This window comes from Mustela lutreola, chromosome 8, assembly GCF_030435805.1.
Source record: "Mustela lutreola isolate mMusLut2 chromosome 8, mMusLut2.pri, whole genome shotgun sequence".
NCBI classification, from domain to species: domain Eukaryota; kingdom Metazoa; phylum Chordata; class Mammalia; order Carnivora; family Mustelidae; genus Mustela; species Mustela lutreola.
The window spans coordinates 5696981-5947741 of NC_081297.1; the positions used below are offsets into that span (position 1 = coordinate 5696981).

Genomic DNA, 250761 nt, shown 5'->3' on the forward strand with positions numbered 1-250761 from the left:
CCACTGACACACTGTAGACATACACTGCACAGGAGGGGAAAGTGTCCCCCCTCCTTTCCCTGGAGGCCTGGAGACAAGGTAACGCTCAAACGACAGACCACGGCAGGCGGGGGGAGCTTGGTAGCGGCCCCTGCTGCTCCCCAGGGCTCTGGCCTATGAGGGCCTTCCCCTGGGGCTCAGGAAACACAGGGGCGCGTGAGTTCGAGTCCCTGCCCCTCTCAGCTCCTGCTACCTTCCTGGTTAACCCCCAGCTGACCTCCGGAGGCTGGGAACAAAACCCTGCAAGTTTCAGACGCCGTGCGCTGAGATGGCGACCGAGCTCCCCTGGGCGGGCCAGTGCGGGCCGGGTCACCATCATCAGAGCCTCCAAACCGCAAGGGGTCTGATGGATCTTCAAGGAACTTGCGATCAAGCAGGACTGGCAGGAAGCTTGGAGTCTGGTGTCATGCGGTTGCACAGATGGCTTGCAGACCCCCGGTGACGGGGAGCTCTCTACCTGGATTCGGGGGTGGTCCTGATCATCAGGAAGTCGTCCCTCATGGGGAGCCCAAACCCTCCTCCCAGCTCTGCACAAACCCTGGGACCTCAACTGGTCTCCCCGTGTGGGAGCGTCCGGTGGACCCAGGGATGTCCTTCTCCCCACACTGAGCCCAGACGTTTCACCGAGTGAAAAACTCCCATCTCGACTCCGAGAAAGCTCCCAGCGTTGCGAGGACCTCGGTGCCTTTCAGGCTGGCCATTTGCTCCGCGACCAGCCAGACCTTCCCCTGGGCTCCAGTCGGCCGAGTGTGTCATCGCCTCCCATGTCCTGTTGGCGGACCGGGGGAAGCTGCGGTCTGCGGCCGGACAATACATCAAAGGCAGAGCCTGTCTTGTTACTGTTCCAGAACAAATTCCACCTGGTGTTCCAGAAGGAAATCCCAGCCCAAAGGTTCCTCTTGCTCCCTGAGAGCTTATCACTGACCTCGGGGCGTCTCCGTGCACCATCCCTTTATCATATGCTCTTTTGGGAAATTCTGGGTGCACAGTGCATTTCTCCTCCTTTCCCTGGAGGGGGGGGGCAAGCGTTCACTGAGCTGTCCGGCTGAGCCCCGCCCCCCGAGACCCTCCCAGGGCGGCCCCTGCAGCTGAGCAGGGGTGGGGGTAGGGGGGGTGCGGGGGTAGGTGATGGGTGCCCACAGAGTCTCCTGGCGGGAGCAGGGGAACTGGCTCCCACGAGCCCAGCAGCACCCCGAGGAGACCAGAAACTGGCTGGAGAGGGAGTTGTCCATGTCAGGGCAGCTGCTGCACTAAGACGAGATGTGGGGGGGGGCTCCTCCAGAAAACAAATGCACCCCCTGGAGGTCATCAGTGGTGCCGGAACCCATAGTGCCTCGGCCCCTGCATGCCTCCTCTTGGTCCAAACTCCAGAGAAGCCTGGGGCCAGGGGCTTGGCTATGGCCCAGAAGCTGGGGGGGGGGGGGGGCGGTGGCGGCTGCAGAGCTGGACCCCCCTCCCACAATTCTCTCCACACGTGTACCATCCTCGACCACGGCCCAAGCCTCCTCCCCGGGAAGGAAGGGCACCCCCGTCCTGCACAGTCACCTCGAACACCATCTGTCTGCACCGTGGGCACCGTTCCTCAGGGGGGAACGTTCTCTTAGAGCTCTGACAACAGCAGGCTCCCCCCAGGGGCTGCCACGCTCATCTCTGAGTGTCCAGTTGCCCTGGATAGCACGCCCGGCACAAAGAAAGTGCTCCAACACACTTCCTGAACTGAGCCCGAAACAAGGAGCCCACTGTCTGGGGAACCTCTAGTACCGAGAAATCAACCAGCTCTGTCTCTTGTCCCTCCAAGCGATGAGGGCATCCTGTCTGAATTCCCTCTCTGGGAGGCCAGAGAGGCGTTGGGGAATATAGGTGTCATTCCAGCTCGAGATTATCTCAGGCCTCGGTGTCTTGGGGCCCAGAGAAATAACAGATGAGGCAATCCCCAGTTCTCTTCCAAGTGTTCCTTATATGGGAGACTCGTCGTCTTAGAGCCATAACTCAGCTTTATGTGAATGCAGTTTTTGTTTTTTTTTTAAGTGCACCAGCGTTTTTATGGTCTCCCCTTCCACAGAGGCATGCCTCCACAGAGCGCTTAATACATCGAGGATAATGCGTTAGCAAATATTTTAGTGTGTCAACCTTCCGGGCTGTTATACGCGGTCCCCCCGCCCCTGTGAACCTGTGATCTTTGATCACGTGGCTTGGGCATTTTTGTCCTAGTCCCCACCTCTGGGTAACCTGGACCATATAAATATTTAATCGAATTGTTCCACATGAGAATGTCAAGTATGAATGATGCAATCTCCCTCGTAAGAAAAACTCTCTTGACCTTGATCTTGAAGTTGTGCCTCCCCCCGTGTAGACCCCTGCACGCTACCCTCTTACCACACACACTCATACACACACACACACACACACACACACACACACACACACAGTCTGGAGAGAGCCAGGAGTCCTCTCGGGGAGGAAACTGTGAAGAAATTTAATGTCTAAATAACGTCAAGAGTTCTGGGAGCCGTTTTCTAAAGCGCACCTTCTCCAGTGACCGCAGAAACTCACAGGCAGCTACGCATACGCATCCATAAATATCTTGTCCTCAGGCCAGCTTCTAAATTAACTGCATTCTTGGGGGAAAAATGCAAGGAATTATTAACTTTAAACAATGACACAGACCCAAAAGTGACCGGCAGGGCTTAAAGGAATGAGTTGTGTTTTCTTCTAAAATTACATTTGGTGTTCTTGGCAAAACTCTAGCCCCTTCAGGTTCTTGCCTGAAATAGATTCAAGCCTTTGCCTCTTTCTCTTGATGCTCCTGCCTTTGTGTCCAGACAGTGTGTGTGAGACAGGAAAAGGTCTATGCAGGCGCCGGGGGCGGAGCGTGACCCCGTCCTCAGGGACTAATAGTTTGTTCTGGCCCAGAGAGTCTTTGAAAGCAAGATGGAAATGATGTCTAAGAGATGCTGAAGTCTTAAAAGAAGGAGCATCTATTTTATTTCAACCAGTCTTGCGGCCAAGCAATCAGTGGATTGCTGTTCATTGAGGAGAGCAGTAAGACGAGAACCCAGTATTGGCTCCTTGTCCCAGACTGCTTAGGCTGCCCTTCCTTTTTTTTTTTTTTTTTTTTTTTAAGATTTTATGTATTTATTTGGGGGGGGGAGGAGAGACCAAGAAACAGAGCACAGGCAGGTGGAGGGGTAGAGGAAGAGGGAGAAGCAGGCTCTCCGCCAAGCAGGGAACCCGACGTGGGACTCGACCCCAAGACCCCAGGATCATGACCGAAGGCAGCCGCTTAACTGACTGAGCCCCCCACGCGCCCCAAGGCTACGGTTTCTAGAGGCGAAGAGCCCGTTTACCTGGCCTACTTGCAGCCGGCGGCATCACTCTCGGCACCCGCAGCCTGATGTGCTCCTCTGTACAATGGGTATAACAGTCCCCAGTTCTGTGAGTCTGCGGAGGTGAGACCAGGAGGCACACACGCGAGGGGCCTGGCGCAGGCAGCCTCGCTAGGAAGCTGGGCTGCCCAGGGCTGCAAGTGTCAGAGCAGGCAAGCCCGCGGCCCTTGAATCCAGGGATGCTCGGGGGCACGGAGTCTCCTCTGGGCGGGGAGCAGGGCGGTGTAGAGACTGTGGAGGAAAATGTTGAGCAGTAACAACCCCGGTTAAGCTCTGGTCAAGAGCCGGGAGACTAACATACTCACCCACGACCCTCCCTCTTCCTACGGTTTGTTCTCTTCTCGGCCAGATAGGACTGACTGCTTGCTTGCAGAGCGTGGGGTTCGGGGCTGTCTGCTGCCCTTCCCATCCCGGACAAGACATCCCACTGAGTGACCCCTGCTAAGAGGGAGATGGTCGCAGGGCTGGGTGAGGCCGCAGGATATGGCCCAGGACCCGAGAGCGAGACAGCTTACGGTAAAGAGAACCGCCATGCTTCCTACCAGGCGGGGAGACTGGGAAGGCTAGGGGCAGAGTGGGGGACCCACAGGCCATGTCCTGCCGTCCGCATTCACTCAGCACACCATCCCTAGCACCTGGCTGGCCTTGGCCCAGACCGAGGGAAAGCATGCAAGCTGACTATTGTATAAACCAAGGTCAAGGTCACAAGCGTGTGTGGAGAGTCGGATGGAGGCTACGTTAGGATAATTCCTTCTGTGTCCTGTTTCTTGAACATCTGCCGATACAGACAGCGTGCCTAGTGAGAGATGTGAGAATTACTTAGGGGTCAGGCCTCTGGGTTCTTGGAGAATGTTACTCCCATCTCGTGGTGGCCCAGTCATCTCGCGCTCTCGCGGTCAATTCATTGCTTTCTCCACTGGACGGGCAGATGGGTCTGCGTCTTCCTCAAGTTGAATCCCCGCACCCGGCCCCAGGCCGAGCACGTGGCAGGCTCCAGCCAGTGTTTGTTGAGCTAAAAAATGCTAAGTCCACATCTCTGGGGCTTATGGTCCTACGCCACGGTCCACACCGGTCCTCAAAGGCTCACGGGCGGTGAAGAACGTCTCTGGGGGTCCAGGAGAGGAGTTTGCTCCCCAGAGAAGGGTTAGAAAAAGGATTGGCGCTTCAGAGGGCGGACAGGAGAATCCCAGGGCAAGGGAAGGACCCAGAAAGGGGTCCAAGCGCATATGGGAAGCAGGAAGCCAAGCTCTGGAGTGAGGTGGGAGGCTTGGAACGATGCAGGGGGTGCATCAGAGCAGGTGTGGGCCCCGGGGAGGTGCTGAGGGCAGTGGACCGTGTTTCCTGTCGCCCGACCTCATCATATCATCCCAGCAGTGATCCTCATAATAAGAGTAACAGTAACGATGCCTCTCATTGCCGGCGTGCTGAACACGTGCAAGGCACTGTTTGAAGCATTTGCACGGATCCTTCCGTCTTCACGCTATGGGGGGATGAGCCGACGGAAGCAGAGAACAGTTCGGGACGCTTCCCAGGAGCTCAGACCCGCAGAGTGAGGGTTCAGACCCAGACGTGCAGCTGCAGAGCCCACATCCTGCCTCTCTTGACCTTCTGCTCCCAAGTTCACGGTCGTCGCGTGCTCCCGCCCGTGGCCACGGCCCTGGACACTGGGTCCATTTCGAGCATAGCCAGCGCTCAGGGCTGGAGAGCAGCCTGGTGGCCACAGTCCCGTCTGGAAAGAGTGTCCTGTCCCTCTGGGACATCTTGTCTCCTCTCTCTACCTAGGGCATCAGCACCTTTGAGGTCTTGTTCCCAAAGCCCTCGGCTACGTCTGCTCACAGTCTTTCCAGCCTCTTCCCACAGCCGCTGCTACGGCGCCGAGTGCGAGGGTGAGCGTCGCTGCAGAGCACGGCCGCCCAGCGCTCCCAGAGCCCGAAGCCCGGGGGCTGCGCCGGACACGGGGCTCCTCTCCCCGCCCTCGCTGCCGGCCCACGCTGCGCACACACTGCGTACGCCTCTACCTAGCACTCCCCTGGGCTCAGAGGGCAATTTATGGGACCACTTGGAGGGCCAGTTCCCTGCTAGCCTCTGTCTCTGCCCTAGGAACCTCACTGCTCCCTGTGCCCCCTCAGGGCGAATTTTTCTTGTGCCCAGCCAGGCAGGAAGGGGGAGACACCCAAAGTCCCCGCAGATCCTCACGGGGACCACCCGGCCACCACTGAGACCCCTTTGTTATGGGCAGGTCTTCAACATGAATCCTCACTACTCCCGCCCCCGTTTTTATATAATGTTTAAGATTTTATTTATTTGAGAGAGAGTAAGTGAGAGAGAGAGAACATGCGCAGGAAGAGGGACAGAGGGAAAGTAGTCTCCCCGCCAGGGCAGGGCGCTGCGTCCCGGGACCCCGGGATCATGACATGAGCCGAAGGCAGACGTTCACTGACTGAGCCCCCCGCCCCCGCCCCCCCCCCCCCCCCCCCCCCCCGCGTCCTTCTGTCCTTTTGCCTTCTCTTCAGACCCGGCCAGACATAGTAAAAGGAACTTGAACGGCTTCATTTCCTTCCTACCTAGAAATCCTCATAAAAAGATTTGGTCGAGTTCCACACTGAAATGGTTTTAAACAAGGAATGACGCCTTGTCTAGATCGGCTCAGAAATAGTGTGGGGGTTCAGGGGACAGTCGGGGACACGAGGCCGGCTGTGAGCTGATCCTCGATGAGGCCGGTGGTCCCCACGGTGACTTTTGCAGTGTAGAAAATCGTGTTCCTATAAAATCCACCCACAGAGAGCAAAGGACAGGTAACGTTTTTCAGAGGTTGGCAGGACCACAGATTTAAAACTCATGGCAATAACATCATTTCGAAGCTTCCCTTGCTATTTCATTCCTCCACATAAAATCTGGGACCCCGTGAGCCAGGGATACGTGGACTTGGCCAGCTGTGGTTCCTAGCTCAGCAAACCAGACGGAGTCGGCCCTGAAGGTGGGCACGGGGCGCACCCCAGCCCCGCGGCCAGGAGGGCCCCACAGACCTGGCGTTAGCTGCTCCCTCACCAAGGCCTCGTTCCTGGTGCAGACACACATTTGCAGGGGCAAAGCTTCTTCTGAGTCAGCAAAACGCTGACATCGACAGTGAGCTCTGCGACACGTCCCCGAGGAGCCGCATCCTGGAGGTGGCCCCCAAGGGCAGATGCCAGAGACAGCAGCGTCCCGGAGAGCACAGGGAACTAATGGTGTGGGAGGGATTCTCCCGTGGGCCTTCCAAGGGTCCACCTCTGGACAGAGGTGCCAGAGAGAGGTCTCCGGAGGCTCCGGTCTGAAAGAATTTCAGGCCCCCCAGGGAAGCCGAGGCATCTTAATTCTGTAGCTTTCCGTGCTCCACGCCTGGCCGCTTGTCCGTGAATCTGGCAGCGTGACTCTCCAGAGACACACTGCTGGCCTTGGGGCGGCCTCGAGGTTGGCTCAAGCTTGTCTGAGAACGCAGTGGTCCCAGCCAGTTTCCACGGGGCAGCCTGTCTGTTGCGAGGACTCCCTCCCCCGGGCCCTGCCCCGAACCCCTCGGCCGTCCAGGAGGCTGGAGTCACGGGCCTGTGGGGCCAACGTGCAGCCTGGGCTAGAGCCCCCCCAGCTCCCGACATCTTGGGGTGTTCTCTGTGACTCTACATCACCCCGGGGCTGCCTTCCCTTTGGTTCTGAGGGAGTTTCAGGGACGTGACCTCCGTTTGCACTGACTTCCTTCTGAAGACCAGGGTCCAGGCTGTCCCCTTCCTTCCTTCTCACAGAGGCTGAGAGAGATTCGGAGTGGAGAGAGCAGTCCCGTGGGGCCCAAGCCCAGGCTGCACACAGCGGGTGCTTCCCAGCAAGGGTGCTGGCCGCCATGACTCAATTCCTCCTGCCGTCGGCTACCCTGGGATTGGCTACAGCAGCCTGTAAGGGTCTCCTCATGCCATGGTGACCGCTCTGTCCCATTCCCACAGAGCAGCCAGAGGGAGCTGTGGAGACCACAGGTCTGAGAACGTGGCGCCCCTGCTTCTGCCCTCCACTGATTTACCGCCGATGGCCCAGGCACCCTGACACAGCCCACCAGGCCTGCAGACTCACCGCCCCCGCCCGCTGCCCTCCACCCGGCACGCCGGCCTCTGCTCTGGCCCCCCTGGACCTGCTCTGCACTCTGTGCCCCTGACACCAACCCCCCATTCCGTCTCTGGGTCTTCCCGATGCTCAAGGCCGTTAACACCCTTCTTCGACAGCTCACCGCTGACCACACTGCTGGGCTCGCTGGTCTGCCTCCCCACTGCTGTGGTCCAAGTGTGTGCGCCCAACATGCTTCCATCGAAACCTAGCCCCTCGGGTGACGGCATGTGGTGGCGTCTCCGGGAGGTGATGAGGTCATGAGGTGCAGCCTTTTAAAAGAGCCGCAGAGAGCCCCCTCGCCCCTTCGTCCACATGAGGATGCAGCAAGAAGACCCCGTCTCTGAACCAGGACGCGAGATCTCACTGCACACCGGATCTTCTGGAGCCTTGATCACGGACTTCCAGCCTCCAGAACTGTGCAGAAATAAATGTTTGTTGTGGGTAAGTCCCCCAGTCAGTGGTGGTCTACTGTGTCCCTCAAACTAAACTTGGACGGCCAGAACTGCGTGACTCGCCCCTGTGTGTCCCAGCTCTATGTCGGGCACACAGTGCGTACTCCCACGTGGAGGGCGATGGTTTCGTGTTGTGGACCACATGCCCAGCTGCAAGTGCCAGCCCCGAAATGGCTTCTCAGTGATCCTTACCACACGCGAGGGACTGCGCCCAGATACCCTCTGCTCTCCCCATATCCCTGTTCCTCAGAGATGTGTATCCTCCAGACCACCCTCAAGCTTCCTCCTCATTTGGAGTTTTTTTATGAAGGAATGAGAATGCACTGGACAGATGATGACTCAACGTGGCAGCAGGAAGCCTTTGCCATTGCCACCTTCATGGCCCTGACCGCAGACGCTGACCCCACAGACTAAGGCTGAACCCCGGGAAGAGTGGGACTGGGACACTCTCTGTGTATCAGCATTTCCCTGTTCAGTGTAGATGAAATCTCGACGAAGCGAACATCAGAGGTCGTAGCCCAGAGTTCCTGAAAGAGGAAGGAATTCGGAGGTGGGCAGACTTGAGTTTAAGTGCTATTTTCTGCCATTTGCATCTGACATAAAATGTGTGTAATGCCTGCTGTATTAGCATAAGTCCAGCTGCTATAACAAAGAACCCCAAATCTTGTCCTGGAATGCAATACACTTCTCGAACAAAGCTGGGGGTACTTCTCCAAGCTGGGGATGCACATTTCTCCCACACAGAGCTCTGCCCCAAGGTCCTCCACCAGACCCTCTGCTCTCAGTCAGCCTACAGGCGAGGAGAGGGGACACAGAGGCTCAGGAGGTTTAGGCCAGGGAGGAAGTGACGTACATCTCGTGGCCCTGGGGCATCAGGAAACCAGGGCAGGTGGAGCAGGAAAAGTGGAAAATGCAATGTTTTGGAAAACACTTCCGGTTGCTTCTGCTACACCTACCTGACAGAGAACTGTTGTATTTAATGGAACAACACATAAAAGCGCTTAACAGGGTCATGGCCATGGTGGATGCCAAAATAATGAGCTTCCTTCTTTCTTTGCCTTGGGTGATGGTTGGGGCTAAGGTTTCTAGAATGATCTCTGAATGTAAACAAGCCTCAGGTCTGTTTGTCTTTCTTAACCACCTGCTCAAGAGGGTTTTTTGCACTAGCCTGTCATCAGAGGCCCAAGGGAGTCTGAGAGGTCACGCTGATTTGTCAGAACATTTGGAAATTTCTGCAGGAAGCACCATGACAGATGTGTGCCCCCCACACCCACACCCACACCCATCATCCACAAATACACATTCTGTTCTGCTCCAGAAGAAGACAGGTTCAGGATGACTGGATTCTGAATTTCCTCTGTGCACATTAAGGAGGCTTAAGGAGTCTTTGGGTACAAAGCCACAGAAGGGGGTGCCTCCGTCTGAGAAGTTGTGACTCAGGGAGGAGTCAGATGTTCCGACAGGCTTCTGAGAGTAGGTGAGATGAGACAAACGGGAGGCGAGAGGCACAGGCACAGGCACAGACTCTTTTCCCATCATCTCCCCATGCCCTCTTCCTGCCCTTACAGAGGCCCACTGATGGACCAGGGGTCGGGAGCAGAAGGAGGGGTTTTCGCTGATGACCCGCGTCTTGGGGGCAGAGTCAAGCTACTAGAGGGGTATGAGAATAAGGCAGGTATGCTTATACGGTTCAGACCACCCCCCAGGTGATATAGGAAACTCAACATATGCAGACAAATCAGCAGCACAGAAGGAAAGGTGAAGCAATGCAAGGTCACTTTGGGGAGCTCCCACCCCAACCACAGTGCAAGGTCATTTGAGGGGCTCCCACCCCAACCCTGGCTGGCGTTTAGTCTTCTCAGAGTTTTCCCTCAAGGATTGATAGACTCTCTGAGATCATGAGTTTCTGGCTCTGGTATCCAATAGGAGACCCAGTACTTTCTCATTTTGGTTTGGGAGATCCTCTTGCTAATGTTAATATTGTTTAAGACAGCGCCAGATTATAGCTGTTCAGTGGTGATGATCCTTCAGGATCAGGAAAGATCTCTCCTTCCCCCAGCCCCGGGCTCATCGATGCTCCATTAGGACACACCACTTGCTGATCTCTGGACCCCTGCACTCATCAGACCTCCAGAGGCCACAGATTCCTTCTTCTTACATCTGCTTCTCACTTCTCAGTCCTTCCAAAAGGTAGAAGAGCAAGGAAAACAATGCCATGAGAATCTGTTCTCCTTTGGGATGATTGCCTTCCCTTTATCTCTTATGATTTGGAAGGAGAGACGTCCCAGACGATCTTAAGCCTAAGAGAAGTCACAGAACATGACACCTCTGGTCATGAGAATCCAAGTGTAGGGAGAAGTAACTTCCCATGGGTGGTCTCTCCTTTCACAACCCCAGAAAAGCCATAAAATGGAAACACACACACGTTCACATCCAATCTGGACAAAATTGTCAAGGACTCTAACGCAGAAGTCAGGGATATGCCAACCAATTCCTCACCTAGCTTCAGGGCACCATCTTATTTTGACAGTCATTGCAACTGGCTGTGGTTTCTGGCCCATGGCCAACTAGCTCGAAGGCCAAGTTTCCATAACTGTGTGATAAGCACTCATCTGTAGCTCAGATACTCCCACTGCATTTCCTTCTCCCCTTCTCCCATATTCCCACCCTCTCCTTCGAGGACTCCTGTTTCACTGGAACCAAATTTCTCTCTCCTCCTTCATTCTGTTGACTGGCCACCATCATGGCAGCCTCCCTATGCCAACCTTCTCTTACGAATGGGCCCCCAGGAAGGAACTTATACTAGTCACCCTCGATTAGTCAAAGTGATGAACTCAACTTCCCTCCGTGGTCAGCATGAGTATCCTTCAATTTGTTTCTTCGTAGCTAGGACAACTCTCTGACTGGTGAGCTTTGGGTAGGGCAGGAAAGTCCTTCCCCGGGGGCAGGAAATGGGTTCTTTGACTTTGGAGTTAACTCCTCCTGTGATAAAATGGTGGGTGCTCAGGGTCCCTGCACAGCAAAAAAAAAACAAAAAAACCCTATAATGCAAGATCATAAACCATATACCTTTTTCTAAAAAAAAAAAAAGAAAGAAAAAAAATTACTGTATCCTACCTATAACAAAAACTGTTTTGAAGATTTTTCTCACGCTCATGATCGCCAACTGCTTTGGTGGGTGCCGTGGCTCAAAATTAAAGCATAGACCCAAAAAGCATAGGCATGAACGACAGCCTCTCGCAGACCTTGCAGTATCCTGTAGGAAACAAACACAGAGCACACGTTTGACTCCCCCAAATGTCATTGTAATACTTGCCAGCCAAAATTGCTAAGAAGGTGTCATTTTAAATAAATTCTGTTAAAGTAACCATCCATAACTATCCGCCTGGTGATAAGGAGAATACTACCTTGTCCGAAATTTGTATCCTTAAGTAGCAGTTTTGAAAGAATCAGCTAATTAAGTAACATCTATATTATTTTTTCATACGTATAAGGGAAGAACCCTCCTTTTCCAATATGTGTGCATGTGCACGTTTTGTTTTATGATAAGATATGAGTCATATATAAATCTGAAATCTCTCTTGAAAGGTGAGGTCATTTGTAATATCATTCGCCAGGCATAATGAGGGATGTGACTCATGATCGGAGAACTGTTCTAAACCTTGATCCAACGCTGATTCCACAGGTGTACGCTTCTGTAAAAATTTGTCAACCTGTATAACTTTGCATGCTTTTACCATGTTATGGAATATATAACATAAAAAAGAGAGTGAGTGAGGACACATCTGGTCGCTCAGTGGGTTAAGCGTCCAACTCTTGATTTCGGCTCAAGTCGTGATCTTGGGGTCATGAAATAGAGCCCCATGATGGGCTCCGTGCTCAGCATGAAGTCTGCTTGCGAGTCTCTCTCTCCCTCCGCCCCTCCCCCTGTTGGGTTCTCTCTTTCTCTCAAAATAAAAATATAAAGAAAATCTTTTAAAAAATAGAGTTCGTGATTACAGAGAGTGCAAAAGGTGAACGTCCAGTAGCATCTCCGTTTCTCTTGGCTTTGACATCAACGTATTAAAATGCCTCTTGGAAGTGGACAGGGAGGCTGGACAGGTGAGTCTGAAATGCCAGCGGCGTGTAAGGGCTGGGAGGTGGATTGCTAGGTAAAGAGTCCGTGAATGCTCGTTTGTCTCAGACCTCATAAGCGAATTTGCTTGATGCTTTTTGCATTCTCTTCATTTATTTCGCACAGTTCTCACTTGGTGCTAGACGAAGGACCATCAGTGTTGTCCGCAGTAGCTGTGTTCCTGAAAGCCCCCAGGATCACCAAAGTAGCAGGTTCTAGACCACTGCTCCTGGGGACACAGGGTTAGTGCCTGCATCCTCTGGTGGTCACAGCCTCACCAACCAGTTGACGCACAGCCTTGTTTCGTGTGTTTCTGGTGAAAGACCTCTTTGCTTGGTGTATACCCCTGAGTCATTAACATTGCGCTCACGGCCATCAACACTCTAGCTCAAGGCTTCTCTCACCCGTGGCTTTGCCCTGGAAGGCACATCACACCTTCTAGCACGGACTTAGCCCACACAATGCTTCAGCACTGCATTTGGGAGCCATTTTAATCCTTGAAATCACCAACAAAAAGCACAAAAGTGAGGGAAATGTGGCCATGGAGAGGACACTGTTGACCGTAGAGGAGCTGGAAACAAGGAGGCAGAGCGTCCGCTCCTCTGGCCTCGGCTGGGAACGTGTGCGTTGGGCAAGTTAAATTTTTGCAGCTCTTTGCGTGTTCACGTGAATGAGTTGGAAGGCGCTGTGAATGCTGATGTCAAGGCTGCCAATGAATGTGAGCGAGTGGGTGAGCTCACAAACACGGAATCCGTGAATAATGAGGAGCGAGAGGACGTTGAGAGCCTCAGCTCGGTTAGCTGTGGTAAGTGGACCTGAGGGAAGGAGCCACCATCTACACCAACTGTTTTTCAAACTTCACTCAAGGCTGGAAACTTCTGGGAGCTTTTAAAACCCTCGAGGCCTGGGCAGCACGCCTGACAAGGAAGAACCACTGGGATGCGAACCAGGCATCTGTTTCATTTTGGTTTTTAACTCCCTGGTGGGGGGGTAACAAAAAGGCAACGGTCTTTGCCCACAGGTCATGGTCTGTTCATGCCAGTGTGCCCATTCATCCCCCACGGAGGGGGATGCTACCATCCTTCTCAGTGCCCAGACTGTCCTTCTCAGTGGCCAAGACTGCCCACTGACCGCTCACTGTACTGCCCTGTGGATTGCCCTGCAGAAGGGAGCTAACCCACTGCTTAACTTTTCTAGAATCCATGAACATTCGTTCAGAGAGTAATGCCACTCTGCAAACTTCCATGCTGCCGCCCCCCCATCCTGGGAATACAGACTCTTGGCATCCATGGAGGTAAAATGACAGCCCTGGGAACAGAGGAGTATAACAACACTCAGGGGATCCACATGAGGCGTGGCAAGCGAGCCCCACAGGAGGAAACGTGAAGTGTCAAGAAACAGTGCAACAAGTCTTGCCCTAAAGAATGCCCCGGGGGCGCATGACCACCAGCTTCTGAATCTCCCACAAGGCGGGATGGTCGGGGACAGTGACCAGGGACTGCTGGAGTTGCGCCCCGATTTCTGATGCATCAGGAAGGGAAGTCTGGGAGCAGGAAGCACCCGAGGGCATCACCTGAGCGGTGGATGTGACTTATTGGCTGTATACATAATTGACTTACCCCTGGGTGCTGTCCACAGCTGACTAACCATTGTGCTACGGGATCTTTACAGGTCAGAGCAAATCAGTTCTGGAAGGAACCCAGACAAACCAAAAGACCCCTCATCCTGTGGAAAGTCAGGCTACACAGATTCCCTGTTTTAACAGTAATTCTAAAATGCCTTTTGCCTTTGACCTGGTCCTTTGACTTCTCAAACTATTCTCGGGAAATTGCCGGAAAGAAGGATAAAGTCACGTATGATGATATTCTTCGTGTTGTTCTACCAACCGCGTGTTGAAAGAATCAAATTTCCAACAGTGTGGTAATGGCTAAGTCAATTATGTATACAGCCAATAAAAACATCATCAGAACAAAGGGAGTGATCCAAAGGGGCATGTGCACCCGGATGTTCATAGCAGCAATGTCCACAACAGCCAAACTATGGAGAGAACATAGATGTCCATCAACAGATGAATGGATAAAGAAGATGTGGTATAGGGGCGCCTGCCTGGCTCAGTGGGTTAAAGCCTCTGCCTTCAGCTCAGGTCATGATCCCAGGGTTCTGGGATCAAGCCCTGCATCGGGCTCTCTGCTCGGCGGGGAACCTGCTTCCTCCTCTCTCTCTCTGCGTGCTTGTGATCTCTGTCTGTCACATAAATAAATAAATAAATCTTTAAAAAAAAAAAAAGAAGAAGAAGAAGAAGAAGTGGAAAACACACACACACACACACACACACACACACACACACACACAGGAATACTATGCAGCCATCAAAAAGGGAAACCTTGCCTTTTGCGACGACGTGGATGAAACTAGATGGTTTTATGCTGAGCGAAATAAGTCAATCAGAGAAAGACAATTATCATATGCTCTCCCTGATATGAGGAATTCAAGAGGCAGTGTTGGGGGTTTGGGGCGTAGGGAAGGAAAAAATGAAACAATATGGGATCGGGAGGAAGACAAAGCATAAGAGACTCTTAATCTCACAAAACAAACTGAGGGTTGCCAGGGGTTGGGGGTGGTTGGGTTATGGACACTGGGGAGGGCATGTGCTGTGGTGAGTGCTGTGGAGTGTGTAAACCTGATAACACACACCTGTACCCCTGGGGCAAATGATACATTATATGTTAATAAAAAACTACTAAAAAATCATCAGAAACCACCTTCAACGAATGCTCACGACGAAATGTTCATTTTTTTTTTTTAAAGGAGGATGTCAAAGCATGTATGTATGTATGTATGTAATCTCCCGTTTGTCGCGTGTATTCAGAGGGAAGAGCCTAAGGGGGCCGTGTGGGCCATCCCAGTATCGGACACCTGGGCGCTGAGAGGACTGGTGCCTACTGGGCGCTAAAGATTGGAGTTGTGTTTTCCACATCCTTGTATTCTCCTCTTCGCTAAGGCCTGTTTGAGAAAGCAGAGCCTAAGGCACAGGCCTAGGGGCAGGCGGTGTGTTTGGGGTGGGCTTCAGGGGGCAGGTGGTGCTGTGGGGGGACTTGGGGGCAGGAGCAGCACCAGGAGGGGCATGGGGCATGGTGGCAGAGGGGCTCAGGCTGCGAGTGTCCTGGGAGGGGAGAAAGAGAGGGAAAACAGAAAGGGCGAGGGGAGACCAAGCGAGGGGAAGGGAGAGGAAGGGGCAGGTGTCCAGGGGTCCGCCCAGCTGCATTTCCCCAGCTTTGCAGGCGTCCGCAGCACCCGCCCACCAGCTCAGACACTGCTTGCGCAGGAGGGACGTGCCTGTCGGTGTCCCAGGCCCCAAGCTGCAGAGAGAGCCTCCCAGTGGGCTCACACTTCCCACCAGCAGGTCGGCTGAGCTCCCGGCCGCCCCTAAAGGCAGGATGATGGGGACAGTTTCCCACAGTGCAGCACTTAGATCATCACCAAACTATCTCGGAAAGCCCTGCGTTTTATTCTTGCAACTACGTGTGACGCAGTCTTGCTGGGGCTTGTCATCTCTGTATGCAGCCAGGGAATGAGAGCCCCGAGAGGTGGAGGGTCCCTGAAGGTCACACAGCTCGCGAGGGGGCCGGCCGGTGAGCCCTGAGGTGCCGGGGCGGTGCGCGCTCTAGCGTGCCCCACTCCCCCGAACGCGGCCCCTCATTTAGCAATAAACTGACCATATAAATAGCTACTGTGTATCAAGACCTTGTTCCATAGCAGGTCATTCCCAGACATTTGCGCTCTTACCTCCTTATCTTGTGCCCCCTGGAGCACTCCGTTTGCCGGGGAGGAGGCGGGGCTCCGGAAAGGGAGAAAAGTGCCCCCACTCCGCCCCGGACATGCACGGTCAGGACATCCATCCTGACACTTGGGCTTGAGATGACCCCAGGTGGGATCTTCTGAGAGCCTTCGGCCGGTCTGAACGGGCTCTTTCGTGGGGCTAAGTGCCCCTCGCCCCTCTCTCCTGTCCTGAGCCGGGACCCCACTCCGCCTTCCGCACGCTCCCCCGCCAGGGCGCACCTGCACAGCCGTGGGTTTGAGCTCTGCCTTGCAGACGTCGGCACGCGCGGGAGATACTGAAGGCCAGGCTGTTGATCGCTGGGGTGGTCGAATGAATCACTGAGTTTGTGCTCTCCGAAGCCTACCTTCCCCAGATCTCTTCCCCACCCCTGCCAGGTCTGACATCCCCGAAGTGCAGATCACCTGTCAAAGCTTTCTGGAAACATGGTTATTTTCACTGGATCACAGAAGGAGCCTGTTAATGAGCTGATGCCCCCCACCCATCCCTTGCTCTGGGTCCCTCACCCCTTTCACGCTGGGGAGACCCGTGCACGATCAGGCCGGAGCGGATGGAAAATAGAGAAGTGGAACAGGTGTGGAGCAGAACTGCCCGTGTGCCATCGGGGAAGACCGCTCTGGAAAAGCTGCTGTGAACCCAGCTGCCCCCCGACGAGCTTGTTTCTTCCTATGTGAGCGATGGCCCTCTGCCGTGAAGTCCCACCACGTCCTCCCATTGTTACCTCGATCCCAAATCTCCCCAAAAGTAGGACTGCGTGGGAACCGGCTCACCCCAGAACCACAGCCGAGCGGAGCGCTCCCTGGAGCAGGCCCGTGCGAGACCTGCATCCTCCAACCCCGGGCCTCTGTGTTGCCGGGAGCCTGGATAGCTGGCCCGGGACCCACCCTCCTGCGGACACAACTTCCAGACCCCACCCTGAAGCTTTGGGAAGGGCCAGGGGCCGGGAGCAGGAAAGGGTGTTTTGTAGACGCCCACCAGGTGATCTGAAGATGCGTGTGCCCCTCTTGGCCAAGGGCCTGGGAGAGGGCCCGAAGGCCTAGGTGGAAAGAAGGGGGGAGGCTTGGCAGGCAGGGAGGCGGTTTTGTGAGCCCCTCTCCCTGCCTCGCCGACCACCCAGAGCAGCCCCCTGCCCTGCTTATTCGGGCACCCTGTGCCTCGAGTCAGCCCGGCCTGCAGAGAGTATGACATGCACAGTCGTTCTTCTCGGGTGGCCTCACGTCCCTCCAGGTCTCTCCTCGTGGGTTTCCAGTGCTTGGGGGTTCGCTGAGCGAGGGGCATGGTCCAGCCAGGACCCCGCACACAGGAAGCTAAGTGCTCTGTGGGAGCTGGACCTATGGGGTCCAGGTGGCCACAGCGGTCGCTATGGCCAAACCATCCGCCCTCCCCCTCCCCCCTTCTGCAACCTCTGCTTCCAGGAGGGGCAGGCAGAAAGCTCAGGGCTGTTCTTCAATCCCTCTGACCTGGGGAGGGGCGATGAGGCATGAGCTTGTCCCGGCTGTGTGATCTTGGACAAACTGGTCAGCCTCTCTGGACGACAAGGCCAGAGATTCAGCCAGGGTAAGAGCTGCACGTGGGACCCGTCACCCTGTAGATAAAGTGCTAGTTATGGTTTGCACACTGTTGAGCTTTTGTACATGCATTTGCACAAACATGCGTTTTGGGCTTGTTTGTTAGTGTGCGTGCTGGGTGCGAACGGATATCCTCAGGGCTTGCACACTCACACGGCTGCCCAGCCCCAGTACCGGGCCCCTCAAGAATGAAGGCCCCAGGGCTTCTCCGTGGGGACCCTGAGTCCCAGGCTCTGTTCTCCGGAGCCAAAGGGAAGAGTCCTCGGGGCACATTCCACAAATATCCGTGAAGCTCCTAGTGTGTGCCGTGCATGCCTCCTTCAGGTGACCGGGGACCAGCTCAGGGAGCCAAAGTTATTGATCCAGCGTCTTTTAACTAAATTTGAAGCTTATTTACATAAGGTGTCGATAGCTTGCCGTGTCTGGGAGTTTCAAAGCAGAGGAAGAGGAAACAGAGCTGCAGTCATGGTGGGGCCCCAGGTTTTACGAGCCCTGTGGGATCTGGGGGCAAAGGCGAGAGCGCGGCTGCTGTCCGCACACGGGTGTGGGCGCACCTGCGCACACCTGGCTCCAGGCGAAGGCCCAGGAGGAGCTTTAAAGTGTCCTGCAGGGGCACCGGGGTGGCTCAGTGGGTTAAAGCCTCTGCCTTTCGCTCAGGTCATGATCTCAGGGTCCTGGGATCGAGCCCCGCATCGGGCTCTCTGCTCGGCGGGGAGCCTGCTTCCCCCTCTCTCTCTGTCTGCCTCTCTGCCTACCTGTGATCTCTGTCTGTCAAATAAATAAACAAAATCTTAAAATAAATAAATAAATAAAGTGTCCTGCAGTGCGGTCGGAACAGTTGGTTCCGTTCTGGGCCCTGAAAGCAGGTCCTTGTGCGTGTGGGTTTCCTCCGTTTGGGGCCATGCCTTGGTGAGGAGAAGCACCGTTGCCTATCCCTGGGCTCCTGGTCCGGGCCAGCAGCTCCCCGCTTCCCTTGTCTTTCCTGGAATGGGACTGGGGCGGGGCAAGAGGTTCCTCAGAAGACAGCCAGCTCCTTCCGTCCGAGCAGGAGGACGGCAGGACTGCAGTGGCCTCGGCGAGAGCAAGGACCCCTCACAGGGATCCCGTGCCTGAGCCGCCAGCCTCCCGACCTCAGGAGGTGGCCCTGTCATTGTCAGCTGTGCGCCCAGGCCGGCCTCTGGGCAGGTCGCCCCAAACTCTATGGGTTGGGCTGGTCCTCCGACAGACCGGGACCTAGAGGCCACAAGCCCTTGCCAGCTTTGGCCCCAGGAAGTGTCCCTCTGGGCCTCCTTGCGGAGGTGGTGCTCCAGGCCCCGGGGAGACTCTCCCCACTTCCGTGCGTCCCTTCCCTGGGCAAACACGGAGGCTTCCCCGTGCCTTTCCCGGGATGTGATTCAGAGCACTTACTCCCACGGCCCCGCACGCCCACAGTCCGGACCTGATCGGTTTTGCCGCGCCGGCCTGCATTACCGCAGGAGGGACTGACGCCTCGGGGAGATCCTGGAGGCCGTGCAAATCACAGCCGCCCTGCACACGCGTGAGCAAAGAACCCGTGGCCAGCCCCCCCACCAAAAGGAGACCTAAGGAAAGAGATACTGCTCCGCGGATAGGCCAAGCTTGGCTGGAGGACAAACAGAGACAGGCAACACAGCCCTGGCTTCTGTCTAGCCTGGAGCGGTCTCTGCTCCCTGTGACTGGCCCCGCTTCTGCGTTGCCGGCGGCCTGGATAGCCGGCCCGGGACCCACCCTCCTGCGGACACAACTTCCAGACCCCACCCTCAAGCTTTGGGAATGGCCAGGGCCCGGGAGCAGGAAAGGGTCCGGTGCCCTGGACCCACCGCCACATGTGGCCGCCTGTGCCCCTCCCGGCTCAGAGGTCACCCCGGAGGAGGCTCCCGCAGCCCCAGGTGGCACGGCGTGTTCTGTGCCCGATCAACATATCAGGAATGTCCTTATCTGACGAGGAAAAGCTCCTGGGCTGCCCACACCTGCTGTGGGGCTGACCCAGGGAGCCAGGCAGGACGGAAGCCGCACCTCGGGGCAGAGAAGACACGCTGCACCCGTGTGGGTGTCGGCATCAGGGACCACCGGGGACCGTGAGGCACTCTGAGGCTCAGAGCGGCCATGGAGGGGTCGCCCCCTGCCTGGGCATCAAGACCGCAGCCTGCCAGTCTGAGTCTGGTAATAACCGCAACACCCAACGCCCAGAGAGAAGGTTCCAGGGGACTTGCACAGACACCGTCCAGCCTTCAGTCTCCTCAGCAGCCCTGCGAGGACAAAGAGGCTCCCGTCGCCGGCTCACACCCGGCAAACTGAGGCCCGGGCAGAGGCTTGGCCACAGTCCCACCAGGAGTTCAGCCTCTCCACCTCCCCGCGTGCCCCCAGAGCTCTACGGGGCCCCTGCAAGGCCTCAGCCTCTGCCTCCTGGAAGGCCACCCAGTAGACGACTAATGACTTCTCTAGGATCCAAAGTGCACAGTTGTGCACCCAGCCTTGGCGCACCCTTTTACGGCGGGGCCATAAACGTCCTGAGACCATGAAGACATGGGTTAGCGGGCTCAGAGGACACACGGCCAACCAGTGCGAATGCTCAGACACTTCCTCCTCACGTCCAAGCCTCGCCCCCACACGCCATCGCTGCCAGAAAGGAGGCACACGGTCCCCACCGCCCACACGTACTCGCCTTCTCCAGGAGAACGCACACCTGGGCCCTCCCCCTCAGAAAGCCACGGCCGTCCACTCCCCCGAGGCCGCAGTGGGCAGCCGTCAGGAACCTGCCTTGCCTTGAATCTGATGCACATGGGACTTTTGAGTTTCGGGACCAATTAAATTCTCCATGCCTCAGTTTCCCTATTCATAAAACTTGATGCCATAAGGCTAAATGCACGAGTGTGCGGGAAGCAGGTAGCAGGCCCAGGGTCAGTGCGATGCTCAGTCTCCCTGGGGTGCCCTCGGACCTGGCAACACAGCGCTGGTCCCTGTCCCTGCGCCCGGTGGACCCTGGGAGGCAGGGACCGCGTCTTCATCTCCCCAGCACCGCGCCCTGCGGAGGTGCCCGGGGAGCGAGGTCTCTTTTGGTAGAGAGAACAATCGTGAATACCATGGTAAGGGAGGGAGGGGAAGAGAAACAAGCCGGCGCGAAGACGCTCCTCCTGAATGACGTGACCAGGCCAAGTGGTCTCATCCCGACGCGCGGGGACGACCCCTTCACGCATCCCCACGCAGAGAAGCTTCCAGGCTCGTCCCGCTGAGGGGTCGCCCTTCCCAGGCTGTTCAAACTCCTCCCCCTCGTAAAGGTAGGGGCAGAGATGGGGCGCCTGGGTGGCTCAGTGGGTTGGGCCTCTGCCTTCAGCTCAGGTCATGATCCCAGGGGCCTGGGATCGAGTCCCCGCATCGGGCTCTCTGCTCAGCAGGGAGCCTGCTTCTCCTCATCTCTCTCTCTGTCTGTCTCTCTGCCTATTTGTGATCTTTCTCTCTGTCAAATAAATAAATAAAATATTTAAAATTAAAAAAAAATAAAAAATAAATAAAAAAAAAAAAAAAGTAGGGGCAGAGGATGCGCACGCTGGCCTCTGGGTGTCAGTCCCGCGAGGGGACCCAGCCCCCCGGGTCCCTCCTCTCGCTGCGTGTGGACCACCAGCAAGCAGGCTCTGCCCGGGCGCACGCAGGGCTGGGACCCCGGGGCACGGCCAGGCAGAGCGCCCGCCTTCGCAGCCACCACGGCAGCTCGGAGGGACTCACGGAGGTCTCCAGGCTGCGGGATGGGACCCGCCGGCACGGCCCGGTGAGGGAGGAAGGGCCGTGGAAAAGGAGCCGGTTACACGGGGGGGGGGGGGGGGGGGGGGGTGCGGAGGAGCGGCCGGGCTGCTCTGGACTTCTTCACACCGCGCCTGTCAGCACCAGCGCCCACCAGCTGCGCCCCTGGGGCCTGGTGTCTGAGCCCCGAGGGAGCCGTGTGCCCTCCCTGCTGAGGCTGTGGCCCGTGTCAGAGGAGACCGCTGTCTCTGTCTGCCACCCCCGACTCCCCAGCCAAGGTCCTGCTCTGCTGAATGGGCCTCCGGCCGCTCTGCTCAGAAATGAGCTTGGCCGGGTGGGGACAGGGTGGTCTGTCCCCCAGGGGCACGCAGGAGCCACTCAGGCCCAAGCCAGGCCCACCCCCCCCAACTCAGGCCTGTGGGGGTCTGTCTCCTTGCCCCACCTCCTCCTTCCCCTCCCCCCAAACCTCTCCCTCCCCCCTCCTCCTCTGGGTTTCTCCTCTGCAGAGGCCACGGCCTCCCCCAGACAAGGTGCTCTGCTCTTGGCCTCTCTCCAGACATTTGTTTCCGTGTCCCCTCAGGGGGACCAGGGGGTGGTCAGGGGGCTCAGAAGGGCTGAGGAGCCGAGGCCAGTCCCGCGGGTCTTCTTGGACGGGAATGTTTTTGGTGGCGTTTTGTGCAGCCTTTTCCCAAAGCCTGTTTCCTTCCTGCTCCAAGCCCAGGCCCCGAGGCGACCCCGAGGACCTGGAGCGCGGTGACCGGGAGGGTAACCCACACCAGCTTCTGCTGCTCTGCCTCCCCTGCACACGCCTCCTGCATGCGTGTATGCACACTCACAGATGCACACTCACGGGTGCACAGTCGCACGCTCGCCCACAAACACGCCCACACAGAGACACATGCGGACCTGCCCACACACACGCTCACTCTCAGGCACACGCTCACACGCTCACCCTCGAACACACACATAGCCACATGCTGACGTGCTCACACACATTTCCAGGGCATGAGCTGGCGTGCTGACACACGCACACACGCAGACACTGCTCCCGGCTCACACACGCACACACGCAGACACCTGCTGACGTGCTCACACATACACATCTACTCATGAGCCCAGAGATGCTCATAAACGATCACACACACGCTCGAGGAGCACCATGAAACTCCCACTCCCACTCACAGAGGCGCGCAGCAGCTCTCTTGTGTACACCTTCACACATGCGCTCACACACCTGTGCAAGGAGAGGCCTCTTCACCCCAGATGAGGCTCACCGAAAGCCTGCGTGCCCCGACTTCCTACAGAGACAGCAGAGTCCCCTCCGCACTGGTGCACACACCCCTCGTGTCTACACGGCCGGCTCTCAGCCGCTATCACCACCTCATCCCCACTGTCTCTCCTGCAGTCCCTTCTCCTCCATTCCTCTCCGGGTCTCTGTTGGTCTGACACACACACCCCGCACAATCACACATGTGCACACGTATGCACACACACGCACACTCCTCGGCATTTCTGTGGAGATCAGGGGTGTGCATACGAACCAAGCAAGCCGACCAAAACACTGCAAAACAGGCACAAAGCAACACCCCACGGAACACAACTTCTAGGAAGCCGAGAACCGTCCCCGTCCCAACAACTGCGGTGTGGGGCAGCAAGTGCCCTCCCCGGCTCTGCCAGTCCTCCAGGGTCCGAGCCCCTTCCTTGCAGTTCGCCGCACCCATCACCGTGAAGTCTGTGGCTCAGGCGGGATTTCTGCGTGAACCCGCCACGCGTGAGAACGGCTCCCCCACTGCACCCCCGGGCCCCACAGACCCTTCAGGGGGCTGCTCTCGGGGGGGTGACCAGCCACCGCCATGGACAGGGCGTGAGCGGGGACCTGCAGGTCCGTAGTATAAAGCCACCTCCTCTGGACTAGGAGTCTCGGTCTCTCCCAGAAGACCCCACTGCTGCTGCCGCTGCCACCCGGTGACCCAGAAACGAAAAGTCAAGGAAAGCAACATATTCCTTGGGCTCTGCCAGCTTCGGAGTCAGGGAGGCTTGGTGACACCCTGGAGGTCCAGTCGGATGGTAAGAGGGAAGAAGACACCAGGACCCTTGTTTCCTTGGTCTCTGGAACGGAAGCCACCTGCAGATGAGGCAGGGGTGGCCAGAGGTGACCTCGATGTGTCCCTGCCAATTCCTCCATTATGAGAAACAGAAAGCACGGGAGGTTGTTGGAGGGCCATGGGGAGAGCTGACAGAGGCCACCCTCTGTCTGGGAGGAAAATCAGAAAGACCCGAAGACGTGAGGAAGGGTCTCTGTAGGACGTCAAGATGGATGGACCCACCACGGTTTCAGCTCCAAGCAAGGAGGTGAGCATAGGAGATCGGGGCTCTTTCTCAAGGAGTTTGGCGCCTTAACTTGGCTCCAAACATCTTCCAGGAATTTAAGGTGGCTTTCCAAAAGACGTCTCTTTTTTGTCACTTTCCATTTTGATATAATTTCAAATTTATAGAAAACTTGCAAGAATAGTTCAAGAAGCTAGGAATACACACACACACACACGCTCCCAACCCCCGGTGTCTATATTTCTGTGTCTATAATGATATCCACATCCTACGCCCACATAAAAATAAAGACAGAAATGTTGAAAACTCTTGGGTTCGCACGGATGCCTCCAATCCAATCCCACAAAACTACATTCTACTTTGTCCTCTTTCCAAAATTTTCACTCCCTTCCCTTGTCTCTCATGATCATTAATATATTCTTCTTGTTTGCTCAAGCCTGCAGTAAACAGAGAGTGGTTTCAGAATCGTTAACCCAGACCATTAAAAGGAGCAAACCTACTACTAGCACCAATACCTGTGTGTAGTTCTTTTGGAGTAAAATTTACGTGCACTGGAAAGAACAAATCCTAAGTGTGCCTTCTGTGAGTTTTGACAGGTGTATCCCCACATGAGCCACACCCCTACCAAGATACATAGACGCTTTCTATGGCTCCAGAAGAGTTCCCTGTGGCCTGTCAAGCCCTCACCCAGAGCCAGTCACAGATGGGAGGTCACCAGCGTAGATTAGCTGTCTATAAAGGTCATCCAAATCACTACTTGTATCACTTGTTTATCCCTTTGTTATTGTGTAAAAAATCAATTTTATGGATATCCCACACTTTGCATATCCATTCCCTTTCTGATGGACATTTGTGTCACTTACAAGTTTTAGCTACCATAGATAAAGCTGCTATGAACGTCCTTGTACACCTATCATTGTAGATGTATGTTTTCATTTCCCTTGATGAGGATCTAGGTGTGGGATTTCTGGGTCATGGCGCACCTGTTTAACTGTATAGGAAATGCCCTTTGTCCAAAGGGCAGTGTGGTCATGATCTTGGCCATTTTGCACCTCCACCAACAATGTATGGAAGTTCTTGCCAACGCTTGAAGTTTTAAGTCTTCTTAATTTTAGCCGTTCTGGTAGATAAAGCAGTATCTCATCATGATTTTAATTTCATGAAGTTAATCAGCTTAATCCATTGAATTTCATGAAATTAAAACCATATTGAGTCATTATAATTGAGCACTTTTCCACACATTTATTGCCCAATTAAACTTATTCCCTCATGAAGACTTTGGCAAATCTTTTGCCCATTTCTTTAATTGGTATTTTTTATTAAATTGTGGGAATCTTTTATATATTCTCACTATAAGTCCTTTGTTAGATCATCTGTTTTGCAAGTATTCTCTCCCAGTCTGCGGCTTGTCTATTCTGAGGTTGGCTTTGATGAGCAGAAGTTCTTAATTTTCGTGAAGTCTAATTCATCGATTGTTTATTTTGTGGTTCTAGTCTCTGTGTTCTGGCAAAGACATCTTTCCCTACCCACAGATGAGACAGCTATTACCCTACATTTTCTGTGAGAAGTTTCATGGTTTTTGCTTTAATATTTTTGTTTATAATCCATCTTGAATTAATTTTTGAGTATGGTGAGGTAATGATCATGTTCGTTTTTCTCCTGTGATTTTCCACTTGGCAGGTTCCATTTGTTAAAAAGACCATCCTTTCTCCACAGTGGATTGTTCCGATGACTTTGTCAATGACCAGCTGTCCCTGTAAGTGTGGGTCTCTCCCTGGACTCTCTGTTCTGTCCCCTGGATCTATTCGTCTCTTCCCGTGTCAAAACCACACTGCTTTAATAAATAGCTTCCCAGTAAACCTTGATGTCAGTAGGATAAGCCCCCCAACTTCTTTCTCTAGATCGTCTTTGGCTATTTCCAGGTCTTTGGATTTCCAAATAAATTTAGAATCCAACTGTCAATTTCCATTTTTAAAAAGATGAAGGCCTGTAGGGATTAGGATTAGGATTGTGCCAAAGTTATACATCAGTTTAGGAGACTTGCCAGCTTCAAACTGAATCTTCCAGTCCATGAACATAGACTAGCTTTCTATATATTTGTGTCTTCTTTCATATCTCTCAGCAATGTCTACTCTTTTGAGCTTTGAACTTTTTCACATCTTTCCTTAAATTCCTTTCTAAGTATTTTATGTTTTCAAACAATATTGTAAATGACATTGGTCTTTTTAAATATCATGTCCTGGGGGCCTGGGTGGTTCAGTCAGTTAAGCATCTGCCTTCAGCTCTGGTCATGATCCCAGGGTCCTAGGATCAAGCCCTGCATGGGGGTGGGGGGGTCCCTGCTCAGTGGGAAGCCTGCTTCTCCCTCTCCCACTTCCCCGCTTGTGTTCTCTCTCTTGCTGTCTCTCTCTGTCACATAAATAAATAAAATCTTTAAAATAAATAAACGAGTAGGTAAATAAATATCATGTCCCAACTATTTAATGCTAACATACAGAAATATAATTGTTTTTTATATATTGACCTTTTTCAGAAATGCTTTAGTGGGACCAGAAAGAGGGACGCCTGGGTGACTCAATGGGTTAAGCCTCTTCCTTCAGCTCAGGTCATGATCTCTATGTCCTGGGATCGAGCCCCGCATCAGGCTCTCTGCTCAGCAGGGAGCCTGATTTCCCCTCTATCTCTGCCTGCTGCTCTGCCTACCTGTGATCTCTTTTTCTGTCAAATAAATATATCTTAAAAAAAAAAAAAAATACAGGGCACCTGGGTGGCTCAGGGATTACAAGTCTGTCTTCGGCTCAAGTCATGATCCCATGGTCCTGGGATCAAGACCACATTGGGCTCCCCACTTAGCGCAAAGCCTGCTTCTCCCTCTCCCAGCCCCCCTGCTTGTGTTCCCTCTCTCACTGTGTCTCTCTCTGTCAAATAGATAAATATAAATCTTTAAAATAAAAGAATAGGACCAGAAAGAAAGAGAAATGAGAGAGGTTTGGTCAACCAGACGATATGCGAACAGAAAGAGAAAAGAGAAACAGAAAGGGAGCCATTCTGTGTTGAGTGCTTGGTCTGCAAAGCACTCTGCTGCCCCTTCTACACACGTAATGTTCTCAGTAACCCTGTGAAGTTCATTGTATCATGTCCGACAGGTAAGGAAACTGAGTGCTCTGCGATCCCAGTAGTGAGCCGCGGCCTCCAGGACTGCCACGCAGAGCTACTGAGCACAGCCCTGCAGTACCGGGTGCTGGCACCGTACCGCAGCAAGACAGAATGTTCGAGTGTTGGCAGGGCAGATGCCCACGGTGGTGGCAGCTTGGGTCATGGGGTATCACCTCCTGTCCAGCTCCTGGAGCCAGGAGATGTGAGATACCCGATCGGCATGGCTAGGCTCCCACCCATTTCTTATGGGGCTCAAGCTGCTGCCAGCCCATGGGCACCGATGCATAACCACAGCACAGGGGCCCAGCAGCACCCAGATGACCCCCGGAATGACCAGCAGGAAGGGGCCAGCAGGAAGCTGAAGGTGGGCCCTAGGTCGGGCCATGCTCACCAGCACCACCTCCCCCAGGGCCTCCCCGGCGGGGACAGGGTGGGGCAGACCCGCCCAACTCCGCAGATGGCTCCCACCTTGCCCCTGAGAGGGTGCCCCTGAGGCCCAGAGGCAGTGATAAGGGGCTGCACCTGAGAAGAGAGACGCGACTTGGCCTGGGCTCCCCAGGCTTGCCCACATGTAAGCATCAATGAGGGCATTTGTCGGAGGCGGATTCCCAGGCAACCTTCCCCCAGCTGGGTTTTTGGGTTGGGGGGGAGGTTATGGGTAAGATTTTGTTTGTTTGTTTGTTTGTTTGTTTGGGGGGAGTAAGAGAGCCCGCGCACGTGCATGAGCGGGGGCGTAGGGGGTGAGTTGGGGGGTGCGGGAGGTGGGAGAGGGGCACGGGGAGAGGGACCAGCCGACTCCACACTGAGCACAGAGCCCCATGCGGGGCTGATCTCAGGACCCTGAGATCACAACCTGAGGCCAAATCCAGAGCCGGATGCCTGGCAGACCCAGCCACCCAGGCGCCCTTTTTCTTTCTTTATTTTTTTAGATTTCATCTATTTATTTAACCTTCCCAGAGGTTTTGATTCTGCAGATCTCACGTGAGGTTCAGGAGTCTGAATTCTAAACACACGCCCCTGAGTGATCCTTCTGATCGGGATATCCTGAGAAAGGCAGAGCTGACCAAAGCTGACCAAAGACACAGAGCCTGCGGGGTGGGGGGGGGGGGTAGTGAGCGGGGATGGTCTGAAGAAGAGAGGAATGGTCTGAGCCCGTGCTCGGACGGAGAAGTCCACTGAGAACCTAGAATCCGCAGGGTTTTCCTCTTCCAGAAGTGGGACTGGCGGGGGGCCGGGCACGCGGAGTGAAGGCTGGCTCCCGGGTGTGGCTGGGAAGAACAGGGAGCCGAGGACGGGGCTAGGCCAGTCTCTGGAAGTCTTCGAAGGAAAAAGCCACCTTGATTCCCCAGAGAGAAAACCATCATGGGGGGCGTCCCGGTGGTGTCTGGTGCGTGGATGACCTGGGCCGGTGGTTGCTGGGATAGGCCCTCCGGAGCTCCAGGTGTCCCCGTGTGGCCAGCACCCGTCCCTCCCAGGCCTTGTTTTTGTCTGGTTTTTCAGTCTTTGGGTGTTGTCATTCTCATACCTGGGAAAGGAGGGGCGGTGGGGGGCGCTGTCAGAGTCTCGAGAAAGGAATTGGGGAGGGGAGCAGGCTCTGACTCAGGCCTGGGCCGGCAGGAGGGCTGGGCGGGTAGACCCCTGACCAGGGAGGCGGTCCCTCAGGGGCACCTGTCAGCCAGTGGCCAGAGCAAGCAGGGGAGGGGGGAGGGGGATCCGCCATTGACGTTTGGAACAATTGCTTGAGAACACTGGACCTGGGCCCGACCCTTGGCCCTCCCCTCAACTCCTTGACCCCCAGAGGCTGAGGTACCGGGCTCTTTACTTTTCCTCTTTTCTGCCCCACCGGTTGCCTTGACGACCGCTCCTGCTGGCCCGGGGCCTCCCGAAGCACCAAGCTTAATGCAAATCCCAGGCAGGTTTGTTCTGCTCCGGTGGCTTTCAAGACAATAGAGGGAATGCTGACACACCGCTCTGGTTTCAGAACCTGTCCCCAAGGACACACCCCACCCCCACAGCAGGGGAGGGCACAGGATCCCAGGAAAGGTTAACAGGGCCGCAGAAGCCTGGAAGCTGGGCAGGCTGCCGCAGGGGTGTGGGGAGCGAGGAGCTTTCCAGAGTCACCGGGGACCCATCTGTAGTCGATTAAATGACAGTAAGCAAAGAACGTGTCTGTGCCCCGTCCAGTTCTTTCACTGTTTTATCAGTGGCTGCAGTGGACACAGGCCGATCAGACCCACAGATGACACAGAGCCGCCGGCAGAGCGAGCTTCAGATGACTGGAGAGTTACTCACAACAGAGATGTTATTAGATGAGGGGAATGGGCCCAAACCCGTAATTCTGAGAAATTCACTCCAGGGGAGGATCGGCTGCAGGGAAATTGTCTGGAGGGTTCTAATCACCCACAAACCCCATGGGGCCAATAGGAACCCCAGGGGTCTTAGAAGGCAGGCGGGGAGCCCCCCAGGATGCACCGGCTTATCACCTGCTCCCCTGCACTGGCCCAGGGCAGGGATGCCTGGAGGTCGTGCGTACAGGTCTTCAAAATTGGTGGCTGATGCGTTCGGAATCCGGGAATCCGGGCTGCAGGGCTGTATTTAGTTCGTAGGAATGTCATGGTGTGACTCTGGGGCTCTTGAATGTTGTGGTTAAGAGCAAGAATTCTGGAGCCGAAATGGCTGGGTTTGAATGCAGCTCTCATGTTTGTAAGCTGTGTGTCCTTGAACCAGTGACTTACCCTCTCTGTGTGTCCGTTGTCTCATCTATGGGATGGAGATAACGCTCCTAGGGTTGAGCACCAGGGCACGGTAAGCAAACGTTTATCCGTGGTTTTCACTACGGTCCATGGCTCACCTGTGCTTTTAGAAGCTTCAGGGGTCATTCTTGTTTGGAAGACCCTGGGCTCTGAACGCCTGGCCAGCCTCGATATGCTTGGAGAGCTCAACCTCCAAACTCCCAGCCGCCCTGACATCGTCGGGCTGTGCCCGTTAGGGGTAAGGTCCGCACCGTCCGCTAGAGGGACCAATGACTCTCTCGCAGCCCACATTACGGCCCTTGGTGGGACCCACTAACGAGAGGGCTGCCCCCTGTGTGTGGGTCACAGGGGCCCACTGTTCTGAGGTCTCATGGGTGCCAGGAAAGCATGTTTTCCACCCCAACTACGCACCCAGTCTGGGCTGGAGCAGTGGGGAAGTCGCGGTCTTTATCGTCCTGTTGTCACTCCACCCCTCCGTTGGTCTGAATCGGCCCCACATGCTCCCTCAGACGCCACCGTGCCCCGAGGCCTCTCTCAGCCCACACAGCGGCCCTGGTTCCCGGAGCCCCGGGAGCCCTCGCCGTCCACCCCGACGTGTCAGAGAAGTGAGTCGCACGATGCTTTGCCAGAAAGGGGCCGCTGTTCCTAGGAGCGCCGCGCCCACAACCCGGAACGGAGTCGGAGCCCCTGAAACTCGGCTGGAGAACAAAGCCCGTGCTGGAAAAACGCCAGACTTCACCTTAAAGACCACCCGTCTGTGCGGCCACAAGTTATTTCCCTTCCGTGTTATTTGCTTGCTTCTGCAAGGCCAGATGCGGTCCTGAGAGCTGTGCACAGTGACTCACTGGATCCCCGCAGCAGCTGTGTGAAGTGATGCCATAACTACCTTCACTCCCATTTTCAGAGGGGAAACTGAGGCACGGAGCAGGTTAGGAACCCGCCCAAGGTCTATCGCCCGTAAGTGGCTGTGTCGGGATCCACACCGGGGTGGGAGGCTCCAGGGTGCCTGTCCTTAGCCCACCGTGCTGCCTTTCATTCTGCCATGCAGGTCTGCATTTCCCGTACGTAGCCCAGCGTCTTCTAGAAAGTACAGTTAGCATCTTCACAAAAACATCTTACGGTGGGCACTGAAGGCTTGGAGGGCGTTGGTAGCCATGAACACTAGCGGCCACGACCACCCGGCATCACGGACCTCCACTCCCCGGCCCTGGGGAGCAGGAGAAACCAGCTCCTGCCGCTGGCCCAGGGGTCCGGGGAAGGGCTGGGCATGGTGCTGCCTGCTCCACAGGGAGGCCTTCCCCGTGCTCTCCCTGACCTTCCCGAGACCGGCAGCCACCCCGCCCCACCAGTTTCCCCGTCAGCGAAAACAGCATCTCCTTTCTCATTGTTCTTGGAGGAAGCTTGGCCCTGGCACCGGAGGCCTTCCTTCCAGGGCCCCGGGCTGGAGGTCTCCGCCAGTGCCTGCAGCCCTGGCCACCCTCTCTCCCCCCAGGTGAGCCTCCTCACTGGAGACGCTGCGCCAGGCAGGACAAGAGCCGACTCCCGATGACGGTCCCAGCAGCTTGCACGGCCGCGCCCTGGCGCTGGGTGCATCTTGGGGGCCTGCCAGCATCTTATGGGCTCCAGTGAGTGCCCTCAGATGTGGGTGCTCACAGATGCCTGCACAAGTAGGTAGGGCAGGGTTTTAAGGGTTTTCCTGCACCCATTTTACAGAAGAGAATTCTTGGGTTTGGGGACGTGATGTGGGGACAGTGCTGTGCAGACTCTAATTCCGGCACTTTCCATCTAGAACCTTGCTGGGGGCATGAGGGTGCCCCGAAGGGGACAGGGGAGCCAGGGGGGAATTGCTCATGGTTCAGAGGGAGCCCTTACACGTGGGGCCGGGGCATCCCCTTGCCTCACCTCGTCCCTGTGCCCTAGGACCCTTCTGGCAAGAGCCAAAGGCAGGCCTCACAGCCAGGACCCTGTGGTCCCCAGATCCAGTTATCCCCCTGTCCACTGCAAGGAGAGCCGCCAAAACCTAGCCCCCCAAAACCTCTCTCCAGGAGCCCTTCACCATGTCTTCCCCAGTATCTCCTCTGCTAGATTCCAGGATGCCCCTGGCCGGAGCCACTTTTCCTTAAGAAAAACCAAAGGCTGCTCAGCAGCTGTGGGTCTGAGAGGGAGGACCTGGGGACCTGGGGACCGTGGGGAGTGCCCCAGAGAGAGGCTGGCGTGCACTGGGAGCCACCTACCAATAGGCCTGCACTCCGGGCCTCCCCGTGGGCACAGCTGGGACCACGTGGCAGAGAAATGGGGGAGCAGGAGCCAGGGAGACTGTGTCCACAGGGGGCTTAGTGAAGCTACTTTGAAGCCAATTTATTGGGCTCCCTGCACTTCCTTGTGACCCTGAAGACATGGGGGGCAGGGAGATGAGAAGGGAGGACAGCTGGGGGGCGGGAGCCGGGTCAGCAAAAGGCAGAGGGAGGCTGCAGAGTCAGCGGACTCCAGGGGGCAGGGAAGGAGAGAGGCGAGCAGAAGGATGAGTCCAGTTTCCAGACGGGAAAGCCTCATCCAGGGTCACTAAGGAGCTGCCCTCGCAGAGGACTTGAGCTGCGTAATTAAATGGCACCTTTTTAAGCAGCTCCGTGAGGAGCAGGGCTGCTGCCGGGACTTCAGACAGCGGGTGCGCAGTTTGGGGGTGAATCGCCCTGTCTCGCTGCCCTCTTTCTGTGCAGACGCCTGGGTCCGGGGATTGCCATCTGGACGGCAGAGGCCACGGAGAAAAGGAGAAAACCCTCAGGGATGGAAGAAGAAAGCCTTCTCTTTCAACCAGCGGCCGACCCCGCCCCAGGATCCGCCCTCCGCGGCCCCTCCCGTTCCCGACTTTGGGGAGCCCTGGCTGCACCCCCTACCCCAGAAAGAGGCCTACTCGCGCCCGAAGCTGCCGGCGCCGGGCCTGTTTGCAAGGAGCATGAACGCTACTCGAGGTTTGATGGGACGCCGTGCCTGCGCCGCCCTCACCTCCTCGATTTCACACATTCTTCTGGAGATCTGGCCGCCCAGCCCCCGCCCCCAACGGCCTCCCTCCTCCACAGTCTCTTCCCAGCCTCCCCCCTCCCGAGACCTGCTTCTCCTGCTCACTGCCCGCCCCACCACCCAGCACAGGGCAGGAGAGCAACGGGGTGACAAAGGGGGGAAGGTTGAAAGCAGGAGAGCCGAGGAAGGGGGGCGGCGGCCAGGCTGCCCTCCGCAGGGAGTGAGACCAGACTGCCCACCCCCACCCCTGCGCCTCAGGGTCCGCTGCTGGTCGGGCTTTCTCCTCCTGCCGTGGCTGGCAAGCCTCACTCCGGAGGCCTTGAAGCACTCTCTCACAAGTCCCGAGGACGTCAGCAGGATGCTTCTGCCTTTGTTTCTCAAGGCTTGACACGGATGTATAAAGTGCCATCTAAGCCATTAGACATAAATTCAGAGGACGATGATATAGTTACCGCCCCCCAGTGGCCTGCTTGAAGGGGGGGGGGGGTACCGGGCCTGGAATGTGCTCTCTGACCGGCAGCCACCAGGGCCCCCCCGGCCGAGCTCCCCAGAGGTGAGCGGCACCTGTCCCTGCATGTCATGCGCTACCCGAGAGGCCCCAAGGCCCAGACATGGGGAACTTTCAAGGGCTGGGTCTGGACCGAGGCCTTTCCAGGTCACAGTGGTTGGGAGAGCGGGCCTCCCAGCATGAAACGCGGCACGCGGGAGGTCTGTGCGGCCTCGGAGGGGAACAATGAGCAGGCCTGCTTTCACCTGCTGTCCTCCGGCCCGACAGCTGCGGGAGATGAATGAGCTGCGAGCTGGGCCAGCAGCGGAGCTGGGAGGCTGGCTGCAGCCCGTGGGGCCGGGGCCGGCCCACACCGTGCCAGACAAATCCTCTGGAATGTGGCCGAGACTCAGGCCGGAGCCTTTGGGTGCAGGACCCACAGCATCCCAACGCCGATGCCCCACGACGGGGAGCTTTGGCTGACCCGCCCCTGAGGCTGTGCTTGTCCAGGGCCTGGTTCCCACAGGATGGACCTCCCGTTCTCTGTTCTCTCAGCGGTGTAAGTGGATCTCTAGGGACTGAGGTCTGTTCCAGGAGCCCCTCCAGGCCCCGAGGGCAACAGCTGCTCCCCGGCCACCCTGGAGGCAAATGCAAACAGATGACCTGTGACAAACGAGGCATCGAGGGGTCCGAGGCCGATCCCAGCGTATCTTGCCTCTCACGGGGTCACACCCCTGACGATCGGAGCTCTTCCTCTTCCTAGCGTTGCCAGACTGCATGGGGAATGTCTCGGAGTCCTCGTCGGATAGACTCAGCATTCGGGACCCTCCTCTCAGGGCTGCTCGGAAGCGAGTGCATTTTGCGCTTACCTCCGGATGCTTTTCATCACACGCACCGAGCTAGGCCATGAGAATTAACTTAAGCGCTAGAATGGTGTTCCAATGCAGACGTGGTTCTCCTGGACCCCTAGGCGAGGAAGACACACAAACTTGAGAAGCTTTCCAGATTTTTGGATGTGCTAACCCATCGTAGTCATTTTGCAATATGGACATCTATCTTGCAATATTTACACAGAGATACACACACATATATATATAACTGTGTTTTGTACACCTAAAATGTATACCACATTATACGACAATTCTATCTCCATAAAGCTGCTGGGGGGATGAGAGAAAGAGGAAAGAACTCAAGAGAAAAGGACGGAATCGCCCCTTTCGAACGGCTTGCTGTAGGATTTGGAGAGGCGCGCTGACGACGCGAGCTGACCTCCGGCGAGGCAGGCGCGGAGCCCCGCAGGAGTGAGACTCGGGAGGGAGAACGACCCCCCAGGCCTGGGCTCGCGGCAGTCTGAGCGTCACACAGGCACAGTCCTGTCATTCTGCATGACGTGCTGATATCAAAGCCAGGAGCCGGGAGGTAGGCGTCTGGGTTTGGGAAGAGGAGCGTGTAGAACCGCCCAGATCCCCGCCGGAGGAAGCGTGGGCACGGTTCTGTCCCCGGGGGCCCTAGGAAACCCATCCTGAGAACCAGCCCCCCCACCCCCCGCTGCTGTACCCCCGGCTCTATCGTTCCTAAATGACCCATTAAATGGGATTAACATCTTTTCCTCATTCCCGAGATAATTCATCCATATCTATGGTTGAAAATTTATAAACAACAAATGAGCAAGCGGAAGAAAATGCAAATCATGTATCTTGTCACCTGCGGCAACACGTGGTCCTTCCAGTCTTTTTTCTCTGCAAGAGCACCGTCTTGCTCAACTGCCCAGTGACAGTGAGGCCGTCTTTTTGTGCACCGGAGGCCTGGGAAGAGCCACCCTTTGGGAGGGAGGACCGTTCACTTGTCACACCGTCGCTTGGATTCACCTTGAACCTAGACATCTTCGCACAAAGTAAAGGCACCCCCCCACCACCCATTTCCTCGCCCCCGCACCGTCACGGACGTTCCCACCCATCTCCCCTTGGCTTTCCCTGCTGCGTGTCTGTGACCCTGTGTAGAAGGGGAGGCATCCCTATCAACCTCTCACTGAACCTATTCGGTTCAAGAGTAGTGAACCCAGAGGGGCAGGAAGACACAGAGAAATGGCCGTGTGTACCCAGATGTGGCCCCTGACCTCCAGAAAATGCCTGTCCTGGGAGAAGCAGCGCACAGATTAAACACAGATGTACATCGGGTGACCGAGTGTGCTCCTGGCCTTGCATAACACGAGTCGGAGAGGGACTGGGAAACACTCCGGTCCCTGTGCCCCAGGCACGTTTATGCCACTGATGAGAGGCCTGGTTTCAGAAATGGACTTGTCCAAAGGCCTCCTGCAAATCCCCGAGGTATTGGTCTCTGAGCCTCGTATGATGTCTTAGCCGTTTTTGTGCCTCAGACCATCAGACACATTCTTAGCAAGTTCATGGTAAATCACAGTGACTCACAGCATTTTCTCCAAGAGGCAAAACTGCCCAGAGCAAGTTAGAGGAGGCAGGACCTTCTCCTACCCACAAAGGGTTAAGTGGGGGCCAGTGATGTAAGCGCGATCCCACCAGCTTTGGACAGGAAAAGAACTCTGGGGCTGTTTTTCTTCTCTGAAAGCCAATCCCAGTGGAGTCGCTGGGGTTTTTTAAACCAAATGTCTCTGCAGCTTGAAATGAATAACCATGACCTCAGCCATCACACACGCAGCCTCCCGCTCCTATGCATTTAGCATTGCCTCGCTCCGGGCGTCCTGCAAATAACCCACGTCTGGGGAGCACATGTGGGGAGGGCTGGCCGCAGTCAGGAGCGGTTTTAGTGGGAGGGCCCGAGCCTCTAGCCCGGGAACACTGCAGTCATCTGCTTGCGATTTCCCGCTCCCATTAAAGCCAGACGCCGGGCCCGCCGCACTCTTGCAGGCCGTCATGAAGGACTCATTTTTATTGCTCCGACGCGGGTCGCTGAACCACATCAATTACAGCCCCTTGTGTTCCCCGATGGGGGTGTGAAATGAAATGATGACAGTCCCGTGGTGGTGGGACAGTCCCCAGACTGTACAGAGCGGGAGTCCTGCCTTCCCTGAGAAGAGAGGAGGGAGAAATCTGGAGTCTGGGCTCCAGAGACAAACCACCCTGCAGGGCTTGAACAGCCAAGTAACCCCCAGCCGTTCCCAGCCTCTGGAGCTGCCCTCACACACGGGCTCAGAGACCCACGTCCCAGAAGCGGCATAATGCTGTTAAGGGTTATTATTCCTCACAGCGTAGGAAAGGTGTAGTTGGATTAATGAGCCTCGTGGAGACCATGAAACACCCCTTGGACCCACCGGAGAGGTGCTTCCGTGAATTTGCTCCATGACCTTGGGCACGTCCCAGACATGGCATCTCCAGTTCCTCTGCTGTCAGATTATGGGTGTAGATGAGCTGAAGGTCCCTCGGTCCCTGACTCTCTGGGACTTGAAGCACCTTTATGTGATGCGGAAGTAAGATGATCAACCGATGAAGTCCCCGAGGCCACGCTGTGACCCCGCACGGCAGGAGCCCGGCCGCGGAGAAGCGCGGGGAGCGGAGGTCCCCTGCCGGCGGGGACCTGGCCCACCGCACCGTCGGGGTCTGACTCTGGGTCGGGGGTGGCCGGCACCCCCTCCCCAACCCCAGGAGCTTGCCGGCTGTCTTCTCGCGCTTTTGTCTCCTGCTAGGGACCAAAGGAGGCCTGGCGAGGAAGGGCAGGCTGGGGGTCACTTCCTCCTCGGCAAGCACTCGACTCACTTGTGATTCGCCTCCCGCGCGTCTGCTCGGAGCCAGACAGCCCGGCTCTTCCTGGGCTGGGATCTCGAGGGCTCCTGGACCGGCCCCCACAGGTCATGTCGCGAGTGCGGGGAGCCCGGGGCCGGGGGGCTCAGCCCAATCCCATTTCTCTGCTCCTACCTGGGGGGGGGGGTGCCTGGAATGGATCCCGCTCCGCTCTGGTTTCCGCTCGAGGAACAGGAGGCTAAGGCCGCCCAGCAGCCCGTGAGCAGGGTGTGCGGCCCGCAGGGCGCCGTCCGGACCTGACCCCTGACCCCTGACCCCCCCGCCGCGCATCCCAGAGGACATCAGCAGCCGCCCGCGCTGGGCTCGCTGCGCACCCAGCCAGGAGCCTCACGCCCTGAGAAAAATGCAAAGGGCATTTTCCACTTAAAAAAGCGCTCCAGGGTCCACCAACCACAGTCTTGCAGACTCACCTCCAAGGCCTGGTGGATGGAGGGGGTTGCAGCTGACAGCCTCGAGGAGAGACAGAAGGCCCCCGCATAGTGTGACTGTGGACGCACATCTCTCTCTCTCTCTCACACACACACACACCACTAGTCGTGACCAAGCCTTAGCAGCCCCATCAGGATGGGCAGCCGGAATGAGGACTGGAATGGGTCTGGGAGAAGACAGAAGCATCGTGAACTCCAGCCCCGCGAGGCGGGCGGGTGGCCGTTCCCCCCGCAGCCCACAGAGGACGCTGTCCGTCCGCACATAGAAGCGCGCGGCCCGTTCGCACCTGTTAGTCCATGACTCATTACTGACCGTCTACAAAACGGACCTGCTGTCCGTGGTCCGCCTGCCCACAGTGTGGCCTGAACTGGCCCGCGGCTCCCAGCAGACTGCTAGGGGACGCTTTCCACGACACGCTGAGCTCACAGCGAATGTCCCTGAAAAGTCCTGGCAGGTGGTTGCCTGGAGGAAAGAGGTCCTGAAGAGAAATGGGGGGGGGGGGTTCTCTGCGGATTTGCCCATCTCTGAAGGGGGCTCAGCAGAGCTATGTTGGGGGACCAGGGACTCTGCGGAACCTTCCAGAGCCCCCGCTGATTCTGACATTCCATGGTAATGACTCCCCACCACCTGCGCGTGGAGGAGCACACGTCTCTGTAAGTAAAAATGTGCTCTGACCCAAGAGAAAAGAGTGGCTAAGGAGGAAAGGGGGCCTGGGGGGGCTTCTCAGCCTTCCACTTGGCATCGAGAGGCAGCTAGAGAAGAGGGGACCATGTGTCATTGTCATGGGACAGGTGCGCATGTGAACTCCGGAGGGTTTCCCTTCCTGCGTTTTCCCGTTTCCCTATTCGAACGTTGTGCCTCCTTAGCTCTGAACAAAAGCAGCAAGACCATGAATAGTCACATACGTGTATCAAATCACGAGGTTGAATACCTTAAACTTACACAATGTCACATGTCAATTATATCCCAATGAAGCTAGAAGACTTTTCAAAGAATATTAATAGCAACACTTACAGGGTTCCTAGTGTGTGGCTGGCGTGTTTATTATTAACTTCTTTAATCCCAAGGAGAGGCCCAAGGCAGGGAGAGGAATCAGAAATAACCTGCACATTGTTCTGGCTTTTGTTGGGAGAAGTGGAGAACGTCTTGAAGAAACGTGCAGGGACGATTTCCCTTTGGCCAAGGACTCCGCTGGCCTGTAGGGGGGAAGCAGGGGGAGAGTGTAGGGGGGAGGGAGAAGATCTGTGATCTCTGGGGTGGGAGGGGACGGCGCCCACTTTCTCGCCTCTTCTGAGGGAGACAGATGGAAACGGCCAAGACCCTCTACCTCGCTCCTGACACGGGAGCCCGGGGCTGAAATGTCACTGGACGGGACGGTGAGCTCCAAGGGCCACAGTACTCCCTCCTAAGGCTTTTGCACTAAACAAGACCCCAGGAATATTCCACAGGTTTTGGATGAGCAAAGCCCAGGAAGGGCTGAGGTTGTTTCCCAGCAGCCTGGCAGAAGGTGGGAACGAAATCAGACAATACGTCGTTAAGAAAGACAAAGTCGGTTCTGTTTCTTTTGTGACTGAGTTTTTGGACCGAGATCGCATGTGAGGCCTTTGTCTTTAAGTTCCCAGCTTTTCACCTGTGAGTTCTTCACTGCGTGTTCTTTGAATGACTGAATGAGCCGCGGGAAAGCAGCTGTGTTAGGGATGAGGCCGGTGCAGAGATGGTATAGATCACGGGTTCTCAAAGTGTGGTACAGGGACCCCTGTGGGTGTCCAAGACATTTTCATAATAATCCAATGACATGAAGTTGCTTTTTTCAATCTCATGGAAAAAAGTGGGGTTTTCCAGAGGCAGCGTGACAGGTAATACTGCAACTGATCGAATGTGGACACGGATACAACAGTCCCACTATTCTTTAAGCCACACGCTAAAACCATTTGCAAAATGTCGAATAAGGCCACTCTTCTGGCTAAATTCTTTTGTTTTGGAAAACACAGCTATTAGTCATAAAATATTTTATGTTAGCATGCAATGGGTTTATTAAAATGTATTTTTAAGGAATGAATGATCCCATTTTTACAATTTCTCAGCTTTAATTTTTAACAGGGGCCGTATCGATAGACACAACACATGTAAACAAGGTCTTGGGGACCCTCAGTAACTTCTGAGAGTTCCTGGGTCAGAAGAACAAATGGTTTGGGAATTGCTGTAACAGACAAAGAGCAGGAGGAGGGGTGAGGTGAAAGAGACAGGAGGGCGGATTTGCACCCGCTGTTTGACCTTGAACAAGACATTCCGCCTCTGGGCTCATCGACCCAATGAAGCAGCAGACTAATGGACTCCAACATTCCAACCTTAACAATCTCTAACATCGCAGGCAGAAGAAGAGATGGGGGCTCCGTAAATTCAAAAGGGCCCTCTCTGGAAATTCTGACTCCCTTGAGTGCAGCACGGGAATGCCACAGGATGGGTTTTCTGGCTAAAAATAATTGCCCTAAGACCTAGGGGTCAGAGGGTTCCTCCCAGAGCCGGGAGTGGGGATGATGTCAGTGCCTGGGAGCTGTCAGCATTGCTGGAGGCTCAGGTCTGTGGCTGACTGCTCAGGAATCCACCATCCTTTTGTTCCTCGGGAAACGTCACCTCTAGTCTCTGCCTGAGCCCAGAGTGCGGTGTGTGTGTGTGTGTGTGTGTGTGTGTGTGTACATACTCCATCAAATGTTCCGAGTAATCCGATTTGTGCTCTGACGTCCTTTCTGGGAAGCCTCAGAAGAGAAACAAAGCTCAGGTAGCCCCCCCAGCTGTGGCCTCTGCAGGCAGAAGTGCTGCTGAGCGGGTCATGTCATGGTTCCTCGCAGGGACGGCATCCCTCCCTACCGCACCCCACCCCAGCCGGTGCTGGAGCCCACACTTCTTCATGGGGCTATTGGAAACCTGCTCTGAAACACTGTTATAAATACCCAATAATAAATAAACAGGAGTTATTTCTGAAATGTACCAGGAATAGCCAGCTACCCAAATAGCCAAGGTTGTTCTTCAGATCCTAGGAAAAACAGAAATGTGGGTATGGTTTATTTTTCCATTGCCCAGAGCAGAACCGTTAGTCACATAAGCCTAATTTTAGTTTTTCTCTTTCCATTTTTTAAAAATCTTATCATCTTGTAGCCTGAGGCAAGAGGGAAGGTGGGGGGGCGTGGGGGGACAGTGAGAGTTCAGAGAACATGGAGGCGGGGGTGAGGGGGACCTGTTTTTCCTCTCTGGCAATCGTGATGGCATGCAGAAAAACAACCTGGACTGGGCTTTCCTAGTCCCTCGGCGCCGGCAGACCCAAAGGAGAAATTCCCAAGATGGAGGGTGAGCCACAGAGCAATGTTATGAAGTGCCCAATCCCAAAAGAACCAGAAAAAAGAGGGAGAGAGAGAAAGCTGGAAAGAAAGAACGGACCCACTGAAGTCTGGAGAGACTCAAGGCACCAGGAAAGGAGCTTGGGGTGAGAAGGGCACTGGGGCTAAGACCCTTCTCACAAGAGCCCTGGGGCCACTGGAAATGGTTCTCTTTGCTGCATGTGTTGTCTGGGTGAGACGAACCCCATAAATATTGTTCTCATGCCCCTGTTTTCTCCTCCCACAAGAAGCAGGCTGTGTCAGCGCTCACCCTTCTCTCCCTTGGCTGGAAGACTCGGTAATTCAGCTCATTCGTGAGTGATTGCTGGGATGTCAGGCATGGGGTGAGCTCCCCATACTCTTCAGAAATCCTAGCGGAACAGAACTATGCCCTCCACAGCTAAAGCTCCTCCTGGGCTGGGTCCTCAGCCCAGGTCCTTGCACCACGCACCCAAGAAGCCGGACCTGGGCTCCTCAGAGCCATCCCAGGACCATCGGAAGCCCTCCTCGGCTCCTCATCTGCCCTCGCTCCAGATCCCACCCATCTTCCCCCAGCATACCTGGCCGTGTCGCCCTAACTTCAGCTGGGCGGCTGGCACTTTGCGGATTTGACCTTGGCTTTGGCTTCCTGGTTTCTGTGTTCCCCAAAGGATCTCACTGGCTTGACCTTCATTCTCTGCATTTCTCTGCACCCTGCATCCACCCTTGAGCAAACAAGCTCCCAAACCACCCCTGGCCCCTGAAAGAAAGGGGTTCATACATCAGTACTCAACTCTTCATGTGCTCCCTCATCCGCAAGCCGGACATCTCGGGGCTGACACGTGAGGTGCTCAGAGATGTCCATCCCCTTCCGGGCACTCTTAGCTCTGGAGCGACGACATAAACCCTTCGAGGGTCCCGAAAGACAGAAAACATTCTATGTCTTGCTGAGCTCCTTTCTGCAGAGCTGCTGTCGTGAATGACTCAGCCCGGAATGGCAGGTAACCCAGGAGACCCTGGCACCAGCATCCTCCCCAGGGGCTTGGAATGTGGGGGTCTGGCAGGCTAACATTTACGATACATCATCACGATGATGAGCTTGAATTCCCAAAAAAGGCGCTGAAGCTTTTGGTGGGAAAGACAGAGCCGAACTGTCGACCCCGATCTGGCCTTGAGCAAATCTCTGTGTTTGGGTCCTTATGTCAAAAAGATTCTTCGATGTGCCAACGCTATCGAACGGCCCTTGCTAACATTAACTAATCAGGGTGACACGTTCATTTGAGGGTCTCACAATCTGTTGAAGGCCTGAATAGAACAGAAGATTGATGTTCCCTGAGCAGGGGGGATTCTAGAGCAGAAGGTCTTCGCACTGGAACTGCAACCACTGGGGCGCCTGGGTGGCTCAGTGGGTTAAAGCCTCTGCCTCCAGCTCAGGTCATGATCCCAGAGTTCTGGGATCGAGCCGCACATCGGGCTCTCTGCTCAGCAGGGAGCCTGCTTCCTCCTCTCTCTCTGCCTGCCTCTCTGCCTTCTTGTGATCTCTGTCTGTCAAATAAATAAAATCTTTTAAAAAAAATATAGTGTCTTTGCTGGTGTAATCCGTTAAGATGAGGTCACACTGCAGGCAGGTGGTCCTAATCCAACGAGCCAATATGCTTATAAAAAGGGGGAATTTGGACCCAGTACTCACAGGAGGAACACCGTGTGACGATGAAGGCAGAGATCGGGGTGATGTCTCTACAGATCATGGAACGCTAGAGACGGCTCCTGAGCCCCAGAGGCAGGGGAGGGGCGTGAACAGCCTTGGAAGGTGCCCAACCACCCCTGGATCTCAGATTTCGGGTCTGAGGCAGGACTGTGAGGCAATCATTTTGCTGAAACAACCCCCGCCCCCAACCAGAGTGTGGGATTTTGTTCTAGAAGCCTAGCAAACTAATACAAAGAACCAAATCCTCGAAGGAGGTCCACAAGAGTGGGACAGAGCCTCGAACTGGGTCATTAATTGTCACATTCATTACCGAGAGTGTTCAGAAAGCCGTGACTCTGCTTCAGCTCCGGTTGGGGGAGAGGAAGGGGGTTGGGCAGCGGTAGGACGCTTCCCGGGGTCGGACAATGAGAACACCTGGAGGTGCTTCATGTGCCGAGGCTCCTGACACGCAGGTCCCGCCGTCTGTGGGATTGCTGAAGCCCGAAGGCGCTCCCGGGAGCATCTGCATGCACAGAGGTATTTTGCACAGGACGGGGGACCAGCGTGGCCCCAGGAGGACATACGCCCAGGAACTGTCCGTTCCTTATTTATTTCTGCGTCGACTAGGGTGAAGGGTAAAAATCTCCCTTTTGGGGGCGCCTGGGTGGCTTCATCAGCGAAGCGTCTGCTCTTGATGTCAGGGTCGTGAGTTCAAGCCCCGCATGGGGGCGCAGACCTGGTACGTGCTGCTGGCCAAGACCCTCCCTGCCAGCCTCAGAATGAGGCTCAGATCGAGGATCTTCTTTCATGAGATTCTTCTGAGGAAGACCTAGAAGGGGAGGTGTCTGCAGAGGCCTGAGGAGGACCGCCAACCCGTGTGGCATCCCAGCAACTGGCCTCAGGCAGCCGGACGCCCCGAACTCGGGTGAACAGACCACGTCAATTCCCAGAACAAGGTCAGCCCGCAGGAGTCCCATTCCCCGTAAAACCTATGGCATAACTTCTCTCTCCCCCGGAAAGCATCACCTGCCGAAGCCCACGGGCTTGCGGGAGGCACAGGGAGCAAGAACAATGGGAAGATGACACTCCCGCTGTCACAGGCAACAATTGTGCCGTGAGCGAGAGCGGATCTTGTCAGGGAGACCCTATGAAGACCCCCTGGTGCTTTCTCACCTCCTTCTGTGCCCACAGTGTCGCTGAAGAAAGTGCCACGGACACAGGATGCCTCCGGGAATACCTCACCGGCTCACGTTAAAGTCTTCCTTCAGCTCCCTCACACCTGTCAGACTTTCTCAAAGCATCTTAAGGGAAGACTCCCCCCGACCCCAAGACACAGACTGGGGAGCCACTCCCAAACCAGTGAGCCTCCTGGCCGGGGGCCTCTGTGTCTGGGGAGCACCTTTCCTGTGCGAGGGGAAGGCCATGGACAGTGACGTGATAACGCTCCCCGGGCTGCCTTGATGGCTGCCTTTAGGCCCAGTGTTGGAGCAATGAATTCTTTAAAACGTTCCGTGGGTCTGGGCACATGATGTATTTGTGACCACAAGCCCAGGAGTGGACATCAGGAGGCAATGGGTCTAAATCCATCACTGTCTGAATTAACTAGCCTGTCCCCCTCCCCAGGCCTCAGTATCTTTCTGCATCAGCTCACAGGAGGGAATCCAGCGACCTCGAGAGTCCCTCCTGGGTCGCCAGCATCTGATTCAACTCGCCCTGGGTTATCCTGTTTTGGCTTTCGGCCACCCTCGGCAACGGTGTCCTGTGGTGTCCAAGAGTCAGTCCTCTCGGGTCCCACAGCCACTGGCTCAAGGGATCTACCTGCTCTGAGACCTGAGGGCCACCAAACCCAGTGCCTCCCAGGGGCTACCATGTGACCCCCAGGGTGGTGGCTGCGAGGGTGTGCAGGAGCCCCCCAAAACAGCCACTCCTGAGCCCCACAGAACACAGCATCCCTCAGAGTCCAGGCACCATCCCGTTGCTACACGGATTAATGTGTTTTCCAGCGGAGGAAATGGTGTGCGTCTGGATGTGGAGTAAAGCAACGCGCCGCTCGCTGTTTCCTGCCTACAGGAAGCGAAGAATGGGGAGGTCACATGTCACACGAACGGGGTGGGCAGGGGCCTTTCCGGACTTTCTGCCAGAAAAGAAACAGAAAGCACGGATACCCCGTTCTGAGGAAATCACGTTACCAGTTTGTTCCTCAAGGTGAGGGCTGGTAATGAGGACCTTCTCCCTCCGGGCTTCTTGCCTGGGGAAACCGAGGTTCGCTGGAGGTTTTCACCGACTCTATGGCCTCCTTGAACCAGGTCTCAAGTGTCATGCAAAAAGCTGATTTTAAACGGCCATAGTGCCAAGAAAGAGGGGGAGGTGCAGTGTGTAATGACCGCAGCCCTGCCGGGCGGACATCACTAGGCGGGCTGTCCCGGGACGGGTGCACAAGAGAACCCGCATCCTATATCTCCCTCTTTTTCTTCCCATAGGCCTGATGTGCTCTCGGGAACCTGGCTTGTACTCAAGCCGAACTCCAAGAGGAGATCCTTCCAGAACCATCATTCCCCCTTTCCAAAGACTACGTGGTTCTTTCCGAGAGAACCCATCCACCCATCCCATTTCTCAAACGCCACCCTCTGTCTTGAACCAGCGCTGTCATGCCCAGAAGCCCAGCATTTGGGGGCCAGGCAGGCGGGAGGACTCTAGTGTCCCCACGCTCACACGGAATCCCCACCAACTGCCCTCACGCAAGCCACCCCTTGACCTGGCTCGTCCTCCATGCGGTGCCCACGTCTGCGGTTTGCATCAGACTGACACGGCCCCGAGCCCAGGAGGACATATGCCCAGGTACGCGGCCAGCAAGTCACAGCAGGTCACAAGGCTCTCTTGCCCCAGAAGCTCAGGGTGGATGCAAAAACTCAGCCCGTGTGTTCACAGAGGAATGCAGGGCTGCGTCCTCCTTTGGGAGAAGCGGCTCCTCTCCCTCCTCTGAGAGGCGAACAGGGAAGCCGGTGCCACCACCACGGGGAAACCAGCCTGAGGACGAGCGGCGCTGGGAAGAGACGGGGCTCGGAGAGTAACGGACCGATGCCCTGCGGAGCATCGATGAGACCGAGAGCCTCCAGAAAGAAGCTCCCCCACACCTGGGTATTCCTGTGCTGTGGCCGACAAGTGCCCCGTGCCACTGGATATAGATTGTCTTCACTGAGCCCTGATGCACTCTGCTAAAGCCATCTTTTGGAACCTTTCCTATCCGTAGGCATCGTCGTCCCGAAGAAGGAAACCCACGGTGCTTGCTGCAAAAAAGGAGCTCCAAGACATGTCCATACCCCTCCCTTCCCGCCAGACCGCCCCCGGCGCCCCCCACCCAGATATCCTGGAGCCTCCCCAAAAGGCGCATCCAACATCCCGACTTGCCTCCCACCCGGACGGTGCAGGTTCCTGAGCAGAAGGGACGGCGTGATGGACGAGGTGTTGGGTCTGGCGGAGCTGGGCAGGCCAGCAGCAGCCGGCGGGGATGGGGCCGAAGGCAGAGGAAGGAGGGAGGGTGCGGGACACCTAAAAGGAGCAACGGCCTGATGGAGTTAGAGAGACCCAGGGGCCAGCAGGGCGCCCAGCCTCAAAGCACACGGTGACGCCTCTCACGAAGGCAAAGTGGGTGGGGGGTGCACGCCAGGAAGACGGGTGTAGGGGTTTGGCTAAATGAACCCCAGTGCCCGCAGGAGTGGAGCCGAGGGAGGGTCTGTCTCGGTCTTAGACCATTTGCACTTTTGTCCAATTTGTTTGCGCTGAGCGCTGTTTAGTTTGGCAATGCGGCGTGGGAGCCAGCGGTTCCGCAGGAGATTTATGGGGCTGCGAGGGTGAGAAGTCACTCTTCTGCGGGAGGAAGCCGAGACGGAGGCGGGGAAGTAGCTCCTTGTATTTCACCACGAAGACCCAGACGGGTCTCAGGGCCCAGGAGCCGCCCTGCGGACGGACAGGCCTCGTGGCTCCTTGGAAGGTAAGCCCCGCTGGAAGGCCCGGCCGCCCAGGAGCTCTTCTAGGATGCGGGAAGCACCCGCGCCCCCTCCCCAGAAATGAGACAGACGAACTGTGCGGTCGCTGGCGTGTATTGAGGAACTAGAGGCAGCAACAGGTCACGTCAGAATAACACCCTCTGGCCACAGGGGGAGACAGGCCCAAGAAAGACCAGTGCGGGTCTCCTGCCCCTGCATGAGGGTCTGGGGTCCCTCTATGCCCGGCGTCATCACCGCAGACCCCCGTCACTACAGAGAGGGCCTGATGTGGACAGTAAGTGATTCGGCCCGTTACGTCCAAGGTTGCCAGTCTGGACACCCCGAGGACGTAGAATCACTGCGTCCTTCTGTGAGAGCCCAGAGGAGGGACTGGAGTCCAGTGAGTGTCAAACCCAGGGTCTTCTGCCTCGGGGGCCGGACGCAGGGCTGGGGAAGGGGCCCCCTCTCTCCTGGGGGTGATGGGTGAGTGACCCCAGACCTACCTTGCAATGCTCACCCACTCGGGACTCCCCTCGACAGCAGCTTCGGGGCTCACTGCCAAGCAGCTGGTCAGCGGGGCCCCGTCAGGACGGTGCACGCAGATGCAGGTGGGGCGTGTGGCTCGCCTCCCCACCGTCAACACACAATCCACACTTCCCACGCACTTGCAAACCCAAGTTCAACAGTCATGACATCACAAGTCTCTGGGGTCCTCAGAGCTGTGGGGTCCGGTGGGCAGGCCTGGGCCCGTGCCTGGCGCGTGGGCCACGACCGTCAGGCAAGTGTCCGGGCCTCCGGTGGCTGCTCAGGAATGCATGGCTGAGCAGGAGGGCAAGAGAGCAGCGGAAGGTTCTCACGGGGTCAACGTTTCTCACGGATGCGGCCGGAGGGCCTGGACCCCCAGTCACGTCTAGTCTCGTGTTCCTTCTGGGCAGCAGCTCAACTTGGTCATTTGCCTGTGGACAAGTTAGAGAAGGGACCGCAGCAAAGCTGCCAGGTCCTTTCTAAAGAGGACAAAATCCAGGCCCAGGAGAAGAAACCCAGTCCAACTTTTCCCGTGCCCGGACCCCCTCCACTGCCGTCCAGGGAGGCAGCAGGGCCAGGCTGTCCTCTGTGCCCCTGGTGACTGGATGACAGTGAGTCTTGGGTCCGTGGCACTCACCATGCTGGACAACAGGATGTACCCCGCTTTGCATGGAGGGCCTGACTTCTGTCTCCTCATCTCTGCACAGATACCCTTGCCCATGACCCGGGTCAGTGTAGAGCCAGGAGTCTAACAGTAAAGGGGCCATCGGTTATCTGAATGAGGACTCTAGGTTCGCCCTGAAATGCTTGCGCATCTCAGCAAACCTTGCCACCTGTTCTGTCCCCCGGGCGCCCGTGGTCCCGCTGAAGCAGGGTGCTCTAGAGGCCAGGTGGACCAGGTCTGCACATTGGAGTGTGCATGGTGTGTCTCTGCGTGCGTGTCCGATCCACGTCCTGGAAAGTGACAGGTGTAGCGTGGGGAATGAACGGCTCACCGGCCCCCAGCAGCCCTCGAGAGCGCACAGGCCAGGCGGGAGCGGTCCGGAGCCGGGGTCCCCAGAGCGAGCCAGGACCCGGTGGGAGGCTCACGACGGGCTGCCGCCTCTCTGACCACCCCCTCTCTCTCCGGCACCTGAAGTAAAAGTCCAGGAGAGAAGCAAAAGGCGAATCAGGCAGAGTCTCGGAGCACCAGAAGTCGGAGAGAAACACGAGTTCTTCACTGTACCCGTCCCATTCTCCCCGCCCCACTCCTCTGAACGGTGACTTCTCCGTTCCTCCCCATCACTCACCCAACGTATCTGGAACCTTCTCTGTGTGACACTGGGTGCTAGGCCCTGAGGATTCAAAGATGTCCCCTGTCTTGAGAGGACCAACTGAAGCCAGCCAGGAGAAAGCCCTGTGTCAGGCCGCGTGGGGGGTCGGGCCACAGGACAAGGAAAGCTGAATCCTAGAAAGGTTTCTTGAAACCTGGAAGGTTTCTTGCACCTGAGCAGCTCCAACAGGAACATCTTCTGTGCTTCGGGTCTCACCCAGAAAGCTGAAGGCCACGCTGGGGGCGAGGCGGCAGCGTTCCCGGACAGCTGTGCTGCGCTGGAATCAGGCTTGAGGCTCCTTTTCCTGACCTCACGCCCCCATCACCTAGAAGCGACTCTGCCGCAGAGAACCCACAGCCTCCCGCAGATGCTGAAACGCAGCCAGGCTTAGCCTGGAAAGATCTGCCGCCCTCACACAGAAACGTAGGAGAAAGGAGGGGACACCTAAACTTCTAGGGAAGTTTCAGAACCCAGGCCACCTTAGTCCTGGCCTTTTTGTCGGTTCCTTATCAAAGCCCACAAGCCAAACCATGTCACGGGATGACGTTTGTCATCAAGAAGCAGAGAGAAGGGGCGCCTGGGTGGCTCAGTGGGTTAAAGACTGTGCTTTCGGCTCAGGTCATGATCCCAGAGTCCTGGGATCGAGCCCCACATCGGGCTCTCTGCTCAGCGGGGAGCCTGCTTCCTCCTCTCTCTCTGCCTGCCTCTCTGCCGACTTGTGATCTGTCTGTCAGATAAATAAATAAAATCTGAAATCCACCCTGCCCGACCCCACCTGCACTCGGTACTTTGGTTAGTTGGTTCTGCACTATCTCATCACTAACCCGGTGGCTTTGCCATGCCTCCTGCCTGCCAGGTCCACGAGGTTCCTCTATCCCCAGGAGGGTCTGCTGCCCAGAGCAAAATAAACCCCGGAGTGGGAAAAGAGGGCTGAGAGCCGGGGGTCTCTCTCTCTGTGGGGTACACGCCATCGCCACCGGCATTTTCGCTTCAGGCCCTGGCCCGTTGCTAAGAAGACCCCTGGAGTCTCTACAGGTCAGCCGCAAGGGGACCGAGGCGCTGCTGCCCCACAAAGGACCCCTTTCCCCCAACCGTCCCTTACAGCCTCCAGCCCACTGACAAGTCCTTGGGACAGGCAGAGTGACCTTCCTCCAGGAACTCAGCTGCCTCAATGTTGATCCTTCGCTAAGCACAACAGGCAACCTTAGCTTGACATTCTCCTGAGCTCCAGCGTCCTGTGAGTCTTCCTTAACATATAAAAATTCCTTTGGAAACTTTATCTCTAACCTCCAAGATACATGTTAGAAATTCTCCTCCAACATTATGATACACATCTGAATGTTCTCTTGACGAAGGTTTTACTAGACAGTAGCAAATGACCTTTTCCGAACAACAGCTAGCCCGTCAAGGTCCTGGACACCTTGCGTCCAAAATCCTAAGGGACTTACACTCTCCTAAGCCCCTCCCAGTTTGAGAGCATATAATGGGCCATTCCTCATGCCCCCAGTGCAGCTCTCGCTGCGCCCTGGTCCGGTCCCCTGTGCTTTCATAAAACCACCTTTTTGTACAGAAGGCATCTCAAGAATTCTTTCTCGACTGTTCTCTCCCAACTGCCAACATTTTCTTACATCACTGGCACCGTGCTAAGGGCTGTGGAGGGGGTGTGCTCCCCAACTCCCCCGACCCTCGGCCACAGTTGTTAAGAAGACTGAGCAAGAAGGTGTATGGAGATCCCTTACACAGAGCTGGACAGACACCCCATACTTGGCCCCACCAAGCCCTACTGGAGCGTCCACAGCCACCCAACGTCTCTTCTTCTGGACACACTCTGACACTCATTTGATGCTCACCACGAGGAAACTGCTGAGAACCCCGCCCAATACGCTGGGTCCCATGCTCTTTCCTCCTGACAGTCAACCCCCTTGGCACAGAATGAGACAAGTCTCTTCTTTAAATAACTGCTTTTTCCCCAGTCATTGTTTTGTCCTGAGAGATTTCCAGTGTTTTCAAGGACGCGTGAAGCTTCGGGAAACTTCTGCTGTATCAGCACTCAGGGGAACCCTTGTGGTCCTCCCGCTGCCGCTGAGCAAACGTCAGATCCAGGCCTCTTCAGGGAAGTGAGTGGTTTGAGTTTTCTTTGGACGTGGGTCTGGGCAGAGACCCCCTGGTACTCCGGAGGCCGTCGGGGGAGGGGCAATGAGCTCATGTCTGCAGAGGCCCGAAGCCCCTTGGAAGGAGGAGATCCCTCTACAGTTTCTTGGAAAAGGCTTCTCCTTGCAGCCGTGTCTGCTCACACCCATTCAGTTTTCCGTGTCCGGCTGCCGCCCCGAATCGCAGCCCGTGTGTGGCTGCCAAGTTCCCATTTGCTCGCCTCTGCTCTCCTCATGCCTGGCTTTCTCCCCTCGGGACCAGGTGTGTGTCTAAGCACACGAGCCCGGGCTGAACACTGTGTGGTCTCCCCCAGTGACTTAATCCTTCAGCTAGCTCTAATAAAGGGTGGCTCGGGATTTGGGGGACATCTTTCTTTCTGTCTTTCTTTTTTTTTTTTTTTTTTTTTTTTTTTCATTTTTATGCATTCCCTCCCTCTATCTGGATATAGGATCCTGGGGAGGCAGGGAGAAGGTAGGTTTTCTTGGCGGGAGATGCCTGCCCATTGGAAGCATGGCCACTCGGCATTTGGGGACCCTCGATCAGCCCTCTGTGTGCTCCTTCTCAGTGCGCTGCTGTGGATACCAGGAGGGAGGCCTTCCTGCTTCCTAAACAGCTCCACCCGGGACACCGTGGGACTGGGCTTGCACTCTGGACTGCCCTGGAGATTTTCTTCGGGGTCGACAGAAAAATCCCTTCATGTCTTTACTTTGGATCCTCTCCTGCACGGCAGCTGTTGCTGTCGGCTTTCCGCAGTTTCCCAAGGGAACGTGAAGATGCTCAGGTGGGCGTCACCGCCGAAGGAGGCTCCCAGGACGGGGGGAGTGTGAGCTATCCGCTGGGGCAGGGGCAGACCCAGCCGTAAATGAGCTGGGCCCTCTGGGGAGGCAGCCAGGAAGACCCCCTGTGCTGGCTTCGCCACGCAGGTCGGCCGCAGGTGGCCGGGAAAGGGCAGGCTGGACAGGAAAGCCAGGGCCGGCGGCAGGACCTTGAACACCATGCTAAGGAGATTGGGTTTTACTCTGAGGACCAAAGATTCTGATTCTTAGAGCGTCCAGGGAGCCTGGCAGGACTAGAGGCAGAAGATTTGCCTAACCCATGTGGGACAGAGCAGCCTTCAGATAGAAGTCATAAGAAAAGGACCCCGTGGAAACCCAGCAGCTCTGAGACCTTGATGCAAGAAGGACCCTTGACACCTCAAGATGGGGCTGGAGTCAGAAGGAAATTTCCTGAAAGCACTCAGAGTGCCTTGCTCCAGAGCAAGATCCTTGGCCTCCCGTGGGGTAGTCGCCATGCGGTGCTTCGGCAACAGAACCTGCACGGGGTGACCCCATCATCACCCAAAGGCGGGAGGAGGAAGCTGGGGCAGGACTCAGCATCTGCTTTGAAGGAGAAGCCAAGGGGCTCTAAGAGCAAGGGGGCTCAGAGGCTTTTCCGCCCTGGGAAGTGGAACCAAGCAGTGGTTATAATGTAGGTTCTCGGGGTGTGCGCTGCTGATACAATGTTCTATCTCCGTAGGCTGCGGGTGATGGAACGATTGAGCTCTGCGTCCAACCTCCAGGTGGACTTGCAAACGTACCTCTGTTAGCTGTGTGACTTTGTGCACATTCCTGGCTTTCTCTGGGCCTCTGTTCCCTCCTTAGCAAACTAGGAATCCCAGTAACTTCTACCCCATAAGGACAGTCTGAGGTTTTCACGACATGGTAAGCACTTGGAACCATACCTTGTATAAGACTACAATAAAATGAAAATTGAATAATTTTGAGAATTTGGGAGGTAAGAGCAACAATTACCCTCATGCTCCTGGTGGGGACACGAACCTTGGGAGGTTCATGTGGAGACAGGCAGGGCCATTGAAGGGGCAACGCTCCATTTAGGAGGCTGCCCCCCTTCTCATCTTAGAGGCAGGAGGAGGGAGGTGCTGGTCTGAGCCTTACAAAGTGTGTAGTGTTTCAAGGCGGGGTGTGTGTGATGGTGGAGACAAGTATATGGATGGCCACGTCCTGGAGGCTGAGTTCCCCTAGGGATCAGGTGGACACAGTAGAGGGCTCGGGGCTGGCTCCGTCAAGCCGGACCACGGCTCTTCTCTACAGTTGCGGGAGGCCCTCGCCTGTCCTCCTGGGAGCACGGCCCCTGGACGCTGACGCCGGCCACAGCTGACGGGGATCTGGCGGCCTGACGGTCTTGCGCCCCGGGCGGAGGTGGAGCTCCGTCGGAGCCGCGGGGCCAGAGCGCAGAGCCCGAGCTTTCCCGGCCCTCGGCCGGACCTGCCAGTCTCCGCACGAGCCTGGAACAGAGTAGGTGCTCATGAAATGCTCACATGCTGGGTGCGTGAACGGGAGAGTGAGCGAACCCTTGCGGCTCTTCCGTGGGAAGGGTTCTCCTGCGGCAGCCACGGACCCCACCCCCGCTGTCTGCTGGGCGTCCCGCTCCGGCGGAGGAAGGGGCCTGCGGCGTCGGGGTCCCTCCGCTCAAGCTCCGAACGCGCGGCCGCAGCAGCCTGGCTGCCCGGGGACCACGCGGGCTCCACGTGCGCGCGGCCGCCTGCTGGACAGGCCGCCCTGCGGGGACCGGCCCTTCCGCGGCGCGCGTCCCCACGCTGGCCTCGCAGACCCCCTGCCCCGGCTCAGCCCGCCCTGCGCCGCCGCAGGTGTTCTGGGCTTTGGGGCCGAGATATATTTTGTGCCTTCCCTCTTGGTTTTGTGATGCTCTGAGGGCTGGTTTGGAGCCTGGCGTCTGGGGAGCAGGGGCGAGGGCGGCGGGCTGGAGGGGTGCGGTGTCGGAGCCGCCCGGAGAGCGGTGTGGGCTCCGCGAGGTCCCCCAGGTGAGTGGGACCGAGCCCTTCCCGCGAGTACTGGGCGTCTGGGTTCTAGAGCGACCCCCGGGGCCTGGGGCCGTGGAGGGGCAGGACGCAGGCCTCCGGGTCCGATCCGATGGGACTGGAGGGGGTCAGCGACGCGTGCACGACAGGCGGAGAGCCTGGGCCCCAGACTAAACACCAGACGACGGGAAAGGCTGGCTCCGAAAAAGGCTATTTTTACATCCTTCTTGCCAGGATTCCAAGGCACTGAGATATGATTTAAAACACAAAGAAACAGAAAAGAAAGGCGAGAAGAAAAATGGTACCCACTAATGCAAGTTGTTCTTTCAACATTTCTGTGGCCTGATTCCACCTGGCGGGCTGGGGAAGAGAAGGGCGATCTCTGGACCCACCCCAGCCCTGGGAGGTCCCGCTCAGCAACAGGGCCTGAATCTCCGTGTTTGTTTGTTTTTTTTTTTTTTTTTTTTTCCCCTAATGACTTTTCAAAAATTTTTTATTTTATTTTTTCAGTGTTCCAAGAGTCATTGTTTATGCACCACACCCAGTGCGGCATGCAACCCGTCCCCTCCTTAGTACCTACCATCGGGCTCACCCAACCCCCTATCCCCCTCCCCTCCAAAACCCTCAGTTTGTTTCTCAGAGTCCACTGTCTCTCCTGGTTCCTCTCCCCTTCCGATTTCCCTCAATTCACTTTTCCTTTCCTTCTCATAATGTCCTCCGTGTTATTCCTCATGTTGCACAAGTAAGTGAGACCATATAATTGACTCTCTCTGCTTGACTTATTTCACTCAGCATCATCTCTTCCAGTCCCGTCCATGTTGCTACGAAAGTTGGGTATTCGTCCTTTCTGATGGAGGCATCATACTCCATAGTGTACATGGACCACATCTTCCTGATCCATTCGTCCGTTGAAGGGCATCTTGGGTCTATCCACAGTTTGGCGACCGTGGCCATTGCTGCTATAAACATTGGGGTACAGATGGCCCTTCTTTTCACTGCATCTGTATCTTTGGGGTAAATACCCAGTAGTGCAATTGTGGGGTCATAGGGAAGCTCTATTTTTAATTTCTTAAGGAATCTCCACACTGTTCTCCAAAGTGGCTGCACCAACTTGCATTTCCACCAACAGTATAAGTGGGTTCCCCTTTCTCCACATCCTCTCCAACACATGTTGATTCCTGTCTTGCTAATTTTGGCCATTCTAGCCGGTGTAAAGTGGTATCTCAATGTGGTTTTGATTTGAGTTTCCCTGATGGTTAGTGATGATGAACATTTTTTCATGTGTCTGTTAGCCGTTTGTATGTCTTCACTGGAGAAGCGTCTGTTCATATCCTCTGCCCATTTTTTGAGGTGATTATCTGTTTTGTGTGTGTTGAGTTTGAGGAGTTCTTTATAGATCCTGGATATCAACCCTTGTCTGTACTGTCATTTGCGAATACCTTCTCCCATTCCATAGGCTGTCTCTTTGTTTTGTTAACTGTTTCCTCTGCTGTGCAGAAGCTTTTGATCTTGATAAAGTCCCAAAAGTTCATTTTCGCTTTTGTTTCCTTTGTCTTTGGAGACGGGGACCTCCGTCTTAATCAACCCCCCACCCCCGCACTGACTCTTGTGCACCATGGCGGGTGGGGGTACTGGAGACAGGGAGATGTTTGAATGCAGGAGAACCCCCCCCCCCCCCACACACACACACACTGCAGAGGCTTTTCAATGAAAAGGGAATAATCAGCATTACTCATTGGCACGGGCTCTGAGCAGAGCAAAGAGAGAGCTCTTGCTGGAAGATGTGTTGTTGGGTGGGACCCTGGAATATGTAAGTGGGGCTCAGTTCTCCTCCATTTTCCATACTCCCAAGCCTCCGCTGCAGGAAGGTGGAAGGTCCTGGTTTCCAGGTGCACGTGGCCTGCATGCAGCCAGCCCTGTTTCTCCGAGGGGCCCGGCTAACCCTGTCTCAGCCACGCTCTGGGAGGGAAGTGGGAGAAGGCCAAGGTCATTTGGGTGGGAAGATACCCCCTTAAAAGGCCTCTCTCTTACAGAGGAGGTGGGTGAGACCCACAGAGGGAAAGTGACTTGTCTAAGGTCACCCTTCCAAGGTAATGGCCAACGAGCCGCAGGAAAGCCGACCAAGGGCCTTGTGTGGTATATAAATCAGACACTCCAGCCCTGCGGTATTTCCAGCAGAATGACAGTCTGAGAGCAGAAGTGGCCTTAGAGATTGTCACAGTCCACCCTGGGGGTTTCAGAGAGGGAGCCGAGGCCCAGGGAGGTGACATCCCTTTCCCTGGGCCAAACCATGACACGGGAGGTGGCCGTCCAGCTCCCCTTTCTCTCAGTGTTTTCCCAGAACTGAGTGGCCTTCAGTGTCTCCAGAGTCCTGGAGGTGGCTGAGGGTGGCAGGGAGAGGGCCCTGCTCTGGCCCAGGCCTCAGGCAGTGGGGCAAACCCCGACCAGGCCTCTGGGGTCAGACTGACCTCCAGAGACCGGGATGGAACCAGGCCTGGGCAATGGCAGCTGCAGGCCGGCTCATTGATGCCCCCTTGTGGCCAAACGCTAAGACGCCAGGCTGAGGACCAATGTTGCGGGTAGGCTTTGCCCTAACCCTCCCGCACCCCTCACCCCTGCGGGGCACTGGCCTGTGAAGCTAAGAAGGTCTTAAATGAGAATGAGACTCAGGCTATAAATGTGTGCCCTGCCAGTGGCTGACCAGTATTTTGGGGTGAACCCTTGGCTCATTTATGAGAGCTAACGAATTGTGGAGGACCCCGAGCTTATAGGAGCATCTTGGTGACATTAAAAAGCTCACCTGCAGAACTCCCCCCTTGGTTCTGCCCTCAGCAGTGACCGCATCCCAGACAGCCCCCTCCCCTGGGGCAGCCCTTAGCCACCATCCCAGAGGCTAAATTCCTGCTCAGGGGTGAAGACCGTCAGGGTCCCTTGTCTCTGGGCACAGTGGGGACAGTGCCTCAGGCCCATAGTTAACTTTAAGCTCTTTTCAAATGAGAAGGAAATATGAATATATAATAATAATGAATCTAGCCTGGGTTAAGTTTGCCTTTGTGCCAACACAGTGGTTTAAATTTTCTTTTAAATTTTTACTAACCGGGGAGACCATGAGAGAAAATTATGTAGGACTCACAGCAGTCACAATGTGGACCCGAAGGCCTCCTGCCTCCAGGAAGCTCTCAGTAAAGTAAAACTGTGTCCAGAGATGAGGAACATGATTAGCCCATTCTCGGGTGTTGGCAAGATGGTGACGGGTTCATTTCTTTCTGAGACGGGGTAGACACCCGAAGGAGTGTGGTCAGACCAGGAAGGCGAAGTCCTATGACGCAGCCATGAGAGGCAGGGAGACGCGTAGCCCAGAAAGAGGAAAACTCAGAGAGCAAGAGACACAAACGCACATGTCTGCAGAGAAGACCTCCAGATGGCCAACAGACACGTGAAGATGTGTGTTTTCTCGACATCACTCATGATCACAGAAACACAACTCAACACCACAGTGAGAGACCACCTCACACCAGCCTGAATGACGAGACTCAGAAACACGAGAAACAGCAGTAAAATGTGTTGGCAAAAATGTGAAGAAAAAGGAACTTTGTGCCCTGTTGGTGGGAATGCCAACTGGTGCAGGCACGTGGGAGACAAAATTAATTTAAAAAAAAATTAGAAATAGAATTACCATATGATCCAGTAATTCCACTACTGGGTATTTGCCCAAAGAAAATGAAAACACTGATTTTGAAAAAGATACGTGCATCCCTGTTTACTGCAGCATTGTCTACAATAGCCAAATTATGAAAGCAGACCAAGTGTCCATTGATAAAGATGTCATGTGCACACACACACACACGCAGATACATACAACGGAATGTTACTCAGCCATCCAAAAGAATGAGATCTTTCCATTTGCAATGACATGGATGGGTCTAGAGGGTAGTATGATGGGTGAAATAAGCCAGTCCCAGAAAGACAGATGCCACATGATTTTACTCACATGTGGAATTTAAGAAAGAAAACAAAGAAAAAAGAACATTAAGAACATACTTATCACGAAGAGCAGAGTAAGGTGTAGAATTGGTGATGCAGGGTTTTATACACCTGAAACTCATAACACAGCATGTTAACTCTACGGGAATTTTAAGAATAAATACATTAAGGGCGCCTGAGTGGCTCAGTGGGTTAAGCCTCTGCCTTCGGCTCAGGTCATGATCTCAGGGTCCTGGGATCGAGCCCCGCATCGGGCTCTCTGCTCGGCAGGGAGCCTGCTTCCCTCTCTCTCTGCCTACCTCTCTGTCTGCTTGTGATCTCTGTCTGTCAAATAAATACATAAAATCTTTAAAAAAAAAAAAAAAAAAAAAAAGAAGAAATACATTTAAAAAAAAAAAGAGATGGAAGCTTCATAATAACAATGTTAGTGACTGAATGTGAGTGTCCCCTCAGATTCCTATGTTGAAGCCTAACCCCCCAGTGCCACCGTATATGGACGCGGGACCTTTGAGAGAGGATGAGGGTTAAATCAGGTCATGGCGGGAGGACGAGGAAGGGAGACCAGAGCTCGCTCTCGCCGCCATACGAGGACTCAGAGAGAAGGCTACCAGCTGTGTCCCAGAAAGAGAGCTCTCACTGGGAATCAAATCTGCGGGCACTTTGATCTCGGACGTCCAGCCTCCAGAAGTGTGAGACATGACTGCTGTTGAAGCCCCCCAGCCTGTGGTGTTTTGTGACGGCAGCCCAGGCTGGGGAAGACACATAACCACCATCGGTATTATTTGCCAGGCTGCCAAGTGGCAGAAAAAGTGGCCTTGTTTTCTTTAGCTCCAAGGATAGAGGAAAGGCTGATGATTCAAAAGCCTCCCTGTCCTCTTAAAGCAAACCCTGAGTTGGTCAAAGATGGGCCAGACGGCCTCTGGTGGTGGCCTGGGATGGCGGCGCTTGCGACGGGGAGGGGTGGGGGTGCAGAGCAGGGTCCCACATTGCCTGGGGAGGTACAGGGAGGAAGGAGGAGGACTTCTCTCCCTCGGAGAGAAAGGGGACTGGCCTTGGGGGAGATGCACAGAAGGTTCCAGAAAAACAGCTAGATGACCCCCTCCATGATCCTCCTGGAGCAGGCCCACCCCTGACCACCCAGTGTGGCAGGACGGATCTCTGCCACAGGAGTCACCCTGCTCGGTCTCTAGTTTTTGCTGAGCGTGGCTTGAGGGCGAGGTTCTGCAGCTGGTCACGAGCCCAGGACATCCTGGACACTGCCGGTTCGAAGGTTAGAGAGCCCAGAGGGTAACTACTGAGCTTCTGGCTACTGTGGGAACGAAGCTGGTGTTGACCAGCACCTGGGCCAGATTCTGGCAGGTTCTGGAGATCTTCACGGAGAGCTTACGGCCTTGTCCAGGGAACCAGCTCAGGCCGGGGACCGCTTCACCCATCCACCCCACGCTGCAACTAAAATCCAAACCCCAGGCTTCAAAGTTGAGCCACTGGCTGCTCTGGGACCTTGTAACATCTCCGCGGGACGCGGTCTGCAGTCCTGTCGCTCACGGCTCTGCCTGCCTGGGATGAGAACAAGCTGCTGAGACGCTCAGGCTCCTGGCTCAGCGCCGAGCATACAACGGAGTGACGGGAAGGGAGCAGCAGACCTCCGACCCGCATGCCCTGGGTCCCAGGGCCGGGATACCCACACTCCTGCACAACCTCAGTCTTCTGCTCAGCGCACACACGGGAGCTGCTTCTCTGACCCAGGCCGGGTGCTGGCACCGGGGTCACGGGTAGGAGGAACAGGAGGGGCTCGCCATCCTCAAGGCACCTGTGGTTTGGGGGAAACCCCGCAAGCTTGTCAGTGAATTACTAGAATGGCGTGTGATCAGACTGTCACCGAGGTAGAGGTGCTTTGGGCGAGGTATAAGCCAAGCCACACGTGGAAACCCAGCAAAGGAGTGAATTTATGGAGATGCTGAAAGGGTCCCAAATGAGCTGAAAGATGAAAAGGATTTTAGCTGCCAACTGTAAAGCCTTCTCCAGGGCCTTGGATGGGCTTCCCGACTCGGGGAGTGGTGAAGGGCGCCTCCTGGCGTCCGAAGGCAGCAGGACGCCTCCCTGTGCTCCCAGGGATGTCTGCGGGGAGGGGGTGTGTCCCCTGGGCTCTCTAACCTTCCAGAGGGTGACTGCGACAGGTACAGAGGCCAGTCCCAGAGCCCCAGATCTCCAGCACCAGTCTGCTCCCGCCAGAACTGCCAGCTGCACGGGCGCTGTCTCTGTCGGCTCCGGCTGTTGGAGCAGAAGCCCACAGCCCCGGCCTTACCCCACAGGCCACTCGTTTCACCATGTGGTTCTGGAGGCTGGAAGTCCCAGAGCTGCTTCCCGGGGAGGGGGAGGGCTGGGTTCCTGTTGGGCAGATGCTGCATCCTCGCTTCTCCCCTGCAGAGCAGAGCTCTTCCCTGGGGCGGCGCCGCAGCAGCCTCCGTGAGCTCATTCTGCCCTCCCCTCCTCCCCAGCAGCCCATCAGTACAGCCCCATGAGAGAGGGGGGCTCCGGCCGATGCCTCTGGGGGGACGCAATTCCGTGTGCAGCCGTCAGGCCCAGCAATGCAGCCAGAGAGGGTGGGAGGCAGGGGCGGGAAGGCTGGAGAGAAAAGAGCCAGAGGGAAGGGGCCGAGACGGCTGTCCGGCTGTCCGAGACTGTATGTGAGACCTTCTGGCGCCGCCCCTACATCAGCGGGACAGGCTCAGTGGGGGCACAACAGTCTCCGCCTCGTCTGTGCCAGCTCCCCCGGGTTCTAATGCTAACGTCTCATCCTGTCCTTGTCCCCAGACTCTAAAAACAAAACAAAAAACACTCATTCTGGGAAGGAGAGAAGAATGACAGCAAAGAGAACAGAGAGACTATGACGCTTGGGGTCCTGGACGACTCGGTCTCCCCGAGTCTGCACATTCTCTGTGCTGCAGTTGGGAAAGATCTGAGGCTCAAGAACTCCTGCCTGGTCATAAAATGCTTTTGGAAGAGGGAGGCTTCAAGTGGTGACCAAGAGACGTCATGGAACCTGCTTCCCCGGACCCCCAAGCAAGCGGGACAGAGTGCCAGGTGCCCGCGGCGCATCTGCAGTCCTGCTGGAGGCCGGGAGCCTCCGTCTGTCCCCACAGGCTGCTCCCGGCCCCACACCACGTCCTTGCTCCCCTGCCCCTGCCTGTCTTGTTCCCCAACCTGGAAACCGATGAAGCCTAAAAGGAGCCGTTGAGTTGGGTGGGGTTTCATGGTGGTTGTTTCCAGCAAGGATCAGAAAATTCTAGTCTTCCTGCAGCATTAGACTGTGAAGATTGTCCTCTCCTCTCAGGATTTCGGCACGGAGCGAAGTCAGAGGTGACCAGAAACGAGAAAACAGAGGATTTCCTGATGGATTCCATGGAAAGCTTTTTGTAAAAGAAAAGAAAAAAAGAAAAGAAAAGAAAAGAAAAGCAGTGGTGGTAGGGGTTGCTAGGTGCTACTTACTTTTCTTCTTAGGTTTTATTTATTTAAGTAATCGTTACCTATCCTTCCTTTCTTCCATAATAACAGAAAACGTATGTTGTTTGGGATGACAATGAGCCCAAACTAGAAGCCACCGTTTGTCCCAGCCATCTCTGCAGAAGGGGGAGGCCGGTGCGACAGAAGCTGCTGGGCGGGGCCTCCCAGAAACAAGGCTTACTTAGCAGCCGACAGTCTTTGTCCCTGATCCCTCCTTCTTCTTCCTGCTTGGAGCAAGGACGTGATGGCTGGAGCTGTGGCAGCTCCACATGTGGAAAAAGTCAAGAAAATTGTAACAACTTTGACTCTGGCATGTTTCAGCTTTGACACTAGGGGTTGGCAAACTGTGGCCCGTGAGTTGAACTCTGGCCCCTCACCACCGACAGAAATTCTAGGAGGAGGTCGCATGTGGCGTGCTTCCGTACACGTGGGTTTCTGTTTGCCAGGCCGGTGGCGCTCAGCCTAGCGATTCCCGGGTATCTGCGCCTTCAGCTCCCCGCTCCCCCATGGCGATGTTACCTTCTCAGCATCCCTCCGACTGGGTGGAACCTGTTCTCCCCAATAGACTGTAAGTGGCCGCGATGGGTGTCCCCTCCAGGCTGAGGCAGGGGAGCACCACGTGTTTTTTTCTTCCCTTATCTGTGCGAAGAGATTCAGAGGAGAATCCCAAGGCCCCACATGATAGTGAACCCTGGGTCCTAATGACCACAAGGAGCCACGTGGCCATTTCCTCCATGCCATGGGGGAAATAGAAACTGTACCGTGTTATGCCCCTGGGATTTGGCGCTATTTGTTACAGCTGCTGGCTCTCCTGACTCCTAGAGAGACTGAAGAACGGAGCCTCAGAGGAGGTTCAAAGTGGAACTCAGGCTTTCAAGAGGTCACGGGGCTGACAAGACTGGACAGCAAAGTTTCTACAGGAGAGAATGAAGACCCAGGCTGAGCTTGCTGCTAGAAACACGCAGAAACCATGGGGTCACTTTCAGGGGGCCGATGTCCCCAAGTAAAGCTTACAGGACTCTCTTCCTGTCCTTATTTGGATTGCATATAAGTAGAGAGCAAGTTCCCCGTTTGGCGATAGAGAACAAAGACGCATCCAGCTGCTGAATGCCAGCGGGGACAAGCGATCCTGAGCCCCCGTGGGGAGACTGGAAACTCTTTAACCCGGGAATCTGAGCTCTGTTAATGCTGCGGTCTGAGGACAGGGCGAACCAGTTAGCTCAGGGCCAGGATCAAGGCTCGCCAGCACTCATTTCCTCCAGCTCTGAAGTCCGTGTGTCACCTGCCCATTTTCAACGTAGCTGTCTCACAGCCTCTGCCTCCTTGCGCTGACCAGCAAGGTCCGATGCACGATCTCAGAGCACCCCGGTCAGGCGACTGGCACCTGTTTGCAGAGCGGGAACCGGGGTCCTAACCTGAGTGAGGTGGGGTGTGGGGGGAGGTGGGCACTGCTGGGCAACCAGCCCCACCCTCCATCCCTTTATATTATTAGTTTTTTAGTATTTTATTTAATTATTTGACAGAGAGAGAGATCACAAGTAGGCAGAGAGGCAGGTGGGGCCAGGGAAGCAGGCTTCCTGCCGAGCAGAGAGCCCAATGTGGGGCTCGATCCCAGGACCCTGAGATCATGACCTGAGCTGAAGGCAGAGGCTTAATCCACTGAGCCACCCAGGTGCCCCAATGTTATTTTATTTTCCCAAAAGAACCTGTCACAGACCCCGGGCCCCCCGGAACATGCACACACGCTTCTGTTCCTATCGCTCCCTGTCTCCCCGGCCTCCTCACCCTGGCAAGTACAGCCTGGTCTTCTTTTCCATCTTGTTTGCTGATCAGATGCCTGGTGTCACAGTGGGTGGTCTTTGCTCTGTGCCCCAGTCCCTGTGCACCCCGACACCCACACTCCCCCCGGCAGGAATTAGTCTGAATGAGTCTCTGTGACTGCTTGTCAGCGACTGGCTCAGGACTGGACTCGAGTTCAGATCTACCCTGGGTCTGCTGAGTGGGGCAGGGAGCGGGGTGTCGGACTGTAGAGAGATACGGGACGTTGTCTGCGGAGATTTTAGGAATGTCCACCCCCCCCCCCCACCCAAGAGAACAACAGAAAAGAGATGACATCAGTTCTTCCTCTGGACATTGTCCTGTGGGGATGTCAATGCCCTCCTATGCCTGGAGGACAAGCTGGGATGGGCTAGGGCGGGGGGCTTCATGACCCATCCTGGAGCCTGCCCACAGCTAAGTCCCTGAGAGACTCTGAGAGAACACATTCCTCTTTGATTCTGGGGGTCCCTCGCAGGCGAATACATCCTAAATCATCCTAAAAACCTAAGCTTTCCTGTCCCCCACCTCCATCTGCCTGTTCAATTCTCTCGCGTTCCCTCTCCCTACTTGCATTTTATCCAATTTTCAAAGTTCCAAGTTCCCTCCTTCGTGAAGCTTCTCCAGGTATATACTTTTTTGTTTCTTTTTCTTTTAAGAGCTGTCGAGCACTTTGTCCTCTTGGGAGGCGTTTACTCTCTCCGGCTTCCACGGCCATGGATGTTGCTTCTGCTTCTGTGGCTTCTCAGCCCTCCTAAATGGGAAGATCCTAGAGGGGAGCTAAGACTTCACGTTCCCCTTCCCGATGCCTGGCTCCAAGTCACGTACTGCGCAGTCAGTAATGTCTACTAAATAACGCACAGACCGACCGACCGGCAAGGGTGGGAACAGCCACCATCTCCGGCCTCAGAGGGGATGCCGCGGAAGCCGTGTTTGAGGTCCTGGCTGCATGGGGCCGGGGATGGGTCCCTACTCTGGCCGCAGCTTCCTAAGCGCTGTAAGAACCAATTCTGACCGCAGGCCCCTGCCATGCCCCGTGCTCCCCTGGGAACAGATTACAAGCCCAGATGAGCATTCTGTTGTTCCCGGGGGACCAGATGTCCCAGTCTGGGCAAAAGGGCCTCCTGCAGAAATAGGGTACGGCCGAGTGGTCACCCCCCAATGTGAGCAGGAGACACATGGAGAGGCCTTGCCTCAAGGTGACCTTCTGCTGGACAGGGATGCCCCGTCCCCCACAGGCTACGTCTTTATTCGCGGTGTTTCCGTATGGAAAGAGGGCCAGACTTTACGAAGGGCTTTGATTTGCTTGGAAATAGAAACACACGGGAAACTGCCCTCCCCCAGCGGCGTGTGCTTATTCATGGCCGAGTCAGAGATGGATCTGACGTGGCGGGATTTCCTCCAGCGGCCAGAACAGCCGAGGAGGACAGTTTGCTCCTGGCCGGAGGTGACGTGCTGTCGCCTGTGGGCGCCGTGTGCTGGGCTGCAGCCGGTCGTGCGAACACACAGCGAACACACAGGAAGACAGCGGCGCAATCCTCCTAGCCCAGGCCCGCAGGGCACGTCTCCGGGGACTCTGGGGACTCGGCCTCCGAGACCTTGGTCCCCGAGGGCCTCCCGTAGGAGGCATGGATCGGGTTCCACAGGTCTCCCTCAAGCGCTGGCTCCAAGGACGTGCCCCGCGGCTGGAAGCTAAAACGAGAGCCTAGTGAGGAGGGAAGGCAGTCGTCTCAAGACCGGGCTTCTCCCTGTCCCAGCAGCTGGAGCCGCCCCGAGCTTCCCTCCGTCCCCACCCCAGAGCCGAGAGGCAGGGGCTCAGGGTGGGGAAGCAGGGCTCCAAAGTCCCTAACAAGCCGGTTTAGCCCTCCGGGGGGCTGATGGCGCTGAAGGCTCGGGGCTGCAAACCCGCCTCCACTCGCTGGGAGATCGGGGCTGGATCTGCTGCTTCAGCTCCCTCGGACCCTGAGCTCTTCCCAACCTCACTGCGTTCCTGCGTCACAGCTGACAAAAGGCGATGCCTTGTAGGTGACAGACTTAACCTACCAAAGACAAGACCTACCTAAAAGCCAGGTCTTCACCGCGCTGTTGGCAAGTGCTGGTCTTGGTATCGCGTCCGACAGGACTCGCCGTGTTGAGTGAGGACGCAGAGGTCTGCCGAGCACTGGCTCGTGGCAGCCAGCGTTCTCCGGGGACAGAACTCACAGGACGGAGAGCGAGAAAGATCGAGGGAAGCGTTCACTGTACGAGTTCCATAATCCCATGGTCGTGGAGCCGGAGAAGGGAGTGAGCTGTGGGGTTGGTCTGGTCCGAGAGCAGGAGAAACGGGATGTCCCCAGCTCAGGTGGAGAGAGCGGCCTCTGTCTCCCTCCAGCTCTCCGGTCATGCTGGCCCGCAGCGGAGGGGACCGCGCCTGCCCTGCGGACGGCTGCCCGCTTGACTCGGTCCCACAACCCACATGCCCATCTCCGGTGAAGGCTCCTCACAAAGGCACTGGAAATCACGTTCTGCCCACTCCTGGGGCATCCTTTGCCCTGGTCAGCGTAACCCTCACCTCCCTTGCAGAACCCGTGTCTCTCCAGTCCCCCAGAATGTTACTCCGGATGGTGATTCAGCTGCTGGGCGGGATTTCCAGCATCTCTAACCCCTACCTTGTTGCTTCTCAACCAACTTTTGCCCCCTAGCTTGAGAAACATACTATTGTTTTTAAATCTCTCTTAGTCTTATCCCCTTGTTGGCTCAGACTGGCCTCTCCGGTGATGCGCAGTAGTTCAGGAAGTGCACTTTCCAGGAGGACAAGGAAAGCCACCCATGTGACAAACTTCCCGAACCCTTCCAAGTCCCCCAAAGTGCCTCCCTTCCACCTCTTCCGGCGGTTTCTCACACTCCATATGAACCAGCGACCTCACTCTGCAATCGTATCTCATTGCATTCCGTCTTAAGTAGGCCCAGTCGTGTTTCTTGACCGTCCACCCTCTGGACCCCATCGTGCTCCCAAATGGGACGGGATTGCTCATTCCTGAGACTCTTCCCCGCAGCCCCGAGCAGAGCCCTGTGCTTGCAACTGGCTGCCTTCCTCTGGGTTGTCTTCCTCTGTGACCGGGGCAGAGTCCCACAGAACATCCTGACCATCATAAGCAATTAGGTCAATTAAATGTTTCTAGAATGAAAAGGAATACTGCCGGCTTGCGAACGTGGGATCTTTGTGTCCAAAATAGGAACCAAAGCCTCCCGTCTTGGGTGACAGTTTTCTTGTCATCAGAGATGGCATTTGGTTTTATTGAGTCTTCACCACTCCGCTGCCCCAATGCAGGGACGGGGTCCACTCATGGACTAGGTCATGGCCTCCGGCGAGTTTCAGGTGCGGCTCCCAGGTCACAGGAGTCACCACTTGGCGGAAGAGCTAGGGCAGGGAGAGGCAGATGTGGGCATCGGGGTTTGATGTCATCCAGGCGTTCAGATAGGATTGCTCTGGCCAGTGCCGTGTTCATCCAAAGCTGTACCTAAATGTCAGCCTGCCTGAGTGGGAAGCCCCCATTCCTCCAGAGCTCTGGCTGGTGTCCCCTCAGAGGAGGCTGCGAAGGGCAGCTGAGAAACGTGGCATCCCCCAGCATGGCTTGGCATCCCACCACCAGCTCGACGGGTCTCTTCCTTCCCCCTCCACCATGCCTCAGCCTTCACCCGCCCCCCGTAGCTACCCTTCTTATCCCATTTCCAGTTGTCTAGAAGACGGGGCTGAAGCATATATTTGCTATGTGTCTTGAATAAAATTTTATACTTTTTTAAAAGAAAAAAGGGACCAAAAAAATAAATAAAAGAAAAAGGGACCTCTCAGACCCCTACCCCAAAAGACGAGAAAAAAAAAAAGCACTAAAGATCAGACACATTGAAAGTAGCTTGTGGGGGGCGCCTGGGTGGCTCAGTGGGTTAAGCCGCTGCCTTCGGCTCAGGTCATGATCTCAGGGTCCTGGGATCAAGCCCTACATCAGGCTCTCTGCTCAGCAGGGAGCCTGCTTCCCTTCCTCTCTCTCTGCCTGCCTCTCTGCCTACTTGTGATCTCTCTCTCTGTCAAATAAATAAATAAATCTTTAAAAAAAAAAAAAAAAGTAGCTTGTGATGGATTTCTCTTTCATGGCTCCGTTTATTTCAGTTTTTGTTTTTTTTAATGATCCACACACGTTCTACAAAGCGTACATTCCCACAGGTTCATGGCAAAGTCTTCCTGCTCCCTGGGTGCCTGGTCTGGCCTTGTGGAAAAGTCTGGTCCATGTCTTGGAAACCATAAACACAAGTAAGGATTACTGTAAACTCTCCACTCGTAAAATTCCACAGGACTGAATTTCATTCTCTGGCTTCTGTGCTTGGGAGAAAAGGCACAAACCAAATGAATCGTTCACTCTAGAAAAATAGTGCCAATTATGGACATTTAATAAAGCTTTGTAGGGGCACCTGGGGTCTCCGTTGAAGCCTCAGCCTTTGGCTCAGGTCAGTATCTCAGGGTCCTGGAATCGAGCCCCACGTCAGGCTCCTTGCTCAGGGGGGAGCCTGCCTCTCTCTCTCCCTCTGTCCCATCCCCCACTCATGCTCTCTCTCTCTCTCTTCATCAAATAAAATATTTTTTAAAAAAAATAAAGCTTTGTAAGCTACACAGAACCAGGAATACAAAAAGGAATGCAATTGCATTTATTAACCCAAGACCTGAGAACCGCATCTGGGGGCGTCTCTCTCCTCCCGCCTGCCAAGAGCAGAGCTGGCTCTTCTGTCCTGTTTGAGGCTCGTGCCCTTTAACCGCTACATTTCTGACTCAGCACCTGCTCCCAAGTCTGCACCCTGAGAAATGGTCTTTGAAATCCTTCCGGGCTGAGGTTTGTTCTCATGGATCTTTTAAAATCCTTAGTGACCAGCAGAGAACTTAAAATAGAATAACTTTGAAAATACATATATAAGGGGCGCCTGGCTGGCTCGGTGGGTTAGCCGCTGCCTTTGGCTCAGGTCATGATCCCAGGGTCCTGGGATCGAGTCCCACATCGGGCTCTCTGCTTGGCAGGGAGCCTGCTTCCTCCTCTCTCTCTGCCTGCCTCTCTGCCTACTTGTGATCTCTGTCTGTCAAATAAATAAAATCTTTTTTAAAAAATACATATATAAATAAAAATAAAAGAAAACAGGATGAGAGTATGGATGGAGGGAGGGAAGGAGGAAGGAATGACTGAGTGGACGGGGGGGGGGGGTACCTGCACGGGGGGAGTAGGGAGGGCTGGATGCATGGAAGGGGGGTTGGTTGTAAGGCTGGCTGGCTGGATGGATGGATGGATGGACAGACGGATGGACAGATGGATGGACAGACGGATGGAAGGGACAGAGGGATGGTTGGAGGGACGCTAGGCTGGCTGGCGGGTGGGTGTAGAAAGTGAACCATGGCTTGAGTAAAGGTTCCTGACGCTTGTCCCATCTAATGCTCTGTCTTTAACACCGCAGAATATGCCTTGGGATTTGGAGTAACAAGAAGCAGCAATGGGAGTTTTCTGTATTGGTCACACGGAAAGCAGAGAGCTGAACTCACTGTACCTCCTGGCTCTGCGTTCAATTGCAACCTCTCCGCTCTGAAGTCTGGTTCACAAGAACCGCACACCTGGAGACCAGCTGCTGGAAAGAAAAACGTTAAATAAAGAAGTAAGTGTGTGGGGCCGGGGGCGGGAGGCCTATCGTGAGTCTTCTCTCCCTTCTCTTGTGGTTGTGAGGCACTGGGCTTGTAGGAGGCACCTTGTTTAGATTGGACAACTTAAGACATATTTTCGTTCGGAGTGGCAGAGATCACAAGACTTTCACGCCAACACGCCTGGGGCTCAGCTGCCAAAGCCATGTGGTACCAACACCGAGAAAAGGAAAAAGCAAAGACTCCAGGGTCTGGAAATACTTTCCAGGCTGTTACAGGGAGAACTGTAAATGCTAGAGCTGCCCAGAGGGCGGGCACACAGCCAGCCTGCTCACACCCTCGCGAGCCCTCTGACGAGTGTGAGACAGCACAGCTGCTCACAAGAGCCCGCAGCCGAGCTGCGTGCAGAGCTGGTTTGCAGACGGTTTTCTTGAATAAAGAACTCCACTGCTTACAAGTCAGGGTGGTTGCCCCCTGGAAAGAAAGCACGACCAGCTCTACCAGAGCAACCCCGGGGAGGGGACGGATGTGCCAAGGCATTCTTTTGGTCCCAAACAACTTCAAAGCTTTGCACAGACTCATCCCAAGTACAGATGGGTACCACGCGCAGCATCTCTGGACGCGCAGTCATCAGGAAGGGAAGGAGGAGACTCCACTTCCTTCCCTGGCGATGGGAAGGGACCCCGAGGGGCAGAAGAGTGAAGGGTGTTAGGAGACCCCTTCTTTCCCTGTGCCTGCCCCCTCTGACCTGTGGGGGGTGGGCAGCACCTCAAAGCCAGACAAGGGGTCTTCCTACTGAACCAGTTCTTCAGGCTCCCATGTCTCCAAAGGGTAGGATTTGAGGCAGGGAACTTTGCACAGAGCCACATTTAGAAGGTTCACAATCACCTAGTGGGTCGGCCATCCCAGAGCAGGTGAAGCTAAGCAGGAAAGGGAATTTAGCCAATACTGCCCTTTGGACGAGAGGCAGGGGGTTTCTGGAAGTCACAACGGCACTCAGGGCTTTCAAAATCTACCCTAAGAAAGTAGCTGCGACCTGTTTCCTCAGCCCAAAAACAAGGATGGAGGGAACACAGTGTCAGGTCCTGCTGCAAAAGACAAGGTCTCATCACCGAAACAGGTGCTCCTTGCCAGTGAGAGGCGGAAAGATATTCTGAAACAGAATCTTGTTATAACAGCGTCAGGGATCTCTTCCTCTTTTTTAAAAAAGACATTTCTGGGGCGCCTGGGTGGCTCAGTGGGTTAAGCCGCTGCCTTCGGCTCAGGTCATGATCTCAGGGTCCTGGGATCGAGCCCTGCATCGGGCTTTCTGCTCAGCAGGGAGCCTGCTTCCCTCTCTCTCTCTCTCTGCCTACCTCTCTGTCTACTTGTGATTTCTCTCTGTCAAATAAATAAATAAAATCTTTTTAAAAAAAAAAAGACATTTCTGCCTTTGTTCCTCCTCTGTGCCTTAAATTGTTACTCTGAAAACAGTAAACTCCCACACACAGCACAGAGGCAGGTGTCTGTTGGCTGCCGAGCCTGAAAGAGTGGCCTTCTGTATTTGCTTCGTAACTTGGTTTCAAGAAACAAAATAGCACATAGTTGAAGTTTCCTTGGTGTCTCTCCTGGAGTCACACACCCACTTCCTGGCCCAGAGGGGACCTGAGCACCACATAGGTTCCATCATTCCGTGTATTTCTTATTCACTCGGCACCCTTAGACACTCAGACTGTTCTGTATTTCAGTCTATACAGATGGAGTCGTATCATACATACATAAAGGCTGACAACTTTTTTCTGTCTGCCATAAGAAGTTTTAGACCGATTACTGTGAAAGCATTGGGCTCAAATCCACTTTAAGCTTAATAGAGAACAGGCTGTCTATGACTATATTCTCCAACTTATCCCGACTAATGGGGCCTTTCATGGTTACCAACACTGTGGCCCTAACCTCCTCACGGAGTCTCCTTGTGATACGCCTGAGTGTCTTTAAAGCAAGTTTATAAAAGGAGAAATTCTGGGTACATGTGGTACGTACTTCTAATGGTCACAGACATCATCTCCTGCCTTCCAAAATACACCTCTCAATCTGTACCCCACGAGTAGCCCCTGCCCTATACACCCATAAGACCCAACAACATTACTGTCAAACCTGTCGATTTCCCTCAAGATGACACTACATACTGGTATCTTTTTGTTGAATTGAACAGCCCCTAATTCGCATTTCCCTGATCATTACTAACTACCCTTTACTCTCAGGGGGCAGTTGAGGTTTCTCTTTTATAAAATTTCTTGTCCAGAGTCTTTGCCTGTTTTCTTTCTTCTGTCAGGTTATCAATCTCGTTTTTTTTTTTTTTTTAAGATTTTATTTGTCAGAGAGAGAGAGCATGAGCAAGGGGAGGGGCAGAGGGAGAAGCAGGCTCCCCACTGAACAGGGATCCCAATGCAGGACTCGATCCCAGGAGCCTGGTTTCAGGACCTGATCCAATAAGAGACTCAACCAACTGAGCCACCCAGGTGCCCTAAACTTTCCTTACGATTTCTAGATCTTTCTGTATTTTCATGACCAGTCCGTTGTTATCTGTGCCACAAGGGTCTCCTGATTTGTCAGCTGCATGTCGAGTTCTAAAATGCCAACAGAGAGGTCTTCTGATGTTTCTCCTGAAATAAGTGGGACTGTCCCAAAGTCAGAAAAGAATCACTGACACAGCTATAAGCTGTACAAACACCCGTAAAGCTATAGTACACACATACCCACCTAACTGTGATGTGTGGGGAGCACTTTATGTTTTTCAAGGCCTCTGTTAATCACCTAACTTCAGACTCACAAAAACACAGGCTATCAGGGCCTTATGGTCTCATTCGTACAATTCAGGACTTGATTATTAATGTCCTTTAAATGATCAGATCAGAATCTTTCCTCCCGGCACAGTGGCTGGGAAGATCTGGGCTCAGAGGAGCAGAGAAACGTATCTACAGTCAGGCTGTAGGTGGGTTCCACGTCGGTTACAGCTCGGTAAGGCTGACAGAGAAAAGCTACAGGAGGCCCTAAAGTCCTAGTCACTGACATCAGCACCAGGACACAGAGAGGCAGGAAGACAGGAATCTGGGAGAAGGCCAGGCCCCATCAGTGCGTCTGCTTCCAACAAAAGGGCTGTGTGAACGTCAGGATGGACTCTATGAAACAATTTTTATTGAGCAGTGAGTGTGGGGACGGACTCTGCACTCTAGTCCACGGGAGAAAGCGCATCAGCATTCGTGGCTAGAGGCCAGTTTCTGTTACACAGGTGGATGGGCAGAACCCAGAGATTTTTTCATTGTTGTTGTTAGTACGTGCAAAACCATCTGCCCCAAACTCGGATCTCACATGGCACTGGAAGGGGAGTGACCCATTCCCGGCACTCAGCGAGGCACCACCTTGACAATGCATCAATGTCATTTTCAAGCCAGAAAATGCCCACTGGCCACCACCATGAAACTCTCCCCAGATCTGCGGCCCCACCAAGGAACCCCGAGGAGACGAGACGCGCCCACGCCTGGCTTCCCCAGTGCAGCCTCTTTCTGCCCCACACACTCCCCTGAGAGCAGGTCGGGACATTGGCCTTCGGGCACAACTCCCAGCCTCGTTTCCCAGTGGTGCCTTCCCTGTGTCCCCAGAAACCAAATACTCCTGCACGAATTATGCAAACGTCCTCTAGTTGAACTGCCTGGTTTTTGTGTTTTTAAATCAGGAGAGAGAATCTGACACAGAGGCCATGTAACTGTACCACTGAAGGGTTCGTCTCATGGCCGAGAGTGTAGAGCTCATGTCTCTGTTACTACAGGAACAGACCGGAAAAACGTTTTCTTCCCCTGCCTTGGGGAAAGAGTCTGATTCCTACGCAGCTCAGCACTCGGACAGTTCCCAGCATCACAGACGTCCCGGAAGTCCCTACTAAAGGCACGAGTCAGCAGCTGCTCATCCCGGGAGCCAGCAATCTCCCTGACCTAACAATTTCAGAGCTTCGGGGAGTGAGCACACTCTAGGGTAAGGAGAGAATCCATTCATCCAGAGGAGCGGTCCTCCCTAGAGGGGCTCCTAACGGTCCTTCATGTTGGAAGCTTCTCCCGGAATACATGCGGACACTCCTGCACATCCTCTGGGGTTCTGCAGACCTGTAAACAAAACCTCAGCGCGGCAGCCTGTGTCTGCTCTAATTCAAGATTGTATCCCCAACATAAACTTCTGCAGAGCTGAGGCATGGAGAGTCCCTGTGCTAGGTGTGGGGAGTAATCTGCCCAAGGCTTCCCCCACCAACACCCCTGCAAACCCCCCTGAGTGTCAGGTCTGCCTGGGCACAGGGGGACCTTGTAGAGTGCCGAGCACAGCTCCAGAAAAAAGCGTCCAAGTAGCAGGATGTCATCAAAGCAGCTGTCCCCAACCACACGGTCAGGACCTGACCTCTGCAGCACAGGGTCCTTCCCCCTTCGGACACCCAGGACCGCGCTAGTGCCGAAGGTGCCCCGGGCTCTGGGGCAGCAGGGCCCTGGACCCTCAGCCCCGCGTGGCCTTCTCCTGTGCTCCCAGAAGAGTCCTCCCTGAGAGTCCCCCTGAGGAAGGTCAGTGAAAGGACACCGGATGGCTGGGCCCGAGGAGAGAGCAGAATTCCAGGCGAGGCAGCACGGGGCCATGCTCCCTGCAGAAGCTGAGGCCGGGCCTTCCCAGGGCCTTGGAAGTATCCCCCGCAGGTCTGCAGAGGAGACAGAGCAGGGCAGGCAGCCGGGACGCAGGGAACGTGTTCTGGCTCCAGCAGTCGGGCGGCTGCAGACAAGGCCAGTCCTTGCGGCCCAGCCGCTAGGCTCGGCAAGGCCGGCAGCCAGGGGACCCCCACCCCCGGCGCCCTGGCCACCTCCTGCCTCCCAGGCTTGCGGCTCAGTTGTAGGAAAGATAGTCGATGAGCCGGGGAGGGATGTTCAACTTGGTGATCTTCTCCAGGCCTCGGACGCCAGTAGCCCTCCTCAGGCTCACCCGGCAGAGCTGCGACAGGGTCAGAGGTGTTTCTGGAAGAGACGGAACAGGAATCCCGTGCGGTGAGCGGGAGGAAGGAGCACACCATCCTCCCCATCAGGAAACGCCACGGCAGACCTGGAAACGCTTCCCCGCGGGCTAGGACGGGGCCTGCGTGCCTTCCGGGAAGGCTACCAGGAGGGGCGCCAAGGAGCCGGGAAGGAAGACCAGGAAATGGAATCGGGTAGCGTCCACTGGGACTTCATTCTGTGGGGTTCTGGGGAGGCTTTTCTTTACCCCTTTCCTGTAATGTTAGAGCTTGGCACACAGATTCGCCAGCAAAGGACTGCTCTGTGGCTAGCAGGCTCATTTCTCAAACTTCCAGACTGCTCTGTGGCTGGCAGGCTCATTTCTCAAACTTCCAGACTACTCTGTGGCTGGCAGGCTCATTTCTCAAACTTCCAGACAGATGAGGGCCGGGGTGAGGGCCGGCGCCGGGCAGGTCCCAGGCCACAGGCCCTGCTCTCACCGCCCGAGCCGCGGGGCAGAGAGGGACCCGGGCACAACACGCACACACCACAGAACGGCTCTGACAGACACAGCTTGGCTCGCAGGCTGAGGGTCAGGACCTCGGGAGGAAAGGAGAAGCCTGCAGCCGTGGCTCGGGAGGGCGAGCACACCAGGGCCAACAATGGAAGGTCCCTGGGGCCCCTGGCCACCAAGGCACCTGCGTAACAGAGTCGGCTTTTACAATGATTCGATTCTTTAAAAACCCACATACGCTGCAAACATCTGCTTGATAAAAATACAAATTCGCCAAACACAGTATTCTCGACTGATGAAGAGTAATGAAATAAAAAAATTCTTTGAGAGGAAAAGAAGAAAAAATAAAAGAAATCCTGGAGAAATTCATTTTCCCCCATTACTTCATGCTGCCAGTTATTTGGAACAAGAAAAGAAATACCCTCCAGGACATGTTGGACACACATGGATGGCATCTGCCTCGAAGTTCAGACGGATTTCGGTGGGGTGGGGCCAGCAAACATGTGACTAAATTGTTTTTTTTCTCCCCCAACTGAGAGGCATCTGTAAGCCTCTTGTGGTGGTAAGGCAGTATAAAATCATTTGAAAATCTGTACCCTTGGGGCGCCTGGGTGGCTCAGTGGGTTAAAGCCTCTGCCTTTGTCTCAGGTCATGATCTCAGGGTCCTGGGATCAAGCCCTGCATCGGGCTCTGTGCTCAGCAGGGAGCCTGCTTCCTCCTCTCTCTCTGCCTGCCTCTCTGCTACTTGTGATCTCTGCCTGTCAAATGAATAAATAAAATCTTAAAAAAAAAATCTGTACCCGGGGGCGCCTGGGTGGCTCAGTCCGTTAAGTGTCTGCCTTTGGCTCGGGTCATGGTCCCAGGGGCCTGGGATCAAGCCCCACTTCGGGTTCCTCTTCTCCCTCTCCCTCTGCCTGCCACTCCCCCTGCTTGGGCACTCCCTCTCTCTTTCTCAAATAAATGAATAAAATCTTTTAAAAAAGAATCTGCACCCAAAGAAGTGTGGTCCTCAGCCAGATCCTTTGTCCTTGTCTCCTGGAGGGTGGGGGTGGCTCACAGGGGCCCAGGACGGCCGGCTAGCTCGGACATGACTGACAGACTGTCGGAGCATCCGCAGGCTACCCCGTGCCGTGCGAACCCAACCAAGCACATCCGCGCGACAGGGACGGCAGGGCCTCACTTTCGTAGAACTCCAGGCACTTGGCCGGCGCGCTGCTGCTCCACGTGTAGTCGGACGGCTTCTTCCCCCGGTTGTCCCGCGCGTAGATGTTGCCTCCAAACTCAACGAGCATCTCGATGAGGTCAACGTTCTTCACCTTGGCTGCGTGATGCAGGGCGGTCTCGTGAAGCTTCGCCGCGTTCACATTGGCCCCTGCCGGTCCAGAGAGGAGAACGATTATCACAAGCAGAGGCCGAGAAGCCAGCAGAAAGGTCAGGTGGCACTTTCTCGCTCCGCACAGTGTCCAAAAGCAATGCCCCAGCCGGGAAAAGAAAGTCAAGACAGATTCTCTACGGCCTTTTCAGGATCTTTTTCAAGATCCCAAAGCAGTAATTACTTTTTTTTTTTTTTTTGATGGTAGGAGAGCTACAGACCAACAGCTGTAGGAAAGTGAGAGAACTGGAAATGGAACCAGAAAGAAGAAAAAGAAAACAGAAAACTTCCCTGTGAGTTAACAGGCAGTTCTAAGACCTCATACAGGCTGTGCCCGTGGATCCTGAGGCTCTGAGAGCTCGGGGGAAGCTACAGAAACTCCCCTGCTGTTCCCGCTCCTGTGCACACTGTCCCTGCTTGCGCGAGCACATGCACGGCAGGTGCAGGACAGAGGCTCTGGAAAGCTGTGCTGCAGGAAGGACGGAATACTTCCTAGTAATTATGCTTTCAGAAAAGAGAAGCCCCAAGGAAACACAGGTCATGTTCCCCAAACATCTTCCACAGTTCAGGTAAGAGATGAGGTGTTTCGTAAGCTCTGCCACCCACCTGCTCTCAGGATAGTGGTAGACATTCAGAGGGGCGCCTGGGGGGCTCAGGCGGTTAAGTGTCCACCTCCACCTCAGGCCATGATCTCGGGGTCTGGGGATCACATTGGGGGGGGGGGGTCCTTGCTCAGTAGGGAGCCTGCTTCTCTCTCTGCCACTGCCCTTTGCCCTGTCTATGCTCTTTCTTTCTCTCTTTCAAATAAAATCTTTTAAAAAAACAGTAGACTTTCAGAAAGAGATGAATAAGTACTAATTATAACATTTTACATGCATCAAAAATATTTTGATAAAATAGGATTTGTGTAAAACATCATTCCTAGGGCATGGCCATCACCAATTCTACGCAAGGGGATCTCCTGGACCCTCAGGATTTTTTTTTAACCAGCTTCTTTGAAGTCTGCTCCTAGTGGATAAGGAAGTTATAAGAGAAACAGGATAGGAGAAAAGTATCTTAAAGAAGCCAAGCAAATAGCCCAGCATTAGTGAAGTTATGTCCCCCAAAAGAGACTCCCATCACAGTCATAAAATATCAGCCACGTGGGGTTAGAGGAGGTCAGGTCACCAACATGTCTCCATGTGATAAATTTAGAAGAAATAAGGGATGTAAGGCTATTAGATTTCCTGTCCCACTGCTCAAAAATATTTGGAAATTCTGGTTTCTGACTTAAAAGGGTTTCTTTTTAAAGATTTTATTTATTTATTTGAGGCAGAGAGAGAACTCAAGGCTGCACAAGTTGGGGGAGGGGAAGAGGGACAAACAGGCTCCCCACTAAGCTCAACAGGGGCTCACTCCTAGGACCCGGGGGACCATGACCTGGGCTGAAGACCAATGCTTAACCAACTGGGCCACCCAGGAACCCATGACTTAGAACAGTTCTAATCCCCTAGTAGAACCTAAAAACTACATCCATAACAGCCATCACTGCCTGATCCTAAGAACTCAGCAAGCACCCCAACAAGATAATACAAGCCCAGAAAAGTTCTCTGCCCAACTCCCAAGTCAGGTCAAGGCAAAAAAAAAAAAAAAAAAAAAATCCCTTAGGAAGAAAGCTACATTACCTAAGTATTTAATTCCGCAGATACGCACTGCAAAAATAATGCTGAAAGGCAATCGTTGAAGAACCATCCCCCCATAACCCTCCTGCACTGTTGAGGGGCATGCAAGCTGGCACAGCCACTCTGGAAAACAGCATGGAGTTTCCTCAGAAAGTTGAAAATAGAGCTACTCTATGACCCAGCAATGGCACTACTGGGTATTTACCTGAAAGATACAAATGTAGTGATCCGAAGGGGCACGTGCACCTCAATGTTTATAGCAGCAATGTCCACAGTAGCCAAACTATGGAAAGAACCTCGACGTCCATCAACAGATGAATGGATAAAGAAGATACAGTTCATATATACAATGGAATACTATGCAGCCGTCAAAAGAAGTGGAAACTTGCCATTTGCGACAACGTGGATGGAACTAGAGTGTATTATGTTTAGCGAACTAAGTCAATCGGAGAAAGACAACTATCATATGATCTCTCTGATATGAGGAAGTGGAGATGCAACGTGGGGAGGGGGGGTTGGAGGTAGGAGAAGAATAAATGAAACAAGACGGGATTGGGAGGGAGACAAACCATAAGTGACTCTTAATCTCACAAAACAAACTGAGGGTTGCTGGGGGGAGGGGGTTTGGGAGAGGGTGGTGGGGTTATGGACACTGGGGAGGGTATGTGCTTTGGTGAGTGCGGTGAAGTGTATAAACCTGGCGATTCACAGACCTGTACCCCTGGGGCTAATAATATATGTTAATTAAAAAATAAAATAAATTTTAAAAAAGAACCTCCCCCCATGAAACCCCTACAGGCTGGGGGGTGCTCTTCCAATAGCCGCCTGGAAGAATAAAGAATTCTATAGTTGCAGTCATAAAGCAAATAGGAGTATGAATGCTAGACGCAAACTGGTGATGAAAAATAAACTGTAAAGTGTACAGACTGTGAAATGCAGAAGCTGCCTCAGGTCATTAATTGTGGCAACGATCTTGCCAAGCGGGACAGAAAGAGACTGTCTCTGTTTAGCAAGAAAGACGGGGCCACAGGCGGTCAAGGAGAAAACCAGCGGTAGGAAGAGCTCTCGGACTCACACCGCCTTGCTTCTCAGGCTCCAAAACCACCGCACAGTGATTCTTTCCACAAGGTGGCATCCCAAGGTACAAAGCAGGCTGTTTGTCCTGCTCCGGGCTCCTGTGGACTGGGGGTGACGCAGGAGGGGGATCGGGAGGGGGCACTGGCAGGCGCTGCAGCTCGGCGAACCACGGACCTGGGCACACACGGTACAAACAGCACCGAAGGCGGAGTCAGGAACACAGCACCGTCTGCCCGTGACAAGTACGTGACTCAACCCTCCGGGTGTAGCTTACAAAACACAGAGAAAGGAAGCGAACACACCGTAAAATGGGGGCTGGGGGGCAGGGACAGAGGAAAGAAAAAGGGGGAGAAGGTGGTTTTGTGGGGGCTGATGATGATGTGCCTGCAACTGGGGTGCGGAGAGAAGGAGGGGCTGTAGGGGAGAGGAAGGAAGAGATGGAGGGGGCAGGGGCAAAGGAAGGAGAGAAGGGGAGAGGGAGGAGGGAGAGAGCGGGGGGGGGGGGGGGGGGGGAGGGAGAGGAAGCCAAGCAAAACAACCTCAGGCATCGGGGCATTAAAAATTCTCAACCTCAGTCTTCAGGGAAAAAGGTGTCAAAGTCTGATTTCTGATTTCAAAGCACGGCCGGACCAAAGTGGACTCGGAGTAAAGCCTTATGTGCACGCGCAGACCAGGGCCGGCCACCAGGATGTGGGACCCCCCCCTCCCCGCCCTCCCCCTCCAGCACCCGCCCCCGCCAGAGAAGGTGCGCAGCACCGTCCCCGCTCCGCTGCGGTCCCCGCTCCTCTGCGCGCTCCCAGCGGCGGCTCCAGTCTCAGCGGCTCCACACCAGACCCGCCGCCTCCGTGCCCACCCCGGTGTCTGAGGCTTCCCATGGATCTTCCAAGGGCTCTGCGACCCACCCCACCACGTGAAGAATCACTAGTCCGTTGGAGCCCGCATGCTGCCCGCTCTCTCCTTTCCGGGGTGCCCTCGCTGGCAGCTGGAAACCATGCCTCTGCTCTAGGAAGGAGGAGCTGTGAAAGGCGACCATCTAAACCTACAGCGACAGTCAAGTCCACGGCCACGGGCCTGGTGGTGGCGGCCACCACAGCTGTGCGGGGGAGCCTTCCCCAGGGCACTCCATTCTGTCCCTCACTCCATGCCCCAGGTGTTGGAAAGGCCCCTGCCTTGCCTTCCCAGACTGACCAGCCCGCCCCACTGAGCCCACACCTTGGAACTTGCGGGACAGTGGCTGCTAGGGCAGGGGGACCGCCTGGCCTCTATCCCCGGGAATGGGCCCTGATTGGTGAATCCCTCTCTCCCCACCCCCAGGAATTGGTTCAAATAACCTGGGCCTGAGCCAGTCAGAATGTGCCAAGCCCAGACCAAGAGACTAGGTTGGGTTCGGAACCAGGACCCAATGTGGCTCCTGAGATTTAAGGGGAAATGTGCGGGAGACAGCTGGAGAAGCTGTTTCTCAGTCTTAGAGAAAACTACCCGAAGCCTCGGGAAGAAAAGTGGATTTGATCCCGACCCTGATGCTGTCATTTTCAGCCCATTAGGGACGCCAGGCATAGGATCAAGCCCGCAGAGTGGACAGCAGACCTGCAAGATTCGGAGACATGCCAGCTTCAGAATGCAGACAACCCCTGGGGCAAAGTGACCCTGACACCTGCCTCCTTCTGATCCTTTCATTCTCCTGGACCAGGACTTCCCTTCGGCCCCCTGCACGTGGCTGCTTACAGGAGTAACTGGATCCGTAAAGTCCTAACTGATACAGACGGGTGCTGGGGTTCAGGGCCCTGACTCGATGCTCTCCCCTCCAGCCACCACTAAAGGAACTAAAGAAGAAAGGGCACCAGGTGTCCTGAGCGCATGCACAGCAGGCGCTCTAGGGACAGCTGTTGACGGTAACGTGGCCATTTCAGCTCAGCAGTCACGGCAGCTGATGACCCTCAGGTGACCGCAAAGCGGAGTGATTGCTGGAAGGCCTCAGACTACTCCTCGTCCGGACGGTTTAGCGTTGTGTAAGAAGGAAAACCACCCCAATGGCTAACCTGACACAAAATAAGTCTTTTTCACTAAAAACACGTAAAAGTGGCTCATGAAAGCGAACCAGACTCCCGAACAGAAAAGCACATGTAACTTACGCTCAAATGACTGCCGTCCGGGGAGAGCACGTCATCGTTCTATTTCTGACCAGTTTTGTTTTTTATCCTAAGTTGCACCCAGAATGGCTGAGCTACAATTTTCCAACAAAATATTTACACTGGGTTCATAATGAAAACTCCCTGCCAGCACCCACTTTGGCTATGTTTCAACAACCGCCATCGGAAACAGGTCCTGAATCCAACCTTCTTCACTGGACCGGGCTGTGCTTTATTTCGTTTTTTGTTTTTCGCCTTGAGAAACCCCTATCCTGAGCCTGAACAAGGACCCAGATTCCAGACGTGCTGCCGGCTCCTTTCCCACAAAGCCCCCCACCTCTTTCTGATGTAGATGCAAACCCATCAGGCAGGCAGGGTGGCTGGTCCCCGTGCCCACTCGAAATAACGACTGGCCTTTATCGAGCAGCAGATCCTGCGGAAACGTGAGTACAAGTCCTTCCAGCAACCCCGCAAAACGGGGTTTATTCTTCCCAACTTTAGAGATACAGACACGGAGGCCCACGGTCTCAGCTGTGCGGGTGGGAGAGCCACTTTCCAAGCTGGTCTGTCTGATTGCACTGCCCCGCTCGTGGCCGGGACATGGACAGGTAACCAAAACCCCTGCATCAAGTCACGCGGGTATAAACACCAGCACACCTGCCCCAGCGGCGCAGGGAGAAACAGGACACACCTGCCTTCAGCCACGCGGGTATGAACACCAGCACGCCTGCCCCGAGAAGCGCAGGGAGAATCAGGACACACTCACCCTGGGCAGCGCAGGAGAAAGGCCGGCCTACCTGCATTAAGCAGCATTTTGACGCAGTCCAGATGCTCCCGGGCACAGGCCACGTGAAGAGGGGTCCCGAAATGGCAGTCATGCGCCTCCAGGTTGGCCCCGACGTCAATAAGCAGCCTCACGCACTCAGAGCTTCCTTCAAACGCATGGGAAAGGACGGGAACCATGAATGAACGTGTGCATTTGCCATCAGCCCAAGGCAGCCGCAGCCGGACAGGTGAGCCCCGAGCCTGGCGACGGGGGACGAAGGGGGCACCAGGGCTGTGGCTCAACCAAACACCATTCACAATCCCGTGTGGCCCCGGGAAGCCAAAGAAGGTCCCTTCAGGGCCTGCAGGGTTTACCGAGCCTGCCAGGCAGCGGACCCTCTTGGGGGAGAGCAGAAGGTCTGGGATACCACCCTGAACCGCCGGACTCGGCTCCACGGCAGCTAGGGAAAAGCTCCCCATCTCCGGGCTGCCTCCTGAGCTGTGTGCGGGCGGCGAGCCTGGGCGTGAGCTTCTGAAGCTGCCAGCCCGAGGCCACGGCTCCTGGATGAACCTCCCTAAGCCTCCCCACCTCGTAGGCCCCCTGCTCTTGTCCCTGCCGGGGCTTCTCCTGCCTCTTTCCCGGCATCTCCAACTCGGTCTGCGCGGAGGTCCATTCTGCCCCAGGCTGCATCCTCCCTCCTCACGGACTCCCGCTCCGTCACTGGCAGCTCCAGCCCTCTGCCGGCCATGCTCCTGGGGATGTCCTGACGTGGCACAGGCCTCTCCCTCCCCTCCTGGGGGTCCCTGTGCCTGGCCGGTCTGTCTCGTCATCGGCATCGCTCCTGAGTCGGCTCTGACTCTGTGCCCTGCTCTCCCTCGTACTATAAACCCTGCCGAGCCTTCTCCCAAGCCTTCTAAGTGAATCCGTCCCCCTCGGGCTCCCAGGGCCTTGCACTCCTGGCTCCCATGTCAGGACACACCCACCCCTTCATGCCTCTACTGAGGAGCAGCAGATGTGCCTCCCCAAACTACGCTACTTTAGCAGAAGGATCATTCTGAGTTTGAGGCAATTAAGCAGATACAAGACCAGCTCTCCCCCTTCCCCCGTCTGCCCAAGAGCGGGACACAAATTTATAAAGGTGTCCCTACTGCTCTCCACGCGGAAGGACAAATCAATGACCAGAGACAATGCAGACACACATCAGCCCGGCGAGAGCCCCAGAGAGCGCATAGGACAGTGGGTAGGTAACGCCGAAGCAGGAGATGGCTCATGTCCCAGCCGTCATTCTGCCAAGTGGGGATTTCAGGCCACACGCAGAGAGACGCAGGTGTGGAATGGCAGGGGGCACTGCGCAGCTCTAGGTGGGACTGGGGGACGCGGTGGTGGGGGGCAGCGGTGGGAGAGGGTTCGGAGAGCTTCTGAGTGAGACCCAGGCTGCCAACGCCTCACAGGCCGGGCCGAAGACTCTGGCTTCGACCCTCTGGCCATGGGGGGTCCCCCAAGGACCTCGAGGAGTGACTGGACCAAGGACACGATCACACGTGGTGTTGCAGGTTTCGTAAAGTGTCCTTGGAACTGTACGATGCTCCTTTGACCTGGATGGCGGTGGTACGGTCTCAGCACGAGGTCCGGGTGACCAAAGCCGACCTCACTGGGCAGCGGGGCGGGAGGCCACAGAGGACGGCGGCTCCGTGAAGAGCCGTGGAAGAGCACGCCCCACCCCCACAGCCACCCCCCACCCCCCCACCCTCTCCACCCCCCGCCAACCAAGCCCGGCAGGGTGCCCGCCAACCCAAATACCGGCCAGGAGCGTGCAACCTTCACTCGGAAGAGTAGAATCCAGACTCCGTCGTCTGTCATTTAACGATCTCCCACCCGCCAGTGTGCCCTAAATTTCCAGTCTTCTCTGTTGACCCTCCACTGGGAACTTCGGGCCCAGTAAGCCTGGATGAGCCACCTTCTCTGTGCACGGAGTGGCCTTCCTCTTCCCCTCCACGGAAACCTATCCATTCCCGCGGGGCAGATGAAATCCCACCTGTTCCGAGCCTCCAGGGTGCACCTCCTCCCCCTGCCAGCACCTGTCCTCGGGCATATGTTGGGTCTCATCTCCCAACCAGAACAGGGAGCCACAGGGCAAAAGGCTGGGGAGACAGAGGAGCCACGGCAGGGGGAGGGTCTTGCAGTGTTAACATCTGAAAGGCACTGGAGGGCACCCTGAGAAACAGATCCCCGCCCTGGAAACCACGGCCCCCCCGACTCCTGGGTGAAAACCATCTTGCACCCCTGGACGGGAAAAAAGGAGAAAAGGCGGAGGTGCTGACAGCTGGGCAACCCCCGACCAGGAGCCAGAAGCAGTCTGGCACCCTCCTTACCAACCTGTGGCTTCCTGTCTACACCGCCTGCTCACGTGGACTCACCGCTCATGCAGGCCTCGTGCAGCGGGGATGCCGTGTACAGGGGCGGGTTGACCTTGGCCCCGTAGGCGAGCAGGAGCTTCACGCACTCGATGCTGCCTGAGGCACAGGCATCGCACAGGGGTGTGCTGCCATCGATGTTGCGGGCGTCCACCTGGTGGCAGGGAGAAAGGAGCGGGGAGCGTCAGGGCGGGCATCAGGGCCGAGGGGAAGCCCAAGGGACCCGCTCTCCCCCGATGCACATTCATCTTTGCAAAGGCCCTTGTTGGGAGCACCAGTGTCCAAGTGTGTGCCAAGGAACTGCGCCAGACAAGGGTGTTCAAAGACAAAGGAACGGGGGTCGGGAGTGCCAGTCAGCTTGCAAGTGTGGGAGGCGTCCTCTTTGGGGCTCTTCTCTCGGGACAGGCTCAATTCTGCTTCCCTCTTGCCACCTGCCCCCTGCCCCAGACTGCAAGCTAAGGACGCAGGAGGAGAGTGAGTCCGAACTCCTGCTCAGAGTGCTGGTGGCTTCACGCGGCCCCTCCGGCCGGAACACCCCCGGGAAGGAAGAAGGCGACTCCATCAGCCGGCAGGGTCTGTCTAGAACTCCGCTGTTATTCGGGGACACACTACACTGTGTTCTGGTTCCTCGGGGGCCACCATCAGAGGCGAGGCTCTGGGGAGCTGGCGTGGCGGTGGGACCGGTGCAGCTCAGGACGCACACTGGGGCCCAGGTTCCAGCGGCCGCGGGTTGTGGGTGTCCATTCGGCTCCTCCCAGTGCCCCACAACCGGCTGCGGCACGCCCTGGCAGGCACCGGGGAAACAAACCCGAGCCTTGTGTTTTGGGCCAGCCCGCCCCTACCTTCCATCGAGAGCGGCAACCGGCTCAGTCCTCTGGGACCACAACCTTCCCCCGGACCAAGCATCAGCTCCTGGGCCTGTGTGATGTGCAGGCCTGCTCCTGCCCCTGCATCCATGCAGAACGCTCCCCCTGCCTCTCCCTGCCGACGACGGCCTCTCTCTGGCCACCAGTACGCTCCTGATAGCCGAGCCATGACCACACTGGGCCTCAGTGTGCCGCCGACCTAGAGAAGGCCCCCGCTGGCTTCCTCCTTCCCGTCCAGGGCTTTCTCTCCTTCCCGTGCATTTGCACAGCACAAGGCTAATCCCGGGCTCGAATCTCTTTTCTCTCCCTCCCTAGGTCCTGGGGAGCAGGTGGCATCCCTCCCCTCTCGGGCTCCATCCCACAGGGCCCCTCACCTGGGCCCCGGCTGCCAGCAGCAGCTGCACACACTGCGCCTGGCCCTGCAGACTGGCCGCGTGCAGGGGCGTGATGGAGTCCACCGTGACCTGGTTGACACACGCGCCGCTCTCGATCAGCCGCTGCAGCTGGAGGGTCTCGCCGCGCTGGGCCGCCTCGTGCACGGGGGTGCGCTCCACCCAGAAACCTGCGCGGGAGAGCACACGAGCGCTGGGGCCGCGCCGCCGCCTCCAGGGCCAGAGAACCCCATGCAACCCCAAGGACCCTTACGAAACCCAAGACCCCACGTGTGATCACGGAGTTGGTCCAAACAGCCCCAGACTCCCTGGGGGATGGGCGCCGGGGCGGTTCAGCCGGTTGAGTGTCCGACTCACCCCGCGAGTGATCTAAGCCAATCCCAGGAAGCCTTGTCCCTGCTGCACAGCCGACCCAACTGTGGCTCCCAGGAAGGGAGGGGGAGACTGGCAGTGGTTTCACAGCTTCAAAACTCCCCTCTCTCCCACGGACTTCCAGAAGACCTTCTCTCCTTCACCTCCACGCGGCCTGGACCCGAGCACAGCCGTGCTGGAGCCATCCCGCTGCCTCCTGAGCACGGAGCCTGCACGAGCGGTGGGACGGAGCGCCGAAGCCTTGACCGTGGTGAGTCTGGGGTCACCGGGAGCCTGGTGCTCTGCTGCCCACTGGGCTCCCTACTAGGTGGGAATGAGGGTGCCCGTCTGGGCCAAGTGCAGACAAAAAGGCACGAACTAGCTGAGACCGTGAACTACCTGAAAGCACCCACTGTAGCTGTGTTTACTCGGTGTCCATAACCCAGGGTACAGTGGTGTCTTCCAGACACTCAGCTTTAAAAAAAAAAAGTGCTAAATGACCATGCTGGGTTAATACCGACCTATCCTTACCGTCACAGCACTTCAAAAGACGAGATCACGTCACATACCTCTTCATGATAGCAGCTCTCTCTCCTTAAAATGCACATCTTATTACTACATCCCCCTAGAACAGCTTTTTTTTTTAATTTAATTTTTTTCAGTGTCCAAGATTCATTGTTTATGCACCACACCTAGTGCTCCTAGTGCCCTCCATAATACCCACCACCAGACTCTCCCAACCCCCCACCCCCACCCCCCTCCCTTCCAAAACCCTCAGTTTGTTTCTCAGAGTCCACAGTCTCTCATGGTTCGTCTCCCCCTCCGAATTCCCCCATCTCACTTCTCCTCTCCTTCTCCCCATGTCACAAAATAGACAAGCCAAGCTTGTAGGACTTTCTACTCCTTCTCTTGAGGGGACCCCAGGATGTTTGCTCCCCCGTGGTAATGACCAGTCACCGGCACGCCTGTCTTGGGGGCTAGTAAAAAGCAGCTACCACCGTAAAGTCGGTCTGGAAGAAGCCAAACCCGCGGGCAGGGTGAGGGGTTGCAACCCCACGAAGGGGAAAGCAGCGTGGGGCCCCCAGTGTCGCAGCAGGACGGGGCTGCAGCTCAGGAAGGCGAGGGGGCGCCTTCGATTTCTTGCACTTCGCAGGTAATTTGGGTTTTTTGCTTTTTTAATTTTTTAATTTTTTTTACACATTGAAGGCCTGTGGCAATCCTGTGTTGCAAATTTTCCAACGGTTTTTACCTCACTTTGTGCCTGTCACACTTCGGTCATTGCTGCAGTATTTCACACTTGATTACCTTTGTTGTCGTGACCTGCGATCCATAACCTTTGGTGTTACTTACCTGTCTGGGGAGGCCCCAAACCATGCTCCTAGGAGACGGGGAGCTTAATCGACAAATGCGGGTGTCCCGACTTCCTCAGCCAACTGTTCCCCCGCCTCCCTCTTGTCAGGCCTCCCGATTCCCTAAGACCACACAGTGAAATTAAGACCAACTAATAACCCCACGCCGGCCTCTCTGTTCAAGTGAAAGGAAGGGTCCCGTGTCTCTCGCTTTAAATCAAAAGCTAGAAATGAGGGGCCCCTGGGGGGCTCAGGCAGTTAAACTCCTGACTCTTAATTTCAGCTCAGGCCATGCATGGTCTCAGGGTCATGAGACGGAGCCCCACGTTGGGCTCTGCACCCCGCAGGGAGGCTGCTTGAGATTCTCTCCCGTCCCCCTCCCCCCCAACTCGAACACATGCGCTGTCACTCTCTCTAAAATAAATCTTTAAAAAAATGTTTTTAAAAACAACGAGAAATGATTAAGCTCAGGAACGGGGGCATGTGGAAGGGCTAAGACAGGCTGAAAGCCAAGTCTCTTGCTCCAAACAGCCAAGTTGTGGGTGCAAAGAAAAAGTTCTTGAAGGAAATGAGAAGTGCTACTCCAGTGAACACACGAATGCTAAGACAATGAAACAGCCTTACTGCTGATGCGGAGAAGGTGTAGGTGGTTTGAACAGAAGATCAAACCAGCCACATCATCGCCTTGAGCCAAAACCCAATCTAGGGCAAGGCCCTACCTCTCTTCAGTTCCATAGAAGGTGAGAGGCGAGGAAGCTGTAAAAGAAAGACAGAAGCTAGAAGCCTGGTTTGTGAGGTTTAAGGAAAGAAGCCGTCTCCAAATCATAAACTGCCAAGTGAAGCGGCATGTGGTCCAGAAGATCTAGCTAAGAAAACGAACCAGGGTGGCTACAGCAAACATTATCAATGCAGATGAAACGGGTTTCTAAGGGGCGAAGATCTCATCTAGGACTTTCATAGCTAGAGAGGAGAAGTCAGAGCATGGCTTCAGGGGACAGACGGGCTCTCTGGTGAGGGGTTAATAATTCTGGGGACTTTAAGTTGAAGCCAGTGGTCACTGAACATTTCAAAAATCCTAAACCCTTAGGAATTCTGCTAAATCAGTTCTTCCCATGCTCTATAAATGGAACGACAAAGCCTAGGTGAGAAAGTATATGTTTACAACACAGTTTATGGAGTATTTTAAGTCCAGTCTTGAGACTTACTGCTGGGAGTGGTGGGGGCGGGAGGGAAGCACTCAAGTGACCCTACAAATTGATTAGAGATGAAGTGATTTGATGGGAGGGGTGTGAGTCTTTGAGCATAAAACAAGGAACCCAGAAAAAATCCTCCTGGGTTTAACTTCAGCCTTGCTTCTTTCTCGTTGTGTGAACTCAGTTGTACCTTTAAATCATCAGATATGGGGACCGACTGCAGCTCCCCCAGGACAGGTGACGAATGCTGGCACATAACCTAGCAGATCCAGGCTCTTACGGTGGTCCCAGAAACTCTCCTTTCCCTCTCCATCAGACCTTCTGATTACCCCAGACAGTAGTGAGCTATGTTTGGAGTTCTTGGCCAAGAATGACTGAGAAAATTGGTTCATCTGGCTTAGAGCCCCCAAATCCTTAAGGAACCCTTTTGTCGTCTTCTGGCAGCCTCTTGAGTACAGCTCTTGAGTACAGATCCTGAATATAGGATCACTTTTTCAACTTTGCAAATGGACACTTACATTGGGTCCATAACATCTTGTATTATGTTTGCAAAGTTATGAATACTGGATTCACTTAGGAGATGACTTGCCCTAAATTCTCTGCAGAGCCTTACAATATGGCCTCAATAAGTACAGTCTTTACCTCTCTGAGGTGTTCTATTAAAAAATGGAAAATGTAAGTATACTATGCATCTAGAATTTCAGATCAGAATGTTAAAATGGGTTGCAGTTCCTACAGTGGGCCTCTGCTTCTGCTGGGATAGCAGGTCCCCAGATCCAATACATTCAGCTGATTCATTAGCATTGAGAATGAAAGTGTCAGGGCATATTTTTTTAAGGGAAATAAAACAATGACAGTCAAAAATATCCATGAAACTCAGAAGCCATAAATCCATTGTTGGAGTATGCTTTTCTCTTCAAGATTCCTTAAACTACACAAAAAGAAAACAAAAGCACTCAGAAGTAAATGCTCTGTTACTAAGCACTCTACATGAACAAAAATATGCCAACTAGTTTGGGCTGCCCTGGTTAGCTGTTCGTTGCTTATTTAACTGAACCAAACACGGATCATGCTGGTGGGGTCAAAGTCTTGTGCCTGCCTGGGGTGGAATGCCAGGTCAAACCAGATGCTTATTAAATGCCTTTGATCTGGTTGAAGGTGGCTGTTTTGCAAGACCAAACACCTGCCTTGCTAGGGCTGTTAACTCCTCACTCTGGAAACTGACTCTTATGACTTCCCACCTTTATTGGCAATGCTGTTTTTACTAAGGTAAAGGTATTTTAGACAATTTTTTCTCTTTTATTTTATTTTATTTTATTTTTTTGGCTTCTAGGTTTTCAAAGTGTGTTCTGGGCACATTTCATCAGCTGTAGTATTACTTCATTGGCAAAGATGTTTGCTTCCCCCAGGGAATATCCCTTTGCCCTCGAATTCATTTTATTCTTCCGTAACCCGGATGGTAAGCGAGATTCGGGGAAGAACCGCGATGTTTTTTTTTCTATTTCTTTTTCTTTTCTTTTCTTTCTCTTTCTTTCTTTCTTTCTAAACACAGGGTGACCTGTCGCAAGGGCATCTCCTCCTCCCGGAGCAGATGCCTTCTATGACAACTGGGTGTACCTGTAGGATGCTAATGACAGTGCGCCACGACCTTCTCACACCAGGCACCTCCCGGGTGCTCTGAGCTTGGCCATGACGATGCCCACCCCCTCCCCGCGCCTGGCCCAAGGTGCGCGGCGCGCCGGTGGGTCTGCAGGCGGGAAGTCCCACGACTGACGCGTCACGACCATGACTGGCTCCGCGACGCGCTGGCCGGGGTCGAGGAGCCGGACGCAGAGCGCGCCGGAGATGCTCGGGGATCCCCGAGGCTGCTCGGGAAAGGGAACCGCGGCGCTCCAGCCCCGGCCCACCCAAGCGCCCCGCCGGCGCCCCGGAGGCAGCGCGCGTCACGATCGCCGGGCGCGCGTCCTCGGACGCACCTGTCCCGCCCGAGAGCAGCCCGGCGGCCCCTGCTTCCGGGCCCGATCCGCGCCCGCAGTCCCCGCACCCGCGCCCGCACCTACCCACGTCGCCCAGGAAGCAGCCGTCCGGCCCGCGGGCCTCCATGCCGCCCGCCCGCTCGCCGCCGCGCGCCCGCACTCCCGGCGACTCCGGCGCCCGCGACCTGGGCGGGGCTCCGCGGGCTGGGCGGGCCGATGGGGGCGCGGCGCGGCCGCCCGAGGGGCCGCGGGAGTTGTAGTTCGGCCGCGGCCCGGCGCCCGGGACTCGTCCCGGAGCTCGGGGCCCAGCGCAGAGCGCGGGCGGCGGGGCTCCCGGCGGTGCCTCGCGCTGCTGGCTGGGCGGCGCTGCGGAGCTGCTCTGCTCTGGGTCCGGGAAGACCCGCCCGCACTTTCCCCGCGCGCCCTTCGGGGGGCGAGGGCAGAGCAGACGCGCCCTCCCCGGGCCCGCGGCGGGACGCAGGCACCGGTTTCCGCCTGAGTCCGGTGGACGGCCGCGTAGTGAGGTGCGCTTTGCTCTGCTTGCGCAAAGCGGGTTGCACGGTTCGGCAGGTCTCACTCCGTCCACGTTCCTTGTCGCCTCGGCACGAGATCCCTCTCCCACCCCGACCTGGACGGAGCCTACGCGGAGACGTTAGTTTTGGGCTGGAAAGCAGCAATATCAGGACGTACCCGGTGCGGAAATACACGAGGACCCGTGGAGAGCAGAAGGGTTCTCTCTCCCCTGGACAACTCCCGTCCAGACCGCGGGCTTTGCATGGAAAGGGAGTTTGAAGCTGGTCTGACCAAAGCCCCTGGGGAGTCCCAGCCCCGGACCTGGAAAGGGCACTTCAAGCCTGTTTGCCGTGTGTTCGCACCCTCACTGCCACTTGTTCAACAAAACTAGGATCCTGCATTTTTCTTGTGAGTTTCTTGCATTCTGTATTCAATGTACATTTTTAAAATCTAGTTGCTGTGGGATGTTATTTTTTTCTATAACAATGCCTTGAATCATAGTTCGTATTTTCTTTTTTTCTTGATTAAAGCATCATCTAGATCTTAGTACAGACTGTATATTTGTATATACCATATATATTTATAAACCACATACATTTATACTGTATTTATGTGTCTACATAGACACGTATGTATTTCTTAAATATATTAGCAGATATTTCCTAATTAGCTTATTTTGTAAATTTTTCTCCATTCTGTTGCTTGATTGCAATATTGCAGAAAAGTTTTAGCTTTTCATATATATTCAGAAATATATACTTCTTTCTCCAACGGTCAGAATGTATTTCCCCACCAAGAGCCAGAACATGTATATAATTATTTTGTTCTGTTCTGCTGTTAAGTCTTTAAGTCTGGAATTTGTTTTAATCTATAGGATGTAATTTAATTTTTGTCCAAGTTGAAATAAAGTTGTTCTGAAAATATTAACTAGTAATTTATTTTGCGTTAATTTCCTTTTTTGCATTTCACTTGATTTTACTTTGCAGATTTTTTTTTTTTTTAAACAAATTGAAGGCTTGTGTGTTGAGCCTTTTTTCCAACAGCATTTGCTCATTGTGTGTCTTGGTGTCACTTTTTGGCAATTTTTGCAGTTTTTCAAAGTTTTTCCATTATTTATGGTGATCTGGGGTCAATAGTCTTCGATGTTACTGTGGTAACTGTTTGGGGGCACCATGAACCATACCCACATAAGACCTCAAACTTACTTGATAAATACTGCGTGTGCTTGAGCGCTCCCCGCACCAGCCATTCCCATCACTCGTCCTGTCCTCAGGCCTCTCTCTTCCCTGCGGGAACAATGTTGAAATCAGGCCAATCAATAACCCTACAATGGCATCTGTGTGTACAAGTGAAAGGAAGAGTCACCCACATCTCGCTTTAAATCTAAAGCTGGGGCGCCTGGGTTGCTCAGTTGGTTAAGGTCTGCCTTTGGCTCGGGTCATGATCTCAGGGTCCTGGGATCGAGCCCCACATCTGGCTCCCTGCTCAGCAGGGAGTTTTCTTCTCCCTCTCCCTCTGCCCCTCCAACCTGCTTGCGCTTACGCTGTCTCGCTCTCTCAAATAAAATTAAAAACAAAAACCTAGACAGGCTGAAAGCTAGACCTCTTGTACAAAACAAATAGCCAAGTGTGAATGCAGAGGCAAAGTTCTTGAAGAAAACTGAAAGTGCTAGTCCAGCAAACACACAAATGATAAGAAAGCAAACAGCCTTAATGTTGATCGTGAGGCTGTAGGAGTCTACATGAAGAGCAAACCAGCCACACCACTCCCAGAAGCCCAAATGTCCTCCAGAGCAAGACTCCCGACTCTGCAATTCCACGGAGACTGACAAGTGAGGACGCTGCAGAAGAAAAACGGGCAGAGGTTTAAGGAAAGAACCTACTTCCCAAGCCTAAAGGTGCCCCAGGGAAGCAACAAGCAGATGCTACAGCGAGTTCTCCGGAAGATCTAGCTAAGAAGATCAAGGGGTCTACCCAGGTTACCCATGTCGATGGAGCAGCCTTATATTGGAAGAAAATACCACATCGAGTTACCGTTTTCGTGTTCTTCACATAAATACCCAGAAGTGGAGCTGGTGGATCATATGGTAGTTCTATTTTTTATGCTTTGAGGAACCTCCCTACTCTTTCGCAGAGTGGCTGATCCAGTAGTGCACAAGGATTCCCTTTCTCTACATCCTCACCAACGCTTGTTACTTCTTGTCTTTGATAAGAGCTATTCTAACAGGCATGAAGTGCAATTTCATTGTGGTTTTGATTTGCATTTCTCTGATGATTAATGATGTCAAACACCTTTCCATGCACATATTGGCCGTCGGTATGCCATCTTTGGAAAAAGGACTATTCAGGACCTCAGCCACTTTCATCACCTTATTTGTTTCCTATTGAATTGTAGGAGTTCTTTATATATTTTGGATATTAACCCCTTATCAGGTCTATGATCTACAAATATTTTATTCTCATCCAATACGCTGCCTTTTTGTTTTGCTGATGGTTTCCCTTGCAGTGCAGAAGTTTTTCATTTTGGAGTCATTCCAAAATTATTTATTAATTATTTATTAGTTATTTATTTTTGCCTCTTAAATACCATAGATGAGTGAAATCATATGATATTTGCCTTTCTCTGGCTTATATCACGTAGCACTGTACTATCTAGCTCCACCCATGTTGTTGTAAATGGCAAGATTTCATTTGTTTTATGGCTGAATAATATTCCATCGTGCATATACAGCACGATGTTTATACAGCACAATCTTTATCAATTCATCTATTTATGGACACTTGGGCTGCGTCCATAACTTGACTATTTTAAATAATGCTGCTATAAAAATAGCATATATCCCTTTGAATTAGTAGTTTTGTATTTTCTGGGTAAATATCTAGTAGTGCATTTGTTGGACCATAGGGTAGTTCTATTTTTACCTTTTTAACTTTTTGAGGAATCCCCAGACTGTCTCCCACAGTAGCTGCACCAGCTTGCATTCTCACCAACAGTGCCCGAGAGTTCCTATTTCTCCACATCCTCACAAACATTTGTTATTTCTTGTGCTTTTGCTTTTAGCCATTCTGATAGGTATGAGATGATATCTCATTGTAGTTTTGATTTTCATTTCCTTGGTGATGAGTGATATTGGACATCTTTTCATATATCTGTTGGCCATCTGGATGTAGTCTTTGGGGAAAAATATTTTTTAATACTTCTGCCCATTTTTTAATTGTTTTGGGGGTATTGAGTTGTATTCTTTCTTCATAGATTTGTGGATACTTACCCTTTATCAAATATGTCATTTGCAAATATCTTCTCTCATTCTGTAGGCTGCCTTTTAGTTTTATTGAACAAAAAGCTGTGCAAAAGCATTTTATTTTCATGTGGTCCCAATAATTTATTTTTGCTTTTAGTTTTCTTGCCTCAGGAGATGTATCCGGAAAAATGTTGCTTCAGCCATTGTCAGAGACATTACTGCCTCTGCTCTCTTCTGCGATTTTTATGGTTTCATGTCTCACATTTAGGTCTTTAATCTATGTTGAATCCATTTTTGTGTCTGATGTAAGAAAGTAGTTGAGTTCATTTTTCTGCTTGTGACTGTCCAGTTTTCCCAACATCATTTGATGAAGAGGCTGTCTTTTTCCCACTGTCTCTTCTTTTCTGCTTTGTCAAAGATTAGTCGACCATACAGTTATGGGTTAATTTCTGGGTTTTTTGTTCTGTTCTGTCTGATCTACGTGTATATTTTTATGCCAGTATCATACTGTATCATATTGTTTTGATTACTATAGCTTTGTAATATGACTTGAAGTCTGGAATTGTGATACCTCTAGCTTTGCTTTTTCTTTTTCAAGATTGCTTTGGCAATTTGACATCTTCTTTGGGTCCATACAAACTTTAGGATTGTTTGTTCTAACAATCTAATTGTGCAAAATGCTGCTGGGTTTTGTTTGTTTGTTTGTTTTAATAGGGATTGCATTGAATCTGTAGATTGCTTTGGGTAGCAGTTTAACAATATTCATTAAAATGTTGTTGGCCCAATCCACGAGCATGAATATCTTACCATATTTTTCTGTCATCTTCAATTTTCTTCATCAATATTTGTAGCTTTCAGAGTATAGCTTTTTCACCTGTTTGGATAAGTTTATTTCTAGGTGTTTCATTATTTTTTTAAAGATGCATTTCTTTATTATTTATTTATTTTAAAGAATGATTGATTGATTGGTTTGAGAGAGAGAGAGAAAGAGAGAGAGCACTAGCAGGGAGGAGGGGCAGAGGGACAGGGAGAAGCAGACCCCTACTGAGCAGGAAGCCTAATAATGCAGGGCTTGATTCTAGGACCCTGGAATCATAACCCAAGCCAAAGGCAGAGGCTTAACTGACTAAACCACCCATGTGCCCCAATGTTTTATTATTTTTGGTTCAATTGTAAATTGATTGGGTTCTTAATTTCTCTTTCTGCTGCTTCATTATGTAGTGTACAGAAATGCAACAGACTTCTGTATATTGAGAGACACTTAGGTGACTCAGTCAATTAAGCATTTTGCTTTTTCCTTATCATTTTGGATACATTTTATTTCTTTTTCTTGTCTGATTGCTGTGGCTAGGACTTCCAGTGCCATGGTCAATAAAAGTGTCAAGAGTGGGCGTCCTTGTAGTAGCATTCCCCTGTACAGCTATCTGGTCCTAGAATTTGTTTGTTGGGAGTTTTTTTAATTACTAATTCAATTTCCTTGCTAATAATTGGTCTGTTCCAATTTTCTGTTTCTTCCTATTTCCGTTTTGGAAGGTTATATATTTTTAGGAATTTATCTATTTCTTCTAGGTTGTCCAATTTGTTGGCATGTAATTTTCCATAATTTTATTTTATAATTCCTTGTATTTCTGTAACATTGTTTGTTATTTCTCCTCTCATTTGTGATTTTGTTTATTTGAGCCCTTTTCCTTTTTTTCTTAATGAGTATAGCTAGGTTTATCAATCCTGTTGATTTTTTCTGTTTTTTCAAACAACCAACTCCTGGTTTCTTGATCTGTTCTCTTATGTTTTTTCTTAGTTTTTATTTCATTTATTTGTACTGTAATCTTTATTATTTCCTTCTGCTGGTTTTGGGTTTCATTGCTCTTTTTCTAGCTCCTTTAGGCAAAAGGTTAGATTGTTTGAGAGTTTTCTTGCTTCGTGAGGTAGGCCTGTATTGCTATAAACTTTCCTCTTAGAAACACTGTTGCTGTATCCCAAAAATTTTGGACCACTATGTTTTCATTTTAATTGTTTCCATGTAATTTTTCATTTATTCTTTGCTTTCAGGTTGACCTATTTGTTGTTTAGTAGCATGTTATTTAACCTCTGTGTATTTGTGGTCTTTCCAGTTTTTTTCTTGTGGTTGATTTCTAGTTGTATAGCATTATGGTCAGAAAAGATGCATGGTATGGTTTCAATCTTTTTTAACTTGTGGAGACTTGTGACCTAATATGTGTTTTATCTAAACAATGTTTCATGTGCTCTTGAAAAGAATGTTTATTCTGTTTTAGGGTGGAAGTTCTTGAACGTATCTGTTAAATCCATCTGGTGCAATGTGTCATTCAATCCTTTTGATTTTCTGTTTGAATGATCTATCCATTGATGTAAATGGGGTGTTAAAATCCCCTACTATTAATGTATTACTATCAGTTAGTTATTTTATGTTTTTTAGGAACTGTTTTTATGTATTTGGTGCTCCTATGTTGGGTGCATAAATATTTACAATTGTTATATCTTCTTATTGGATTGTCCCCTTCATTATTAAATAAAGTCCATCTTTGTCTCTTGTTACAGTCTTTGTTTTGAAGTCTAGTTTCTTCAACGTAAGTATTGTTATTTTGGCTTTCTTTTGACACCGATGTGCATGATAAATATATCTCTATCCCCTTGCTTTCAATCTGCAGATGTCTTTAGGTCTGAAATGAGTTTTTTATAGATGGCACATAAATGGGTCTCATGGGGGTTTTTAGGTTTTGGGCTTTTTTTTTTTTTTTTTATACTTTATTTGTTTATTTTAGAGAGAGATAACATGCACGAGCCGGGAAGAAGTAGAGGGAGAGGGAGACAATCTCCAGCAGACTCTGCACTGAGAACAGAACCCAATATGGGGCTCAACCCCACAAACCCAAGACTATGACCTGAGTTGAAACCAAGAGCCAGACACTCAATGGACTGAGCCCCCTAGATGCCCTGGGTCTTGGTTTTATTGTTTGTTTGTTTATTTGTTTGTTTTTAATCTGCTCTGTCACCCTATATCTTTTGAAGCATTTAGTCCATTTACTTTCAAAGTAATTATTTTTTTTAAGATTTTATTTATTTATTTAAAAGACAGAGGTCGCAAGTAGGCAGAGAGCTAGGCAGAGAGAGAGGGGGAAGCAGGCTCCCCACTGAACAGGTAGCCCAATGTGGGCCTCGACCCCAGGACCCCAAGATAATGACTGAAGCCAAAGGCAGAGGCTTAACCCACCGAGCCACCCAGGTGCCCCTCAAAGTAATTATTGATGAGTATGTATTTATTGCTATTTTGTTACTTGTTTTGTAGTTGTTTCTGTAGTTTTTCCCTGATCCCTCTCTTGCTGTCTTTTATGGCTTGCTGTTTTTTATCCCCCTAGGTTTTTTTTAATGATATACTTTAATTCTTTTTATTCTTTGTTTATCTATGACTGGTTTTTTAATGTGTAGTTACCATTAGGTTTGTGTAAAATATTCTCTGTATAGCAGTCTTCATTAAGTTGATGGTCACTTAAATTTGAACCCATTCTTTTCTCCTCTCCCTCTCCCCCATGTTTTGGGTATTTAGTGTCATATTTTGCATCTTTTTATTTTGCTATTCCCTTGACTGATTTTCACAGATACACTTATTTTTCATACTCTCATTTATGGCCTTTCCTTTCCACCTGGAGTCCGCTTTAGTATTTCTTGGAGGGCTGGTTTAGTGGTCATGAACTCTTTTATCTTTTGTTTTTCTGAAAAAAAACTCTCTTCCTTCTATTCTGAATGGTAACTTTGCTGGATCAAGTATTCTTGGCTGTACATTTTTCTTGTTCAGTACTTTGGGTATATCTTGCCACCTCTTCTCGCCTGCAAAATTTCTGCTGAAAAATCTACTGATAGCCTTGTGGGGGTTTCCCTTGTATGTAACTGTCATCTTTTCTCTTGCAGCTTTTAATATTTTCTTTATAACTACTTTTTACTATATAACTACTTTTAACTTTATAACTACTTTTTATCTGCCATTTTAATTACTGTGTCCTGATGTGGACTTCCTTGGGTTGATGGTTGGGTGGGGGACAATCTCTGCCACCTAGATCTGGATTTCTGTTCTTCCCCCAGATTAGGGAAGTTTTCAGCTATTATTTCTTCAAATAAATTTTCTACCAGCTTTTCTCTCTTCTTCTGGGATCCTATAATACAAATGTTATTACGCTCGACGGAGTCACTGAGTTCCCTAATACTATTCTCAAATCGCATAATTTTTTTCCCTCTCATATGTTCAGCTTGGTTACTTTCTGTTACTCTCTGTCTTCTAGGTCACTAATTCATTCCTCTGTTTCATTCAGTCTGCTGCTTATTCCATCAAGTGTATTTTTAATTCCATTTATTGAGTTCTTCATCTCTGATTGGTTCTTTATTATCTCTTTGTTAAGGGTCTCACTGATGTCCTCCAATCTTTTCTCAACTCATTATGATTAACATTTTAAATTCTCTATCAGGCATATCACTAACATTCATTTCACTTAGGTCTCTTGCTGCCATTTGGGACACATTTTTCTGTCTCCTCGTTTTGTCTCTTTATGTCTGTTTCTGTTAGAAAAGTCAGTATGTCTCCTGCTCTTGAAGGTAATGGCCTAATGAAGAAGAGGTCCTGAAATTCCCTGCTGTGCTGTGTCCCTTGTTCCCCAGGACCTGGCACTTCATCAAGTGACTCCTGTGTGTGTTGCATGTGCCCTGTTGTGTTCTTGCCTCTTTTCAGTTCAGTTATCTCAAGTGGCTCTCTCTGCCTCTTGTGAGCAGTGTTTGGTCCCTGAGGAATGGGGGGGGGGTGTGTTTTAACAAGGTACAGTCTGATCTGCTTGCTAATTGACACCTGGAGCCGCAGCTGCTGTACCAGTCAGCCTAAGCAGCTCTGCAAAGGGCATGTGGGTGGATCCCAAATTTTTAACAAGGTGTGTTTCAGGCTTCTGAATCACCAGCCTCTGAGGGCCTGCAAAAGGTGCCAGTGGGGAGACACAGTGCTGCTGAGGTTTGCCTTAATCTTTGTGGGGAGGGGCCCACTGTGCTGGACGGAGGCATATGTGACTGGAAAGGGTGAATCCACCAAAGTGGGGGAGAGCATCATGTAAGCAAGTGTAGCTTGGCATTAGTTCCCACAGGTGGCCTTGTGTTTATGCGGGGGGGGGGGGCAGGGGAGGGAAATGGCATTTGCCAGCTCCCTTCTTCATGGAGAGGTCTTTCGGAGATCCCTAGCTCTCTGGGACACCTCTCTGATGAGTAAACCACTCTCCCTCCCATCTGCCCCTGGCATTTTCCCAACTTCTGGTTCTACACTGTATCTGCTCAGGCTGCTTGTCCTGCCCCCTCTTTAAGGGTGAGGACTCTGCTTCCTAATACCTTCAGAGCTCTGCCAGAGCTGAGCACACTGATTTTAAGAATTCCAGGCTTTAAATCCTGTTGGTTGTAAGAACTTGTGAAATTCAGCTCCTCTTGCTCTTAAAGCCAAATGTTATAGGGGTTTGTCTTCCCTGTTCAGGGTCCCCAGTAGGATCATCTGTTTCCTGCCCTTCACCACTCTCCCTTCTCCTTCCCATCTGCAGACAGCCACAGTCCCTTTAGGTCTCCAGTCCTGTCTCCACATTTCCTACTTTCTTCTGTGTGGCCTCTTCTCTACCTTTGGGTGTAGAGTTCATTCTGCCAGTCTTTGATTGCTTCTGCATTATGTAAGCTGATGTGAGTGATATCTTGTTGTATCAATGGGACAAGATGAGCTAGGGTACTCCTATTCCACCATCTTCCTAGCAATCTCCCTGTGCAGAAGCTTTTTTTTTTTTTTTTTTACATAGCCCCAATAGTTACTTTTGCTTTTGTTTCCCTTGCCAAAGGAGACATATCTAGAAAAATGTTGTTATGGCCAATGTAAGAGAAATTACTGCCTGTGATTTCTCCTAGGATTTTTATGGTTTCAGGTCTCACATTTAGGTACTTAATCCATGTTGAGTTTGTATATGGTGTAAGAAAGTGGTCTATATTCATTCTTTTACATGTCACTCTCCAGTTTTCCCAACACCATTTTTTTGAAAAGACTCTCTTTTTCCTATTGCACAGTCTTACCTCATTTCTGGGCTTTCTATTCTATTCTATTGATCCATGTGTCTATTTTTGTGTCAGTCCCATACTGTTTAGTTATAACAGCTTTGTAGTATATCTTGAAATCTGGAATTGTGATACCTCCACCTTTGTTTTTCTTTTTCAAAATTGCTTTGGCTATTCAGGGTCTTTTGTGGTTCCAGAAAATTTTCTGGATTATTTGTTCTAGTTCTGTGAGAAATGCTGTTGGTATTTTGATAAAGATTACATTGAATCTGTAGATTTCTTTGGGTGGGATGGACATTTTAACAATATCTGTTCTCCCAACACATGAACATGGAATGTGTTTCCATTTCTTTGTGTCATCTTCAATTTCTTTCATCAGTGTTTTATAGTTTTCAGAGTACAGGTCTTTCACTTCTTGGGTCAAGTTTATTTCTAGGTATTTCATTATTTGGGGTGCAGTAATACATTGGATTATTTTCTTAATTTTTTCCTTGCAGCTTCATTATTAGTGTATAGAAATACAACAAATTTCTGTACATGATTTTATATCCTGAGACTTCACTGGATTCACTGACCAGTTCTAGCAGTTTTTTGGTGGAGTATTTAAAATTTCCTATACATAGTAGTGCCTGGGTGGCTCAGTCAGTTAAGTGACTGCCTTAAGCTCAGGTCATGATCCCAGGGTCCTGGGATCAAGCGCTGCATAGGGCTCCCTGTTCAGGGGGAAGCCAGCTTCTCCCTCTCCCACTCGCTCTGCTTGTGTTCCCTCTCTCTCTCTCTCTCTCTCTGTCAAATAAATAAATAATCTATTAAAAAATTCCTACGCATAGTATCCTGCCATCTGCAGATAGTGCAAAATTTACTCCTTCCTTACCAATTATTATACTCCCCCCCCTTTTTTTTTGTCTGATTGCTGTGACTAGAACCTCCAATACTATGGGGAATAAAAGTGTTAAGAGTGGCCATCCTCCACCTGATAGAGGAAAAGCTCTCAGTTTTTCTCCATTGAGTATGATGTTAGCTGTGGGTTTTCATACATGGCCTTAATGTCGAAGTATGTGCCCTCTAAGCCTACTTTGTTGAGGGTTTTTGTTTTGTTTAAAGATTTTATTTATTTATTTGACAGAGATCACAAGTAGGCAGAGTGGCAGGCAGAGAGAGAGGGGGAAGCAGGCTCCCCGCTGAGCAGAAAGCCCAATGCGGGACTTGATCCCAGGACCCTGAGATCATGACCTGAGCTGAAGGCAGAGGTTTAACCCACTGAGCCATCCAGGCATGCCTCATTGAGGGTTTTTATCATGAATGGGTGTTGTGTGTTTTTTGCATCTATTGAAATATTCATGTGGTTCTTATCCTTCTCATTGGTGTGATGTAGTATGTTGATCAACTTGTGAATATTGAGCCACCTTGCATCTGGGAATAAATGTCACCCAATTGTAGTGAATGTTGTTTTTTTTTTTAATTGTTGGATTCATTTTGCTAGTATTTTGTTCAGGATTTTTGCATCTATATTCATCAGGGATAATGGCCTGTACTTCTCTTTTATGGTTGGTGTTTTTATCTGGTTTTGGTATCAGGATAATCCTGGCCTCAGAATAAATTCGGAAGTTTTCCTACCTCTTCAATTTTTCAGAATAGTTTAAGAAGAATATGTGTTAACTCTTCTTTAAATGTTTGGTAGAACTCAACTGTGAAGCTGTCTCCTCCTGGACTTTTGTTTGTTAGGAGTTTTTTCATTACTGATTCCACGTCATTGCTGATCATCGGTCCGTTCAAACTGTATTCCTGTTTCAGCTTTGGTAGGTTATGTTTCTAGGAATTTATCCATTTCATCGAGGTTGTGCAACTTGTTGGCATGTAGTTTTTCATGATACTCTTATAATCCTTTATATTTCTGTGGTGTTTATTGTTATTTCTCCTCTTCCATCTTTGATACTGTATATTTGAGTAGTTGAGTCTTCTTTCCTTTTTTTTTTTATCAGTCTGGTGAAAATTTTATCAATTTTGTTTTGATCTTTTCAAAGAACCAGCTTATGGTTTCATTGATCTGTTCTGCCTTTTTAGTTTCCACTTCATTTATGTCTGCTCTAATCCTTAGTATTTTCTTCTTCCTGTCAGTTTTGCATTTTGTTCTTTTTCTAGTTCTTTTAGGTGTAAGGTTAAGTTGTTTGTGTAGGCCTGTATTGCTATAAACTTCCCTCTTAGAAACACTTTTGCTGCATCCCAAAAGTTTTGGCCTGTTGTGTTTTCATTTTCATTTGTTTCCAGGTATTTTGAAATTTCCTCTTTGATTTTTGTTTGCTCACTTGTTTAGTATTGTTTAGTAGCATGGTGTTTAATATCCATGTATTTGTGCTCTTTCCAGATTTTTTCCTTCTATTTGATTTCTAGTTTCATAGCATTGTGGTCAGAAAAGATGCATCATATGACTTTGGACTTTTTTAATTTGTTGAGGCTTGTTTGGTGGCCTAACACGTGATCTACTCTGGAGAATGTTCACGTGCACTTGGAAAGAATGCATATTCTGCTGTTTTGGGATGGCATGTTCTGAATATATCTGTTAGATCCATCTGATGCCATGTGTCCTCCAGAGCCACTGCTTCCTGGTTGATTTTCTGTTTGAGTGATCTGTTCATTGATGTAAGGAGGGGTTAGCAGTCTCCTACTATTATTGTATTACTATTGATTAGTTCCTTTATGTTTGTTATTAGCTGCTTTATGTATTTGGGTGCTCTCATGTTGGGTGCATAAATATTTATAATATTTATAATTTTATTTTTTATTTATAATTGTTTATTTTTTATTTATAATTTTTATATCTTCTTCTTGGGTTTTTCCTTTATGATTATAAAGTGTCCCTTTTTGTTTCTTGCAATAGTCTTTGTTTTATTTTATTTCTTTTTTATAAAGTTTTTAAAATTTAAATTCAATTAATTAACATATAATGTATTATTGGTTTCAGAGGGACAGGTCTTGTGATTCAACATCTGTATTGGGTCTTAGATAACACCCAGTGCTCATTAGAGCAAGTGTCCTCCTCAGTGCCTGTCACGCAATTACCCCATCCCCCACCCACCGCCCCTCCAGCAACCTTCAGTTTGTTTCTTATGTTTGAGAGTCTCTTATGGTTTGTCACCTTCTCTGGTTTCATTTTGGTGGGTTTTTTTTCCTCTCTTCTCCTATGATCCTCTGTTTGGTTTCTTAAATTCCACACATCAGTGAGATCATATGACAATTGTCTTTCTCTGTTTTAAAGTCTATTTTGTCTGATATAAGTATTGTTACCTCGTATTTCTTTTCACATCTATTTACATGATAAACACTTCTGCATCCCTTCCCTTTCAATCTGCACGTGTCTTTAGGTCTGAAATGAGTCTCTCGTAGGCAGCATAAAAATGGGTCTTGCTTTTTATCTATTCCATTGCCTCATGTCTTTTGATTGGAGCATTTAATCCATTTACATTCAAAATAATTATTGACAGGTATGTATTTATTGCCATCTTGTTATTTTTTTAAAAGATTTTATTAATTTATTTGACAGAGACACAGCAGGTGAGGGAACACAGTAGGGGAAGTGGGCAGGGGGAGTGGGAGAAGCAGGCTCTCCGCTGAGCAGGGAGCCGGATGCAGACCTCCATCCTAGGACCCTGGGACCATGACTTGAGCTGGAGACAGGACTGAGCCACCCAGGTGCCCCATCCATTTTGTTACTTGTTTTATGGTTGTTTTTGTAATTCTTCTCTGTTCCTTTCTTCCCTTACTCTCTTTTTTCATGATAGATTGGCTTTCTTTAGTGATGTAATTGGATTCTTTTCTCTTCATTTCATATTTTTTTTTCTGGTTTTTGATTTGTGGATACCACTAAGTATGTATTTAGCATCTTCTGCATAGCAGTCTGTATTAAGTCAATAGTCACTGGAGTTTGAACCCATTCTTCCCAAATTACTTTATTTAATGGAGCAGTACAAATGAAACAAGTTAAGTGGATGTTTTGGTACAACTGATAGAAAAGAGAACCCATTCTTTTCTCCTCTCCCTGCCACCCCCCCCAACCATGTTTTAGGTATGGAGTGTCATACTTGACATCCTTTTATGTTGTGAGTCTCTGACTGATGTTTACAGATACACTTATTTTTCCTGCCTTTATCCTTCCTACTTTCCTTACTCCCACTTATGCTCTTTCCTTTCCACTCAAAGAGTCCCCTTTAACATTTCTTGCAGAGCAGGTTTAGTGGTGATGAATTCCTTCAAACTTTTCTGTGGGAAAATCTTTCTCTCTTCCTTTATTCTGAATGATAGCCTTTAGATACATCATTCTTGGCTGCAGATTTTCCTTTTCAGTGCTTTGACTATATCATGCCACTCACGTCTGGCCTGCAAAGTTTCTGCTGAAAGAGTCCACTGAGAGATTACGGGGCTTCCCTTGTATGTACTGTCATCTGGATTTCTGTTTCACTCCCCAGATTAGGAAAGTTTTCAGCTATTGTCTCATCAAATACATTTTCTGCCCCCTTTTCCCTCTCTTTTCCTTCTGGGATCCTTATTATGTGAATCATGTTTGATGGCGTCACTGAGCTCCCTAAATCTGTTGTCATTTTGCCTATTTTTTTTTTTATCTCACCTGCTCAGCTTCATTACTCTCCATTACTCTGTCCATGAGGTCACTGATTCACTCTTCTGTTTCCTCGAGGCTATTTATTCTCTCTAGTGTATTTTAATTTCACCTGTTGTGTTCTTCATCTCTAAGATGTACCATCTCTTTGCCAAAGGTCTTATTTGATGACCTCCGCTCTTTTCTCAAGTCCAGTGACTATCTTTCTGACCATTCCTTCAAATTCTCTATCAGGCATCTTACTCGTCTCCATTTCACTTAAATCTCTTGCTTAAATTTTTGCCTTCTTCTTTCATTTGGGGCATATTCCTCTGTCTCTCTACCTCTCTGTCTGCTTCTGTGTGTGAGGAAATTCAGTTACCTCTGAATTTTTGTAAGTAACGGCCTTAGGAGAAAGAGGTCCTATAGTGCCCTGCAGTGCAGTGTCCCCCATCCCCAGAGCCTGGCGCTTCACACACCACTCCTGTGTGTGTTGTGTGCACCCTGCTGCTATCGGCAGTGGCTCTCTTTGCCTGTCGTGAGCAGGGTTTGGTCCCTGTGGTGTTACAGAGCCAGTCTGAGGCTCCCTTGGGCTTGAGCTGAGTCTAACCAGGCATTTGCCAGAGCTGCCAAGGCATTAAACTGCAGGGTGTGTTTCCCCAGGGAAGCTTCTGCTGGAGTGCAGGGCCTGCTGTCAGACCAGTGGTCTGCCATGATTCCATTGCCGGCCCCAGTCTGACTGTTGTGTGTGGTTATCTTTCCCTCTCCCTAGGGCAGGAACCACTGTGCAGTGGCACTGGCCCATGTGGGGGCCACTTGCCTGTGGCACCACCCTGGACGGGCTCTGGCCAAGAGTGTTTTGGAGCCACAGGTCATCAATAGGCATGGGCTGGCTAGGCAGCCTGGTTGGGGGGTGGGGAGGTGTTGTTTGCAGCTGGTCCCCTGTGGGAGAGGCCCCACAGCAGCAGGACTGAGGCCAACCTGGCTGGGGGCGGGGGAGGAGGGAGGGTTGGATCTGCCAAAGCATGCACTGGGGACACTGTGAACAAGTTAGGTGGTGAGCGTCAGGTGCTACTGGTTCCCACGGGTGCTGTGTATTTATGGTGGGAGGTGGGGGAGTTCTGCCAGCTCCTTTGTTCCTGAAGAAGCCTCCCAGGATCTGTGCCTCTCTGGGACCTGCTCTGAGATTAGTAAGTAGCTCTTCCTCCTGTGGGCCCCAGGCATTTTTCCAAAGGCTGCAGCTCTGTGGGTGTTCCCCCGTGCTGTCTCTTTAAGGGCAGGGACTCAGTTGCTTCTTCCCTTCTGGGCTCACCTTAAGTTTTGTTTTGTTTTGTTTTAAATTCAAGGTTTTTTAAGCCCTCTAGGTGTTAAGAACTCATGAAATTCAGCCCATCTGTTTTTTAAACTCAGATGTGATGGGGATTCATCTTCCCCGTGATCATGTATTTCTCTCCCCTCCTCGCACCTGCAGGTCCCTCCCTCCCACGGATAGTCCCCTCAGATCTGTTTAGCTGCCCACTGTGTCCCAGCCCTTCCCACCCTCTTTGATGTGGCCTCTTCTCTACATTTCGTTGTGGAGTTAGTTTTGCTGGCCTGCAGGTCATTGTCTGGGTTATAAACACTAGTGTGAGTGTTGTCTAGTTGTATCCCTGAAACAAGGTGAGCTTAGGGTCCTCCTGCTCTGCTGGCTTCCCTGCAATCCTTCTACATGTCTGTTTTCATGCTAATGCCATCGTGTTTTAATTACCATGGCCTTGTAATAGCGTTTGAAATCAAGAAGTGTGAGATCTCCAGCTTTGTAACTGTTTCTCGAGATTGCATTGGCTATTCAGGGTCTTTTTTGGTTTCACACAAATTTTAGACTTGTTCTATTTCTGTGAAACAATGCCATTGGAATTTTGATAGGAATTGCATTGAAGCTATAGACTGCATTTGCATTTATTGATATTAATTCTTCAATCCATGAGTGTGAAATGCCTCTTCAATTTATTCGTTGGCATTTTATTCTTTTTGATGGGGTTGAAAATGGAATTGTTTTCTTACATTCTTTTTTCTGATAGTTTGTTATTAGTGCAGAGAAATGCAATAGATCCTTGTGTATTGATTTTGTATCTTGTAACTCCACTGGATTTATTCTGACTGGTATTTATTTATTTATTTATTTATTTATTTGACAGAGAGAAATCACAAGTAGTTGGAGAGGCAGGCAGAGAGAGAGAGAGAGGGAAGCAGGCTCCCCGCTGAGCAGAGAGCCCGATGCGGGACTCGATCCCAGGACCCTGAGATCATGACCTGAGCTGAAGGCAGCGGCTTAACCCACTGAGCCACCCAGGCGCCCCATTCTGACTGGTTTTTTGTTTGTTTGTTTGCTTGGGTTTTTTTGGTGGAATATTTAGGATATGTCATCTGCAAATAGTGACAGTTTTCTCTCCTTCTTTCCAATTTGGATACCTTTTATTTTTCTTGCCTAATTGTTCTGGCTAGAACTTTCAATACTATGCTGAATAAAAGTGGCAAGAGTAGACATCCTTATGTTGTTTCTCATCTTAGAGAAAAAGCTTTCAGCTTTTCACTGTTGGGTGTGATGTTGGCTGTAGGCTTGTCACATATGGCCTTCATCATGCTGATGTATGTTCCCTCTACACCCACTCCATTACAAGTTTACAACGATCATTCAAATCCATTTTAAGACTTATTTATGATATTAATTAAAAGTTCTATTTAGTGAATAGTTACTGATTACCTAATTTAAGGTAGGCAATTTTTAACCTGTTACATTTTAAAAGTAAATGTCATTTTATAAGATCATAACTTTATTTTTTTTAATCTGATAAGACAGCTATTTGGAAAACAGTGTATTCAGGACTCCCACAAATCATGAACTGAGAGGTCTTAAGGAGTTAGACTGTCTGCCAGCTAACTTTCTGTGAGTTGGCCATTAAATCAGTAAATAAAATAGCATGATAACATGGAATATAAGAGAACTCTCCAGAAACAGATTCACTTACGTGAGGGAACCTGGTGCTCAATAGAAGTAGTATCTATGGGAAAGAGGAACTCATTTAATAAATTGTATTGAGTCAGATGTCTATGTGAAGAAAGATTATTACAATTTACGTCCTGTTGGCACCTGGGCGGCTCAGTGGGTTAAGCCTCTGCTTTCGGCTCAGGTCATGATCTCAGGGTCCTGGGATCAAGCCCTACATCAGGCTCTCTGCTCAGTGGGGAGCCTGCTTCCCCCTTTCTCTGCCTGCCTCTCTGCCTACTTGTGATCTCTGTTTGTCAAATAAATAAATAAAATCTTAAAAAAAATAAAAATAAAATAAAATTTACATCCCGCCTCACATCACACATAAAAATTAATTCCAGATGGATTTAAAGATCCCCGTGTAAAAAACAAAAATGTGACTATGGGACGCCTGGGTGGCTCAGTTGGTTAAGCAGCTGCCTTTGGCTCAGGTCATGATCCCAGCGTCCTGGGATAGAGTCCCACATCGGGCTCCTTGCTCGGCAGGGAGCCTGCTTCTCCCTCTGCCTCTGCCTGCCATTCTGTCTGCCTGTGCTCGCTCTCTCTCCCTCTCTCTGACAAATAAATAAAATCTTAAAAAAAAAAATGTGACTATTACATAGAAGAAATCTGTCATGACACTAGGATAGGGTAACCTCCACAAGTGTGCTGATTGTGTTCTTTGGGAAGCAGATGCTAAAATTAGTTAGGGTGAGGAGTCTAAAAAGTTTCTTGAAGAGTGTTCCACTATGGGTCCTCTGGGAAGTGGATACCAAGATGGGATAGATGTTCAAGAGATTAGGGAAAACTCCATAAAGGATAATGGGGTGAGCACAGGGATAGGCAGAGAGAACCTACAAATATAGCTGTAAGTCGAACAACTGTGAAAAAAGATAAGGAAGGTTTTAATATAAGGATTCTCAGGCGACAGCTTAGGCCTGAAAAATTCTTAGCCAGGTTGATGGAGAGTCCCTGAGCAAAAGTTACCCACTATAGGAGTCAGGTAGAAATGGGCCAGCACTAGTAGCCCTGATGTGCTCTGTAACTATCTGAGAGTATCCTGAGGGAAACTTGAATGCCATGATGGGGTCCAATGGGTTGGCAGTTGGAGTCCTTGAGTCACCTATGCTTCCACAACAGGTTCTTGAAGGAGATCATGTCTACTGTTACCACAGTCTAACCCTTGCACCACACAGATCCATTCCTCAACACATAGTTGAGGAGCAGTTCCTCCACTGTTACCGGGGATCTCTCAAGGGGAACTTGGAAAATTTATAGGATACACTACAGCTTCTGTCTGTGCAGTTAGTCTTACCCTTTCCTCCTCCGCTGTTCATTTTTATTTCCACTGTTCATTTTAAAGGTCTCAGTCATCCCTCACTGTCAGCTATCCTTTCAATAGGTTGCTATGGCTCACTTGGTGATGTGACTCAGACCTTGAATCTTGAGTGGTCTGCATCCACAGTAATCACTTCTATGATTACATTGGAACTGCTGGGTGTGTTCATTCGCAGTTATAACAGGGCATGGGAGGACCAAGACACACCCAACTGGCTGGTGGGGGTAAAAGGTATTCCTGTGGTTAAAAACAGCCCTACCTCCTCTTGCTGGTCAGTGCCAATTGCCACTGTCAAGATAGTGACTCTTCTCACCTGCTGCTCTCTGGTTACAAGAGGCCACAATGTCCTGATGGTAGCTCTGGCTTGCAATGTAGAGGGCACATGTTGAATCTTCTAATACGAGTGGGCCTCTTTGGGGAGAGACAGGGAGATGGCAGAGTAGGAAGACCCTAGTCTGATGAGTACAACTAGATAACTATCAAATAATCCTAAGTACCCCAGAAATCATCCTGAAGACTGGCAGAACAAACTCTGCAAATGGAGAGAAGAGGCCACATCAAAGAAGGTCCGAAGTGTGGAAATGAGGCTTGGGAAAGAAACAGATCCTGGCTGCTGCGGAGGGGAGGGAACCATGACTGCAGAGAAGGGTAAAGAGAGTGGAACACACACGGAAACGCACAAGGAGAATGTTTCCCCATAGCCATTGGCTTGGGAAATGACAAAGGCCAAATTTCATAAGGTTTTATAACCAGTGGGGCTTAAAGCCTGGAGTTCTAAAGGTCAGCAAGCTTGGCAGGGCATAGATCCCAGAGGGTACTGGGATGTTCCTGAAGAGAAGGCAGGCAAACAATGCAGAGGCAGACAGTGAGGGAACAGCCATCTGAAGAGCTCCCAGGGAACACAGCAGGGAGGGTATTTGCTCTTCTCTGAGCATATACCTGAGAAGAAGCACTCACAGAGAGACCACTCTGGGACATGGCTGGCACCATTTCCCTTGTCCACCCCTTGACATAAACACCTGTGGAAGGGAAGCAGCACAGCACTGACACTGGCTGTCTAACCAACTTATACCAAGCCCAACTCCTGAGTGCTCTGGCGGGACTGTCCCTCTCAAGTCAAGCTTGCCTCAATGCCAGTGTGGCAGACCCCTCCTCTGGAAGACCAGCACAAACCCCTGCCCACAGCACATCTCCTGATCAGAGAGTTTTGTAGGCCCTCGGTTCTGGTGGAGGTAGTGACACATCTCATTTCACAAGCAGACCAATGCACACCTAGTTAAAGCTCGCCACATTCAGGAAAAGGACCAAAACACTGCCCACACTAGGTAAGGAGAGAGTCTGCAGAAAACTGGCCTGAAGGACAGAGCAGCCAGAACACAACAGTGGAGTGCACACAATACACACTGGAGACATTCCCTGAAGCACTAGACACTGGATACTATATGACCTCTCCTTCATAAGGCCATTGCTTTCAGGAGCAGGAGACAGAAATGGCCCAATACAGAGAAGACAGAGACAGACAAAATGAAATACAGAGGGATGTATCCCAAATGAAAGAACAAAAATAAGGCCACAGCCAGACATCTAAGCAAAACAGATATAAGTATGATTATGAGGATGAAAAGGTAAACAGAGTCAGCTCTCAAAGTGCCTTCTAAAGCATACAAAATAATATTGACTCTTGTTAGGAAAACAGTCATAAGTAATATTAAGCAACTTCTTTCAAAGTCATTTACAAATGAGAATTATTCTCTTATTCAAAGGAAGAATATCTAGGGGCGTCTGGGTGCCTTAGCTGGTTAAGCATTTAACTCTTGATTTCAGCAGGTCGTGATCTCAGGGTTGTGGGATTGAGTCCCACAGCAGGCTCTGTGCTCAGTGGGGAGTCTGCTTGAGAATCTCTCTCTCTCCCTTTCCCTCTGCCCCTCCACTCATCGGACATGCTTTCTTTCTCTAAAATCCTTTTTTTTTTTCTTTTTAAAAAGATTTTATTTAAGCAAAAGACTGAGCAAGAGAGAAAACATTAGCAGGGGGAGGGACAGAGGGAAAGGGAAAGCAGACTTCCTACTGCGCTGGGAGCCTGATGAAAGGCTCAGTTCCAGGACCGTGGGATCATGACCTGAGCCAAAGGCAGACACTTAACCAACTGAGCCACACAAGTGCCCCCAAAATAAATCTTAGACAAAAAAAATCTAATATTATTCTTTCTGCAAGTAAGTGCTAACTTTCATTGTTTTTACTTTATGAATTTTTTAAGTGCTGCTGGTGCTTTTTTAGTGCTACTGTTCTTAGAGGTTTTGAGCTATGAATAATACAAATGTTAGTTTATACGTACACATACATTTATATTTGTGTGAAAATCTATTTATGATACTATTATGTATATCATGTATTATATATGTATATATTCATATTTATATATATTTGCGTGTGTATAGCTTTACATCAGAAAAGTGCTGAATGTGACCAGATTTTCCATTTCCTTTTGACAGTCTGGGACCTGAGAGCAGTGTAAAAAAAAGTTATATACACAATTTCCTTAATTTCTGTGTGAATTTTTATTATTTCTTTCTTACTGTTTAAGGTTTAGTTTGCTCTAATTTTATGAGTCTCTTAAGGTGGGGGATTATTGATTTGAGATTTTATTTCTTAATATAGGTATTTACAGGTATAAATTTCCCTCTAAGTATTTCTTTAATTGCATCCCACAGGTTTTGGCATCTAGTGTCTTAATTTTCACTCAACCCAAAATATGTCTTTTAATTCCCTTTTGATTTATTCTTAAATCCATTGACTACTTAGGAGTGTATTAATTTCCACATTTTTATGTTTCCTAATTATTTTTCTGGCTATTGATTGCAAATTTCATTCCACTCTGCTCAGGGAAATATATTAAATTTAATAAGGTTTGTTTTATGACCCAATAGTCTATTCCATAGAATGTTCCACATGCACTTGAGAAAAATTTATATGCTGTTGTTGAGTGTTCTACAAAAGTCTGTTAGGTCTAGTTGGCTTGTAATATAGTTTAAGTCTTCTACTGCTGTCTTTATTTATTCTCTTCATTATCAAAAGTGGAGTATTGAGGCCTCCAACTATCATTGTCTATTTCTCCCTTCATTTCTGCAATTTGGGCTTCATGTATTTTATAGTTATTAGGTGCATATATAATTATATTAGATTTTCCTTAGAGGTTGACCCTTTTATCATCATAAAATTTTCCTCTTTAGTTCTAGTAACTTTTTTTTCAGTGTTTTAGTTATTATTATATTCAACAGACATTAACATTACTTTGCCAAATTGCTATAGAAGTTTCTTTTTTTTAATTTTTAATTTTTAATTTTTTATAAACATATATTTTTATCCCCAGGGGTACAGGTCTGTGAATCACCAGGTTTACACACTTCACAGCACTCACCAAAGCACATACCCTCCCCAATGTCCATAATCCTACTCCCTTCTCCCAAACCCCCTCCCCCCAGCAACCCTGAGTTTGTTTTGTGAGATTAAGAGTCACTTATGGTTTGTCTCCCTCCCAATCCCATTTTCTTTCATTTATTCTTCTCATACCCACTTAAGCCCTCATGTTGCATCACCACTTCCTCATATCAGGGAGATCATATGATAGTTGTCTTTCTCTGCTTGACTTATTTCGCTAAGCATGATACGCTCTAGTTCCATCCATGTTGTCGCAAATGGCAAGATTTCATTTCTTTTGATGGCTGCATAGTATTCCATTGTGTGTATATATACCACATCTTCTTGATCCATTCATCTGTTGATGGACATCTAGGTTCTTTCCATAGTTTGGCTATTGTGGACATTGCTGCTAGACCTCGAATAGCCAAAAAGAAAAGAGTTCTAGTAACTTTTTTTGTTTTAAAGTATATTATCTTTTTAAAGTAATTTTTTAAAAGATTTTATTTATTTATTTGACAGACAGAAATCACAAGTAGGCAGAGAGGCAAGCACAGAGAGAGGGGGAGGCAGGCTCCCTGCCGAGCAGAGAGCCCGATGCAGGGCTCCATCCCAGGACCCTGGGATCATGACCTGAGCTGAAGGCAGAGGCTTTAACCCAATGAGCCACCCAGGCGCCCCTAAAGTATATTATCTTAATACAGTCATTTCAGCTTTCTTATGGATGCAATCTTCATGATATATCTGAATCCTTTTACTCAATATATTTATATCTTTAAATCCAGTATCTTGCAAATCCAAATATGCATCTTCTGCAGATCATTGGATCTGCAGTTGGGTCATTTATAGTTGGAGCATTTTTAATCCATTTTATTGATCTCTGCATTTTTATTAGATTGTTAAATCCATTCCCATGTTATTTTTGACATAGGTGGACATATGTCTCACATTTTATTTTTTGCTATGTTTCATGTCTTATAAGTTCTTCTATTCCTCCTTTATTGCTTTCATTTGCATTAAGTGAAAATTTTCTATTTTATCATTTTTATTTCTTTAATTTTACTTTTTTTAATGGTTGCTCTAGAGTTTCCCATATACATCTTATTAGAATCAGATTAAAATTATACTAGCTTAATTCCAATGATGAACAGAAATTCTGCTCCTATATAGCTCTAACCCTTTCTCCCCTCTTTTGTGGTATTATTGTTATTAATGTTAAAGCCCAACAATCTATTATTATACTTATTACTTTACTATCTGTTATTTCTTTAGCCAAATAGAGCTTTGCTCCCACCTACCTTCTTTGTGCTTTTTTTTAGTAGATATAGTGTACATATATTTCTGTATGTTACAAACCCAATAAACCCAATATTATATACATATTCACAGCTTTTAAAATTAATTAGAATAAAGGAGAAAATATGCACTTATACTTTTTTGTATCATTACATAATTAACTTTACCAGTGTTCTCTGTTTTTTCACATGGATTCATATTCCATCTAGGGTCACCTGGTTTCAACCTGAATAACTTCATTATATTTTTTGTAAGGCAGATCTGCCTACAACATAATTCAGTTTTGTTTATCTGGGACAGTCTTTTATTCACCTTCATTCTGATAGATGTGCTGTATATAAGATTCTTGGTTGACAGTTTTTCCCTTTGAGCACTTTGAATATGTCATCCCACTGTCTTCTAGATTCCATTATTTCTGCTAAGTAAGCTTTTATCTTATTGGGTGTCACTTTCAAGTGGCAAGCTTTTTTTTTCTATTGCTGCTTTCAAAATTTTGTCCTTGTCTTTGACTTTTAGCATTGTTACTATGATATGTATGTTTGCAAAACTCTTTGAATTCATCCCACTTGGAGTCCATTGAGCTTCCTGGATGTGTATATCATTTAAAAAAATAAATTTGGGAGAGTTTTCAGCCATTCTTTCTTCAAATATTTTTTCTTCTTTCTTTCTCCTAGTCCTCCCATCACACATGTATTGGTGTACTTAATGTTCTCCCAAAGTTCTGTGAGGTTTAAAATTTTTCTCCATTCTTTTTTTCTGGTTTTTTTGTTTGTTTTTTTTAGCTTACATAGTGTCTATTGACCTATCTTCAAATTTGCTTATTCTTTCTCCAGTTCAAATATATTGTTGAGCCCCTCTAGTGTGTGTTTTTTTTTTTTTTTAATATCAGTACTGTACTTGTCAATTCCACATTCTCCATTTGGCTCTTTTAAGATAATTTATTTTTATTGGTATTCTCTATTTCACGTGACACTGTCATCGTATCTATTTCTTTTATCATACTTTCCTTTAGTTTGTTGAACACATTTATAATGGCTACTTGTAGTCTCTGTTAAAGCCAACATTAGTCACTCTCATAGTAGTTTTGTTGCTTGTTTTTTTGTGTGTCTAGGTCATACTTTCCTATTTCTTTTCACATCTCATAATTTTTGGTTGAAAACTACTATCTTTTAGATAGAATGTTTCTTCAATTCTGTGTATTGGTCTTTCCTCCTCCCTTTGGGTCTTGTTACTATTATTTGCTTATTTGTTTAGTGACTTGCTGGATTATTTTAGTGATACCTATTTCCCCACACACAAAGTGTGAAGCTTCTGTTATTCCTTCTCGGGGAGACATAGCTTTGGGTGTACCAATAGTCATCCTGGTATGACAGTCATATTGGTAAAGCTATCTTCCTCTGAAATAGATATTCTTAATATCTATTAGTATACTAGCATACTATATATAGTAATCATATTATTGGTATATTAATATATTAATAGTAAAAAATTATACTTAAAAGCCTTTTTATAAAGAAAAAACAGACCCTGATGACTTCACTAGTTAATTCTATTAAATATTTTTGCAAGAAATATTAGCAATTTTAATCAATGTATTTTGGAAATTAAAAGAGGAAGGAATACTTATCAAGTAATTCTGTGAGCTAGAGTCACCCAATAACAAAACTAAGATATTACAAGAAAAGTAAAATCTAGAGACCAATATCCCTCATGAATGTAAATGCCAAAATTCTTTTTTTTTTTTTTAAGATTTTATTTATTTATCAGAGAGAGAGACGGGGAAAGAGTGAGCACAGGCAGACAGAATGGCAGGCAGAGGCAGAGGGAGAAGCAGGCTCCCCGCTGAGCAAGGAGCCCGATGTGGGACTCGATCCCAGGACGCTGGGATCACGACCTGAGCTGAAGGCAGCTGCTTAACCAAATGAGCCACCCAGGCGTCCCAATGTAAATGTCAAAATTCTTAACAAAATATCTGAAAATCATGTCCAGTAATATATAAAGAGAATGATGCATCCTAATTTAAATTGGTTTATACCAGGAATTCAAGGTTGGCTTAACATTTGAAAATCAATTACTGTAATTCACCAAATTAATAGATTAAAAAAGAAAACTATATAATCTCCAACAGAGGCAGACAAAATTCAGCACTTATTGATAATAAAAGCTCTCAAAAGCTAGGAATAAAAGGGAAAATTCTCAACCTAAAGAAGGATATAAAACATTAAAGCCAACATTATGCTTAATGGACAAAAACTGAATGCCTTTCCTCTAATTTCAGTGATATATAAAGATGTTTGTTCTTATCTCTTCTATTCCTCATTGTATTATAGGCCTTAATGTAACAAGGATATTACAGATTGGAAACAAAGAAAAGTATTATTATTTGCAGTCAGTATGTAGGTCTTAGAAAATTAAAAAAAATACATATACACACTAATAGCTATCAGATCTAATAAGTGAGTTCAGCAAGTTGCAGGTAAAAAGCTAATGTGGAAATACCAATTGTATTTCTATGTATCAGCAACAAGCCATTGTAATGTATTTTTAAATGCCATCAAAAATGTAAAGAGATAAATATGACAATGTGCATAGCACCTGTACATTTTAAGCGTTAAATATTGCCTAGAGAAATTTTAAAAAGACTTAAGTAGATATATCATGTTCATGAATCTGAAGATGGAATATTAAGATGGTAATTCTCCCTAAATTGATCTATATTTTCAACACAAGCCCAAACCAAACTGTAGCGTTTTTTTTAGACAGAAAATAAATTAATTATAAAATTTATGTGAAAATTCAGAAGACTTAGAATATCCAAAACATATATGAAAAAGAACAAACTTGGAGGTCACGCAAATTGAAGCCATACCACACCCTCCAGAGTAACTGAAAGTGTTGCCAAAAATGTAGGGCAATTAGACTTTTCATATGTTGCTTGTGGGAATGTAACTTGGTAAAGCCAATTTGCAAAAATTTGATATTATCTACTGAAGTTGAACTTAGGTCTTTTTTATTGCCACAATAATGCTGCATAATAAACACCTCAAATTCAGTGACTTAGGACAACAGCATTAATTCTCATACTCATCAATTTTCAGGAGGTCTTTCTGTAAATCTAAGGTGGGTTTGTTTATGCCACAGGTTGGATTCACATCTGCTCCACATGTTTGTTCTGTAGGCCCAGGCTGAAGGGGCATAGCTATTTGAGACACGGTCTCCTTGTGTACATTACTGGAACTCAAGAGTTAAATGAACTACATATGAATACTTAAGACTACTGCTCCTATCATGTCTGCTAATATTCTATCAGCCAAAAATATTCACATGGCCAAGAGCAGTTATCAAAGGAGTAGAGAAGTAAATTTGGTCAACAGCAGAAGGGGGAGAGAATGAATACTTGCTGAAACAATTCCAAATTATCCAGTGTGGTATACACCCAACAGAAATGATGCACATGTGTACTGTTTGGGTAGAATTTTCATAGTAGCCAAGAACCTGCAACAATCAAATGTCTATCAACAGTACAATGGACAGGTGCCTGCCTGGCTCAGTTTGTAGAGCATGCAGCTATCTTTTTTTTTTTTTTTTTTAAGATTTTATTTATTTGGGACGCCTGGGTGGCTCAGTTGGTTAAGCAGCTGCCTTTGGCTTGGGTCATGATCCCAGTGTCCTGGAATCGAGTCCCACAACGGGCTCCTTGCTCCGCAGGGAGCCTGCTTCTCCCTCTGACTCTGCCTCACACTCTGTCTGCCTGTGCTCGCTCTCGCTTGCTCTCTCTCTCTGACAAATTAAAAAAAAAAAAAAACTTAAAAAAAAAAGATTTTATTTACTTGACACAGAGATCACAAGGAGGCAGAGCAGCAGGCAGAGAGAGAGGGGGAAGCAGGCTCCCTGCTGAGCAGAGACCCCCCCCCGTGGGGCTTGACCCCAGGACCCTGAGATTATGACCTGAACCGAAGGCAGAGGCTTAACTCACTGAGCCACCCAGGTGCCCCGTCTTTTTGTTTTTTTTAAAGATTTTATTTATTCATTTGTGGGGGGAGGGGCAAAAAGAGAGGGAAAAGGAGACTCTCTGCTGAGCATGGAGCCCAACACAGGGCTCCATCTCAGGATGTTGGGACTGACCTGAGCCAAAGGCAGACAAGGCACTTAACCAGTTGAGCTACCCAGGCACCCTGATCACGCAACTCTTAATCTCAGGGTGTGAGTTCAAGGCCCATGTTGGGCATGGTACCTACATTAAAAAATAAATAAATAAAAACAAAAACAAAACGCCCACAGTAAAATGGATAAAGAAAATGTGGGGGCACCTGGGTGGCTCAGTGGGTTAAAGCCTCTGCCTTCAGATCAGGTCATGATCCCAGGGTCCTGGGATCAAGCCCCGAGTTGGACTCTCTGCTCAGCAGGGAGCCTGCTTCCCTTCCTCTCTCTCTGCCTGCCTCTCTGCCTACTTGTGATCTCTGTCAAATAAATAAATAAAATCTTAAAAAAAAATAATAAAATGTGCTACAGCTACATCTACATATATAGCAATGAAAACAAAATAATAAGTACCCATGAAAACATGTCTTACTAACAATGTTTCTCCAAAGAAACTAGGCACAACATATTCAATTTATATGAAGTTCAAACAGGCAAAACTAAATGTTGAAGTTTAGGTATGTATGTTTAGGCAACAAACTTAATCCGACAGGTAAGATAGAGATTAACATGGAAGTTAAGATTTGTGGTTAGGTATCATGGTAGGGATGATTGGAGTTGACACAAGATGGAACTTCTGGAGTTTTGGCAACGTTCCATTTTTTTACCTTACCTTGGTGGTCATTTCACGAATATTTGCTTTGTGATATATCAGGGAGTTGTACATTTTGGTTTTGTGTACTTGTAAGTTGTACTGTTTAGTTTCTACACCCAACCCTCTTCAGTTTTTGAACACACCCTAGTTTCACTTCTAGTGACTCTGCGCTTGCACTTTGCACAAGCTTTGCTTGGAAAGCTCTTCCTCCACATCTTCTGAGGACTGGTTTGGTCTGCTTTTACTCCTGAGGTTTGACTTCAAATGTCCCTTATGCAGTGAGATCTGGCAGCTCTGTCTCTTCTGCTCCTGGCCTCCAGCCTCCAACTCCATTCTCCAGCATTTTCAGCTTGCTTTCACAGGTGTACTGTTAAATGAAATCCTATTTTTTTTTTAAAGATTTTATTTATTTATTTGACAGAGAGAAATCACAAGTAGATGGAGAGGCAGGCAGAGAGAAAGAGAGAGGGAACAGGCTCCCTGCTGAGCAGAGAGTCCGATGCGGGACTCGATCCCAAGACCCTGAGATCATGACCTGAGCCGAAGGCAGCGGCTTAACCCACTGAGCCACCCAGGCGCCCAAATGAAATCCTATTTTTGTTGTGGTGGTGGTTTACTTGTTAACTTTTGTTACCTACTTCTGGAGTAAGTTCTGTTATGTGCCGGGTGCTTGTGTGGCTTGTTCACAACCATAATCCTAGTGCTTACTTGGTAGCTGGCCAGAGTAAATAGTAAAGGCTGCTACTGAATTAATAAACCCCTATCTCCAGCATGCAGTATATGCCTCGCTCATGCTAAGTGTCTGCAGTACTTAATCTCTCCCATTTGTAGAATTAATGCCATATGTGGTCCCTTAGCTCTCTGCACGGATAAACAACTTCTAGAGCCGTTTTCCTAGGGCATGAGCACTTAAACATTTCGTGTGTGAAAATGGAAAGAAACCAAATTCAAACTGGAGTCAAGAAGCCAGGAAGGGGGCTCAGTTAAGCACCACTGTTGGAAGCAAGCTTACCCCACCAGGATGATTTTCTCCTTGCTGGCAACAACCCAGCCAATGAGAAAGTGGCACAGCTTAGCCAATGAGAAGCCACCACAACCCTAACCTCCGGCTCCCCTCCAATCAACTGTCACAACCACACCCCACCAGGATGATTTCCTCCTTGCTGGCAACAACCCAGCCAATGAGAAAGTGGCACAGCTTAGCCAATGAGAAGCCACCACAACCCTAAACTCCGGCTCTCCTCCAATCAACTGTCACAACCACCTCTCCCAACTTTCCCCGCCAGGCTCACCCAGCCCCCCACTCCCTTCCCCTCCCCCTCCCAGCCCTCCGTTTCTCAGGGTCCACAGCCCCTCATGGGTCCTCTCCCCCTCCGATTTCCCCCAACTCACTTTTCCTTTCCTTCTCCTAATGTCCTCCGAGTGATCCCTCAGGTGCCACGCGGAAGTGAAACGACAGAACTTGCCCTGCTGGACGTATTTCAGCATAATCTCTCGTCCCATCTCTTTTTCAGGCTGACACTCTTTCAAGGTTATTCCTGAGTTCCTAAATTAAAAGATTTTACTGACGTCACTTTGGGTCAAGGCAATGCTCATCACTGCACCCTTAGGAGACACAACAGGGGCAAACACCACAGCCCCCAGGGAACCAGCTGCGGGAACCCCCGCACACCCGCCAGGGCGACTACAGGTCTTCTCCACGTCTCCCGCATCCGGCCACGCACCGGCTCCAGGAGACACCGGTCCTGGCTTCGTCCCGCCCCCAGCTACCCAGGCCGGACTCGGTCCTCCAATCCCAGGGCGCGCTGAAGCTTCGCGCCTGCGCACCGGGGAGAGGCGAGCGCCGCGTGGACGCCGGCCGCAGTCTGCGCCTGCGCTTTGGCTTCTCCTCAGTGATTGGCTCCCGCCGTTTGCCACGGTTTAGTTTTCACTTTCTCTTTTTTTTTTCCTCCCCCTCTCCCCCCCCTTTTCCCGGGGCCAGAGGTTTCACTTCCGGTTTCCTGCTCCTGGGTCTCGGGTGATCGGCATGTTCTCTCAGGCGGCGGCGTGCCTCGGGGAGCGTTGCTTCCTGGGACGCTGCGCGAGCAGAACGACGTGCGGCTGACGAGCGCGGTGGTGCCGCGGGCTGGGAGCCGGGGGTGCCCCGCGCCGGCGTCTCGGGGTCGCCGGGCGCTCCCGGGGCCGCGCTGCCGGCTCTGGGGCGGAGGGGAAGCCCGGGCTGCGACGTGGAGGGTCCTGCGCGCCCCTGAAGCGCCGGAGCAGACCGCGCCGAGGCCGCCCGCTGGAGAGCCCGCGGGCGGACGGTCGCTCCGGGTCGGGGAGCGGGCGGAGCGCGGACGCGCCTGTCACGTTTGGCCGCGGGGGACCGCGAGGGGACGTGCACGCGTGGAGACGCGGACGCCGCGAGCATGGGGAAGCGACTGGGCAGCGGCGTCAGAGCCCCGGGGCCGGCGGCCGCGCGGGGCACAGGTAAGCCTTCGCCGCCGGGGCCGCTGCTGCTGGTGCCCCGGGGCGGGGGGTGGGCGCAGCGGCCCCCACCTGCCGGGCGCAGGGCTCGGCTCGCGCGAGGGCCTCGTGGTCGTCGGCCGGGGCGGCGGGCTGCCGTGGTGCAGCTGACGGGGCGGGCGCGCTTCAGCGTCGTTCTAGAAGGAAGGAAGGGTCTGCCCCGGGGGCGGCGGCCGCGTAGCGGGAAGGGCAGGGGGTGCGCGCCCCCGCACCCCGCCGTCGAGCCGAAGCGCCCCCGGGCAGCCCGAGGTAGACGGGCATGGAGGTTAAGCGCGGACCTCGAGGCGGACCCTGGTTTCACTGAGCGCCCGTCGCTCCTGTCCCTCGCGGCTTTTCCTGCTGCGGCCGGACGGCGGGGCGTGCAGGGCGCGGGGGGCTCCGCCGCGGAGCGACCCGACGTCGCCGTGGCCCCTGGAGGTGCCGCCCGCGGAGTTCTCCGGGGGAAGCTCTGGAAGGGGCACGGGCGTGGCGCGCGGTGCAGAGGCTTGAGGCCGGTGGTCGGCCCGCCGCGGAGTCCGACCCAGCGCACGCTCCGGACCGGCCTGAGGAGGTTTCTGGGGAAAAGCTGCCTTCCGGAGCGGAGAGCGCCCCGCGCCGGGTCCGGCGCCGCGGCCCAGAGCCCCCGCTGCAGGGAAGGAAAAAGGGGCAGGCGCGCTTCACTCCCCGACAAAGACCGAGAACAGCGTCGGAGGTTCGGGGTTTTCAGGACGTGCGCCCGAATGGAACCAGTGCTTTGCAAACAGCTCTGCTGGGAGCGTGTCCTGCGCTCCGCCCGTAGATGCCCACGTACATTCAGGTCCCCAAAGTGCCTGAGACACAGTGTTTAACAAGTGTCGTTGTGTTGTGTTGTGTTTTTATTAAAGAGTTTACTTGTTTGACCGAGATCACAAGCAGGCAGAGAGGCAGGCGGAGTGAGCTGGGGGGGAGGCAGGCCCCCAGCCGAGAGAGAGCCCGATGCGGGGCTCGATCCCGGGACCCTGGGACCATGACCGGAGCCGAAGGCAGACGCTGTAACGCACTGAGCCAGCCAGGCGCCTCTAAAAACGTAGTTTTGGTATCTGCTTAGTATAGTAAAGGAGGTATGCTGTCTTTATCAAACCAGGCTTTAATTTCTGCTGGGTATTTATTGTCGAGGTTTCCCCTATAACGAGCAATGATAGTATTTCTGTAGTTGGTTCCCTGTGACAACGCTGGAGGAGAATGCTGTGGAATTCTGCTCGAACATCCTACGCGTTAATAAAATCCACTCTCCAAAGCTATGCCTTATCTCGCTGCTAGCCAGCACGAATGATAACTATTTCTTTAACATCTTACTAATTTTTCTAATAACTGGAAGTAACTTCTCATTTTAATTTTTATCTTCTTTGGGTGATAAAAAAGAAATATCTTGACTAGGTCATATCCTTTTTTTAAAAATTGCATTGTGAATTCTTTTTTGACCCATTTACCTATTACCACACCATTTTAATTATTGTACTTTTGTAATATATCTTGCTGCTTTCTTTTGAAAAAAGCTTTCGGCGTTCTTTGAATTTTTCTTCCAGATGATGTTTAGAACCATCTTTCCAAGTTCTGTAGAAAATCTTGTTGGGATATTGTTTGTGATTGCTTTGAATTTATAGATTAATTTGAGAAGAAGCATTCTTTGAGTTTTTCCTTCTAGGATACTAGGTATGTCTCTTTGTTTCTTCTATTAAAATTTTTGTTGTGAAGTATACCATTTTTATGTACCAGTTTTTTGTTTGTTTGTTTGTTTGTTTTAAGTATTTCTGTGTACATAGCTTAAAAGGATATCTAAGTGCCTTAGAAGCTTTGGTGTTTACCTCTCCCCAGAAGCAGTGTATTGCTGCTGCCGTCACACTGGTCATCCTCAATTTTGTGTTAATTATTCCCTGGCCTTTCTGTACAGTTTTTTCACATATATATATTTTTTAAATCAAGCTGTTTGTTTTCTTTCCCCTGTTTTTGAGCTTTATCTGTGAATTACGTAAACATTGTGTTTTTGAGATTCATCATTGCTGAAGCATATGTCTGTAGTTCAGCAGTTCAGAAGCTTTTTGGTCTTACGACTTTTATGATTTTAAAAACTATTGAGAACCCTAAAGATCTTTCATTTATGTTGGTTATATCATTAGATACTAAAACTGATTGATCTTAAATATGGTAGATATGGCATGTATTGGTGTATTTATTGGTACCTCTTAAAAAATGACACACCTGTTACATCTTAATGTAAATAATATTTTAATGAAAAGACTTTTCCAAAAAAATTAGTCACGAGTGGCATTGTTTTAACATTTTCACAAATATATATTTTATAAAGATTTTATTTATTTATTTATTTGACAGAGATGACAAGTAAGCAGAGAGGCAGGTGGGGCGGGGAGGAAGCAGGCTCCCTGCTGAGCAGAGAGCGCAATGCGGGGCTCCATCCCAGGACCCCAAGATCATGACCTGAGCTGAAGGCAGAGGCTTAACTCACTGAGCCACCCAGGTGCCCCATTTTCACAATTTTTTTTTAAAGATTTTATTTATTTATTTGAGAGAGAGAGGTCACAGGTAGGCAGAGAAGCAGGCGGGGCGGGGTTGGGGGCAGCAGGCTGCCCACTGAGCAGAGAGCTCAATGGGGGCCTCGATCCCAGAACCCTGAGCTCATGACCTGAGCCAAAGGCAGAGGCCCAACCCACTGAGCCACCCAGGTGCCCTTAAATAAAGATTTTATTTGAGAGAGAGAGTGAAGGAGAAAGAGGGGGAGCAAAAGCAGGGGGAGAGACAGAGGGAGAGGGACAAGAAGACTCCTCACTGAGCAGGGAGCCCAATGCGGGGCTCGATCCCAAGACCCTGAGCCTATGACCTGAGCTGAAGGCAGACGCTTAACCCACTGAGCCACCCAGGAGCCCCTGTTTTCACAAAAATTTTTAAGGATTCAGTTTCATGTCTGCTTCTGCATTCAGTCTGTTGCAATATATTGTTACGGTTGAAAGTATATGAAGAAAATCCAGACTCATCTGTGTATTTAGAAAAGGGAGGCATGTTTTCATAAACTTATAAGATAGGTTTCAGCGAATATCAGATAAAAATAAAACTAACAGTTTCTTTAAAGGTTAGCTGCAATGTAAAATTTGAAGCCATGTCAGTGAAATTCTCAAACTCTGTGACATGAAAACCCATTGGTCTGTCTTGCATTTTGAAGGGTTCTTTCATCCACACATTGGTCAAATGGTAGATACTAGTTCTTTGAGTTCTGTAGATCTCTCAGATAATGACACATTTCAGTAGAGATCAGAAAACCCACCCAAGTACCGTCACCACTTTGGGAACCACTGCTACAATTCACAATTTTCATTGTAGTATGATGGTCTACTTTAAGAACATATTATAAATGGATTATATACTTAATTGTTTTATTCTTTATGAACATAATGGTTATTTACAACATGGGGCTATTAGAATTAGTGCGGCCATAAATGTTCTTGTCATCCTCAACTGCATATATACGATACTTGGACATGTTAGTAGTGGAATTGCTGGATCCGTTAGGAGGGTATGTGCATGTTCAATTTCATTAGATAAATATCTAACTTTTCCCAAATGGTATTTCTGATTTATACACCGCTAATTTTGAATGAAACCTCCCATTACTTCCCATTCTCTCCGTGTATGGCATTGTCCAGCTTTTTACTTTTTGCTGGTCTCATGGAAATATTATTGTGGCTTTCAACTGCATTTCTGAGATTACAGAAAACAAGTTAAATGTTTTCTTCTGTGTAATGTTGTCATGTTTTTGCCACTTTTTCTGTTGGGTACTTGTTTTATTAATATGTATGAATTTTTATTTTTTACTTTTTAATATTTATTTATTTGACAGAGAGAGATCGCAGATAGGCAGAGAGGCAGGCAGAGAGGGGAAGCAGGCTCCCCGCTGAGCAGAGAGCCCGATGCGGGGCTCGATCCCAGGACCCTGAGATCATGACTTGGGCCGCAGGCAGAGGCTTTAACCCACTGAGCCACACAGGCGCCCCTGTATGAATTTTTTTTTTTTAAATATTTTATTTATTTATTTGACAGAGAGAAATCACAAGTAGATGGAGAGGCAGGCAGAGAGAGAGAGAGAGAGAGAGGGAAGCGGGCTCTCTGCTCAGCAGGGAGCCGGATGCGGGACTCGATCCCAGGACCCCGAGATCACGACCCGAGCCGAAGGCAGCGGCTCAACCCACTGAGCCACTCAGGCGCCCCCCTGTATGAATTTTTAAAACATCTGTTATATATGCACGTTGAACTCTTCCTGTTGCTTAAAAAATTACTAGAATAATTAACAATTAAAAAATACATAAAGATCATACGAAGAAAAATCTTTTCTTTCCTGTGCCTATCCAACTCATTCCCCAGTGTTTTTTTTTATTTCTCTTAACCTGATTTGTGCTATGCTGCATTTTTCCCCCTCCATTTATCAGTGTATCCTGGAAATCTTCACAAAGCAGTGTATAGGTAGCATGCTTATTCTACAGCATAGGAAAACAGTTTCTCATTGTGTGGCTGTACCAGTTTATTTAACTGGTCTGTAGTAGATAATCAGTTTCTGGTCTTTTGCTGTTAAAAACAATGGTGCATGGAGAATTTTTGTAGAGTTGTCATTTTGTATGTGAGCAGCTATTTCTGTACTATTAATTTCCAGAAGGGTGGTACTGAGTTAAAGGTTAAATGCCTTTGAAATTTTGAGAAATACTGCCAAAGTGCTTTTTCTTGGAATTTTGCATGTTTACCTGCAGTGTATTGCAATGACTCTTTTCCTCAAGTCCCTCACAGGATACCTTGTTCAACTTGTGTTCTTTGGTAGTTTGATAAATCAGTTTACAGATAATTATGACTGAGTTTGAACATCTTTTCCTATGTTTAGAGGCCTTTTTCCCCCCCCTCTGTGTACTGTTCATGTCCCTTGTCCATTTCTATTCTTTTTTTTTTTTTTTAAGATTTTATTTATTCATTTCACAGTGAGAGACACAGCAAGAGAGGGAACACAAGCAGGGGGAGTGGGAGAGGGAGAAGCAGGCCTTCTGCAGAGCAGGGAGCCTGATGCGGGGCTCAGTCCCAGGACCCTGGGATCATGACCCGAGCCGAAGGCAGACGCTTCACCGACTGAGCCATCCAGGTGCCCCCATTTCTTGGGGTCATTGGACTGTTGGACTTTTTTTTTTTAAGATTTTATTTATTTATTTATTTGTCAGAGATAGAGAGAGAGAATAAGCAGGGGGATCAGCAGGCAGAGGGAGGAGACTCCCTGCTGAGCAAGGAGCCCAATGCAGGACTTGATCCCAGGACCCTGGGATTACGACCTGTACTAAAATCAGATGCTTAATGGACTGAGCCACCTAGTATCCCTGGACTTTTTTTTTTTTTTTTTTAAGATTTTATTTATTTATTTGACAGACAGGCAGAGAGGCAGGCAGAAAGAGAGGGAGAGGGAAGCAGGCTCCCTGCTGAGCAGAGAGCCCGATGTGGGACTCGATCCCAGGACCCTGAGATCATGACCCAAGCTGAAGGCAGTGGCTTAACCCACTGAGCCACCCAGGCGCCCCTATCCCTGGACTTTTTTACATGCTCTGGGTACTAATCCTTAGGTAGTAAAATGGGTTGCAAATACCTTTTCTCTCTCTTTGTGATGTTTTTTGATGAATTGAAGTTAATTTTAAAGATTTTCATTTTGTGTCTATCTATTTGGAATTGTTAATCGTAGGTAGATAGGAGTATAAATAAAATTTAACTTTATTCTCAGGTAGATAACCAGTTGTGGTAGAATTTACCATTGAATCCACTTAGGTCTGAAGTTTTTTTGGTGGCAAATTTTTGACTAGTGATTTAATTTTTTTTAGTGGTTACATGATTTACTCAAGATTTGAAAAAAATTGTCACAGTTACTTAGATTTTTTTAGGTCTCTGTTTTGTCTGAATTTTTAATATTTATGGTTGTTAACAGTGCGCTTGTGCTATCTTTAATGTGTGAAGCATGTGTAATTATGTCTCCTTTTTTCAGTTTTGATATTGAATATTTCTCCCTTCTGTGCTGTTAATTCATCTTGCTTGTAGTTTATCACTTGTGCTTTGTAATTTTCTCTTTAATGCATTTCTTTTTGTGTTTTTTAAATTCATTTATTTTAAAATAGCTGTAGAGTCACGCACTTGTATGTTTTAGATGTCTCTTTTAAGAGCATCTGTTGGAATTTTTTAATGCAGTTTTAAAGCATTTCAGCTGAGACATCTAGCCGATTTATACTCACTGTAATTTACACTCACTGTAATTACATTCCCTGGCTAGTCTATATTTCTTTCTCCTGTAATTTTTTTTATTTTTTGAAATTAAAAAAAAATTTTTTGTCAGAGAAAGCGCACGCACGAGCACACAAGCAAAGGGAGCAACAGGCAGAGGGAGAAGCAAGCTCCCTGCTGAGTAAGGATCCCGAAGTGTGACTCGATTCCAGAACCCTGGGATCACAATCTGAGCCCAAGTCTTGCCACTTAACTGACTTGAGTCACCCAGGCGCCCCCCCTTCTGTTATTTTTTAAATATCGATTTAATATCTCTGGCATTCCATTTTCCCCATGTACTAGTTTGGAAAATAGGCTCTCTTTTTTGGTTTTTATGATTCTCTTAGAAATATCATGCATCCCTGACTTTTCAAAAATCTAAAAATACAAAAACAAAAACAAAAAAACACAACCAACCAAACCAAAAAACCCAATAGTTTTACCTTCCTCTTAGATGGTACCAGAACCGTAGAAGCTTGACTTCATTCAGTCCCTTCGTGGCTTATATGTCATCATATGTTTTAATATTTTTAAGCACTATTCTTACTGGACAGAAGGGGACCTGTTTAGAATTATTGTTGTGTTTCACAGTCAGTGCTTATTTCCATTTCCCACATTTTAACTTCTTTTCTCTATGGCTTCTTTTATCTTTTAGAACATCAGTTTAGGGCCATTTTTCTTCTGCTCAAAGCATATCCTTTGGGATGGCTTTTTTGTTGTTGTTGAAGAATTGCTTGGTGATGAACTCTTTCCAGTTTTGTTTACCTGAAAGTATCTTTGTTTCACTGTCATTTGCGGAAGATGCTTCTGCTAAGTAATGCAGTTTAGGTTGGCCGCTGTGGAGCATATTTGCACATCTTATCCCTCTTTTCTTTGTCTTTTCCATTATTGCCCCTGAGAGGTCAGCTGTGTCTCAGTTGTTTGTTCTCCGGCTACTTTGGTATTCTTCTTTGTGTTCAGCGCTGTGCTAGTTCAATGCAGTGTATCTTTACCTTGCTGGGGATTGTTTGGCTTCTTATATCTGTAAACGGGAGGTATTTTGAAATGTGTTTATTAGCTATTCATAAATCCTGAACTGTGAATTTCCATTTCTGCTGACCTGTCCATATAAAAGTATAAATCAGTCTTTTTTCATCTACATAGTATGCATTTTTTCCTGTCCTTTTGCTTTTCTCTTCACTTTGTTTCCCACAGTTCCACCAACAGACTGCATTGCCAGACTTGTAGGTACCTGATAATCTGGTAAGTGAGAAGTAAAATCTGACAATAAAACTCTAGACCTAGTCTTTTGGGGGAAGGGGTAGGACTAGGACTCCTCTTTCAGTTTTTTCATCATAATTGGTTTATTTAGATGTTTCTTTTGTTTCGATCAGTGTTGGCAAATTATATTTTTATAGTTTTCAAATTAATTAGTATAAATTGTGTATGACATTTATAATTTTAGAAATGCTTTCTCTGTGTTTGTGGTAATAGTCTCTTTTTTGTTCTGCTTTTAAATTTTTCTTTTTTGAATATATTTGCTAAGAGATTATTTCATTTATTCTAAAAGTAACAGTTTTTATTTTTATTGGTTAACTCAGTTGTCCTTTTGTTTTTGTTTTAAATTTAGCTTCTCTTTTTAACATTACTGCTTTTAGCATAAGAAATGTGTCTGGAGCCTACTTTGTTTTCCCTTAACAAGGAAAGGAGAATTGGAGAATTAAATCCCTTGCTTATATTCTGTGTAAAGACTCACTACCTTCCTTGGCATGGTGAAATGGACCCTGTTTAGAACCTTTGAATACACACCTGCTCCCTGCCTCGTTAGAAGAATGCTCGAGGCCCCAACTTCCGGGATTTAGTTTGACCAGTGTGACTGGTTGCTTTAGGTGATCCCCTACTTCTCTGGGAGCCACTGTCAGTGAACAGGCCTATTCTTTGCCCAGGACTTTGAGGATGGGATATTTCTAGGGGTGTGAGCAGTAAAAAAAAGTCATCCTGTTATGGCATGGGTTAGGTCACTTTCTCTTTCATCATCTGAAATCAAAAGAATCCAAAGCAGGTTTTAAAATGTAATTGTCCCTGAGAAAAATTTATTGTTAGGATTTTCTTTTAAGAGGTACAAAACTGGGGTGCCTGGTTAAGCATCTGCCTTTGGCTCTGGTCATGATCCCGGGGTCCTGGGATCAGGCCCCGAATCGGGCTCCCTGCTTAGTGGGAAGCCTGCTTCTCCCTCTCCTACTCCCCCTTCTTGTGTTCCTCTCTAGCTGTGTCTCTCTCTGTCAAATGAATAAATAAATTTTTTTTTTTTAAAAAGAGGTACAAAATTACTTAACAGTGTCCTTGTAATAAAATACAGTAGTGCGTTTAATGCAGCCATCTCACTGCAAGCTGATAGTTTAAAGCACAGATTAGGAGCGCCTGTGTGGCTCATTCAGTTGAGTGTCTGCCTTGGGCTCAGGTCATGATCTCAAGGCTCCCTGCTTGGTGGGGAAGCAGACGCTTCTCCCTTTCTCTCTGCCTCTCCCCCAGCTTGTGCTCCCTGCCTCAAATAAATAAATAAAACCCTTTTAAAAAAAATAAAGCACAAATTAGTAAATCCAGTTTGATAAGGAGCCAGAAAAAGGTCAGTTACTGTCTAAAAATGACACCATATAAACTTTGAAATAGTTCCAATGAAAGGTGCATAACTTGAATGTGGAAAGTATGGTCTCTAAAGAGTCTACGTAGCATAGCAAGAGAGAAAACTTGGCAGATATAAGATTATAAGCATCTATTTGCTATATAAAAATACTTTTTACTGTGAGGTTGGATTCTGAGGATTGTTAAAACAATCTTCAAAATTTGAATATTAAGTCCAAAAGTAAATATGCCACAGTTAAATGAAAAAGTCATAGTACATGGGTATGTCTCATTTTACACAATGGATATAATCCTCCGAAAATGTTTTTTCAAAAAACGATTTCTTTTCCTTTGGATATACTAAATACTCAAAGTGTGTTTGCTATTTTAAATAGTACATAGTCAGTCTACATGATTCTTTATGAATTTAAGTGAATTTTGTGAGTTAAGATTTTCCTGTATGTTTTCTATATGTACAACATAAAGGTGGTAATGATTTTCTAGGATCTCCTGAACAGATTTTCCTCTAGCAAATGCAGATATGGTCAGGAAATGCAGGTACATGTCTTTAGTAACTTTGTTAAAGCTTGAGCCAAAAGTAAAGATGTCCTTAGGTCAGACCAAATACTTCATGCCCCAGAATAGTTTTATTTTTTGTAGGTTTTGTTGGGGCTGCCTGGCTTAGTGGGTGAGCACCCCATCTTGACCACAAGTGCTGATACCAGCATCTCCCGGGGATCTGTGGAGACTCAAAATCATTCAGTAGACCTTCTGTTTTTGTAAATCATACAGCAAAGCCCGATGAAACTGTAGCTGGTGCATTTGTATAGACGATAATGGGAACGGTTTATAGGGGCACCGATTCAGAGTAATTGGGGATCACTGTAGTGTACAGATGTGGGTGTCAGATTAGGTCTGGGACTTGCAATCCGTCATCATTACAGCATCATTCCTGAGAGCCTGTGGGCAAGATCCTCGAAGAAATTGAAGCTGGGAGCACGCCCTGTAAAATAGCAAACGCCGGAGAGAGGGCATTGGAAGACCTCAGAGGAAGGAAGACCAAGGGCGCTCTGCTTGTTCGACCAGCCCTCGAACTAGATTGCAGCTCCCATGAACCCCCTCCCCGGTTCTGTGGCTGAGGTTCTGGGGTCTGCGCCTGCCTTCCGCGGGCTCGCGGTCGGCGGCCCTCGTTGGCTTTTAAAAGGTGCCGCCCCGCGCCGCCCGGCCACCGCACTGGACTTCGCTGGTGGGAGGGGGCCGACAGGCCGGCGGCAGAGGCGCAGCCCCCTCCCCCACGCACCATGAGGTGAGGCTCCCCGCTGCTGCCAGGGCACCGGACCCGCCAGCGGGCGGTCTTCCTTAGAGCTGGGTGCAGAGGAGGCTGGGAGGGGGACAGACTGGTGTTTGACCTTCGGAGTGAAACTTCGGTGGGGCCGCCAGGACAGGTTGGACGGTACGGACAGGTTTACCCAACTCCTTTGCTCCCGACTCCTCACTGGATTCTCTGGGTGTCCGAGTGAGGAAGGCCTTGCAGAACTTCCGGAGACAGGGCATCCCTCCTTACAGCTCTGCCGGGGTAGAGATCTACAGTAGTCTAGGTCATCTTTTGAAATGTCAAACAGTGAGTACCCGTATTTTGCCCTTAGGCAAAGGTCATTGGTTTTTATTCCTTGTGTGTATGATTATCTGTGCGTTAGAAAACATTTAAACTTTTGTACAGGGCAAAGTTCTTTATATTTTTTTAAAAAATTTTATGAAACTCTTATTGTACAGTATTTTCTTTTTTTTTTTTTTTTAAGATTGTATTTATTTATTTGACAGACAGAGATCACAAGTAGGCAGAGAGGCAGGCAGAAAGAGGGGGAAGCAGGCTCCCTGCTGAGCAGAGAGCCCAATATGGGGCTCGATCCCAGGACCCTGAGATCATGACCCGAGCTGAAGGCAGTCTTAACCCACTGAGCCACCCAGGTGTCTTAAGTTACTTTATTTTCTTAATGTTGTTATAGAAATCTTTTTTTTCTTTTGTAATTTTTATTTAAATTCTGGTTAGTTAACATATAATGGTGGTTTCAGTAGAATACAGTGCTTCATCACTTACATACACCCAGTGCTCATCATAACAAGCGCCCTCCTTAATACCCAGCTTCTACCCACCTCCCTCCATCAACTCGGTTCGTTTTTTATTCTGAACAGTCTCTTATGGTTTGCTTCCCTCTCCCCCTCTCTCTCCCCTTTCCCCCCTTCCTGTATGTTCATCTGTTTTGTTTCCTAAATTCCACATACGAGTGAAATCATATGGTATTTGTCTTTGACTTACTTTGCTCAGCGTAATATAAACTAGCTTCATCCATATCATTGCAAATAGCAAGATTTCTTTCTTTTTGATAACTTAGTAATATTCCATTGTAAATATATATAACACAACTTTATCCATTCATCAGTCGATGGACACTGGGGCTCTTTCCAGAATGTCCATAATTTGGCTGTTGTTGATAATGCTGCTATAAACATGTGCCCCTTCAAATCTGTGTTTTTGTATCTTTGGGTAAATACCTAGCAGTACAATTGCTGGGTCATAGGGCAGCTCTATTTTTAACTTTTTGAGGAACCTCCACACTGTTCTCCAGAGCGGCTGCACCAGTTTGCATTCCCACCAGTGGTGTAGGAGGGTTCCCCTTTCTGCACATTCTTGTCAATACCTGTTGGCCTGTTTTGTTAATTTTAGCCATTCTGATAGGTGTGAGGTGGTATCTCATCGTTTGTTTGTTTTTTTTAAGATTTTATTTATTTATTTGAGAGGGGGCGGGGGAGAGAACAGAAGCAGGAGAGGGAGAGGGAGAAGCAGATTCTGCTGAACAGGAAGCCCAACGCGGGGTTTGATCCCAGGACCCTGAGATCATGACCAGAGCTGAAGGCAGCCGCTTAACTGACTGAACCCCCCAGGTGCCCATCTCATGGTGGTTTTGATTTGTATTTCCCTGATAATGAGTGATTTGAGCATCTTTTTATGTCTGTTAGCCGTCTGGATGGCTTCTTTGGAAAAGTGTTTATTCATGTCTTCTGTCTAATTCTTAATGGGGTTATTTGTTTCTTGGGTGTTGAGTTTGATAAGTTCCTTATAGATTTTGGATACTAACCCTTTATCAGATACGTAATTTCCATTATGTCATTCCATAGGCCGCCTTTTAATTTTGTTGATTATTTCCTTTGCTGTGCAGCATTTGATCTCGATGTCCCAATAGTTTATTTTTGCTTTTGTTTTCTTTGCCTCCAGTGATGTGTCTAGTAAGAAGTTGCTCCAGCCGAGGTCAAAAAGGTTGCTGTCTGTGTTCTCCTCTAGAATTGCTTCATCCCAAGGGTATTCGACTGTCATCTTTTCATTCCCATTTGCTTCCATGTATTTTTTTTTTTTTTTTTTAGTTTTTCTTTAATTTTCCAGTTAACCCATTCATTCTTTTTTTTTTTTTTTTTAAAGATTTTATGTATTTATTTGACAGCGAGAAATCACAAGTAGATGGAGAGGCAGGCAGAGAGAGAGGGGAGCAGGCTCCCTGCTGAGCAGAGAGCCCGATGTGGGACTCGATCCCAGGACCCTGAGATCATGACCTGAGCCGAAGGCAGCGGCTTAACCCACTGAGCCACCCAGGCGCCCCTCACCCATTCATTCTTTAGTAGGATGTTTTTTAATCTTCATATATCTGTCTTTTCAAAGTTTTTTCCTGTGTTTGACTTCAAATTTCATAGTGTTGTGGTCTGTAAATATACATGGTATGATCTCGGGGTTTTTGTGCTTGTTGAGGGCTGATTTGTGACCCAGTATGTGATCTGCTCTGGTGAAAGTTCCTTGTGCACTTAAAAAGAATGTATATTTTGTTGCTTTAGGATGAAATATATCTCATAAGTCCATATGACCCAGTATGTTTCAAAGCCATAGTTTCCTTTTTGATTTTCTGCTTAGGTATCTCCATTATGGTGAGTGGGGTGTTAAAGTTCCTTACTATTACTATATTATTATCAATGAGTTTCTTTATGTTTGTTATTGATTGATTGATATATCTGGGTGCTCCCAAGTTGGGTGCATAAATATTTACAGTTGGTATAGCTTCGTGATGGGCCCTTCCTCATCTCTTGTTACAGTCTTGGGCTTAAAATCTTGTTTGTCCCATATAAATTTGGCTACTCCAGCTTTCTTTCAGTGTGGTAGGATATTTTTCTACGTTATTAAATCAACAGCTTTTATTTGGGAGCATCTTAATTTGATTTTTAGATTAAGTATGGCAAAAAATGCATAAATTTTAAAAATATCTGCAGCAACAAAAATTTACACATTATAAGGCATTGTAATATAAATACGTATATAGTAACTTTGCTTTGACAGTCTGACATTTGGCTCTCCTACCTTATCCCACAATCAGTGGCCCCTCTGTGATTGTTTTACTTTGATTTATTAATGTGGTTAGTTAAATTTATGAATTTCCTGTTTATTGAACCAATTCTTAACAATCCTGTGATGAATCTGAATTAATCTCTGTTATTTTAATCTCGGGATAGATTCTCTTTGCCAATGCATATATTTTAGGATTTTAGCATTAATATTCATACTAGAGATAACTCTTTTTTATTTCCTTTTTTAGATTTTGTCAGATTTTGGTACTACATTTAGCTGCTTTATTAAAAAGTTGGGAAGCTTTATTCCTTTTACTGAGTTTTGATACAGATTAAATAGCATAAATATTATTTACTCTTTCATTTAGTCACCAGATACATGTTCACTATATGCCAGGCATTGGGCTGGCTGCTAAGCAATCAGAGGTAAACAAAACAGAAATGGTTTCTGCCCTTACAGGGGCAGGTTTATTAGGGAATTAGCCATTAATGAAGTAGTTATAAATCATGACAAGTACTCTCAAAGAAAGGAACAGAGTGCTTTCGAAAGAAATGTCATTGAAGAACTTCTGGAGATTACACTTTTTCTGTATTTGAGGACATGCTTATTGAGTACATATGCACTAAAAGGTAATTCATTTTAAGTGAAACATTTATTGAAGATTTGATGTGCACTTTGGTATGTGGTAAATAAAACGAAGTCTTCATTATTGTAGAAGTTAAAATAAAAAATACTGGTAGTCATAGCTACCAGAGTTAGAGGGTATATTCCACATTTTTTAAATGAAGAAATTAAGACTTAGTTTAAGTAGACACTTCTAGTTTAACATGTCCAGTTGTATACACCCTCTGGAAATCCCACTGAGGTGGCAGTAAAAGAGTAAAGATATAAACTGACAAAAAGAATGGAAAAGTAGATGCCAGGTACAGTCAGCTTTGGGGAACTAGCACGAAGATGGCGAGTCCTGTGTGGCTTTACGGAGTGGGGCTGCCGAAAGCCGAAGAGCAGTCAGTGGGCAAGAGGCCAGCGGACTCCCAGCGGGCAGTCCGGCAGCAGCTCAGGATTTGGAAGTTACAAGTATTTCTCAAGGCAAGATGATAGGGTGGCACAGAAGTAGAATGATTAAGTGGTGATTTTGGTAGTTTTGATGCTCTAGACTCCCTTCCCTGCTCCTCGCCTCTAGACAGTTGCTTAGCTGTCTTCTACCCAGACAGGGCACTGACAGCTCACCTGCGGGAGATGATCACATTCAGGAGGCTGAGGCAGCTGGGGTGGAGCAGAGCACGGAAACCGGGATGAGCGTTCAGTGGAAGTCGCCGTACTGAGTAGGGAAGCCAGAGCTGTCTGGCTGCGTGATTCTTCAGAGCCAAGAGTCGAGCTTGTGCTCCTCCTAAACAAGATCTTAAAGGATTCTTTCCTGGGGAAACATCAACCCTGGTAAAATATTTAGCGGATACAGACTTCGGGAGTTCGCCTAATTAAATAGCTGTATCACCATCAGATCACAGGAGAGAGAGAAAAAGAGAGAGAGTGTGAGAGAGCTGCTGGTCAGAGACACTGTTCATGCGCTGGCCTCGTCGTCAGCTCTAAGTGCTTCACATGTGGACAGCGAAGGATCACCAGCCATTTGGTGGGAGTCTCTAACATAAAAGAAACCAAACAGGAGGGCTGCCTGGGTGGCTCAGTCGGTTAAGGCTCTGTCTTTGGCTCAGGTCATGATCCCAGGGTCCCTGGATTGAGCCCGGGTAGGGTTTTCTGCTCAGTGGGCAGTTTGCTTCTCCCTCTGCCCCTCCCCCTGCTGGTACTCACTCTCTCTCTCAAACAAATAAAAAGGAAGGAAGGAAGGAAGGAAGGAAGGAACCAAACAGGAATAAACAAGTAGGAAATAAAAGGATCTTGGTAGAAATAGATTTACTGCAGGTAACAGAAGAAACTTGAACCAAATAAAACTATGGTACCTTTCAAGAGAAAAGAAATGACATCTGTGAAAGAAGAGGTTCTATTTTTTAAAAAAGCGAAATTATTCAGGAAACAGAAAAGGTCTCTGTGAGAGCAGAAGAAAATATATAATGATTGGATAATAAAGCTGAAGAATTCTCCCCCAAAATAAAATAGCCACAAGAATTAGAAAATAAGAGTGAGTAAATAAAAGTGGAGAACCAAAGAGGTCTTTTGTCTTATATAGTGGGAGGAAACCATTATTAAAGTCCCAGAACTGGAAGAGGTGAGCGTCTGGTTGAATGGGTCTTCTGTCTGGTGTCCTGAGGAAGAAAACAGGAGAACAAAACCAAATCGAATCACCAGACCAAACCTTCAGTTCCAGAAGGAAGAAGACCAGATTAGTTCTTCATCATTGTACTTCTAGGGAAAAAAAAATGGGAAGGAGGGGAGGTGCCGTGCCCAAACTACACTTTGAACAAGGGCAGGAATAAAAGAAACCCTGTAAACTTGAAATTAGATGTAAGTACTGTTGGGAAGCCCCAACAGTTCTGTGAGAAAGGTGGAGTTGTGCAGAGGGGGCATAGCTCAGAAATGACCAGCAGCTGTTTAGTCCAGAAACAGTCCCGTCTTAAGAGAGAATTGCTAAGTACCAGGCTAAGCCTGAACATTAAGGAAAGCAGAGAGAAATTGGAAAGTGCCTGAGTGGCCCAGAGATCTTAGAATGTGCTAGCGAAATACCCCTAGAAGTGAGTATATGACCTTGGAAAGCAAGGGATGTGAGTCTTGTAGTAGTCTTGAAGAGGAAACTGAGCTGGAATTAATAGGCCTTCCTGAACCAGATTATACTTGCAGGTTACAAGAGGATTGGCGACAACAAGTATTATTTTTTCAAAAATCCTTGGATGCAGGAACAGAGAAGGGGGAACTCTTACATTAAGAAACCTCAAAACTTCTCTCATCCCTTCCTACACCCTGAATCTTCTTGTTCAAGTACAAAAAACCTCAGAAAGAATATGTACAGCATCCTTACAGCGATACAGTGGCAATTGCATTTCTTTGTTGGTTTGTTTTTGTTTTTTTTGTAACATAATATTTTTAATATTGAGGTAGAATTCATTGGTTTTTAGTATATTCACAAGGTGTACAGTCATTACCACGATCAGTTGCGCTGTGAAACCCCAGGGCTTTTTTCTCTCCCCCTTGACTTTAAGTTTGGCCATATGACTAGCTTTGGGCAATAATGTCAGGTAGACGTGAATAGTATATTAGTTTCAGGCCTAATAAATCTTAAAAGGACTTGGGTATTCTCCACTTGTTCTCTGTACCTCTGCCATTTCCATGAGAAAAACATGCCTCCCTAGCTTATTGGTTGAAGGAACGTAGGAGATGTAGCAGGGCTGCCCCAGCTGAGCTAAGCCTAATTCAGCCAAGGTTGTAGAAGTGTGAGCAGTAGCAGATGATTGTGGCTATAAGCTACTGAATTTTGAGATGGTTTGTTACTAAGCAGTAGTTAACTGATAGAAATGTATAAGAAAAGGCTAAGGTGGAGGGATGTGCATCACACAGTTTTCTACAGATGACAAGAAAAGCCCCGAATACTGGTACAGTGTAGATCAGGGCTGGGCAAGTGACTGCATTTGCCTGTTTTTAAATAAAGTTTTATTAGAACCTAGTCACTTTTCCATTCATTTACACATTGTCTGTGGCTGCTTTTATGCTTTACCAGCAGAACTAAGTCTTTGTAACAGAGACTGTATGCTCACAGTCCTAAAATATTTACTGTCTGGCCCTTCATGCAGAAGCTTGTGGACCTCTTGAAGTAGATAAAAAGTGACCTAAAATCCCAACATAAACTTAAAAATAAGCTCCACACTTATTTGGTTGGAAGGATAGTAACAAGTGTCAGCAGTGATGTGGAGAAAGTACAACTTTCCATGCACTGCTAATGAGAAGTTAAAATGGTGCAGTCACTTTGGAAAACAGAATAGCAGTTCTCCAAATGGTTAAACATAGATTTATCATGGTTCAGCCGTTCTCTTAGGTATATATTCAGGAGAACTGAAAAAATGTCCACACAAAAACTTGTACATTAACATTCATAGTATTGTACATAATACCCCAAAAGTTGAAACATTCCAAATGTCCATCAGTTGGTGATTGGATAAAAGAAAATGTGGTATATCCGGAAAGTATCATCTTCCTCTAAATGAGCCAGTGAAAATGAAATGTGAGTGAAGTACATGCCACCATATGGATGAACCCCGAAAACACGATGCTGTGTGAGGGAAGCCAGGCACAAAGGACCACGTATTGTGGGATTCCATTTACATAAAATGGTCCAATATAGGCAAATCTATACAGACAGAAAGTAAAATAATGGTTACCTGGGCCTGGGGATAGGAAGCATTGAAGGGTGAGGATAGTGGCTGAGGGGTACACAGCTTCTTTTTGGAGTGACGAGATGATCTAAAATTGATAGTAGTGATGTTTGCACAGGTCTGAATAGACGAAAGCCATTGAATTGTACATTTTAGGTGGGTAAATTGTATGCCGTGAGCTGTATCTCAATAAAGTATTTAAAAATAAAATAAATGAACACAAAAAATGAAGACCACAAAGCAGAATTACAAGAATTTGAGGAAGAGGGGCGCCTGGGTGGCTTTGTGGGTTAAAGCCTCTGCCTTCAGCTCAGGTCATGATCCCAGGGTCCTGGGATCGAGCCCCGCATCGGGCTCTCTGCTCAGCGGGGAGCCTGCTTCCCTTCCTCTCTCTCTGCCTGCCTCTCTGCCCACTTGTGCTGTCAAATAAATAAATAAAATCTTAAAAAAAAAAAAACAAACAGAATTCGAGGAAGAGATAGCCAGACCATAGGAGGATGTGAAATGGGCACTAGCAGAACAGAAAAGAAAAGGAAGAAAAAGATTAAACTGTTTCAGAAACAGAGTAAAATAGGAGGCACATGGGAGACTAGGTCCCATGGCAAATCTAAAGATTAGACTTGAAATGTTGTGCTTATCTTACCATGATTTTTACTGTGTAAAACAGAACCAAAGATAACATGAGAAAAGTGATTAAAAGCAAACAAATTAATCTCTAAAAAGAAAATACTGAGATAGTAATATAGGAGACCGCCAAAAGAGATCCAAAATATACTTGCAAACTTGGAGCCCCCAAAGAAGAAAATCAAAATAGTATAATTAGTCAGATATCTTAAAGTATAATTCAAATATTTCTGTAAAAAGAAATAATTTATTTTTTGAATGTACATTTTGAAAGGATGCACCATGTATTCCAAGGAAAACTGGCCCAGCCCTAAGACATACTCTGGTAAAAATTTGGGGACTGACAAAAGGAAAGAAAATCAGCTTGGTGGCAGAACAGAAACAATGCCAGCAAACAGTAGGCTCAGGGCTTGAACTAACCCTGAGATCAAGACTTGAGCAGAGATCAAGAGTTGGACATGTAACCAGTTGAACCACTCAGGAACCCCGAATTTTTTTTTTTTTTCCGAAGAAGTAATCTTTATTTTTCCCTGCTCTGTGGTTCTTTTTTCTTCTGTTTAATTAACTTCTGATCCTTATCATTTATTTCCTTTCCTTATTCTCTTATTAATTTACTGTTTGTATGTTTTCTGAGTTCTTGAATTGACTTTAATTCACTGATTTTCCAGCGTTTTTCTTTAATATTTACATTTAAAATTAATAGGGTTTTTTTTTGGTAGATTTTTTTTCTTACACTTTACATGTATCTAAATTTAGATGGTACTTTTCATTGTCATTCAGCCATTTTAAATTTCATTATAATTTAACTTGTGAGTCATATATAAGTAGGTTTTTTTTTTTTTAAGATTTTATTTATTTGACAGAAATCACAAGTAGCAGAGGGGCAGGCAGAGAGAGAGGGGGGGGAAGCAGGCTCCCCGCTGAGCAGAGAGCCTGATGTGGGGCTCGATCCCAGGACCCTGAGATCATGACCTGAGCTGAAGGCAGAGGCTTTAACCCACGGAGCCACCCAGGCTCCCCTGGTTTTGTTTTTTTTTTTAACATCGGGCTCTGGAGATTAATTTTTCTATGGTCACATTATAATTTTACTAGATCTTGGTCAGAAATTGTTTTCTATACTGTATCAGTATTTGGTGCCAAACACAGTTTAAGTATATATAGTTCAGTGAATTTTGGTAAATCTGTGTATCCTGTAACCAGCAAACCAATAAAAATAGACTCTCTCACCCCAGAAAGTTCCTCTGTGCCTACTTCACTTCCAGTTTTCTTTTTCCTACCTCAGCAACCACTGGTGGGCTCTTTATCGCTATAGATTAGTTTTGCCAATTCTAGAACTTTAACACACGCGCGCACATATATAAATTGAACATATATGGAATCCTATATTGTGTACTTTTGTAATGTCTGCTTTCTTTTGTCCAAGTTACGTTTTTGAGTTTCATGCATGCCTCAGCAGTTTTCCTTTTTTATTGCTGAGTAGTAGTATGTTACATGAATAGGCCACAGTTTGTTTATCCATCTATTCACCTATCATGAACATGTAGATTTCCAGTTTTACCTTCTGAGAATAATGCTTCCCTGAAGGTTCATGTACAAATCGTTTTACAGACATGTTTCATTTTTCTTGGGTAGATTTCTAAGAGTAGAACTGGTTGGCTGTGAACTAAGTGTATGTTTAACTTTATAAAAAGCCGACAAAACTTTTCCCAGTTGACTATATAGCTTTATATTCCTACCAGGAATCTAGGAGAGTTCTTCATTCTTGCCAACACTTAGTATTTTCTGTCTTTTTAATTTTAGTCATTCTACTGGGCAAGCATCACCTCCCTAATAACTAATAACATTGACTATGTTCCTATGTACTTACTTACCATTAGTTTGTCCTTTGTGGTGTGTTTAAGAGTTCTTTGTATATTCTGGACACAAGTGCTTTGCAGATATTTTTCTTAATGATGCCTTTTGAAGCTCAGAAGGTTTTAATTTTCATAAAGTCCAGTATATGAGTTTTTCTTTAATGGCAACTGTATCCTTTGATTGCAAAGAATCAGGTCATCAATTTCTGCAGATTGGGAATATGGGTTTAGAATCAGGTCATCAATTTCTGCAGATTGGGAATATGGGTTTAGAATCAGGTCATCAGTTTCTGCAGATTGGGAATATGGGTTTAGAATCAGGTCATCAATTTCTGCAGATTGGGAATATGGGTTTAGAATCAGGTCATCAATTTCTGCAGATTGGGAATATGGGGAACATTTATGCTTCAGTGCTGTATCTCAGCATCTCCCAGCAAGGTCACAAAGCTCTCCCAAGTTATTGGAGAGCACAGGTTCAGACCGAAGCTGGATAATATCATGCTCCACAAAGGATGTCTCCAAAAACACTTGATGTTTCTATCTGTTCAGAGATTTTTAGTTCTCTAGAATTCTAGGCTGAATTAATGATTGGTAACTGAAAATTAAGCAATTTGAAATTGAATAAAACGTAACATCCTGGGGTGCCTGGGTGGCTCAGTGGGTTAAAGCCTCTGCCTTAGGCTCAGGTCATGATCTCAGGGTCCTGGGATCGAGCCCCACATCGGGCTCTCTGCTCAGCAGGGAGCCTGCTTCCCCCTCCCTCTCTCTGCCTACTTGTGATCACTGTCTGTCAAATAAATAAATAAAATCTTAAAAAAAAAAAAAAACACAAAATGAAACATCCTGTAAGAAAGGAAATTACCCAGTGTGGCCCAGCTGTGATTAGTGCATACAATTTAGTGAAACATTGAATACTGATATAGCAAAATTAGTGATATGAGTTTATATGGCATTTTATTTAGAAACATGGAGTTACACCAGAAGATATAGCCAAAGTTGAAAGTGGTCAACTAAGAGGGATGGAATAGGGGCTCCCTGGGAGGGTGGGGACAGTGATTGATAAACCTAGTGGTCTTTGGCTTTTTATTTTGTGTCTATGCTTTGTTGAAATTTATTTTAAAAAGTAAGGGGAAGAAAGATCAAGTAGCTTTCTCAAAGTCACAAAACTAGAAAGACTTAGGTTCAAAGTCCTGGCTTGCCAAGTCCTTCTGTTTACAGAGTCTATTCCCTTGACCACTCGTTCTACTACCTTCCTGGAGTCTGAAGAAGCCCTTGTCCTGAACATAACTGTTTCACACACAATTCTGAAATTATGACCTCAGTGTTAAAGATCACTCTTTCAGGGGCGCCTGGGTGGCTCAGTGGGTTAAGCCTCTGCCTTCGGCTCAGGTCATAGTCTCAGGGTCCTGGGATTGAGCCCCACATCGGGCTTTCTGCTCAGCAGGGAGCCTGCTTCCTCCTCTCTCTCTGTCTGCCTGCCTCTCTGCCTACTTGTGATCTCTGTCTGTCAAATAAATAAATAAATCTAAAAAAAAAAAAAAAAGATCACTCTTTAAGACAGACACATGGTCTCCTGTTTTTTTTTTTTTTTTTTTGGTTTTTTGTTTTGTTTTGTTTTCCTGTATTCCCTAGCTCTAGCCCAGAGCCATACATACAACAGGACTACAGTAAAGAAGTGCGGGACACAGGTGAAGAATGATTAATGCAGGGTGGAGAAATCTTAAGTCATCAGAACAGCTAGATTTGGGGGGAGGCTTTAAACGTGAGGACTATTTAGACATGAAGTGGGGGAGGAGTGTGAATATCAGATTTTGTGGAACTAATGAGGGAAATTACATCAGGAGTGCTCTGAGTTGGGCATTTTTCCTTTGTGTGTGAGAGGGAGATAGACTTTATTGAGTAGGTGGGAATCAGAGGCTTTACATATCCTTATATTTTAGGTTTCGAGTTTTCACAGCAGTTATGTAAGCTTTTGTGATTTCTTACCAATAAATACTAGGATAAATGTCTCCAGGCATGGTAGCAGATAAGAGAGGGACTTGATAAATTATCTAGTGCCATGCATAAAGCCTTATACATAAGAGGTCTTAAGGAAGGCAGTCTGGAAAGTCACTGTGTTCGAACTGAAAGGAGTCTTAGAGAATTCCAACTGCATGAGGCCTTGGAGTAAATAATGTAACAAAGTTCATAGTGTGTTTTCATTTGCCAACAAAAGTGGTTTAAACAGGGGCGCCTGGGTGACTCAGTGGGTTAAGCCTCTGCCTTCGGCTCAGGTCATGATCTCAGGGTCCTGGGATCGAGCCCCACATCAGGGGGTCTCTGTTCAGCAGGGAGCCTGCTTCCTCCTCTCCCTCTGCCTGTCTCCCTGCCCACTTGTGATCTTTTTCTCTCTGTCAAATACATAAATAAAATCTAAAAAAAGTATTTCATATCTCAGGAGACTCAGAGGCAGGGCCGCTCGAGGTGCATTTGTTTAGCGGTTCGGGGACTTCATCAGGGATGGATCTTCTGTTTTGTTCCACTCTCAGTATGTCGGCTGGTCAGTCCCCTCTTGGTTAGGAGGAATTCCAGGCAACGGACACACATAAGACAAGGCCAGGGGCACCTCCGTGGCTCACTTGCTTAAGCAGCTGCCTTCAGCTCCGGTCACGATCCCGGAGTCCTGGGATCGAGCCCCGCGTCTGGCTCCCTGCATAGTGGGAAGCCTCTTTCTCCCTCTCACTCTGTCTCCTCCACTTCGTGCGCGCGCTCTCTCTCTCAAATAAATAAAATCTTTAGATTAAAAGAAAGACAAGGCCAAAGGCTAGATGGAGACAGGGAGATTGCATCTTTTCTTCCAGTGCTTTTGTAAGAAAGCTTTCCCAGAGTTCTCTCTGCTGACGTCCTTCCAGATCACATGGGCCAAAAACCATAATAAGCTTCAATTCTCTCTCTCTCAAATACACACACACACACACACACACACACACACCCTTCCCAGGCTTCTCCTAAAGCATGGGATCACCCAGTATCTAAACAAAATTAGGGTTTGGGGGATTAAAAGAAAATGGAGCATGATTATTAGGAAGGCAGTCCACAGTGTCCTCACACTAATGTCTCAGAACAAGGTAGTGGTGGACCTACATGAGACTCCTGGTCTCCTGATTCCCAGTTTAATTTTCCCCTCTTGACATAAATAACCTATTTGTTTAATGAATGAATATTACCAATATTGCTACCTTTTCTCTAGAATTTTGAGTATATCCATATAATTCTGCGTCAAATCCTTTTTGAAAAGAGGTATACTATTATAAAAGTAGACATGCTGATTTTATATGTGAAGCATACTGAATTCTTCAAATAAAGTGCTTGGGGTTCCTTATATGTATAATGTTTCTACCTCTGCTTCTACTGTTTCTGTTGCCTAGAGAACATGTGGCCTGGCCCCTTTTTTGCCTCCTTCATTATTTGAATATCTACTCAGATTTCAAGTATGATGCCTCTGAAACTTCTCGACATTTCCCCGTCTTAATGAAATCCCTATTCTGCGTCCACTGCATCATGTTCTAGATCTCCCCCACCCCCCGGCATTTATAGTACTGGTTTCTGTATAGGTTTGTCTTCCTTTTCTAGTCTGAGCCTCTTTTGTAGAGATGGTTTCTCATTTGTCTTGATGAATCCAGGGTATAGCATGGTACTGTATATGTAATAGGCACCACTAGTAGTTTTTTGTGTTTTTGTTTGTTTGTTTGTTTGTTTTTAAGGATGAATGGGTCGGGGCACTCGTGGCTCAGTCAGTTGAACTTCTGACTCTTGCCTGAAGGTTGGGTTGTTATCTTGGGATTGTAGGATTGAATCGTGCATCAGGCTCCACACTCCACAGGGAGTCTGCTGGAGATTCTCTCCCTCTGCTCCTCCCCCATCTCTTTCTCTAAACTAAATAAATTAAAAAAAAAAAAAAAAAAAGGATGGGTTATATGCTAATTTGGGTTGGGAAGAGATTTTATTTGTGTTCTATTTGATTTTGTTATTTTCAACCAGTAGAACATGAATGTGGTTCTATAATCTCTATTTTTTATTTTGAGGCAATAGTGATTCCAATAAGCATATCTTATTTCTGTGAATCTTCTGTGAAGATTTTCTTTAAATATCAAAGGAAAAGCATTTCGTTTTATGTGTTACTGCTTATAAAATAAATTTAGCCTTAGCTCTGGAGATTTGTCAAAGGAGGTAAACATTATAGAATTGTACCTAATGTAAATCAGATGTTCAGTAGACCTGTGTGTGTGGTAAATACACCGTAAATAGAACTATTCACTTTATGATTTAATTTTTTCTTTTCTCATTTTAGCATTTATGACATTAACAGAGGACAGGACTATGTCGAGAATTCTGGGGGTATACTTGGTGAAAATGAATTAAGACCACCCTCCCAGCTACATTCTCTCTTAGAGAAGACCGAGCCAGGGTTCATATCAGAAAAGAGTGGGTATTAAACTAAATGCTATGAGTTATTACTAATGAATTCAAGTAGAGCAGTACAATTTAAAAAATTTTAATTTAGATCATGTAAAATGAAAGGACATTTAAAAAAAATTTACAATTTCCAGTGACTACAAATTTCACTGATCCAAAATTAATAGGGGATTAAAATTTCAAATTCCATCAGAAAAGGTTCAGGGGAAATTGTCACATTTCCCTATTTGTATTTCTTTGAAATTATGATTCATTTTACTTGATTTTGAGTTGAGATATTTTAAATACTAGAAGTAATACATACTGTATAAGAAAAACCTAAATTATAGTAATATATATAAGGTAAAATGTTTGAGTTCACCTTTATCCACTTCCATTTGAATAACCATTGGTTTAGACACCATTAACAATTTGGTTTCCCATCTTTCTGGATCTTTTTCTGTAAATTTTCAAACACATAATTTTCTATTTTTTTTTTTTTTTAAACCAAAATGACATTATATGATGTGTGTTATTTACTCGGTGGTAGAGTAGATATCTTTATATGTCAAAGTATATAGATTCACTTGGTATTTATGTACTAGTTGTAAGGTGTTTCCTTATTGATGTCAGTTTGGGTTATCCCAAGTGTTTTTGCTCTTATAGATGCCAGTGCATGGAGTAGCCTTGTCCGTTATCTCCTGTGTACTCATGCTAATATTCCTAAGGAATAGATTCCCAGAAATGGAAAGATTATTAGGTACACACATTTAAGTTTTTGTTAGGTCTTCCAAGTTGTGCTGTAAAAAGGTTGTATTTACCTTCAACTGGCAATCCCTCAATGTCTTAAAAATAAAGGCAGTACATTCTGGGATTAGATGGAATGGGCTCTTTAACAACTATAAAGGGACCTACTTAGACTGGGCCAAATATGTAGGCATCGACAGTGTTAATGGAGGTAAGTTGCAATCCGTCTGTAGGAAAAAATAATAAGGGCCTATAATGGCAGATACTGTTGGGTTCTGAGTGTTTCTGTCTTTGATGAGTGCTACTGTATAATGTACAAATAGGAGAAGTGGTCATGAAAGTCCCAGGGAGAGGTAGAAGTGGCTAATTTTTGTTAGAATTATTGGGACACCTAAGTTGTTGGCATTAGTTCATCTCATTATTTTCTTTCAGACCAGATGCTTAGATAATGGAAAACACATACATGTGCCATAGCATCAGAGATCAGTTTATAATTTTCTAATCCCTCTTACTTATTAGAAGTTAAGTAGAGAAACAAGTGCCCCAAAGCAGACATTCCATATCACTGATGGATTTTGAGAAAGGGGAGATTATCTCAGGGCACTTTGAACAGAATCCAGCTTATGTCAAGCTGGACTTAACTTTTAAAGAATGAATCCACAAACAGCGGAGAAATATGCCCAAAGCTAGGTGCTAAAGGAAAGAATATTAACTCAGTTTCTAGAAGTATTGTTATTGAACTTGAATTTTCCCTACTTGTTCTCTCTTGGTCACTTAAGCTCTAAGGGACACTCTTACACTTTACAGACAGGTACTTTTCAAGTTGTTTTAGTATTTCTCTGTAGAATATTCCCCTCCTCATTCTCTTAATATTCTGACAATCTTGAATGTCTAAGTGAAGCACGTGTATTGCTCAGCAAAAATGCAGCCGCCCATTAATTTAGTGCCCATACTCTTCTGTATACTAGTTTGACTCTTAAATGATTGTGTAAGAAGAGATAATATCTTGATAAAATGTTCACCTATCTGCTTAGTTATATAGCAGGAAACTTGTGCTTTCTAGGGTGTAACTGACATCATTCTATTACGAAATCGTGAAAGAGTCCAGATTTACTGTGGATTTCTATCAGTTTTCGCTTTGGACATGCTTTTCCTTCTGCTAACTGTAAAATGGTTACTTGTATAAATAACTTCTGTTTGGAGAAAGCTGACCTAAAGGGGAAGCATTTTTAACTATCAGTAGTTTTAGGAATAAAAATGTGTTAGCACAAAATCATTTCCTATGTTTATTTTAGGCTGTCATCTCTGGTCATTTCTTTATGAGAACAGTATTCCTCATACTGGTCAATAAAATGTTCTCTGACCACATGTATTTGGCAGACACAGTGTTAGATGGGCTGTTTTTGTTTGCTTTTCAGAGTACATTATTTTTCACAGTTTTTCATTTATTACTGTGCATTGGCCATCAAAAATGTGGATGTATGTCATATTTGGTACTTCCAGAAGTTAAAACCTGTGTCTTCGTATTAACATCGTGTGGAATTTAAGAGTTGATAGCCATAGACTGGTCATTTCCAAAGCTCTGACAACTTCTGTCTTTCTCTGTAAGCAACCTATTTCTCAAATATTGAGCCTCAGAGTTTACTTAGATTTTTAAATATTATTTTGACTTTTACAAATATTAAATACAAGGTTTCCCATATTAGGGCTTTTAGAGGACTCCTGACTTGCATTTGGGCCAGTGGTGCAACTTATTTTAAAGATGAAGTCACAAGTGCATAGTCCTCCTACTTTGTTTTAAGCCAATGTAGCTAAAGAAGGTAATGCAGTTAAAAAGGCATCATTTTAATTATCCTGCCTATTGTTTTGCTATTTGAACCTCTTTAGAATATCCGTATTTTTAATAGCATTCATATACTGATTTTGAAGGAAAAAGTGAAACTGAGAAAAAAAAATCTATATGGATCAGATGTAGGAACTTCAGGATATTCTTAAATGTTTCGTCCTCTTTTCTTTCCTTCCTTGCTACTTAAGTCTTTGACTTTTGATACTAGGCAGTTTATTAAAGCATGTTTAAATTACTTGGATAGTTGAAGTGTTAGGACAGTTTCGTCCAAATTAACTTCACTGAAATGTTTGTTTTCATTTCTATGATAGTTTAGTATTTTACTGTTGTTCATAAGTTAATTTTAATTAAAATGCTTTTCTTTCCTTTAGCTTTTGAACTTTAATGTAATTGGCAGAGTTTTGGTAAAAGCAGGAAGCCATGTTAATGTATTTATTTATTTATATTAGATCACCAAAATTTCCAGTGCTTGTATATTATTAGTCCATTCTCTTTATTATTTATAAATAGTTTGTTACCTCACTGTCTTGACCTGGTTAAAGAGCATAGAAAAGACACAAATATAAGGGGGTAGCCAAATCAGATTTAAATATTACAAGAATTCATTAGGCTCAAGTCTCGCTAAAGTAAAAACTTATAAAACAAAAGGCACAAAGCCTCAATCAAGAGAATCATTGGGTCAAGTCAGTAATTCTCAAATAGGGAACATGCCTCTCAGGAGGGTCATGTCAGAATTTCTGGGATAGCACGTGAGTAGGGTTTGAAAACACTTTCTAAAAGTAATAAAGTTTTATTTTTGTGAAATGAAAAGAAGTAATGATTTTATAATATAACCCATACAAGGTAAAGTCTAACAGATGTGTCTAGGCCATGAGGAAGCCCCAAAGACAGAAGAATTTCTAATGTGTTTGAGTGTTGAGTATGCAGTAGTAGGCCCCTTAAAAGAAAACCTAACGGGCTTACTTGGGGGATTTGATATGAAGACAGGAAGGGTAAGTTTATCAAAATGTGGCATTAGTGTAGACGAGGAACATTGTTCTGATTTGCTGACCACTCACCTTGATGCTGCCGTGTTTGATCTGCTTGTCCCCACTGTGGTTACAACACACGCCTTTCAACCAAAAGCCCCAAGGCATCTGGCAGGGTTTATTTTACTCCTGTATTGAAAGTGGTTCACCCTCAGTAACTCACCTCCCGTAGATCATGTTCTTCACGTGAGAGGTCTTTTAAGATAGTACATGTAATGGAGCCCAAACACAATGTGTCTGAGTTTTACAGGAAGGAAATAGATGAAGTATTTAGTGATATTTAGTATGCCGGTTTTAACCCCATCCTTTGGTTATCTTAAACAGTTGCATTATTTTTGTTTGTGTTTTACAGTTTTTGAGACAGTGTCCTTGAGTTCAGACTCTCTCTTCCAGAGGGCAGTTTCAATTCTTCATACTTCTTACTTGGACTCTGCATCTGAGCATGGTTTTCAGTACAGTCAAGTGACTTTGGTGAAAAATGACATTTTCTTAAATGAGGTGAGGTGCTTGGTACACACTGTGTCTGTGTGTTAGTTTTATTTTAGTTCTAAAGAAATAGACCCATCATTTTTGGTATAAAAGCCTAGCTAATTCTTCTCAGCTGTCACTTTCAGATGAGATGAGAAATCCTTGGAAGGTAATTAAGAATATATTCTAGGGAATAGAAGAAAAAAAAGTTTTGGTAGTCCTTCAACAGGAGGAATTCAGATGATGCATTTTTAAAAATTAATTTGCAAGGCAAAATAATGTTTATAGCATTTGATTATTCTCTCTTTTATACAGTACAAAACTTTCTACCAAGAAAAAAAAGCAAGTAATTATACTCAGGAAGAACTTCAAGAGACTTACGGGTTTCTTCTGTTTGAAACTGAAAATCAGGTAAGGGAATTGGGTCACAGAACATTAATTTTGTGATATTAATATGCAAAATTAATGATCTCATTAAACTTAAATATTGGCATTTCACTTCTCTAAGATTTATAAAATTACCAGTTCTCCAGTCTTTTTTGTTGCTGAGTCTGGTGGCAGTGGGAATGATTTTGTGACAGCTAGTCCTGAAAGTGATTGGATTCCTGCGCCTTTTCACAGGCCCTCTGTAGTTTCATTGTAAATACATTTGTCACCTCAGGGTGAGATTTGAATTAATGCGGATTTCCTAAGTATTGGTAATGCCTTTTAATGGAGTAAATGATATTTCTTCATTCTGGATCATTGTTCACGTAGATCCTTTGTTTCTTGTAGAGGTTTTTCAAGTTTCAGTTACATGGTTTTTGGGGATAAGGTGAAAACTTCCAGCAGTTGCCTTACTTGAAATTGGAGCTTCTGTACTGTTGCTTGTACCCAAATTGTGAGAGAAGGAAACTACTGGGTGGACCGTGTCCCCAAAGATGTATGTGGCTTGCTAGGTGCAGTTTTAATAATACCATAATTTATAATTCACTTAAATAATTTAATATTTTGATTGAGTTCATGATTTTTAAAGAGCAAGGGTAGACTTGCTTACAGAATACTTAACGTTAGCATATAACATAAGGATTATATAGTAATACCAGAAGAGTTCATTTATTTAATCATCTACTTACAAATAAAATACATTATGGATTCATACTAAAAAAGGCACTAGTGGATAAGACATTCTCAAATTTAGTGATTCCAAAGCTATAATCGAGATCTTCAAGAGAGGACTTAATCTTGTTTAATTAGGTTTTGCTGATGACGCTTTTGTTAAATGATTAAAATTACGTGAACTATTAACCAAACACAGTTGCCTCACACAAGCTTGCTTTGTGCCATACATAGATACTGTGTACAGATTCTGTATTTATTGGAAAGCTCGTAGATCATAGTGTTATTTCATTGTCTCTCCTAAGACTGACATGATAACCAAAGTACTGTCTTTTATTTAAAGGCAAAGTCAGTATGTCAGCGCGGACTTTGTGTGGGCTGCAGTACTGTTACCACGCTTGGTGACCCAGCCAAAGGTAAGTCTGAGCGGAAAAGAGAATCTCTTCTTTCACGAGGTGAAGTGAGGTTTGGTTCATTTCATAGGATACTTACATTAAAAGCCAGTTTCATTAGTGATAAATCGTAATCTTTAGAATCAGTGCTTTAAGCATAGAAATGAGCTTCAAGTCTAAGACCTAAGATTTTCCAGTAGGAGTACCTGATCAGAACTTTTTCTTAAAGGTTGGTTGGCCTAGAAGAGATACTAAAAGTAGCTTTCGGTACCAAGAGACTAGTGCGGTCATCCCGGGCTAATGAGGACGTCTTCTGAGCTATCATAATGGCAGCAGGAATAGAGAATCGATGGAACTGGCCAGACTTGGCAACTGTGGAATGTGAGGAGTGAGAGAAGGAATAATCAGGTATAAGCCTGTCAGCTCACACTGCGGTGATGTTGTCGGTGGAGAAGAGACACAGAAGGAAAGGAGATCGGCAGGGAAGCTGAGGCGGTAGACGGGAAAGGTGATCTTACGGTTAAGAATGTGGATTAGCACTAAATTTCTTTGAGCTTCAAGTTCCTCATCTGTGAAATAGATAAAACTGTCTTTGAGATCTGCTGGGAGGGTCATGGGAGGCTACGGGAAGCACTGAGCTCCCGGTAAATGGACGCTACTACTTCCATGAATTAAATTTGAGAAATAGTGGATTTTCCTAGGTCTTCTGGGAGATACCCTGCTGATGGTTTAAAAAGAAAAAAAGCTGGAAAAAAGGATCAGAACTGGAGATGGGGGCAAAGCGGCAGGACTAGGTGTTGGTTGAAGCCAAAGGTCCTGTTGTGTGAGACAGTATTGAAGGGAAAGAACAGGACTGTGGGTGGGTGTGGGACCTGGGGGCCAGGGGGTAGGGAGAAAGTCCGGTGGAGGAAGAACTGGGGAGGAGCACGGGTATTTAGCACGGTTGGGTGCTACCAGCGTGGAGGTCAGGAGTGGCTTGCTTCCTGCTGACTTTTTCACATCTCTGTTGAGATGGAATTCACGCAGCCTGTAATTGACTCATTTCAAGTATACAGGTCAGCTTTTCTTAATGTATTCATAGAGCAGTGCTACTGTTAGCACAGACTCTTTTCGTCCCCGAAAAAGAAGTCTGTGCCTGTTCCCAGTGACAAGCCGTTCCCCGCCACGACTGGCCGAGGCAGTCGCTCACCTGCTCTCCAGCACCCCGGGTCCGCCTCATTCAGACGTTCCACATGAACGGACTTCTCCGTGATGCTCTGTGACTCCTTTTCCCGGTTCAGTGTGTTCAGGGCTCATCCACGCTGCAGTTCGTACCCGTACTTCATCTGCCCTTTGGCTGGGTGATATTCCGTTGTGTGGTTTTACCACGTTTTCTTTATTCTTTCAGTGCTTGAGGGACCTGTGGTGGTTTGCACTTCTTGGCCATCAGGGAGGCGCAGCTGTGTGCCTTCGTGTACAGGCTTTTGTGGAGATGTGTGTTTTGCTGTCTTTTAGGTCTAGACGCAGCAGTGAGATTGCTGGGTTTTGGGGTCACTTTGTGTGACACAAAAATGCTTTAAAACTTACATTCACGTCTTCTGAAGGCCATGACGGGGAATACGTTCATAACCCTGATAACATCTTCCATAAAACCTTCTCTTATCCCTACTCTTTTTCATTGAAACATAACATAACTAACGCATAAGACATAACTAATGCAGGAAGAGAGGATGGTGTAGTGTACCGATCCCCTAGGTTTAACAGATCTGGTTTGCGTTATTCCTCCATTTGGCTAACAAAATATTGTTGTTAAAGAATGGGAAAGTAAATTACAAGTAAATACTTTAGCTTTCATCTCTAAAACATAAGGCCCTTGTTCTACATGACTCTAATCCCTGATTATATGGTTGATGTTTAAGAGGCTGGCTTCAGTGGGGTGCCGGAGTAGAAACCGAATTATTCCTAACAAATACATGTACCGTTATTTCTTCTTAACCACGTTCTGGGGTGGGTAAGAAAATAGCACTGCTGCCCATGTGTATTTTATTTTATTTTATTTTATTTTATTTTATTTTTTTAAAAGATTTTATTTATTTGACAGAGATCACAAGTAGGCAGAGAGGCAGGCAGAGAGAGAGGAGGAAGCAGGCTCCCTGCTGAGCAGAGAGCCTGATGTGGGGCTCGATCGCAGGACCCTGAGATCATGACGTGAGCCGAAGGCAGCGGCTTAATCCACTGAGCCACCGAGGCGCCCCTGCCCATGTGTATTTTATAGTTTGGGGCTCAAATAGAAATGGTTAGTTCTGTGTATCATAGTAATATTTTACGAATGTAGTGTCTTATAGCTTTAAAAGTTTATGGATCTTTTAAATCTTCCTGAGGACCCTGTAGCTTAGGTGTCCAAGCCTCCCCGCCCCCCTACCAGGTTACCTGCTCCTCAGTCGCATGGTTATTAGTAGGAAGTGAATGACTTGGTGCCGGAACCCAAGCTTCGGACCACAAGTTCATTGATCTCTCCAGGATATCCAAGTGCTCTCGCTGGTGTCTCGCCGGTGTCTCGTATTTCAAGAGCTGCCTCAGTTTAGGAATCTCTGTGGGATGTGTTCTTCCCTCGCCATTCCCCTGCTGCTGCCACCTGGGGACCCTCCTCTTCTGTCTCAGCTCTGACAGTAGCTTCCCAGTTGGCCTTGCTTCTAGCCTCTCTCCCGCCTTGAGACTTCAGTGTCCTGGAAGCGGCAGTCTGGCAGTCTGCCCTGAAAATGCCTGCGGGTCTCTGCTGCCGGTGGGGTGAGGTCTCCCCTGAAGAGCCAGTCCAGCAGAGATCATCACCGCTCAGTTCCACGCTTCCCCTTCAGCCTCAGTTTCCTGTACTTTCTCCCCGGCTCCCCACACTGCGGCCCGCCCTCCTGCATAGTTGATAACCGGTTGTGCTTCCATACTTGTGCTCACTGTTCTCTGAGAACTTCGTTCCTCTGTTTCAAGAGCTCCTTTTCTAAGGAGATATAATGCTTATTTCCATTTCTTTGTGTCCTCGGCTACGTGTGTCTGACAGATAGTTAAGTACAGACTACATGCTGGGCTGCGGCGGGCTGCCGTGGAGGATAGAACAAACGTGATTATCGCCGGAACTGGAAATTCACAGACTAGCGGCATACGCTGCTGCGAGGCAGGACCTTGTTCTCTTTACTTCGGTGCCACCGCTGCCCAGCACAACCTGCCAGGTAGCAGACCTTAGCGCTAATTATTAAAGAAGAGTACTTGTAAGAGATTCTTTGCAAAAAATAGCTTGAGAATCGGAGTGCTATAGTTAGGACTTTTCGTCGAATGATTGCCTTAAAAAAAAAAATTAAAACTTAGAATTTACCAAGAATTGTGATACTTGTATCCCTTTTTAGTTATTCTACCCAGCTAGAGCATTGGTTGTCCGTCAGATAACATCCTGTCTTGTCTTAGCTCTAATGTTTCCATACCTTTAGAATATCTTGAACAGTTTTTAAAAGGTAAGCAGTTTCAAAACAATTAACTGTTGACTTTTCTTTGTCTTCTGTGTTGTCTTGTTTAGTTACAGGTAGCCCTACGTGTGAAATGTACTTGCGTAAACAGTCCTTTTAAAGTGTGAATTAATCTTTATCTTATACTTTTATAGGTGTGTATATTTCCAAATACTCAGACTATCTTCATGCAAGACCATGGTATCATGGGAAGTCTGGTTATGTTGTAATTTTTAACCTAATTAAGGTAAAGCCCAAATGCACTTCTATGTAATTTTTCTATTAAAAACTAAAGGTTATCAGTCTGTGATAATGTTCTTTGCAGATCATTTGCATCATAGTCACCAGAGACAGCTATAAATTCAGAAAAGATAACTGCTGTTCTTGCTTTCCTTTAAAAATAAAGCTTTTTTGTTCGATTGATAGATGATCTATGAATATGTCTTTAAAAAACAAAATAGCTTTCAAAATAATACATAAGTTAATCAGTAAAAAGCATTCCTCTCATCCTGGCCCACAGTGGTCACTTTTTAAATGTTAAATAACATAAGTTGCAACCTGTAAAAACAATGTGATTACAGTTAGAAGAGGAATTTAGAAAGGAACTTTTCCTTTTCTGGTTTAAATTGTTGATGTAAGAGAACCTTATTTCCTTTATCTCTACAGCATCCAGAACTGTTCCCAGTTTTATGTGGTGTCTATAACTGCTGATCTCAGAAATTCTTAAATACCCTCAAATAGTTTAGTATGAGTGAATCACAAAATTTAATAGTTTTTACTCAAGTAGTTCCTAGGAAAACTCTGACCCTAGAGAGTGGTGGGCTTTGTGAGAACATACTCTTTGGTCTCGTTTTGGTTTTTGCTTCATTTTTAGTTTTCTTACTGTCCCAAGTTCTCTGATTATAAACCAATACTACTGATGTGTTTTTTTGTATGTGAACTGTTCACATTCTAAAGTTTGTCCCCGAGAACTGGAGGGACGGTGGTATCACACTGGCGAGGGATCCCTGCTCCTGCTCCTGCTCCCTCTGTCCTCCCGCAGGGGAGCTAGTGGAGTAGATGGGCTGCGGCTCCCATAATCCTCGTTTGGTGTCATGCCTCTGTCACTTGTGCTTCGTGCTGGGATCCTTGGCCCTGTAACCCCCTGTCTGGTGGCTACTGCTCGTCAGTTTTTACCTATATGCTCTCAGTTCTCCTTACTTTACTGCTCAAAAGCCAGCCATGCCCGACATACCGGCCATCATAAAGTGTTGGAGAGGGTGAAGATACAGGTTGTGATTGCTCACTGAGAACTACCATTTATATTCTTTGGCTTCTTATTATTGCCCCTGGTGGTCCTGTGAATGAAGAGGCACGACCTTAACATCCCTCCACCCCCAAATTAGATTCTTCTTATAAAGATAAAAATAAAAGTTCCCTATAATTTTACCTCATTTTGGTATATATTTTGTGTATTTTCCATGTCATTATAGTACAACAGCTTTTAAAATCATTGTATGTTATTTCATTGTATGGAAATCTTGACTGCCTTCCCCTCCTCACTCCAAAAGACACGTAACTCTTGATGAAGAGAAATCTGTAATCGGAAGAATTATCGACTGTTCAGTTATTGGGTCCGGCTAAGCACTTTACTGTATATTTGCTCCTTGCTGATTTACTGGGTCCTGGCATGATAGAAATACCTTTATCTAAAAACTACAATTGGTATCTTAATACTTCAGTTTGAGAACTCATCTTGTGAAATTTTAGATTTCATTTGTCACCTTTTATGTTACAGTCATTGACTAAGCTTATCTGTTCAGTTGGTGGGCTCTGTAATTTTCTTTTACTGAAATGGTTCTCTTAAATTTGGGATGATTCATGATGTGATAAAAGCTGTGATCATTTACCTCAGAAAGATGCCCATACATACCAAATTTTTAAATGCAGTTTTAAGAGACTAACAGGTAATTAAAACTATTGTTGGCCTTAAGACAATTCTCTAAGAACCATAGTTGTTAACACAATTTATCTGAAACACATCCACATCCTTACTTATTAGGCTACTTTTAAATGAATCCTAGAGTAAGATTATTGCCTTTTGAAGCCATCTGATTAGTCTTAATATTTTTATTCTAGGGAAGAGTCAAGTTTGTGTCTGAGAATTATACCACTAACTATACTAGCCCATCTTCTGGCTATGATTGCCACGTGGCTGCAAATACTAACAAGGTTTCTCACAAGACGAGTCATTTTCGCGCATTTGAACTGAGTCAGGTATAGTCACCTGGGAATAAATTATTCTCGAGTTGCATTTCTGAATCTAATGTATTAAATGTCAGGACTGGGTGGAGTTGAGAGAGAAACTTGGTGCCAACAGTGTTCCACAGTGCTACTCTGATAATCCGTATTTCTTTTCTTTCAGTATTACCTCTATGAAGTTTCAGGCAGCTCTGTTATTGAGCGACCCAGGCAGGTCTGTCCTTATATTATTGTAGCTTTCCAGTACAGGGAGCCTAAAAGGATGGCAGCATCAGCCCATAAAAGCATGTAAGTAATTATGTACATACTTTGTTTTACTGGATCTGTTCTGTTTGCTCTTATAAACATGCCTTTCCTTTTTCCCTAGATTTGAACTCAGTGAAAATGGTAAGACATTGTTTAATTGGTTCTTTTATGTTTTTTAAGTAAGTGTTTTGCTCATAAATAATCAGTTTCTTTCTTCCTCATGTCTTAAAGCTCTGTCTTCTTCGTGGCAAGGCAAATTAACTGTTCAAGGCTGTCTGCTGTGTGATGTGACTCTTTGGTCCTCTGACGGTACAGCTATTCCAACGCAACTGTAAGTATGGAGTCCGTGTCCTTTACTGTTTTTGTTTTGTTTTGTTTTGTTTTGTTTAATTCTCATTTTGAAGTCTTGTTTGTCGGTACTGGTGTGAAACAAAGCGATGGTACTTGATTTTTAATTAGAGTACTTTGGGGTTGATGTATAGAGCACAGGAAACTTATATTCAGGTCCAAATTCTGACCTTGGCTTTGAAATAGTTAGTTTTGTAATCTATTAATCTATTTTGTAATCTATTAATCTTTGACAAGTCACTTTGGAAGTTTTAGTGTCTTAATCCACTCATGAGAATATGACCTCACAGACAGAACTAAATTGTTGCTAGATGTTTGACTTTCCCAAGACACAGACTGGATTTGCCTAGATAGCAGATGCAGCGGATAGGCCCTATTATTGGCTCTTTATTAAGAGTTGCAGGAGCTGGGGCGCCTGGGTGGCTCAATGGGTTAAGACCTCTGCTTTCAGCTCGGGTCATGAACCCAGAGTCCTGGGATCGAGCCCCTCAACGGGCTCTCTGCTCAGCGGGGAGCCTGCTTCCCCCTCTCTCTCTCTCTGCCTGCCTCTCTGCCTGTCAAATAAATAAATAAATAATAAAATCTTTAAAAAAAAAAAAAAAAAATGGGACGCCTGGGTGGCTCAGTTGGTTAAGCAGCTGCCTTCAGCTCAGGTCATGGTCCCGGCATCCTGGGATCGAGTCCCACATCGGGCTCCTTGAGCCTGCTTCTCTCTCTGTCTCTGCCTGCCACTCTGTCTGCCTGTGCTCGCTCTCGCTCTCTCTCTCTGACAAATAAATAAATAAAATCTTTAAAAAAAAAAAAAAAAAATCTGTAAAAAGAGTTGCAGGAGCTGATTTTCCTAGACCACTATTAAGTAGGGTAGCTATTACATATATTTGCATTTTACTGACTTATGTGCTTCTGGGGCACTGTGAAGGGCATCTTATGAAATGTTTTTATTTAGTCTATTCTTAGTTTGTACCCGAAACTATTGAACGATACACCTGTTTTGTTGAAATACAAGCTGAAAACAGTTGTGCTATCAGAATTTATTTTCTTTCTGTTGATTGACCTGTTTTAAGAGGGAGGATTGAAGATTATTACAATCCAGAGAGTAAAGTAAGAATTCTGTGAATAGGGGTCCCAGGGTGGCTCATCTGGCTGACCGATTCTTGATTTTGGCTCAGGTCATGATGTCAGAGCTGTAAGATCGAGCCTGCATTGGACTCCGTGCTGGGCATGGAGCCTGCTTAAGATTCTCTCCCTCTCCTTCCTACCGTGACTCCCACTCTCCACCCCCTGCACCAGCACACGCTCTCCCTCAAAACAAAGCAAAACAAACAACCAAATTCTGTAAATAAATAAATGGGAGAGCTGGGAAAGTTCATTGTCACTGCGGAGTACAGCTAATGAGTATAGGGAGAAGTGGCTAGAACCATTAACTAAATAGTTAACATCGCCAGCAGTGGAATAAATGTCCTGTGTTTCCTAGCTATGCATCGAGAATGACACAGTATCACTTAGGTGGTATTCCTGCCAATCTAATCAGCAGGAAACATCAGACATACCCAGATTGAGAGACATTCTGCAAAATACACAGTCTATTCTTCAGAAATACTAAGGTCATTAAAGATAAAGATCAAGAGACTGTCCAGATTGAAGGTGATTAAAAAGATTTAACTACATGCAGTGTGTAATCCTGGACTGGATGGTAAAACAGAAGAAAATTCGTTTTCTTCTGTTATAAAGCCCCTTAGTGAGATAGGTGGCAAAATTTGAATTAGGTCTATAAGTTAATTAATGGAACCATATCATTATTAATTTCTTGATTTGGTTAATTGTTCTGTGGTTACATAAGCAAATGTCCTTTTTTAAAGACACAGAGACATAGTTAGGGAGCAAGGGAGGGCATTTATAAGTCTACAAGTATTTGAAAGTGAGTTTTCAAAGAAAAGACAGGGGAAGTGGTACAAAAGTCTGGATGTGGTTCATTCAGTGGTACGGCATGGTAAGCAGCTCACTGTTGTCAAAAGTTGTTAACTCTTACATAGCGTAATTATTTGAAAATTCTCATTCTAGTATGCATAATTTCTGATTCATCTAGATATTTTGTTAATCTCAAAAATACACGCATTCAAAAAATGCAAACATATTTGAAGACTATGGTCTGTGGGGTCATATATTTGAAAATGTATAATACTTATAAATATTCACATTTGATTCAGATTTTAACAATTTAAGGACTTTCTTGTTATGATATTTTTGTTTGCATTTATATTAGAAAATAAAAAATTGTGAAGCTGTGGTTTAAATGTTCATTAAATTGCACGGTATTGTTTTGTTTTAGACCACACGAACTAGATTTTAAGTATGTAATGAAAGTGTCATCTTTGAAGAAAAAACTACCAGAAGCTGCCTTTAGAAAACAGAATTACCTGGAGCAAAAAGGTCTGTTCAGATGTAATGATACACTGCACACCCCGGACTTTGTTCAGTTTTTTTCCTAGGTCACGTGTACATGCATACACACTCCATTGTGGTTTTAAGTGATCTTAAGGTCTAAGTGATTTGCAGAAGGGCCTTTCATTAGAGTTGTAGGGTTGCCGTGATTTAGTTCCTTGGAGGCTAACTAGAAACCAAAAGGTAGTTTCATCTAAGGTGGCAGTGACTAGCTTTACTATAGGACCCTGAGGGAGTTCAGCAGAGAAATGCTTAAAACAGTTGGAAACTCATAACAAAGCCTTTGAAGAAGAACAGAAGTTTTGTGGTGATGGTGTTTATTTATTTATGTACTTCTAACTGAAGAAAAAAAGCAGAAAACATGCAAAGGAAATTTCCTGGTCATTTAGATTAATTCATGGAACATTGATGTTTATCTTATTTATATAGTATATATCTGTCTTGTTAATTGCTACAGTAGAGTCCATGTTACTGAAAGCACTGTTTCATATACTTGACACAGTAACTTCTTACTGAGGAGTTTTGTAACAAAGACCATTGAATGTTAAATGTTTTTTAAGGAGTATTTCTAATTCTTTCATCTTTTTAACATATAAAATGAAAAACTTGGTTATTAAAAAAGCATAATAGCATTTTAAAGTAAGAAATGTTCCATTTTTCTGATTCGCTCCGTAGTCTGTTGCCGAGATTTGTGCTTCAGGACGTATGAGGTGGAGCTGGTGAACAAACGCGGGGGAGAAGTAGATAAACTAACGGAGCACCTCACAAATAAGCAATTGGTAAGAATCGCCGATTTAAAATGTAATTATTATTTTTTCCTTGAATGAAGAAATTGCTATCTCATTATTCATTGACTATGCCTGGAGTGACTTATTTTAGTTTGCTGAAAGGATTTTCATCATTCAGTATGTGACATATTCTTAGCAGTTATTGTCCAATATTTCCATCCTTCTTTGTGTCTCAGTCTACTTTCGTGTCTCGCTGGTCAGTTTGTACTCCTGATTTTAAGAATAAGAGGACGGTTTTCCCCAAATCCTTTGTTGTTGTTGTTGTTGTTTTATGACAGAAGAATTGAGTAGATCCCTGGCGTTTCTGAATTAATTAAAGGACCACTTGTGAGATGCTTCTTTAAAAGTGACCTGTGTTGATCTATAGGTATGTAAGGAAAAAAGAGAAATCAAACGCTGGTGCTCCCACCATTTCCCTATTGTAGAAAGTAACATGCTAGTGAGACGTATGTAACAATCTGGAGACTTCTATCCCTTTTGTGAACCAGGGCTCCTCAGTGTGGGGAATGAGTAGATGCTGACCTTTTATGGGTGCGACCTCAGCATCCCAGGGAAGATAGTGTGAGTGTGGGATGGTGATCTAAACATGTGTGCCCGTTAGTGGCAGGCTGGACTGTCCCCGGAGTAGACAGCAAGAAATCAGAAGTGACAATAAGACCCGTGGACAAGCTATGAAGATAAAGGGTCTTGGGCCACTTGGAGTTACTTGTGAGGGTGACTCAAGCTGGCTTAAACAGTAACAGGACTGAAGAGGCTTCTTTTCAGTTCTACGTGGTAAGGCCAGTTCAAGCACAGTTTGCTCAGGCCTCTGGGTTTCACCTCCCCCTGCTCTTATGCTACTTTGTCCCGCGGCTGCTGCCCGGGGCCACATGCTTCCTCTGTGCGTCCGTCCGGAGACGCACTGGAGCCCCTCCCACCTTCACTCCAGTTCATTAGGCCGGTGTGTGTCATCTGCATGTCCCTTGTCCAGTAGTTGACAGGGAGTGGGGTGCCCTGACTTGCGCAGGGCATCTGAGCCCACCTGCCAACACGGGGTCCGGGGTCCAGGGTCGGTCCTGCGGATCTGTGGTGCTGCCGCTCAGCACAGAGGAACTGGTGGGCGTGGCCGATGCTGAGTGGGTGGCCGTTGAGTGTCTGCCAGGGGACGGAGGCTGTGTTGTTCTGAGTGTGGATGATATCCAGAGTAGCAGCGACCTGATGCACACATCACAGCGCAGTCCCATCAGGTCCTTCCTCCTCAGTGTCTATCTCAGTGTCTATGCTTTTTCTTCTTCTTCTTCTTCTTTTTTTTTTTTTTATATTTTTTAAGTTTTTATTTTAATTTCAGTTGGTTAACATACAGTGTAATATTAGTTTCAGGGGTACAATATAGTGCCTCAGCCCTTTCATACAACACCCGGTGCTCGTCACCACAGGTGCACTCCCTCATCCCCGTCACCGATTTCCCCTCCCCCCACCACACCCAGCAGTGTGTTCTCTAGAGTTGAGAGTCCATTTCTTGTCTTGTTTTGTTTCTGTCTCTTTCCCCTTTGCTTACTTGTTTTGTTTCTTAAATTCCACATGTTGGGTGAAATCATTAGGTGTTTGTCTTTCTCTGACTGACTTCACTTAGCATTATAGTCTCTAGCTCCCATGCTTTTTTTCTTGCCTCATCACTGTATGAATAATTTTTACATATCTGGCCCCCCACCTAGACATTGAGCTTAAGGGCAGTTATCATATCTTAAGTATCTGTATATAGAGGGTAAGCAATAGATGCCCTTTAAATAAAGTGTATGTGGGCTTGTACCTGGAACACTGACCTTCAAGAATGGTGCAGACCAAGGCCTCTTTTTAACAGGGTGTTAAGGACATGTATGGCTGTATTTTTCTGTGTGTAAATGGAAGAGTCCAGTAGATACATAAAAGATTGTATGATTTCTCCCCACAAAGGTTAAAATAGGAACTTTAGCCCTTACAGTACATATTCTGAGAGACGAATAAGATACATAATTCTGTTTTATTTGAATATTTCATCTGTATCCCAAAACTAAAATGCAGAGTAATGTAGAGCTAACTCCCTTATCACTTTTTACAGCAGTAGAAAATGAAGCCAGAAGTATACCTGCAATTTACCAGATACCAAAGCTCTGTGTATATATAACTACTGGTGTATTTATTCAGTAATTCTTTCTTTAGCCCTTTCTGTGCATCAGAAGCACAGATACAAAAACAGTCCCTACCATCAAAGAATGTGTAAGACTGGAGGAAACAAAACAGAAAATGTCAGGTGTCCAGGGACTATCACAGAAGCCTATGAAGTGATTATTCTTGTGGATGTAATCATCAGAAGTCTTTTTTTTCATACTTTGTTATTGAGTAATGTGTTGATTCCCCATATTTGTAGGCTTTATGACCTATCAAATTTTGAAAAAGAATGTTTTCTCACTGTATTCTAAAAAAACAAAATAGTGTATTTTGTTTAGGTTTCTTTTTTAACTGAAAAATTACCATATGAATATTGGATTTTCTCTTTGTTACGGACATACTTTTGAGATGGTGATGAATGGAAAAGCTGTTATCTTTATTTTGCAACGGCAGATTTTAGGTAACTTCCCCACTATCTGGGGGAAAATTCCCAGAGTTACTGGAAACATGAAAATTTCAGGATTTTTTTTTCCTTGAATCCCTGAAGACTGTCGTAGAGGGAAACAAGAAGAATTTATTTTTATCTGCATCTCATGTTGCCACAGGACCTAATTATGTTATTTTCTTCTCTTACGATGCAGTAGAAAGAATTATTTTATTGGATGGCGTCTTCCAGTCTTGAGTTCCAGGATTCTGTGATATTTTTTGTGTAAACGTGAGCTTAAATCGCTAATCTCAGGTCTGAGTCACCTTGAATTTGTTGTGGCTGAAGGTAACAGATTGACTATTTGGACAGCAGGATGAAATGTCAAGCATCTTAATGAAAAAACTGAAGTGTCGTTTCTAATTGATTTGTTACAGAGTTGAACACTGTGCTAAAACCAGCCTTGATGTTCCAGTTCTTATATGTAGGTCTCACAGGGCCAAGATTATTTGAGCAGTAAGGAATTTGCAGTTTCTGTTACTGGGGACAAAATTTCTCCTGATTCTTACAAACACTAACATTTCAAGAATTGTTTTGCAGAGTGTGGTAGAGGGAGAAGGAGAGAGGGACTGAACCTTTTTCACCTTTTTTTTCCCCCCCAATGTTTAAGGCAATCATCAAATGCTTAGAAGATTCGGGGCTTTTCATCTTATTTACCTCGTCAGCCTTAATACCAGAAACAAGTAAGGACAACTTTTTTGAAAACCTTTTTCAGTATGTTCATTTTTGTTTTATAAGATCAACAGCCTAACTTTCTTATGATGTTCATTCTGTGTAGATTTCAGAGACGAGCAGATGCGTCTGCGTGGGTTACATTTATCCCACTCGTCCCTTCCAGCAGGTAAGAACACTCGCGGTCTGGGGGATGTTTTTCAGTCTTCATCGTGACTCTTTAGCACCACTTGACCCTGCTGTTTGCTGCTCTGAAGCCGCTCTCCTTTAACCTCCCTGGCTGATCCCTCTTTCTCCTCTGCACACCCGGTCTTTCCTCTGAGCTTTACATGCCCAAACTCAGGTGCCTGTTGACACGTTCACTTAGATGTCGCGGGTGATCCTCAAATTCAGCACGCCCTGAGTGGATCTCCCTGCGAGTTAGCAGCACAGACACAGCTCCCTCTGTCCAGACGCCTCCTCTCCCTCCCCTTCGTCAGCTGAATTGAGCCCTATGGGACCATAGATTGGCTCATGGGGCCAAAAAATTACTCCTACAGTGTATAAATAGGTGTAACTGTGGTATTGAAATTTCAGAGGGCAGTCAGGAAACCCAAGTCTGAAAGGGCTCTGCGGCAGGGGCAGATAAGGACTAAAATCAGAGAAGCACCCCTTGAGCCTGTTATTCTGTCTGCCAGGCCCCCTTAATATCGCACTCTTGCTTCCTGCTACCACTCTTCCCTCAGTGCGAGCTCCAGGCTTATCAGTGGTATCATTTCAGTGTGTCTTTGTATAATTATTTAATGCTTGCCTCTCTTGTAGTTTACTGTATCCCTATCACCTACTGGTGCCAGGCAGCTGAAAAATAGCAAATGTCGGGGCCCTTTTGACTCAGTCGGAAGTGCAGAGGACTCTTGATCTCAGGGTTGTGAGTTCAGTCCCCGTGTTAGGTGTAGAGTACTAAAAAAAAAGTAAATAAGCTTAAAAAAAACCCCATGTTTGCTGAACAAATAAGTGAAAGTAAATGAGTCACTTCTTTTTGTCCTATGAGGATATTTCCTTCCTATTTTATAATCGCACTGTGTATCTTTTATTTGTTTATTTATTTATTTATTTGACAGAGAGATCACAAGTAGGCAGACAGAGATTTTATTTATTTATTTGACAGAGAGATCACAAGTAGGCAGACAGAGATTTTATTTATTTATTTGACAGAGAGATCACAAGTAGGCAGAGAGGCAGGGGGTTGGCGATGCGGGGGGAAGCAGGCTCCCCACTGAGCAGAGAGCCCAATGTGGGGCTCGATCCCTGGACCCTAAGATCATGACCTGAGCTGAAGGCAGAGGCTTAACCCACTGAGCCACCCAGGTGCCCCACATTGTAATATCTTTAAACACAAAGTTCTATATAGCATTTATAAAGCTACAACCAATACAAAAATGTTTTTAAAGTTGATTTGTTAGAAATTGTGTTCAGTTACTCAAAGCAGAGAACTGTACCATCCTGGGCATCAGTTTGGACGAAGACCGACATTACCAGGTATAAGAACACAACAGTAGTAGCTCTGCGCCATTCTCAAGCTCTGCCGTGTCTGCTGTCATTCCAGGGCTGGCTGGCTCAGTGCCTCTGACAACAGGTCTGCGCATAAGGGCTGTGCAGAGCAGACGGACTGAGACCTGGCTTTGCCCACGGTCAGACAGCAGACTCCTGAGCTGCCTTCCAGCCCCGATCCCGCACTGTCCCCTGTCGCCTGCAAGAGCTTGGACTTCATCCTTATTTTTATTTTATCTATTTGCTTATTTATTTTTATTTATTTAAGATTTTATTTATTTATTAGACAGAGATCACAAGTAGGCAAAGAGGCAGGCAGAGAGAGAGGAGGAAGCAGGCTCCCTGCAGAGCAGAGAGCCCGATGCACGGCTCGATCCCAGGACCCTGGGATCATGACCCGAGCTGAAGGCAGAGGCTTAACCCACTGAACCACCCAGGCGCCCCCAACCTTATTTTTAAACATACTTCCAGCCAAATGAGGAACACTGGTCCCCACGCCACCAGCAGTGGCGCAGCACAGGGCTCCTGACGGTGCACAGTGGATGGCTGCACTGCTCTGCTCACATCCTCCTCTGTGGTCCTTGAGATATGTGGGAGCATTCAGAGGTTCAAAGATTTTTTATTGATTTATTTGACAGAGACACAGCGAGAGAGGGAACACAAGCAGGGGGGAGTTGCAGAGGGAGAGGGAGAAGCAGGCTCCCCGCTGACCAGGGAGCCTGATGCAGGGCTTGATTCCAGGACCTCAGCATCATGACCCAAGCTGAACGCAGATGCTCAAAGACTGAGTCACCCAGGCGGCCCCTGTGGTGGGTTTTTGTTGTTGTTGTTTTTGTCTTTTTTAAGATTTTATTTATTTGACAGAGAGAATTCACAAGCAGGCAGAGAGAGGAGGAAGCAGACTCCCCGCTGAGCAGAGAGCCCGATGTGGGGCTCGATGATCCCAGGACCCTGAGAGCATGACCTGAGCTGAAGGCAGAGGCTTAGCCCACTGAGCCACCCAGGCGCCCCAACCCTGTGGTGGTTTTAAATGCACACTTTGCCTAGCAGACTTTAAAAGTTCCTTTTCGTAGACTTGTCAAGTTTATTACAGATTACTTTGTTTCCTTCTTGAAATAATGAAGTTGTCTAGAAAAATACTACTTGACTTTGAACTGTCAGCTCCATGTAAGAACTTTTTTATGTTTCCTTCACTTGTTACTTTTTAAATGATGAACTACTCAAAGAAAGGGGTTTTTATTTTAATGTCTAGCTACATTTTCCTGTTTATTCTTATTTGCTCTTCTTTTCCTTTTCATAATACAGGCTCAAGGTCAAGTATATTCAGCTAGGACTAACTTGGTGTTTCTTAATTTTGCAGTTACTTTTTCTTTAAAAAGAGTGGCATGACTCAATTAACTAACACGAGGCCTTTGTTGCCTTAAGATTTTTTTTCCTTAAGATTTTATTTATTTGGGGCACCTGGGTGGCTCAGTGGGTTAAGCCTCTGCCTTCGGCTCAGGTCATGATCTCAGGGTCCTGGGATAGAGCCCCACATTGGGCTCTCTGCTCATCAGGGAGCCTGCTTCCCCCTCTTTCTCTGCCTGCCTCTCTACCTACTTGTGATTTCTCTATCAAATAAATAAATACAATTAAAAAAAAGATTTTATTTATTTGACAGAGACAAAGAGCACAGTAGGCACAGCAGCAGGCGGAGGGTGGGGAGAAACAGGTACCCTTGCTCAGCAGGGAGCCAGTGCTGGACTCAATCCCAGAACCCTGGGATCATGACCTGAGCTGAAGGCATAAGCTTAACTGAGTGAGCCACCAAGGCACCCCATCTCTGGTTTTTGTTTTTGGTTTTTAATCTAAGAGTTACTGATGTCTTACCTTTTCTAGGACTTGATGAGCCACTTCCCCAGTGATCTGACCTTTTCCCTTTTTCCCCCTCTTACTGTTTATTTTCCTTTAGGTTAGTGATTTGCTGAAAAAGTAACATTTCAGTCAGAGTGAGCCAAGGAAAGAGAGTGGAACACAAGACTAGTCAATTTAGTTAACTTATTTTTTTAAAAATGCTTATTTCATTTTAATGCCAGTAGTAACCATGATATTTTGGGGTTACTTAAAGATTTTATTTTCTGTAGGTCAGTAAGTTTGCATTGTAACTTTTTAAAAAGAATTTGAAGTAAGCTAAATAGGTAGGACCGATTTTAAAAGCAGGAAATGAGCATTGGAAGTACTTTAAAGCAAATCTGCAATGGCCCCTGAGCTCATGCTAGCCTCCTGGTCAGATGAAATGGAGCTGCTTTCCTCAGTCTAACCCAGTGGTCGCACTGGAATCACTCATTTTTGATTCGCGAGCATGCGTGCGTGTGTGAGAGTGATTTCATGTAAATAGATACATATATTCATTAAATGTACCCATAGGTCTTCTGTTAATTGTCAGTTAAGTTCCCATCTGAAACACTACCATATTTAACCATCCCATAGTCTTGTAAACTAAAGCATCTTCTTCCTGCATGCTTTTGTAAAATTGGGGGAAAAAAAAAAGATAAAACTTGAGGCTTGAATGTATGTGTATATGTTCTAGGGCTGAAAGAATTGAAAGGTGAAGATGACATCTCATCGAAGGTGACATCTATTATACCTGCCCTTAATTGTGCCCTGCTAGAAGCAAAGAAGTCATTTACTGAAGAAGGAGTCTGTCCAAACACATTAATAAAGCATAGTTTCCAAGAACTGTGCAAGGCAGACAAAGGCCTTGCGTTGACTGCTACTTCCCAAGATGGAATTCAAGAGTCTACATTCTTTGGCCAACTGTCCAATGGCTTTGACTTGGCTCCTCCAGCAGAAAAGTGCCCTTTACAGTCTTTAACTCAGTTGAAGTCTTATTTTTCAGATCCCAGTGGGTACGTTTTGGAAGTGTCTGCTGCGTTAGATTTCTTGGCAGAGCGTCCTCAGTCCCCTTGCATCTCAGATGGAGTTTGTGATGCCGGGTTCTCTTTAGTTATGACTCCAGATCCTGAACTTCTGGACTCCGAGGTGGAAGTAAGAAAAGAAACTGAAACCAAAAAAAACCCTGAAGAAATGTCTAAAGCCAGGCGGGGATCTCTGGTTCCGTTAAGTGCAGCATCCAGCCTGAGAGTTCAGCCTAAGAGAAAGGCAAGCACGCCGCCAGCTGTGCCGAGCAAAAGGGTGCACTTGTGCCGTCCCTTCCCCAAAAGAAATCCCGCCGGAGCGAGCAAGGGTTCGAGCTCTGCAACAACTCTCAAGTTAGTTAAAGGACCGTTGCTTCCGAAAAGAAAAAGAGGTCAGTACGGTTTCTGTGGGCTATGAAATGAGCATGAGTAGTAGCTATGGTGCTTTCAGCACGGGCTGTCTGATGGCGCGCCCCCAGCTGGGCAGTAGCGGGTAGAAGTTTGGTGGAAACACCAACATTTCTCTCTGGGGGATTTGTGTACTTGAGTAGCACCGATCTAGATGGCAGATGAAGATCAAGAAAAACTGTTAGATACCTTGAAAGCGCCCTCACCGAAGGCTCGTGTTTCATTTGTGAAGTGGTTCCAGCCTTCACTCACTGGTTTCCGCTGCATTCTAGGCTGTGGCGGCTCCGTGTCCGAGCTGTCCTGGGAAGAGGGATACTGGTGGAAGGAGAGGGTCTTCACAGACCAGGCTCCTCGAGCGCGGCGGGACTTGATAACCAGTAGTTTGCGCTTGTGTCAAGAGGGAAATTGCATGCTGGACTCTCCAAACCTAAAGCAGCCTGGGGCAAGATATCCTGTCCTTAGTGTGTTGTGTATCAGACTTTTAAAAATAGTCAGCTAAAACAGGCCTAGAGACCTGTATGTTGACACAATCCTACAAGTGGCTTGTTCCCCCCGTCAGTCGGGCGAGAACCAGCGTCTAGAGCCACTTAGTGTCTAGTCAGATGCGCCGAGGCAAACAGCACAGCAAACCATGTGATTCTGGCTCAGAGTTGGCTTAGTTCTGTGCAGTATAGTTTGCTTAAAAGCAGGGAACCACATGCTTCGTAGCCCCTTACAGAAGGGGTCAACCCACTGTGGCACCGGCCCCCCAAGTGTTTACCTGTTGTCTCTGGCCACTGCACACCTGCTGGCACACACGAGCAGCTGTGACTGAGACCAAAGCTGAAAGTGCGTGCTGGCGGCCCTCCGCAGAGAAGGCGTGCTAACTGGACGCATAATGTTTGGGTTTAGAAATGTTGGTGACTAAAGAGGAAAACATCAGAGCTATCTAAATCCTCAGGATTCTAGATAATCCAGGCTGTGCCCTGCGGTTTAACAGACAGTTATTTCTGGCTTACTGTAGCTTGAGAGATGAGGCGTGTGTGAGGACGACGGCAGGCACGGCGGCATAAAGCAGTGACTCGGACTGTACAGCTGCTCCGAGTGCGCTCCCGGCCGCCGTGCTGGGTTTCCGCGGTGCACGAACCAGTTTCCTCCGAGCTGCCAGATAGTCTGTCACCAGCGTACATGTTGTCACTGTCTCTCTAGTGTTTTTAATTTCATCCCTGTAAGAAGTGTTTTATGTCATACAGTCTAGTGCGTGCAAATACGTACATGATTCACTGAAACAAAAATTTCAAAGAACATTCACCCCAATCTAGCATTTTCTCTTAGTGCAATTTAGCATTTTCTCTTCTGTTTCATTTAAGAACGGATTCTGGTTGCAACCCATTAAACTTATTTTATAGTCCACCAATGAATTGTCCCTGCAAGTTTGAGAAACATGGCATTGACTGATGCAAATGGTCCCTGTAGGGTCACCTCGTGCCGTGTTTCTCTTTCCCGCCCAGACCTGGGTTGTGTGCGGTCTTCCCGCCTGTGCAGCTGCTGGGCGCCTCCCCTAGCGCTCGGCCCTCTCATCCTGTTTTCTTTCTCTTCTCATTTTATTCTCAACTGTTTCCCTACTTGATTTATATTTTGCCTTTTTTGTGCTAAAATTTTTAGAAAATAGCTGGAGTAGAATGAGAAGTCTTGAAAATGAAACACATGTTGCTTTTTTACTTGTAATAGTTGAGTAGGGAGGACAGGAACTTGACCCGGGGAAGTGTACCACATTTATTTATTTATTTATTTTTAAAAACACTCCTTTCTCAGTTTCCAAAGGAATGAAATGAAATTGGTCTCTTTTTTCTACATTTCACTAACAGTCATCACACCTTACTAAACTAGTATCATGTTCCCTTTTCTCAATTAGAAATACAGTTGATCCTTGAACAACATGGACTTCAGGGGCACCAACCGACCTCCCATGCAGTGGAAAGATCTCTATTGCTTTTGTGTCCCCAAACTTAATTCCTGTTGACCAGGAGCTCACTGATAATACAAGTCACTGGTTGACATGTACTTTGTATGTCTTATATATTATACATGGTATTCTTAAAATTATGTAAACTGGAAAAAAGAAAGTGCTATAAGAAAATTATAAGACGGGTTGCCCCTGGGATGGCTCAGCCAGTGAAACATCCAGCTCAGGTGGTGATCTCAGGGTCCAGAGATCAAGCCCCGCTCAGCGGGAGTCCGCTTGAGATTCTCTCTCTCCTTCCTCTGCACCACGCCCCCTCGCTCTCACTTGCACTCTCTCTGTCTCTCAAATAAATAAATAAAATCTTCAAAAAAAAAAAAAATCATAAGGGGGGGGGGGCGCCTGGATGGTGCAGTCGATTAAGCACGTGACCCTTAATTTTGGCTCAGGTCATGATCGTGGTCATGGGATTGAGCCCCACGATGGGCTCTGCATTTAGTGTGGAGTTTGCGTGAGACTCTCTCCGTTTCCCCTCTGCCTCCCGTCGCATCCCTGCACACATGCGTGTGCACTCTCTCGAATAATACATCTTTAAAAAGAAACTCGAAAGATAGTACATTTATAGCAGTGTACTTAGATTTATTAAAAAGGAATCCATTCAAACCTTGTTGTTCAAGGGTCAACTGCAGTGTTTTCTGTACAACGTAATTTTAAAATATTTACCAACACTTGTGTGATATTTTTATTGATACCTTTGGGACTAAATTTTTTGGTGGCAACAGCTGAAAGTAAGAAAAGTTTTCAAAGGGAACATACCTTTTTTTTTTTTTTTTAACTCTTAAAAGGTTGAAACACTTTCTGTTGTTCAGTTAGCAGGTAGTTACAAGGCTTTTTTTGGTACTTGCCTCCTAGCTGTTCCCTTCCGTGTGAGAAGCAAAGCGAAGCACCTTGTAAGAGAGATGAGCCATCATAAGAGACTTATAGGGAGTTAAAAATCAGGTGACGGATTCTTTAGTGGAGCTTCCTCTGTCTGCTCCGTAAAGATGATTTTTCCAGTGGTGCTAAGACTTGGGTATTTAGGAATAATCAAGTGAAGTCTGGAAGTTGGTTCTTTATGAATATATATAGTCCCTTCTCTGCAGTGCAATCGCAGTTTCATCTACATTACCTTGTGGGAGCTGTGTTGTTTTCTATAAATTGAATTCTCTGATCTCCAGTGCGGCGAGCTACCTTCTTCAGCCTTCACCTGCCCCAGCAGTCAGGAAAGATTATGGAGAACTTTTTTCCTTTAGTTAAGTCATGCCTTGTTTTTATAAAATTAATACTTTGACATTCTTCTTCACCTGACAGGCTTATATATATAGTTGGACGCTTAGAAAAATCCTATTCTTCCATTTATCTGAGCTCTTTTAACTCATGCTTTGTTAAAAAAAATTTTTTTTAATGAAATACCCCAAATTTATATTTTCTTCTCTATTGCTAAAGTTACCCCCTCCCTGTGAAAACAAAAGAAGTCAAAGGAGAAGCTATTGCTGATAAATATTGGAGCCCGTACCCCTTAAAACACGCTATGTTTTCTACATAAGGTGCTGACGTGCTGGCTGCACACTTTGTACAGACAACCCAATTGGATAGGAAAAACCAAGACGCTCCCATTTCTAATGATGCTCCAGTGGCAACGAATGCTAAGAGGGCAAGGAAACAAGAGAAATCGCCAGTCGAAACTGTTCCAAGGCCTAAGCCTCCCGTGAAGAAATCTCCACAAAAGCAGAGGGTAAACCTAGTAAAAGGCAATCAGAATCCCAGAATCAGGAAGCAGCCACAACCTGGTAAGAAACACTCTTCCTTGGACTTAAACACCGCAATGCGGACTAATTGAGATCACCAGATAGTGTATTGACATAATCTAAGAACAGCTGAAATTTACCAACAGTTCCTGCTATTTCCTTGAGTTCGGAAGCTAAATGGGCTAAGTAGGTGGGCTTCCTGTTGTAAATGAATCTGTTACATGCAGGTTCAGGCCTTCACAAAATAGACCCTGCTTTTTGGCTTGCATAAAGCCTGAATGTGAGTGGTCAGGGTAGAGAGGCTTTCTTATAACTAAATGCACACAGGCAGTAGCTGACAATACTTTTCTGGGCCATAATCAGTTAAAAAAGTAGAAGGTGTTGAGTTTATGTGTCCAAAGGGAGGTAGAGATTATTGAAGACACTCAGTGATCCAGAACCCTGTGTTTGGTTTTAAAAGGCATTAGATTAATTTTAAAAGCAGTTTTACTTTCCTAGTTTTGCTTCAGTGAATAGTAAAGTTTTAGTTGTATGAATAAATGCCTGACTGCTCCAGTTCCGTATTTTCAACTGCCAGACAGAAAGCCCCGCTGTCCCCGTAGACTTCCCCTCCCACGCAGATGCACGTGGCGTCCCTGTCCTATCTCCCCCACATCTGTGTGGCCGCGCAGCGTGTTGCTTCCAGCCTGCGGCGTCTCTAACTCTACTTCATCTTCCGTATTGAGGCCTGCTGGGTGCATGTGTGTGGTTTTTCTTGTTTTAACAAAATGTAATGTCCTTATACCTTTGTATACCTATCAATTTTCTAATTCTGCTTTCTCCCTCACCTATTTTTAGATTTTTTTAAAAAAACTCACGGATAGTGGGAATTGAGAAAACATTGTTTTGCTGGTTTGGGTATTAAGGATAACTGTGTTTTTTTCTGTATCTTTCATATTGTTTTATGACAGAAGGATTTTTTGTGCGTTTTGTTTGGTTTTCGATGAGTGACAGTTTTTTTTTAAGAGCTTGTCCTGTGATTTGAAAACCCAGTGATTGCGGTTTTGAGACACACACCTACCAAATGCAAACTCCACTCGTCTCGTGGGCGGTTCATAAGGAGGCCTTGCCCACACCTCCCCTCCTCCCTCCTGCTGTTTCTCGCTCGCAGGGTGTGGCCCTGCCCTGCCACATACTCTGCACTTCCCTTCAGGCGTCGCCCGATTTCTGCTCTGTGCACCACATTCTGCACAGTGAGGCCCTCCGGAGGCCTTTCCCGATTTTCTGATCTTCCCTCAGCTCTCTGTTTCTTTCGTTCCTTCTGGGTTTTTGACAACACTGTGGAACCAAGTCCATACTCCTCCCTAATCATTGGATGTGTCTTCGTCCTGTCTTTCCATGGAATTTGTAATTTGATTTCAAATGAAATTGTAAACATTATGAAGGAGTTTATAAACATTATGAGCATAGATACACATATAAATGCCTGTGTGCTTAGCCGTATCATTCGAATTATTTGTACCAAATTGGTATAAATATTTGTAGATATTTGTAGACTCATGGATCCATGGGAGGAATGCAGTTGGGTATTGGCAGAAAAGTGCGCCCAGAAAATGAAAAGTTTTTAAAATATGTGTCTGAATCAGGCTGGTTTGTATTATAAACTTCTATATTTATTGGGCAGCCACATTCCGAGTTAAAATGTTAAGATTGCCACCTTTTAAATATCTTAATTTTTCTTTTATTTCTTAGTCACCTGTACTAATCTGTTTAATCATTTCTGATACTTCCAAGTACAGAATTTAGAGAAAGCTCATTTTTGATACTGAAACGAATGGTTTTCTGCCCCTTTTAAAGTTTTCAGCATAGCTTTTCTTTATTGAACTCTGAATTTTTTATATATTTTATTTGGTGTTGTCTTGTATTTTTTAAAAGAGATTATCAGTATTCTGTTTTTAACTGATTGAGAAGTCAGTAATTCAGTGATGTTTCCAGTAGATCCGTGGGGCCGGTGAGGTGATTCTTTGCTTTGGGTCATTCTCTTCTACGTAATCCCGTTGAGTTTTGCTGTTTCACATAAGCGGGCAGTGGTTGGTTACTTTTATCCTTCCCACCACACGCACACACCTTCTCATTCTGCATGATGGCCGCACAGGCCAGGGTTTTCTCTTTAAATGGATTCATCACTGGTCTTTGCAGGCAGGTTAATAATTCATTTCAGACTTGCTGCCGATGTTATAAAGAACACAGTTGGCTTTTCTGTTCGTGCACGTGCTGCAGGGAATCGATGCCAAGTGTTGTTGTGAACTTTGTCCTTCATGATAGCAGCGTCTCAGGAGGCCGGACTGACTTCCTGAGAATGCAAGTAGGCCACGGTAGAAGGCTGGCTTTCTGCTCAAAGGCAGGTGGGTGGATTGGATCCCCTGCAGGAAGGAGAATTCTCGACAGACAAGGAGATTCGCTATTTGCAGACAGGAGAGGAAATATCTTCAGGACAGAAATTAGTTTTAGGTGATGAAATCAGTGATTCTGAATGAATGATCCTACGACTCTTCTGATTTTTTTATTTGTGTCATTACATGCTCTAATGAAACATCAGTGTGGTGAAAAGTTGTTTCTAGGTTGAACTTAGGTGATTTCTCTAACAAAGCACTTGTTAAGGGGCACAATTTCTGAAAGCGTGTTAACGTACGATATTATCCAGTTCAAACTTAGAAATTCTTATGTTCTCATTACACTGTAAGCTCTCTAAGGACAGGCCTCTTGTTTTTTATTCTTTTTTCCCCCCTCTGTATATTTCTCTAGCTGAGCAGTGTACCTTGTATGTAGTTCAGCACCTGCCTTTCTGAAGGTGATTTCTTCTTAAATCAATATGCACAGTCCTTAAGATTTGTTCCCATGGTAAATATATTACATTAGAACTGGTAGTTGGAACAAACCTGTCTGATAGTAAAATCTCAACAAATAATCTGTGTAACCTGTCCAGAGGTTCTTGAATATATTGACTTAACCCTGATTTTCGCTAAGCCATAGTAATAATATAGTGGAGAAAGTATATGGCCATCAAATGTTACATGTCTTTTCCTTTTATACTGAAGCAAAAGGAGAAGCTGGTTCACAACTTCCATCAGAAATCTCATCGGTTGGCCGGGAGGATGTTATTAGCACTGAGGCAGCTCCGACAGAAGACAGCTCGGTGGCTCCGAGAGATCTGCCTGAGAACTCCATGGTCACCTGTGACTCCCAAGCCCTGAATATGCTAGCTGACCTAGCACTGAGTGCCGCTACTTCTGCCACGCCGCCGTCTGAACCCAGACACTTGCCCTGTTCCTCTGAATCACCGCAAAATGATGCTTTGCTTTCTAAAGAACATTCTGTACGTGGTACGTCTGACCATGAATATCACAGAGGAGTTAAAAATCAAAAAGGTGGACTGTTACCTAAGCCCGCCTCTCAGAAAAAGAGTAGTCCGGCGTCCCACTGCCCCGTCAGCCAAGAGAAGGAGAGCTTGGCTCCCGCCAGTCCGGCCCCCGTGGCAGTCCCATCAGCCCTTCCCGAGGAGACAATGGAAACCCATGATGCAAGCCAAAGCTCTTTTGTTGCCGTGGAACATTCCTATGCCCTGCTCCTTGCGGAGCATTCGAAGAGATATCTACAGCAGAGAGGGATCCCCAGCCCCGCTTTCGCCAAGAACGGCCCCAAAGGCCCTGAAGCGGGAACCCCCGTGGGGAAAGTGATGCCGTTCCGGCACCAGCAGAGCACCTCCCCGCTGCAGAAGCTGTGCGAGGACCCGGCGCTCAAGCTCAGGGGTAGGCTGCTGTCCTCCAGCCTGAGGGACTCCCGTTGCTCTCATACCGTGTTCAGCTGTGACGGCTCCTATAAGGTCACTTTCAAATGTGACACGGAATATGTATTCAGCTGGGACAGCAAATATACCAACAACCCCCTGGAGAAGACTATCATCAGAGCACTGCATGGGTGAGTAGGGGGACGCTCCATGAAGTGGACGTGACGTTGGTGTTGAGATGAGCACAGTGGGGAGGAGCCCTCGCGTCAGACGTTGGGGAAAGAGAAGTACTGTGGTGACTCCGGTAACTTAGTGGTATCAGGCAGGCGTGGCTACTGACAACCGAGAAAATGACGCTGTTTTTGCCGCTGTCAGTGGTCCCATGGAGACCTTTTGCAAGCTGACATGGGCCCTGTGAACAGCTTTCCATTTTGAGATGTTCCTACATAAGCCTTTGTGGTCTTTGAATTACAGTATTTAAGTGAGATCTTAATGTAAAATCGTGAGATAGAGAAATAATGCTTTACAGACTAAATTCTGGAAGAAACATTTCAAGATTTACTTCTGGTTTGTTAAGCTGGTCAGGTTGTTCTGAGTGAGCAGGTTTACATAGGGTTGTTCTGTAAAGCCTAAAGGGGCCGAGGCAGGGACAGCAGAGGGACTGGAAGCACAGGCTTTGGAGTGTGGGCTGACGCGGGGCTTAGCATAGGTTCTCCCACTCACCTGGCTTCTGTGACCTGGAAGAGGTTCCTGTGCTTCTCGATGCAGCTTATCTAGGGACCTCACTGAGGTGCAGATTGTGACTCAAGTCTGTTTGGGACAGGGCCTGTGAGTCTGCATTTCTAACATTTCCAGGGGATGCCAGTGGAGGATGGACGTCCGCGGGGAACCCTTTGAGTACGGACGGGTTAGTAATAGCTACAGGTCAGGCTGCTGTGTGCCTGAGGGTTTTGCGCGGTGACTGGCACCTGTTAGTAAGTGCTAGTCGTCACTGTTCACAAGGAGCCTCGTGGCTGGGAATGGCACTCGGTTACCTCTCTGTGGAGTGTTCCCGAGGAGCGACTAAGTCATATCAGACTCCTCTCCGCGCACTGGTTACCAGCTCGCACTCACGGGAGCACACACTTATCGTTCCCATCTACTTGGGGTCTTTCCTTAACCTTCATCCTGCTTAACTGAAGCCCAGCTCTGCGACCCTCTGACTCTTCTCATGGGCGCTCTCTGCTAACAATTTCCCCGGGCCAGTGGCCAGAGACGCTTTCTCGCTGTGTGGTTTCAGGAGATTTTCCAGGACTATCATGTGAAAATAGTGTAGTTCTGCTGAATTGCCTATAGAGATATTTTAATTTTTAGACTTTCCAGTTATGAGAAGAGACACACAGAAATAGGAAAGAAATGATTTGGCCAGGCTTGCCAGAAATGAGGATTTGGGTGGTTGCTGGAGCCATGCTTCACATAATAGGTATATTGTGTCCAGACAGGGCTAGAGTGGAGTAGAAGAAAAATCCTAGACCAGGACCCTGGAGACCTGTGCTCCATTCGTGGCTCTGCTGCATAAGGGTTTTATGATCTAAAAGAAGTTACCTTTCAAAGCTCTGATTTCCAGTTCCCTCTTCTGCCTCTGTTAAGTGAGGGAATTAGATTCACTGTCATTATTTGTTACATTAACCTCATTTCTATCTTATTCATTATTTCATGTTCCTGTATTTTTAATATAAAAATGAGCACCTTTAAAACTAAGATTAAAATCACCGGTTTCAGTGATTTTTTTGCATGTTTTCTCTTTAAAATCTCAGGCCCTGGAACACTGACTTGCCTGATAATGTGGAAGAAGTGAAGCTTTTACTGCACATGTGGGTAGCTCTGTTCTACAGCAATCAAAACAAAGTCCTCCGGTCATCCCGAAAAGTGGTGGAACACAGCAACCCAGCAAAATACGTGTCTATCAATAGCACATTAGAATCTTTTGAATTCAGTGAAATCGAGGAGTCCTCCAGCGTGGAAAGATGTTCTGTAGCCCCTCTGCTGGGGACCAGCAAACCTCCCGGAGGTCATGCTGCCGCTGTTTCCTTCCCTGACACGGACTCCTTGCCTCCCTCCATGAAACAGCCGCCCGCAGGAGGCTTGGAGTTCTGGGTACAGAATGAACAGAAAGACACGTTTGCCAGAGAAGGTCATCCAGATCTCCCAGGAAGCCAGAATTTCATTTATTCTTGTCATAACGAGGTAAGTAAAACCCAGCACTCTACGTGCTCACATTTTTTAAGAAATTTCTTTTTTCTCCTTGATGTAAAATCACATTCAAAACATACCATTGGTTTCTTTTAGGAAGGTGCATTCTCTATATCTATGTAAAGGATAAATAATACCAAAAACTTAGTTTCCATAAATATTGCTCTGGATTGTCTGCAGGTGGAGATTTTCTCCATCCTGACTGAAGAAGCAGACGTAAAAACAAACCATGGAAGTCACATGGGTGTGGGGCCAGCCATAATGGTATCACTTCTTAGCTGTATAATTTGGGACAAATTACTTGTTCTCTCTGAGCATACTGTCTTATCCTTTAAAAGAGGTTAAATAATACCTGTTGTTACTTAGAATAGTTTTTTTGTTTGTTTTTTGTTTGAGAGAGTAGGAGCAGGGTGGGGGGTGCGGGAGAGAGGGAGAAGCAAACTCCCTACTGAGCAGGGAGCCTAACACAGGGCTTGATACCAGGACCGTGACATCGTGACATCATAATGTGAGCCAAAGGCAGACACTTCACCGACTGCACCACTCAGACACTATAGAATAGTTTTTAAGGATCAAATGCAATAATAAATATTAGAAGTCTTTGAAATGGAATATTTAAAAATTATTTGTGAAAACAAATGCTGGAACAGAAAGTACAATGCCAGGCTCCGCTAGGTCTGTCAGTAACTATTTATAAATATGGAAAATATATTTTGTTTCCTACAGTGTTCTCAGCTAAAGTTCAGCAGCAGCAGATCGTCACATTTTAACTGGAACAGATATAAAAGAGTTGTATCAAAAGTCTGTAAGGAAACGGACTGACAAAACATGGGCCTCTTTAAGGTCTCAGTGTCCCTCTCTTCCAGAATATTTTTGCCGTGGTTTGGGCCCTGCAGTGCCTGGTTTAACATTGAGTCGACAGCATTTCTGTCCTTGGGATGACTTGGGGAATTGCGGGTCCAGGGGCAAGCCTCAGAGAGCCATGCTTGTCTGTATGGAAATGAAACGAGTGGCATGCTGCGCGCCACACACTGGTCTGCGCCTTCTGCTCACGTGAGCTCAGTCTCCCACAGCCTGATGCAAAAGGACCGCGCTCCTTTCTCCCAGATCAAGGAGCCTAAGTCTGCTGCTCTCTCTCCCCCTGCCCCTTCCTCCACTTGTGCTCGCTCTCTGAAATGAATAAGTAAATATATCTTTTTAAAAAAAGAATCTTGGGGCGCCTGGGTGGCTCAGTGGGTTAAGCTTCTGCCTTGGGCTCAGGTCATGATCCCAGGGTCCTGGGCTTGAGCCCCAGGTCAGGCTACCTGCTCTGTGGGGAGCCTGCTTCCCGCTCTTTCTCTGCCTGCTTGTGATCTCTCTTTCTCTCTCTCTCTGTCAAATAAATAAATAAATAAATAAATAAATAAAATCTTTTAAAAAAATAAAAGAATCTCTACCTTAGAATAAGAAAATAAAGTTTAGAAGACTGTTTACTACCCGATAAAGTATTTTTTGTTGTTTTAATCTGTAATTAGCTATCATCATTACTAATTCTAAAAATGGTGTTTTTGCAAATGTGAAACCAAGAATTAAGAAGTAGAGAGAGCATTAAAATTCATTTCTGTGGCATATACTTGAGTTTTTTCCCATCATCTCCTTGGCTGCTACGCCTGTACTTGAAGGGTGTGTGCACAGGCACTACCCCCTGCACCTTCCCCACGTGGGCGCACTAGGTGTGTCAAACACCCCAGCACCACAGGCGTGAGAAACCGTTGACATGTTGCTCATAGTCATGTGTTTGATTTTGTGTGTGAATAAAAAGAACCAAATAAAATAAAAAGTTCTTTATGTTTAAACACATTATACTTCACCAGTAGTTAAAAAAAGGAAGTATCGGGGCACCTGGATGCCTCAGTGGGTTGAGCCTCTGGCTTCAGCTCAGGTCATGATCTCAGGGTCCTGGGATTGAGCCCTGCATTGGGTTCTCTGCTCAACAGGGAGTCCGCTTCCTCCTCTCTCTCTCTGCCTGCCTCTCTGCCTCCTTGTGATCTTTGTCAAATAAATAAATAAAATCTTTTAAAATAGTGTCCGCACACACACAGGAAGCTGGTGACAATTTGCATTTCACTAAATATGCAGGCACGGTGGGATTGGCAACCACGTTGTGACTTGAAGGGTCACTGGAAGGTTTCAGAATGACTTTTACCATCAAGACTTTCCCGTGCTTTGTGTCTGGTCAGTCAGTTCCTCTTAAAAATGGAGTCTTCGCTCTACCCTGCCATGGATGTGGGTCAGTGCCTTTCTGTAAGACAGAAGGTCTTTTTAACAGACTTGAAGCCCAGGTCTTGACTTTCAGCATGATCGCCTGAAGGTGTGGCAGGAAATCTGTGACTAATAATGTTCCAAAAATTACAGGTATATGGACAGTGATGATCAGTCCATTTTACCATATTCTGGACAAGACCATGCTTCAGCCTTAAAACAGACCCATTCCGATGAGGTCATCGGAATGTCCAGAGATTTTCTGCTGATATTTAACCTAATTCCTTCCTGCAGTCCTTTTGGTTCAGTTCGGCAATGCAGGCTGCATTGTTTTCTGTTGTTCTGTTGAGTAGGAGGCACTAAAACGAGACCTGACCTCCAGTTACAAGCAAAGAAGAAGGCTAAAGAGTAGATCTTTATTTACCAGAACAGAGGTTGACAACTCGGAAGAACTGCCGATCAGTCCTACTTCATACAAGGGATCCTAAGTTACCTTTCCTCGTGGGAAAGTTCCAGATGGCAGTGTATTTTATTCTGATTGAAAGCTGGTGTTTAAGTTGTTCTTGGCTTTAAAAACTATCTTTTAATCTTAAAAAGAAGCACTTAAAACTGAGTCCTTTTTTCTCTAGTACTGCATTTCTGCATCAGGCAGTGAGGTTAGCAAACAGGCTGCACTTTCAGGTCTTTGTACTTGTCATTGGTCTGGCCGCTTTTCTTCCCAAAAGGCAATTAAAAAAAAAAAAAAAAAAGGAAGACGGAAGGCTATGCAGTTGAAGGTTTGAAGCTCTCATTTGTGTGTATATTTATTTAGAGAAAAATTCCTATTTGGGGCTGTTGTAAGTATCTAAAAAAAGAGCAGTTTGCTTGATTTCTACCCTGTGATAGTCTTTAAAATTAGAAGATTCGAAAGAACAAACTGACACTGATTCTCGTCCACTCTGTTCTTCTCCACACGTAAACGTGAAAAAGAGTGTTTGACTCTTGATTTTTCTTTTTGTCATTTCAGATCATTGGGGAAGCAGCTGAACGAGGCCCATCAGATAAGCTGGAGACTTCCGGTCTTGTTCTTGCTACTATTGGAAGTATCCAAGCTAATGGACCCGACATTCCCGGCGCAGACAAAACCTTTGAGCCACTTGATAGCACAGGAGCGACTTACAACGATACTGTCGCACAGACCACATTCAGCAGGACTTACGATGGGCTCGGCGATCCGCTGGTGATCTGTCAGAAATCTGCATGCGGTGCTCTTGACAGCGCGGGGGATGTCTTCCACGCAGCAGCGCAAACAGAACCCAGTGCTCTCCAGGGCCTCATCCGGCAGAGCGGCCCCCTGAGCGGAGACTGTCAGCCTGCCCTGGAGAGGAAGGGTGATCCAGAGTATGTGATGATTAATCTGGAACCAGTTACCTTCACTTTTGAAAAAAATACCTACGTCCCAGTACAGACAGACGTCCCAGTGCAGACAGACGTTGTAAATACAGGCCGGGAACCGACAGCCTTTCATCCGGAGTGGATTACACCGGTGTCACCTACCGGGAGTCTGAGGCGTCCTGCATCTGCTTTTGAAAAGGCACAAACACAGGGCCTTAGGGACGGTCCCTCTCCCACAGTGTCCAAGCAGAAAGGTACTAAATACCTTTGCGCCTCCTCACTCAGCGAAGAGGAAATGTGTTCGCTGCGAAAAGGGATTCCGGTTCCATCCGGCAGCTTGGTGGTGGCGGAGGCGTTGTCGTCCTTTGAAGGTTCTAATTATCCGGCACCCGGAGAAGAGACGAAGCCCTCTCAAGAGCTTTTCCTGCACACCCCGAGCCTCCTTGGCATATCTGCGGAAGAGGTCATAGAGCCATCCCAGGTGCAAGACGCGGTCTCGCTGGCCGCCTCTGCCGCCCTGGGACACGGTTCCGCGCGTGACCGCGCTCCGCCGGCGGGTGGCGCCACAGTCGGCTCCTCGGAGCCCGTGCGGGATGGGCGCGGGCTGAAGAGTGAGCAGAGGAACTTGGAGTCCTTTCCTACCGCTTGTACCAAACAAACCGGCCTCTCAGAGAGCAGAGAGGAGGCCAGCCTGGAGTTCTCGGAGGAGGGTTCCGACCTCGACCTCACACTCATATCGCCGCCCACCAGCCCCAGAGAAGGGGCGCCGGCGGGGGCACCGGGGGAGGCCCCCGGGGCAAATTTGGAACTTCAGGACGTGACTGAAGAGATCATTGAGCCAGAAGAGGTGACTCTCCTAGAAGACCCAGAGGTAGATTCTGTGAATTATACCTCCATGTTCCCTACGATGCCTGAGAAGTCGTTAGAAAGTAAGGAGAGGAAAGGTGACAGTTTACAAACCGTTACCTTAATACTTTCTAAAGAAACTTGCGCCCTTGAGATCGCAGAGGAAGTGAATGTCACCTCAGACTTTCCTTTTGCTTCTTTAATTGAAGAAGTGTCACCAGCTTCCAGTCCTGACCGCCAGGATCCGGTCGAAGCAGCACATCCACCTCAGGCCTTGTCTCTGTGTGGTCTGCAGCTGGCCAGTACACTGGGTGAGGGAAATGACAGATTCTCCCGGATGGGGTCTGTAAACTTGGCCTTGACGGAGAAAGAACATTCTTTTGTTGGTCCTACTTATCCGGTGGAACAAGATAACTTAGGTGGAGTACAACAGATGCAGCTCTGTGCCGAGATGCCTATCGTAAGAAGTAAGCATCCAGAAAGAAGAGACGGCTGTCTGACCCTGCCTGGTGAGCTAACTGAGGAGATTGGCCCAGGGGAGCATGGCGAGGGCTTCTCTGTCTCAGAAAAGCTGCCGTTCCGTGCTGCGGAGCTGGGCCAGCCTGCCGTGGCTGCCAGATACGGAGAGGATGTCAAGCTTTCTCTAGAACAACTGGTGCCATCAGGAAACCCACTACAGCCAGTGAGCATCCAAAACAGGAATTTCAGTTCTCTTGTCTTGGAGACCAATGAGCCTCCATGGAGTCCTACAAAGATGATTGAAAATAAGTCTTTGGCAGACACATTTGTTTCTACAACTGCTCCAAGTGGTACAGTGAATGTGGCACTAAAAGAGCAGACCAGCCCTGAAAGTATCGGCAATCATCTCTTCAGCGGTGGTGTGAAGACAGATGAAGGCCTTTACCTGCAGGCTCGGTCCTTGAGCTCTTGCTCAGCTGGCGTGGCTGATACACAGACGCGTGGGCACTCAGAGAGCCCCAGACTGGCTTTTCCCTCCGATGGGGCTGCCTTACCCCGCTGTCCCAGACCCATGGACACAGAGACTGGGGTCCAGACACAGGAAATCTCAGTGGTCAAAATGGCCAGTTTGCTTAAGAATAGTGATGCTGAGGCCAGTTTCCATGAAGAAGCCACAGATCTGGGAGGTATTGACTCCCAGTCAAGCACCACATCTCCGGAAGACAAACCAGACACAGTTCATGTGCTGCAAGATCGGGCAGTGTGTGAAACAAAAGATCTGCTGGACGCTGGGCTTTTCCCCATGTGTGTACCTGCGGATTCATACCATAAAACAGCCATCACTGGTGAAAATACCAGTAGAGAGCCTTGTGCTTCCGTTGTTCCCCCAACTTGTGCCTCTCTTGTTTGTGGAGTCTCTGAGGAGCAGACAGCAAGTCAGGCCTCTGGTGAGGGGCTCAGAGCCGAGGAGGACTCGGGGACCGTAGGTAGAGACGTGCATGTCAGTGTGAATTCTGAGATCCAGTATGAGCCGCTTTCTGGAGAGTCTGATCAGGACTCTTGCGGGGGCTGTAGAAATCCCAAATCAGAGGTAGAGAGTTCCTGCCCTTTGAGGTGTAGTCAAACCAAGAAAGAAGAAGATACTTCGAAAGATGATTACGACTCTTTCCCGAGCCTGAATAACAGTGATAACGAAGAGTGGGGCTACTCTCCCCCTGCCCCAGGGCTGGAGACGGGCACTGCTCCCAGACACTGGCTCGTTGGGTTCAAGAAAGAAGACAGGTATGTGCCCCCGTATATCCAGATCCGAGACCTCCACGGCATCCCCAGGACTTACGCTAATTTCACCGTAACGAAAGAGCTGACAGATACCACGAGAACTTTGCACAGCCTGAGGCGGCACCCCAATTTCACTGCAAAGTGTGGCTTGCTCAGCTCCTGGACAAACACCTGGCAGGTGGCCGATGACCTCACCCAGAACACTTTGGATCTGGAGTATCTGCGTTTCGCACATAAGCTAAAACAAACTGTGAAGAAGGGAGATTCTCAGCCTTCTGCCTCCTCCACCAGTGTCTTTGCAAAGGAGGCCCCTCTCCAGACGGCTGCTGGAGCTTTCCCTCTGACAAGAGTCCCCGAGTCCCCGGCTCTGCAGCTCGCGTCCCGGAGCCGGAGTCCCCTTGTGGTCACGGTGGTGCACTCGGGCGCCCGGCAGCCGAGCCCGCGCGGGAGAGGCCACGCGCCCGGCAGTTGGGACGCTTCTTCCTTGTGGAGGGAGAGCGGCGGCCCCGGTAGAAATCCGCGGGCGGATTCCGAGAGAAACCAGGCGGCTGCGTTCCACCTCAACAGGCTGAGGTACACCACCAGTTTCAGAGAATCCCGGAACGATATTTCACTTCTCCTCCGCGAATACGCCGAATTCACCAAGGTGGTGGCGAGCAGCAAGCCGGCGCTTCGCCCGGACAGGGAGCGCGGCGGGGCCCCCGGGGAGGCCGCCCCTCGCGAGCCGCGCGCCGCCTTCCCGCGGGCGGCCTCCTACGAGGACCTGGTCACGGACCTGTGCGCCAGCCTGCACGTCAGACTGATGAGCGTGGTCAAGGAGGCCTGTCGGAGCCCCTGCCTCTTCTACCTCGCGGAGACCGAGGACCCGTCGTTCTCTGTGAGAGCAAAGGTACGGTGCCCGCCGCCGTCCGACGCGGTCTCTGAGCTCACGGGGCAGCGTGCTTGGCTCCAGAGACGTGACAGGAAGGGGCCTCGGGGTCTGATGGCCCCGTCTTCACCCGCGCACTGGCTGCTCCGCCGCGGAGGTCACGGGCCCCGCGTTGGCCCGTGCCCGCGTCACCTGTGCTTGTCGTGTGTCTCCGTTTTCCTTGTGATCTTTGCTGCCCTGGACAGCGAGGAAGAGTGTAGGCCAGTGACGTGAGGGTGGCTTCGGTTCATGGGCATCTCCTGTTGCCGCGGGATTTATGCATTTTGGGTGAAAACAGCCACGTCCGCTGTTCTCCTCGGGGCATCGTAGGAGGCGGCACAGGCCGCTGACTCGTCCCATCGCGGCGTAGTCGTGTCCTTTGTGTGGAGATGGTTTCTGCCAGGTTCCTGCGCCTCCAGTGTAAAGTTCATAAATAACTTTACATTAATTAACTTATTATTATAAAGGAATTATTCATAATATACTAATGATATAATATAAATGTATCATTATTCATAATTATTAATGATTATTTGCGGGTGGGGAGGTAGACTAGGATATATATAAATACCCTATTCTTTTTTTTTTTTTTTTTTAAGATTTTATTTATTTATTTGACAGATCACAAGTAGACAGAGAGGCAGGTAGAAAGAGGAGGAAGCAGGCTCCCCGCCGAGCAGAGAGCCCCTGGGATCATGACCTGAGCCGAAGGCAGAGGCTTTAACCCACTGAGCCACCCAGGCGCCCCATAAATACCCTATTCTTTATCAGACTCCCGCCCCGGGTTAATATCCATTGAAGATTCTTGCCTAAAGCAGCTGCTAATATGGTGGGGGGTCGAATTCCATCTTCCTCGCACGTTTATTAGTGGGCGGTGTGCAGGGGAGAGCTTTCCCGTCTCCCCCACTTGCTTATTTATACCCCGTGGACCCGCGCTCCATGTTGGTTTACTCGGAGTTACCATTTAGGCCCTTGTGTGTGTTCATCGCCGGTGTCGCAGGTGTCGCAGGTGTGCTCCCTAACCCCGCCTCCCAGCCTTCCCCGCCGGCGACCAGGAGTGTGTTCCCTGCAGCTCAGAGTCTGTTAGCTGGTTTGTTTCTTTTTTCTCCTTTCCGTGTTTGTTTTGTTTCTTAAACCCACATATGAGTGAGATCCTGAGCTGCTTCTCCTAGGACGGATTTGCTTCACTCAGCGTAATACCCTCAGGCTCCCCCGCGTCAGGACCGTGACCAGATTTCATGGCAGAGTCGTACCCCGTGTGCACGTGTGTCCACACACCCGCTCACCCGTCCCCGGATGCTTGCACGGCTTTGTAATTTGGCTGTTGGAGATGATGGTGCAGTAAACATAGGGTGCACGTGTCCTTTTGATTTAGTGGTTTTGTGTTCTGTAGGTTAATGCCCAGTAGTGAGATTGCTGGATCGGAGGGCAGTCCTAGCTCGAACTTTCTACGGAGCCTCCTTACTGTCTTCCAGAGTGGCTGCTCCACCAGTTTGCGTTCCCACCGGCAGGCCATGACGACTCCCCTTTCTCTACATCCTTGCCAGCACTTTTTTCTTGTGGGGTTATTTTTTAAGGTTTTTATTATTAATTTCATTAATCTCAACACCCAGTATGGGGTTCAAACTCACAACCCCAAGGTCAAGAGTTGCACAGTCCTCCTGCTGAGCCAGCCAGTCACCCCTCTTGTGTTGTTGAGTTCAAGCCATTCTGACGTGTGAGGTGGTATCTCCTTGTCATTCTGATTTGCCCTTCCCTGCTGGTGGGTGATGTTGAGCATCTTTTCATGGGTCTGCCGGCTCTGTGTGTGTCTTTGGGGAAATTACTGTTTTTACTTTATGACCATTTTATACTTGGATTATTTGTGTTTTTGGAGTGTTGAGTTTGATAAGTTCTTTATATATTTTGGATACTAACCCTTTGTCAGAGATGTCATTTGCAAGTATTTTCTCCCATTGAGTAGGTTGCCTTTTAGTTTTGTTGATTGTTTCTTTCATTGTCCAGAAGCTTTTTATCTTGAGGTAGTCAAAATAGTTTGTTTTTGCTTTTGTTTCCCGTGACTCAGGAGATTTGTCTATGAAGTTGTTAGACTGATGTGAAAAAGGTTACTGCCTGTGCTTGCTTCTAGGTTTTCTTTTTCTCTTTTTTCTCACATTTAGGTCTCACATTTAGGTCTTTAATCCATTTGGAATATGTTTTCGTGTGTGTGGTGTAAGAAAGTGGTCTGGTTCATTCTTCTGCATGTGGCTGTCCAGTTTTCCCAGCACTATTTGTTGAAGAGACTTTTTCCCACGAAATATTCTTTCCTGCTTCGTCAAAGATTGATTGATAATATAGTTGTAGGTTTATTTCTGGGTTTTCTATTCTATTCCGTTGATCTGTGTGTCTGTTTTTGTGCCAGTGCTCTGTTGTTTTAATCACTGCTGTTTGGTAATATAACTTGAAATCTGGAATTTTGATGCCTCCAGCTTTGTTTTTCCTTTTCAAGATCGCTTTTGGCTGTTCCGGGTCTTCTGTGGCTCCATGGTTCTTGGTTGGAGTTCTGGGAGCAATGCGGTTGGTATTTTGATAAGGATTGAATTAAATGTGTAGATGGCTTTAGGTCGTATGGACATTTTAACAGTATTTGTTTGGGTCCTTCACTGTTTATGGTAATGCCAGATTGCCCCAGACCCAGCCATTGGGAGCCCTTCACAGGGACTTCTGTGTCCTTCTGGCAAGTCCCCATCATTGTTTGGATCTTCATCCTTTCTTCCTTTGTGGTACGGCTCCATGTTCAGATCGCCCTCCTGCCTGCCTTGCCCCAGCCTTAACGTCTGCCACTTCCCTACGGAGTGTGGATTCTTTTACAGGAGGAACAGCACCCGGAGTCAGTAGCTGGGCCCTGGGGGAACCCCGTGGCACCGGGTGTCACTGCCTCTCGGCCCTCGCAGCAGCAGGAAAGCTGTGGATGTGTTCACAAAACTGAAACGCGCGCACCTGCATCCCCGGGGCCAGTCCCGCTCCAGGAGGCTTGTCCTGGCTCCCTTTGCCGAGGAGCAGCTCTCCCCCCGCGTCCGAAAGCCGCTCCCGTCATCCCAGACACGTCCGCCACCCTGCGGCGACTCCCCCCGCTGACCTGCACCTCTCCCCCTCTTCACGGCCTGGGGCACCCACCCAATGCGGTCCCCAAACACACCGCCTCCCTCAGCCCTCCTCACTCGCAGCAGAAGCTGGTTCAACGGACGGCAGAAACCTTCGTACACACTCTCGAGTCCCAGCGTGCGGGGGAGGGAAATCCGCACGTTCCCGTCGTGATCGCTGCGGCCAATGTAAACCGTCGTGTAAACTAAGGAAAACTGCCAAGCACAGATAAAAGCAGCCAAATCAGGGTGCCTGGGTGGTTCAGTGGGCTAAGCCGCTGCCTTCGGCTCAGGTCATGATCTCAGCGTCCTGGAATCGAGTCCCGCATCGGGCTCTCTGCTCAACTGGGAGCCTGCTTCCTCCTCTCTCTCTGCCTGCCTCTCTGCCTACTTGTGATCTCTCTCTGTCAAATAAATAAATAAAATCTTTAAAAAAAAAAAAAAAAGGCAGCCAAATCAATGCCCGATCCGCAGGCCGGGACGGGCCTCGGCCATGGCGGGGGCTCAGGCGCTGATGTGGGGGCACAGGCCTCGTCAGGAAGGTCAGGGCCTTTTTCTTAAGGAGGCGATGCTGGCCTTTGGTACCAGGTGTGGACAGCCAGACTCCCGAAGTGTCGTTCTAAACATTTGCCTGGATTTGTTTCAGAGTTCGCTTATGTCAGCACCTCCAGGGAGTCTGGAGTGTCTTGTCTTGTCGTAAGTGTCGCTTGGCAAACCCACGCATGTTGCATTACTAATAGTAAACATCGGAAGGTGTTGGTGACCGTCACTGTGGCAGGGCGCAGTAGGGGAGGCCCGTTCTGTGGGTGTGAGGCTCTGGAAGGCGACCTGGTGGCAGCTGCCTGGTGGCCCTGTGGGCCTTTGTGGGGCAGGCGGGGGGCAGTAGATGGCGCGCGGCCAGGGGTGCGGGGGGCATCACGACCGCTGTCCAGGGCTATGGCTGGAGGTGTGTATGGGCTGCAGGTCCCGAGGCCCTGAGCCTCGCCTAAGGTCGGTGGGGAGGCCCCGAACAATACTTGTTACAGGACAATAACGTCCTGTTCGTGTTGGAGAGCGAGCTCTGGCTGCAGTGTGGGGAAGGGACTGGAAACGTGGCCGCTGCCGGGGAGGCGCGGGACGCTGCAGCCAAGCACGTCGTCTACTCGGAGATGGCCCGTGGCTCCTATTTTGTGCCATTTAAATGATTTTAGATTATTTAAAGTCAGATTCGTACTCCCCATCAAGGATCTTTCGGTTTTCCAAGGTTGGTCTTTGTTCCAGTCTCCGTGTCACTGTGGTGCGCCGTGTAGTTGCAAACAATGAAGCATGTTTTTAGGTGCTTGGCCTCTGAAAGTAACTTAAAAATGAATTGGTTTTTTTTTTTTTTTTTTTTTTGCCTTGAACTGAAGTTAATTTTGTTTGGCTGATGACATGTACTGTGCCTTGACTGGTGCTAAAATACGTCCGGGGCCGACTCCGTAGCATCAAGCCACAGTGAGTGAAACACCCGGTGTTTCGGAGCCGTTCACGCCCCGACAGAGCCAGGGGGTGCGGGCTCCCGCGCGGGACAGGGAGCAGGGTCGCCGGGCTCCGTTCGCACAGTGGCGGGACCTGGGGTGCCGCACGACCTTCCAGCGCACACGTGCCTCACGACCCTGTTTATCCTGTGGCTGCTGCTTACGACAGAAAATAACAAAGTGTGTGCAAAGATGAAAGTCACTTCAGGGGATGCCTGGGGGCTCAGTGGGTTAAGGCTCTGCCTTCTGCTTGGGTCATGATCTCAGGGTCCTGGGATCGAGCCCCGCATCGGGCTCTGCTCAGCGGGGAGCCCGCTTCCCCCTCTTTCTGCCTATTTGTGACCTTTGTCTGTCAAATAAATAAAATCTTAAAAAAAAAAAAAAAGTAATCTTCAAGTGAGAAGGGGACCCAGTATAAAATCAGCTTCGGAATAAAGTACTAGCCAGGTAATCTAGAAAACCACCCTGGAGAAGTTTTGCGTCCCGGAGAAGCCAGAGGCCTTCAAGGGAGACGGGAAGTCAGGCCCCACCGCTCCTTGAGATGACGCTGCGGGTGGTCTGTGCAACTCTGCCACTGTGACTGCAGGCCTGCCAGGTGGTGACAGACTAGCCTGGACCCTGAGGCACGTGGCGAGGGTGTTGACCGTCTCAGAAAATGTACTCATTCACGTAGTTTATTGCTAAATTAAGTCAGAGCTGAAGATTTATACTTAAAATGTTTCAGCGGGCTCTTTGTTAAAAAATCTGGAGGAGTTTCTTTGACGATACGTTGCCATGTGTTTTGAGCGAAGAAGCGAAATAATCAAGTTTGAGTCATGTTGAGTCCAGGGGAGGTGACACAGTACTTCCACAAAGGGAGTGACAAGTGTGGTCTGAGTCCATGTTCCCCCGGCAAGGAGGAACATCAGAGAGTGTGGTGGAAACGTCCAGAACCCTTCAGACAGAAGCAGCGGCGGCATCGCGAAGGGGGACAGAGGGAAGGACTGTCTGTCAGCAGACGTGCTGAGGCCACCAGTCAGGCCGGCGACAGGTGGGCGGCCAGCCACCTCTCCCCGCCGCCCCCAGGGGCTCGCGCCACAGCTGTCATGGCACTCCACGTGACACAGAGCTGTCACTTGGATTCCAAAAGTGCTAGAAACTTTTTGACCGGAGGTGGCGTTTTTAGAGTGAATGTGCATCCGCAGGTACCTCGCTGCCACAGGCTGGCCGAGCGCCCCGTGTCTGTGCCTTGGGGAGTCCGCCTCGGCCACTTCATGGGCATACAGGGTCGGTTACAAAGTGCTTTGCCTTTGACACGACCGCTCAGTCAGCTGGTGGCAGTGCCAGGAGCCACGTGTTCAACACGTGAAAGCTCACTTGGAAGCAGGACTGGCTGCCGCCGCCGCCGCCCGCTGGGACCGTAGAGCAAACGGGATGTGCTAGCCGAGGCGCCGAGGGGACTGGGGGGGACTGGCGGCGCCTCCCGCAGTAACGCCGTCCGCACCTCTTCCAGAGCGTCCTGCGGAAAGGAGGCCACACGGAAGTTGAACCTCAGCATTTCTGTCAGGCCGTCCACAGAGAGAATGACACGCTCCTGGTCATCATCAGAAACGAGGACGTGGCGTCGCGCCTGCACCAGGTACGTCCGGCCATCTGTTTCTTACGAAGAAGGGTGTCCCCGGCATTTTCTGGGGTGTCCCGAGGGGGCGTCCCGCAGTGTACACAGCGAGGCATTTGTGGGGCACATCACGGCTCCGAGCTAGGGACGAGCCACGAAGAGAGGGAGTCGGGGCCATTTCCTCGGCCCAGATACAAACCTGCAGCTCTTCACACCTAACGCTAGCAAATCTTGCTTTAAAAGGCCTAGTGAAGGTTTTCTGAAGTTGGCGTGAGGATAGTTATGTTGAATAAAAGGAGACGCCTCCCCTGAGGCCCATGCCGGCGCCGGCGGGGCAGGAGCGGAGCCTGTCGCCTGCTTCGCCGTGTCACGGGCCCCACGGCTGAGCCGCGTTCTGCCCTCACTCAGGGTCTCCAGCCTGGGTTCGAGAGGCCGCTGGTAACGCCCGAGTTCTAGGGAGTTTGCGGAGTCCAGGTTCCTTGAGGTGCTGGTGGGCTCTGGACAGGGGTCACAGAATCTGCAGTCATCCCAGTTAACTGAATCTTGGACCCCTTGGCTAAAAGGGACCCCACCAAGCCCCCTCCCCACGGGTCCTGTCGTGTTTGCAGATCCCCTTCCTGCTGAAGCTGAAACACTTCCCCAGCGTCCTCTTCGCGGGAGTGGACGGCCCCGAGGACGTGCTCAAGCACACCTACCAGGAGCTCCTCCAGACGGGCGGCTTCGTGGTCTCAGACGACAAGATCCTAGAAACCATGACATTAGGTCGGTCTTTTATTTCCCTTCCTTGTTTCTGTCTCTGAAATCTAGTACATCCTTCACCCAGTGGCCCAAACACTACTTCCTCTCAAAAAGAAATGAACTCAAAAGTAGTATCAACCACCTTTTGAGGCCTTCATTTTTGCTGCGTGCCCTGCTAAGCAGTTTGCGTCAGGATGGTGTCGCTCATCCCCAGGCACGTGCCCTGAGCCTCCCGGGTGTCCCGGGATCGCCTGCGGCTCCCACCCACTCCTCTGTTCCTCCGCTCGCGCGCCTGCCCCGCAGCCCTCTCCGCTGCCGTCTTGGTGATGTTCTGCAAATCAGAAACAAGGCTCTTAAAAGTCTCAGTTATGTGCCGAACACTCCGGCGGCGGTTAGGCAAGGAGGGTAGCGCAGCCCTGGGCGGGTGAGCGACACCTGCCGCGCTGACGACACAGGCGGCCCCTGCACACGCCGCTCCTGGCTCAGAGAAGGCGTGTGGACCCCACAAGCGTGAGTTCCGTGTGGAGACCAGAGTTGACAGGTTTTGCAGGCTAGACCAGTGTCTTCTGTTGCCGCTGGACTTCCCGCTGGTCACATGAACGCGACAGGTGTCCCGGGGTTGGGGCGGCGGACGGGCAGCAGGTGCGCTCTGCCTCCCCACGAGTCCCTATTCCCGGCCTCCGACCAGACCTCGTCTCTTCTGTCTGCAGCTCAGCTGAAGGACGTGGTCAGGACCCTGGAGAAGCTGAACGGAAACGGGAGGTGGAAGTGGCTGCTTCACCACAGGGAAAACAAGAAGCTAAGAGAAGCCACCAGGTGAGGCCTCGGGGCGTGGGGCTGCCTTCGTGCTTCCCCCGGGGGCAGGTGCACAGGTGGGGTCCAGCCTTCGCTGCCGCAGGGCGGACGGGGAAGGCGTGTGGGCTGGAGCTGCCCCTGCCAGTCTGAGGCCCTTGCCGAGTCCCACCGTGTCGGTCCGCGGACGCTCTGGCTCTCCTGGCGCGAACCGAGGGAACGCGACACTAGCCCTGCGGCTGCGGCTGGCTTGTGCGGGTACCAGGTTGCCATCGTCACAGGGATGGAAACGTTGAGAGGAGAATGTTTTACCCCTCAGGAAGCAATGTACAGCTGGATTTTGCCTAAGTGATTTTTAATCGATTGCCTGGCTGTAGAGACCCGGGGTGTGTGGGTGCCCGGGCTGCAGTGAGGCGATGACGGGCGCGGACACGGTGTGGGGCCGCGAGATCGACAAGCCCCGCCGTGACGTGAGTGGCAGCCCCTGTCCGGCAGCCCCCGCCTGGCCACCTACAGCGGAGACGGACAGTAAAAACCCGCTGTCACGATGGGGAAGTTGAAGTTTCGGGACAAATATAATTTTAAAACAAATGCAATCCAGGTCAGACAAGGAGTCGTGACGCTGGGTTCTGAGCCCAGAATGTTCACCTCTAACATGACTGCTCTCTCCTACCTCCCTCCCAAGGACAAATGTAAGCTGGACCCTGAGATCTCAAAAGGGACGTAGCCAAGAACAGAGGTCTGGGAGAGGCAATACCTAGAACCAGTGTGGGAGAAAAAGCAAGCCAGGAGGTCTGAGTGGACCTCAGAGCTGATGCTGTCACGTCTGGGAGGGATTTGCCCGGGTTGAGCTGGGGGGTGGTGCAGAGGATGGCAGAGGCCAACTGGGAGTTTCTGAGGTGGTGGCTAGCCAGCACTTCAGAGGAAAGGTTCAAGTTCACGAATAAAGCTCCGAGGTACCACGGTACACCTATAAAACTGGCAAGTATCCATTAATTTCACATTCAGAGGACTTTAGGTAAACGAATAGGTATGCTGCTGCCGGCCCCGTTAACAGGCCCTCCAGGTGGTACCAGACTCCTCTTTGAGAGCGAGTGTAGTAGGAACTCGTCCGAAAACATCATGTCCTGTGGCCTCTGGAGACATTTATCTAAAACTTAAAACCAAAAACACCCCTAGCTTTTAGAAACTACTGTTTCTAAAAGATATTTATAGCCATGGGTTATTATCAATAACTGTAAAACCATCCTCAGATCTATTTCTAGGCAAATACGACAGATACATGGATTCCATATGTATATAATTTTAAAACAAATGCAAAATATATGTATAAAAGCATGCGGTGTGATGCCAGTCACATAAATGTGCGTGTACGAAGGGGAAAATGCAGCCCAGTGACCCAGACAGTGCTTGTCCCTGGAGTGCTGGGACCTGGGGGAGTTTGCTTTCCTTCAGTGGGCAGGAGAGGCCGACAGAGGACAGGAGAGCAGATGGAGAGACATTTACAGGTTAAGTATTTTCCACGAAAAGAGGTAGTTGCAACATTCTAAGGGAGGTCATAGGGCATCTGCGCGGCTCAGTTGGTTAACGTCTGACTCGATTTCAGGTCTGTTTGTGATCTCAGGGTCTGGAGATCGAGCCCCACCTTGTGGTCTGTGCTGAGCACAGATTCTGTTCAAGTTTCTCTCTCCCTCCCGCTGCCCCTTGCACCGGCCCATGCATGCACGAGTTCTAAAAAGAATCTTAAAAAAAAGATGTTAAGGGAGGTGAGAAATGACAATTATGTAGCAGCGGGAATTTCCTTAGTGAAGCTGTTGATCTAAGAGCGCGGCGACCGCAGAGCAGGGTCTGGAGGCATTGGCGTAGGGTACGGCGTGTGGCCGGAGGCCCACTAGGAATGGCCCAAGGCTGGCCAAGCCGCGTGGCTGCACGAACAGGTCCACGTCCCTCTTGCTTGGCACGAGGCTTGTACTCTGTAAAAACCTGCGTCGCCAGAGGGAGTCAGCAAGCATACAGTGTTCTGAGGGAAGCGGACAGGACGACGGTGACGTCTGTGAGGCCAAGTGTGTCGTGGGGAAGAACAGAGGTTAGCAGCAGCGCAGGAGTTCTGAGGGCTTTAAGGGAATCGGTCGAACTGTTAAGTACGGTGAAGGCAGGAAGTGGAGGAGTAAAACAGCTAAAAATTAAGATACGGGGAAAAGTAAACCGCAAGTTCACACTGAACCTGACTTTGGTTTGCATTTCCGGGTCTGTTGCAGAGTGGACCCGGTCGCACGCAGGAAGAACTTGATCCTGAAATCCTGTCAGAGTGCAAGTCTCATCGAACCGCTTCCTTACCACCAGTGTGACTCCCGAGCACCCACAAAAGCCGAACATTCAAAATGCCTGCTAAACCTGCAAATCCAGCACGTCCACACCCGGTTCGCGGTCTTCCTAACAGGTAGACGCACGGCCTTCGGCTGGCTCCTCTAGAATCATCTGCACACGGAGCTCGGAGGCCGGAGATCCGTGCCCACCCGGTGTTTGCCTGCTGTGTTCTCGTAGACGCTGCGGCCCAGGCCCGGGCTGCGGTGGAGCGGCGCAGCGTGCAGCCCCCCACGCGCGTACAGACGGTTCCCGGGGAGGGTGACCCAGCTTCTCCGCTCCGGAAGGCGGCGGTTCCGCAGCTGCTCGGCCTCCCCGGCCCCACCCCGGTGCCTGCTCGCAAGGCCGCACACCTTCCTCCCTGGGGCCGCTCCTCCCCCCTCTCCCTCCCCCAGTTAAATGAAGTTCCATGAAAGTTCGACATCAAAGAATTTTTCACCAGAACCTCTATAAAGGTTTTCTTCTTCTCTTCACAGAAAAGCCAACTGTCTCCAGAGAAGTCCTTGAAAATAGTGGCATCCTTGTTACAGATGTAAAGAACTTCATTGAAAACGTACCAAAAATAGCAGCTCCGTTTAAGAGCAGCTATTGGTAAGGATGCCTTCCAGAACACTCCTATTTACGGGGCATGACAGACGCTGACATTTGTGTCTGAGGAAAGCTGCTGTTGGCGAACTGCTCTTCACCTTCCACATCATGCTGTAAATTTTCAGTCTGTGTTAGGGGCGGAATTGCTGTCAGTTTGGCCTAAGTGGGAATTTCGGAAGGAGCCACCTGCTTCAGAGGAGCCCGTTTTTTCTGAAGGACACCAGTCGTCGCCTGCAGTTCACCTTGTTCCCAGGACGGAAGAGAACATGCATAAGTCCCCGTGAGACGGCCTCCTGTTTCTAAAAACCTTTCTTGATTGTTCTGTTTAAAGATGAAACCATCAATTTTGTGTTTGTCCAGGTGATCAGCGGGCCTAGACCATGCCGCCGCCACCAACCAATTCCGTTTCCTTTTACTTGAAAACCTTTTCGATAAACAGCAGTTTTCTCATATTTGAAAAATCACTGTTCTCCAACTTGAGAGTTTTCCTTCGTTTCTTTATACCTTGTAAAATCTTGGCCTTTGTTCACAGCGGGACGCCAGCTGTCCATGAGCGTTCGGCTGCAGTGGTCATACTGGTTTAAATTATTTTCCATTTTTACAGAGAGCCTTCAAAACTATTAAGCTCACTATTAAAAAGAATTTTACAAACACGTTTACTTAGTTGTAGCAAAAATAAGTCTATTTTAACAGATAGCTTTGTTTTTGCATGTTCCTGTCTGAAAGGCGTAGGTAGTGCATGTTACAGTTTGTGTTCCAAGCTTCACCGCCCTCGGACAAGCTGGGATCTCGCGCAGTGCACACGCGGGTGTTCTAGCAACACTACAGTAAGTTCTGTTACAGATCTATAAATTGTCAGTTTCCACTTACGTTTTGTAAATACTGCACTACAAAAATCAACCCTCTAAGGAAGAAAATCTTTTATTTATGGTATTAAATAATTTCTACCGTAATCTTTTAACTCAAAACCAAGCAAAATGTAGATACATAGTATCTATTTGGAACAAATTTTTGTAACTAATTTGTTTCATTTTTTTAAATAAAGACAACTAAAAAAAAATCAACTCTCTGGGATTCCTTTAAAGCAAAATTTGAGTTTGTGGGGAATGCTGTGGCCCTCTGTAGGCCACGTAACGGAACGGACTGCTTCCTCTAGGAGCAGGAGCGCTGAGCCGGGACATACAGGTGTTGGCTAGCCCTTCGCCGGCTCTCTACCCGCTAGCCAAGTGGTGCCCACGTGACTGTTTCTGGCTTGGAAGCCCGGTCACTTCATCTGAGGAGAGGACGGTGACCGAACGGGGCGTGCTAAACCGGAAATGATGGACAAGTGACGTAAGCACCTGCTGCTGGCTCATCTTTTGAGGGCGCCTCAGGTCTACTCTCCCTCTCGCCAAAGACCCTCCAGCAAGCCCCACGGCTCTGTGTCCACAGCACCTTTTCTAGCTTTTACACGAACCACGCCAGCGAGTGTAGCTCTCTGCACCGTCTGCTCTTCCCGACGCGCCCGCCATCCCTGTTCCCACGGCCTGGTACCTGAGTAGAACAGGTGTTCAAGACGCGTGGGACAGGACTGGAGAGATCCTGCTATTTATTCTTTGTACTTGTAGCCCGGCGCGCGCCTCTGCCTACATCCCAGGCTGACAGCTTGAAGAATTAAGGGGAAGAGAGGCTTGCTGGGGTTCTAGATCCTGTCAGTAAAAGCAGAGGTTTCTCCACTGGGGCCGCTCGGTGCCTCAAGAGCTGTGTCAAGAATGTCATTTGGGGTCTACTCACAGCAAAGCCAGACAGCAGGCAAGGCTGTTCGGATCCGTCTAGACTTGTGCCTACCCCTGTGGTCGGTGATGGAGCGCAGCCGCCCATGTGGTGTCCGTCAGCCACGTGGGGCGGGATCGGGGGCCACGAGCCACCAGGCCAGGGCCAGGACGATACTCACTAGTTCTTAACGCCAGGACGCAAACAGAGCACCCGAGAAGGAAGTGGTTTCCAGAGTTTGGCTTTATTTTGCAGTACAGAAATCATCTGGAGCCATCTGAGACAGACATCCCTGAAGTGGAGGCTCTGTCAAATCAATACTGCGTCGCAGCTTGGTCCGTTGAGGAAGCCACACCTGGGGTACAAAAGAAGCTTCTACATTTACCCGCTGTACCACAGCTTTCTTTCCCCTTTGCTCTTACCAATTTTACCAGGTGAAAACACTGCACACAGGCTTCCCCCGGAATGACGCTCGGGTCTGGAGTTGGGTTAGAATTGTGGGCCCGCGTGACCCCAACCTGTGGCTGTGTTCCATGGCCCTAACAGCTCACGGGACACAGATGTAGAGGGGCGGGGCCCACGCGGGGATGCTGTCCCAAGGCATGGACTATTCGGTGGGAATCTCAATGCCAGTGGGACAGATGGCACGCGAATGGTGCCGCTCCGGCTCTCAAGCGGCAGAAGCACATGACCGCGGAGGCTACACTGATTAAAAGATACAAATACTGTATCGGTGCTCTGTGTCAGGATCACAGGGTCGTCTTCAAACTGATCCTTCACTAAGGAGAAAAGCCAGTATCGGTTAAACTGAACAGAATGTGGTAACCTGCCAATTCGGAGGAGCCACGCCGTGAGAACGAGTTAATACATGATATTAGGAAGGGGAGGAGTACGGACTGGGACATCGCTCCGCGGGCGCCGCGGGGGTTACAACAGCGACTGCGGACGGTGCGCGGCCTGTGCCAGCTGCGTCTGTCCGAGACGGGCGCGCGCATCGCTTAGTCTTCCCCGTAGATGTCGTTTTTCTTGCGCTTCATCTCCTCGAAGTCGAACTCAGAGCCGGTCATCCTCTTGTAGATGTCTTTGATGTCGTCGCAGGTGGTCTCGAAGTGAGTGGTCGCGTCGTAGGTGCGGGAAATAAAGATCTGAAGTGACATCAGAGACACGGACTTGGCGACGACGGCCCCAGCGACAGCCGTGCCCAGCGCCCGCCCCAGCCCGCGCACTCACCTGGCTCTCCGTCCCCAGGTCTTTGGGTACGAGGAGGTCACTGATGCTCACAAACCTGGAGGGAGGAAACGGAGGCCGTGCGTGAGCCGACCAAGTCCACCCTCGGCTCCGTCCGCAATCCCAACTCCCAGCATGCTGCCGGCGGCCCAGCAGCCGCCGGGGCTCACACTGCCGCCGAGTCGGAACTCGTGTTGCGTCGGAGCTCATCTCCAGAAACCCGTCACTCACTTCTGTTCGATTGGTTCCAAAAGCTCCAAAGCTGGTCTGATTTCCTTCTCGGGCTCCTTGGTCTCCACGGTGGTGCTGACTATGGCGATGTACTTGCCCTGTGCAGCCACGTTGTGCGCGGAGGAGATCATGCAGACGTAGATATCTGCGGGCGAGAAAGGCCACCTCACCGCCCGGCCCCAGCCTCCTGGCCACCCGATTCCATCGAGCCGAGCCTTCAGCTTCAGGGACACGCGGAGGCCGGCGGGGCCCTCCGGGAAGTATGCCCGGATCCAGCTACTTCTCGCCGACTGCGGGCCACGGCTCTCCCAAGCCAGGAGCTGCTGGGCCTGGACCCCTACCCAGAGGCCGCCCAAACCTGACTGCTCTGCAGTCTTCCTCCCCAAGGCCAGCATCTAGAAAGGCTTTCCAGCAGCTAAGAAAGGATTTACATAAAGGACCAAGTTTCTCAAGCAACCCGCAGATCAGCACAGGCTGTTCTTCGGTCCCACGGGTTCTCCCTGTCCGCGCGCAGCTCAGTAAGTGCCTCACCCCCCTCCCCCCATCGGAAGGGCGCCGCCAGCTCCTCCTGTCTCGAGGCTTCTCCTCACCCTGGGGTCTGCCTGGGCCCCTGAACATCCCTTCATTGCAATCCTAATCTTAGGTGACTATGTTTCTTACATGGAAAAATAAATACAGACAGCTCTGTTTAAAAGCTGATAACCCTTTTTAGTTTAATTTTCAATAAATAAAGTTAGGCTTCCGCCTGAAAGAATGGTGGGAAAAGGTAGGGGAGATCAAAATAACTGCTCGACGCAAAGAGATGAGGAAATACAGTTTTAGAAGTCAGTCCCGATCCTAACCAGAGGAAGCTGTTTTCCGGCACACTGCTAAAATCAAATTTAAGTATGAGCTCGACAAATAACGACCTAACAGCACGGTCACTGGCTCAAAACCACAGTGGGTTTGGGTCACCTCATAAGCCAGAAACCCCCGCAGGCCAGTGCTCGAGCCAGGAGACACTGCGAGCTCATCCAGTTCAGCCTCTCAGTTCATCCTTCTAGAACGAGAGACTGGAGGTCCACGACGGGGGACCAGGGAGGGCGAGGCAGGGCTCCAGGACTCGTGTGCCTTTCACGGGGAGGACTTAGGATCTCTCTGAGCTAAATCCATCACATCTTGTTTCCCACGGGTCTCTTCACAGAGCAAACAAAATTAAAAATCCGGGATGAAACACACAGCAAATTCTAACAAACTCCTACAAACATCTGCTGCTCTTCAAAACTCACCTGACTTCCGATTGACCTGGTTCTGGGGAATGATGATCTGGCAGGAGTTGGCGTCGTTGGTGTTCTTGATCGGGTGGCTGAGGATGCAGATGACTCTGATCACCTGGCCCACCTTCTCGACCCGGTCTTTGACGTAGCTGGGGTCACAGATGAGCTGCTTACAGCGAGCAACCTGTACCGAAACGTTGAGGTCCCATTGACAATAATCAGTGTCCAAAGTTTCTAGATAGAATACCATCTGTCACCTTCATAAGGTTAACCAGAAGTTATTCCTGAACTACAGGTAACTTAAAACTAGTTTTGCCAACAATCCCAACAAACTCTCCTGGGAAAGATCCATGGATTCGGAGCCCTGCTCAGGTGTGAGGGAACCGTGCACAGTGTTACCAAGTTACAGGTTTCAGAATCAGGCAGACAGCTTTCAAATCCCAGCTGTCCCTAACCTCAAACGTCATTGTTAGGATTCAATGAAATACTCTATTTAAGGGCCATTGTCATACGTGACTGCGCCCAGTAAAAAAATTCTTTGATCGCCTGAGAGGAAGAGCTGTGGGAAACAAAATGGATGGCGCTGCACTGAGACGCCCTCCGGGACAGATGAACTCCTCCCAACTGGCCCCTGTTCCCTGACACCCATCCTGGGGACGCACAAGGGAGTTACCAAAGATCGCAGTGATGAAGGTTCGCTCAGAGGGCCGACCAGTGACTACAGACTACGTGGACCTAACCCATGGAATACTCTTCAGGGACACCACTATTTTTCTATCCATAGCTCTGGAGCAGCTCTAACTATCTGTAAGAGTTGTGAGTTCATCAATATTCACTTTGCATCTGGGAAATGCTACTTGAAACTCCACCTGGCCGGCCCCACAGCTAAAACCCTTATTAAAGATTTTATTTATCTATTTATTTAACAGACAGAGATCACAAGTAGGCAGAGAGGCGGGCAGAGAGAGGAGGAAGCAGGCTCCCCACTGAGCAGAGAGCCCGATGCGGGGCTCGATCCCAGGACTTTGGGATCATGACCTGAGCTGAAGGCAGAGGCTTTAGCCCACTGAGCCACCCAGGTGCCCCTAAAGCCCTTATTAAATAATAAAATGCTCAGTAACCATCAAGTCCAAATTCAACCAATAAATTTTAAATGGTATAAATAAAGCTAAATTTAAATGAAAATCCAGGAGACAGGCACCAACCCACACTACATAAACACAGAACACGTACCACTAAGACTATCCATAATGTATTTCTCAGTCTTAAGCAATAATCAACATTATAGAAAACAGTAATAAAAAAAAAAAAAAAAAAACAAACACGCATCTTTAGCTCGTCCTTAGTATAAGAAACCATAAAAAGTGAAATCCGGCGTTGACGCCCAAATCACACTACATCAGCCCACATTTTCTTCACAAGAACATAGTATTTTTTAAATTGTGAAAACGCTACTTACCTCTCCTTCAGATTTCACACCAATCACTTTTCCATCCTGCACGATGATTTCTTCAATGGGTTTATTGAGCATGTATGTACCACCATAAATGGCACTTAGCCTAAAAAAATGTTAGAGATGACCATTTATAACTGTGTCAACTACTAAAGTTTTTCTTAGATCTTGAGTTATAGCCAATGTATATTTGCTCAATTTCCTTCCAGAAGGTGTTCATTTAAAAGTCATTAAAGCTACGATTACAGGAGAGCATGAGAACCAGAAACGAAGTCTCTCATTCACAGTTCAGAATACCACGTCCAAAAAAAGCATTGACCAGCGATGGGGAAACAGCTCGTGTCGGTCTTATCTTCCTGCACAGAAATAAAATAATAAAATAACACCAATGCGGAGTCCGTGGAGAGGGAGTAAAAGCAGCAGACACCGGAGAAATGACCAAAGGCACGAGGCAGCTGGGTGCGTGGCCTCTGTGGCGCCTGCCCCGAAGGAACCACCGCAGTCCCTGCAGCAGGAGCGCCTCTAGCCGGGGCAGGAAGCCGCGGGCCTGCGGATGCAAGGTGCCGCAGGACAGGAGACGCTAGCGGGGGGGCGGGGGGCACAGAAAGGGGAGCAACCAAATCTAGCAAATCTCTTCAAATCCGTGACTAACTGCAGAAGGGCCCATACGTGAGCCAGAGCGCAAGGAGCGCAGCAAGAACAGCAGCTGAGCGGGGCCGCTGCTGGGCACGGGCGAGCCCAGGGCCCGCGCGCTGCCGGCTCCGAAGTGCTGCCGGCTCGGAAGTGCGCGCTGCAGCGCCGGACACCGGTTCCCGCCGGGAGCGGCCCCTCCGGCCCAGGAGCCGCCCAGCTCGCTCCCGACGGACGCCTCCCGACAGACGCCTCCCGGCACGGACACTGCCCTCTCCGCCCAGCGAGGGCTCAGGTTAAACTTCCCAGGTGAGGGGCCGAGGACTTCCCCGCGGACTCCAACAAAGTCACCCCCCAGAGAGCGAGCCCGGCCTCTCTAGAGTGTGCCAGTCACCAGGCCCTGTACACACATGTACACACACGTACACACACGACACTAGCCAAGTGAGGAAGCAAGAAACGTGATTCAAAGTAGATTCGGGAAAAGCTGTCAGGACAAACCGGTACCCAGATTCGCGATGCTATGTTCCGAGGGGACTAACGGCAACTACTACAGATCTCTTCGAGGACAGACAGACACCCGCGTTCAAGAACACATTATTACAAATATACTCAGTGGGGCCAAAGTAAGTAAACAATCTCAAAAACAATATGTTTTAAAAACTTGAAGTTCTACATGCATAAAGTCCAGTACCAGAAAAAAAAAGTTAAAACTCACTGAATGGGATTAAATCTTGGGAAACAGAGAAAGGAGCCCGTGAACTTGAAGACTAATCAACAGGCATTATCCGATATGAAGCCTGGAGAAATCCAAAGACGAAATAAGAAAGAAAAGCTCTGCAGCGACGCCGGATGCCACCCGGCTTCCCGCAGGACGCAACCGTCCCAGACGGCGAGGACAGGAAATGGAGAGAAACGTCGGAGGCGGATAGTGGATTTTCAAATTCCCGATCTGACACGAACGCACACACCTGAGCAGCTCAGCAAGGCCCGAGCAAAACCAGAGAGGCGGGCCCTCGGGCCACTGCCCAAGAGGGAAGGGGTTCCCGGAGAGCAGCGGGAGGGACAGCCGCAGCGTCACCACGCACGGGACAGTGCGCCCGCGCGGGACGCCAGTGTCGGGCGGTGGCTGGGAGGTGCTGCCTGGAAACCTCTCAGGCCAAGCAAAGTCCTGCAGAAGTGAAGGTGACGGAACCCGGCACCAGCAGCCCCTCGACTACAAGAACGCCACAGCGCGCTGAAGACAAATGTCACGAGGCAGAAGTAAGGATTTCTAAGAAAGAAGAGCAGCGAACACGGTACCGTGGGAAAATGGTTCCTTTTCCTTCCCTCGTCGCTTCCTTAAACTGACTTTCAGGGCAGAAACGGCACCGCTGGACCAGGGGCTGAGCCGTGCCAGTGATCCGAGCGCAGAGACGTGACTGCGGAGATGCGACCGCAGCCGTGACAGCGCAGAGAGCGAGAAGGCCGCAGCCTGCTTCGACTGCGCGTACGGTGCTGAGCACAGCGTTAACTGCAAAGAAGCTGACAGGATGCACGCCACAGTGTGCGCAGCACTGAACTATGACAAATAAAAAGGCAAGGCCACAAAGCCACTAGAGGAGTTAGTCTAGAATCGTAAAAAATATGTGATGAATCCGAAGAAAGAGGAACAGAAATGGGGGGAGAAAAAGACAACGAACAAGACAACAGATCTAATCCCAACAATATCAGTAATTGTACTAAACATAAATGAGCTAAACAATCCCGTTAAAGGCCAGAGTTGTCGCACCGGGTAACAAAGCAATATTCAACTATCTGCTTCTACAAGAGACTCACTTAACTAGACAACCTTCCGAAAGTAAATACAAAAGGAAAAGCAAACAGGTAAGGTGGTATTTACCGTCTAACAGTGGAAAGGAGTATCAGCTGGCAAAAAAGCTTTGCATGGATGGGCCTGCACCGAGGCGGGAGACACACCCACAGAAACAGGACATACCATCAGCGCGGACACACAGGAGCTGCTCCATGGGCTCCTGCTACTACACGCAGCGCGACACGTGCAGGCTGCGAGCTCTCCTCAACGGCTCATTCACTCCCCAAAATGTCACTGACGTGACCGCCGACTCTGGGGCCCCCGGATGGCTCAGCTGGTTACGAGGGTTGCGAGAGCAAACCCTGCAGTGGGCTCCACGTTCAACGGGGAGTCTGTGCGAGTCCGCGCTATCCCTCTCTGCCCTTGCCCATCTCCGCACACATTCTCTAAAATAATCTTTTAAAAACCATTTTTAAAAATCTGACCATAGGGGCGCCTGGGTGCTCAGTGGGTTAAGCCTCTGCCTTCAGCTCAGGTCATGATCTCAGAATCATGGGATGGAGCCCCACATCGGTCTCCCTCAGCAGGGAGCCTGCTTCCCTGCTCTCTCTCTGCTACTTGTGATCTCTGTCAGATAAATAAATAAAATTAAAAAAAAAAAACAAAAACTGACCATAAATTATGCCTTGATTTCAAAAATTAAAATCTTACAAGTTTGTTCTCTGATCATCATGGAATTAAAATTAGATGTCCGTAATAATATGATATTTAGAAACATCTCCAAATGTTTAGCAATTAAACACTACACCTTCAAAAAAACCCAAGGATTAAAGCAAAAAAAAAAGAAGAAGAAGAAGAAACAGGGTACCATAATGAATGATACATATTTAGAGAGAAATTTTAGACCTTTTAAATCCTCATGTTAGAGACTAAGTATAACCAATGACATGTTTCAACTCTAGAAAACTAAAAGAAAATTAAACCCATGAAGGGAAAAGAAATTAAGAACAAAATAAAATCAAAAATAAGCCACAGAGGAAATAAATAAAACTAAGAATCTGGTACTTTGAAAGGATTCATAGCTGATAAAATCCTACCAAAAAAGAAGAAAATACAAATGACCGATCACAACAATGGAAGGTGGGAACTTCACTACAGATCCTAGACACTGAAAGGATAATTTAAAATATATTATGGGGTGGCTGGGTGGCTCAGTGAGTTAAATGTCTGTCTTCAGCCCAAGTCATGATTCCAGGGTTGTGGGATCGAGTCTGGCGTGGTGTCAGGCTCCTTCCTAAGTCGGAAGCCTGCTTCTCCCTCTGCCTCTGCCCCTCCCCATGCCTGTGTGTTCCTGTTCTCAAATAAAATCTTTAAAATACATACATATATTATGGACAACAGAAAATTCAAGAACTTATGTGAAATGGTCAAATTTCTTTTTTTAAGATTTTTTATTTGACAGAGAGACAGAGATCACAAGTAGGCAGAGAGGCAGGCGGGGGGCAGGGGAGCAGGCTACCCGCTGAGCAGAGAGCCCGATGCGGGGCTCAATCCCAGGATCCTGAGATCATGACCTGAGTCGAAGGCAGAGGCTTAACCCACTGAGCCATCCCGGCGCCCTGAAATGGTCAAATTTCTTGTAAAACACAAGAGATGAACTAAATGGGACATCTGAGTAGCCCGATTTCTAATTCATGTGTGTGTACGCACATGCACGCAAATTACATCCAAAGATAAATTAAAAGGAAAATACATCATGAGTAAGTGTTGTTTACCCTGAGAATGCAAGGCCAGTTTAACATCCCAAAATCAATCCACAATTCACCACAGCAATGCATAAAGAAAATGTGCATTATTAACTTAATGTCAGCACCTATTCTTAAGAAAACTCCCAGCCAGCCAAGAGTAAGAAGGAATTCATTCTGACAAAGCCATCGACAAAAACCCTATAAAAAAATTTAGTAATAAAGCAGGAATGTTCATTCTCAACAGCAAACAACTTTACAATAAAATTGAGACACTTTCATTAACAGCAGCATTTAAGTAACATAAAATACTTATGAACCAATGTGAACTAGGTGCTAGATCCCTACAATGAAAGCCTCAGAACACTGCTGAGACAACACCTAAGTCCACAGAGAGAGCAGCACCTTCAGGGGTTGGAAAACCGGTAGTAAGCTAATGTCAGCCCCAGCTGGCCTGTACATTTAAATTCAATCCCACTAAAATCCCAGCATTGTTTTCCTAGAAATTGACAAACTGTCCCAAAATGTATAGGGAAATGCAAAGGACCTAGAAGAGCCAAAACAATTTTGAAAAAAAAAAAAAAAAAAAAATTGGAGTGAATTTTCATTACTTGCTTTTACAACTTAATGTAAAACTAGAATAATCAGGGGGAGCCTGACTGGCTCCGTCGGTGCAGCAGGGGACTCCTGATCTGCGGGATTGGAGTTGGAGCCCCAGGCTGGGTGTAGAGATTACTTAAAAATAAAAATAGTCTTTAAGCGGCACCTGGGTGGCTGAGTGGGTGAAGCACCTGCCTTCGTTCGGCTCAGATCTGGGATCGAGCCCTGCGGCGGGCTCCCTGCTCAGCAGTGAGTCTGCTTCTCCCTCTCTCTCTGCCCCCCACACCCTACACCCCCACCCCGGCTCATGCTCCCTCTCTCAACTAAATAAATAAAATCTTAAGAAAAGTGATGGAACAAAACAGCTCTGTACGTATCTGTGGCCAAATGACTCGCCACAAAGGCACCAACACAACTGGAAAAGTCTTTTCAGGAATGGTGGGGACCGAGGAGAAAGAAGTCACAGACAGAGCAGCCGCGGGGGAGGGGGGGCACACGCGAGCTTCCCGGACTCCACGCTTTCTTGAGTGTCATGTTGGTCACACATGTCTGTACACCCAAACTGAACTTCTTACAGTACCTCTGTGGTTTCGTTATATAAAGTTTATTCCAATAAAAAGAAAAGCACCTCACAGCTCACAGACCTCTCATCCCTCCCGACCGCGCACCCGTCTTCCTGCAGAAGAGGGGACCACGTTAGCGACGGGCACTGACCTTGCAAATCCCTGGGGCAGCTCTCCAAGGCCATAGAGGGGGTAAAGGTACGGGCTTTTGCCATATCTTGCCAGAGACTCACTGTAAAGTTTGATCCTATTAATGGTTTCACAACATGGCTGATCTAGGTAGCTAAAATAAAGGAAATAAATATTAGAAAATAAGTATTTAAATGTTTTTCTGAAATCATTTTATTTCACTACTTTCGTATTTTACCTAAAAGGTCCTAACACTAATTTACAGCTGGAACCTTCCATAATATAACATGGCTATCTACTCATTTTGTCAGAACTTCCTTTTTAGAGAACTGAGAAATTCAGTGACGGTCCCAAGAAAAACAGAAATCTGCACCGCGGAAGACTTACTCATCGGTTCTGTAGAGAGCCAGGGCATGGCCGGTAAAGTCTATGACATCTTGTCCCAAGTCGAATTTCTTGTACACCTCTCGCATGGCGGTCTTCTTAGGATCGATGCCCTCAAAAGTTCGGGCATCGTTTTCATCGAAGTTGGCAACGTACACTAGGAATTTTCTGAAGCGACGTTTTTCAAACAGGCCCATTAAGCCTAAAGAATTGGTCAGAAAGCAAACATTCACACGAGGACACCGAGGAAAAGAGAGCGAGAGGCCAGGTTCAACACGCAGGCCGGCTCGCGGCCCTCTCCCGCCGCCCCTCTCCCGCGCTCCTGCCGTCCCCGCGCTTCCACACCAACCACGTGATACAAGGAGAACGTGACCTTGGAAGACTGAGCTGCAAGACACCCAGCTGACGTTCTTCTGACAAGTCTGATCTGTACCCGCCAACTGCCGAAAATTCTGAACGCTCCTCCCTTCTCTGTATGCTAACGTCCACTCCGGCGTTTCGGGAAAGGCCGCGTATGCCGCCTGCCGCTTACTTTAATAAAGTTCTAGCTAATCAGCTGGCCGCTCTTCATACTCAAAAAAGCGGAGTAGACAGGTCTAAACTACTTTATAAACGCTCCGTTCTCTTGAGTCAGGAGTCCCCGGAGTGTACAGCTGCTAGGGAGACAGGCCAAAGGAAACAGCGTTCTGGCTTCTTCTCCTTCCCCGAACCGTACGACGGCTTTAGAACAACCCTCTCACCGAACAGTGCACTGTTCTGGTATTTTGGATATTACTTCCCCCAAGACCACAGATGAAATCAACAAAACTCAAAATTAAATTGATCATGAGGCCATTAATGAGAGCTGACTACATTTAACATGTTTAAGCTGTATTTACAACCTAATTTTAAAAAATGGGACGGGGCCCCTGGGTGCAGTCAGTAGAGCCTGGGACTCTTGATCTCAGGGTCTTAAGTTCAAGCCCCACACTGGGTACGGAGCTTACTTTAGATGAATGAAAAAATAACTTAAAAAAAATTAAAAAACAAAAAAATGGGACAGAATGCATACACAGTAATAGTAGAAGGCTAAAAAAATATATTCTATGACCTCACAAACACCAACTTACATTTAGTTGTCAGGGTAAAAATAAGATCGCCGAGAGAAAACAGTTCAATTTTCAGCTACTGCTCTCCGATGATGCCTTCCCGATCACCCTATGTGAGCTGTGCCCCTTCCTCCCTCTGTCCGCACAGCATTATCACCAGCTGATGAACTCTTCCTTTTTCGTGGCCTGTCTCCCACTAACTGAGGCTGGTTGTTTGCTTTCCCCTTCTGCTGAAGCCGCCCTGCCCCAAACCTAGAAGGGTGCGTGGCACGTAACATGGGCTCCGTATTCAACTCGCGTACGGTCTGATGCAAGCAAATGTAAGAGAGGTCGAATTATTCACGTACTGGATATACAATTTGGAAAGAAAAATGTTCAACTGTATCATAAAAGGGTTAGAAAAAAATCTTTTTCCAAGTTACTTGGTTTCCTGAGTCGGACCTTAACATCATTTCAAATATTTTACTTTCCTTCACTCACTTGCACACTGAGGTTTATTTACAGAACAAAAACAGAAACAAAAACCTTAGGTCAAGACATTTAAAACATTAAAAGTGACAAAATCCAGAGCAGTTTCATGGAGAGAATCAATGAAAGTTTTCAACAGGTTTAAGACCTGACCAGAGAATGGAAGAACACTGTTAAAATGTCCATACTTACGCAAAACAATCCACAGGTTCAATGTGATCCCTATCAAAATACCAACCACATTTTTCACAGAACTAGAATAAAATACTAAAATTGGTACGGAACCACAAAGACCCTGAACAGCCAGAGCAACCTTGAGAAAGAAGAAAGCTGACACTATCACACAATTCCAGATTTCAAGATTTATGACAAAATTGTAAAGATTAAAACAGTCTGGTACTGGCACGAAGAGACCCACAGATCGGCGCATCCGCACAGAGAGCCCCGAAATAAAGCCACACCCGTGCAAGCAATTAATCCGTGACAACGGAGGCAAGGGTATCCGGTGGGGAAAAAGACAGTCTCTTCAACACATGCTTCTGGGAACACTGGACAGCCACATGCACACCACACACAAAAATTAACTCACAACGGACTAAAGATCTAAATGTACACAGGAAACCACAGAACATCTAGAAGAAAAGACAGGCAGGGACTTCTCGGACACTGGCCGTAGCAACAGTCCTCTACATGTTGGGCCACACCAACACAGACAGCTTCTGCCCAGGAAAGGAAACCATTAACGAAGCAAAAAGGCAGCTACGGAATGAGAGAAAGTATGTGCAAATGATGTCTTTGATAAGGGGCTAAATCCAAAATACATAAAGAACTAAACTTACACAACTCAGCACACACAAAAAGTAATAATCTGATCAAAAATGGGCAGAGGAACTCGACAGAACTTCTACTTCTACTTCAGAAGACAGACAGACACAAGAGAAGCTGCCCCAATCACGCCGTCATCGGGGAAATGCGAATCCAGACCGCAGTGCCATCGTGCCGTTTGTGGCAACGCGGAGGGACCCAGAGGGTATTATGTTAAGTGAAGTGAGAGAAAAAAAATAGGATTTCACTTACAGGTAGAACATAAAAACAGACTAAATGGATGAACAAACCTAAAAAAGCAGCAGCAGACCCACAGACACAGACACAAACGGACGGGCGCCGGGGTGGAGGCTGGGAAAATCGGTGAAGGGCAGCGGGAGGGGCGGGCCTCGGTGGCGCCGGGACCCCGGCACAGGGACGACTCTGAGTGCGGTGGGAGAGCTGCACCAGCGCGGGGCGGCGGCAGACGGCAGCCCCACTTGGCAGCGCGGAGGGCAGAGACGTGCTGAATCACCGTGTTACACGCCCGAAACTAATACAACCGTGTGTGTCAACCATGCTTCAATTAAGGGGAAAAGACCAGAACAAACTTTTGACCGCAGCATAAAAAAAGAAAAAAGAGTGAGAGCGGAGACCCATGTCAGAGCACACTCGTGAAGGCGAGCACGCCGCACCCCCGCTGCCGGTGCGCCCCGACCTCACTCCGCCTGCTCCGGGCCGCCGCGGCCCCGACGTCTCGCCGCTCTGCACCAGGAAAGGGCTGATGGCCGAGGTGGCCTGTGGGAACATGGGGCTCGCAGCAGTTCGGAGTCAGAACAAACACACAAGCGAGAGATTTAAATTAAGACAGAAGATTTTGCTGGACCCACTTCCAAGCCATTCATGAAAACGTCTCGAAACATTTCTGAACTTATCTATGTTCAACATGACTTTAGAGGCCAAAGACATTTCTCACTGATGTGATTCAAGTAACACTTGACCAATCAACAAATATTTACTGGAACCCTGAGGTTGCACATGAACTTCTCCACTTCTACACCTTCCCTTATCCCGTTCATGCTGCCGAGGGTTTTCCTGCCTGCCGTTCTGACTTCAAGATCCTATTCATTAACAGAAAAACAGCTGCTGAGAAGGTAAGGATCTGGTAAAAATTCATACAACTGTGTACTAAAACAGGTAAATTCTACTCCGTCTAAATTATACCTCAATAAACCTAACCATACCAACAGATACATGAACATACTTGCTTATTTGGGGGCAGGGGGCCATGAGAAGGACAAACCGGAAACAAACACAATCAAGTGACACGAGAATGAGGACGAGACTCTAAACGCGTCTTTTGATACAATGCTGACTTTCCAGTCATGTAAATGTTCTACATATTTGAAAAAATTAAATCAGAAAGGGAAAATAAAACTGCTACGAGGTACATCCTTAAATTTTTGTTTAATGGAGGCAGGAAGCGAAGCTACTAACATAGGTAAGAGTGCAGAGTATAAACCAAAGTTTAGAACACAAACTCTGCTGTAAAAGATGGTCTTCAAACTGCTGAACTCTTATTTCTTTGGAATAAAATTTATGTTGTCATTTAAAGTAATTTCTAACCCATGATTATACCACTAACGCCCTCAATTTAAGTATGAACCATTCCATTCCCTTTCTGGTTGTTAATCCTAACTTAGCCACAAATCTCTGTGCTGACTTCTTTCTTTCTGGCTAGAGTGCCTTCAACGTTTTCTCCCCATAGCAAGAAGGAAATAAATGGAGTTAAAGAAGCCGCCAAAGTAATTCAAATTACATTTTAAGGTGAGGGAACTTTCCCACTCTCCCACCAAAAGAATCCTGAGAATCTACTGGCACGTCTCTGGGCCCAATCCAAACAGCTCCCTCTCCTAAGCTCCTCCTGGAGCCTGTACTGCGGAAAACTCATCCACTGGTGAGCACTCCAAATTCACCCTTTCTCAAACTGCTCTGCGCGATAACTCAAACACCTTCAAGGACAGAAGGTCTTTTTCAGGGATGTTTGCTCTTGAAAAGAGGTAGGAATAGAAAATGCTAAGCAGGGGCGCCTGGATGGCTCAGTGGGTTACGCCTCTGCCTCCGGCTCAGGTCATGATCTCAGGGATCCTGGGATCGAGTCCCGCATCGGGCTCTCTGCTCAGCAGGGAGCCTGCTTCCCTCTCCCTCTCTCTGCCTGCCTCTCTGCCTACTTGTGATCTCTGTCAAATAAATAAATAAAAGCTTTAAAAAAAAAAAAAATGTTAACCAGGAACCTTAGCGTGAGCCAAGAAAGGAAATCTTTTGGGGCAAAGAATAAAATCACTCCCTACTCACCAGAAATTCCTAAAATCAGAGACTGCAGACAATGACAACAGCATCAATTAAAAGAGAAGGTTTCGCCAGAACAGAGTTTCTTCTTTGGCAGGATGGCTAAGCTGGGTCAGCGGCCCGCTCAGCACACGGCTTACATCCACAGGCGCTACAGTAATACCATTTTCCACCCGTCTTGCCACTTACCTACGAGACTTCAGGCCAGAGTTCCCTCATCTATAAAATGGAAATCCTACCCTGTAAAGCTGTTTCTAATGTCAAATAAGACAATGAACGTGAAGTGTTTTGCACAGAGCCTAGCACACAGGAACCCCCATCCCCCGGCCGAAGAACAGCTCTTACGAATTCTTACTAGTACACGAAGAGCACTGCCTGACCCACACCAGCACCAAGTTCCATGGGGGGGGGGGGGGGGGGGGGCAAGCCACCTGAAGCCTCTCCCAGCTTCAGAGGCAGGGGTTTTTGAACCTTCTCTTCACTGATGTCCTCTCGGGGTCTGGCAAGCAACAGACACTCAGTAAATACTGCCGACTGGAGGAGTGACGGCTGGCAGGACAGAGACATTAAATGTGGTCTCTAAGATTCCCTTCCGTTATGAAATCTCAGGGTTCTGAGAAAATAAAATAAAATGACTTACTAGATGCCAGAGCTTCTGCTTCAGTGGACGGAACCTTGTAGATCTTTCCACCCTTATAGACAAAGCTCCCTTCAGTCACTTTGAAATCCAGATAGCGAGTGACCTCTGTATAAAGCAGCATCTTCACCAGCTGACCTAAAAAAGTCCAACACTCCAAACTGAAACTTAAGTCTTAGTATCTTCAAAAACCAGCAGAAATACAAGTACATTCATTGTCGGCTTGTACTCATCATTTCCCAGTTTTTTCTAAGATTGTCCAACCCCTTCCAAAAACTCTTGAATCCTATGTTCTAAATGGCACAATCAGAATGCACACCTACTGCGGAACATCTTTAGAAGCGCTTTTTTAATGTTACAACTTCAAGAGTAATAACTTTATCAACTTGCTTTTGTAAAATCTATGTTAATTATTATTAGAGGTATGAAGTTTAGAATTATAGTACTATTGAAAATGGGCTTGAGTTTCCGTTAAGTTACTATTGTAAAGAGAAGCAACTAATAGCAAAAATTTTCCAGAATTTGTGCTATTCAGTTTATATTATTCAACCTGTACTAATTAAAATGAATATTAATTTCATGGGAGCCTGGGTGGCTCGCTCACTCGAGCATCTGACTCTTGATTTCAGCTCAGGTCATGATCTCAGGGTCATGAGATCAAGCCCCACCACAGGATCCAAGCTGTGCATGGAGCCTGCCTGGGATTCTCTCTTTACCTCTCCCCCACCCCCTCCCTCCCTAAAATAAATAAATAAATCTTTTTAAAAATAAATTAAAAATAAAACGGGCATTAATTTCAGATGAATTTCAGGTATATAATTAAAAATATTATCTGCCTATAAGCCAAGAAATTTGGTATACTAAAATGGGAAACTTTTTTTTTTTTAAGATTTTATTTATTTATTTGACAGACAGAGATCACAAGTAGGCAGAGAGGCAGGCAGAGAGAGGGAGAGGGAAGCAGGCTTCCTGCGGAGCAGAGAGCCCGATGCGGGGCTCGATCCCAGGACCCTGGGACCATGACCCGAGCCGAAGGCAGCAGCCCAAACCACTGAGCCACCCAGGCGCCCTGGGAAACTTTTTTTTTTTAATAGAAAACTTTTTGAGCAACTAAACAAAATTACTTTCAAGCTCATTTGAAAGGACAGAAACACTAGGGCAAAATTAAGAATATACATATATTGTGAAGATTTCTTTACTTAGAGTGAGAGATCGCACACACAAGCAAGTGGGTGGGGGGCAGAGGGAGAAGGACAAGCAGGCTCCCCACTACCCCCACTAAACTCAGAGCCCGATGTGGAGCTTGGTCCCAGGACCCTGAGATCATGACGTCAGCTAAAGTCAGACACTTAAATCGACTGAGCCACCCAGGCACCTTTTTTAGAAACAACTTTTTGTTTTGAAAACAAAATATAATGAAGAGAGCTTTACCCAGCCAGGTACTAAATTATACAGTTATACTGATTAATCAACTAAATTAGTGGGGAAAAAAAGAGACCCATGTCTAAGAACTTAATATATTTATAAAAGCTCAAACCAAAGTGGAAAAGATAAATGGTGTTGAGGGACAACTGATTAACCATTCTGAAAAATTAAATCTCAATGTGTACTTCTCAAACAGGTTAACAGAGGGGGCACCTGGCTGACACAGTCGAAAGAGCTTGTGACTCTCGATCACAGGTCCTAAATTTGAGCCCCATGCTGGGTGCAGAGATTACTTTAAAAACAACAGGACGCCTGGGCTGCTCACTGGGTTAAAGCCTCTGCCTTCAGCTCAGGTCATGATCTCAGGTCCTGGGATTGAGCCCCGCATCGGGCTCTCTGCTCAGGTGAGAGCCTGCTTCCCACCCCCACTCTCTGCCTGCCTCTCTGCCTACTTGTGATCTCTATTAAATAAATAAAATCTTAAAAACAACAAACAAACAAAAAAACTAAAGATATTTAGCCTCAGACAGGATAACAAATAAATCAACTTACACAGTAAAACAGGTGAATTTATTTTTACAATAAAAAAATTAAACTATAAAACCATTAACAGCAAATATTAGTATTTTTATAACCTTGAGGTAAAGATGAAAATTAAGCATAGCCTTCCAAATCAAAAACAATAAAAAGAAGAAAAATCAATCTATATAGCTACATGAAAAGTAAAAGCTTATGTTTGAAAGAAAAATACAGCACAGCTACTTATAAAGCCAATCACAGACTGGAAAAGGTAACTTCAAATACATTAAGAGTATTTATTTCACAGTCTTTATAAAGAACTCTTTCATATCAATAAGGGAAAATGTAGAAACCTCAAAAGAAAAACGTATAAAGCCTAAGGTTGGCCAATACGAAAGGCAATGAACATCCTGAAATCATTTCTCTCTCTAACAAACAGATACAAACTCCACGGGGCACAGGCTGGCTCAGTGCTTGCAGCACGTGACTCTTGATCTTGGCTCACGAGTCCAAGCCCCACGTTGAGCATGGAGCCAACTTAAAAATAATCAATCCATTATTTTGGCTTCAGGTATGGCAAAGAGACAAAAATTAAAATGAAGATGGGGTGCCGGGGTGCCTCCGTAGGTTAAGCATCCAACTCTCGGTTTTGGCTCAAGTTATGATCCCAGAGTCATGAGATCAAGCCTTGCAACCGTTCTGTGCTCAGCTGAGGGGGGGTCTGCTTCAGATCCTCTCTCCCTCCTCCTCCGCTGCTCTCCCAGCTTGTGTGCAGGCACCCTCTTTCTCTCAAATAAATAAATTTGTTTTCTAATTAAAATGAAGAATACTCAGATTTAGTAAAGGCGGTGTGAAAGGGGCAGACCCACAGGCTATTGGCAAGAGTCAGATCAGGCAATAGAAAACAAAAGCCTTAAAAACTCACTGCCTCTCTCCCCTCAATACATGTCCGGGGGGGTGTGGTGAGATTCAACACACACACAGCCTAGCCTGGGTGGCTCAGTCGGTTAAGCATCGGTCTTCGGTTCGGGTCATGATCCCGGGTTCCAGGGATGCAGTCCCACATCAGGCTCCCTGCTCAGCATGGAGTCCGCTTCTCCCTCTGCCTACTGCTCCCCGTTTGTGCTCTCTCTCTCACATAAATAAAATCTTTTTAAATAAACAAATTTCAGAGAAAATGCAAATAAGATCTTTCCACTAAAAGAAACTAGAATATAAACTCAAAACCAAGAAACAAACAAAACTCAAAAATGGCAAAGGGTAGTTCATACTTTAATTGATGGGACATAAACAGACTTCATACCAACAACCTAATTTTTAATGTAATTTCAGAAAAGGGCATTAATATCACAGCAGTTTAGCCCCCCTAATTAAAAAGGAGAAAAATGTGAAGAAATAAATTTAAAAGCCTCCAAACTAGGGAAAACGCTCCTTCTAAAGACCCAGATATCAGACTGTCAGGGAAGCCCCGAGAAGAGGTTGTAGACATTTCCAGTTTCCATACACACTGTGCCATGTCCTAGCTTTGTGTCTCCAGAACCAATTAGGAAGGAGGCACCCCACCTCCATTCTTACTGACTCCAGACACCTCTAATGGCCACAGTCTACTCACCAAACCGTTGCCATCAACAAAATCTTTCACATCCCTGGAGTAACACTGTGTCAAGAGCTAGAGTCTACTTTTAAATCGGATTCAATGTACCACCAAAAATGTGAGAAGGCTTTACCGTTGGCCATGAGGAACTTAGGGATTAAGTCCACATTCCAGTCTCTTCCTCTTCCCATGGATGCTGGTGGTGCTCCTGGTATTTTAAATCTTTTGTATAACTAAGACCAAAACAAAAATTACCATAATGTAACAAAATCTACTTTTCGTTACGCTACGCAACTATTCGTCCATGACATGGTGCTGGCGTAGTCACTGACCACCAGCAGATGAGGTAAAGCATAACAGCGACATTTCATTTTTTATTAGATATAATTTTTAGAGAAATTCCAATACACATCTAAGTTAAATGCACTACTAGACTAATGAATGCTAAAGTAAGTATTACAGAGGTAGTATTTTTTGCTAACAGATAAGCAAGAATATATAACAATTTGTCAATGATACACTACTCTGCAGATACACCATTTGTAGAAATCATTTAAACTCACTCTCTCCTGGGTAAAAAGCTAACTTTACTAGCTAAAGTAATTTTGCTTCCGTACTTATATAAGGAGTCAAAAATAAATTCTGGATTCTTCAAATGAAAAAAAAGTTAGCTCCAGCTAATTTAAAATTTATGTAAATCGAGCAGGAGCTCTGGATAAAAAGAACCTTATGGTCTAAAATTTGGGAATATGCTTCCTGACGTGATGCAGTATGAACTACACAACGATGCTTTCTTATTAGAAGCTAACTTGGACTTTTCAAAAGAAAAAAAAGTGGGGAGATTTCTGTAGATTATAAGAATAAAGAGAAACACCAAAGACAATGTTTAAAGTAGTTAAAAAAAAAAAAGAAAGGAAAGAAAAGAAAAACGCTTCCGCCGCACACAATGTAAGACATTCTTGGCATCACTGGGAAATTTGACTGTGGTCTGGATATTACTGTTAATTTCCTTAAATGTGTTAAAAATGATACTATGATCACGTAGGAGAATGTTATTCTTAGCCAGTGGATGCTGAAATATTTGGGTCCAGTATCATGATGTCTGTTACTTTCAAGGATTCAAACCAGTAACAAAAAAAGACATAAAGCAAGTATTGCAAAATGTTAACTGCTAAATCCAGATGGAAGGTTGACCCACTGGTATTATTCTTTCAACTTTTCTACAGGCCTGAATACAAAACAAATTTGGAAAAATGATGAAGTCCATTTAAGCAGGCACGATGGACAGCAATTGAAGATGCCCGTGTATCCCCAGTAACACAGCACAGCTCGCGGCCAAGCATCTGGATGCTGAACAAACCTCAGAGAAAGATTCAGCAAAACAGCAAAATGATAAATACTGATATATTGGAAATGCTTCGTGTGTCTAGTCTAAAAAAGCAGGAAGCAAGGGAGTAGAGCAAAAAAAAGAACCAAAGCTGTAGAGTCCCACAATCTAGGTTCACAATCCTGTGATTTTAATAACAGACTATTTTGTCATCTGAAAAATGGGGATAAAACTCTGAGTAACTGAGCGAAACCAGCTGGGCAGTGCCGGCCTGCGCTTGGCCTATGTTAGACCTCCGTCAAGTCTACACCTTTCCCATGGAAAGGTCACAGGTAATTGCTCCAGAGGGCAGTACCGTCACAACTTGAATGTCCACACGCCCTAAAACCCACAGAGTCGGAAAACACAGGATGCTAGAGATAATCTAGTTAATAAAACAAAATTAAACCTATCTACAAGGAGTAGAGTTGAGATTCACAAGTAAAAGTTTCAAAGAATGCAAGGCATCCTAATTTGCTCTAATACTTACATCTTCCAGAGGTGTTATAGATGCACTTTCTCCTCCATAATATGGGTTTCTATCCATGTGAAGAACTTTCTTCCCGTTCACCGACATTATACCTGACAGGATACATTCCTACAGGGAAAGCATAAGCATTTTCAAAAGAAGTGAAGTATTACCACATGTTTCAAAGCCCCTCTTAAGGGCACCTGGGCGGCTCAGTCCCTTCAGCATCACACTCTCGGTTCTGGCTCAAGTTGTGATCCCAGGGCTGTGAGATCGAGCTCTGTGGCATGGTCCGCGCTCAGCAAGGAGTCTGCTTAGCTAAGACTCTCCCTCAGAGTGCCCGGCTGGCTCCGTGGGTGATGCGTCTGCCTTTGGCCCTCCGTCAGGCCGCCTGCTCCGCGGGGAGTCTGCTTCTCCCTCTCCCTCCTGCTTGGGTTCTCTCTCTCTCTTTCCCCCCTTCACTCTGCCTCTCAAATAAATAAAATCTTTAAGGAAAAAAAAAAAAAAAAAAGACTGTCCCTCTCCTCTGTCCGCCCCCACCTGCACACGCCCACTTTCTAGATTAAATAAAATCTTTAAAAATAAATCTTTTTAAAAATGTAAAACAATGATACTCTTCTCACAATATTTTCACTTTGGAAGATACAATTACACTTTGTAAAGCTTATTCATGTTAACATATAATGGGTTTATCATTAAGTGAATTAGTAATTTTTAAAATTTTTCAGTGATTTCTAATGATAAATATACATATATATATAAACCCTCCAAACAAAACTCTTCAAGGTCCTTACTTTTTAAGAATATATCCCAAAGCCAAAGAGTCTGAGAACGAGAGCTCTAAAGGAAGCATCCAGGACAACATAAATAGATTATAAATGTCCAGTCTCAGGAAAAAGGTAGATAAAACATGTATATACTAAGATATACTCTATCAAGACAGAGGGAGGAAAATCAAAAAAGAATATGAGTATTCTTTTATGTAAGAATTATCACAGAGATGGGATACACATTCATTCAAAACTCAAACAGGGTTTTGGTGATCAAGGCTTTATTGTTTTTAAAAGAAAACGTATCCTCATTAATCCTTAGGGGTTTTCAAATTTATCCCAAAGACCCCAGGTAGCAGAGAACAATCTCACTCCCCTTAGAAGTCTGACTTGATACCTTTATTTTTAAAATTCATTATTTCTAATCTTACTCCAAAATGTATCTACTCATTTTAGTATAAACGTCAAATTTTACTCTAGGAAGATGTGTCTTTCTTATTTATATCAAGACACCAAACACCAGGAACGCTCCAGGAGGCCACTTCATGGCCTATCCCAGTCCTAACTACACCCCCAATGCCCCCCCTCCTGATTTCTAAAAGTGCAGATCTGCTGTTTTTAAACTCTGAATAAATGGCATCAGGCACTATATCCTGTTTACATATCATGTTTATTCAACATTATGTTTACAAGACTCATCCAAATTCTGTTTTGTGTATTCCTGAGATGTACTTCTTCTTACTGCTACAGAGCAGGGGTCCCCAAAGTACAGGGGTCAACTGCAGTGGACATGCGATTTCACAAATACAGATTTATTGGTAAACGCCCATCCCCGTCCGTTTACATATCGTCCACATTCGTTTTCATAGTGGAAGGACAGTTGTGACAGGGGCTGTACCGCCTGCATGACCTATTTCCTACATGGACCTTTCTAGAAGGTCTGTCTGACCCTCAAGCAGTGGCTGGATCTCAAGGGGTACTTCCCAATTCAGTACCACCTGTGAGCGTGTTTGAAATGTCAATTCTGAGCAGATTCTCAAACTTCACTCTGCATCCCCATCACCCAGAGGTCTCCTTAAAACAGACTGTGGAACTCCCACCCACAGAACCGGATTGGGGCTGAGAATTCGTTTTTCTCATGATTTCCCACGTGATGTTAATGAGGCTGGTCCAGGACCAATTTCAAGAATCACTACTAAAGCAGCACTGCTCCAACGTTACTAAGAATCAACTGGGGGTCATGCTAGGGGTGCGTGGCTGGCTCTGTTGCTAGAGCACGGCACTCGTGATCACTGGATCATGTGAGTTCAGGCTCCACACTGAACTCAGAGCCTACTTTAAAACAAAATAAAAAACTGGGGATCTGATTTTGATTCAGTATACTCAGCGTGAGCCCTAACCTTCTGCAGTTCTAGTAAGTTCTCAGGTGTTGCTTCAAAGCAGTTGACTCAAGAACCACGGTTTGTGTAACAAAGTGGTGGAGGCTTTACTTGAATGACTATACCACATGACTACACAATCATTTATCCCTCCTACTATTAATGGTCATCTGGATCAGTTGCCAGTTTTTGACTCTTATAAACAAAGCTCTATGAATATTCTCAACTTGCTTTTATTATGCGTTTGTTGGATATATATCAAGGAAAGCACCATTATGTTCAACTTCAGCAGGTAACTCCCAAACTGCTTTCCAAAGGGCGTGTACGAATTTATACTTCCGTCCCAGAAGGGTATGAAAGTTCCTGTTGTTTCAAATCCTTGCCCAACACTTGTGTCTTTTTAATTTTAGCCATTCTGTAGTTAGGATGTGGTTTAATTTGCATTTCCTGACAACTGAAGAGGTTGAGCACTTGTTTAGTTTATAGTCCACTGATAATTATGGTATCTTCTTTTGATAAGTGCCTATTCAAATTATTTGCCCTTTTTAAAAAATGGGTTTCTAAATAAATAAATAAATGAATAATAAATAAGTAAATGGGTTTCTTTTTCTTATAGCTATATTAAAGTTCTTTTTATATGCTGGATAGAGTAAAGTGCCTTACTGGTTCTGTGCACTGCAAACTTCTTCCATTCCGTGGCTTACTTGCCTGTCCACTTTCTTAACAGTGTCTTGATAAAGAGAACTGAAGGCATTTTATAATTACAAAAACCAACCCTAATCTTTTCAAAAGCAATTCACTTGTCAAAAAAAAAAATCCAAAGAAGCACCAACATATATGGTTCAACATATTATGCACAGGTAAAAAAAAAAAATCTGCCTTCATAAAAAACAAATTAGGACATAAAGAGAGAAAGATGAAACAGTCCTGGGTCCAGCCAACAAAGGCAGACTCCAGAGTTTAACTTTTGGAAGCAAAATCACAGCAAGCAACTCTGAGTGTTGCGTATCTTCTATATATAACTTTCCACGCTTCCCTGCAAATAAGCATGATCCACTCAATGGACCACAGCTCTAAAGCAAGTAATAAAGATGGAGGCCTAAAGTGAAAGGCTCAGTAATTTAAAGATTCACTGAAGTCCAAAGAGCTGCTAACAAAACCACCTTTAGAGGCACGGTTTGGAACAAATGTTGAGAAAAGCTAGTTAAATCTGCAGGTTCATGGCTTCTCCTAAGCCCATCTATAAAAGATTGCTTTTCCATTGCCAAAAGAATAAAATACATAGTAGCACAGTGTAATACTTTACATTTTGCTTTAAAGCATGGGATGAACTAATTTGCTGATAAAATCTGTCAATCATATCTGGGCATCGGGTACATATTAATGATTCTTAAATTTTAATATCTTACAAAATTAACTCGAAATTAAAATCCAGTACTGCTACCTATCTGATGAATAAAGAATAACAAGCAAAGCACATTAAAGCCAGAAAAAATACTCTAAATGAATTTCCTTTTTTTGCACTAGAAAACCCTGTCCACCCATCATATATATCAATAATACTGATAACTTTGACCAGAAAAAAATCTATTTATTAGTGAATATTAACCAACATATTAGTTTTACATCTACCAGATTAGAGTACTCCACATTTAATTCAAACTCACCCACAAATGACCTGAGGAGGAGAGAACACAAACTCATACCCAGAGTAACTGATAAAACCATCTTCAGAATACAACTTCTTTATGATAATGGCATCTGCCACTCACCTGGCATTTCATGTTCTCCTACATAAAAAGAGGTAACCAGATCAAATAGTTTAAAGGTCAGTGGCAGCCAAGTCCTAGCAAGGATACACATGTGGGAGTGAGGGAAGGGCCCTATCAGTGGTGTGAAGGTCCCTTCCCTTTAGCACCCTGCACGGATCACCAGAGTTGCAATAATCAGCGTAACTTACTTGGAAAGCACCTAAACACATTAAGGCAAAATACCTCTAATGTCCCGAAGGGGCGTGCACGGTGTTCCTTTATGTGTGTAAACCGTGATCAACCTACACAGTACTTCCCAGGTCAGTGGTACGAGACCCCTGGTCTTAGAGATTCCTTAGAGAGCAGAAACTGAAGAGAACAGAGCCTGAGTACAGTGTTCCGATAGAGCCTCCAAGTGACCAAACTAAGCACCCACCGGAACTCTAAATCCAACTGAATTTCAAAGTTACAAGGAAAAACAAAATATAAATGACAACAACAACAAAAAACTCAAACAGTAAATAAATGCCCACAAAAATGTGATAAACAAAACAAGGTACCTGAACACTAATACTAAAGAAAAATGACTTTTGAAAGCTACTTACCTAGAACTATGGGGAAAATACATTAACTAAAACATTTTTAAATCAGTTAATCTGTTTTATATGTCAGCAACAACACAGTAAAAATAATTGTTTTCAGCAGAATGTTCCTTTAAGTATCTGTCCCTTGAATGCATGTGATTAAATGCTGTCAAAAGATCATTTTTCTTGAAATTGGCTCTAATTCTATCTTTCCTGCTCAAAATCCTTTCCCACTGCCTGAAAGATAAAGTTAACATTTCTCAGCCTAATACATTCAACATTAGTGAAAGCCTCTCTCCAACCCAATTTCCCAATCTGCCTCTTCACCCCTTCTGTTTCAGGCAAAAACTCCCCATTATGTACATCCTGTTCTCAATACCAATCCACCCTGCTCACTCTGCCCAGAAAATCGTGCCTCCTGCTCAAAGCTTACCAATATTTTTAAAATCCAGCTTACATACCTTCTTTGTGAAGGGTTCCCTGCTTGCCCTGTCTGAATTCTCGTGCGGGCAGCCCTACGACAGCACCTAGTACCTCCTCACGAGGTACTCACGAGCTCCATCCTTCATGCAGATGTAATGCCCACAACTGATCACAACAGTCACAGTTTAAAGAACTCAAACTGGGTAAGCCAGTAGTCCAGGAAGAGCCTTTAATCAGGTATAAGGGGGATTGCTAATTTTCATGGATGTGAGCAAACACATTTAGTTAGTGGTTTTTCAAACCAACTATCTCACTACTACTTCTAGATGCTAAAATGTGTCTGATTTTACTTCTATCCTAAGGGGCCAGGATGCTTGAAATTGATTTAAAATACAGACTGCCAACAAGACATTTATACCTTCCAAAAATAAGACATTTGTACATATTGGCCCTATGATCACTACTGCGGTGGATAGAAAGTCCTTCACCTACAAAACTCTAGCATAGCAATGGCCAGGATTTTCAAAGAGCAAATCTGAGAGGCAATTTAGGATTTTTAAATCAGATATTAAAAACCCTTTAAAATCCAAAGTTTTAATAAAGAAAAAGGGTAAAATTTTATGTCTGGGATGTAAAATAATTTCCAAACATCTTAATACTGGGAATACCGGTTAACTCTCACTAAAGTACATGTTTCTATTTGTAATTCCAGACCAGAATTACTATGTAGAACAAAACAACACAAATACCTGCTAGCCACAAATAAGCTGTGGAAATAGTTACCCTTTTTTTTAACACTACTTTTAAGAAGATTGAAGAATTTATTGCCAATCCCAAAGTCAATTAGAAGCAGTGTATTAGGTGGTCAGATGTTGTCTGTTCAAGCTGAAATCAAAGAAAAGTAAAATCACCAGCCTAACAGCAAGAGGAGGAGGAAATGAGCAGATGGAAGAAGTAACTCACAAAGGGCACAGGCTGAGAGTATTTACCAGGTATCTCAGCAGTTTCACTGTTACAGCATCAACACAATACCTACTCCTCCTGAAGTGAAGTCTTACTAATCAAGCAAATTATGTTACTTAGTTTGGTAAAGAAGTTGTGATGTCAATAGGAAAGGGTTGTTTTTTTTTTTCCCCCCAGAAACTGGTGGTTCTTTAAAGTGATAATCCTCAATTCCTTAGAAAATTCAATTATACAGAATATTCCATTTCTCCCGGATACAGAATGATTTTGTTCCAGGTTACACGTTTTATGTTTTATTTATTAAAATTACAAGTAACATTTGTGGATCACCTCGACCTTCATTTTAGAAGAAACAACTGATACAGAACAGTGTCCACTTTAGGCAACAGAGTAACTCTGACAGTACACTTCTTTAAAAGTAACAAGTTAATAGCACTACAAGTACCTGACACACAGCCATCGCCTAACAGTTTGCACCCATAACTGGTAGAGTGTGCCTGTTTTTAGGTTCTTGACTCTCTGGCACTAGGTATTTGTAAGTCAAACATTAAGAAAATGAAGTAGTATATTCACTTGAAATAGTAGATTCTGATTTGAAGGTTTTTAACCTTGCTGATCTTAACGGTAAGCAGTCTGCGTCACGAGAAATGAGGGTACACATTCAGCACTACCCAATCCTCCTGCCATCACTACTCCTATCAATGATGGGAAGACTGTGAATGCTCTGCATGGACAGAATTCCCAAAGAACAGCTTTATGAGAAGGCTCATAGGGATTAAAGTTATCACAGCTGCAAAGTGAGAGCAGAAACTGGTCTGATTTCCAGTTATGTGCCTACTGCTCATCAAAAAGGTCACAATTAACCCAAATGAATACTTAAATAAAGTGCATTTTCTTCACTTGGTTGTTACAGAGCAAGAGCATGCTGATGTTCGACACAAAGCGATGCTTCTGTACCAGCCCTGTAGAAACCTGCAGGACAGATTTGCGCTCCTTTGTCCACGTCCAACTGACCTAAGCAAGAGCAAATCTGAAAGACCAACAAGAACCATAGAAAACACAGAACTGACTCTTCCAACACCCTGGCAGCAACCGGGCCCGTTTCAACGGGCGCGACCCTGCACAGACTGCGAAGCTCAGAACCCCAATCACACACCTTAATTAAGAACACTCACTGAGGGAAACCAGCCCCGCAGCTGGCAGGCCGGTTCATTTAGGCACCCAACCGTTTGCCAACTCAGCACCTAAAAAAGAAATTCGACCAAATCCCTTGCATGCAAAACGACTAGTTTTCTAGGTGAGTGACCTCATGCGTTCGGTACTACTTCCTAGCCAGGCACAGGCCGGCTTCGGACTGGTCCGTAGGAGGGAACCCGGCCTCCAGCGACCCAGCAGCGGTCCAGTTCTCAGGGGAAAGCCCCCCCCCCCGGGGGGGGGGGGCGATGGACGCAGGGAGCAGAGGGTGGCAACGGCCCGCGGAGAAGGCCGCGGAAGGACAGGCTCCGAGGACACTCATCCCCAATTCCCTCCAGATGCTCAGGAAGTGGATGGGCGCGTTCCGAGGAATGTGCAAGCTCCTCCTCTGAAGTCGGGGTTGCGGGGGGGGGGGCGCGTAAAAAGCTCATTTTCTCTAAGTTCACTGGCCTGCAGCAGTTCCAGGACGCGGATTCTCCAAGCACTTGTCAGAAAACCCCGCGCCCCGCTCTGCAGGCCGAGCCCCACGCGCCGCGGCCGGGGCCGCAGGAGGAAGCGCAGCTGCGAGCGGTCGCGCCGCCCCCACCCCGCCGGGTGCTTTTCCGTTTCCCACCGGGAGAGGCCGTGCAGCCGCAGCGGCGGCGGACGGGCCCCCCACGCCCAGCGGGCGGCCGCCCTCGCTCCGCACCCACTTCTGCTTCCCCGTCGCCGGCGGCAGGCCGCCCCCCGGACCGGGCTCGCCGGCCCCGGGTCTGTCCTGGCACGTCCGGGGCCGAGCCGGGGCCCCCAGCCGCCGCCCGCGCGGCCGGCCCCGCTCCGCCGCAGGCCCCCGGCGCCCCGGGTCGCGCCCCCCGCCCCACGACGACACCCGCCCGCGCGCACGGACGCCGGCCGGCACGGAGCGGCCCCGCGCGGCGGCCCAGGCCTCCCGCGGCGCGCGGCGGGGGGAGGGGACTCACCGTAAGGCCGGTGCCCAGCACGATCACGTCGTACTCCTCATTCATGGCGGGGGGCGGCGAGGACCGAGGCCCAGGGAGAGCACAAGCGCGGGGACTCGCGGGGCCGGCGGCGAGGCGGCCGCCCTGGAGCCACGGGGGAAGCGCTCAGGCCGGTGTCGGGGCCCGACGGGAACGCGGAGCCAGGGCTGGAGCCGGAACGAGCTGCAGAGGAGGGAGGCCGGCCGCCGCCTCAGACGGGAAGAGAAGAGCGGGGCGGGGAGGGGAGGGAAGACGCGGAGGGCAGGGACAGGCGGGCGGCGACCCGGGCCTCCGCAGCCGGGGCGGGGCTTAGAGACGGCGCCGTCTGTCACAGCCTTCCCGCCCGCTCATTGGCTGCGCCCCCGTCGCCCGACCAACCTGCGTCCTCTGCCGCCTCTCGCGAGAGGAGGGCGGGCCGTCCCGCCGGCGGTTCCGGTTCCGGTTGCCCGCCCGGCTCGCTGCCACCGTGGTTGGGGGCGGAGGAGGCGGCCGGGCGCGGGCCCCTGAGGGCCTTCCTTGGGGTGGAAGCGCGCGGCTGGCCGGAGCACGGCGGCCGGCTTCGTCCCTCCCGCCGTGGTGGGGGACCGAGGCGCGCCCGGGGCCCCGGGACCTCCCGCCGCCCTTGGACTTTGAGCCCGAGGCGGCCACGTGCGCCCGAGCCGCCGGCGCGGGGTGCGCTGGGGACGCGGGCGGCCGCCTCGGGCCCCGCACTGCGCGCGTCGCAGCCGCGGGGCTCGTCTCGTGGCCCGACTCCGGCTGCGGCCCGAGCGCCGAGCAGGCCGGGGCCGGCGTCCGACCGCGCCCGCCCCTGTCGCTGGCGGCTGGCTTTGTGTTCCCTCCCATCCGGCCTCCTTTTTCGGAGCGCGGGGAGCCCCGCCGCCCGCGGGCCCGGCCGGAGGTCGCAGGCTCCACCGTATTTCCCGCCCTGGGTCCGAGCGGTCGTGCTTGCCGCCTCGCCCCCTGTGCGGCCCGAATGAATTTAATAAGAAGGAGAAAAAAAAAAAAAAACTTGTAAAAAACTACCCCTTCGCGCAAACGGAAGGGAAGGCTGATCTGATGTGGAAGCAGGTCTGCGCCTCCCGAGGGCCGCAGCTCGGCGGCTCGAGACGTCGTGGCTGGCCGCAGGCGTGCGGTTAGGCCGCAGGTGGGAGCAGCGGTGCGCGCCTTCGGTCGCCCCGGCTCCGGCCCGCTCCCACCCACCCCCCAGCCTTTTTAGGATTCCTACTGGAATCTCCACTCTGCGTAAAGAGATGGATGTAAGGAGAGGCTTGTGTTCTCAGCCAAAGACCGGGGACCCTGTAGAGGCGGTCTGGGCAAGGGGTCCCGGCAGAGCCCCGGGCAGCCGGGTCTGCAGCCTGTAAGGTGCGCCGCGCTCAGACCAGAGTTGGCGATTCCTTCTGGAGTGACCCTGAAACAGCTAGAGAAGGACTATTCGAAGTGAATCTCCGTAGCCAGAACTTCCTGCATATTTAAATCACTCGGATGCCGGAAATAATGTAACAGTGTGGTACCATGTTTCTTCACCCCAGAAAGAGTTTAAGAAGGTGTGTTCTATCGGACTCTGGACCTGGGGGTGGGGTGGGGGTGGGGGTTACATTTACATGCCTTAACTGGGATTGTATACATCAGTGACCAAATGAATTTCTGGGTAGACAAAAATCAAGTGCCAAGTTGTCTACTGAACCCTAACGTACCAGTGGGTGTGACTGCTTTTTCTGTTGGCTAAACATGATGCTTCAAGAAGGTCGGTCTCCCAAGGACGTGCACATATATATACACGCACAAACCTGTAAACAACAGAAACTTACCTCTCACGGTTCTGCAGGCTACAAAGTACAAGATCAAGTTGTGTCTGCTGAGGTCCACTTCCTGGTTCAAGCTGTCTTCACTAGCCCTCAAGTAGTTGAAGGGGAAAGGGATCTCTAGGGCTACTTTCACGATGTTACCTATATTTTTGAACTGATTTGAAATATTGACCCCTCTTTTTTTTAAACTAACAATAATGAACCTAGCTGGCTCAGTCAGTAGGCCATGTGACTCTTGATCTAGGGCTTATGAGTTTGAGCCACACCTTGGTCACTGAGAATACTTTAAAAAAAAAAAAAAATACACACACACACACACACACACACACACACACATACACATTCCAGGCGCCTGGCTGGCTGGGTAGAACATTTGACTCTTGATCTCAGGGTCATGAGTTTAAGTCCCACATTGGGTGTGGAGCCTACTTAAAAAATAATAATAATAAAAATTTTAAAAAATTAAATTAAAAACTGGCAATAACAACCAAGAGCATTTTTCATGTATTGCCATCAACCTCTGAATTTTTTTTTTCAACCTCTGAATGTTGAGGCTTTTAAGCATATCTGCTGAGTTGTTACCATGTTTAAAGTGAAGGGTATTTATTTTATCAATATTCAGATGGAGTTAATGAGCAACTTCAAGGCATTGGATAAGGGATCTGAGTTGAAGGCTAATGAGTCTCCTCAATCTGATCCCTTACACTGAAATTTAGTTTTGTTGGCCTTACAAGTCCCATGGCCCTTTGGAAGGACCAAAAAAAGAAAACAACCAACTGGTTTAATCCAAAATTCTATACCTGCTCTAGGAGCCTCATCATCTATTCAAGTTGCCGAGGAATGTGGCAGACAACACAAATACTGTTTATGGTAAAGTGGCTTGAAAGCCACTCATTGGTTCTGTGCAGAAGAGGCCTCAGTTCCAAACTGAGTGAAACCTGAGGTTCGGGGGAAGTGGGTGATTGGTGGAAAGGATGGAAAATACCATCCCTCTGAAAGATATTTCAAATCGTCTTACAAAGCAAGAGGCCCGGGTGAGTGTTATGTATACGCAGGTGCTCGGGAATCGTCGCTGATCTGTTTGCACTGAGCCCGCACCCACACTTTATGGAGGGAGACAGTCCAAGGAAAAGAATATCAGAATGAATCTTAGTCCTGGCTGTCCTTCTGTCCGGAACCACTGCAATAGTTTCTTACCCGGTGTCAACCCTTCTGTCTCTGCTGGCCGTTATCTTCCTAAAATGTGAATCAGATCATGGTCATGCTTCTGCCTATCTTTTGCATTTAGAATGAAATTCAAACTCCTTACTATGGCCTAAAGGTATAGCTGGCCCTAACCTTTGTGTCTCTCTCCCACTTCATCTTGTATACTTCTGGCTCACTGCACCCCAAACACACTAGTCTTTCAGTTCCTAGAATCTGGTCAAGCTTTTAACCACCCAAGGGCCTCTGCACCCTGGTGCGTCCCATAGCTACTAACCCTCACTTCCCCTCCTATACCTCTTCTCACAGCTGGCTCTTTCCACTTCCTTAAGTTTCCATGTGAAAATCTCCCCTTGGGGCGCCTGGGTGGCTGGCTCTGTCCGTTAAGTGTCTTCCCTCAGCTCTGGTCATGATCCCAGGGTCCTAGGATCGAGCCCTGCATCATGCTCCCCAGTGGGGAGACTGTTTCTCCCTCTCCCTCTGCCCCTGTCCTTGTGCATGTGCTCTCTCTCTTGCTCACTCTGTCTCTCAAATAAATAAAATCTTAAAAGAGAGAGAGAGAAAGAAAAAGAAAAGAAAGTCTTCCCTGACCACGTTATCTAAAGTAGGTTCCCCTCAACTTTGATTCTCTGATCACCCCCTGCTCATTTCTTTCATTGATTTTTATCAAATTGGCAGGTACATTCTTGTTTTTTGTCTGCCTGCCAACCAGAATGTAAAGTCCATGAGGGCAGGGACAGTATCTGTCTTGTGCAGAATTATGGCTCTGGAACAATGCTGAAAGCCTGACACGTGATGAGTAAATATTTGATGAATGAATAAATGACCTGGAAGTTGATCCCTAGACCAACAAGGATGACATGTGATGAAACAGATACCAGTTCCTCTTGATACTTTTGAGAAGGCAGTTTTTCTTACTGCAGAAGATGCTAAGATTTAGGGGGTCTTAAAGATAGGAATCTATCAAATACAAATCTCTAACATCTGGAAATCTAATGCTGAAGATAAAACATATTAAAATATCTAGGAAAAAAATAAATCGCCAAAATAAGTATTTCCTAGTTTATGATAGATTCATTTACCCACCCACCCAACACACTCCGCCCCCCGCCCACCCCCACAAAGTGCTCGTCTGCTCACAGTCTCCACCTGAGTAGAGACAGCTCCACCCTGGGTCCAAAGCAGAATTCTAGGTATCATCCTTGATTCTGTCTTCTTTCTCTCCTTCCACATCTATTCCTATTTTCCTTTGCTGTATAACCAACCACCCCAAAATGTAGTGACTTAACCATGTATTATTATCTCTAATGGTTCGGCGGGTTGAATGGGCTCCGCTGTGTGGGAATTGCCTGTGTCTACAATGCAGTTGTAGTCAACGGTTGGGCAGGAAGCCTGTAGACCAGACTAGACTGGACATTCAACATGGTGCACTCCATGGCTGACAGCTGGGAGCTTGGCTGGGGCTGTCAACAAGAGCAGCTGTGTGGGTGTATCCTCTCCACTTGGCTTGTGCTTCTCAAAATATGGTAGATGTGTTCCAAGAGCATAAGTTCCAAGAAACAAGAAATGAAAGCTGCTGAGCTCTTAAGGCGTGGGCCCACAGGCTGGCACAGGGTCTCTTCTATCATATTCTACTTGTCAGAGCAGTTACAGAGCACGCCCAGATTCAAAAGGAAGTGCCATAAAGCCCACCTATCAGTGCAAAGACTTGCCAATGAATGTGTAGTCATCTTCAGCTTGCCACAATACCCCATTACACTCTGGCCATTCCACCTCATAAAAATCCTGCCTATCCCTCCAGAATCTCCAACCTCACCTCGTCTACAGTAGAATAGACCACCATCAAGTTCTCTCCTACATGAGTGCAAAAGCTTTCTTAATTGGCCTTCGGCCTTCAAACTTGTTCTCTGTATTCTAGTCTAAGTGATCTTTTCCAAAATCAAAAGTGACCAAGCTGAGCACATCTTCAAAATCTTTCCTAGGCCTCCACTGCTCTTCGGATCAAGTCCAAACACAGATTATTTCCGAAGATGAGCTTCAGTGATTTGGCCCTCAGTTACCCAGTGGATATTACCCTCAGCACAGCCCTCCTCCACGCCTCGCCAGTTTCCCATTCCTCGCCGCATTAGTCCGTGTCCAGCCAGAAGAATGCAAGCCACTGTAGGTATTTTAAGTAGAGGCACTATAATATAGGGAACTGGTTTCAAAGCTTGACAGGGCTGGAGAGGCGAAACAGAGAAGTTTCCCCAGAGGTTAGGAACTGCCTGAAACTCTGGAGCAAGAGGGAAAATGGTGCCACCTGGCCGTCCCGATCCCCATCAGGCTGGTCTAGAGCCGTGACTGCCTCTGTGGCCGCTGGAATCCTGGAGTCCCCTTCCTGGCTGCTCCTGATATAACCAACAGCAGGGGACTGTGGCTTCTCCTGCCTCCTGTCTTCCCCGAGCACTTTCCATTGGCAGAACTCACCAGAAGCCAGTTGGCAGAGGGCTGTGGAAGGGGTGGTTTGCTGACTCAGCCCCTGTGATCCATAAAAAGCAGGGATGGAGCTGAGGATGGACAGACAGATGAGGAGCAGAGCTGCTCCAAACATTTTCTGTTCCACAAACTTGCCATGCTCTTTTCCTTCTAGACACCCTTTCCCTCAGTCTGGAGCATTCTTCCCCTATCCTTCTATGGACCCTGCTTTCTTCTGCTTGTAAGAATTCTCAGTGCAGATGTCACTTCTTCCACAAATCTATCCTTACTCCCCCCCCCCCCCCAGATTAAATTCCTCTATTCTGGGTTAGTGTGTGCTCTCTACGACCCTTCTCTTAGCACATGGCACCTGGGTTGTAACTGGGCACTTACTGTTTGCTAGCCCTATGGAGTTGTGTTCCTCTCAAGGGTAGAACTCTACATATTCATCCTTTTTTTTTTTTAAGATTTTATTTATTTATTTGACACACAGACAGAGATCCCAAGTAGGCAGAGAGGCAGGCAGAGAGAGAGAGGAGGAAGCAGGCTCCCTGCCGAGCAGAGAGCCTGATGCGGGGCTCGATCCCAGGACCCTGAGATCATGACCTGAGCCAAAGGCAGCGGCTTAACCCACTGAGCCACCCAGGTGCCTCTACATTTTCATCCTTTTTTCTTTACCACCTAGGTCATACAAGGCACTCAATAAATATTTAATGCAAGGGCTCATAACCTTAGGGATAATTATGATGGCCTCTAAATGGTCTGTGAACTTTCAGATTTGTATGGAAAACAATGCATGTGTATATTTTTCCAAAGAGAGGACCCACCCTGAGATTCTCAAAGGGCTCTGCAACTCCTAAACGATCAAGAAATTCTATGTAAGGATGAGGAATGAACTCAATATTCCTAAGAGTTGGGTAAAGAAAAGTATAAGTTCCGGGAAGAAACCGAGTATCAAAGACCATGTCAGTGGCTTACCCTACATTACAACTTTTATTGAATTTCTGTATGTAGAGAAATGAAATCAGTGGCGAGACTGATGAGGTACCTACAAATACAAAATCATATGCAAAATATAAACCACTTGCAAGTGCAATTAGTAACAGATCTATGGAGTGCTTTTAATATAATGACGAGTTAGTAGAACTGGGTGGGGTTTCAGATGTGGTGGCCAAACGATGAGTCAGATGTCCCAATTTCCAAAAGCGTCGTAAGTGTAGGGCAAGCATGTTCTGGGTCCCTTCCCCTCAGAAACCTTGAGCATACTCTAACCTCTAACTGTCGGGAAGTGGTGGGAAAAGAGTGTGGCTGTCAAGGGAAAGCAGTACAGTTGACTGAAATGACGGTTTATTTGTTCCTAGACTAAACTGCCCAAGCCTTAATGTGTCTTAGGTCACTTGAAAATCATTTGACTGGAATGTTTCTTGTATTAGTTTAAGTTACTTTTCTTTCAAGTAACCAAACCCATGTCGGGCTATCTCAAGTATAAAGGGGGATTTATGAGAAGGATAAAGGAAGCATAAGTGTAGTCAGGTTTCTGGAAGGAATTGGAGTCAGGAATTGGAAAAATGTCTCTTAGCCCAGCTCCTCTCTGTATGGCTTCCTCTTTGTTTTCTCTCTACAACCTGACACTGCTTTCCTTAGACGTGGAGGGCAGGGGACGGCCGGCAGCCCCGTTCAACTGAGCTACACCCCGTCTGTCCAGACGCTCTCGATAGGGTTCCTCAGCCTCACACCAACACTTCAGGCCAGAGCACTCCTCCGTGGGGGGCCCGTCCCGGGCACTGTGGGGTGTGTAGCAGCATCCCCGGACCTCCTCCCACGAGAAGCCAACACCCACCCTCCCCTGGCCCCAGCTGTGACAACCGAAACGTCTCCAGACAGCACCAGCATCCCAGTGGCTGGGATGAGGTGAGACCCCCTGGCCTGGACTCCCCAGGTTTCCATAACCAACGTCAGATTTCCAGGCAGAGAGTCGGGTTGGGCGAGCTTGGGGTCTTGTGTCTAACTTGATCCAATTAACTCAAGCAGCGGGGCATAGAGTGCGTGGTGGAAATATGGTTACCACGAGTCCACATCCACGGGGGTGGTGGCCGGATCCCGGAAAAGAGGCATGGACAGATCCTCTGGTAGGTGTCTGTGACATTTCCTTCACCCTAGAAGTGAGGCGCTCTAGCCTGACTCTACTGACTCGATTTATGTGTGGTTTGGGGGGACACTTCCTCAGGGAGAGGTTTGTGGTATCCACATACCTTTAAATTTTTAGCTTCATATCTCCCACTATAAGGCTTTTGAAATAAAAATAACTGGCTTGTTTCATTTATCTCTTAAGCAATTATTTACTGTGTTTCCCCTGTGCCAGGAATTGGGCTAGGCCGTGGTGAGCTAAGCACATTGAGTCCTGTTTGCGCATTTTACCTCCAGAGTGATTTAATGGTTGTGATAGCTAACCCACTTTGGGTTACCCTTTTTCATTTCAAAGCCTTTTTACCTTTGATATCTAATCACTATTTTTTTTTAAGATTTTATTTATTTATTTAACACAGAGAGAGAGAGAGAGAGAGAGATCACAAGTAGGCAGAGAGGCAGGCAGCGAGAGAGGAGGAAGCAGGCTCCCCCCTGAGCAGAGAGCCCGATGTGGGGCTCGATCCCAGGACCCTGGGATCATGACCTGAGCCAAAGGCAGAGGCCCGACCCACTGAGCCACCCAGGCGTCGCTTTTTATTTATTTTTAGAGAGAGAAGGGGAGGAAGGGCAGAAGGACTGAATCTTTAAGGAGACCCCCTGCTGAACCGGAGCCCCACATGGGGCTCGATCCCATCACCTTGAGATTGTGACCCTAGCTAACTTAACTGACTGAGCCACCCAGGCGCCCCCTATCTAATTATTATTTTTCATTTTAAAGTTTTTAAATCAGTTGTCTTCTTTATTTCAGTGTGGCGTTATCTGCCTGTCAGAATTGTTAGTGTTGCTATTCGTGCCCCCATGCCCATATGTTAATAGAACAGTCGGTTTTGACCACTGAAACTCAGTTGCCCACGACTCTCAAAAAAAAAAAAAAAAAAAGAATTCCAAGGTTAGTCTTGACTCCTACCAGAAATAAATAACAAAGCATTAGGAGGAACATCTTGTCTTTTCTCAGATAACAGAAAAATAAGTTCTTATGTTAGCTGGCAAGTAAGAATTCACTGTTCATGAAAGTTATATAGAAGGACTTAAAATTAGTTAAAAATTAACTAGGTTAAATTAAATTAAGTTTTAATTAACTAGGTTAATTAAAAATTAACTAGGTTTGCCGTGTTTCCTCTCTGCCCAGTTCCCAACACTGCGTGCTGCTCTTGCAGTTTCTGTGTGGTCTGTCAAAATCTCCCTCCAGATTCTCTTCAATCTGTCATGTAAGTTTGGGAAATTTTCCCCATTATGACCTCCTTTGGGAGAGTCACAGTGGAGACGGGGCAAGGTCTCTGAGACGTTTCCACTGCCACAGTCATTATGGAGAGGAATCTGCCAAACCCTACGTCTCAGCTCTATTCCTGGGGACGCACGGAAAAAACGTTTTCTGGGATATAAAAAGCAGCGCTAAAATGTTCATCAAATTCTAATACAGGGGAGCCAAGAGTGGGAGGTAAGCTCCAGCAGCGATCAGAAGGAATCAGCCTCAAGGTAATGAAGGGGAGGAGGCTGAAACTAGTTGAGACAAGAGGAGATTTCCAACCCGTCCACTAGTATAAACTTTTACAATGTCACACGCTGTTCAAGCACACTCGTGTGAGTGCCGGAGTGTGCGGGTAGCAGCCACGGCATTCGTCAGAGAGTAGGGGCTGGGGGACCACAATCTAGGACAGAACTCGAGACAGCATGGTGCAGACTGAGCACTGTTCCCGCCCCAGGGTCTGCTGAAATGGCACAAAAGGAAGAAAAAGGGTCTGAAGCTTTGCGTTCAGAGAGAGCGGAAAGGGAGTCAGCTGCTGGAAGACAGCACACCGTCAAGTCCATGACCTAATAGCCCAGAGAAAGCTGAGCTGTCATAGAGGCAAGGCGTTGAGAAGCAAGCTCACTCCAGCTAGAAGGTTCCAGAGAAGACCACAGGAGTTAAGGGGGCAGGTGCCTCGGAGCCCAGGCGGGGAAGTGCGGTGAGGACGAGGGCACCGGTTGAAGGTGCCTACAAAGGAGCAGTGGGTTCCTGGATCCCATGCTGCCACCGCCCCCGCGCCCCCAGTGAAAGGCGGGGGGTTGACTGTGGACAGTGGAGTCAGATGAGCCTGGGAAGAAAAAGCGCGCCATCCCCAAGCAGACGGGCTTCCGCTGTGGGATTCGGACAGTGTGGGAAGCAGGGGGCATAGGGAAATCTCTGTACCTTCACTCGATTTTGCTGTGAACCTAAAATTGTTCTTAAAAACAAAGTATGTTTTAGGGGCGCCTGGGTGGCTCAGTTGGTTGAGGGCGTGACTCTTGGTTTCAGCTCAGGTCATGGTCTCGGGGTCGTGAGATTGAGCCCCGCATTGGGCTCTGCACGCAGCAGAGTCGGCTACAGATTCCTTCTCTTGCCCTCTGCCCCCCCCCCATGCTCTTTTAACAGATTAAAAGATTTTTAAAATATTTTTTTTTAAATGAAAAAAACAGGGTACATTTAAAGAAAAACAACCAAAAGGGGGCTCCTGGCTGGCTCCGTCAGTACAGCATGTGATCTTTGATTTCAGGGTGGTGAGTTCGAGCCCCATGGTGGGTATAGTAATTACTTCAACAAACAAACAAACAAAAAAGCAGCTAAAAGTTTTAAAGAAATGTTCTGGGATAGAATCTCATTTTAAGAAAACAACACGGAGCATTTTCACTTTGAGAGAATAAAAGGACGCCCCATGGTCGGAGGTGAGAACCCAGGGACAAAGCGCCTGAGGTGCCTCGGGCGCTCTGGGCCCGCCTCACAGACACCTCGGGCTCCTTAAGGCCACAGGCACACACCTGGCTACTCAGGGGAGCATCTGGGAACAAGGGGACCCTCCTCTTCTGTGGAAGTGGAAGCAACCTGTCTGCATCAGAGCGAGGCTGGAGCCAATCGGTTCTTGCCACCCTCCGTTCAGGGGAACGGATGCTCATGTTCCCGTTTGGATTTTCCTTTGTCAGAAGGTGGTGGGTCTCCTGAGCCTCTCGTCGAGAGACTCGCTGGTGCCGGTTCCCCTCCACCCGTCTTCACAGCCTCTAGAGCTGCCGGATTCTAGGATGGACTGGAAAACACCTCAGAGGCCTTCATCGCCCCGTTGTATGGATTTTATGGGTGAGGGACTCTCTGGCTGAGGAACTTTACACAGCTTGTACCCTTAACCGTCATCTCTCAGGGAATTAAATTTCTCTTCCGTGGAATCCAGCCAAAATTGTGTGTTTTACTTAAGCCTTGCTTTATGCTGTGAAGATTTAAATGAAGACCCAGAGGGGCTCCTGGGGGGCTCAGTTGGTGAAGCCTCTGCCTTCAGCTCAGATCATGATCCCAGGGTCCTGGGATCGAGCCCCACGTCAGGCTCCCTGCTCAGTGGGGAGTCTGCTTCTCTCTCTCCCTCTGTCCCTCCCGCTGCCTGTGCTCTCTCTCTTTTTCAAATCAAGAAATAAAATCTTAAAAAAAGATGTAAACCCAGAGAATTTCTTCCAGCTCCAGCCCTCTGCCTTCAGAGCCACAAAGCTGATAGCTGACAGTGAGCCTGGCTCACCCCCGTGTGCTTCCCGCAGGAGCCGCCTGGTCCTCAGGGCGAGAACTGGACAGCACTCCTGTTTTCCTAGGACTCTCTCTTCCTCCCCAGCTCTGAAGCAGCAGCCCCTGGGCGGGAGCCGTGGTGAGGGCCTCGGGACAGGCCTGCTGGCGGCCTACTTTGCTCTGAACCTCCTCTGCTCTCTACCGTCAGGTATTTCCCACGCCCCCTCTTCTCCTGCTCCTCGATTTCTCGGGCCTACCTTCTCCCTCTCTCAGATCTTTCTTCTCGTGTGCCACCTTGACACTTCGCCAAACCAGGGCCGGGAGAGGCGGCGTGACACAGTCGTTTCCACCCCCGGTGCATGGGGGCCACGTGCAGAGTGACAGTGCCCTGGGATGCGGGATGCGGGTCCGTGGGGACGTCTGGCTCCGAAGTTCCTTCTGGGGAACAGCCTGAAGGTTGGCCTCTTGGTCCAGCACTTCCCTCTGGTGTTGGGGTCACCTGGCCCTGGCTCCTCCTTGGGAAGGACTAGAGTGTGCAGGGCCCTCCCTCCCGTCACGAGATCCACGAAGGTCACCTTAAGTGACCGTGGCTTTGCCCGGTCGGCAGGACGGAGATGCTGTGATGGGGACTCATGACCTCTGAGCCTGACATTTCTACGCTGTCAGCAAACAGGCGCTGCACATTTTGCCCTTAAAAAGCCAACATGAAAAAAGAGCCAAGATCATCTATCTCTATTACTTAATGTCTGATTTTAAAGTGACACACGTAGCTGGGACAAAGTAGTCAAGTGATATTTAAGGGTACAACGTGGAAAATACACGAGCTCCATGCACAGACCTCCAGTCTCTCTGTTAAATTTCTTATGCTCATTCCAGAAACTGTCCGTGCACACGTGCACATGTGCACACACATTCGGTAACACAGATGGCAACGCACTTTTTCTGTTCCTTCCTCTCTGCACTCAACAACACGTTCTAGGGGCGACTGGGTGGCTCAGTCGGTAGAGTGTCAGGTCAGGTCAGGATCTCAGGGTCCTGGGATCGAGTCCTGCCTTGGGCTCCTTGCTCGGTGGGAAGCCTGCTTCTCCCTCTCCCTGCCCCCTGCTCATGCTGTTTCTCCCTCTCTCTCTCATATAAAAAAATTAAAAATAAACAAAACAATAGATTCTACAAGTTGTTTCATTTCTGTACATATAAATCTACATCTCGAATAGTTCCAAGACATCCTGTAATTCAGCTTCATTATTATTATTTGTTAGGTCATATTTCAATATTCGAAAACTTTATGAAGACAGAAGGCGGAAAGCAGTTTGGGGACACTCGTGCATGCACCAAATAAGGAGTAAGCTGTACCTCTTTGGCAAAGTACTGATTCGTGGCAGGACACAGGATTTCCCCTCAAGGAACATGCAAGGGGTTAAATGGTGCCCGCACAAAAGCCCCATGTCCCCGGAACCTGTGAACGTGAACTTATTTGCAAAAAGGTCTTTGTAGGTATGATTATGGATTTTTGAGATGTGATCATCCTGATTTAGGATGGAGGGTCCTTATGGGAGGAAAGCTGAGGGAGAGGCCATGTGACCAGGGAGGCAGAGACAGGAGGGTCACAGCCCCACGCCTGTGAATGCGGGAGTCCCTGGAAGCTGGAATGGGCAGCTTCCCTGGAAGGCTGGAGGGACAGTTTCTCCCCTGAGCCTTTGGAAGCCCCGAGGTGGCTCTGACACCTTGATTTCGGACTCTGGCCTCCAAATTGCGAGAGAACACGTGTCTAGTTTGGGGTCCCTTGTTAAGGCAGCCCTAGGAAACCGATTCACGGCGCTGTCCTAGATGTCACAAACCCTACTCGTTCTGGGTCTTGGTTTTCTTCGTGTCTTAAAAGGAGAAGGTTGGGCCACAGGGTCTGAAACAGGCTGTGACCGCGTTCCGGGCTCTGCAGGACAGCCTCCTCGTTCAAGCCAGGCTGGAATCACGTGAGCTCAGGCTGCCTCTGCCCCTTCCCACAACTCAGCGTTTCTCTCCTCGCTCGTGGGGGTGCTTCCTGTCCTTGTGAGCACCCGATGCTCTTCCGTGAAAGCTGGACTGACTCCTCTCACCGGAAGGAACAACCTTCCCCCCACAGGGTCAGGACTCCTTTTGTAACCAAAATGGGATTCGAAGCCGTTTAGGGAAAAGGGGACATCCGGATATGGACAGACATCCATATGGCATATGGATGCTCCGAGGCGCCACCCGGTTCCCGTTCACAGGTGAATAAATCACCACCCAAAATTCTAGGAGTGCCCCTGGCGGCCCCCGGGGGACTGGAGGGCCACCTTGCCCAGGGCCATGCCCTTCCCAGGCCCACATCCAGGGATGGGTCCTCCGGGGGGGACGGAGACCCGCCCTCCTGCCCCCTGACTCAGAAGGCCCGCCCTGGCACTCCCGCACCCCGGGGAGATTCCCAAGTCTGTCCTCGTGGCCTCGTGGTGGTGCAGCTTCCCCTTCGCCCCACACGGCTTCCCTCCCCAGCCTTCGGCAGCTGTTGCCACCCGGAGACTCCCCGAGGCGCCCCTGCGTGCCGCGCCCCGTGGCCATCCCCACAGGGGCAGGGAACTTACCGGCTTGTATAACCGAACCATTCACGGAGCAGCAGCCCAGAGTCCCCGGAACGCACTGGATCGGGGGCTCCACCGAGACCTGCTCCACACCGGCCTCCTAGTGGCCTCGTGCAGAGAGAAACCAGGCTGCATCCTGTCTCTGCCCGCCGAGCACTGGTGTAGGAAGGGGCTCTGACTGGCCTGGCGTGGGTCAAGCCCCCGGCTCCAGACGAAGGAGGAAGCCGCCTTTAGAAAACAGCGGCGGTGCCCACCGGCACCGTGTGTGGGGGGCAGGCAAAGAGCACAGCCCCACGGCAGGAGGGGCAGGGAGGGCCGCTGGGCAGGGGCACTGATGAGTGCTGGCTCTGGGGGACCCTCGCTTGCTGCCAGCAGACCCCTCCCCATCGCCAGCCCAGGACGCAGTAAATTAGCTGTGGAGAGCCGGGCCCCGGGGCCCGTGAGCCCTCTTGCTGCCTGCCGGTGCTGACCTTTTGTTCTTCACTGAGATGAATTCCTTGCAGGCCAGGCTGGGTGTGATGTGCGTCCGGGTGAGCTAGCCGGATCTGCTGATCCCCAGCCAGATACGCTCTCCAACCATTCTAGCCGTTCAGAACACAGCTAACCCACCAGGACAGCGGGCCTTGAGGCTACTCTGAAAAACGTAACATTAAGGGAACAAAACAAATCAAGAAGCCCTGAGCCCTGAAATAGTAGGTAGAGATGCCCAGCTCGTTCTCATGCCGTCCCCACATCCCACAGCGGCGGGGTCAGAAGTCCAAAGCTCTGCTGAGCGTAGATCCCTCACGGCCTCTGCGTGCCCCCGGCCCCACCCCTCCCGCTGCCCCCAATCCCTCCGAGAACTGCACCTGATGGATCCGGACCTGGCCCAGGCGGTCAGTCGGCTTCCCCGCCTGGCTAGTTCGAAGTCATGACCCAAAGGTGTTGCAAGTCTTTTAGGTGCTGCTCAGCCGGGAGCCGTGTGGGGCCAGGTGAGCGATGAGGTGCCTTTAACCACCGAAGTGCAGAGGCCCGGACATGAGGCTGCAGAGAGAGGGAGGGACATGAGGTTACTTCCTGGGGTTTTGTGCTGAAGCCGTCAGATAAAAGGAAAAGGGCTCGGTGGGTGAAGGGTCTGCCTTCAGCTCAGGTCATGATCCCAGGGTCCTGGGATGAAGCCCCATGTCAGGCTCCCTGCTCAGCAGTGAGTCTGCTGCTCCCTCTCCCTCTGCTACTCCCCCTGCTTGTGCTGTCTCCCCCCCACCAAATAAATAAAATCCTAAAAAATAAAAATAAAAAAAAAAGGAAAAGTGTCCAAGAGGACCCTGCAGGCTCTATCCACTAGCCGGCTACCCCTCTCATCCTTCTTTCGCTTAGCCTGGACGTGGACTGGTAGCACCCAGGCCGGGCGAGGGCCTTCTGAGAGCGATCAGCCCTTCTAGCAAACAGAGGCAACAGGCTTCAGCTGGGCACGCACTCTCCCCGAGACTGAAGCCGGGGGACATGCCCCCTTTGCGGGGTCAGACTGAAACAGTGTAAGAATCCGTGGACTGGTGATCTAAAAGGGGGAGGGCTGCTCTGAAGTGCTTCGCACCTCAGGACATTTGCTCTGGAGCCTCCCTCTCACCCGCCCCCAGGCCCGCACCCGGGCGCTGAGCGATCACGGTGGGAGGTGGCAGGATGGATGACAGCCCTCCACGGAGGAAGATCGGCCATGACAGCAGGGACCTCCGCCAGGCAGAGAGCGGGCGACCCCAGGAGACCGCCAGGAAGGAGAGTCAGCTCAGGGGTCGTCCAGCAGTTCAGAGGACACTGATCATTGCTCCCCAGAGGGAGTGCGGAGAAACGGGCCGGGCCCACTGCAGGACAGGAAACTGGCGGATTGCGGGAGAACCAAATGCGAGAAGGAAGCAGATTCTGTGTGTCAGAATTCTCCTCAGAACAGACCCAACAGGATACACAGAGATACAGAGGAGAGATTTATTATAGGAAGGGGTTGGTGCGGTTACGGTGGCCGAGAAGCCCCACGATCTGCTGGTGGCCGGCTGGTGTCACCCAGTCTGAGTCTGAGTCTGAGTCCCAAGAGCCAGGAGCCCCGGCGTCTGAGGGCAAGAGGACAGGGATGTCCCAGCCCAGGCACAGAGCGGACTCACCCTTCCTCTGCCTTTTTGTTCTTTTCAGGCCCTCAGCGGGCGAGATGATGCCCCGGGGAGGGCCACTGAGTCCAACGCTCATCTCTTCCAGAAACCTCGGGGACACGCCCCAGGGACAATGTTTTATCAGTTACCTGGGGGTCCCTAAGCCCCCATCCCAGAGAAGAGCTGGACTTCAGATCCCATTACTGAGCATGACAGCCTTATGGACAGGGGCTGCCGGAGGTTGGGCTGCCGTGGGAGCCAGCGATGTGTTGAAGCCATAGGGTCGGTTAGCGGGGACGTCATCGGTTCCGGAAATCTGGAGTGGCTGCTGCGTGCGGATGGCAGGTGGAGGGGACAGCGGTTGCAGGTCCGACCCCTGGAGAAAGGTGGACACAGAACCAGCAAGGGAAGCCGAGACGGGACTCTTGAGGAAGAGAATGTTTGGGGTCACACAAGTTAAAAGTCTAAACGTGGGCTTTCAGCATGGCTGATCTAGAGGCTAAGAGAAGGTCACTGGTGTGTGTGGGGGGGGTTGGGGGCGGGGGAGTCTGTCCTTCTCTCCTGACACTGGACAGGCTTCATGGCCACCACACTCCATGACCGGGCCAGCCACCCCGTGGAAAGAGCTTCTTCTGTGGTTTCCTGGCTCTCTGGTCCCAGGCTCACCATTACACCGATCCGGTGGGGGTGAGGCCTGGCCTGTGACCGCCCTTGGGTGGGCCACAGTCCCAGAGGAAGCACGTGGAGTCGGCTCCCACGGGAAGGAGGGCTTCTTCTGTTGGCTGAGGAGAGGGAAGGGCTGCTGATCAGGGAAAACCTATGCCCGCCGCCATGGCTCTTCCCCACGTGCCGTACGCCGGGCCCTTGCCCACGGCAGCCGGGAGCCCAGAGCGCCAAGGCTCGGTGCACATGAAAGAGAATCGCGTGACCTGTAGGGACAAGTCATGGTTTTCTCCTGGGACCACCTCACGACGGGCTCATTCCACACACGGTTTGGCCCGCCCTGATCGCTCCGCTGGGCCGGGCCCCGTTCCAGGCTCGGGGCCTCTAGGTGCTTTGGTTTTGTTTTTGAAGGCACAGGGGCTGCCCTTAAAGAGCCCCCCACTGGGGACAGACAGGTACGGGACAGCAGTGTGTCAACAGCAATGATAGAGCCCTTGGACTTGGGGCGCCTGGCCGGCTTGGTCGGTACGGTGTGGGACTCTTGATTTCAGGGTTGTGAGTCCAAGCCCCACACTGGATGCAGGGATTACTTAAGATGTAAAAATAAACTCCTTAGGGGAAAAAAAGCAGATGAATTCATCCAGGATATGTGAAGGATGTTTACAACTCAGTGATGAAAAGACAACCAGGTAAGAAGTGGGCAAGGAACTTGAATGGACACTCCTGTGAAGACAGAAGTGGAGGGGCGCCTGGGTGGCTCAGTGGATTAAGCCGCTGCCTTCGGCTCAGGTCATGGTCTCAGGGTCCTGGGATCGAGTCCCGCATCGGGCTCTCTGCTCAGCGGGGAGCCTGCTTCCCTCTCTCTCGCTCTCTGGCTGCCTCTCTGTCTACTTGTGATTTCTCTCTGTCAAATAAATAAATCTTTAAAAAAAAAAAAAAAAAGACAGAAGTGGAGAGACATTCTGAGTCCTTGGTCAGGAGGGAATGCAGGGCAGAACCACCGAATCACCACCTCTCACCCCCTAGAGGGCTATCGTAGTTAACAGTAACAACAGGTGTTCGTGAGGGCTGGAGACCTTGGAGGCCTCGTCCATCCCTGGCAGGAACGTGAGATGGTGAGATGGTGCGGGCACCGTGGAAGACAGCTCGAGAGCTCCTCCCAGAGTTACCCGGAATCACCCTCTGACCCAGCAAGTCCACTCCTGGCCACGTCGCCTGCACTGCAAGCGGGGACTGTACTGGACATGGGCTCACCACTGCTGCTGGCAGCGTTACTCACGGTGGCCTGAGGCGAAACCGCCCCGATGTCCCTCAGGAGGTGAACACATAAACAAAGCCCGGTCTGCACGTCCAGTGAGACACTCAGCCGGAAAAGGAAAGGACTGGTTCGTGCTCCGGGGCTTTATGGCAAGTGAAAGATGCCGTACACAGAAGGCCGCGTCCTGTGTGATCCTGTTAGTACGAAGTCTCCAGAAGAAGTAAATCCACGAAACCAGAAAGCAGGGGGGTGGTTGCAGGCACGGGGGGAGAGGAACGAGGAGCACGTGCTCGAACCGGTTTTGTTCCAGGACGAGGAACCGGTTTCAGAGCCGGGGAGAGGTGGTGTCTGCCCGGAATGCTCCTGCGTCCTTCGCTGTGAAATGGTGACTTTTGCAACGTGAGGGTCACCCCCGTCCAAACCCCAGCAGCCTCTGATGCTGTGCATCTGCTACAGAGAGCATGTGACCAGGCTGCCTGGCAGGGGGTGGGGGAGTGACCGAGCTCAGGGCGGCGCAGGACAGCCTCTCCCGGGAAGGGGCTTTCTCTGGGGGCCGGTTTCCTCCGAGTGGCTGTGCACTGGGGCCCCAAGTTCCCGTTTCCTCCTCCGTCGCATGGAGCCTGGAGCTCCTCACCCTCACGTCGGGTCTCCACGTCAGGGTCTCGGCTGTGTTCGCCGGAGCCGTTCTTGTTTGCTCTTCTTGGGGGAGGCCGGGATAAAGGACTATTATTATCAAAGGCCTGCGTGTTCCCTGCGCGGTCACCGCGGCCCCACACAGCATCCCTGCAGGCCAGCAACAAAGGCGGCCTTGTGGTGCGGGCGAAGCTGTTACACAGTTCATTTTCCTGCGGGGAGGACTGCAGAGCTGCCAGGGGAGCATCTCTTGCCATTTCACAGAGCGCCTTGTTCCGTGCCGAGGGGTCATGAGCGAGTGTCCGCTCAGCTCTGGGCCGTGCCCTGCAGAGTCGGAGAACGGGGGTCAAGGGGGCATGGGTGGCTCTGGGTCTCACTGTCAGGTTTACCAAGGGTTCGGGCCCAGAGGCCTCATCCCCAGCCTCCCTGGAAATCCCCGGTGACTGACAGAACCAGACAGAAGCTGATGGAATGTGCAGAGCCTGCGATTCTGTGCAGGGCGTGCCTCCCCTGGAAGGTGTCACGCTGCTGCCACCGCCGCCGGCTCGGTGGGACAGGAGGCAGTGCCCATCCCCCTCCCAGGGTTTGGGGGCCCCACTGCAATGCCCCACCCAGACCTCTCCCGGCTTCCCTAACACCATCCCTCCTGTTCTGTGTTCCGTTCTCTCCGAGACCTGACACAATTTCAAGCTACTGTTTGGAGGGGCGCCTGGGGGGCTCCGTCAGTGAAGCATCTGCCTTTGGCTCAGGTCACGATCCCGGGGTCCTGGGATCAAGCCCCCCGTCGGGCTCCCTCCTTCTCCCTCTGCCTCTCTCCACCCCCCACTTGTGTGCTTTCTCTCTCCGACAAATAAATTAATAAAATCTTAAAGAAAAAAAACCCCAAACTACCGTTTGGAGGTCCTGTTCTGGCCAGGCCCTAGGACGTGTTTATCAGATGCTGGTTCCTTAGTCCTGCGATCGCCCCACGAAGTGGGTTACTAAGTCTACTGTGCACGTAAGGAGACAGATTCCAGGAAGACTGGGATTTGTTATCTATGCGGGGAGAGGATTCAAACCCTAAGATCCCTGTTCTATAAACCCATCGCTCCCTCATAAACTAGTTCTTGGGGGCATTCTGTCTCCCACGTGACATCATGTCTCAACAGACTAAAAATAAGGTTTACCAGGTAGTCCTGGCGTATCTGTAGCGAGATGGGAGGTCGTTGGATATATATTTTAGGGGGGTCTTTCTGGAACCCCCAAACCACACCACGTGACTGCTTTGTCTACATTTCCCAGGGCCGCTGTCGATCACTGTCACTGAACTCTCGTGTAGTCGCGGGATCCCACCTTGAGCTGGCACACAGGTGACTCTGACCGAGCGATGCCTCCTTCCCCGAGGGGGTACACGCTGCGGCACGGAAGCGAGAGCAAGACTCTCCGGAGGTCACAGGCCGGCTGCAATGCTCTTCAGCACTCGCCTCTAGTCTCCGTCCTCGGAAGCTCCCAGACCCCACCCCCACCCCCAGGAGCTGCCCCTTCTGTGCTATTCCCTCCGTAGACGGCGACCTATCGAGCAGTGTCTATGGGAGCAGTCGTCAGGTCTACTGCCCTTTTAGTGAGGGAGAGGGCGACAACCAGGAAGAGGGAGGGAAGAAATACAAGCCTCCAGCTTTACGACTCGATGTAGAAAGACAAGCCAGTTCGAAGATGGTCCAGGGACTCGAACAGACATTGCTCGAAGCAAGACGTACGGAAGGCCAACAAGCGCGTGAGAGGGCACCCGGCGTCAGGAGTCATCTGGGAAACGCGAACCCAAACCATGAGATGCCACTTCACACCCCCTAGGATGGCCGCAACTGAAGACAGACAGTCCCAAGTGTTGGCAAGCGTGGGGAGAGATCCGAGCCCTCAGACAGCGTGGGTGGGAGTGTGACATGGAGCGGCCCTTTTAGGAAACCCTCCAACAGCTCCTCAAACAATCAGACGTACACAGGGGCTTGCCCTATGCCGCAGAAATTCCACTCCCGTTCCGTACCCGAGAGGAATGGGAACTACTCGATGCACAAAAAGCTGGAAAAGAATGTTCACGGCAGCATGAAGCCGAGTCACAGGCGAAAACAACCCCATCAGATGCCTATCCTGACACAGGCACAGAGCGTGGCCTCTGCGTGTGGTGGTGTCGTCTGGCCACGGGAAGGGATGGAATTCTGACACGTGCTACACACAGATGAACCGTGAGCATGTTGTGCCAAGTGCCAGAAGCCCAAAGATTCCGTGGTGTCTGTGGATCCGCAGGGGCTGTCAGGGGAGCCGGAGGGGGGGCACGGGGTTCCCCTGCGATGATGAAGATGCTTCGGAATGGACGGTGGTGGTGGTGGCGGCCCGTCGCCATGAATATTCTAGAAGCTGCTGAACTGCACGCGTTCCCCGTATGGCATGTGAGTTATCCATGAACTGTTCTGTTCCTCAGTTTCTAGAAGGCACCGTGTCCCTTCCTGTAGCTCCTCTTGGTTCATATTAAACTTAATGACTTGAGTTTTGTTTTTTAAATATCTGACACAATTTTTATTTTTATTTTATTTTATTTTTTTTAAAGATTTATTTATGTGACAGACAGATCACAAGTAGGCAGAGAGGCAGGCAGAGAGAGGAGGAAGCAGGCTCTCCACTGAGCAGAGAGCCTGATGTGGGGCTCGATCCCAGGACCCTGGGATCATGACTTGAGCCGAAGGCAGAGGCTTTAACCCACTGAGCCACCCAGGCGCCCCGCTGAAACTGATTTTGTTTATTTATTTTTCTAAGTAGGCTCCACGCCCTTTGTGGGGCTCAAACTCACGACCCTGAGATCAAGATGATGTTCTACCGACTGAGCCAGCCAGGCCCTGCACACACGTTTGATCTGTGAATCGGGAACTCTTCTGGGAATTGCTCCTGCCAAGAGCTAGGGCCTGCCAGGTGCTAGGAGCAGGCACGGCTGGTCTTGTGCGAGAATGACAAGATAAGCCAGGGCCAGGCCAAGATGTCCCCTGCGAGCCTCCAGCTGCTTGGTCATCTACCGCTGAATTTGAATAGATGTCTTTGTAGAAGGCGTAAATACCTTGCTAAAACTCAAAAACTCTCATTTTTGTCAGATGCTTTCTTCAAGGGTAGAATCTTTTATGCCCCTCCTGGGTCTGACTTGGTTCACATGGGTTTAGGGCGGCACTGACCGGTGATCTAACCCCGCTGTTCTCTCTGTTTCTCTGAGGCCAGGCAGGAAGCGAACTGTGACCTACAGACTCTCCGAGCCGCTACTGCCGCCACACAAAAGGGGCCCCAAACACGTCCTTCCTCCTTGGCACTGACGTTACAGGTGCAGTTGGGACCTGGGCTGTGATGGGGACAGAGCGGAGGCGTTACATTCCCCGTAGAGGAGAGTACCGTGTGCCTTATGTGAAGAAATTACAGCGTTTAAAAAAAAAAAAAGAAAGAAATTAGGTAGTTTATGTATTTAGAAACCTTGAAAACAGGGCGCCTGGGTGGCTCAGTGGGTTAAGCCTCTGTCTTCGGCTCAGGTCGTGATCTCAGGGTCCTGGGATTGAGTCCCGTATCGGGTTCTCTGCTCAGCTGGGAGCCTGCTTCCTCCTCTCTCTCTCTCTCTGCCTGCCTCTCTGCTACTTGTGATCTCTGTCTGTCAAATAAATAAATAAAATCTTTTTTAAAAATTAGTTTCAGCAATTAAAAAAAAAAGTGTGTGTGCAGATGGGCACAGGCAGGGAGACTACACGAAAAAGTGAAAGTCATGAATTTGTAGAATGAGAGCACGATTAGAGCGAATCCCCTAAAACTGCCTTTCGGTAGGATTATGATGTTGTTGAGTAAAGAGTGGGTGAAAATATTCACCTGCAAGAATCCTCCATAGCAGTTAAAAAGAAAAAAAAAAAACAGTTAAAAAGTACAAAGCATGTCTATACAGGACTGGCTCGGAGGGATGTCCCAGATACTGTGGGGGGAAAAGAAAGTGAACGCTAAAGAGAAAGTATTAATAAATTCATAAAATAAAGTATTAAAGAACAACTTTTTTTTTTTTTTTGCAGTGCCCCCCCCCCCCATGTATTTGTTTGCATACAGATAAAAGTCTAGAAAGCTGTCCACTAAGCCATTAACTCTGGTTGTTTCTGGGAAGAAGGCTAACAGGAACTTTGGCTTCTGTGTTCATGTTTTTATATCACTTGCCGTATTTACATGTATAGATTTCTATTTTAATAAACACTTGAAACCTATTTTTAGGCGTTTCTTCACTTGATCATATATTAACTTCGTGAATCATTCTTGAAGCTGCACTCAATTTTTTTTGTAATTTCATTTTAAAAAGTCTGATTTTTGCAACTGGGGCTCAAGCTGAGGCTTACACACACCCGATTTCAAACCAGCACCGCAGTTAGTTTTCCAGACCTTCTTTCACACGATGCAAAGAGCCACTCTTCGGTCAAACCCTCCTCCTGCCTCCCTCGGTGACCAGTGCAATCACCCAGCTATTTTCAGCTGCTGTCCCGACGTCCGTCCTGTAACCTGTCTCCTCCGTCTTCTGTTTCTCCTGTTTATTGGGGGAAGTGATGCATACTGTCCAGAGGGGACGATCACATGAGGGGGCTGGACTTAGTTGCTGACCTATTAAGAGTTATCACAGGGGCGCCTGGGTGGCTCAGTGGGTTAAGCCTCTGCCTTTGGCTCAGGTCATGATCCCAGGGTCCTGGGATGGAGCCCCGAATCGGGGGGGGGGGTCTCTGCTCAGCGGGGAGCCTGCTTCCTCTTCTCTCTCTCTCTGCCTGCCTCTCTGCCTACTTGTGATCTCTGTCTGTCAAATAAATAAATAAAATCTTTTTTAAAAATTAGTTTCAGCAATTAAAAAAAAAAGTGTGTGTGCAGATGGGCACAGGCAGGGAGACTACACGAAAAAGTGAAAGTCATGAATTTGTAGAATGAGAGCACGATTAGAGCGAATCCCCTAAAACTGCCTTTCGGTAGGATTATGATGTTGTTGAGTAAAGAGTGGGTGAAAATATTCACCTGCAAGAATCCTCCACAGCAGTTAAAAAGAAAAAAAAAAAAACAGTTAAAAAGTACAAAGCATGTCTATACAGGACTGGCTCGGAGGGATGTCCCAGATACTGTGGGGGGAAAAGAAAGTGAACGCTAAAGAGAAAGTATTAATAAATTCATAAAATAAAGTATTAAAGAACAACTTTTTTTTTTTTTGCAGTGCCCCCCCCCCCATGTATTTGTTTGCATACAGATAAAAGTCTAGAAAGCTGTCCACTAAGCCATTAACTCTGGTTGTTTCTGGGAAGAAGGCTAACAGGAACTTTGGCTTCTGTGTTCATGTTTTTATATCACTTGCCGTATTTACATGTATAGATTTCTATTTTAATAAACACTTGAAACCTATTTTTAGGCGTTTCTTCACTTGATCATATATTAACTTCGTGAATCATTCTTGAAGCTGCACTCAATTTTTTTTGTAATTTCATTTTAAAAAGTCTGATTTTTGCAACTGGGGCTCAAGCTGAGGCTTACACACACCCGATTTCAAACCAGCACCGCAGTTAGTTTTCCAGACCTTCTTTCACACGATGCAAAGAGCCACTCTTCGGTCAAACCCTCCTCCTGCCTCCCTCGGTGACCAGTGCAATCACCCAGCTATTTTCAGCTGCTGTCCCGACGTCCGTCCTGTAACCTGCCTCCTCCGTCTTCTGTTTCTCCTGTTTATTGGGGGAAGTGATGCATACTGTCCAGAGGGGACGATCACATGAGGGGGCTGGACTTAGTTGCTGACCTATTAAGAGTTATCACAGGGGCGCCTGGGTGGCTCAGTGGGTTAAGCCTCTGCCTTTGGCTCAGGTCATGATCCCAGGGTCCTGGGATGGAGCCCCGAATCGGGGGGGGGGGTCTCTGCTCAGCGGGGAGCCTGCTTCCTCTTCTCTCTCTCTCTGCCTGCCTCTCTGCCTACTTGTGATCTCTGTCTGTCAAATAAATAAATAAAATCTTTTAAAAATTAAAAAAAAAAGAGTTATTACGGGAGCTTCTCTCAATGTGTATTTATTTGTTTATTTATTAAAAGTCAACTATAGTGAGTCTGATCACTCTAAGAAACCCTCAGTTTTGAGGCCTGGGAGTTGTCTGACCCAGGTGGGTCCCCCAGAGGGTACCACGCACTTTGGGGGGGCCTGTTCCTCCCTCCTGGGAGACAGAGCACACAGGATGCGCTGGTCATTTCTCAGGGAGCACCCGGTCAAATATTTGCTCTGAATCATAAACCTCATCGTACTTTTGGGTCAAAGGTGTTTTTTGAGCCTTTCTATGAAACGAGGCATTTCATTCATCACATAGCCTCGAGCGTACTACTTGCCAGTCTTCCGGGGGAACCACCCCTACCGCGTCTGCTCTGTGAAAATGTCCAGACCAGAGAAGGGGATCTTGCTACTTGCTGGAGGGAACCTGTGAAGAAGACCGGGTCTGAGACGTTTTGTGGGCGAACCATGTTGAAGGACGTGATCGGCCTGTGAAGCAAACCTCCTCCTCTTTGGGTTAAGAGCACGGGGGCAGTTACTGTGTATCCCTGCGAGCTGGGAGAATGTCTGGTTTCCGCCGCTGTCCCATCTTCGGACACTGGCAGATGGAAGGGTCAGGCCAGCAAACAGGTCAAGGCCGTGGCAACAGGTCACAGAGCTGG

The 250761-nt window shown here is 48.6% G+C and overlaps 3 protein-coding genes and 2 long non-coding RNA genes across 16 annotated transcripts; 1 reads left to right on the plus strand and 4 right to left on the minus strand.

Annotated features, from left to right (window-relative positions):
- Window positions 1–71163: 71163 nt before the first annotated feature.
- ASB13 (ankyrin repeat and SOCS box containing 13) lies at window positions 71164–89282 on the minus strand. The gene is made up of 6 exons (XM_059183715.1): window positions 89153–89282; window positions 84182–84369; window positions 82945–83095; window positions 80559–80693; window positions 74703–74894; window positions 71164–73032 (listed from the first exon to the last, which is right to left on the minus strand). Exons 1-6 carry the CDS (start codon window positions 89193–89195, stop codon window positions 72905–72907), a joined length of 837 nt encoding a protein of 278 aa, XP_059039698.1. The 5' UTR covers window positions 89196–89282; the 3' UTR covers window positions 71164–72904.
- Window positions 89283–113290: 24008 nt separating this feature from the next.
- Window positions 113291–119057, minus strand: LOC131838060 (uncharacterized). 2 transcript variants are annotated; one of them, XR_009356449.1, is made up of 2 exons: window positions 118732–119057; window positions 113291–117706 (listed from the first exon to the last, which is right to left on the minus strand). It is a non-coding gene; the product is annotated as an uncharacterized LOC131838060 (long non-coding RNA). The 2 variants fall into 2 exon arrangements; XR_009356450.1 differs by having other exon boundaries at window positions 113291–117721.
- A 552-nt stretch (window positions 119058–119609) lies between these two features.
- TASOR2 (transcription activation suppressor family member 2) lies at window positions 119610–197202 on the plus strand. 5 transcript variants are annotated; one of them, XM_059183717.1, is made up of 25 exons: window positions 129191–130054; window positions 144262–144395; window positions 148339–148484; window positions 148770–148865; window positions 149896–149968; window positions 153570–153661; window positions 155533–155670; window positions 155819–155943; window positions 156023–156042; window positions 156133–156232; window positions 158579–158679; window positions 159367–159470; window positions 162701–162773; window positions 162869–162931; window positions 166862–167581; window positions 171126–171368; window positions 174404–175283; window positions 176889–177318; window positions 180572–184411; window positions 190540–190665; window positions 191253–191406; window positions 192093–192198; window positions 194433–194614; window positions 195015–195129; window positions 195262–197202. In XM_059183717.1, the coding sequence occupies exons 1-25, from the start codon at window positions 130050–130052 to the stop codon at window positions 195287–195289; spliced, it is 8094 nt and encodes a 2697-aa protein (XP_059039700.1). In that variant the 5' UTR covers window positions 129191–130049; the 3' UTR covers window positions 195290–197202. The 5 variants fall into 5 exon arrangements, with proteins under 5 accessions (XP_059039702.1, XP_059039703.1, XP_059039704.1 ...); XM_059183719.1 differs by lacking the exons at window positions 129191–130054; window positions 144262–144395 and adding an exon at window positions 119610–119808; XM_059183720.1 differs by lacking the exon at window positions 171126–171368 and having other exon boundaries at window positions 129190–130054.
- On the minus strand, window positions 197104–226048 carry GDI2 (GDP dissociation inhibitor 2). 2 transcript variants are annotated; one of them, XM_059183723.1, is made up of 12 exons: window positions 226030–226048; window positions 225634–225834; window positions 217632–217739; window positions 215909–216008; window positions 212241–212375; window positions 206895–207093; window positions 206530–206661; window positions 201052–201151; window positions 199605–199776; window positions 198337–198481; window positions 198109–198163; window positions 197104–198023 (listed from the first exon to the last, which is right to left on the minus strand). In XM_059183723.1, the coding sequence occupies exons 2-12, from the start codon at window positions 225676–225678 to the stop codon at window positions 197877–197879; spliced, it is 1338 nt and encodes a 445-aa protein (XP_059039706.1). In that variant the 5' UTR covers window positions 225679–225834; window positions 226030–226048; the 3' UTR covers window positions 197104–197876. The 2 variants fall into 2 exon arrangements, with proteins under 2 accessions (XP_059039706.1, XP_059039705.1); XM_059183722.1 differs by lacking the exon at window positions 226030–226048 and having other exon boundaries at window positions 225634–225929.
- A 4714-nt stretch (window positions 226049–230762) lies between these two features.
- On the minus strand, window positions 230763–240433 carry LOC131838063 (uncharacterized). 6 transcript variants are annotated; one of them, XR_009356454.1, is made up of 4 exons: window positions 240242–240432; window positions 237375–240027; window positions 237057–237237; window positions 230763–231177 (listed from the first exon to the last, which is right to left on the minus strand). It is a non-coding gene; the product is annotated as an uncharacterized LOC131838063 (long non-coding RNA). The 6 variants fall into 6 exon arrangements; XR_009356453.1 differs by lacking the exon at window positions 230763–231177 and adding an exon at window positions 231566–232161; XR_009356455.1 differs by lacking the exon at window positions 230763–231177 and having other exon boundaries at window positions 235694–237237; window positions 237375–238929; window positions 239397–240027.
- Window positions 240434–250761: the final 10328 nt, after the last annotated feature.

Bases quoted from the DNA above. Each gene is read 5' to 3' on its own strand.
- ASB13 (XM_059183715.1), bottom strand. From the start codon at position 89,195: ATGGAGGCCCGCGGGCCGGACGGCTGCTTCCTGGGCGACGTGG. The intron at 84,370-89,152 runs GTAGGTGCGGGC...TCTCCCGCGCAG, and splicing joins CTGCTTCCTGGGCGACGTGG to GTTTCTGGGTGGAGCGCACC. The intron at 74,895-80,558 runs GTAGGCCGGCCT...CTGGACCGGCAG, and splicing joins CAAAATGCTGCTTAATGCAG to GGGCCAATGTGAACGCGGCG.
- TASOR2 (XM_059183717.1), top strand. The intron at 149,969-153,569 runs GTAAGTCTGAGC...ATACTTTTATAG, and splicing joins GCTTGGTGACCCAGCCAAAG to GTGTGTATATTTCCAAATAC. The intron at 162,932-166,861 runs GTAAGAACACTC...TATATGTTCTAG, and splicing joins CCACTCGTCCCTTCCAGCAG to GGCTGAAAGAATTGAAAGGT.
- GDI2 (XM_059183723.1), bottom strand. From the start codon at position 225,678: ATGAATGAGGAGTACGACGTGATCGTGCTGGGCACCGGCCTTACG. The intron at 217,740-225,633 runs GTGAGTCCCCTC...CTTTCCCTGTAG, and splicing joins TGCTGGGCACCGGCCTTACG to GAATGTATCCTGTCAGGTAT. The intron at 198,164-198,336 runs GTGAGTGACGGG...TCCTCCCTCCAG, and splicing joins TTGGAACCAATCGAACAGAA to GTTTGTGAGCATCAGTGACC.